General features: G+C 28.8%; 7 protein-coding genes across 10 annotated transcripts; 3 read left to right on the top strand and 4 right to left on the bottom strand.

The window, feature by feature from the left end:
* The first annotated feature begins 8948 nt into the window (after nt 1–8948).
* LOC129961778 (glycoprotein-N-acetylgalactosamine 3-beta-galactosyltransferase 1-like) lies at nt 8949–73947 on the top strand. Its single transcript, XM_056075343.1, has 5 exons — nt 8949–9164; nt 13397–13734; nt 68167–68482; nt 69881–70238; nt 72526–73947. The coding sequence occupies exons 2-5, from the start codon at nt 13452–13454 to the stop codon at nt 72754–72756; spliced, it is 1188 nt and encodes a 395-aa protein (XP_055931318.1). The 5' UTR covers nt 8949–9164; nt 13397–13451; the 3' UTR covers nt 72757–73947.
* A 121-nt stretch (nt 73948–74068) lies between these two features.
* LOC129959289 (VWFA and cache domain-containing protein 1-like) lies at nt 74069–109612 on the bottom strand. Its single transcript, XM_056072112.1, has 28 exons — nt 109054–109612; nt 106836–106898; nt 103639–103787; nt 100952–101058; nt 98176–98308; nt 97071–97215; nt 95546–95681; nt 94633–94713; nt 94410–94547; nt 93693–93793; nt 93166–93298; nt 92117–92266; nt 91195–91318; nt 89054–89153; nt 88716–88884; nt 88197–88339; nt 86082–86179; nt 85642–85836; nt 84733–84855; nt 82729–82828; nt 82462–82560; nt 82315–82380; nt 80542–80628; nt 79142–79257; nt 78937–79053; nt 78218–78363; nt 77754–77984; nt 74069–76988 (listed from the first exon to the last, which is right to left on the bottom strand). Exons 1-28 carry the CDS (start codon nt 109426–109428, stop codon nt 76579–76581), a joined length of 4035 nt encoding a protein of 1344 aa, XP_055928087.1. The 5' UTR covers nt 109429–109612; the 3' UTR covers nt 74069–76578.
* A 14557-nt stretch (nt 109613–124169) lies between these two features.
* On the bottom strand, nt 124170–131936 carry LOC129958673 (microsomal glutathione S-transferase 3-like). Its single transcript, XM_056071314.1, has 6 exons — nt 131836–131936; nt 130310–130443; nt 128407–128471; nt 125866–125923; nt 125050–125122; nt 124170–124599 (listed from the first exon to the last, which is right to left on the bottom strand). Exons 2-6 carry the CDS (start codon nt 130433–130435, stop codon nt 124499–124501), a joined length of 423 nt encoding a protein of 140 aa, XP_055927289.1. The 5' UTR covers nt 130436–130443; nt 131836–131936; the 3' UTR covers nt 124170–124498.
* Nucleotides 131937–133120: 1184 nt separating this feature from the next.
* LOC129958660 (uncharacterized) lies at nt 133121–164147 on the bottom strand. Of its 4 annotated transcripts, XR_008783278.1 has the most exons (9): nt 164059–164147; nt 161861–162317; nt 159138–159218; nt 157405–157504; nt 156349–156409; nt 155328–155350; nt 152087–154484; nt 141876–141991; nt 133121–133186 (listed from the first exon to the last, which is right to left on the bottom strand). XR_008783278.1 is itself a non-coding variant. In XM_056071284.1 (7 exons), exons 2-7 carry the CDS (start codon nt 162315–162317, stop codon nt 154439–154441), a joined length of 768 nt encoding a protein of 255 aa, XP_055927259.1. In that variant the 5' UTR covers nt 164059–164147; the 3' UTR covers nt 151396–154438. The 4 variants fall into 4 exon arrangements, 2 of the variants coding, with proteins under 2 accessions (XP_055927259.1, XP_055927271.1); XM_056071284.1 differs by lacking the exons at nt 133121–133186; nt 141876–141991 and having other exon boundaries at nt 151396–154484; XM_056071296.1 differs by lacking the exons at nt 133121–133186; nt 141876–141991 and having other exon boundaries at nt 151407–152180.
* A 324-nt stretch (nt 164148–164471) lies between these two features.
* Nucleotides 164472–174537, top strand: LOC129958655 (protein regulator of cytokinesis 1-like). Its single transcript, XM_056071270.1, has 2 exons — nt 164472–164622; nt 171664–174537. The coding sequence occupies exon 2, from the start codon at nt 171704–171706 to the stop codon at nt 173570–173572; it is 1869 nt and encodes a 622-aa protein (XP_055927245.1). The 5' UTR covers nt 164472–164622; nt 171664–171703; the 3' UTR covers nt 173573–174537.
* Nucleotides 174538–178395: 3858 nt separating this feature from the next.
* On the top strand, nt 178396–182749 carry LOC129958428 (phosphoribosylformylglycinamidine synthase-like). The gene has a single exon (XM_056070922.1). It carries the CDS (start codon nt 178505–178507, stop codon nt 182456–182458), a length of 3954 nt encoding a protein of 1317 aa, XP_055926897.1. The 5' UTR covers nt 178396–178504; the 3' UTR covers nt 182459–182749.
* Nucleotides 182750–196531: 13782 nt separating this feature from the next.
* LOC129959677 (RNA-binding protein 33-like) lies at nt 196532–222762 on the bottom strand. Its single transcript, XM_056072568.1, has 4 exons — nt 222592–222762; nt 211989–212056; nt 204400–204455; nt 196532–199721 (listed from the first exon to the last, which is right to left on the bottom strand). Exons 2-4 carry the CDS (start codon nt 212023–212025, stop codon nt 197766–197768), a joined length of 2049 nt encoding a protein of 682 aa, XP_055928543.1. The 5' UTR covers nt 212026–212056; nt 222592–222762; the 3' UTR covers nt 196532–197765.
* Nucleotides 222763–243793: the final 21031 nt, after the last annotated feature.

The raw sequence follows: 243793 nt of genomic DNA, 5'->3' as shown, positions 1-243793 counted from the left end.
TTTTCATAATACTTATTATTGGCTTGCTGCTTCGTAAATATCATTTAGATAATTATAATTTTTAAAAAAAACGTTCTTTTTGAAAAAATAATTCTAATTTCTGATTTAGAATGCTTTATGAGCACTGAAAAAAATCAGTGAGTAAGTCGATTTACAACCTCAATCCAATGAAGCAATATTTATTATCAAAATAGAATAAATATTCGAGGCAAAGAGCACTCCACATTCTGCAGTTAATAATATATTCAGGGAGAAATGCTCGAACGAACAAGAACTAAATAAACGCACAAACGCAAAGATGTGGGGAAAGGAGCATGTCTTCCTTCCATCAACTCAGAAAATTTCTAAGCTGGCATTTTGGTCAGCAATTGGCAAAATTCGAAATGATAAACTCATATAATATCTATATATGTAAAAAGCTAATGTTCATAACACAGAAATCACTTTTATTACTTATTGTCGAATGGCAACAGTCAAATACACATAAAGCGTCATACATACGTTTCAGACTGCTTCATTTCATACTCTTCGCTTATTTTATCAATTTTTAACTAATAAATATTTAAAATGCATTCCATATTAAGCGTTTCACTGCTTGAAAAAATCAATAATCACATGATCCAATAGACCAATTATCAACTTTTCGAATTGTGGTCACCAGAATTTCATTATTTTTGAAATATTGTTCAAAAATGAAAACGCATTGTTTTATGTGTAACGTTCCATTTTTACTAACTTTAAACAATCATTTTTCAAATGATTTTTTAATAGGATTGACAACACTTTACTGCACGAATGGCGGCAAATTCAAATCTTGCATTAATTTTTAGACACTGTTTGAATACTCCATATACTGCGTCTTCAGTTATAGTAAGAGAAATTTCCTAATCCTTACTTCATGGAAAATTTTTAGAAAAGTTTGAAATTGGACAAAAAAATCTTTTTCTTATGGTAGATATTTTCTTGTGTGTTATTCCTACATTTAATAATTTCGCAAGAATTTTTTCTTATATTTTATTTGCACTATAATAACACATTATTTATAAACCGAAATTTATAAAAAAATTTCAAAATGTCTTATTACAGTTAAAATAGTTGCTATCAAGCAAAATCTTAATATAATTTTGAAAAATTATTTTTGGATTAACTTTCTTTGAAATGTAAATCATTTCGAAAAAAAATTTCAATTTCAATTTAAACATAACAAAATAAGAATAAGCTTGAAATAGAAAACTGGAAAATTTTATTATGTTTTCAAAAAAAATTCAAGTTTCCTTCTTTACATATGACATTTCGCACATGCGAAAACATTCGGTAAAATACAATAAAATGTTTTTTTTTTCTTTTTTATCACCTCTCTGTCTTTACTAGTTACTTTTGTATTTTGTTTAATCTCTTTCAAGTATTGGCATTTTTAGTATTGTAGTTACATAATGTCATTTAAGGGGTTTTTTTCCCAGTTAAAATCACAGTCAAATAAAAAAAAAAAAGGAAATGTTGCTGTTTAAGATTTTATCAATTTTGTCATTGTAATTTTAACTGCGAGACCCTTAATTATCATTCTTCGTTTTATTTTTTTACCTTAAAACAACTGCAATCACTATTTTATTCCATTTTTTTTTTTTCATTAGCATGAATAACAATAACTCGTATCTGTAATTCTTTTACAATCGACTGGTATTTTGATTTAATAGGTGTATTAAACATTCAAAAATATATGGTGAGTCTGGACGTAGTGAAAATTATGTCGTTTTCTTTTTTTTTATTTTACGTATTAACAACATGATAACGATTAAATCAAAAAGATATTGTCAAAGATTTGTCCGTGGATGGTAAACAACCGTGCGCCAGTAATAAATTGTCGAAAAAATTGCCAAAGAAAACAAGCCAATAGGTTCTTTCATAACTAAATTTTGAATAAGTTTGCCATGGACGTGGTTGATACTAAAATTCGCCAACAGTAGGCTGTTGATTGTATCAAATTTGTTTCAAATCTACTTCATTTTTCCTCTTGAATATGATTAACCTTAGATTTTTACATTTTTCAGCGTTTATTGAATATTTTCTAAATTCTGACAACAGAAAAAAAAATATAAATATTTTAATATTCCAAACGATATTCATTTATGTAACATATTCTGATTTTCTTATTGTTCTTCTGTATTCTGTATTGTATTCTGATTTTCTTATTTTCTTCATGTTCTGATTCAGTATTATCTAATTTCATTAGTCACATTATTTCTTTGAAATAACTCAAGTATGGAATTTCCTCTGCAACACCAAAAGTAATTTACTTAATCATTCACCAGAAATATCTTTATTGTTTTGGCGGGAAAATGCGACAGTTAAAGCTTGTTTTAATCAATGAATATAATCTCAAATTAGTTGAATTTTATCTATAATGGCGATAATTATTTAAAGTTACGAGTTATCCTTTTTTTCTTTTCTTTTTTTTTAATCTAAAAGTGATTTTTATTTCATTTGTTGATTCAGAATCCTTTTATTTTTATTTATTTATTATTTATTTTATTTTGTATAAAAAAAAATGTGTTTATTGCCAAGAACTGAAAAGAATTCTCGTACTTTTTTTTAATGAAAAAGTAGTTTTTGTCCCTTTGTCGAAAAATAATCGTGAAAACATTAAATAAAGTTTATTGAATAAAGTTAAAAAAATAAAACCAGTATTTAACTTCAATGAAACTTCAAAAGAATTTTATTTGTATATAGAATTAACCTTTTATTTTTAAAATCAGTATTGTTACGAAATTTCCGGGGTTCGTTTGGATAGTGGGAGTTTTATGGTGTGGAGAACGCTCAATCAGCAGGCGGCAGTAGAAAAAGAAACAATGACGTTTATTTACACGAGGACACACAGGACAGCAGAAAATCGACAACTATATACAGCATGGAAGACGATTATCTTCAGCCGAGACGTGCAGCATACAACCAGACTCTACTGCAGACAGTAGCGCACAGCTTAGTTCAGCACTAGCTTCACTACGTTGCTGCTCCGCTTATCTCTGGAAGGCCAGTTCTTTACCATCGATTCCAACTACTCTTCACCCTGTCGCTTCCAACTCTCCGACTGGTTCACGACGATTCCCCGGCAGCTGCAGCTTCTTTTATAGGTCTCAGGAGGTGGGGCTAGAAGCCTCTCAACCAATCAGGAACGTTCGAGGCGTAACTTGGTTCCTACTGGACGGATCGGGAAAATTCTCGATGTTTCGGGTATAATCTATTTTTGCGCCAAATTCGTCGCCAAGTCGCCAAATGGTCGCCAAGTTTGTCGCAAAGCTCTGGGACCTCCTATGGAACCAGCTATACTGGGAAGTCGCATCACAGATTCGTAACAGTATTATGTTATTTTATTAAATGAGTGGGCTAATGAATGAATAAAATTTCTTATAAACTACAGATTTTAACAAAAGTACAAAACATACAAACAAGAATTTTCACTCAAATAAAAACATGGGACATTATTTTATCTATCACTGATTGCCCATTTATAAAAAAATGGAAACAAATTTGGGAGAACCTGTTGTAAAAATACACAGTTTAAAGCAAAACGCAAGACATTGTAGTCTAGTACCTAGTTTTAATTGGGACGGACAAATTTTGAATATTGATCGATAAATCCAATTTCTTTTGGTTTCATTACGAATTATTTCATTTCATCTTTTTTTCACTGAACATATAAATATTATTTATTTCCTTAAAAGAATGAAAAATGACGTATATTTTCACGAAGCACTTTGATATATCATGGAAAAATAAGTAAGAGACTCAGTCACACTAAAACCGATACTATCGCAACTTTCCAACTATTATTATTACTAATTGCTTGAGAGGTTTACAGTTCATAACGCTATAAGTATAATTTGTTCAACAACATTCTTACGATACCTTTATGATATTGTCCGGCATTTAGAATGTCTCTCAAGAAAGTTGAGATGTCGTATAAAAAAATCGACTTCCGACGCAATCAAAGTAATATTCTCCGTTATTCGTCTTACAATCCTTGCATTCTGGAATGAAAGGATTACTAGCACCTTCATTAAAATTTTTAGAACGCTGTTTGGGACAGAAATAAGAAAATGCTATTAAAAACTTCGAGATATTCCATTCAATAACTTGAGAAATGTTCGCTGTTTAAATACTGTCATTTTCAATACGTAGCAAGCAATGCAATATCAAATTAATCATTGTCTGGATTTATCTCAAACTGTAATAGCCTTTGGAAGATTCACTTTAACCCTTTCACTACTGGCCCAACCCAACCGACCACGCAAATTCTTTACTGGTGGGCTGATTTCTGTTTCAAAAGAGGGTTGGAGGATATAAAACAAGATATTACGAAGGGTGCCATCGTTTTACATCCTACAACATCGTTTGAAGCACAAACTGGCAAACCAGTATGAAATTTGCACGGCCGATTGGGCCGGATTAGTTATGAAAGGGTTAACATATCGGTTGAATTCGAATTTTATTTTGGTGATATCCAATGGCTATAAGGGGACAACTCGTACAATTTTAAATATAATTGCAAAGGCAGCATTTCCTCTCAAATACCAGAAATGATATCTCATAATATATTTTACTCCAAAGTTCCACGCGCTAGAGCGGATTATGTTGAATTGTTTTCTTTATCATCTCACTAGAATTGTTATTTATTTTTATTTCTGCATATATTGTTTTGACGAATCTGAAAGCAGTTGTGTACATATTATTTTAAATTCCAAAATTAAATTCAGTTATCTTGTTTTTTCTTTTGCGTAATAGTATTTAATTCCGATCGACGCTGAAAATCCTTCTAATTTATGTGGTGAATGAAATAATATGGAGTCAGAAAATCTTCGTTTTTCATCTTCCCCTCACCTGTAACATCCACCAACACATGGTGGATTTTCATAAAAAATGCAATCTATCTGTCCAGTGGTCAAATATAAGTTTACAATATATTTATAAAAAGAATAAAGATAAATAAATAAAATTTGGTGCAGAGATTTAACATCCAAATGCAAATGTGTCTCAAATTTGGAGTCGAATCCATCAAAGGTTTTGACGTCAGTCTGTACTTTCCCAGTCGTGTATACGCGATAACACAAAAACGCGATGTCTTAAATAAATGAAGTACGGTGCGTTGTCATGTGACTTCAATTATAGTTGTGTGTCAAATTCTAGTTTCAATCGGTCCGAAATAGAACGTCCAAAATACATATTCAGTTTTCTGGTACTTGCCTATTAATTTCTGTTCCGACCATTAATCAACAAAAAAAAAATCGCCAAATATCATTCGCTAATACGTTGTGTTTATTTCGTAACTATTGTTCCTCTATATCACATAATATTACCTAAATACACTTTTTAAAGAATATGCGAGAAACTTTTAGAAAGACCACTTTCACTGATTTGAAATTGTGAAAAGACTTCGTGAATAACATCAAAATATACATCAAAATCCTGCTGAATTTCTGTGCTGTTCGTGAAAAAGGCCCTTCCAAAACAAGTCCAAGTCATCTCAGACATTATTATCTTGCATTCTTCTCCTAAGCATTAGCTCTTGTGAGATAGCCAGTATCTTCTCTATTTTCTATCGATATCTTCTCGTCGTTTTAAAGCAATTGTATTTGTCAGAAAAAAAAGTAGCTATCTCTTTATGTCCTTATGAAGTAAAGGACTTGGTCCAAGATAAGATATTCAAATCGCTGGATTTCAAAGATTTTAACATTCCAAAGAATGCTTCTACTCTTTGGAATTTTCATTCAGTTTTGAAAGCATTCTTTTAATACCAGCATCCTAGATGATTTCTAAACTTTTTCAATAATTTTCTAAATGTTTCTATTAATTTGTCTATCTGTTAACCGAAACATTAAACCGCGAAAACGCACCTGAATCAGACTTGCACATGCACGCACAATTTAACATTCTCTGATGAAAAATTTAAAGAACAGAATAAACTACAAGATTTAATTTATAATTAGTCAATATATTAAACAAATAGGAGAGGTTTCTCTCAAACTTTCTCGTATATTTTCAAATAAAACTTTTATTCCCCTCTCCAGCACTGTATATATTTGTGAAGATCGAACAAAGCCATGAATGACAAGAGTGCTTAGATTTTTATTTTCAAAGTCTCGCAAGAGAAACGCTTGTGTTTCATAGTATAAAGAAAAGCCAGCATGCGTTTTTTGAAGTCTTTTTTTTTTTCGATCAATTGTCACCATTTAATATAGAACTAAAATTTTTAGTAGCAAAATCATATACCAAATTTTATTATCTAAGTTATTGGATTTTTTTAATTATTGAGTTTACATGTATGAAAATGTACAGATGGACGTCTCTTGGCAATTTGATTCAAAATTTGACTAGATGATAAAATTGTGAACTAAATTTTATCCATGACTTTCAAAAAATGGTATTTATACAAAATAGTATTTATACTACGCATTTGTTGTAAAGATCATATAGCAAATTTGTAGACGTTTGACTCAAACCATTTTGAAACTATCTTGTTCCCATAGAAATACTATTCCAAAACTATTTTTGCGAATTCACTGAGTTCTGCAAAATGAAGACCCATTTAAATCTTGAGTTTCGAATTTTTTGACGATTATTATAATATTTTTTAATATACAAGAAAGGAAAAAGCAATCAAACCAAGTAAAGCCATCCAATAAAAGATTTCCCTGTTATCACTGTTATATTTCCACTATATCTTTACTTACATCTGTCTTTATTGCCCTTAAAACAGCATTAGAGCACTTCTCTAATGCGTATCAACTATTGTGTCGTTCATTAAAAGCGATAAAAAATGAAGATTTGCACATTACAAAGATTACATTTATTTGAAAAAGGGTATTTTATTTTTAAAAAATTCACATTATTTATAATCAAAATTTAAACTAAAGATTTTTTTTTTTTTTTTTTAGCAATTTAAATTTTTTTTCTTTATAAGATCAAAATCGAAATGGTTACACCTCTGCAACGCAACATTTTCTAAATCTTATAATCCAATCAATTCGTTATGATCGCAAGAATATTTTTCATTAGAAACTTCTTCCCATTTTTATTAATACAATCTTCATTTAATGAAACTTGCTCTTTAATCTTTAAAATTCATCCGAACACTTTAAATATACAGGAACGATCGAAAAATGAAAGGTGTCAGTTGCAAACTATTTGCAATGCAAAAGGATATATTTGAAAGAATTTACAAAAAAATCTCATCTGTTTCTGATCGAAAGAATCTAAGTAGCGAGGGTAACTAATTTATTTTTTAATCAAGGTCTTCCAAGGAAAAAAACTGCAAAACAATCAAGTTTTAAAAAGAATTTTTTGTCAAGGAATTTTTAAAAATATCAATAAGTATCATTATATTTCACTATATTCAAAAACCCTCTAAAGATTTTTATTATTTATTATAATCAAATCTGAAATCGAGTATTTTCTTCAAAAAATGTGACAGTAATTCTTATTATAATAAATTTTAATTAATTAATTACATTTTATATTAAATATTAATATAAATTTTAGATGGTATACGATAGAAAAATATTCAAATTTGATCCATTTGTATATACAGATTCGATATTTAGATTGATGCCATTGCATAAAAACAAAAAAAAAAAAAACAAAAAAAAAACTTTTTATATATAGTTAAATATGAGAATTTTTGGTTTATTATATTTATCTTATTTAAACTCAAATTAATTATCACTATCAACCGAATACATACATTTTTTTAAAAAATCTCTCTTTTAAATGTCAAGCATGTTTTTTTTTTTTTGTCTTTTACCCCATAAACAAAAACTAATGATGAGAAAAAACTGCTTTTATTTGAAACTATAGTATTTGGATTGAAATAACAACTTGCCATCATCCTACTCCCTTTTTTAGTTTTGTTTCCCCAATTATTTAAACGCACAGTTAGCTATTTTAAACTATATTGTTTGAGAGATAACAACAGAAGAGAAGGTTTTTAATTTTTTATTCTCACTTTTCTAAAGATAGCAGTAGCGTATTTTTATACTATTTATTGGCAAGCGTAAAACTGATCCTAACCGTTCTTCCTCAAATCTTGATCCAAAAGAAAAGTATCATTTGATAGTGAAGAGGTAGATCTGTAATTTTTCAAAATGAGATACGATCTTTTTTTTTTTTAATTCTATGAAAAATGCGTAGAAAATTTGATGTAATCATGAAAAAATTCAACACACACACATTCTTGTTTCATACTTAGCCACGCGAAAAAAAAAACAAAAAAAAAAAATCGTTCTCGATATATGCCAGTCAGTCTCATTCTTTCTCTGTGGCCAGGCTATGAACACAACAACCTAAAACCCGGAGAGATTGTTGAGAAATAAGAAAGATAAAACTAACTCTTAAAGATAACTCTTAAATTGTATACTCCTATCAAATTTTTAAAGAAACTTGTCAACGAAATTTCCTTCCTAAATATGCAGAAACATTGATTCAGGTTTTATTCAGAAATATTAAATAAAATTGAAATAATCTTACCTTGAATATGCCCAAATAAAAAGCAAAATTTCGTTGATTCTAAAGGAAAAAACAATTTCAACTATTACAATAAATAATGTTAATAAGTCACATTTGAAAGCTAAATGGCAGACTGTTTCACCAAATTTTAGCGACAATCTGTTCAGTCAATTCAATTTTTTTTCCAAATTCTATCTTTTTCTGAATAATCTGCATTTTTATAAGTAAATATCATTTTAATAAGCATATTTTTAATACAAAATAAAATAAAATATTAATCAAATGATTAAATATTTGGATATTCAGCTGTGAACATATTTGTTTTTATTTTCTACTAATAGATGACACTACTACTGCGAAATATCCAAAGTTGCTGTAATTGAAAGTCGACCGCAAGATGGCGCAAATCTCAACCAATACAGAAATAGAATCAGAAGATTGCATCTGTCGAAAATTAAAAGTATGTACTTTCGATGTCGTGAGCACATCGCGTCGTATTTTGCGGCGGACGGGACAATAGTGAAAAAATAGTATGAAATAATACTGATTCACTTCGCTTTAATGGATAAAAATGGATTGTTTACTGTTACATAAATCACCAGATGTTGCTGCATATGATGCATAATGTGATTTTTTTACATCCGAGCAGCATATATCATGACTTTTCAGTAAGTATTTCAAAATTAATTTATTCTTAAATTTTAAAGAATTAGCATTTTTATTATGAGTATGCATGTTAAATCCATGGATTTCAATAGCGTATTAGTTAATGACTGTATATTGAACGCTGATAAAAAATCTATATTACATTAGAGACATAGAATTAATTATGAGAAAACGGATGCCCTCGAACGAGCATCCTACATTCTATATAAATTTTAGAAATGGGTAGCATCAAATCCTCTGCTTGCCATTTGCTCAAAAAATTGTTGGGATGGCTTAGTTTTTCTAATTCTGAAAACTGTCAGCTGAAGAATTCGAGTTTAAATTTGAATGACATCTATATGAATGGAGATAAATCAGTGCTATATATATATAACCTTAAATTAATGAAAATATGTAAATGTTTCAAATGTCTTTTAAATAGAAATATTTTTGATGATTCTAAATTTTTAAATATTTTCAAGATTTCCCTTGTTAACTGCTTTACCTTTAAATTATCAATATAATAACAAACTTTTAAATCTATATTCTCTTTATTTTGGTTTTTGTTTCTTTAATTAATAAACCTTACTAAGTTGAAAAATTTAGTTTGATTAGATTTTCGTTGTTTATTACTATAACTTTATAATGGATACACCGTAATGAATTTTTATATATTACATGCTGAAACTGTTAGGCATAGAAATAAGACTTTTAACATTTAAGATAGTTACAAAGATGGTTTGAAAATGAATGAAGTGATGTAATAATATCATGCATTTGAAATATTTATGTTGATCATCAGTGATATTTGATTTGCATGCTTCCACATATCTATTATTCAATTTGAATTATTGCTTTTCATCTGTTTTATTTTTATTGCATGTTTATTAAAACTTCAGTACTTATATTTAATATTTCTGATGTTCAAATTTAATGCGCTGAGAAACAAGAACAATTTTTTCCTATCTGATTTCAAATATAAGAGAATAGTAAAAATTATATTAAAAGTGTAAAGATTAAGGCTTATTTTAATTAATTATTCTATAATATTGAGATATGTTATAGATAAATAAATTATGTGAAATAAAACATAGATATGAATTTAGAAGTTAATTTATTGATAATATGAAATTTGATTTTATATTCTTTTTAAGCATAAATGTTCTGTAACACTATCTATTTAAAATTTATTACATATGAAAAATTTTTATTCTTCTAGAATTACAATTTCTAGCTTAGATATCCACTATATCTTTACATGTAATTATAAAAATTTTAGCATATATTTTTTCATAGCAGCATTTTTTTTTATATTGCAATTATTTTATTTGAATCAAATGATAATTTTAAAAGAGCACTTTAAACATTATTTACTGCTCTGTATAGTTTTTTTTATGTAATTATGTATATGTCTTGATTTTTTTTTTTTTTTTTTTTTTTTTTTTTAGAAATATCAAGAAAATAAACATTTTTTTTTTAAGTCTCCTTTTAAAGTGTGGAATTTTGCAAGCATTTAAAGCTGTAAATATCAGTTGTCATTAATTATTGACTTTGATTTTTATAAAGTCTGAATGCTCTGATATAAACTTGGTAATTTCTATCACAGTCATTAAAATTTTGTTTTATATAGTGGTGTAGCAGAAATCTGAATTATATTTAATAATAATCAATTTCTAATTTATGTTGCTTTGCATCTTTGTATTAGTGCTTTTGATTGTGAGTTGCAATGAAAAATTATGCTTATTTAGCTATGAATAGCAGGCTTTTAGCACATGTTGGAAACCATTATTGTTTCACTAATTTGAAAGAACAAAAATAGATGTGTTAAAAGCTTCTGTTATTTTATGTAATGAGATTTCTTTGTTTTTGCATATGCTTCTATTCTCTGAATACATGATTTGTGTTTTCTACAGCTTAATTATGTTATTTTTTTCTCTGAATGTTTAAAAATATATGTATTGTTATTTTTTGTTAGCTTATTAATTTATTAATTGTATATTCCAATGCCTTTGCAAAAATAAACAGATAAAATTAAGAAATTATTTTTAAAATGTCTTAAAAGTAGAATTTTTATTTCTGGAAGTAAATAAGACCTGTAATTATTAATTAAAAGGTTATATTTATGAAATCTACTTGTATTTCATTTGCTGCTGATAAGCTGTACATCGAGTGAGAGAAAAATTATCACATTATACTTTCAATAATTAACTAAGTTATGAAAATCTACAAATGTTTCTATCATTTTTATTTTTTTATTTATTATTATTGAGATTTATATAATCCTGTGCTATTTCATTCCAATGTTGCATATCTTTTCAAAAATTTTCAAGCAGCATCAAACATTGTACAAATATTTTATTTAATTTCATCAATAGTTTCTGGCAGAATATTACATAAATTGGATTTTACATTGTCAAACAAAATAAAATCATGAATTATTTTATTGTAGAGTGAATGGACTCAGTTATTTTATATAGGATAAGATTTTATATAAGACTGAATTATTTTCTATAAGATGTATTATTATATATTTTTTGTAGAATTTATATATTGTTATGAATTTTCTTTTTTAAAGATGTTGGCTTGGTATATGTTATCAACTGTGAAAGAATTTTTAATTTAAAACTGCATGCCTTGCATATAGCATGTTTTTTTTTTTGTTTTGTTTTTTTTTCTTGTACATCACACACTTTAGAAAGCTTGACTTTTTCTTTACCGCTTTAGATTTTCTAAAGTTAAATTTTTAACTTATATTTTCAAAATTTGAAAGTATTGCTTTTTTCTATTTAATTAAATTTTGCATAAAGTGATGCAATCCAGACATTTTATAATTTCCCATTTTTTTAATGTTTTGTTTACTTTTTATTTTATTTATTTATTTTACCATTTGTGTTTAGCCATTCCATGTCAATGTCATCTGAAAATTTGTTCAATATTAGTACTTTTTTTTGGAACTTTTTTATATGTTTCAATATTTTATTATCTTTTCATTTTAAAAAGAATCACATTGCTATTAAAATACAAAAATTTTTTAAGAAGATATTGATAAACACCAAAAGAGAAATTTTTTTATCTGAAAATTATCTAAGTTCTTACTTATTATAAAGAGGGTTTTTTTTTTTTTAAATTTCCTTATAAACATTCTTTTATTGATATTATTTACACTTTCCATTGATATTGAGTAGCAATGTTAATTTGTCACTATTTTGACATGCACATTTATGCCTGTTTCTTCTGTTTTGAAAATGCTTTTAATCCCTAAAATATAACCATATAAAACTGACACTAAATCTGTATAATTGGAAAAACTATAGCAGTTTCTAACCTCTATACCTGAGACTTCACTAACATCTATTTAATTTATAAGTATACAAGAAGAAATCAAAACACATACACTTATAAGTGGTATTGATTTTTTAAAAATGCAATTATGTAGCAAATTACATTTAAATTGAATTAATTATTTATGTTTACGTTGAAAATAAATAATTCCATTTTTGAAATTTAATAATCCATATACAATTCTAAAGTTTATAAATATTAATGACTTTTGAGACTGCTAAATGCAAGAATGCTTTTGCCTTTGGTTTTCTAAATATTTGCTTCTGAATTTCATTGTTATACTTTTTCAAACCCTGCATTCCTTATAGAAAGAATAAACATATTGCTAAGTTTGGAAATAAATGCACATATTAAGTTCGTTGTTCAGTATTAATATTAAGTTTTTTGATCAATGAAATTGTGTGGTATGTTGATAATTTTCTGACCATATTATACAAAAAAAAAAAAAAAAATGCAAAGGGAAAAAGTGAGTTGTTATTGATTTAAGCATAAAAATATAGATTATAAAGGCTTTTAGTTTTAAAGTTTTTTTTAAAAGTTAAAAAAGTTTTTTGGCAGTATAAAATTGAACTAAAATTTTGCAACAATAATCAATGCATTACTTTTCTGTTATCTAATTCATTTATAATTCTAATTAAACAATCATTTCATCAGGGTTTTTATAATTATTTGCACTAATTTGTTTTGAAAAATTTGATTAAAGTATACTTTATTAGAATCCTATTATGCAGATTTGTAATTTTAGATGCCCAAAAACTATTCTGTTGCAGGCTATATATTACATTTGGGGGTTTTAAACCTTTTAAAATTAACAAAAAATTTATTTAAAATAGCAAATTTTTTTTATAAATAGTAAAGAATTAATTAGCAAAATTCCACAAACTTTTGCTATATGTACTGTATAATTTTTCAGGAACCTCATTCCACTTCTGATTGTTTCATTCTACTAAGACATTAAAAAGTGAGAAATGCTGGTCTCATCTTCTCACGCTTCAAGCCATGCTGCATTTTCACGAAAGTGCATCCTCACTCTTGCTGTTGGAATCACTTTTGGATTTAGTTTTGCTTATGTTTTACTCAGTGTAGTGGCCTGGGAGAAGACGGATTATTTTTCAAGTGCTCTCTGGAGTATATCACCTCTAGATAATCATTTGCATCATAATGATCCTCATTCGCATGAAGATTTAAAAGATGCTGCTGGTCCAGAATCGCCAGTTTCTTTTCACAGGTCAGATGAGGAATTTCATAAAGGTATTGTGCCCTGCCTATTCTTGAAAAATTACTTCGAGTTTCATATAAAATTGTGACTTCTAATTCAATTTTACTATATTTTTGGTTTGTAGAGATTCCATTTTAATCCTAAGTGTTTGTTCTTTAATGTTTATAGAATTTCACATGGCCTCTTCTCATGATGGTAATTAATTTATATTACTAAATTGCTATGTTTAGTAATGATATAATAGAATAACCATCTGTCTTAGCCGGGGAGTGGCAGCTATTTTTTAAATGGATTTATGAGACAGCTTGATTTATTAGTTACAAATTTTCCTTATTGTTCAGTTATAGTTTTAGAAGCCTCAAAACTATTCTGCTGCAGTCCATATATTTACATCTTGGGATTTTAAACCTATCAAAAACTAGCAAAAAATTGATTTAACACTGTAAAAAATTTTTATAGAATTGTTTCACTCAAATATCAGGGTGTAAAAATTGTTATGATGATGTTTATTGTGAAATAAATTAAAGTGCAAGATTTCTCTTATGCTACAAATTCAAATAAATATCTGTAGTACCAATAGGCATAGGATTTTTATAAAAGACCATCTTACATGATTATTTAGCAAGTTTTTATTGAAACCGATTAAATTTTGAAAGTATAAAAAAAATTATTTCTTGCCTTAAATGCTTTTTAATGTAAATTTATAAATAAGTTAATAAAATCATGAATTATTGATCATTGTATTTTGATTAAAATGAGATTAAGACTCTTCCTCATTAACTGAGCAATGTCAGTGAAATCATAATTTACTGATGATTATAGTATTAACATGTCATTGGCTTTGTCATTACTATTGCAGCTGTTGCTAAAGCAATAAATACTTTTGAAATAAATATTGTATGAAGGCTGTTTTATAGGTGCATCTGTCTAACAGCTGTAAAACTGAATGTGTTTGAGATATACTGAGTAAATTTAACTTTCAAAGAACTTGCTTTACCCCCCCCCCCCATCCATTGAATGAGTTGTTATGAAACATACAGGATAACTTTTATTCTAGTTTTTACTTCTTTTATTTGTTTCCCTCATGCTTTCTTTAAAAAAAAAAAAAAAAAATTGGAATTAAAGCCGCAAATTGATGATAAATTCGCTGCTATACTGAGTTTTGTCCGTGCCACGCAATTTTATCTCGAATTTAATTTATTGTATTATTTAAGGAGCGGGGAAACTAGTTTTTTATTTCCGCGTTTTTATTGTAAAAAATGAATTATTTTATAAATTAATCCTGAACCGTAGAACTGTTGAATAGTCTTTCTACATTTCATCTGATTGTCAAACTGTAATTCGTTGACCGTAACCCTTCTGTGGAGGAATAGGAAGTCGTTTGTGCTAATACTGAAATCGTAGAAGCATTGTATTTTTGTTGGTGTTGCTGTTTCTTTGTTTTTAAAGAGTTTCTCCATTCTATAAATTCGATATGCTTAGGATTTTTTTCGACACCAGATATACGTGGAGTAAAGTAGTTTTTCTCTCTTTCTTTGTTTAAAATAGTGAAACGGGTACATAACCGTGACCACGAAAAGCCTTTGTTTTGTGTGTTTGGTATCTAATTTATTTATTTATTTTATTTTAGATTGTACTTTTTAAAAGGAAACATTATGTTGTGGCTTTTTTTTTTTTTTTTCTCCCTTAACATTTTTTCGAAAATTAGATCGAATTTGTTGGAATTAAGTTAGGTGGTATTTCTTATTCTATGTTGGGGGGAGGGGGTCGTCGTTACACTGCTACTATTACATTAAAATGATTGTGTGTTTTTGTTCAGTATTGCTCATCAAGTATATATCAAGAAGTGTAAAAAACCTACTTTTTCTAAATTCCAGTTGATATAAGATCAGTTAGTAGCTTTTTTTATAACCTTAGAAACTGGTTCTATGACGGCGTTTTTCCTTCATTCTTCGGTATTGAAATAAAATGTTGTTTATTAGGATTTGACATGAGTAGTAGTATAAATGTCGAGTATTATCTGAAAAATTAAGCTAAGTTTGATTTTTTTTTCTTTATATATTTCTTTTCTTTTAAAAAAAATATATTATAAATCGGTTATAAATATTTATTTAAAGCACTGTAACAGTTCGCCATTCAGTTGCATGATGATGCAATTTGAAAAGTTTTATTTATTTGTTTACAGAGAGGTGGGGGGGGGATGAGTTGTCAGCCATTATATTTGGGAACTCACTGTGATTGTAATTTTATTATGGCGATAGATGTTCGTCCAAAACATGTTCATTCCGAATTTTGACTATTATAAATATAAACTGTGTTGAAAAATTTAGTAAGTGAAGAAAAGATAAAATAACTCTATTAAAAAACATTTAATATTGCTTAAAATAATCTATTATTTGAATCATTGAAGAACTTAATTGATAAATAATTCATTTTCACGGCTTGGTAATTTTGATTTTAAGTGAACTGTTGGAAAATATCAGAATTTATGACGTGAAAAAAAATCTGTTTGAATTTTGATGTGTTGAAATAAGATTACTATCGGAATTGATTGAATCTTTATCAGCTAATCAGAAACTCTCCTTTGGAAGATTCTATCAATTTACTGATATAATGGTTTTCTCCTTTTTTTTTTTATTGTTATATAGAAAAGGTGAAATATTTTACTAAAAAAAAAACTTCAATTCTTGTTGCCTACTGTACAGAAAACAATTTGAATACCCTCATTTGGCTTAATGAAATCGATTCATTCTCACAGGATACATGTCGATTGAAATGTTATATATCTCGCTGAGGTAAAATGGGTGTAACATCATTAAAGTAACGCATCATTTACTTAGTTAACTGTGACAATATCGCGTAAGAAATTGATGTTTTAATAAGTGGATGCGTGTAACTTTCGATATCGGTTCGATGCAGTCGTGCTGCGCTTCATGCTAAGTTGCTTTATCAATGCCAGGAAGTAAGTAACATGTTTTCAGGTGAAAACTGTGATAAATTGGAAAAAGTGTATTTACCCCACTTCGGAAATCGAGTTGACATCGCATTCTTCCTAGTTCTTCTATCTTAGAGCGATTGCGTATTAACAAAAGCACCTGGAGGGTTTTCGTGTACCTGTGAACTTTGCTTGATAAAGTTCATGCAGTTTTCTCAATTTGTTCGATTTATGGTTTATAGTTTTATTGTCACTTCACTTGTAGTGAGAATGCGTACATTAATGAATATTTGCTTCGGTTGATTGCCAAGCAGTGCAACTTTCACTTCGTTTTAAGTTAATCTGTATTCAGTTGTGAATATGTATATTTAAATTAAACTGGCACTGTGTTTATTTCTCAGAGCTAAGTAGATTTTGATTTTCTCAAAAATCTTCTAAATTATGCGTTAATCGTTTCCTCCCTTTGACGTAATTTAATATAGCTATTATAGCGAAACAAAGTAATTATGAATGTTTGTAAAATCTGTTTAAATAGTTCTTTCTGCTGATCGAACTGTGCGACTGTTTCATTCATATCGATTGCTATAATGAATTTTACCGATGAATTTCTAATTTCATATTCTAATACTAACAGTTGCAAATATCATAAATGCTTTCATATTCTTATAGTTTAAACGGTGTAATATTGTCCTTTTATTATTTTGAAAAATCATTTCATTTCGAACGTAAAATACATCTAAATATGCATTCAAGGACGCCGCGTTTCTATATTTTCATGTTGTCATCTGATTTATGAAGTTGAAATAAGACATTGTCATTTTGTGCAAACTGGAGATGATATATTTAATGTTCAGAAAACATATTTTTGTGAATCTGCCGTACGGTTTTCCTACAAGTAGTATCTAAACACTATAATGTTAGTATGGCCATATATATCTACAGATATTTTTAATGATGCCGGTTTATGGGTTCATTTAATGGATGCCGGAATGCTGATCTGTTCCCAAAAATTTAAATATATAATATTAGTGCAAACGATTTTCTGAGTAAAGTAAAAGATTAAAGAACTCATTGATCACAAATGTTCTGCTTGTGAAATCTTTAAGTAATTTAAATATTTTGGTTTTATTGGAATATTTATTTATAGAACTATAAATCTATTAAATACTATTACCTGTAAAGATCGATCTATTTTTGCAAATGAAATGGCTGCAGAATATTTGAGTATTTCAGCGTTAGAAGTATTCATATTATGGTAAATGTAGGCCTGCGTTTTGGAAGAAGAAAAAATAAGCGTTTCATAAAAATTAAAAAGAAATCAAAGTTTGACTTCCATATTAATATAAAATGGGTTAAAAACTTATTGGTTAAATGACTACGGTAATAAAAATGTTGTCAGGTCTTTTGTTTTTTTTAAGATATGAAATTCCAACTGAATTGTGTTCTTATGCTTAAAATGATCGGATATTCAGCAATACAGTGTCAAATTTTGGTTGTTGATCGGTCGACAAAATTGCACCAAAATGCTTACTTACGTTTGTTTTCACTATACTAGGAAGCATACAATTTTGTAGTGTTTGACTGTCATGGAAATAGAAATCAGAGCACTCGTGACATTCATGGGCGTTCCCAAAGGCCGCAGTTTTATACCGGGGAAGGGTGGTGAATATTATGAGAGAGCATGTTAGAAAGTTTTGAGTGATAATTTTTACAAGGTTGCCTTGGTCTTTGTATGGGAGAGAAAAAAAAAATCGACTTCAGTTATTCACACGTCAGTCTTTCAAAATTATCTATGTTGCATCGCTACGTATGCGAAAACATTAGCTACGCTCTCATCAAAAGCATATATTTAAATAATTAAAATCGCAGCTATTAAAAATTATCTGAAATGTTGCAATAAATTACTATAAAAAAATTTTTGAACTTGTTTATTCAATCCCTATCGAATAATTAATTTACATAGAAATATTGTTTGGTCTTTGCATTCAATTTTGGTAAATGTGATATTTTTTCGAACATGAGAACAATGCCAAATTCTAATGATATTCACAAATGGTTGAGTTAATCCTTTCTAGGGCCGTGGGAAGTATGCTTCCCACCAAATTTATCGATATTTGTATGAAATTATGTAGGTTGACGTAAGTTCTGACAAATTTTTTTAGAAAGAGAGAAACTTCAGTTCTTTATCTCACACAAAATTATGTGTCTTGATTAATCACTTAATTATTAATTAACCAAATGAATTAATTAATCAAATTAAATTTATCTAATAAGCTAAATGAATCTCTTTTCTTATTCTAATTTCAAGCCTAAAAATATTTTAACATAATATGACTAGAACAAAAATGGCCCTTTAAAGGGTTAACAGATGCACCTGTAATTTTACGTAAATGGAGTTGTGAATTTGATCAGCTTTTGCTCCTGTACTTGTATCTTCAACAGGATTGAATGATTTTTAAAATCGCATGAAACTCATCAGATTTCATTTGCTTTAATCAACTATTTCATTTTTGCTTTATGCAACAAACGTTACATATTTTATTGAATTTAATAAGAAATAGAATTGACAATGAATTTTTTAATTCATTTTTGTACCATGCGCAGTTAACGAACAGTTTAATTTTATGTAAAAAAAAATTAGTATTTTAAACAGTCAGTTGTCTAATATATCTGAATTAAGGCATTATCTCGATTCGGTCTCTATCATCAACAAAGCATACAGTATTTTTTGTTGCACTAAAACGTCTTCTATCCAACTTTATTTATTATTTACTAGCCGCCTTTGGCGACCAGCCGGTTCGCCAATCTTAATGTTCGTTAAAATTTTAATAATTAAATATTTTATGCAATTTCTACTTTAATAGCTTCTTCATCGAAATATTTTAAAATTTCAAATTTTAATTATCATATAATTCATTCATAATATTATAAAGGCCTTCAGTCATAACGTAATATGTATCTCTCTCATTTTCTGTTACACCCGTAGAATTTATGCTTTAAATTAAAGTGGAAAGACTTTATCTTCAATTAATATAATAATATTTTTTACTGAAACAAAGCATTTTTTTATAATCTGATTACTGAAAATAGAGTCACTCAGCGTTTAAACTTTATGGGCACTAAAGAATATCTTTTTAAATTTATGTAATATCTCAAGAGTTGGTCAACAAAATTTTCTTAGATTCATTATGAGCAGATCGATTAATTAACAATGTTTAAATTTAAATGCATCAAACACTAAGAAAATAAAACGAATAGTTTAAAATAAACGGTTGAAAACAGGTTTTAAAAAAACTACTTAAAAAACGATGTACTTAAAACTATAAGCATATACAAAAAATATATAACTAACATAATAACAATTTACTTACAAAAGCATGCAACTAACCCAAAAATAATTTAAATCATCCATTGATAACGTTGTCATGGCAACAATCAGAACAGAATGCGCATGCGTGAATTTTCTTCGCCGGTTACGTAACGCAAATACGTGATTTTTTCTACGCCAGTTGGGGTAACGTTATGCGGATTAGAAATTTTTAATTTCCTTTATTATGTTTTATTTTAATTCAAAAGTACTTCAGAATGAATCTGAAAGATTGATTCATTAACAATGTTTAATTTTAAATGCATCAAACATTAAGAAAATAAACAGAACCGATTGAAATAATCCGCCGAAAAATATTAACCCTAGCCTCATTACTGTTGGGAGAAAAAAAAACTGAAGCCTTTCTCGTTTGGCGCTGGGGATAATGGAAGATTTTTTTGGCGGAAAAGTTGGCGGTGGGGAAAATGGAAGATTTTTTTGGCGGGAAAGTTAGTTTTTAATTAATAATTAAAATTCTAATTAAAAATTCGAAAAAAGAAACCCCAGGTGCACATTCCCAACCTCCAAGGTATACATGTACCAAATTTGGTAGCTGTATGTCAAACGGTCTGGCCTGTAGAGCGCCAACACACACACACACACACATTGAGCTTTATTATAAGTATAGATTTATTTATTTTGTCATAAATTAATCGTTTGCTAAGAGTTTATTTGAAATTATTTTTTAACGAAAACATTAACGTGTTTCTTAACGTTTAACGTTAGTACTTAATAGAAGTATTTATTTTATGATTTTCATTGCTGTTTTCAGAAAAACGTTAAATAAATTAATGTTTTTGTAGTCGGTCAGTTTTTTTAAGAGTTAATTCATGTTCACATGGCAAACAAATTCATTCTACCATTTAATTTCATACTTTTTTTTTCAATCTTACTCACGAAAAAACAATACCAATAACTATTTCCTTTGGAAAATTAGCAATCAGATGGCATTCGCTTTTATTATTGCCATTTAAACTGAATTCATTTTTTTAACAACCTTCATTCTGAAAGAACGTTTAAATTCAGCCAGTACTAGAACAAGACATAAGCAAGTAACTGCCCTAATAGGACTTTATTTTGTCTTTTTCTGATGGTTTCTGATGGTCTTTTGTTTATGATTTTACTAGATTGACAATACTGACTTAATATAAATATTTTGAGTTTACTCACTCGTGCTGATTAAAAGTATATGGTCTTGCTTCGTCCTTTATCATAGGTTTGTCATGGCTTCTTAGCATATGTGCGCAGTTTAAAGTTTGAATTGCATTCACTCAAGTATATTTAATAAAGTTATTTTAAAAGGTGCTGAAATGAAAGATTTTATGAATGCTCTTATCGTTTGGTCATCCAAAATATGTTTCAAATCAGAGTTCTAAAATGTTTTTTTTTTTTTTTTTAATTTTATATATCCGCCTGTCCGTGTGTGCTCAGCTAAGCATACAGAAACAATCCTTCTATTCCGAATGTATTCGGAAGATAATAAAAAAAATCATAAAAATTGTTCGAGAAAGTTTGTTTTATGTAAGTGAAAAGTCTATATTTTTCGTTTGTGCTCGTTTCTGTATCTATTGTATCAATATTCTGTTGAAACGAGTATCATATGAAAAGTCTTTAACGATTTCGTATATCCCTATTTATGGACCTGATAAATTTCACAGTAATATTTATAGCCATTCATATTGCCTCATCTTATATTTATTATTGCTGTGTTAACGTTTCATGTTGAATCATTTATGTATTAATATGTATTGTTTAAATTCAGGTACTTTCTTACATTGATGTTTAAGCTTGTTTTCCCCACTGGGATCCATTCGCATCTTTTTGCGAATGTATATATCGTAAACATAAAACAAATGGTAAACAAAAAGCAACAGAATAAATATGTGATACAATTAAAACTGTAATGATATATTGCTTAAAAGACACCAAAAATAAAAGTATCATATTAAAAATCAAACAATAACATTGTAAGTCATTTCAAGGGTGTACAATTAGCAACTATATTAAAATCTTTAAAACTGAATAAACGCTTCTCACAAGTACATTCGAAGGTAAGAGTTATAATCAAAGAACATTTATAGTTATAATCAAAGAATGAAAATTGAAGGGCCTTTAACAAATACCTAAAATATTATACAGGCTATACAGAAACTGTTAAATAATTTAGTCGCATACAGATTTATATATATATACAAAAAATTCTTGTACAGTTAAAGAAAAATTAAAATACGCAAGCATATAAATGCATTGATATGTCTAAATATTCATCTCCACCATTTGCGAAAGTAATGAACAGTAAAGCTCTAAACAGCCCAAATCGCCTCCAAAGATTAAACAGTTACAAATTTTCTTGGAAATTAAACAAATGTGATGTAATTTATCTAAAGAAGAGGTACTCATAGAAAAACTCCAAATCGAGCTGATGTAGGTGATGCTTACTTATTTTAATATCTGTCCTGCAAAAGGTAAAATCAAACAGAAATCAAGCCTGTCCAATCTATCATGTTTCAGTATATCGGAAACACTAGTGCATAAAGTTAAAAAAAAAAAAAAAAAAAAAAAATGTTTTTCTCAAAAATTGCTTGAGCTTCCTTCCTCCATCTTAAAGATGAATTAGTTTGTCCTACTTATTTTTAAGCTATTATTTTTAGTCACATCATTCATTCTGTACATCTTTTACTTCCAATTTTCAATCACAGTATAAATAAAACGATTTTTTATGCCAATTACTCGAGAAGTTAGGACCGCATATCTGGAAACTGGATAGTTTGAGACGTTTAAAGCACTGTTATAAAGAATTCTCAAGAAAATTGCTTTTTGAAACTAATTGGCAGACAAGAGAACATCGTTTAATGTGTCCACCTCTAACGTGAGTAATTGCTGTTCTTAAAAGAATGATGGCACACGTAATGACAACGCTTTACTCTATGTGCCTGAAGCATGCATGCATCACTGAAGCAAGAAAATGTTTGTTTATAGTCCCATAAACTATTATGTGTTGATCGATGGAAAGCGGAAGTAGTCCTTCATAATGTAAGCAAATGTCAAAGGCGCAATATTAACTATTTAAAGATTTTTTTAATTATAAAATTGTAATATTTGAAAATATGAAAATCACGACTAAATTTTCAGGTGTAACTTTAACCTATCTGATTGAATGAACTGCAAACTGAAATATATTATTCAAAACTAGTGAAACTTCCCCAGAGGTTCAAAATTCTCATCAAAATTTCATAACATTTTTAAGGAGGTTGCTAGTTTTAAGACGAGAAGTCGATTTAGCAGGTGGGAAGGGGGGGGGGGTTACAAGTAGGGATATTGGAAAATAGTGAGTTACTTGTTAAATAAGTTGAGTTTATCGGTTAGAATAAACCTTTCCCCTGAGTCATTAACGCCAAATATGAGAAGATCGGAAAATATTCCAGTTACCTTAGGTGATGTGAAGAGGTGGTGCACCATCACCTAAATCTCGTCTGTTGCCAAACTCGTGGAATAAAAATGTCATTTTATTTTTCAATCTAAAATATATTTTGTTGTGTACCATTAAAAGAAATGAATTTACATTTCAAGTTAGGAATCGATGATTCAGTTCTTTTTGTTTGATTAATCATTTGAAAAAAAAAATGGCTTTTACCTTTTGTTAATAAATTTTTATCATACATTCTGGGATATTTTTAATGTATCTTAATTAATAATTCATGCGATTTAATACTTTTTTAGCTGAATACTTCATAATTAATATTTTGACATTTGTCGTTTTATTATTGAAAAGAAAATGACAACTCTCGTTATTGGGCAGTTTCGTTAAAAAAAAAAGCAGTTTATTTATTTATTTTTATGATTTTTTTTTCATTTTGAAATACAATCTTATTGAATTTAGTCGTTAATGCAAATGGCTGAAAATTACTTCATTAATGGAAAATTCATTCTTAAAATTATAAATGAAATATCATAAAGTATCTATCTCATCATTGCTATTCAAATTTACAGATTTATAATTATTTACATAACTAAAAGTCAGAATTCTTGAGTTGGCACGCTAAATAAATCTGAATTTCTGAAGAAAGAAAAAATTCTTCGAATTTTCGAAAAGTTTATTCGCAAATATTATCGCAAGAAGCGTAATGCAGTGTTCGGAAAAGTTTTCATCAAATTAATTAAATAGGTACATTTTTTAATAATTAAATGCCGATTTTCCATCAATAAAAATGAATAATTTACCTTTTAGTATTGTCATTAATATCGAATGACAAAAATATCATATTTATTTCATTTTGGAAAATGTTTGAATTAATTTGGTACTTCCTTAGAAGTTATTAACTTATCGAGAAAAAAAAATCTGTATTTTGAAGCATTGTTTGTTGCAACTGATATTCTCATTTTAATAATTAAAAAAAAAGGTTTTACATTATAAGAGCATTTTGAGTATTATAGTATTTTATATAAAGCTTTTTATATTTAAAAAATAAGATATCTTCAGCTCAGTTCACTTCATTTTGACATTCTGTTGAGTGCTAATTTACTAATAATATAGAAAAATTCTTATGTCTTTAGGTGCTTTTTAGATCATAACTAGATGACCTAAAGTTAACAAATTTGATGATAATGTAATTCGAAAATGGAGAATATACAAATCGAATTTTTCAAAATATTAAGCAGAATTTCAAATAATTCAAAATTAAGTTAAGTTTGGTAACTCCAAAAAATATTATTGTACGAAACTAAATTTTATCCCATTTTAAATTTGAAAATTCGCCTTTTTATTGATGCCAATTTAGCTGTACAAAATTTTTAACTGAATTTTGATTTCATTGTTCCTCTGAAATTCAAACAATTTTCATTATTTCTTCAAATATTTAATTGCATGATTTTTTTTATTGCTGGAATCTAAAGAAAAAATTTCTTTAATCATCTGTGCTGTTTACATTAAGAATAAGAAGGTGAAGTTAGCATATCGGGAAAGAGAACGTGCAGTGGTAGAATACCCGAACACTGACATTTTTAATGGCGAATGTCATGGGACTTGATTTCATAAGGAAGGGTCATACACATAATGAACAGAAGTGTAAATCTATTAAAATAACATGGCTTTAATGTCTATCACTATTTGATGCTTAAAAATACTTAGTTAAGATAATCGTAAACATCGAGTTACACATAAAACATATGATTGATATTAGACATAACAAAAATTTCTAGCAAAGTAGAATGGTTGCCAAAGGCGACTCGTTATGAAATATATTTTTAGCTTCTCGCATGTCATGTTTGAACTACTTAGATATCTACAGCGTATTTTCCGTATTATAAGTTCCTAAACTTTGGCTCAAAATTTTAAAATATAAGAAATATCTGAAAGAAGGATGCTTGACAATTAAGTAATTAAGTGTTTTATGAAATAAAGGCATGTTAATATATTTATCTTTAGCAGCATATATTATCTGATAATAAGAATTATTAATTAAAAATGTGACATGAAATATTTTTCTTCCCTAATAATCAATAAATAATAGATGTTGCATAATAAATTTGGGAAAATAACTTAGTCTTCAAAATAGTCAGTCATAAAAATAACTTTTTCCATAATGATAAATCTTTCTGAATCTGCAACATTTTATGTATATGTAGGAGCGTTGTTTTAATTTAAAATATTTGTCTGCTGCGTGATTGAGACCATTCGTTTTCACCTTGAAATGCACAGAGACAAAATCAATGTCTTTCGAAGATATATATAATTTCTTACTTGCATTTTCGATTGATACAGTAATTTCTTATTATTTTGCCTTGCAAAGTGTTTTCTTTCACTTTAATTCAAAAGTTCGAATTTGTAGTGTTACGAAAAGCAATCTTGGATATTGCTATCTCTTGTCGAAAGATAATCAATGCATTCTTTTCTATGCTATCTCCATTCTGAAAGTTAATAAATTGCTCCGAAGTCTTTCTTATAGTTAATAAAAAGATAGAAGAAAAAAAAAGAATACGAAAAACAATACGAGTGGACAAAGGAATGTGGTGTCACAATTATCTTTGTTTTTTACCGATTAATTCAGTTGCTCAGTTGAAAAGTCTCTTGGGCATTTCCAGCGCCAGATTTCTATTAATGACGAATATCTCAATGAAATTAAACAATGGTACACGTTTCTTTCATCGACAACAACTTTTTAAAAAAAGTAATTTCTCAACATCTTCTCTTTGAGGAAACGATTTCGGAAGTTTTTCCCCGTCACGGCTGCTGAACGGAACACTATTTTTCACAAAAACGGTGAAGTGTCGAGCATTGTGCAAGTCCGGGTTGTGGAAATGTTAAAAATGATAATATTTCGAAGTGGAAGCGTGATGCAAGTTGAATCTCCAAAAGGAAGTAGGAATCAATTGTTTTCGTCTCTGTTATAAACACAGAAGTAATTATAAACATGTTTTGGGATTGTAATGCAGTTCCTTGAATAAATGAAATTTCTTTATTTTTAAAAAAAAGAAGAATGAATGTACTGTATATTTACATTTTGCAAGCATCAAAAAATTCGACCTAGTGATTTTGATGAAATTTTACATTTCAGGGTGTCCCTGTGTCACAAACGCTGACAGACTTTAAAAATTATCTATCTAAAAATCTACCATGTATACGTGAACATGATTACTCGTAACCGCAGCAAGCTATATAAAGGAAATTTAGATTGTGAATTTATTGCCAGAATCTAGTTTTTAATGAAGCAGAATGTATTGGAATTTCTAGTTTCTGATGGAGCAGATTGTATTGGAATTTCTAGTTTCTGATGGAATTTCTTGTTTCTAATGAAGCAGTCGATCAAAATCGTTAAATAAGAAACGTTTGCACAAAAGAATTAAATGTGCTGAATTCAATATTGTAGAAATCTACATAAAAGAAGCAATCCCACGCATATATTCAGTTAAAAATGTAATTTGAATAGTTGCCATTGTTTTAAAATGGGATTTAATTTTTACGAAAATTGAAATAGAATTTAATTCTGACCAGGTGGTATGCTCTTCTCACGAATAAAATAGACTTGGATGAATTAAATTTCTTTTCCTGATTACCGAAGCTAGAATTTCTAAATGCTTTTTTAAAAGAGAAGGAGTAAAGGAAATGCGATATCATTTTTGTTCCTGGTTTTTTGTTTCACTGCTTCGCATCAAAAGGAACATAACTAACTAAAATTTCAATATCTCGTTTATTATTTAAATTCTTGATATATATATATATATATTGTTTGTTTGTTTCTTATGGCACTTGCCACTGACAAGCCCGCTGTTACGAAGACAGCAATTTAAGCCTGAGGGGGAACGTCTCTTATTTTTTATAGCAGCGCCAACTAGGGCCAAGAGTACGACTTTGCCACTCACGCATCACTCATTCGCTTGCACAACCCCTTTTTACAGGAGGGCACATTCACACATCTCACAGATAGAACAACAGAAGAACAACCATGCCCAAACCGGGACTCCGAACCCGGGACGCCCAGATCACGGGGAAGACGCGCTACCCCTATGCCAGGACGCCGGCATATATATATATATATATATATATATATATATATATATATATATATATATATATATATATATATATATATATATATATATATTTGAAAATTAAAAAGTTTGTAAAGAAATATGAGTACTAATTTTGGTGTTTAAATTATATAGAAAATATTAGACTTAAGTGCACTTGAATCATTGCAGAATTGATTGTTTGTTAATCGTGCATTTATTTTAACTAGCGCCATTCGCGAAATTGATCAAAATAGTCTAATTAGAGTTTGATGACCTCTTTTACTTTCTCATAAACGAAGCATACAAAGTGTTGTAATCGCTAAAAAGATTCGATCTCGGGATTTTGAACGAATATCTTCGTTTTAGAACCACCTGAGTTCAAGACACATTTTTGGAATGTATGTACACATTTTTGTATTATGCATAAGACAAAGCTAATTCAAAAACGCTTTTGAGGTCGATGGATTAAATTTGATGAATACTCCAAATTTGTAGGTTTCTTTCGAATTCTAAACGAAATCCTTTCAAAGAAAATCTTCCTGCCCAGCTGTTCAAATGTAAGTTAACACAATAACTCCAGAACGAGGAGAGTTGCATTGATAAAATTCGGCACACAGATTTAACAAGTATAGAGTAAATAACTATCAAATTCTGAATTAAATTCAGCAAAAGGCTGTCTTTCAGAAACATGTAATTGCTATTACTTTAAAATGCAATGACTTAAATATATTAAATCTGATATGTGATTTTGTGCCTACAATTGTAGTTCTGTGTCTAATTTTTGTTTCAATCTGTTGGGGAAAAACGCGTCTAAAGCACGAATTCAATTTTCTTATACTATTAACCGCATGCCAAGAAATAATCGCCAAAGATCACACCATAGATTTATTTTTTAAAAAAGGTAAATTCAAGCCAGAGATCAATTGTACGGCAATGCCATACAAGGCGCTCTCTGGGATACCTTTATTTGAGAGATGCGAGAAAATTTTAGAGTGACTATTCCCACTGGTTTCTGAGAGGCATTCGTTTTTCGTATTCAATCTCAGTTATTTAAGTTGTGTCTTTGATCGTCAAGATAATGGTTTTTCAGAATCACATTGTAGACAAATAAAATATAGAATAAAATGTCCTTTAAAAATCTTTAAAAAAATCTAAAGGAATGAAGATTGAAAGACACTTCAGCTTGCATATTTGTTGATATGGTCATTAATTGTTCAAGTTATTGATATGAAAATTCTATGCTATATATATTTCGCAGTAGTCTTATCTCCTGAGAGAAGTAATTCATTATCGAAAGATGGGCGGAATAGAAATAGTTTTATCTTTAAAGAGCATAAAAAAAGAAAGAAACACAGATTGAATCCAAAGTCACAGGTGCCAATGTTCTTTTAAATCGCTTATCTTCACACTTATCTTATGAAGTTCAAAATAGGTCGGGTGTGATAACACTGAGAATATACCTTGTAATCCTCGTGCCAGCGAGTATAAAACATAATTTAACTTGCTTACTCATTCTTTTAAATGAACCGCACCTTTATTTATGTAATTGTGTAGTTATCAGCTCGTGATCTTCCCCTCGAAAGATGTAAAGATATTCAAATATATGTATATATATTCCACTTATTAGGAAAATTTCCTTGAATTAGGAAAAGTTTGACTTTGTTTTATTAGATAAGACTCTCTACATGGCTTAGTTTAGAGAATAAAGCAAGTTTTGCATAGATATGTGTTAGCATTGTCCATCTATCATGTCGTGCTGTATTGTTCAGGAGTTTTGAAAGTGTAAATCAGTCACATTTTCCTTGCTCGCTTACAGCGCTCCATGAAATGACACTGTACAATTTAGTTATATTAATAATTTGAATAAACATTGTGAGTAGTAACTGCGCTTTACGAAGCAATTTGTTTTTTGTTTTTCCTTACTTCGGAGCTGACGTTTTACAAAATGCTTTGGAAAGGATTCTGTGTTGCTGTCCTCTATGTAAATTACTTGGTGATATACGTATTAGTAACATTTCTGGAGACCTTTTTTATTGTATGCGTGAATTTGATAACGTATTTTTTTTTCGTAATGTTTTATTTGGAGTTATTTAAATTACCTCTCAACTTCTCTTCATTCTATTAGTAAACAGAAACATTCTATCATTATATTTCGGAATTTGGCGATCGACATGAGAATACTTTTAATTCGTTTTAGAAACAACAGATTCCTTTTTTTTTTTTTTTTTTCTTCCGTACTGAAATGCCGGCCCACGGTAGCCTAATGGTAATATATCGGCTTCAGGGCTAGATGGTTCTAAATTCGAAACCTAATTCCACTAAAGATCATCGTGCGTGCTGGTTTGGTCACGTTACATCTGACGTCGTGGACTAAACATCCTCCCTTTGGTGTGATGGGAAATTCAGAGAAAGGGTGCTCTTAGTTATCGCTCGCGTTATCTGACCGGGGTTCACAATTACCAAGTCCATCAAAAAATAACCCCTTCCAAAGAGGATGTTAATATAACTAAAATTTCCACTGCCTTAAAAGAGGCTCTTCAGTATGTTTAGATCAATCAAACTTCGAATGAGGTTTTTGTTATCTTTGTAGGATCAAATGTTTCAGGGTTAAAATTAAACTCTCTAGGACACAATAATTATAGCATGGTTACTTTTTCTATTATTGTTTTTCTGTAAAAAAATAAAATTGTTTCCTTATCTAAAAGAAAAGAGAACGTATTGATTTAGAACCTACTCATATGAGAGAAAAATAATTAGAAATCAAACTAAGAAATAATTTGAATGGGGGGGGGGGAGAATTCATGCCGTATTTGCGAAAAGGATGTTTTATGCGAATAGTTTTCACGCCCTTTCATTTGAACCCCTGAATTCATTTAAATGGCGCTGAAAAGTTTCACTAAATTGTTTATCACTTACTTTTTTTAAAAAAATTTCTCGCTTATTTAGTTTCTGCTTAAAAAAAATTATGAAATTTTTATTTTTAAAAGCAAAAAATATGAAATATTTTTATATTCAAAGATGTTTGGAAAAATATTGTATTTAGTTTGTGAGGCTCTATATGTTTGTCTTGTCTGGTAAACAAGCCAAAAATAAAAACTTTTTTTAAATTTAGATAGAAATTAAGTACATTAAATTTATTAAAATATGTTTTGATAAACACTGAAATTTTTGATAAGAACCATGGTAAATAAATAAACGAAAATTAAAACAGCCGCGAAAATAAGTTCATAAATTCAACTTTCAATTGAGAAACCAGAATGGAAGATATCCGCGTTATCATAGCTTACATTACCTGTTTCCGTATTCGTATGTTACACGCATTAATGAATGAACTTGTATTTGTGAAAAGATATATATTCTGTGATCAACGAATTAACGAAAGTACTGAACAATCCCCTTAACAGAACAAATGGAACGAGGCGGATAAATCGAACAATGCTACTCGCAATTTCACTTCTTTCTTTTTCTCAAGTATTTGATCTTTATCCGTCCTTGAATGATTTCGAAAAAGAATTTCTTTTGTGGACTCTTCAATAGGATTAACTTTTTGACATTCTGAAATGGATGTATGAAAACAAAAATCGTTCGCAAGGAAAAATCGTTTGTTGTCTTTGGAATCATGACAGAGTTATAAAACGAGATAACTCATTCGATAAACGGAGAGAAGGAAAAATGTTATACATATCTGCAATAAACTGTTATCATTCGTAAAAGTAATTCATATATGATTAATAGTGATAATAAAATAAAGCAGGTAAAAGCATTGAAAGTTAATTTGTTGAAAATGAATTTAAATGTGGATGATGCTTTTATTTTTATTATTATTTACATAAAAAAAAAATGTAGGGTTAATATTTTTCCAAAAGATTTTTTGCATAGAAATTTTTCAAATTTTAATTTAATAATTATTCGTATCAATAACTTAAAATTTATAACTGTATGAAGTCTTACCTTCAGTTTTAAAATTTAAATAAATCATGCTTTTATTTAATTATTATGTATTCCTTAAATACGCATGAGTTCTGGAAATAATTTCGAACCTACCAACGGATTATAAATCTGTAATCACTCGAACATTTATTAAAAAAATCGTGACAAATAATTTTTTCTACTCTAGACTAAATGAATTTTCTTTAAATGTTTTTATTAAATTTAATATATTACGTACCTATCTTTTCCTCACCCATACTCAAAGGTAGAAAGGATGTTATTTTTTTAAACTTTCAATTTTTCTAGCTGGTTAACAAAGTTTTGAAGCTCGACCGATTTTGAGATGAAAAAACCCCATCGTTTTTCTAAATATCGACGCGTGCGTAATCTGATAGTCTCATGATTGTTTTGAACCGGTTTAAACTGGTTAATGACTTAAACTAAGACAATTCTTAAGAATTCAGAGAATGAATAATTTGGAAATCAAGTTGTAACTTTAGTTGGCGATAAATTGCCAAATGTGACAACCTTCTGCATTATTTTCTAATAACCCTATTTTAATTAGTTGAAATTATCCCTGAACCAACAATCTTTATTGATTAAACAAACAATATTTTAACTTGTTTGGTTTATTTTTAAAAAAGATTGCGCGAGTTAGGCAATGACACTGTGATTTCCAAGGGAAATACTACATTAGCAAAAAATAGATAATGGAAAAACTATACTGTGAAAGCCGACTCCAAAATAATAATAATTAAAAAAAAAGGGTGATAAATAGCCAATTTGTTGCCTTCACATTTTGAGATTCAACAATTTGTTGCCTTCACATTTTCAGGCTCCAAGAACCTCAAGCGAAAACAATATCATGTTCTCACATGATAAGAAAGAAAATTCTACATTAGCAGAAGATAGATAATGGACAAACTATACTGTGAAAGCCGACTCCAAAATAAAACTTCATTAACAGACGATAGATAGTGAAAGCCGACTCCAAAATAAAACTTCATTAACAGACGATAGATAGTGAAAGCCGACTCCAAAATAAAACTTCATTAGCAGACGATAGATATTTCAAAAGCTGTAGTGTGAAAGCCGACTCCAAAATAAAATTTAAAAAAAAAGAGGAGGATAAATAGCCAATTTGTTGCCTTTACATTTTCAGGCTCCAAAAATCTCAAGCGAAAACAATATCATGTTCTCACATGATCAAAAAACTTCCAAAGTACATTTTTTTCAAGTATAGGTGTGTTTACAAATAATTAATAAAAAAAATCGAATGCTGCGCTTCTAATACTTGTATGAAGTATACTAAGAAAAAAGTATTGTCAAAAAAATTCAGCTGCGAAATTTGGTGCATCTCCACATTTTAGCTGTGCGAAATAACGGGGGGAAAAAGAAAAAAAAGGGGGGGATTTGTCTATCTGTCAATGAACGAGATAATTCAAAAACGTATTGATCCTGAGATGAAAATGGGTATTTTATTCTAACACCCAATTTGTGGATTTCTGTCGAATTTCAGATAAAATTCGTGTGAAGCGAACCGTGTTTGCGAACACAATAACTCGAAAATGCAGTGAACTATTTTGTTGAAGTTCGGTGCATGGTTTTATCATCATTAGATGAATTTTGATTCAAATGAGAGATCATTTGTCGGTCTGTATATTCCCGAACTTCTGAATGCTGTAACTCGAAAACGCAATATGTTATATAAGCAAAATTTGGTGTACGTTCTTGACGCTGAAATAGCAGCTGTGTATCAAATTTTGAGTCCAGTCAGACGAAATGCAAAACACGCCTAACAGCGTCACTAACTCATGGTAGTCAGGGGAACAGTCTGGTATGCTGACTTTATCGTGACTTTCGAGGGTTTGTCGCTTTTATGAACCGTTGATTCTTAAAAGGAGAAACTAAAAGATGGTGCTATATTGTCGATCAGTATATGCGAAACTCAAGGGAAGGACATTCTGTTTAGTCATTATATTATTATTCTGTTTGCAGTACGTTGCAAACGCTACCCCCTTATGTATATTTTTAATTCTTAACATAAAATTGTAATTACTGCCCAATAACACGAAGATCGATAAACCTTATCACTAATCAGGATTCTTCCTCTAACCTGGTAGATGAAAAGCGGACAAGTTTAGTTTAGTTTATTTTAGTTATATTAACGTCCCGTTGTAAAGCAACACTAGGGCTATTTTGGGACGGACCTCGTCATTTTGAACCGCGGTCAGATGACGAGGACGACACCTGAGCTGGCACCCCCTCTCCACACCACACCAGAGGGAGGACGTTTGGCATGACGGATTTAAAGTGCAACAGACCCCCCTTACACGACGGTTCTTCGGTGGAATCGGGTCTCGAACCTGAAATCCTACGGCTCTCAAACCGAGATCTTACCACCAGGCCACCGCGGCCGATGTGAAAAGCGGACAAATAATACTAAATATCTTCATACTTTGGGACTTTTTAGATGTGGTTTTTCATATTCTTATTTGACGGAGATTCTTATATCTTTTTATCTTATGTTTTGCACAGCTGAATCTTATGCCAACAAAAGTAATTTTAAATGTGATGTATTGTGTGTTTCAGTAGAATTTTTTTTCTTTTTTCTTTCTTCATTATTCTGTTAACTCGTTCTGATCAACAGAGCATAATTTTTGATTCCTATTTGAAGTTTGCCTATAAATACACCTAAATTGTTCTTAAATTATTATTTCTGAAAATTGGCTGACCATTCCGTGTTTAAAAATGAACTGTTTCTTTAGTTCATCAACTTTTTCAATTATTTTTTTTTAAAATAACTATTTAACAATATTTATTTTTGGGGCCTCCGAAACGATATAAAAATGCATTAAATATGGCAAAGTGATCTTAAGCTAAATAAAAAACTGATGCACCATATAAAAATACTGTTTATAATTATTGGTTTTATTAAATAAAATATTGTTTATAATTTATTGATCTAGTTAAATAACATAACATTAACATAAAAAATATTAAAATATGTTGAAATGCATGACAGCAATGACATTGGATATCGTTTTTGAATTAACTATCCAAAACAGGTTTCTTTCTACTCGATTATCTTACAGAATAAGACGGAAGAAGAATGTGGAACTTCAAACACCGGTTTTTAATGTTTTAAGTAAAAAAAAGAAAAAAACATTAATTTGCGATAAAATGTTAAAATTAAAAAAGTGCAAATATTAAAAGGATTCCTAAAATAAGCTGCCGAATGTTATGATAAAATAATTAGATCGGGGATGAATGAAGTACAAAATTAGAAAAACATTTTTACGAGTTTTTAGAATTTTCTTACTTTTAAGCGCACTTTACATATAAGAAATAGAGAGAGAAACAAGAAAAAAATTTGTATTTTTTTCTTTTTTAAATTAACTTTTTTTGTTTTGTTAAAATTATGAATGGTCCAAAAATGCTAATAGTACATATTTTTATCTGTCCTAATTCGGGCAAAAAAAACAATCATTCTAAAAATGCTATTCTATGATTTCAAGTAGTCGATTTTCAAAAGAAAAAATATATATATAAATTAAGATTTTTAAAAAAATGTCCTTTTTTGTGACTGATTCTCGAAAAGCATTAAATAATGCTCATTAGAATTTTAATCATTTTGATATAACACCGTTTATTTTATTGTACCCATAACCAGCTCTTGCACCATTAAAATCCAATGCTCACAACTTTACAAGTGTATCAAACCTCTTCTCTCATTTTCGTGTTTTCCAGAAATTGTATTCGATACATCCGTGTTTAATTTACGGCATTCCTCCGATTTTCGACTTGTTTTTCTGAGCATTTTATTGCAAATTTATTAATGCCTTCTTTTTGTTTTTTCACCTTCCTGATGGAAGATTATTACCCTTTTTTATGTTATTCAAACTTTATTTTTTATATTTATTAGTTGATTTTGTAATAGAAAACGCATTTAGTTTTACGATGCCGCCGATATTTGTGCCGAAAAAACTGAAATTAAAAGCTGTAATTTAATTAAGAATTATATCTTCGAAAGCCATAGACTCGACATTCAACAAGTCATAATATATAGAAGTGCCTTTTATTTATTTTTAATGTTGTCACTTCATATGACATGATTAGTCACATGGTACTTTGTGACGTGAGAACGTGTGTCACTGACGAACAAGAGGAAATATTTCCATTTGCAGCACATTGTTTATTAATTTATTTTCGTCAGTTTTGCAGAAATTTTCACCTTAGAGATAATTTTAAAGACACGTCGACTGTACACTACTGTACTCCTAAGCTATGTACTTACTCTCAGTCACATAGCAAAAAAGAAAAAATATGTGAGAAATGCGTTTGCAGATTTTATGCTAATTGGAAACCTGAGCCTTCTCCTTTGATAAGTGAAAGTTGAGAATTTGCTTGTTTAGTTCTTTTAATGGAATTCGGGGAAAATGAAGTTTCGCTCTGTTTGTTTGTTTTTATCGCTGATATATATATATATTGTTACGAAATTTCCGGGTTCGTTTGGATAGTGGGAGTTATATGGTGTGGAAAACGCTCAATCAGCAGGCGGCAGTAGAAAATAAAACAACGACGTTTATTTACACGAAGACACACAGGACAGCACAAAGACAACTATATACAGCACAAAAGACGATTATCTTCAGCCGAGACGTGCAGCATACAACAAGTCTCTACTGTAGACAGTAGCGCACAGCTTAGTTCAGCACTAGCTTCATTCCGTCGCTGCTCCGCTTATCTCTGGAAGGCCAGTTCTTTACCGTCGATCCCGACTACGACGACTCCACTGGTCCACGACTACTCAATTCACGACGACTCTACTCTCTGTCGATCCCGACGACTCTACTCGGTCGCTTCCGACTACTCTACCACTACTGGGTCACGACTACTCTGGCAGCTGCGGCTGCTTCCTTTTATAGGTCTCAGGAGGCGGGGCTAGAAGCCTCTCAACCAATCAGGAACGTTCGAGGCGTAACTCGGTTCCTACTGGACGGATCGGGAAAATTCTCGATGTTTCGGGTATAATCTATTTTGGCGCCAAAGTCGTCGCCAAGCTCTGGGACCTCCTATGGAACCAACTATGCTGGAAAGCAGCATTACAGATTCGTAAGAATATCTATATTAGATGCCTTTGACGGCCAACTTGTTCGCCGGGATTATTAATCGCAAAACATTTCAATTATAAATGTAATATAATTTTCCATTAATGTCTTTCTTATATATTTTTTATTAAATATATTTGTAAAATATTTTTAAACTTCAAATTTTGATTGACATTTAATGCACACTATTTTAGAAGCATTACATAGCTCTGTTTTGTTTCTCCCTAATTTTTTGTTATCACCGTTCAAATTTTAATTTTAATTTGAAATAGAAGTGATTAAACTTAATATAACTACATTTTTACTGAAAATAAACATGTTAATTAAGAACACAAGCGGGAGGAAATACAATTCCCCAGTATTAAAGTTTTGTGTGTACTGTAGGATATGTTTCATAAATTACTCGTTACGTTGTATCATAAGTCAATCATTACTTAATGGCGCAGAACATTATTCAATAAAAAAATTCTCTGATTCAGCAAAAACAAGTTCAAGTTTTATACAACAGCTATATTACAAGAAAAGTGTGTAAAAATTGGCTTTCTTTTAAAATATTTCATCTCTGCTATCTTGTTTAAAATTTTGATTGCAAGTACAAAATTTCAAAAAAAAAAAAAAAAAAAATATTGTAAGCATTTAAACGGAAACTGGTTCAGCATGAAAAAATAAGTCATATCTTCATAACTTTATCCTCAACAATAGAAGGAAGCTCCAAATGAAATTTTTCTAAAAACATTGGAAACACTGAGTTTATTATAACAACATAATATAATATAACATAATAAATTTAAAGATATTTTTTAATTGTACGCAATTAAATTGATAACATTGAAAAGGTAATTTTTTTTTAATTTTAAAGTGATGTAAAAATTATTGTGCTATATATTTGCAGCGGTTTTGATATAAAAAATGAAAATCTCTCTTAGTTTTTGATTAAATTCTATTTAAAGTTTCAAAAAAGTCGCTCTGAATTTTTTCCAATGTATATCTGCTAAATCTCTTAAGTTTAACGATCTGTCCTGTTGATTGCCTTTGCATACAAATTTCCTTTATTATTAGTAGAGGTATCGTAATCTCTGCGTAGGCTGTCGTTATTTTGATTTAAACTGAAGTTCTAAAAAATGAATTTGCATTCGATTCGAACTGAATGAAACAGAAAGTTAAAACAAATAGTAGAAACTGCCGCTCTTTCTTTTCCCACCGCTCGGGCTTACCATCGATCTAAGCCAGAGTTCATTGCCACGGACTTGGGTATTGTTCTTCGGCGGTAATCGCATGCCGTCAGTTCGACCGGAAGATGAAGATTATCCATGAAGTTCATTGAAAGCGGTGACACTGATTTAAAGAATTACAAAATGGTGAAATAGCGAGAACTTCCCTCTTGGTTTTAGTTCCCGGCAGCTGTTGAAATATTCAACCACTTTGTAATTTCAAAACATTATCGTAAGTACATAGAATTTCGATTTATCTTTTATTGAATCGCTTCCACTTGGGCTCAGGTGATATAACTGTTAGGAATCATCCCAGACCAGTAATCCATAATAAAAATTCAATTATTGCAAGTTGAAAAAAATACTTTGAGGAAAATTGCTACGTGCATAAAATTCCTGTCCTTAGATTATATATAATACCAGCCGCCTTTGGCGACCAGCCGGTTCGCCAATCTTAATGTTCGCTTAAATTTTAATAATTAAATATTTTACGCAATTCCAACTTTAATAGATTCTTCATCAAAATATTTTAAAACTTCAAATTTTGATAGTCATATAATTCACTCCTAATATTATAAATGCCTTCAGTCATAACTTAACATGTATCTCTCTAATTTTCTGTTACCACCCGTAGAATTTATGCTTTAAATTAAAAGTGGAAAGAATTAATCTGCAATTAATATAATATTATTTTTTACTGAAACAAAGCATTTTTATAATATGATTACTGATAACAGAATCACTGAGCGTTTAAACTTTATGGGCACTATAGAATATCTTTCTTAATTTATGTAATATCTCAAGAATTTGTCAACAACATTTTCTCAGATTCATCATGAACAGATCGATTCATTAACAATGTTTCATTTTAAATGCATCAAACACTAAGAAAATAAAATGAATCGTTTAAAATAACCGATCGAAAACAGGTTTAAAAAAACTACTTAAAAAACGATGTACTTAAAACTATAAGCATATACAAAAAATATATAACTAACATAAATACAATTTAATTACAAAAGCATGCAACTAACCTAAAAATAATTTAAATCATCCGTTGATAATGGTTGTCATGTCAACAATCAGAACACAATGCGCCTGCGTGAATTTTCAACGCCAGTTACAGTAATGCAAATGCGTGAATTTTTCTACGCCAGTTGGGGTAACGCTATGCAGATTAGACATTTTTAATTTCCTTTATTCGGTGTTATTTTAATTCAAAAGTACTTCAGAATAAATCTGAAAGATGGATTAATTAGCAATGTTTAATTTTAAATGCATAAAACATTAAGAAAATAAACAGAATCGTTTGAAATAATCGGCCGAAAAATATTAACCATAGCCTCATTACTGTTGGGGGGGGGGAACCTGAAGCCTTACTCACTTGGATTGGGGAAAATGGAAGATTTTTTTGGCGGGAAAGTTAGTTTTTAATTAATAATTAAAATTCTAATTAAAAAAAGGGACCCCAGGTGCACATTCCCGACTTCTAAGGTATATATGTACCAAATTTGGTAGTTGTAGGTCAAATGACCTGGCCTGTAGAGCGCCAACACACACACACACACACACATTGAGCTTTATTTATAAGTATAGATAATATAAAACCGAGTATGAATTTTTGATGCAACTGCAACGTCACAGTTACTTAACAGCTTTGTAAAGGGTCCCCCACCCCTATTATAATTTCTAATTATTCGAGTTCAAGACATAGCAGAGTGAAATAAATAGATTGATTGTAATAAATTTAATAAAAATAATTGGTAGTAATAATTTTATTTCAGACGAACTCTGGAATGACTCATCTGTGAATATAACTATGATTTTTTTTAATTAATTGTGTCATATAATGGACAGAAAATTTATCGTAATATTTCAGAGAGGTGCATATTTTAATTAAAGAAGAAAAGATAGTTGAAATTCGTCTTATTGGTGTCATTATTTTTATCATTCGTATTCTCTGAGAAGTTGAAATTGAGAGCTGTGAATCAAAAGAAGCAAGAAAAACAACTGGCGATAACTATTGTTTATTACATTCGCCTTGCCTAATTTAAATACTTGACTGAAACTTTAAACGGACACAGAATTGGACACATTTTTTGTTCCCAAAGTAATTGTGAAACATGATCTTTTGCAAGAGATAAACAACAGATTGTTTGTTAGTGGAAATCTATTTCGAACTTACTTTTCCAGGATTAAACGTCCTATCCTCTTTCCACCGAATTTTACTGCCAGCCATCAAATTGGTTTTTGTTGTTAACTTCTAATTTGACTTTTGCTATTAAGTGTTTGAAAAGTAACTATTTAAATTGAGGAAACTCGACTCAATAAAATCGGCATCATTGATTCATTTGAATATTATTTTCGGTGACTTTGCAATTGCATGTGTCTTTAATAAATTCTGAATAATATTCTGGTGTGTATTAAAAATAAATATTCTATATTAAAAATTATACTAAATTTTCTAACAGAATTGCAGCAGATTAGAATTAAGTAAATTTATATAAAATCCCAGGAGAAAGAGACATAAGGCATTGCAACTGCATTTGAAATTACTCGAAAGTATCAATCAAATGGTTTTCAATAAAAAAAAAAACTAACAAAAAAAAATTTATTAATTGATAGTTAGAATTATGTCTGTCTAGCTTGATTTCTTTTTATCCCAAAAATTTATGCTGTGCGAAGGTTGTTTCTTTCGAGGCGTTTCCTCTAAATTGAAATGCACTTATCTTGCTAACTTCCATGTCTTTACATGATTTTTTTTTTACTCCATGTTACACCCTAATTGCAATTCCCCCCATGTTAAGTTAGATTGATTCAATTGCTTTACTTTTTCGTCAAAATTCTATTCCTGCTATTGTTTGTGTAGCGTATTAACTGTGTCTGCTGAACTTTGGAATAAAAACAAGCAAGACTTATTTTTATTCCAAACAATTCAAAAAATGTGTGTAGCAATTAAAACACATTATTTTTTGTCTAGCGCTCTTGGCTGTCCATTCGTTCACTAAACCTAACTATTATTTTCTATCAGTTTTTGTAAGTTGTTCAAAATTTTTTGGGCAAAGGATTTAAATTTCTTATTGTTATAAATATTTAACCTTTCTATTTTAATCGCCTTGTGCTTCTTCTTTTTACTTTCTCGGATACAAAGAAAAAGTATTGCAATCGCAACTCGAGATATTGACGAGACGTTGTTTCAAATATAAACGAGTCCAGAAAGAAACACATTTTTTGGAATTAAGTCTCTTCTGTGAGCACGATACTTTAAAAATCTTTCAGCTATACAAATGAAATTGGTTATTTAGGTTTTACACCAAATTTGTAGATTTTTATCACATTTTAAACGAACTCCATTCAAAAAAGTCTGTCTGCCCGGCTGCCCGAATACGTTAAAAGGATAAGTACAAAGCGGAGATAGTTAGATGGATAAAATTTGATACTCAGTTTTAACATCCAAAATGTAGATCCATATCAGATTTCGAACCGATTCATCGAGGAATAGACTGCCTGCATGTAAACGCGATAGCTCGAAAAGGCAATGACTTAGGTGTGTGAAATTTGGTATGTGGTTTCTGACTACAGTTGTAGTTCTGTCTCAAACTTTTGTTTCGATAGGCTCCGAAAAATAAGTCCAAAATATGCATTTAGTGTTGAAGTCCTTTATAATAACCGCATTCTAACAGTTAATCACCGAAATTCACGTATTAATAGACTCTTCCATAACTATTCCTCGCCATTGGCTTGCGGCGATATATGTAATACAATAATACACAATAATAATAGATGTTATCACTCAGTATTTTTGCAGTATTGTATTTCTAAAATTTTCTTTTAACTCTTATATAAGCAAGGTCTTAATGGTATTGTTGACAAAGTATTCCTAAACTTCACATTTCGATAGACATTTATTTCGTGCCACATTAGAAGCCTTACACCGTTCTGTTCATTGTGCTTTGCGCGTTTCCAGTTGTCTATTTAAAATGTGAAATGACGTTTCATTAAACTTCATTTAATCCTTTAAATTAAGCTTGGTGTATCGAAAAATGTTCCTAAAAAAGTTACAGATGGTAAATAAGATTATTCAACATTAATATTTTTTATTTATTATTGAATATGTTTCATAATTTGAGTAAAATCTTAGAGGATTTTTCTCTATTGTTTCATAAAAAATTCTTTTCAATAATAGAATGATACTTGAAACTAAATTTTTGTACACCCAACTATATTAAAAGGGAAAAAATACTGTTTAAAAATAAACGAACATTAAAAATTTTTTATTCTTGCTTACATTTGAAATTAAATTTAATTGTTGTTGCCACAAAATTCCAAAAAGTATTAAAAACGTGATTATAAAAAAATAAAAAAAACTTACTGTATATGGAAAAAAAAAATGTATCTTCTTGTCAGTAATGGAGTAAAAGTCTTGGATATAATATTATAGCAAAAATGAAATTTTTATTTCATTACTAAGATAGTGAGAAATATAGTTTTCAAATGTGCTTAATTTTTTTTAAATTAGAGTATTAAATGTATGGCAACGAAATGAGTATCACTGAACAAATTTTAGCTTTTAAGATAGTATAAAAATCAATTTTATGCTGTTGTGTTTACGGAAATTGCCATGGAAATACATTGGAAACTCAGTAAATTTTAAGTTGAAATTCTAATCAGAATTTCAAACATTAAAATCTTTTTAAAAAAATTAAAAGCTTTTCCATTATCTAAATTATGTATATACCAAATTTGGCAATTCTAGTTGCAACGCTCTACCCTGTAAAGTGCCAACAAATTATTACTAATCAATATCCGATGTTCTCTTTTCATTTCATTTTGTACAGTTAGATTTTCATGAACCAATTTTCGATTCGATTATTATTTTTATTTGATTAATATTTCAAAAATAATATTGTTTTCGACTATTAATTATTTTAATCTGTTTCATAACAAAATCTTTCGAAATTATTTCCTAGAAAGGAGGGTTTTTCAATTTAAACGATTCCTTTACATGTTTTGAAATGTTTTATTGCCAGCTTTTAATGTGAAAATTTCGTGACATTTGATTGTTACATTAAAATTTCGCTTCAATAAATTTGATACGTATCTTTTACTTTTCTGCATCGTTCATCATGACGCACTCAAATTTTTGTTCTAAATGCTGATGAAACGATTCTGTAGACACGTGCTTCATTAAATCGGCAGTAGCCTCATTTAAAATGTGCTTCCGAATGATTGAACTTTTGATTGTGCTTTCTTAAACACTATCACGAACAGGTGTGGAAAACGGCATTTGTCGATTGTGAAAAAACGCATAAAAACAGACGGATGTGATGGTTTGTGAGGCATTTCATTCATTCTGTACTTTGAAGAGCCAGCTGTACTCTTATAGTCGAAATTGTTCTAGAAAAAGTTTGTGGCATTATAATTTGGTCATGCACGAATGATTTGGAATATTTTTTGCCATTTTCGATGCAGTAATTTTAGTATTTTAAAGCCCACTGGAAACGGTAAATTGCATTCAGATAATGAAAGTTATAGTTATTTGCGTTATGTGTGCCAAATATGCCATGCCAGTTTAATCTATTGGTAAGTCATGCTACATTGCATATCTTCCACTTTACTAGAGGTAGAGTAGGATAGCACGAATTAAGCAGCATGCGCTATGAAATTATATCTATTGGATCTATCGGAGTAGGGCGCCCCATGTCTAATTTTATGGAACTTGTTGTGGTTTTGAATGAACTGAAATAATATTTCGCATACGTAAAATTCTAAAGGTGGTAAAAATTTCTTAAGCAAATTTATATAAAGATTATAATGCTTTTCTTCGTAAAAAAGATGGAAAAACAGATTTTTTTTTTTTTTTTTTTTTTTTTTACTTTCTTGCATACTAGTATAGAGAAAGTATAGCAGCGGGCAAAAAATTCGAACTCAAGATTTTGACGAATCTCCTCGTTTCAGACCCCTTTGAATTCGAAAAACGCATTATTGAAAACTACTCGTCTGTCTATCGATCTATCTGTGACAAAGATAACTCAAAAAAGCGTGGTTCTAAACGAATGAAATTTGGTAAACGGTATTTATACTAAATTTGTAGATTTCTTTCCAATTTTGTGCAAAATCTGTTCAAAAAAAATGTGTTTGTTCGTCTATTCCAATATAATTTAGCTCGATAAAATCTGACAAGGGATTGATTATATATCGCTATGTATTTTCAGAAATACGTAAACGCGATATTTCAAAACGGAACGACATAAATTTATCTAATTTGGTATGGATAAATTTATCTAATTTGGTATTTTTGTTTCAATCGGTTGAGAAAAACATATCTAAAACACAAATTCTGTTTTTGGATAATATTAGCGCATGCCAGGATTAATCGCCAAAAAACTTGCCAAACATGACACAATAATGATAAATTCACACTAAAGATTAATATTTCGTGACTATTATACAGGGTGTTTATAAAGTTCCCGGACACATTTTGATGTTTAATAACTCATAAAATAATGAAGATATAAACAAACGTATGGCATTTATTGATGGAATAACTGGTTTGAATATTTTTACTTTTGTAAATATCGTCTGCGCGTGTGGTTAATTTCAGATAATTTCATTTTCCAGTCTAAATATCTGTACTTTTCTAAATATCGTCTGCTTATTAATTGCATTTCTCTCTTTTGTTTTTGGCAACTATTGCAGTGTTATGTTTACTTTTGATGTGTTTGTTCTATGTAGTACTTTTGTATGTGATGTTTTATTCGAGCGGATATTAAGGAGAATGCATACACCACAAGAGAAAGCACAGATTTTATGGTGGTTCATAGAAACGAAATAGATAGTGCAATCACAGAGAAATTTCAGAAGAATTTACCAAAAAGATCCTCCATTCAACAACAGCATCTTGCGTTGGAAAAAGAATTTTCTAGAAATTGGAAGTATTGCAGATAAGAAACGTTCCGGACATCCTTGCACAAGTGATTTTGATGTTGAGCGTGTCAGAGAGACATTTTTACACAATCCTAGAATATCTGTGAGATCAGCAGCAACAGAATTGGATATGCCAATTTCGATGGTGTACAAGGTTATTAAGAAAAAATTAAGACTGCATGCATACAAAGTTCAAATTGTTCAAGTTTTGGAACCGAACAGTAGGCCTAGGAGGATGGCCTTTGCAACAGGTATGCTAAGGAGGATAGAATATGATGCTGATTTTCTGAAGCGCATAATGTTCTCCGATGAAGCATCCTTTCATGTTTCTGGCATTGTTAATCGCCATAATGTGCGCATATGGGGATCTGAAAACCCCCATGAATACCGTGAGGCACAAAGGGATTCCCCAAAGGTTAATGTGTGGTGTGGACTAATGCACGACCGAGTCATTGGGACTTTCTTTTTTACAGAAAAGATGGTCTCATTAGTCGTATACTTAGACATGTTGGAAAACTTCGTATTTCCACAACTAGAAGAGCTTCAGCCACATGTCTTTTTGCAACAAGATGGTGCGCCATCTCATTGGGGTACCATCGTTCGTACTTCTTTGAATGACCATTTTCCAGGAAGATGGATTGGGCGAGGAGGTCCAATTCCTTGGCCACCCAAATCACCTGACATAACGCAGCTGGGCTTTTTCCTTTGGGGGTTTGTAAAAGACAACGTTTTTAGGAGGAGAGTGTCGAACATTGATGACCTAAAAGCCAGAATTACAACCACAATAGGCTCTGTGGATGCCGACATGCTTGCAGCTACCTGACGTGAAATTGACTATCGACTTGATATTCTCCGTGCAAAGAAGGGGGCACACGTGGAAGTTCATTGACAAGGGTCATGAAACTTTTTGAGTCTATTTAACCATTTATGTTATTAATTTTAATCTATCTTTATTATTTTATGAGTTATTAAACATCAAAATGGGTCCGGGACTAAATAAACATCCTGTATACCAATGTCGTGGAAGACATTCTCTAGCATAACAACTTTATTAAGGAATGTGCGAAACAGTTTTAGAGAGACCACTCTCCCTGGGGGGGGGAGAGGCATGTTTTCTATAAAATCTGTAAAATAACTCTGTGGTGCATTAATCTTCATTTAAATTGTTTAAATATTTTGTGTGGAACAATCAATGTACTAGTCAACTCTTCATAGTTTATTTCTATGACAAAAACGTGTTGCATCTTTTATCGTTTTCGTCATCTTATTGCCCAATAAAAAATGACTTTAAGTTTCTGTAAAGAATATAATTTTTCAGTGATGGTCCTGAAGTGTACAAAGCGCTGTTTTTATCTACCGGATCTACGCAGTAATGTTTTATTGCACATTTCGTTTTTTCCAGCTAACTTATTTAATTTACCAGATTTCTCACGTTAGCCGATATACTCCCAAATTTTGATTGTTCACTGGGATTTGTGTCTATTTTACTTCCAAAATAAATGATTCAGATAAACATAAAAAATAACGAGATTAGAATTATGAAAGATTCTCCATTCTTATTATTACTGTGCGTAGAATATGGTTATTCTAATTTAATCATTCTAGAGAAGTTGTTGTAATAATAATGCAATTTATGTAGAAGAAATAATAGTGTCTAGTTTGAATAATTAACAGCTTTTGACGATCAAATGCAAAATTTTTATTACTTACTAACGGTTATTATATATGTATGGTCAGTTTAATTTTACCATTGGGGATAAATCACAATAGTAATACATTAAAAACAGGAAAAGAGTCAATTAAGCTAATAACTTCGATAAACTTTTTTACGCAATATTAACAATGCATTACATTTGGACATAATTGCCACTCGGAACGCATACACGCCAACTGCTACGGACTCGCCATAGTTATTAAGGATTTTATCGACAATCTATCTCTCTTAGAGGCAGAGGAGAAGAAGGGGGTGGAGCATGTCTGCTACCCTTGTAGACCTTTCGCTACTGACAACCGCCATTCTAATGTTAGCACGTGGAAATGAAACCTATTCATTATATTTCTCTAGATTTAAAATTCTTTAACCGAAAGAAATTGTAGTCATTGTATGAATCCATCTTAGAACAACATCGTAATGTGAATGGCTGTAGTCGGAGCTCTACGAGGCAGATCGCTTTTTAATGGGCCTAAATAGGTTGTAGTCACTCGGTGCTAAACCTGCGCTAGGTTGGTCGAAAAGTCCAAACGGTGCTGTTGTAAAACTCCTTTTATATGTCTGGCGAGGTGCAATGCATTAATGTGAACCAAGACCAACCATACTAAAAGTTCAGTTTCTGAAAACAAATCCCGTAAATAATTGCTACAACAAGCCTATGAAAGCAATTTATATAGCGACATCCGACAAATATCTCTGTCATGCTTAAGCAACTATGAGAACGTGTTTATTTTTGTTGAAGGCAATGAATCCCAAAATTTCGACCGTTGTACCCGTGAGAGACTCGTCCCCTTCACAAGGACGCCTTTTAATAATACATAATGTTCATAAATATTGAAAATCAGAGGATTTTATTTTTCATTTACTTATTTTTATTTGCATGGAGTTAAATTGAAAATGTAAAATGAAAGTTTCACCGAAAAAATCAGTGTAATGAAAAAACAGCTGTGTCTTACGATTTGAGAAAATTTCCAATAATCGTCAGACTGATCCATCCTAGTGATTTATATTTATTAAATCCTATTCAACAAATATTTGTGCAACCTAACATATGTTTTATTTATTTTCATTTAACTTACACAAAAATTATTGATTACTTTGCAAGATGAAAGAGTACTTTTTGGAACCCTACTCAGGACACTGCGTGTCAGAAAAGTTTGGAAATCAATAATTTAATGCGATCAGCCAGTGAAAAGGCAATTTTGCTTCTTCCTCTAAGACAAATATGTTCATGTTGCAAGTATTTTCATTAATCTTAAAATTTTAAAAAGAAAATCTGTAAAAATATTCTTTGTCATTCTTCCCTCCTCCTCTTTTTCTCCCCCCCCCCCCCAGTCTTTAGTCAGTGATTTATTGCCATTTTATATATAACCATGAATGAACTGAGCAGTCAGTGGTTTGTATCTTACTTTTTCATCTTTTATAGAATTCTTTTAAAATTTAAAATAAAAGCATGTATATTTTTTTTTTTTTTTAATTTTGGCATTGAAAGAGAAATTATGTACTTGAAAGCTGTAAAGGAAATGATTTGAAGAGTATTATGCAGGACTTTCCATTTGTTGCGTTTTTCGCTCTTGAAGAAAAGACCGACCTTTAACGCTCCGGAAACAAAAGGAAACCGTTAAGTCATTTTACTTCTTTTTTTTTTTCACGAATGAATTCTGAGTGTGAAATGTACTTGAAATTCAACCTTTAAATGCGTAAGCAAAATTTTATTTATGATGTCCGGAACAATGTGTTTCAACAAAAAAGGAGTACTGCCTGAGCATCCCAAGTCGCTTAATTTCCAATTTTTCACTTTTTCGTGTTTACGTGTTTTGTTCTCGGTTAAAACTGGCTTTTATGATTGTTTTGTAATTGAACTATTATAATTTTTTCAAAGTCTTATGGCTTATTTCACTTTCATCTCACATTTCTTACCAAAATTCCATATTCCGATAGTACTTTTTTTAAAGTTATTTGGAATTTTCAATTCATTTGTTGTTTATATGTATTTTTTAAGCAAAAAAAAAACCCCTTAATTTTTTACTTTCTTTTATTTTTATGATACATTGTGAATTTAACCTTTCTTTTCCTTTACGCACGTAAACACATCATTTTCTGATTGTTCTTTTGATAAATTTAGTTTCGACATTTTATTTAAACTATCTAATTAAGTTTTTATTATTTAATTATTAATAATGTCTAAAAAGATAAACTTTCAGTAATTTTTAAAATTACCATTCTCGTATTAATTAAAATTAAAGCCGCTAGGTATGGAATGATTTTATGAGTAGTAGTATTTTAATTTCATATACATTTTTAAAAAACAAATTCATTTGCATATGCAATGTTATTTCTGCAAGTATTGATTTTAAATATATTCAAATATGACGCTTATAATGCGTAGCCGTCAACAGCTGATTTTTATATAACTGTAAATTTTGCCATATTGTAAATGCTTAAAATCTGCCTGACAGTTATGGATGCATGAGGAAATATGTTCTATTGAAAATTGTGACAGCTAAGTAAATATTCAGTTTTTAACTAGGTAAAAGCCATGAGAAAATGTTCATCCTGGTCAACGTCGAATATATCAGCTTGTTAATAATAAAAAAAGGCAATGTATTTGAAAGAATTGAGCTGCCCGGTTTCTGTATTTCCTTTTGTGGGCAGCTGAGCTACAAAGCCGTATTCTATTGTTTCATTAGTGGATTGTTTTGCTGTTTATTTCCTATACCTTTGATACTTACATTTGTATTTTATAAGTTTTTTGGCATTCTTTTTTTCATTCATATTAAATTGTCCCATATTCTATTAGAATCACCTATCAAAATCTGGATTTCTGTAATTCAAATCTCTCCCTTTTATTGAATGGAAATAAAATAAAACAGTAGAAATATAAAATGTTAGCAGATATCTGTTTATATAAGAAAAGTTTTCAAAACTATATTTCTAGTGAAATTCTTGTCTTAAAAATTCAAATTCATTGAAAAATATTTACTAGACATGAGGAATGTTTTTCTGTTTTAAAAAAATTATTGACTCGTATAGTGTTTCCCCTCCCCTTAATTTTTCTTTTTGAATGCAAGAATATGATGAAATTTTAGCATTTTCTTTTGTGAGAGAAAGAGAGGTTTAAATTATCGCCGGTTCGTGAATTGATTGTTTTTCTATTTATATCCATATGTCTTTGATTCTTAAATTTGTATTTAATAAATTTGTGGCAAAAAAAAATTTCTTTGCGGTTTTTTTTTTTTTTTTTACTTTTTTTTCACGGATTTATTTAATCTATTTATTTTGAAATTTTGTTGATTAATGATTAACATGCCTATTAATTCTTATAAAATTGGTTGTATTTCTGACATTAACATTTCCACGTTCTCATGGTTCACCATCAATTTTTTTTTCTTTTTTTTTTTTTGAGAGAGAGGGAGAGAGAGAATTTTTGCATAACAGTTCTTTAAAATGCATAAATATATGGCGCAAATTCATTTAGACATGATAAAAAAAAAATTTTATAAAATGATACGTGTAAATAAATGTAATTTATTTACATTTATTTGAAAATATATATATAATCCAATTTCATTATAATATATTTTTTGTTATTCTCTTAAAAATAAAAGAATTCCATTAAAAAAGTCTTCATTCATTTGATGGCCAGTGGCGTAGCAAGGTTAAATATCCGTGGCCTATGATTTTTTAAGCAAATGTTTATAAGATGTCTGTATGTATAACCTCTCATGATGTTTCTCTTTAAAAAGTGAAATAAAACTGAAAATGTAATAGAATCTATTTATTGTTTTTGCGGCGCCCCATAACCTTGTGACCAGGGCACCTATAACCCCTTTGTTCTCTCCTTCTGCAAATATTTCGATCCTTTGTCATTGATACCAATGGACCACGTTGATGTCACCTAGAATACCGTACACAGTATTGACACATTCGAATGTCGCCAACAAATAATGGCCATGCTAGCCAGTGGCACCATATAGGTGTCACCAAACGTGAATGCTAATTATTGCGTTCGAAATATTAATATTTTTTACAAATAAGCACAGTTTACTGAAGTTTACGGACTTCCTTTTGTTCCGCCCTTTCATCTTAAAAACATTTTTACGAATGTCGGCTGGTTCTGATTTAGATCTAGTTTCTCGCGCTTTTATGACTCGTAAAAACGCACTGTCAAGTTCGCCCAACATTTTTATTGTGTCAATCTTTTCTCTCGTTCTTCTTTCGCAGCCTATTATGTTTCCCTCTCTTATTATGCTAATCGGAACAAATGGTCCTAATAGACAAATCCATTCCGCGAGCGTAATGACTGAGGATGATGAACTCGGGTCAGTTGGAGGAAATGGGTTTTAATGTCGTTACATATTCGACAATCGCACGTGATTGGAGATAGAGCAGCCTTTTTCATTTCCGCCTGTGCCTCATTGAAGAGGAGGAAATAGTTGTTGGGCCGTCCGAAGTGTTCGCGGAGCTACGACGTTGCAGTTTCGCTCGGTAACAGCATTTTTTAATTATCGTCAGAAATAAATAGCTGATGATTTTCTTGATCCAACATATCTAAATGTTTCCTAATTCTTTATCATCATCTTGTATTTTTATACATTTTGCTAAATTTTGAAAATCTTTCTCGCCATGAGAATTAGATTAATCTCTACTACTCTGAAATGTATAGGCAGAAATATTTCAGTTAACTTACAATAAAAAAGGCCGGCTACCTGGCCTAGGGATAGCGCATCTTCCCCGTGATCTGGGCGTCTCGGGTTCGAGCATGGTTGTTTTCTATCCCGTGTTTTCTCTGTGAGGTGTGTGAAAGCCCCCCCCCCCCGCCCTGTAAAAAGGCATTATGCAAGCGAATCTGTGTGTGTTCTTCATATGAGCTAGAAGTCTGACTTTTGCCCTCAGAAGCCACTGCACACTCGGCTTAAATCGCTGACAGTACGTCAGCGGGCTTGTAAAGTGCCATAAGTAACAACAACAACAATAAAAAAAAAATTATGTTTGTCAAAATTAGATGTTATTGCTTTACATTATCCAGCACTATGTTTTCTGAAGAATTGGGAATGATTATTTGACATAATTTCTTGTCCAATTGCTGGATTTACATTTACACTACTACATAAACTGTAGCTTAGAGCCCAAAAAAATTGCCCGAGTGATGAATTATCTCTATCTCTATTAATAATACGAATAAGTGTGTGTGTGTGTGTGTGTGTGTGTGTGTGTGTGTGTGTGTGTGTGTGTGTGTGTGTGTGTGTGTGTGTGTGTGTGTGTGTGTGTTGACCTTCTTCAAGCCAGATTAATTGACTTATGGCAACGAAATATGGTATATATATAATCTTCGAAAGGTGGGAATGCGCATTTCGAAGCTGTTTTGTTTAACATTTTTAGAATTTTAATTAAAATTGTTTTTTAATGTTCAAAAATATCATTGCCCCAAAACGAATTTTACTCATTTCAAAATTTAATAAGTTGCATTTTTTATGATATTGATATATATATTTTTTTGGAGAGGGGGGGGGGATTTTGAAAATTAAAAAAAAAATCCCTAATTTTCAATTATTGATTCTAATAATTGGTTTTATTGATGCCCGAGATATTCCGACCATTTTTATTGTTTCATCAATGGCGCGATCTTCTTTCAATGTTGAAAGCTAAGGAAGATCTGTGTAATTTGTTAGACGAATAAATTACAGGAAATTTAGAAAATATATAAAGCTGGCATTTACAATTTTGATAACGCTATGATGTCATGGGACTGGTCTTCAATTTAAATAAGCTGCTATAATGTTAAGCCATTTCATGGTATCATGAAATGAAGTTATATCTAAAGTATTGAACTAAAATTAAATATAAACTATATCCTTAACGAATCAGATAGTCCTCAAAGGCGACTAATATGTACTAAATGCACTACTTAAACGGACTTATAAAGGACCGAATATTTCAAATAACGAAGTGCCTCATTAAATATAAATCTAGAACTGCTCTTGTCAAATGCAAATTGTAGTTTACAGCACAAAAATAAAAATCTAGTCGCATTTTTTTAGTTATTGTTAATTGCACTTATCATTAATGTCAAAATGGCCCATTCCCTCTTTTTCTATACTTTTTTTATGATACCTTGTTCAGTTGAGAGAGAGGGGAGGAATTTTTCGGTGAGAGCAGTAAAACGTGATTCAAAAAAAATTTAGGATGTAACCAAAAAGCTTATTTAAGACATAATCAATAATTTTTCACAATTTAGTTGAAAATCGTTAAGAATGTTGATCCATTGCGTCTTACCAGAATTTAGAAATATTGTGTTACTTATGAAATTTATATTTTTGCTCAACGGATCTTCGACTTATTGCTTCATGTCAACAAGTAACAAATAAGATTAATTCAGAATTAACATTGCGTCTTACCAGAATTTAGAAATATTGTGTTACTTATGAAATTTATATTTTTGCTCAACGGATCTTCGACTTATTGCTTCATGTCAACAAGCAGACTGTTAATTCTGAATTAATCTTATTTGTTTTGTAACTGCCTGTTGAGGGGGGGGGGGTTAATATCTTGTTATTCATCGTGACAATGACTGTCGTTATTTACAAATTCATAAAAAAAAAAGAAAGAAAGAAAAAGAAACTATGCTTTTTACATTGAATCTACTGGAATCGATCAAGTAACAGTTTTATAATGTCACTTTCAATGTCTATAATAAAATATCGGTGCGTTTAATATTAAATACAATTTATCCTGTAACATTTTTAATTCCCGAAATATATTATCTCGTAAAAAACATTAATGTCTTGGAACTATTACCTTTCTTGGAAGTCAAGCATGGCATCATTTTCTTACGTAGTACAATAAACATACTACGCCGCTTTTTTTTTTAATTATCTAGATAAAAATCATTAAGCATTCACATCTGTCGATTGCCCCCAAAAAATATTTGAATAGCTTCTCTATCGCGCGTAAGCTGCTAGTTGCACGTCGGTGTATTCAGCCGGCATTTTTCTCACTTTCGAAGTTGTTCAAACAAACCGCAACTCATCCGAACAAAAAACGTGACCTAATGCTGCACACATTCGATGGCGGGCTCACGACTCGAAACAACTTTACAGCTTTCTCCGATCCGATCAACTTCGATTGCTGTGGCGAGTTCACGGAGAAAGGATTAAACAACCATTATACTCTTCTTTTATGACTCGAAGCAATTGAAGACAGAAATTTGACTCGTGACTGCTAGATTTAAATGGATAGAACAGACTGAACCAATTCATTGCCTGAAATATAAAATATATTACCACATTTTTTTTTTTATTTTTTTTTGTATTCTTTTGATTTGGCTTGATTCATATCTGTTGAATGAAGGCTTTGTTCGATTTTTCACTCGTTTCCAATGGGCTGGATTTTTCAAATTTGTGTTTTCCTCGTGGCAGTACGTGTTTCATATATTAATAGAACTGAATTATTACCTAATCTATTAATTGACCACCTTGGCAAATTTGTGGCGCCACTTGACAGTGACTTTGAGAAAAAAAATTGATTGCAAGATTTCATAATAAATAATTTCAAATTAAAACTAAAAGGTAGATTTTATTTTTTAATCGTCTTGTAATTCAAATGGTCAAAAATACATACTTTTATACATTGATAAATGTGTACTTTTAAAACGTACTTTATTAATCTTATTCAATCATTTTTGACTTATTCAGATCGATTCTGGAAACAAACTGCGCATTTTCTACGTTCTATTATTTTTCTGTAGTTATTTTAAAGTCTGTATCAACCCGGATAACCGAAAAACTGTTTTCGTATAGGATATTTATCGTTAAGAAAAAGACCACCCTCGATTTCATGGAAACATTAAATAGCTCTGTTGTAAACCTGTTTTGTTTTTAAAAAAACATTTACGTCATTCATATTGACAAATAACATTAGAAAAAGCATGCAGTCTTTTACATTGCAAAAAAATAAACATTTATTAGTAAATAATGCTTAATAAGGCAAAGCAGAAAACAGGAATATCGTTGCAGCTAACGATAAAACGTATTCTTTATAAAATTTTCACTAAAAGCATAATTTTTGTTTAGAAATGTTTCTGAAGCAACGCTTTTGTCTAACGCGTGATTTAATCCACTTTGAAACAATATCTTCCTGAATGAGGATAGAAGGGAAATAGTTTCTTTCGCTTTTACAACAGCACAGGTAAACTTCCTCATAGCCATTTTGAGAAGAACATTACTATTCTACTGAAATACCCGTTCGGATTACCAAATGTTTTAAATATTACTTATTACCATTTCTCTACTACAGAAAACTGAATTTCGTTAAAGTGTGTGTATGTGACTGCTCTCTTTGTTAAAAATTTTGGAAGAGAGTTCTGTTTAAAAATATATGACACTGAAAAGGAAATTTCGAAAGTGAAATGACTGCGGAAGGCAACGTGCAGTTAGTCTTCTCAGATATTTAAATTTTGAATGGCACTACAATGTGATGAGAGTCGACTCAATTAAAAAGACTGTATTCACAAACAGAACAAGTATAGCATTATTAAATAAAAACGCTTTAATGTCAATCGTGATTTGATGCTTAAAAAGTCTTAGGAAAATAAACATGAAGTTATGCATAAAAGATTTGATTGAAATTAAGCATTACTAATATGAAGCGAACTAATTTGTTGCGAAATGTGTTTAGCTTTGAAATAAAAGAGCGCTTTGAGCAATAGGCATGAAAGTGTAAAAATCTTTTAGTTTTGCTGAAAACATGTCCATGTTAAGATGCGAATGCCGATACCAACTCGATCAAATACGAAGCTAAACGGGGTGAACGATTCCGCTCTCCCGTTATCGCTTTGCTCCACTATTGTCTGGTTTGACATCACAGTTATAAATGCGATTTGAAGACTGAAATCTGGAATGGTCCCGTTTGTCACTTTCGTATGATTTCCAACTATCTGGAAGAAAAAAAAATACTTTCATCTGTAATTTTCTTAATTTCGAACATTAAAATTTCAATGAGTTTTGAGTACTTGATGCTGAGAAGTAGAAGAATGTTTTATAGTTGTTCTTCGTATGGTAAAAATTGAAAGATAACTAAACAAGGAATCTCGATTCATCAAAGTGTGTTTCTGAGCGTGTTCTGATCTTTTTCTCCCGTGTGTGTGTGAATGGGTGATGCATCGCCCTTCCGGTTTTTCTTTATTAACATCATTGTATGTTCATATGAGCAAAATATTTTCTTGGATAATTAATACCCTTCTCCATTTACTAAATATACCTTGCACTCTCCAGTGGATCCCAGCTCATGTTGGGGAATTGAGGGGAACGAATGTGCAAACGCCCTTGCAAAAGCAGCACGTGACGAAGACCAACCTCGAGTAGTCACCTGTGCAGATGCGAATGCTGCCGCCAGGCGAAGGATCTACAACCAGCATCTTAGCAAGGCAACAATCCCCGATCTAAACTGCCCAAGAAACCTTTCCTCTACAATAGCTAGGCTACGTACTGGACATTTCAACGGCATGAAGATCTCACGAACCAATATAAAATCCTATCCCATCTGCAAGTACTGTCCCCATTCGCAACTAACTCCAGATCATGTTTTTGACTGCCAGGCCATTATCGGTTTCCTCTTTCAACTTGGAGCACCCGCAATCGAAATCCTCCATAGCCATCGGGCTCCAGAACTTGCAGATCTTGTCACCAAGGCTTTTGGAGGACTCTAATCTTTTGCACTAGTACTGTATGCATAGACACAACAACAACAACATTTTCTGGGATAATTTTTTCTCTTAATTCATTCTGTTTCCGCAACTTCATTATTTGTTATTAACAAACTGCGAAAATATAATCCATGTCACCTAAGGTTAAAACCATGCATAATAAATTTTCAAACTTTCCAAACATTTTATTGAGTCTAAAATAAACAGTTTTTGTTTTACATGGTTATTATGCACGTGATTAAAAAAGTATTCTATAAATCTTCCTTGATGCCAAATCGAGGCGATATTTTTGAGATTTGACGACTTAACGATAAAATTTGCTGTTGTTTCTAATGGCACTTGTCATAGACAAGCCCACTGACTTTAGAAGTCAGTGATTTTAAGCCAAGGGTGCGTCTCTTTTTTTCAGTAGCGCCATCTAGGGCCAAGAGTACGACTTAGCTATACACACGTCACAACCCTTTTTACGGGGCGGACTTATTCATGCATTTTCATTCACTCATCCACAGATCGTGATTTAGACCTGAATTAGAGAACGATCACCCCTGATCCAGTACTCCCAGTGGTATTACTCTCAACATGAAGGTCTTTGTTACCACGACAGATTTATACGTGCGCCAGTCACTACGCACATGTAGAGTCTTCGACCGGCGGGGTTGGAACTCGCAACCCAAGGGACACGAATCCAACGTCCTACCAATCAGGCCCATGCGATAAAATTTGCTAGTTATGATTTAGGTGGTAATTTGGCAGGTTTTAGTCTAGTGTTCCTTTAATGCTTATATACTTTCCTATATATATATTTATAAAATAATATATAATTATAATATATAAAATATACCTTTTTAAATTTAAAAGCATAGTTTTAATGTAACTAGGTATAAAACTCGGATTGATGAAAAACAAAATTAGGATGAAAAACTTAGGATGAAAACTTAATGGAGGATGAAAAACAAAATTACATGCATCGATTCAAATTCCCTTTACTCGAATAAATGCAAAGAGAAATGTTTATGAACTTTAACGTGCTCTTGACAAAAGACAAAACTTGAAAACAAAAACTATTTTGTCGATAGGATTTAATTGAAAATGGTTTCTGAAACTTCATAGGCCCCTAAGGCTGAGTTTCAACTTCGTGACTGAAAATTCGCAAATTCCGGACCCGATTCAACGAAAAAAATCACCTCCTATGTTGAACCTCTAAGGTCAAGCATTCTCCAACTGATGAAAGAGATGCAGATATTTGGAAAGAGGGGTGCTAGCTCAGTTGCCGCCCTTGTAATCCGGCAATGATTCAGAATGGCGAGATCCGTTCCGACATAAATATCGCATTATTCAAAACCATTGTTTCAAAAAATGTCTAATAAAAAAAAAAGACTTTTCGAAACATTATTCCGATAAGTATTACGTTTACAAATTTCTCAGAGAAAGAATTGTTACCTGTATTTATTTACTTGTGTAAGATTGCGTTGTCTTGAAAACAACGATTAAAAATCGTTATCGATATTTTTTTTATTTTTTTTTCATTGTTTCCTTGCCACATGTGCTTCAAACGAGCAAGCGTGAACTATTTAATAGCTAGTTTTTGCGAACATTCCTTCTGAACTTTGTGTGCTGTCCTTACTATTTTAGCATAAAAACGAATGAAATTAATTAAACATCCATAATAAATACAAATTTTAATAAATCTATTTATTTGGTATAAGTGGCATACATTTTTTGTTTTCATTATTTCTGAAAATAATTATTTAACGTGTTAAAGAATGCGGTAAAAACAGCTGCTGCCCAATTTTTTTTTTTTTTTTTGTATAGATTTAAATTAATTCTTCAATATTCGTTTAATGATTCAAAATAATTACACCCTTCTTTTATCCATTTGTTTGTGTTATAAAAGCATTTATAAATTTAAAAGATCCCACTCAAATAGAAGAAACCATGGATCAATGGAGAAAAAAAGAAACCATCTCATATGTCAATCTAACTCGTGTATATTTATTTGCTACAAATTATGTTGACATTGTATTATTAAAAGCATGCTCTATAAATTGAAATTTTAACATCTATAATTAATAACAAAAAATTCGTATGTTTTTTCTTCATGTATCCTATTACTTGACTTCACACAAAGCAGAGTCTGTTGTAAAAAGGCAGTTTTTTTATACCTCTTTTTGATTCATTTGAACCATAATGTTCTACAACCAGTAAAGTCGTTAGACTCCTTACTGCCACCGTAAAATAAAATTCAAAAAAAGCTTGCATTTTATACATCCAGGGAACTATTAGGTGAAAATTTTTATATTAAGCTGTACTGTGGAAATAGTTGGAGAGAAAAGAGCTACTTAAGTAACGTTCATATGGAATCAACAACATAACTAAGCGCTGCTAAGGAACGTTTGTATCAAGTTAAATAATGAAGCTATATAGTTTGAAGAAGAAAAAAAATTCATCAGGTTAAAAGATTTGCCAGTTTAATTATTGTTAAATTTTCAAAACTTGGAAGACCAACTCGTGGACAGAGAACAATCCAATTCGAATCCTGGACTCGCTGACATTAAAAGTAGATAGTCTTGTTGTCTGAGATAGATAAATTCTGGGATCTATGAATAACATGTGCTAGGTATGCACTTGCACTTTAAAGTGAATAAAACTGGTTTTATTTCCGGAACGGAGAGGTAATATTGGGAACTTTCCTCATGTGACCTAAATTTTAAGAGATGATATCATACCCTCAATATTTGTAACATGTCCATCAACTTAACAGTAACATGGTTTTGGCATCCTTTACGGCTGCTTAGCCTCACTTCCATTCAGATCCAGAAAATAGTATTGTTAAGGGACAAATCTTATCATCTTGGATCGCTTTATCCTAATCTTGGTGAAACATACCGATTTGATACATTCTTGTTTCTGGATTTGAGGAAATGGCAAATCAAAGACTATCACAATACCAACAAATAGAAATGTTCTAAATGGTTTTTGAATAATTCAACAATTTATATAAAACTGCAATCTTTACATGAACTTTCAATTTTTACATCCAGAATCTGTTCTGGAGTATTCTACTCAAAAGATTGAGATGGTAGAAGATAAAATTACCAACTTTTGATCAAATGGCAGCAATTTTTAAGTCAACACATGGACAGATGGACAACTTCAGAATGATAAGTGCAGACATTACTTGTTATCAACTTATATTATAATCCTTTGCTCTATCTACTTCTATTTTCTTATAGCATTCGATGATGCGAAAATAGGATGTCATATTGTAGTCTTTATGTAAGTGCAAGTTTAACAAAACTGAATAGTTTTACACAACTTCATTTCTACCAGTATCATTTGATGACTCGTGAAAACTTCGACATTTTTCATACAAATGGTAAACTCTTCGAACAGTTTATTGAATCCCCTTTTTTACATGTCGAATAATATATTTTAAACTTTAAATATTTACTATTGGTGTATGTGCGCGTATGTTTTTTTAAGCATTTTTTTTTTTCACTTTGCTAACATTAGGTCAACCTGTTATTGTTAAATTTTGTGTGTTATTTTTGTTATGTATACCACCATAAACAGATTCAATTTTTGGTCGTGACAATTATAATCAACAAATGATGCTGTACTATTCACTGTTTTGAAATTCAATTATACATAAAGAAGGTTGATCTTGTTATGCTACCACGAATTGCTTCTTTATGTCAGTTTTGTTGTGAACTGGCCTTGTTATGAAATTTGATTAACGAGCCATACCTTTCTGCCTCCATTATCTGTTATAACACTCATTAGAATAATACAAAAATCGGTTTAAATGTCCTCCAATCATGAAATTAGTGGTTGGTCTATTGATGCTTCCTGTTGACCTTCTAGCTAGGACGATCGTGGAAAAAAAGAGGAAACATTCCAGTAACACCAATCACTCATGGGTGTTAGTGAATCAACAAGAACCACGTTCCAGTGTGGCTGTTTCATTGGTGTCATCCATAGAAGAGGGTAGGGAGGATATTATATAAAGCGGAACGGTGTCTTCTGATCATGTGGATGATCAGAATGGGAGAGAAAATGCTGGTGAACGGAAGTGAAAAGCATTGTCCTGCATTTTGTTGTCCATTCATCGGAAGAAAGAAAGAAAAGTGAGGGGAGAGGGTTACAATGGCTTCTGGCCAAGGGCGGTTGGGTTATTGGCAGACGTATGAATCTAGTTGTGCTATTATTGGGTACAGCAATTACTCAATTTCGAGGCTTTGTCCGATCCAGGCGGTGCTTATGGTAAAGTTATGTAAAAAGGGAATCATTGAAATAGTACATGGTTGGTTAGCGTTCTATTTTTGTGTAGAGGTCGTCGATCTTATTTGTTCACTTGTCACCTCTTTTGTGACGACTTGTATGATTTTGTGAAGTGAATAGAGAATAATATGGGAAAAAAGTGAAGTTTATCTGTTTGTGTATTTGTAAACGCGCCCTTCAATGAAATGTCACTTGCATGTCCGTAAAATCAGAGGTCATGGATAAATTTTGGAAATGTCTGATACTCTCTGATGTGTGTTCTAGAGAAAACAATTAAGAATTATTCAGTGATGTAATAAATTCGTAGTTTAAAACCTCCCCTAGAATGAGAAGAAACTGCTGAGGTTTCGCTTCTAAATTTCGAAATTATATTTCAGAACAAAAATAGTTATTTAAAAGAAATGTATCTACGATACAAAGCATCGTACGATGTTTCACATTTATATTTAGATCCGTGCAGAAAGTTTATACCTATTTTTATTTTTTTTACCTGAATATTAATCATTATATTTACAGCTATAGGAGATTTTTTAGTTAACTAAATATACAAAAGTTGTCAGTTGAAAGGTCATGTGCTATGTCCCCTTTATAATTTCAAAATATATAATCAAATAAAAAAATTGCTGCACTTTTTATATCGTATTTTTTGTTAGAATCTCAGCAATATTCCATGAATAAAACAATATTTATTAACACTTTTTTATATGCAGAATTGTTTCATTTGCTGTCGTTCACAAGATTTGGCTTCCAAAACATTAAATAACACCAGGTCCTATTCAGTTGAATGTTAAAGAGATCATCCCTATAAAATTGCATTTGAATGAGCATAATATTTCGATACGAACTACAATTATTCATATTAGATCTTAAATCAATTTCATTTTTCTAGTAGAAGAATATAAACATTCAACATTATTCCTATGATTAATGGCATCACATCATTGGATTAAACACATTAAATCAATTCGATTTTAAAGGGTATTTATTATTCTATCTGAACGATTTGAATTTTCTTTTAAAGAATTAACTTTATTTCTTAAAATCAGTTTTGCTGCAGATTTCTGAATTCATTATTTAATCAAGCAGTTACAAAAAGGCTTGTTTGTTTCAAATAAAGCGTATAAGCAACTTTTTATTGAATGTTAAATGTTTGAAAAAAAAGAAGAAGATAGTCTTCTTAACAGCACCAAAGTTCGCGCTGTCCCGAAAACAGATTTGAATAACAAGTTGAAATAAATTCACCAGTCTTACTTTTTCGTTATATCCCGCTTTACGTAATGTGTCTATTCTTACACATTCTTATGGCAAGCTCGTGTTTGATATGCAGAAAATAAACGCTTTTCTACATATTCTAAAATAATGCTATTGTTATCTTCAACTGGAGAAAGTGAAAGCATAATAGTTTCGGAAACTTGTGAAAATCGCATATTTAGTGAAATTGCGAGAACTTTGTCAACTTCGCGTTTTCGTGATTTTTCTGTTTGTGATAAATATTTTATTCGATTATCTTTGAAGAATATGATGGCAGCAAGAAGCACAAAAAAAGAAATTTATCTACTTTTCGAATAATCCATATTTATAAAAGGCAAATGTTTCTGACTGACTCATAACCAAATTTTTTAAATAATGAAGCCTTGTAATTTGGCAAGTAGTTATTTTTGTATAATAAGTTCTCATAAAAGAAAGGATTTTTCAAAATATTAACGTTTATCCTCAGTAAGTTCGAAGCATATTATCACTCAGAAACTATTTTTACGTCCTGTTGAATTCCAGCGCCTTATCCTCAATAAGTTAGAAGCATATTAACACTTAGAAACTATTTTTACGTCCTCCTGAATTCCAAAAAAAAAAAAATTAACTTTATAACACAAATGCCTTTTTTTTTTTTTTTTTTTCCCCGTCAATTTAATAAATTTTACATTGCAATATATGTTTTGTAACAGTATTTTCAGTTTTATTGTTTCATCAAATCTTTCAGTAACTTGTGTTTTACCGCTATTAAAGGCATAATAAAGTTCTTTGTCTTAATTAAATTGTTCCTTTTTGTTTATCTTAACTTTTGTTTCAAATTTATTTATTTATTTATTTTTAACTTTCAGTGTATCCGCAAAAATTACACCTCACCATGGTAGTAGCGAAGCCACATGCGTAGGGATTGCAATACCGGACCAAAATTTCAATACCGGTATTCGGTATTTTATAGATCTTAATACCGGGATACCGGTTTTAATACCGGTATTAGAAATTTTAGAAAATGAAAGAAAACACAGGTGTTTGGTTTATTTGCCAGTTTTATAAGAAAGGATAAATATCACAAAAAACAATTTGCAACTTATAAATTATAACAGTATATAAAGAATCACAAAAAAGTAAAGGAACAACTTATTTATTTAAATCACAAAAAAAAAATTGTAAATATCACTATTCAGTCTGTGGTACTAATACAAATTTTTGAAATATGATCTTAAAAAACATAATGCATCAGTTGTACTGTCATTAAAGCTGAAAAGTAATTTTGTGTAAAAATTACCAGCTGTCCTAAACGCTCTTTCGGCATCTACGTCTACGTTCTTCAGATAGTGATTTGTGCTGTTCTTTCATGATTGCAACATGAAATTTATTGTTGCATTAGCTGTTAATAAATTAAAATCTCTCCGACATAATGCCTCTATAGTCAGTTTTATTGGAAGTAGAACTGGTATAGTTCTGGATATTAAGACGAATTCACTGTCTGAAAAAATTAATTTGCAGGTTTAAGTTGATTATTGCTTTTTTGATTGGATTTCTAAATTTCAAAAACCGTTCCATCATTAGGAGTAAACTGTTCCAACGTGTCTTAGAATATATTATTGACATATATTCTGTTTTATTTTCAGTTAGTATATATGTTTTTAATATGAAATTTTTTGTAGGGGAAAGTTTAAATATCTTAACAATTTTTCGAACTTTATAAATTATAGGAAGCAATTCTTGATGGGTTAATATTTCATCGTCATTAGCAATATCTTCTTCCACAATTACATTGTCATTATCTTCATTGTCAATATCACTCTCATTCTTACTCTCTTCAGTGTCGGAATCCGAAGTTTCTATATCCACAATATTTGGATTCTTCTATTCTTTATTTTTTTGGTATATTTGGTATTTACTCCTAATTGAAATCCATGAGCAAAGCACAATTGCTGATTTGCACCAATCAACTTTCCAAATTTTTTCATAACTGTTGCTCCATGAGTCGTTATAGATACAATATCTTCTTTCAGGGATAATCCATGTTTCGCTAATTTAGAGTTAAGCAATTAATTAAGCCATTAATTAGCTAATTAATTTCGCCAGTTGGGGAGACATAAAAACAAAAACGTATACTATTTTGCTATGTTGGCGATCCCTGTGGAGACAATTTAAAATATTTCTAGTAAATACCGAAAAACCGGTATTTAAACTTGTGAATACCGGTATTACGAAATTGTAAAATGGCTCAAAATACCGGTATTCGGTATCCCGGTATACCGGTATTGCAATCCCTACACATGCGTACATCTTTGATCTGTCGTTAAAAATTATTGCAGCTTATTTGGGATATGCTGCCTCATTTAGAATATGAACTATCAGTCATATAAACTATCATTTCACTCTTCTCACAATTTTTGGAATGATTCAAATAATTTGCGGCTTCAATAATGTGATGCCATATTGCACTTGATCAAGTTCTTTTGTCGATGTGTAATGGCTTGGCAAAGTTCTTGAATTCAATGGCTCTTAACATCCAGATACCTCTTGGCTGTTGAAAAGTGGCATTGCAAATACAAGAATCTATTAAATATAAAAATACCTTTAAAATACAGAGGAATGTATATTGAGAATAAATAAAATTTTAAATGATAAGATGTGGAAGGGATAATGGGAATTAACATAAATAGGATAATACGACATTGCATATATTGCATTGTGTCGGTAGTTCCTTTTCATCCGGAATCATATTGATGCGATAGGCCATTATCTTGTGGGTTTTGATTTCAGTGTATTCTTGTGTATCTTGGAGCTACTGGGATCATAATTTTTGTTTTCGTCCAGTTTCTCAAAAATAATTGTTGATAGTTTTAATGGAATTCGTTAACTGTTGATCTTTTTGAATATCAACGTTTTTGTTAAACGAAGAGATATTAGACCAATTTCACGATTTTGTTTTGGAGTTTCTAGTCCTTTTATGTGAGTTTTAATTGCTGTCGTTACATAAGTTTTTTTTTTTAATTGACAATAAAAAATCAGTTTTATGAACATGAAATTATACTGCCTGAAAGAAAGCTGAAAAAAGGTCACAGACAAGAGCGGTTGACATATATAAGTTTTGAATAAAATGTTGTCGTTTTTTATCTTCCGGACATACCATCGACCACTTCTATTGGTCAAATCCTTTTGAATACTACCCTTTGACGATTACTAATGCGATAATAATAATTTTTTTTAAAAAAAAACGCATCTTTCTAATAATAATTAAAAACATTATCCAATAAAATAGAGGCGATAATGAGTGTCCCCCTGTCTTGTTCTTTAAATTTTTGAATGAATGTTCCTAGTGCATACTGTTGGTATTACAGTCAAATCTGCTTAAACGAGCATTTTAATTCGTTTAGGCTTTGAAATGTTTAACATACAAAACTTAGTACATAATTATGTTTCTTCTGATGTACTGTTTATTCTTCTGTAGAATAATTATTCTATCAATAGCCAGGGGTGAATGTCACGTCTTCTTATTAGGAAAAAAATACGCAGCAAGGGCGAAAACTGCGCAAGCAAATGCTTGCACTGAGTAATTCAGCTGCCGGAAATTAAAACGCTGAGCCCCATGATGACACAGTTGAAATTGAAGTGGCTGAATTTGCAGTTCGAGAGCTCTGCAAACCGAAGATAATGATCTGTCGCTCGCTCCTGAAAATGAATGGCATAGAACTCGAACAAGGCCCTGGAATTATACTGTGTACTTAATATTTTATAAGCTTAAAATATTCACACTTCATTTCAATGTATGGATTTATTTTAGCGCCTTTGGGATCTTTTCTTAATTTATATCTGCTGTTGCTAAGATTGGCGAATTATATGCCTTTATTGACTGACCCAATCATGGAATTAATACGCTTTCCATTTGCTTTAGCTGTTTAAAGAATATCATGGTTCCTGTTTGAGACTTTGAAATGTGGGGCAAACTGAAAGTTCAATTTTTAGCATAGAGTTTATAAAAATGCTGTCAGTTTTTTTGAGGAAATAGGTTAGTAGTATCTGCAAAACTTCAAAGTAAATGTGAAAGATAATTTTAGCGCTAATTGTTGACATGTTCATAACTCATCATTTACGCATGGGCGGATTTGCTGACGCGTAAATGATTTGCTTTCATTCCTATCATTCATTTCTAGAGCTCGAGTTCGATTTTCTTCGAAAATTCATCTTATAATGGGATTTCTAAAAAGTTTTAGGATGCGATGAAAATCTAGTTGCTTCTCATTAGTGATAATCCATTTCGTTATAATAACAAGTAAACTGCCGACCTTGAAACTTTTTTCTTCATTTGGTAATTAGCAATTTTTTTTTTTTTTTTTTTCTGTTTTATTATTTTTTATAACTTCTGGAAATCGCCAGTTTCTTTTTGTACGAGTGTTGATTAAATTATTCATCTGAATGACTGAAGAAACCGCTTTGGAACCTTTTTGCGGTTTTGTGCCGAATAAATGGAACAGAAATAACAAGTGTACACATTATTCTGTTGTTCTCCATACTTATAAAAAAACAAATCGTTGATTATTTAAACAAATAGAAGAAAAAGGACTACAAAGCGTAGAATGGAAACTTCTGTACCTCCCATAGCTCAATAAATTATAATTTTTCTTTGAAAAAAAAACACTATTGCAGTAAGTAATCCGTGTTAAATATCAGTATTACTTATGAAACGCAACTTTTGCAATTTAATCTTTTGATAAGAAAATCAAGTTATTCCCAGTATCTTTTCGTATAATTCCGCAGTTTTGTTGTATATTTAAGTTTCCAAATCCTTGGTGAAAAATGCATTCTTTTCTTATTTCTCTTTAACGTGCACTGTACTTTACAGCAGTAAATTTCAGTGAGTGTCTTTTTACTTATTTATTATCTAGTATACTCTCTCTTATACGAAATATAGAGGAAATATTGTAATCTTCAAAAAATAACTACATATTTGTGACATGGCAACATGTTTTCTTTTAAAGGTCTTGGAATAAACTAACTAACTTGGAATAAACTAAACTAACTTCAGGAAAGTTAGCTGCTAAATTCAAAACTTTCAAAGCTGGGCGACAAATTTTCAAATTCGACTGATAAATTTTTGCATTCCTATTTGGAAAGCGAAAGAATCATACCGAAGACTCGCGATTCTCTGAATAGCAAGCAAAGAAATGTGTAGAATGAATTTCGCATCGTTATAAACATTCCATTTATTGTGTGCCAAATTATACTTTTTACTTTCTTGTATATGAAATATAAAGTATTTTAATCATCAAAAAAAAATTAGAATTCGAGACTTTTATGTATTTCAATATTCCAGACGTCCCTACGTTCGAATAGCACATTTTTAACATAGTTTGATTGTGAACTAGATCATTCGAAAATCTTTTGAGCTAAAAGGATAAAAATTGTATATGAATTTCAAACCAAATTTGTAAATTTCTATTAAATTTTGAACAAAATCCATTCAAAGTCTGTCTAGTTTGTCAAAAAGTCTGGTAAAAGTTGAAGTGCATATAAACTTGATAACTACAAAGCGTAAAGAGGTAGATGAATAAAATTTATTGCACAGATTTAGCATCTAAAATATAAATAGTTATCAAATTTGAAGTAAATTCGTAAAATGGTTTGATCGATCGTCTGTTGGTTTGTACCTTCACGTCCATGTAAATGCAATAATTAAAAAACGGAATGACTTAAATCAATAAAATTCTATACGTTATCTTGTGGCTGCAACTGCAAGTTCGTAATAAATTTTGATTTCAATCGGCCTGAGAAAAAAATTACAAGATACATATTTCTTTGATCAGTTCAGTTAAAATTTTGGTTCACGCCGAAAATCTGTATTTCGTAACAATTGTTGGCCAATCCTACGCAAGGTATTCGTGGCTCCAAGGTCCTCAATTTTATATGGAAGAAGGAGGGAAAAGATCTTTATTGAAAAATATGCAATAAAGTTACCTGGAGACCACTTTCTTTGTTTTAGTTTAAAGATAGAAACAGACCCTTGTTGGTATCACAATTATTAATTCTGTTTTCTAATCATTGTATCCGTCTTTTAAGGAATTTAGCCGTCTAATGACCAATAGAGCATTATAAGCGTCTAGTTAGTGTTTGGATAGCAAAGGAATGTTAAAAATTAAGTTAGTCACTCTCTCATATAACATTTAATGACCGTTATTTTTACATTTCTGATGTTCTGATATTGTTATTTATATCCAATGAAATCATTCCTACACGCTTTATCTGGTATGTTCTATTCTTCTATTCACCCTTTTTTACGTCAATGACCACTCTATTCTATTGCATTAGGTATTTATTTTAAGGAGAACTATCACCCCCAGAAATTTATCGGTACCCTGTATAAAATTTTCATTTGACTAAATTGGGTTATAATGGTCAGGCTTGTACCTAACTGTTTCAGAAAAAAGAAACATTTCTTAATGAATCTGGAGGCGAGATCGTTGTATTTCTGAAAGAATCAATTTTAATGATGAATAATTTTTTTATTATTATTATTGATTGCAGGGGAGGCCGAAGTGGCTGAGAGGCTGGCCCGCAAAGTGCGCGTCCTGTGCTGGATCATGACAGGGCCGGACAACCACGAGACCAAAGCCAAGCACGTGAAGGCCACCTGGGGAAAGCGGTGCAACATCCTACTCTTCATGAGCTCCAAGGAGGACAACAGCCTGCCCGCCATAGCGCTGGACGTGAAAGAGGGACGGGACCACCTGTGGGCCAAAACAAAACAGGCGTTCGCCTATGTCTACAAACACTACTTTGACGCTGCTGACTGGTTCATGAAAGCGGACGACGACACGTACGTCGTCGTAGAGAATCTGAGGTAATTCTTCTTGCTTGTGTTTGATAGGTTGCAGGATTGAAATCGCAGTTTTGCAATACCAAAGAAATGTCCCCTTCTAGTAGACAAAATATTAGTAATTTCTCACGCAGCATCTTTAAATCGCAATCGGCAAACATGCAGTTATGAACTTGCGAACGATTTGAATCTTTCTGCAAAACAAATGTTAATTATGCGCTCATACTGAGTTCGTTTTAATCTCGAATTTGAAGACATTATTTTTAGCTATACAATCAAACTTGGTTATTCAATTAAATAGGAAATTAGGGTTTAAAAGAAGAAGAAAAAATGTAAGTATTTATACTAGAAAATATAATAAATCTTTAGTCAGAAGCCTTATTTTCATGTAACATTACTTTTTTTTTCTCCATAAATAAGCACTCCATTTCTAAAAAAAAAAATCATGTGAAACTGGAAACACTATGCTCTTATTTTATGTTTGTACCTTAATGCTGGAATCTTTAAATTTACCTGTTTCCCTGCCTCACTTTAAGTTACTTTTTTCTGCTGTTATTGTAGAAGAAAATGATATTCTGATCTAGAAAATGTACTCTTTTCTTTTCATGTTTTATCCCTTCCGCGTATTTATAGATTTCTTTGCAATTCTCTGAGTAGAAAATATTTCAGATAACTAAGATTCCATTTCTATGAAAACGAATTGCCCGGTATTATTATATTTGTTTTTTTATTATTATTATTATTAAGTGCCATTTCTAAAGTTACTAAAAAGAATTACAGGTATAGAATATATAGAATTATAGACTTTCATGCGAATAGAAACGTGTCTCTCTTTGCGTTGAATTTTTGTTATGACCAGTTCTCTTCAGCTGGTCCATCACCTTGTCTGAAATTGGAAGTTAGGTAGACTTGCAGACAATAGAGTAACTATAGGGGCCGAGGTTGGCAAAATGCCAGAGCTCCACTATCTGAAGAGATCTTGCCCAAGATGCTAATATTAATAATATGGACACTATTACTGTTACACAGAAAGAAAATTACGCGGGAGAGTATTACTCTTATTCTCGCTTATAATCTTTGGGATTGATTTTTCTGGGAGGAAGGTATGCTCCAACATTAGATAATTATTGATTTTTGCTAAGTTAGAAATAGACAATTTGAAATTAATCGTAAAACACTGTAATTTACAAGAAATATAAGAATATATGAAATGAAAATAAATGCTAGATTATTGTCTTCAAAATGGTAAAACTTTTTTAATTAATAATATTATTTAAGTGGAACTGGGCAATCTAAGAAAATGAATTACTCCTGTGATTAATGACAGTGGTTGTCCACTTACTATTATGGTGTGCAAAACACCGTCTTCCCTTTTACTTGTAAAGTCGCAAATGGTAATCTTGATAATCCGTTCCTTTGCAGATACATGCTGCAGTCCCACTCACCCACTGAGCCCATCTACTTCGGATGCCGCTTCAAGCCATACGTGAAGCAGGGCTACATGAGCGGCGGCGCGGGCTACGTGCTGAGCAAGGAGGCACTGAAGAGGTTCGTGGAACAGGGCCTACCCGACAAAGAAAAGTGTCGGCCCGATGACGGAGGCGCCGAGGACGTCGAGATGGGAAAGTGTCTGGAGAACGTGGGGGTGATTGCCGGTGACGCAAGGGACAGCCTCGGACGGGGCAGGTTCTTCCCCTTCGTGCCGGAACACCATCTCATTCCAGGGCATGTGCCAAAAGATTCCTGGTACTGGCAGTACATTTACTATCAGTCTGCAGAGGTAGAAAACCCAGAATTTTTCTTCTCTTTTTGGTCTTTCATTTTAATTGTTTAAGATGAAAAATAATGATACTAAAATAAAACTTTTCTACATTGAAGATTATTTTAACTGTTAAGCAAAAATAGTTAAGAAAAATACATTGACCTAAAATTTTTATGAAAATTTAGATATATATATTGACTTTCGTTCGATTTCCTTGTGTAATAAAATTTCCTTCAGTCGTCATTAATAAATGTTTTATTTTAGTTTTTATTATCCAACTTTTTTTTTATCGCAGAAGTTAAAGAGCATTGTTCTGAATGTTTGTGTTGCTCATTAATTAAAATTCTTAACATAAATATCTTATAATTTCCTCTTTTTGTTTAGAAGAAAGGATAAAATCTTATTTCTTCCGCCTTTGTTGGAGAATTTAAATGATTTTTATTTATAATAATTATGGTTGTTTGTTAACAAAATGCTTTTTATATGTATGTACGCGTTATGTGCTATTATTATGTAAATTTTGTGCAAGCATTAGTTAAATTCTCAGTAATGTAGAAAATTCGGTACATTTGGAGTATAAAAAAAATAAGAAACTTGCTGTATTTCGACAGATCTCAGCGCGATCGTTTGCCGCTATTGCACAGCTGGGACAGTTTGGATTAATCTCCGTAGCAATAACACCTCCTTCCGTCTAAGGGGAGAATCAATCATTTAACTGCATGTAGCAAATGGTAGCTTTCAGATCCTCTCTCTAGTCGAAATAAAATGGAAAAAAACTTTTACAAATGGGCTGATTGGTATGAAACGTGATTCCCATGTTGGCAGTCTGTCTAAATAAGAGATGAGGTCAAATCTTAGATTGACTAGAAGATGTTGCCGTCTAGACTGACAGTTATCCTATTAACAATATCTCAGCTCTGATTAAATGTCATGTGGCCTCGTCTGGCCTTTAATCGTACAACTCTATCTTTTTTTAATTTTTCTTCCCTGATCTTCTCTACATATAATAGTCCTAAACGGTCAAATTAAAACTAATCTCTGAAATCGAAGTGAAACAAATTATGATCCACTAGCGGAAAAAGACGCATTGCCAGAAACGAAAATTAAAAAAATGCCGAAAAATTATTAGCAATAACTTTTAACTGGCTTTGAAGTGAGAATATGATGAATCAGTTTAAAATTGCTAAAACCTAGCATTTTAAAAAAAATTAATTGCACGTATGCCCATAAATTAATCCGTGAAGGATAATTCAGAATCGCACGGAAATCGAACTCTAAAGTAAAAATTTCACCTTTACAATTATCACACATCTTCAAGAATAATATGCAAATTACAGATCGCTGTCGGATGACGTCGATAGTCTGTCACTATGACGAGAGTATATAAAGAATAGTGCCAAAGAAGTAAAATTGTTCACAAGCGTTCTGAAAGCCGTTTAGTGCCATAACCGAATACCATATGCCATACCATAACCGACTCAGAGGACGCATTTGGATGATTTTTTACGTGGTAAAATTGATTATGTGGAATGTGGGTCTACTTTGATGGAAATATCCAAGGAGCTTGAAATCACCCAAAGTGTCATCTCTAGGTTTTGTCAACGATTCCAAGATGATGGAAATATCGGGAGACGTTGCAATATAGGTCGTTCCAAGTTACAACGCCGAATGACGACCCTATTTGGCAATATTTGCCAAAAGAAGCAAATGGAGCACAGCATCAGTCCTGGTTTAGCATTAAGGTTGAATCCTGGTTGAGCATATCCAAACATTGTGGTTTGTATATTCATCGTTTACTTATAAATAAAAAGTTTCTACAATGCTGAATAGGACACATGGGCAATACTGATCTATCCTTCATCACGTGGTCTCCAAGATTCCCGAATTTTACCTTAAAAGTGATTACTTTTTACGGCATTATATCAGACCTTGTTTATAAGCTCTCATTGCCAAAACCAGTCAATGAAATTTTTTAAAAAAATGCACTGAGTACTATTGACAGTGTAAAATACATGAAATGAACTTGATTATTAGTCTTGATATGAAAGATTCCTACAGTAAACATCTGTAACTGAAAAAGAAAGAAAATGGAATGTTTGGGATCACTGATTATCTTGCGAGTAATAGTTTTGAAAATATAACTTCAAAATCCAATCAGTCATTTATGCTAATCCTGTATTTTATTTTGCTTGATTATAGAATTCATAAATATTTCACTATGCACACTTATTAAGTAAAGATTTTCTACTGAGAATGCTAATCTTTTTGATGTATTTAATACATAAATATATATCTATATTTTCAGGGCATGGATTGCTGCAGTGATAGTGCAATTTCCTTCCACTATGTCAGTCCCAACATGATGTATGTACTGGAATACCTCATCTACCACCTCCGACCATATGGCATCAGCAGTCAAATCTCTCAACTCGATGCTTCCCAGGTGCGCATGCTAACGAATGCGTTTACTAGTCCACGTCCACTTGAAGACTCTAGTGTAGTATTAGACAACATGAATCACACAACAGATTCGTAATCTTCCATTTAAAATAGGCTATTTACAAATGACTAAGTTTCTGTGATAAAATAATCCATTCTTATTTAAAGTTGACTCGCGTGGATAGTAATTCATACTTTTCTAGAGTATTAGTATTGTATTTAAAGTGTCCTTTATGGTGCTGTTCTATTTAACGATTGGTCCTAAACGAATCAGTTGTTTATATTGCAATAATGTCGGCAGCTTAGCTTCTCTTCCACATTTCAACATGCTGCCATTTTAATGTTTTTTAAAATTATATTTTTGGGGGCCGGGGATGAGGATTTATAAAGTTGCTGTTCAAAATAGTAGGAGCCTTTTTAAAATAAAATATTGGTTTTATTAACATTTTGAATTATATAAATTTTAAAACTTACATACTGAAAGAAATTATTGCATCAGTTTCTAAATCATAATTTTACAATATCCACTCTTTGTAACTGACATAGAAGAAAATAATGCAATCAGTTATGACAAATATTTATTGATTTTTGTGTTCCTGAATGAATGTCGTCTTTTCTTTGTCTTATTTACAGTATTTCGTTTTTATTTATTGCTGATATTTTTCCCCACCAACTTTAGTAATGAAATGATTATTTGCAGAATTGTTTTATCACTGCTTCGTCTTATTTACAAACAGTATTCAAAAAAATATCTTTCATTTTGTTGTTGCTATTCTTTTGTATTTGTCTTTACATTTAATATTCTGAACATTTATCTGTTGAATTATGAGTAAAGGCATGAAAGATACTTCCATATTGTATATAAAACTTCCATTTACAAATTTGTGCACAAATTAAAAGTGAAATTGTTAATATCAACTAACATTCATATTTCATTTCTTCAAAGCCTGAAATTAAACTGAATGTTTTTATTATTATTATAAATAATTTGACCAATTCTAGTGTCTTGCAATGAATGATTTTGAAACTGGAGTTTTACATTAGTTGCTCACTGACCTAAGCAAATAAAACAAAAATAACTATTATTTAATTGAAAAAAAAGACAATCAAAAAATATTCTTTATACGGTATTTGTGACAATATAGAAATTTATTTATTGCTGTTTTAATTGTCTCACTGTGCAAGTCATACATCATTTTAGGTATGGGCATCTAGTCATTATTCTGTGGAAATTAATGGTTTAACATTCCTGTATTGTGTTATTTAAATTTGTCTAATAAAATTCTATTCTGAAAATAATTGTTTGTTTTTTCCCTTTATGTGAATTATTTGCATAGTATAAATTTTCTTGGAAAAATACAATACACTATTCTTTTAAAAAATATTTTTTATTTTTTTAACTAATTCATTACAAAAAATAGTCAAATAAGAAAATTTGAAAACCTGCAAGTTAATCTGAAGCTCTAAATATACAATAAAAACTCAACAATTGCATTTCAGAAATTCTCATTCAAAGCACTATCTAGATCCAGAGACATTAGCAAAGTTTCCAATAATACTGCTGACAATAGTATACAATAGCATGTAAATCAATATTTGAAAATTGGGAACATCTAACAAACTTTAAGTATAAAAATCTGTATCTGACCTGAATAACAATTGCATATATACTATTTATAACTAAATCAAATCTTTCAATAGCTTAAGTAACAACATGCTCCTTATTTATGGCTATAATTTACACAAAATTTTATGTGGCATGATATTTATTAGCATAAGGTGTGATGCAACAGATTATATTTAAAATGAAAGTGCCTTTTTCCACACTGTATATCAAGCTTGCAAGTCAGTGTTTCATATTTAATAAATTTCAATACTTCTAAAGGGTTGTAAAAAAAAAAAATCTTAATGCAAATATTAAGTAATATATCATACAAGCCACGAGGAAAAGTTTATATTATAAAATAATTCAATAGAAAAAAAATTTTTAATATCAACAAATACATATACTTTTTTTCAGAACCAAAAACTGGAAAATAATTTTAAGGAAATACTAAGTAGTTTCATTTAAAATATAGTTTGTTATATTCAAATACAAACATAATATTTACTGTAAAACAGTTTTTACCAAAAATAAAATAATAAATGCTGTATAAATTTGTAATAAATAAAATGCTTACCTCAATAAGGGAAAAATAATAAATTTTAAAATACTACTCATAGGCCAACAATAAAATATACATTAAACAATCTGATTAACAGTATTTTGAGACAATGAAATTCCCATGTATATAAAAATCAAAACAAAATGAAACTTCAATGATTTAATTTGTGATTAAAAAATTACATATGAATACAATGATAAAGGATTTCTTTAAAAGAGGGAAGCACATGGCCACTGCAATAACTATTCCACTCTAATAACGTTACACAAAGAATTTCTATTCTTCATTCTATCATGTCTTACCCCTATCTCCTAATGATAAGTATATTTATACATCTTTATAAAGAAATGTGACACCAATATTTTTTAATTATATTCAAATATAAACAGAAATATAGCTGCCATAAATAGCATTTTCCATTAAACAATTGTACTCTTTTTTTTTATGTAAATGATATCTTATAGATGTAACTTAAAAATTTACAATGTAATGTGACAGTGATTTATAAATAATAAAATGATAATGATTGACCTATTTTTAAAAAAGTAATTCAAGTTAAATGTATATGTTACCTGATAAAAAACTAAGTGAAATAAGATCAGTGTAACATAACCTGCATGTTACTAAAGGACAAAATATAGCATACTTACATATATACAAACTATACAAAATGATCCAAAATAGATGTTAATGTAATTACCTTTTAAGTTGATTTACTAATATGAAATGTTATTTACAAACAATTCATGATAATGTATTGAGCTAGATATGATAATTAGTATTAATATCTCGCAAGATTTTTTTTTTCTTTTTTTCGATAGTGATTTATATTCTTTATGAGATGAATGAAAAAAAAAGATTACATACAGAATCTCAAATATTTCTACTATGCACAAGTAAAATAATTTTAAGTTTAATTTAGATAATTATATTAAAAGCTTTAAGTATGATTATTAGTATTTCAACCAAGTTCCCATGATACTATTTCCTAAAGTTTACAGAAATTAAAAGAGGAAATCACTATTATTCTATTCATTTAGAAATTTTTAAAAATCTGAATTCATTGCTTCAAAAATTTAGAATATCATCATTTCATGCTTAACAGAACTTTTTTTAAAAAAATGTGGAAATGTAATTGTGGCAAATTTTAAAAACAAATTTCTTCACTTAAGTAAAGTAAATCGATTTTTTCAAAATATTAAAAATGGTAAGCGATTTCAATTAATGACGCAGTTGTCCTTTCCCATCAGGAAAAAAGTACAGCTGTTTTGAAAGCCGATGCTATATTTACATATGGGAGCTTAACAGCATGGAAATATGTCATGGCATACTACAAGGATTTAATAAAAGCTAGTTATAGAATTCTTAATTTAAAAGTAATGAAAAGATAGTCTCATTAATTTTAGATGGAAATAAATTATTTGCAATATAGCCCATCATTTCAAAATATTTGTTTAAACTACTTTATCCTGTACCTTAGGACTATAAAATGCCTGAAATACCATGACAGGCATAATGCTTAATTACTAATAATAGTGAAACATTTTAATTAAAAAAGCTTTATAAAAATATATTAAAAATCTATGGGTATGTTTATGTATATCATATTTGCTTGTCAGGATAATGAAGTCATTCAGATTCAATTCTAAGAGTGAAATGCTTAATATACAGCAATCTTATGAAAAATCAAAAAGGTAATGACTTAGAAACATCTATTCTGAATCATCAATTATAATATACAATTAAATATATTACTAGTCCATATTTTCTGAGTGAACTTGCACCTGTGCTAGGACATAAGTTCCTTTACTTTTCACATCTGAACTACAAAGGAAATCTTTCTGAGGCACCCAAGATGGCACTCCACTTTCCATTTTTAATATGGATGGAGAAGCAGAGCAGGTGGTTGAGGGTACACAGGAAACAGGTGAAGATGTGCGACTGCCACTGCTCAGTGAATGTTGCGAGGGTGGGGGATCAATAGAAATTCTTCCATGCAGTAAAGGTTCAAAATAAGGGGCAAGTTCTGTATCCTCATGGGGTGTCATGGTACTATAGCCATGATCACTGTCACCACCAGCAGGCCGCCTGTAATTGGTGGGAACTCGATAAGGGGACACAACATTTTCTATGTGCGGTATCAGTTGGCGGCAAAATGGAGTCACTGTAAAATATTTATTATGTTGAATTATTTTAAAGAAATCTTTAATATTCTTCCAAAAATATTTTGTTCTATTTCAGATTAATATACAATTTCAGATTTAATCTTAAATACAAGCTTTCTATAATCTAATACTTCAGGAAGTTAAGTTACTTGTCAAAGGATTAAACAAGGTCAAATAATATTCATTAATGACATATAATTTTTTTTAAAAAAATTACCACTTATTCATTCATTTTCTTGAAATATTCGTCATTAAAATCAAGACTGGTTTTAAACAAAATTCAAATTTAATAATTAAAATCATGGGGAGTGGGGATTTTCCCCAAAAAAAAATTGTTTAGGACTGTAACTTTTTATGAAATATAAAAATTCTTTGATGCAACAAATTATCTGTTTAAAATCAAATTGAAAACAGAAAACTTTTGTGCAGTATAATATCTCACACAAAAGAATCTTTTACAGGAAAAAAAAATTTATATATATAACTGTTAAATACTTCACTTTAATACTTTAGAATATAAATTTTTAATATTTACACAATATAACTTTAAATAGCACATAATAACTTTAATCTTCACCACAATTCATTTTGTTATATTTCAAATTTTGCTCATAAATATTGAAATATAAGTAAGAATTTAATGAAGATTTTAAGACAATTAATTAAATAGTTAATATTTTATCAGTAAAAATAATAATAAATTCACCACCAGCACAATTGGTTGTAATAATTGGCCAGCTAATAATTAATACAAAACTAAGTACCTGGATTGATCTGTTCTTGGTACGGTTCCATTTCTTCTGGTTCATTATTTAATTGAGTCATCCTGAAATTTGAATCAGGTGATGACGATCCATAATGTGAGATATTATGCCTACGTGATCGAATAATGTATACTAATATTATAATAAAGATGAAAACTGTTATGAGCCCTCCTGCAACTGGACCAAATGGAGTACTCTTAATAACCAGGAAGTCACTTTCTGGCAACTCTTCTAAATTGTTGAAGAAAGAAAAAAAGAGCCAAAGAGTTAAATAAATATAAACATCATACACACACAAAAAAAATTATATGCAAAATTTATGCAGTTGTTTGTGAGCTTTGCATTTTTGAATAGCTCTAAAAATCTAAAATAGTTAAAAATCTAATCTAATCTAAAATAGTTAAAATAGGTTATACAGCATATAAATTTAAATAATCCAGTTTTTTTCATTTTTCACAACTTACCAATAATTTCATCAGCATAAGGAGTTCTGGATCCTAGAACGCCACCAAAACATTTCCGTTGCTCAGTACAAAATTTCTTTGTGAGAGATGTTATGCCATCAGAATCCAGTTGACACCATTCACAACCCAGAACACCAAAGCAATCACTACAGGAATTGAAACAAGTTACATATACAATTATTTATTTTTAATCACAAAAGAAAAGCATTATGTTGATGTTTGAATTAGATGACTTGGCACAGGCTTTAAAAAATAATTAAATGGTTAAAACTTGAATAAACTATAATTGATTTTAAAAAATTTTTGGTGATGAATTAGAGTATGATAGCACATTAACAGGTATATAAATTGCAAAAAATTTTAGCCACCACATCACAAAAACAGCAATACAATATCTTCCCTAAGAAATTAGTATTTATTAAAAATTAAAAATGGATGTTTAGATATTTTTCTTAACATAGACAACCATAATAAGAATCAGAAACATAAGCTAAGTACTTGATGGCATTTATTTTGCATTTTATGTAGATTTTTATTAGATAAATATTATGCATTTTCTGTGTAAAATTATTTATATTAAGGAGAAAAAATCCAAAATTAATGAAATTAGATATACACAATAATATTTGATTGGTTTTTTTTTTATATAAAATTATCACAAAATATATTTTTGAATGAATATAAACAGTACATTAAAATATCATAAATATATTTAATACCTGGATTCTGTCCGAGATGAACAATGATGCTCATAACATGGTTTCAAGTATTCCAGTAAATTTAGATTTACAACAGGCAAATTTGGTAATTCTGGGAAGTGTGGACATGTTGGATAACTAATGAAAAATTTCATTATATTAAAAAAAGTCATACACATTTTATACAATAAAACTTATAAAAAAATTATTCTTTTTTGAAACTTACTTGCTGTTATCATTATTTAACTGACCAGAACACAAATCCATTTTTAATGGACATTCACAGGGGCACTCGCATTCTGTTGGCTCCATGCGATGGCAATTAAGGCACAACCTATCAGTCTGTAAAATAAATAAAATAATTAAGCACATATAATTGTAATTGCAAAAGAATTAACAAATAAGAAGGTGGTATTGTGTTCAAGAGTTCTCAATTCAACAGAATAAATACTATTAACAAGGTAGACAAACAAATTCTGCCGTATAAAATAAATACTTTGTAAGTACTTTTTAAGTACCTTTAGCATATTGTGTATATTGTGCATATTAAGTACCTTTAGCATATAGTATATTGTGCTAAAGATGGTTCTTATTTATTTGCTAAAGAACCATCTTTAGCACAATATTTTTGATTACAAAATATGAGTTTGTTGAAATAAAGTAAGTTGGGCCTTACTGTACATCCATTTAGAATCCATTCCCCCCCCCCCTCCCAAATGAGAAATTGATTTTAACATTAAAATCATGAAGTGTATTTTATATGAAGTATTATGAAGGCAAGTTCAACAACATGAACTGAAACAGGATGGTAAAAAGACTGCAGAATAACAAACATATATTTACTTAATTTACTTCCCTAGTCCCTAGAGGGAAAAGTAAATAGATTACACAAAGAATTTTCTATTACCATGAAATATTCTATATCTTTATTACAGTGCTCAATATTCTAAATGCCATGCAATATTACGAAGATATCTTTAAAATATAACAGAACATCATATAAAATGAATTCTTTGTATTTATTTCGCATATTTCATTATTATTTAATAAATTCCAAATTTTTTTTTAATGTTCTAAAGAGTGCATTTATATATTCTTCAGAATATTTCCATCAAATTTGATGGCTCTAAATCCAAGAGTAAAATGCCAAAAGACAAACATGCTTTTGTTTTGATTATTAATAAAAATTTTAACATACACCACATTTACAAAATTAAAAAATTATACAATGTGAATGAATTTTCGTACAGTAAAATATTTAAGCAAAAATAATAGAGACTAGATACAAATTATTTAATAAACTGATAATCAATATTCTATTCAGAAAATTAAAAGTAATTTTAACAAGACATAATTATTTTAAACTGAAAGAATCCAATCTATACCGAGTACATCAATAGAAATATTGAATATATTTATATAATATAAGGATTTCAAAGATAAATTTCGATAAATCTTTCTTAAGATGGAAAAAATAATATTTTAAAACCAGTATTTCTTGTTAAGATCTACAGATAATAATTTTGTATTATTTAATCATCAATAAAAAATTATTATCAAATGTATTTTTAATAATATGTTTCAATTACATAATTCAATATTACCATCATTAAGAATTGAACTTACCATGCTACAAGGGCAAAAAGCAGTTATGCCATCACATGTTTGGTTCACAATTCCCAAGAATACATTTGTGCCATAGACATGCATAACCTAAGTAAAAAAATATTAAAATTTTTATTCTACGTACTTTTATATACTACAAAAATAATTATATTAATGGAGAAATTAATTTAATAATAAATTTATAATAAATGTATTAAAGTTCAATCTAAAAATAGAAACATATAAGGCAAGTATTCCTAACTACAAAATTTTGAACCAACATAGTTGAATTACTCTAATAGTTGAAGAAGTCTAGTAGTTCTAGAAGTTGAATCATTCTAGTAAAATGAAAAGTGGATTTATTTCCAGTCTTAATATTAACAAATGATAAAAATTATTAAATGATGCAAAAGTCAATGTGAGCAATTTGAAACCAAATTCATCCAAAGACAAGTAAACCTCTCAATTTTATTATTAAAAAATATTAAAAACACATAAAATTATATTTGGTTTATAAATCATACTATATGATAATACTTGATAAACTTAAAAGATAAATACAGTTATGCCCAAGATATTAAATATATTCAGAAATTAAATATTTAAGGAAATCTTATTTATGGGAAAGTGGGCAGAGTGCTTTAATTCAGGATCCTTGACCTTTAGGTATGACACATGGATGACAGAAAAGTGACTAAAAAATGATATTGCACAATAAGACAGTGTGGTCTTAGGGAAAAAATATAATAAAATTTTGTAATATATATATAAATTTCAAGACATTAGCATAGTGCTTATGAAATTAATTTTAAAAAACATTATCATTTGTGGTAAGTTTAGATGCAAAGACAGAGTAGAGTTTGAAATATACAGTGGTAGATTTGATTTTTTTTACAGTGGGAATATACAATCAAATAAAATTAAAACAAATGAAATAAAAAAAAAAATCTCTAAAATCAGTTTGAACCAAATGGTGATTCACAAAGAAAAAAGTAAATATAAAATAATAAAAATTACAGCTTATTAACCTTTCCTACAATAGAGAATAAAAAAAGTAAATAGAACAAGAAGTTTATGATCCTATAATAATTTTTTTTCATTCTTAGCTTTATTTGAAAACCAATAAACTAGTTAATTTAAGCAATTAAAAAAAACGACCCAAATTGCTAAACACCAAAACAAAAAGTGGAATTTCACATCACATAATGTAAACTAAAAATTCAGAATTTTTTTTAACTTCAACCAGCACTACAAATGGCAGTAGATAATTATATATACTGATACTAAATAGTTAAGGATTTTTAAGACTAATAACAAAATCAAAGAAAAATATATTTAAATAATGTATTCATTCAAGCCCATGATTCAGTGAAAACAGTTTTAAAAGAGAAAATAAGAATAGTTAGTCATTTTTATTTCTTAGACTATTTCTAAAAATAGTCATCAGAATGTTCAAATTAAATGCAAAAAAATAATTCTTTCAATTTGATGAGACATTGTTTTTTTCTCATCACCACTTAAAAACTTAAAACCACATTTAAGTTGTCCACAAGTAAAAATAATGCCCCAAATATAACTCACTGAAATAGTTGATAAAAAAAATTATGTTTGTAAAAATAAAATATCTTAGTTAAGCACTTTTAGGATCAAGACTATCACCATTTATTTGAAAATTTAATATTAATCTATTCTTCCTCTACTGAGCACTGAAATGAATGCAACATATCAAAACAGGAAAATTTTAAAAGTTTATCTATTTAACACATTTACCAAGAAAAATTATAATAGATTTACCTGATATTTTGTACAATGTTCTCCATGAACAAGATTTGTCAGGACAGTATCTAAACTTGTATTTAGCTGTAAAAGAAAAATAAATCATAATTCTGATTCTATTTTTACAAGAATAATCAAAATAATTTTTTTCAGAAATAAATTTACCTGATAATATCGTTGGATAGTTCTATCACTATAACTAGCACAAACTTTTTTAGTGACAAAAGCTCGATGATTAAGTAGATCATTTGCTACCAAAGGTTCCTACATACAAACGACAGACTTTTCAATACAACAATATCGATTAAATTGTGCAGATTAATCAACATAAAATTGAAAGAAAAAAGAAGAAAAAAAACAATTTCAATAACTAAACAATAATAAAATATACAAAACTAAAATGCCTGTTACTCATAAAAAGTAAAATCTTACTTTATGAGTTATATGTTGTTGTTCAACTGGACCACGGCCAGAAGGATCTATGAGATCTGGATGCGCAACAAGATAACCTTTGTCATCTAACAGGAAACAACTGAAAAAAAAAATACACACAAATAAGCATTTAATTTTTTAAAAGTTTTATATCATAAATAACTTAGTTTGCCACAATTTGCTAAATTTTACCAAGTAGCAGCTAATTTTTTAAAATTTTACTTAATAATACATAAGCAGCAGTGACATAAAACATTTTCACATTATTTGCTAAAAAACATTTGTAATTTTGCAAACTTCTATTTGTTTATCAACTTATATACTTATTAGTTATGCCATTGATTCACTGTTCAATGCGGTAAACAAATAGTCTTAGTATTTAACCTCATACTATAAACAGACAAAATTTCTATAAATTTCAAAACTGATTCCTCTTTTTTATTGCTTATAAAGAACCAAATTCATATCAGCCTTCATTAATAAAAAAAATCTATATAAAATAATAATAAATTAAAACAATTTAAAAAGTAATCAGAATTGCTTCTAGATTTACTATATCTTATGATTAGAAATTCTAATGCTTTTAAGATATCAGACAGGTTTTAATCCTTTGTTTCAGTAATTTTTTCCCTCCCTCCTTCTAAAAAAAAAAACGTTTTTTTTTTTTTTTTTTTTTTTTTTTAAGTTTTATCCCTTTTATTATTTTTTTTTATGGTTCTACAATCATTGAATTTTTAATTCTAAATAATAATGTTTATTTACATTTCATATTAGTTCTAGGTACTTTCATTCCCATGTAAATTTGTAAAAGTTTTACTCAAGTAAAACAAAAATATAATTAATATAAAATTATATCTTACACAATTATCTAGATATATATGATTTTTATTTTCTTCCTTTTTTTCTATTTGTGAGTGTATGCAAGATAAATTATTTTTAGTTATACAACAGTAATTCCTGTATTCAGAATAACCTACACTATGAGAATAATATCTGCTTCTCAGTTGTAAATAGCATCTTTCAAGAACAGAATTTATCATCATAAATAAGTTATAAGTTCATATTATGAACATCTACGACAGTAAAAATTCATTCCATTTTTTAAATCAAAGGCATAAATATCTTTTCAATACTATTTATCGGATTCTTATAAGAACAGTTTTAAATAATATCTCTAACTTTGAATCAGATCTCTAATGTTCCTGTCAAGTCTGTTAAGTCTTATCAGTATATATAATCATCCATTTGCATCTATAAAACTGGCTGGAGTTTTAAAAATATTCTCATGCTTTTCATCTGCATCATTACGGGATGCAAAATCAAAATTTTTGTTTTAACATCTAGTAACTACAAGTTTGTTTGTTTTTTAATACTTAAATTGACTATTTATTGGTGTGCAAATACATCTAAACATAAATATTTTTTGAGCATTTTTTCCCCTTTATTTTATTTTCAACATTGGCTTGATCATTAATTGTTTCAATCTAATTTTAATGATTAATTCAGGTCTGCGTTTCTAAACGATATGAATAAAGAAGATCTTATAAAAGAGAACAAAATTTTAGATGTTATATATTTACATTGAAAGTAGATTGTAAATAATAATTTATTTTAATTTACTTTTTAAGCCTTCTAGCATTGTGCATGAGAATTTCTATATATTTCCTTTCATGTGTTAATCCATGACAATCAGATTTAAAGTACTGTTAAAAGGATAATAGCCAGTCTAGTCACAGGTCATCTTTTAGTCCTCAATAAATATCTACAAACAATCTACAAACTTGCTCTCTTTCATCTATTATCCTTGCTTTGAGAAGATTTATAACTTGCAAGATGTCTATTAAAGTCTAGAACAAGCCATTACTATGCTGCATATAGGTTATTTCAAGAATGCTCTTTCAATCATTGAGGCAGAGTTAAAGAGTATTTATTCATCAGATTAAAACTTAATTGCTTTTTGCAGCAAAATGTTATCCAATTTCTCCATAATACAAGTTTACTTACATCATATGATCCAATTTACAGGCAGGAATCTTTTCAAGAAGAAACTTGTAAAAATATCCAAAGGTAAAATCTATGCCCATAACCGCAACAATGTTATCATCAGGACTGTGCATTGCTGTAGGCCTAGATAAACAAGATAAATGACAAATTAATGCATAAAGAATAACGGTGAAATTGATCTATATTTACACTACAAAACAATGGTAAAAATGTGACATTTTTCATTCACATGTCTCACAACTTCTAGTTACAATAGCATAATATACAAGTCTAACTGGTTTTTTAAAAAAAGTTTCAAACAAAAAAACTTTTGATCATCTATTTAACATATAAAATTCTAATTATTTTGAAATTAATTTCAACTACTACTTTGTTTTTGAAAAATGAAACTTAACTGCACAGGTTTGTTAAAGCATATATACATATATAGAAAAATGTCACATTAACTGAAAAATATATTCAAAATTATTTTTGACATTTCTAACTTTCAAATGGAGAGCAACACAAAATATTAAGTTTGTTTCGTTAATACAGGAAATAGAATAATAAAAATATTAAAATGAATAAAAATAGATATGGTTTCATTATCAGATTGAATAGGGAAAGAAATGCTGAAAATGTAAGGATTAGATATAATTTTTTTAGTTCATAATTAACATAAATTCATAATATATTATTATGATTTTACAAAAAAAAGTCAAAACAGAGGATCAACATGCTTTATAATGACAATTATTTTTTCTATTAATTCTATTTCAGTTTCTAAATAGCATTAAAAAAAAACTATTCAACTTCCACTTATTTTTAAAATGTAAATTATGTAAAACAACATTATTCCATAACAAAGTTCTTATTGCTTTGCAAAAGGAATTAAAAAATCGAATTCTTATTAATAAAAGGGCTACTTACTTTCCTTCAAACACTGTGTGACTAAGAGTAATAACATAACCTGCTCCACCCACATCTAAATAAGGAGCAGTTAGAATAATTTTTCCTGGATGTTCTAGAGCTCTTATATACCAGTCACGACGTGTTGCATCATATGACTTGTCAATTAAGGTTGCAGGGTACACTTGGAAGACACCATTATAAGTTGCAATAAATCTGTTTGTTAAAAAATAAGAAAGAATTCATAAGTATAAACATACATATTCCTAAAAAAAATAGTCATTCATTACTATTTTTTTAAAAATGCATACTAGGCTGAAGTGTAAAATACACAATTAAACGTATATACTAAAAATAAATATGTTAAGTATATCTCCATCACCACCACTTTTTATTTAGCTCTTTTGTCATTAATAATTATATTCCTACTAGCAAAATAAATAAAATAAAAATTCACAAACCTTCTAACAATGTAATTAGAAAATTCCTCATGTTCTGCTGCTGATTTCCAAGCTGATGTAATTTGGGAGAGAGCAAGCACTTCATTTCTTACACCAGGCTGAAATAATTTTTTACAACAATGAAAAAAATTGAAAGTAAATAATAATAGTGTAAAATAATAATGAGCCTGAAGAGACATCAAAAAAATATCAAAACTTAAAAACTGGATTCTTGAAAACTGTTTTTACCTCATTTAAATAATTACAAAAAATAAAGTGAAGCAATTTTAATTATTTGGCTGAAGAGCAAAACTTATAGCAGGAGGTCATTTTAATTAACTTTCTATTTTGATAAATAAACTAAAAATAATATAACATAAAACAAATAATGAAATCTTTCATAGATACTGTTCTTAATAGCACAAACATCAGACTTTCTTAGATGATGATTCAATTTATAACTGAAGAAAAAAAATTAATGATAAAATGGCAGAACACAACCAAAAGGAACTTATTTTTAAACTAGCCAAAATTATTTGATTTGAAAGAAAAACAGTGCAAGAAAGATGGAAGAAATTATTACTTGGGAAATCACATCATAAAGGAATAAAAAATACTGAGAGACAAAAAAAACCCCGAAATTTACCCCTTACTTAAAAATAAATCAATCTGACAGTGATGTAATAACTGACTTATATAAAAAATTACTAATATATAAAAAAAATTCCAGCTTGGATGACATAATTATAACAAAAGTGAAAGTCAAAAAAGGTAAGATAAGAGACTTAAATGATTTTGAACAAGAGATGACCATCAATACAAGAAGAAGTGGTCCCACGATGTCTGAAACATCGACTCTTTCAGGATCTTCAAGCCCAACAGTATTTCAAATGTTTAGAAAGTAGAAATAGAAAAGAAAAAAAAAACTTCAAGTGATAAGAAATATTGCAATTGGAAAACATGCAATCAACATGAGAGCTGAAAGGCAAATAAAATTCATAGTCTGTAACAAGAGAAGGACGACATCACAGCAAATGATAACTAAATTCAATGCAGGTGCATTACAGAACATATTCAAATGTGCAACAAGGATCTAAAAGATTGGCAGCAGCAGATCATCAGTAGTGCATTTGATATCACAAAAAATGGGTGCATATTATAGACCCAGGAATTATGAAATTTATCACTTGAAGAAACCAACCTATTCTAATAAATCTCATTCCCTGTTCCACTGTACAGATGGCACTATCAGAATATGACACAAACAGCATAAAAATGCATAAACTCCTTCTACTTCAATTTGAAAAGTAACAACTATTCAGGTTGATTTTCTTAAAATACGAGGATCTTTGGATTTCTGTGGGCAGAACTCTGAATAACACAGATTACCTCAATATTGTTGCTGATCACAAGCACTCATTTATGTATATAAAGTTCCCATACTGAGATGTCATTTTCAGTAAGACAATGGATTTTCAACCCAATCTTAAACTGGTAGGAACTGATTGAAGAACATCAATCAGAATATAACTTGCATCCAAGGCCAGCTTAATTCCCTGACCTCAATCATATGGAACATTTGTGGAACTAAGTTGGAAGATCATTTTGAAGTTTGGAAACTGCCATACAATAGCACTAACTAAGAACTGCCATTATAACAGCAGGCCAAAATTCCTCAGTAAAAATTCCATCAACTTGTTGAGTCCATTTTAAGAAGAATATTGGTTGCAATCACAACTAAAAGTAGACTAATCATTATAAAAGTGTCTTTTTAACTAAGCCACTATATATTGTAAATATGTTGTTACAGAATCAGAGAATACTCTTGCAAAAACACAAATGCCAATTATGATTACAGAAAAAAAGCAAGCAGTAGTAGTCATTGAAATGTGATATTTCAACATAAAAAAGAACACAAATAGAAAAGTTAGTTCTGATTTCCAAATTCTGTCATTTCTCTAAGATGATTTTTTTAAAAATATTTACATCCAGAGGTGAAAAATCTTGGTGTATTATATATTATATATATGAACTGATTCAACTGAATTTTCGACACTTGTTTTATTCAATTTAATGAGAAAACTTAATCTTAAAACTGGAAATCTACATATACAATTTCAAAAATAAATCAGAGACCTTTAAGCCTGGGTTAGTGATGACATTCCTCGTGTCCTTCAGGTAAGCCATGTAGCTTAACACAGTTTTAAAATCTTCTTCTTCTCTGATATATTTGTATGGTGAAATAAAACAAGATGCAGAAAGAAACACTGCAGTTGTGCCTACAACAAGAGAATAAAAAAATTTGTCAATGATTCATGCATTTGCTTCTTTCTGGAAGTTTTACAAAAGTACATTTTTACTATATTTTACTGCCTTTTTTAACTATAAATCATCAATTATGGTTCATGAACTGGAATAAAATACAACAGCTAGAAATAATTTTAAAAAACAAAAGATTACTCAAATTGGATTTAAGAAAATAATGACTGAAAAGTTCTTAAATGAAATTAAAAATTATTTGATACTGATCATCAACGTGGATCTAGAACATAAGAAAATACAGTATAATCAAAAATATTCCAAGGTCACTTAAAATGTTTATTTTTTACAAAATGACAGTAATTAAAAAATATTCTGACAAAAGAAAGAACATACCAAGTGATGATAGTTGTTTCATGTGCCTACATGAAGTTGTTGTGGGCATTATGTCTATTCGATGATAAGAAAATTCAGCAGGTCCAGTATAAGTCAAATCTTTTAAAATCTTTTTAGCCTTAGTTGGTTCTATAACAACTACACATGCAGTATATGGTGTTCCTTCCACCTGATAAATAGAAATGCAGGGAAAAAATTATTCAAAATAAAAAACGTTAATGATTGAAGATAAATAGAATTCCAGGAAATAAATGTTTGACTCAAAAGGATCATTCAACTTTAAATAATTAAGTTTTATTAAGAATTATCCAAGTAAAAAGTGATTATAATAAAATTACCTTTTTCCAGCTATAAATGGCCACTTTTTCTTCATTTATACCATCATCATTTAGAGATTTAGAATATTTAAAAGGAATTGCTACCTGACCGGTTGGTTCTCTATAAGAGAGAAAAATGAAATCAAAATGGAATTAAGAAATTAAAAAAAAAAACATCTTCATAATGTGTCACAGAAATAATATCTAGTAATTTTTCAGGTTAACGTATAATAGATTATGATAAAAATACAAAAGCTAGTCCAGAAGTACGAACTATCAACTGTAAGATTTTAAATTACCATGATACTGAAACTGATTAATACATTCAACTCCTTATTTTCTACTAAAAGAATGCGACTAAAAATAAGACAAAAAAAATGGAAGGGATTCAGTTATATTATTATTATCTTTATTTATTTTTTTAATAATTTTCTTTTTCTCCTTTTTTATGAAGGCGAATACCACCCCTAAATCTCAAATTTTCATACACTAGCTATATGTAATTTTACAATTTGTATTGTCATTTCATGATTTTTTTTAAGCTCCACACATGAATTTCCTACTTCTGCACAAACTAAAATCTAAATGAGTAATATATCAATTCACTTTAAATTATTAGATTATAATAGTGACAAATTTTTATACAAAATTAGTCTCTTGTCTCCAAATTTTTCTTTCGAAAGTAGATATATTTTGATGTTGGATTTCCTGTGATTTTATTGCCAAATAGGATAGTGTCTGACTTTTATACAAACTCAGGGGTTTCTTTTTAATAACCGAGTCAAAGCTCATTCAAAATCTTGAAAGAAAATATTCATATTTAACTTTCTTTATAAAGAGAAAATACTGTGCAATAATCAATTTTCATCAGTTCAAATATGACACAGGTTTGGAACAAAAAAAAAAAAGCTGAATTCATAAAATAAAAAATTGTGCCAAATATAAAAACCAATAAAATAAAATATGATTAATTGAACATTAAACTGAATAAATGTATACAAAAAGTCACAAAATATGAAAAATATGTAAAAATTATTGCAAAAACGAAATTAATCTCAGAAATGAAAAAAAAATTATTTCAGAAAAACTAAAATCTGCATATACTGACATATTGCAAATACAGATGACACTGAAATTATCAAATTTCAGTGATTTGATTTGACATAAAGGATATTAGTACTTGGTTAAATGTGCAAAGGTTTTAAAATTGATATCTTTAACTGGATTGACATGCTTGTCATGAACTCCAATATCCTATTCAAGATTATTCATCAGATAAGAGAAATAGATATAAAAAAATAAGATATAATGTAGAAAAAAATAAGATATGTAGATATAAAAAAAGCAATAATTACAAAATAAGCAGAAAGCCAAATTGGGGGCAGGTCTAACCAATCTTGGGGGGGGGGGGTCAAAATCATCCAGCTCTGCTTTAGTTTTTGGCATTCAATATACTCCTATTTTCATAGACACTGACAACTAAAGAACCATACATAGAAAACCCAAATTTTCTGCTAAAGTATAATCTTATACATATCATGATGCAATGTTTATTGACTTCACAAACATTTTTTTAGAACAATGTCCAACTTCCTCAAAATAGAATATGTAATTAATATAAAATCAATATATCTTTGTTTTTTCTATAATGTAACTTAACAATAAATTAAGTTCAAGAGATTCATCAAAATATTGTCATCAGAATTGAGTTGGATACTAATGAATTATTTTTAATGTATTTTAAAGTCTTTTTTATTAAATTATCAGCATCTTAAAGGAATTCCATCCTCTTTTTTTAAGATATCACATTTATTAATATGCAGAAGCTATACAGTGCAATATTCAGCTATGAATACTCACATAATAGATTAAAATCACAATGAATTTTTTCAGTTTTTTTCTTTAATTTATTTTCAAAATTTGTATATGAAATTAAGTCACCCATTAAAAATATATCCTCACAATTTCATAGCAAAATACCCAGAAAATTCTGTGAATGTGTATAAATATGAGTGCACTGTAATTTGTGACTACTAAAATTCAGAGTAAGAACTGTTTGCATTTATTATTAAATCTGTTGGTTTCCATATCATTATTCAATATGTGGTAGCATAATAGCTTCAAAGGTATTATATGATCTACTTGTACACAATTTAATATACCTGAGCATAGCCTTATAGTGCTTCTGATATCGAAGTTTATCCTCAAGGTGCCAGATAAAAGTATGCACATGATGCCAACTGGTATAAGTTGGGTGACTGAAGGATGGATGAGTGAGAGCAATTCCTACAATGCAAATGAGATAAAAATATAATTAATACGATGAATATAGTAAAATGTTTATTGAAATAATGAAAGAAAAAAAATTGGATATAGGACAGAAAAACTTGTTTTTATGTAAAAATGTTATTTTCACTTTTTGCTTTTATTGCTTTAGATCGCTATTCAACATCTTATATTCTATATTAATTTTTGGAGAATCATTCATAGTGATTGTTTTTATTTGTATATTTAACTCCAGTCACTTTTATTTTATTTATTTTAGTTTTCAAAATAATAGCAAATGTAATACATGCATCTTTTAAAATATTGATTTGATATGAAAATATGATTTTGTACATGAAAGGGCTGGTAAAAGCAATTATAATAAATCTTCTAAAAAAGATATAGTTACAATCAGAGTAAAATAATCATAGTTACCAACGTAAGCTTCATAATAAAAGATGAAATACAAATTGTAAATATAAGCACTTTTTTTTTTTTTACAAATACAATTTAAAACTTATAAATCTATTATAATTTCACTTAAATTTTTAAATATAATTACCAAAATGACCAGGTGGCAAAACAGTAGTATAAAGACATGATTTACTTAAAAATTATATTTCAACAGATCATTAATTTTTGTTATATACTGATAATCATTCCCTTTTAATTACAAATACTATTGCATAAATAAAATAAGAAATAAAATTTATACAGCATTTTTGAAATATTAATTTCTGAAAATTAATTGTTAAAATGTAAAATAACAGTTACATAAATAATTATTTTAAAATACAGCATAGCAAATGTTTCAAATACCTGACTCATCAATTAGAAAGACATATAAAGATTCAGAATTTTTGAAATAAGAAACATCCTCTGTAAGATCTGCAAGTGATACATCAATACCAGTGACTCCAAATATGTTTTTTCCACTGAAGACTTGTTGAGATATACTGACAACCATCCCTAAATCCAAAGATTTATGAATTAAAAAAGAGCCATAGAACTCTTTTAAATTAAATTAATAATTAAAATAAATTACATTTTGAAAGAAATGTTTTAGACAAATTAGCTACATATTTATTTAAATGCATATTTAAAGTTTACATATACTGATAAAGTAGAAATAAGAAATTATAATAAAGAATATATTGATGCATTAGATATTAAGTTTGAACTGCAAATCAATTTAAACTGAATATAAAATGTGGCTTTTTTTTTTTTTTTTTTTGCATTTTGCATTTTGTAATTTGCAAATGTAGCCAAGATCTAATAATGAGTAATTTCTGACAATTTTTGCTTTAGACATACTAAGAAATATTTATAATACTACTTTTCATATTAAAAATCACTATCAATTTAATTCAACAAAAAGTTCTTCAACAATGAAATATATAAAAGAAACAAAAATTTAATTTCTTGTGCCCGAGTATGGTAAATGCAACAAATACCAATTTTTTCAAGAAAGCTAAACTTAAGTCGATCAGAGAAATAACAATACATAAATTACATAAAATCCATAATCATCTCAAGTTCTCCTGGGAGTTCAGTTAAATCAAAATGACAATGCCTTTCTAAACTCAATGATGACATCTAATAATATGGAGAAGAAAATCGTACATGTAAGAAGCTTAAAGTTTTTAGAGAAGATCAAAGTTGACTAATTCTGATTGATGAACCCTAAAAAGAATGTCTTAGAATTGTGAGGGAACTATATCTGCACTACACCAAATTTAACTTTTAATAACTTCAACTGGGAGCAAGATTTATATATATAATACACAAAGAGGTAAAAGAATTTTTTTAATTATTCTTAAACAAAAACAAAAAACAAAATAATCACAGCATGGAATGCAATTAATTACCTTTACTGACAGGATCAAAATATGGTAAAGAAAACACAGTCTTGGAGGATGGATGATCAGGAAAGTTTTCAAAAATATCACCAATTGTCAGAGAAATATCTTTTGTTGTATTAACAGCTATCATTACTCCTTTCTGAAAACATAATGGATTGTAAAATTTTATTTACATAACCCAATTAGATAAAATTATACATTTATATAACTGGAAAATAAATATATACATCTGAAATCTGCATTTATGAATTCAAATAAAGAACAAAGTATTAAAGAAAATAACAATATAATCAAAGTGCATTGTGATATAATTTCATTTTCCTGTTACTTATTTACCAAAAGTTATTTAAATTTCACACCTTAAAAAATTATGAATGGCTCAAGGATTATGGTATGATAAATTGCAAAAGTATACCAATTTAACAAACCAGACTTTGATACCAAAAGTATATCTACCTTATTCTAGTTTGTTCGATATTTTAAAACTTTTCTTATTTAATACATTGTTATATATTTTACAAACTATTATTTACCTGAATTTTTCTAGATGATTTATGATGAATGCTATACTTTTTGAAATTCTGATTTGCAATATCCTGCAAGAAATCTGTTTCATACATTACAGGTCGATCATCTGAAAGAAAAAAGAAAAAAAATTACATATTAGAAACACTTAGAAATATATATATTTTTTTAACACATAAACTGATTTGGTTTTTATGAAGCAAAAATCAAGAAGGTGTCTAAATTGTAAATAATTTCTTTTCAAAAATATTTCAGAATCATACAATAAAAACATCAGTTGTCTTCTGAGGGAGATAAAAAAATATAAATCCAGCACTTTTCTTGTTATCTCCCTCTAATAATCTTTTAATGATAAAAAAGTTTCTTTTAATATTTCAACAAACAAACAGCAAAATGTAATTTCAATCAATATAATGTATTTTACCAGTAAATGAAACACTTATTCAGATATTTATATTACACAACAGATTTAATAAACATGCTACATAGATATGGACTTCATTTGAATACATTCATCTTTCTTAGTAATAACAATTAAATTCTATTTTAATATCAATTATACATTAACTAACTTTTTTTGTTTTGTGAGAAATAAAAAATTATACTTTAAAATTCACTCAAAAACTAAATTGTTTATTTTGCTTCCTGCACATTCAATTCCAATAAACATTCTTTCATATAAAACAATAATAATAATATACATATATACAAAAAACTTTCCTTACCATCAATCAAAGCATATGTATTTATGACAATGTGACTTTTTGCTTTCTGATTACCATCTGATATTATTTCTAAAACTTGTTTGGCATCCACTAATGAAGACAATAAACCTCTGCTAACATAAGCAACTAAAATTTCATCTAGAATAGAAAAATATGATTATAGGTGTTTTATTTTTGAAAACCAAATTTTCATGTGTTAAATAAATGCTATAATAAAACTTACGATATATTGAAGTATTTTTTAGTTCTATTTCATGAATTATTTCATAAATTTTTCGAAATCCTAATACATGGTCTGTTGCATCTGAAAAATAAAAAAAGACAACTTAGAGACACAAAATGATAAATAATCACATTTAAATCTATCTTTTTTTCTTTCTTTTTTTTTTTTTTTTCTTTTTTTTTTTACACAACTGTGAAAAAGTACTTTCTGGATTTTATTCTCCCAAACCTGCTGTCTATCCTACAATATTTATCAACTTAAACTTGGACTTCAATGTGCTTTTATGTGATATTCAAATGTGCTTTTAAGCTTAATATATTGCAGTAAAAACAAAATATAATTATGTGTCTTAATGTATAACAGGCATTCTTAATATTATTGTACTTGAACAATAAACTCTAATTATTATAAAATCACTTTTAGATTAAAGCTTTAAGAATTGCAATTACAAAAATACAACTCTGAATTATGATGAAAATAACTAAACTGAAATTATTTTATCTAAAAAATTTTTAAAGCATTTTAAATTACAGAAGTATTACATTTTCAACAACATTAAAATTTTATAATTATCATTATCTTCTAAATGATTTTTCCCAATTCTATTACACTGTAATTAACAACTAACATTTCACTAACAGAATAAAAAAGTATTTTTCCTTCATAATCAAAGAAAATAAATTTAATGCCTGATGCTTAAAAATAAGATGTTCAATTATCTGTAGCTAGAATATATCATAAAGCATAAATTTATTGAAAAATATGAAGAAAAATTATTTCTACAATATTTTGCTAATGACTGATGTTTCATTTTATTATAATCCAGTTTATATAAGATTAATGAAAAACAATTACATTATACAGTAATTTTGTTTTTTAATTTACATGAATTAAAACATTAACACAAACTTACTATGCTTTCTAGTTAAATTATCAAAGAATCTTGTCAGCTCCAACTTAGTTTCACTGGTTGCATACAACAAAGTTTCTTTTGAACAATTATTTCCTTGGGGATACTGAATATCAGAGGCTAAGCCAAAAGTTACAACCTAAAATAAATTTTTAAAAAATCAAATAAAAGAAGATGAGACAAAATGAATGCATGTTTTCTTTTATATAATGTTACGGCTATCGAATCTTAGATTATTTAGACAAAATTGCACAGCTAAAGCGTTCACAAGTGATAACTAAATTTGTCAGCACTAAACATACAAATATAAATAACATATTTTTGCAGATGTAAGGCTGACAATACAGATTTGGAATGAACCTGAATTTATTTTCGTGGGAGGGCATGATTTATACAGAAAAATAAAGGTGGAAAGGTCTATTCACACCAGGATACTAGAAAAAAAGTACACATTTTCTTTTACTGAGAGATTCTTATGATTTCTTTGACACACATCATTCGGGAAAGGGAATCGACACCTTTGGGAAAAGATTGGGAGATTAAAGTTTTTTATCCCTTAGCTCGCTGTATGAGAACTCAGGCTCGCCACTCAAAACTGGAAAAAAAAAATCCCTGTGTTTTCCTTGTATGTATATTTAAGATACAAGGAAACGCATGAATAACACTCATATGCTAATAATAATCTAATATGATTTTAAGGAGTGGAAAAAGCAAGGAAAGGAAGCAACAATTCAACATTATTTGAAATAATAGCATATTTAAAGAAGGTTTATATTTATATATAAAAAAGTGTCTTGTTATTTATTATCTAGAATTTAGGAAGAGAAAATTTATATATTAAGGGAGGGGATATATTACCTCTCATGCTCTTTAGCATCAAGTCTTGCAAAATTAAGGAATCAGATTAAATAAAACACAAAACATTTTTATTATTATGATACAAATAAATAAATGATTACTTAAGAATATTTCGATTCCTTTTCAATCAATATTTTAGTAGCATTAAGTTATAAATTCTTAATTAAAGCTATTTAATCAATTTTAGGCAAACAATTTTTAGCTAAGCAAATAATGCTGGTTTCAAAACAAAAACAAAAAAAAATCTGAATAAAAATGGAAAAAAGAATAAAACCATGACAAGTCTTTAAAATATATCATTTCAAATTATTAATTTGAGAGATTTCTTTTTAATAAGCTTCCTAGTTTCAAAAATATTATTCACTATGAATGATAAAGAAAAAATATATATTCTTATTTAATTCCATAAATCTTCTATAAACAAACCCCTTAAAATTGCATGCTAATTAGTAATGAAAATTAACAGACTGAGAGTTTTCAACTGATATTCCTTAGAATTATTTAGAATTATACAATAATTAGCTTCTACATTTAAATCTAAATAGCCTATGAATAAGCCTATATGATTGAGGGCTATTCAATATAATTGAGGGCAATTTTTTTAAAAATAAAAATAAGCCCCACTTAATTTAATGTCATAAAAATAAAATTTCACAAATTGATAAAATACCTTATCATTAGAAGACAGTAGCCCAAGAATATGTTTTCCTATTATTTTGGCACTTCCAAATTGTAATAGACTTAAAGAATTTCCTTGGTCAATAACAATAATAACATGCTTTGTTTTTGATTTGACAGTGTCCAGATATATTTGTCTAAAAAAATACAAAAGAAAGTTACACAACATATTTTATAAACTATACAATGTCAATTACAGTAAAATTCTGATGAGCAGCATTAAACAGAAAAACTTTAAATTTACTTCAAACAAAGGATAAATTAATTCACTGAACACTAAAGCAACTTTAAACATGCAAAAAGCAGAACAGATTATGTATTGGAAATGTAATATAGTATAATTTTAATACAACATTCACTAATCAAAATACTTTTGTATCATAAAAAAAAAATTCAAAGTCAAACCATGCATTTAGATGAGGAATACATTTACTAGTAGAAAAGAGAAATTTGGAAATAAAAATTAAGATCAAATCATTTCAGCTTCAATAAAAAAGTAAATGAAATGCAGTTCTAAAATTTAAATGTTATTGGATAATCATGAAGTCTTAAAACTGAATTCTTAAATATTAGAATTAATCCAGGAAACTTCCATTTTCCCATTTAGAAGAAAACAATAAAATCTCCTATTAAAAAATGAATTAGTTGACAGTGATGTGGAAATTGAAAAATATACTTTTCACATTCATTACAAGAATCTTTTTCCGTTGAAGATTAATTCTTGATTCAACAATTTCTTGAAAAATTTGAAGAGGGAGGTTATTTTTTAAAATTATATCAGCTAAAACGATTTCAAATACTGAATATCATATCTTGAAATATCTTAATTATTAACATGTTATACCACATTTCTGATTTTAATATATTCTTCAATTACATTTCTTTATAAATATTTAAACTGCAATTCACACGAGGAAAAGATTATCACAATTAAAAAAATTCAAAATGAACAGACAATTGAAAAAGTATAAAGTGACAGCTTTTATGGATTTTTCATGAAATAAATAAAACTATTAAGAATGAATTAAACAAATGAAAAAAGAATACAATTACAAATTTTTCCTCATGAAGAAAAAGATGACAAAGTAGAAACATACCTATGACGATCAGTTTTTTGCTCACAGTCTTTGAAATTCAGATGATAACCAGGATATTCAAAATGAGCACCATCATGAGAAATGAAATACTGCCAAAGTAGTGATGGGGCTTTCTTGAAGTGCATTTGGAAAGCTGAAATATAAGAATATCTATGATATATAATGCAACACATACAAACAGCTTGAAATACAATTAGTTTATACAGTATTTTATCTAAATAAGGTTATAGCAGGGGTGTTTGTGGGACCCCAAAAAATCCCCTGAAACTTTTACGGACTTACTACCGACATTTTGGAGTTTCGAGAAGGGGGGGGGGGAGAAATGAAAAATTACGATTATGAAGTATTGAATGACCTAATTATAAAAGTTCAATTAATTACTTTTTTTGCAAAATTAATAACCATTAATTTTGCAAAATTAAGACCTTTGAACCCAGGTCACGTGATCGCACATCTGGTCGAACGAAGTCTCTCCCTTTTTTTTCTGCCGCGCCTACTTGCCGAAAAGAATGTCCGAGAACCGGGGGAATGAGTCATAACTCACAATAAGGAAAGAACAAAAAAGAAGTTTTTTCCCCCTTTTCACGCATTATCACTGCCTTTGGAGAAAGAAAGGAAAAGTTTTCACCACACACGCTGACCTTGCGTTTTCTGCTTTCAAAGCAAACAAAATTACCCAGATCAAAATACATAATTCATTATTATTCCTACTTCCTTTTGAACGACGATCCCCGGAATTTCCGGGTATCGAAGTTCAAAATCCCCGGAATTCCGGGGTTTCCCCGGAGCACAAACACCCCTGGTTATAGAGAAGAAATAACTTGAATCAATGCACAATTGTTATAGCATTGAAAATGTCTCCAAAAATAAAGAATAATTAATTTTATGTGTATATATATATATATATATATATATATATATATATATATATATTAGAACTGTAAAGGAAAGTTTTCACATTCTCATATGAAGCACAAATCAATTTCTTGATTAGAAAAATCAATAATGCAAATTAAAATTTGAACTCAGAAAATTTCAGATGAAATAGATGAAATTATGCAGTTAGAAACCAGCTTCAAAACACATTTTTAGACGCTGCAGAAACAATTTAAATACTGTGGATTTGTTTGCATGTTTAATAATTAATAAATTATAAGAAATTTATCATTTTCTTTCTTGTTGAGTTTTGAAAGAATGCAAGTTGGTAACTCAAGTGATATAGCATATATAAATTAGAGTTGTTACATAGAGTTTTTAGAAAATACAGGAAATTTTAGTAATATATTTTTTAATTAAAAATTAATTAAAACATTTAAGATTAATCATTGTTTGTTTTTTTCTGACAATGAGGGGAAAAAATTATTATATATGTATACTAGCTAATCTAAACTAAAAAAACTGAACTCAGTGGCACAACAGCCCTTGTGGGTCAAGGCCTACAATGCCCATATTTCCTTTCTTGACCGAGGGCCCTGGGGTGCAAGGCGTATGTCCTGGTTACGTGGTCAGCATAAAGTGAATACTAGCTAATCTAATGAGATATAATTGAGGAAATATTTATAAACAGGTGAAATATGATTTATGCACCTTTTGCAAATGGTGAAATGTCTGTAAAATTACTCAATAGTAAAATCCAGATAAATGTTAATGTTAACACAGAAGTTTTATCAAACAATTGCTGGAACTATGAAGTTTAGTATACTAATATAATAAACAAAATAAATAAACTAAGTCACTTTCATTATTTCCAGCAGAAAAAGACCAAAAAATATGTTTCTCTCCCCCCCCCCAAATAATATTGCCAAATACATAATTTAACACATAAGCACACTTCTACACTTGAAAATAATTTTGAAATGGAGTATTGTGTCTAAGATTGAGTTAATTTCCAATTACAAATTGTGGCATATGGCTATCCCAAAAAGCAACTGATTCAGCTCAAAAAAAGAAGGGCATGGTATAAACTATAGTTCCCTTCATTTTGCAATACCAACTATATAAAATATAACAGAATGTGTTAACTTGAAATTCAAAAAAGTGCTAGAAGATTTCTTATTGTATAATTGTTCCTTGATTAGAGCATACCAAACATATTTATATGCTTCTACAATTAAAAAGGGCTCAAAATTAATGAATATACTTCGATAGCAAGATCAAATGATATAAATGTTAAATTCAGATTTTAACTTAAAAAAATTATAAAGATACAGATACTTAAAACCACTATTAAGACTTTACTTTTAAAAAGGCCATAAAGCAAATGGGAGTGGGGGAGAGCAGTAATAATATTTATTATTATCACAAAACAAGCTTATTATTGTTTTCTAATTAACTCTAATCTTATTATATTATATGAAAAATATGCTTTTGAGAGACAATGATCCTGATTAATAATAATTTTTTTTCTTATAAATAATAATAAACAATACTAAAAAGTAAAACTAATCTGCTTTATTACAAATGCAAAAATATTTTTGTGATAAATGAGAAAAAAGTTGCACATGATTTAAATCTACAATCTTAGCTTCTAATATACTAAATATTTTATATACTTTTTAATACACAATATTTTTTTAAGAAAAAGGTTTAAAAAATTCTTAGATAAAAATATTAAACTTTAATATATAAATTATTACCTTGAGTTAAATATTTAAAATACTTAACTATTTATATATATATATATAAATGAATTTCTGGGAGAATAAAGAAAATAAAAAGAATAATTATAAGAAAGAAATTTTGTTAATTCATGAGCAAGTCAAAAAAATTAATATACCTGCACAAAATGTTTTACCAATATACAATCCTGATGGTGAATGTGAATAAGGAAATGTCATGCATCCTCTATCAAGTGTAACATCTATTCCAAAGTGCTCACTATATCTGCAAAAAATTAATTAAATATTCTATTAAAATGCTTAAAACTGTTTATTATTAAACATATTTTAATTATGTATATGCATTCAAATATTTAAATAAAACTATTTACTATATAATTTTTCTGGATAAAAAACACAATCCCCTTACTGCAATCACTGCAGCAAATTTGTCAATTTTCATATGAAAGTTCAGATTATTACATACTAGCCGCCTTTGGCGACCAGCCGGTTCGCCAATCTTAATGTTCGTTAAAATTTTAATAATTAAATATTTTATGCAATTCCAACTTTAATAGATTCTTCAGCAAAATATTTTAAAACTTCAAATTTTGATAGTCATATAATTCACTCATAATATTATAAAGGCCTTCAGTCATAACGTGATATGTATCTCTCTAATTTTCTGTTACCCCTCGTAGAATTTATGCTTTAAATTAAAGTGTAAAGGATTAATCTGCAATTAATATAATAATATTTTTTACTGAAACAAAGCATTTTTTTTTTTAATAATATGATTACTGATAATAGAGTCACTGAGCGTTTAAACTTTATGGGCACTAAAGAATATCTTTCTTAATTTATATAATATCTCAAGAATTTGTCAACAAAATTTTCTCAGATTCATCATGAACGGATAGATTCATTAACAATGTTTCATTTTAAATGCATCAAACACTAAGAAAATAAAATGAATCGTTTAAAATAATCGGTCGAAAACAGGTTTAAAAAAACTACTTAAAAAACGATGTACTTAAAACTATAAGCATATATCAAAAAATATATAACTAACATAAATACAATTTAATTACAAAAGCATGCAATTAGCCTAAAAATAATTTAAATCATTGAAAACAGGTTAAAAAAAACTACTTAAAAAATGATGTACTTAAAACTATAAGCATATACAAAAAAATATATAACTAACATAAATACAATTTACTTACAAAAGCATACAACTAACCTAAAAGTAATTTAAATCGTCCGTTGTTAATGGTTGCCATGCCAACAATCAGAACACAGTGCGCATGCGTGAATTTTCTTCGCCTTTTACGGTAACGCAAATGCGTGAATTTTTCTACGCCAGTTGGGGTAACGCTATGCAGATTATACATTTTTAATTTCCTTTATTCTGTGTTATTTTAATTCAAAAGTACTTCAGAATGAATCTGAAACATGGATTAATTAACAATGTTTAATTTTAAATGCATAAAACATTAAGAAAATAAACAGAATCGTTTGAAATAATCCGCCGAAAAATCTTAACCCTAGCCTCATTACTGTTGGGAGAAAAAAAGAACTAAAGCCTAAATCATTTGGCGTTGGGGAAAATGGAAAATTATTTTGGCGGAAAAGTTGGCGGTGGGGAAAATGGAAGATTTTTTTGGCGGGAAAGTTAGTTTTTAATTAATAATTAAAATTCTAATTAAAATTTCAAAAAACGGGACCCCAGGTGCACATTCCCGACCTCTAAGGTATACATGTACCAAATTTGGTAGCTGTATGTCAAATGACCTGGCCTGTAGAGCGCCAACACACACACACACACACATTGAGCTTTATTATAAGTATAGATATAGATATAGAAGTAATTAATGATTCCCAAATTCTCAAGAGAATCTTTAATAACATTACTTAATTGTATATTCTCAATAAAGAAAAAAAATGATAAGATTTCCCTGACAAAGATATTGTTCCAAATTTGCCAATATTTAAGAGATATCTAAAAATAAAAAGTGTAACACAACAAATAGATCAATTTTATTTTTTAATTATGTTTAAGTATGTAAATGTCTAAACAACATAAATGATCTTTTTATCGTAAATTTAGTGTAATAAAATATTATCAATCAAATTTGGCTAGTATTATTAAATTAGTATTATTAATATGGTGGGAGAACAGCTGGTTTCCAAAAATAAATAATGTTTATTCTAAAATATTTTAATTATTATTGTTTAAATCTAATAATATCAATCTTATCACTCACTAGCACAGTTTCAAAATAGGAATGATATGTGGATTGCATAAAAAGTGAGTGGGAGCAATTCTGATTTTTCTCCTAGGTAACATTTAATGTAGATATATATCCAATGTTAGCTTAAATGAAAATTTAATTTATTATTTACATAAATGTATTGATTTTATCAATTAAAATTCATCTCACTAAAAACAGAAATAAAGTTCTATCTTTAAAATAAGATAAAACAATATAAACTATACAAATGCAATAAAAACCAAAAAAAGCTGAATGATTGTACATTCCATATTAATTAAACTTTTTAACATGATCTTTCTTTGTCTCGAAAAAAAATTGTTATACTTTTTATAACATAAATTATAAGAGTAGAGCTGAATGTCTTGGTATGTATGCCTTAACCACATAAAGGCAATTAATCACCAAAAAAGAATCATAAAAAATGTCATATTTATTGCAACTAATGATAAATCGATATAGATGGTCATATAAGTTGATTGAATATGTTCACCAATAGCATGAAGTCGAGCCAAAACTTCACCAACGGCATATGGTTAATACACAAACACCAATATATTCAAATATCATATAAGGGCTATTCAATGTCTCACCTTAATGATTCCGATTTAAGCTGACAACAAGCAATGTCTGTGTGTTCAAAACGAAACTGTTGAGAATCATTAATACTTTCAATATACTGTTTGTTTTTTGTAAGGATAGATATATATTCCTTCAATTTTCGACTGAGTTTATAGTTTATCTAAAATGACAAAAAAAAACATATATTAATAATACTCATAGGTGAAAAAATAAGAACAGATGTAATGTGATTGTTAATAACAAAAAATAAAAGAAGAATTAAAACACATGATTTTAATAAATTTCCTATTGAATTATAATCCATAAATATTTTATTACTTTCATAAATATTTTAAACATATAAATGAAAAGGCTAAAAATTATATCTTTATCCAGAGAAACAAACTGGTAGATTTAAAATTTTAATCTAAAAAACAAACATTAAAGCACTATTAGTATAAAGACAAAACTACATTAAGTATGTATAGCATTATTTTACTTCTAACAAACATTTATGAAAATATTAATAAAACAATCATTGCATATACAAAATATCAGTCACTGGAATTAGTGGTTATTAAAATAATGTACTAAGAAGAATCTTCAAATTTTGATCTTCAATAATAGAAGAAATGCAGTATGAAATTTTTGTAGCAACAAGAAAACAATTTAAATTTTATTACAACGATGAAATGTGTTGCTATAGAATATATTTTAAAATATTTTAATATGTAAAATTATAATATTTTAGTATTTTTAAATAATATTTTAAAAATACTTTCAAGCAGCAGGGAATTTTGACCTCTCCCAACCAGCTATTTATTTTCTTTAAATGTTGTTTCTATTGAGCCAGTAACTCCAAACTTTTATTTTGATGCATAGTCCTGTACCATTCGATATCAAGAAATATAAAAAAAAATTTACCATTCATAGGTTTTTGTAAAATAACCCCTGAATAACTAATTTTACAAAAAAAGATTTAAACTACAGAATTAAATTAGAGTAACATTTCTACAATCTGGAATGAAGCTCAGATAAACCAATATAACAAATTTTTAAAAATCATGAAAGTCTCAAAAAGATGTAAACTAGGATTTTTCTGCTTTTATTAGATATTCTTATTGAATACCCCACAACCTAAACTAAAATTTTAGATCCATCTTCATACAAAATACGTTTAAAGAATAAATTAGCTACAAATTAAGAGAGTAACCTTATCCAATAGGTTAAATTGACCTTAAGACATTTAAATATGAAATCAACTAATCTGGATTGAGAAGTGCAGTATACACACAAAAAAAAAAAAAATTGTGATGCAACAAAATTATCCCTCTCTCTCCAGATAAAATATCTTAGCTCCTAATTTGAATCAAAAATATCACTATAATTCAAAAGCAAAAAGAAAAAGAATAAAATAAAATCATTAAACTTATGTTTCATTTACAAGATGTTTTTAGGATTTAAAGATCAAATGTGAATTGCATGAATTTCAAATGCTATTCAGTCATCTCAGCAATCAATAACAGTAACTATATTGACTGAACTAGAGTATGGATTTAATTCTGTGGATAAAAGAGAAAATGCAGAATTTGGATTTAGTTTTGTGCTATAAAATAAGGAAATATTGAAACTTGGTAATGGATTGTAACAAGAAATATGGCAAATAAATAGTGAAATAATTAACTTCTATTTTCAAATTTGTATTATCTTGTACATGTGGGATATTCACTTCTCAGATACAGAAGTATACATGCACCTATTCACTTTTGTACTACATTATCTAAGTTAAATAATTCATCCCATATCTAAATATATAACTGTCTAAATGGAATTGCATTTAACTGTATACTAACTATCCAATAATTACATCCGATATATAAATATACTAGCTCAAGTAGATCACACCTACCCTTACTATATGTAATTCAGTATTTACATCATTATGAATCTTAGTTCACAGATAAAAGTTCATAAAAATAAAACTGAACCAAACTAATAACGTAATCTATTATCAAGCAAATATATTTCTGACAGTATACAAGTACTCAAACATAATAGTGAATTATTATAATTAAAATACAGTAATAAATATAAATACTTTTTTAAAGTATGCTTATTTTCATATAAAAGCTCTTATTAACACTTTGACTAATCAAACACTATATTTAGACTGTTATATTTATTCATTAATACATAAAAAAGTAATGAGCCTAGCTTCTACCTATAATTTTACAAAAAATTTGTAAAAAATAAATTTTTATTAATTCTTAATGATGAAATAAATTCAGTGAATCTACTTACTTAGGATTTTTAAGCTGCTTTCAAAATACACTATCACCAATGAGAAGAATTCTGAATTTTATTATTATTATTATAACAGGAAAAACCATTTTACACCATGAGAAAAGTTTTAATGCATACTGTAATTTTTTACATCAATTCATTTCATATTTAATTTCAAAACATATCAAGGACTTTGGTAAATGAAGTACTATCATTCACTATAAAATTTCAGTAAGTGTTAGCTTTTTTTAACAATTATTTCAATATTATAGGAACCTAAATTAAGAAATAATGATGTTTTTTATCCTGCTATAAAAAAAAGCAATTATCTGGTCTGAACAAAAACATTTACCAAAGAAGGATTTTGATAGATTCAATGATGAAGTAACAATAAATAATACTGTCAGAAGGCAGTATACATAGGTAAAACATATTGAGTTATTTTCTTACATTAAAATAAAATATAGATCTACAAATAATATACTTTTGTCAACATTTCAATGAAAAACTTATTATTAATTAATAATTAAAATGATTTAAATTCAATATAATTTGATACGTTTGATTTTGACCCATGTGACTGTAAAATTTAATAGCTTTCATTGTAATAACAAATGTTTAATATTTAATATTGTATTACTTTTTAGAATTATTTTTGTAAAAGTTTTTGTTGTTGTTGTTGTTATTAATTGTAAATCATACTGGTTTTAGAAGAAAAAAACATGCCACAATTCAGAAGAAGAAAAAACCTGAATTAATACAAATATACTTATATAATTTAAAAAAATATTTAAATATTATCTTAAATTTCATGCATGTCAATTAAAATAAATAATAATCAAAATTCCATAGGAAAAAAACTGAGTAAGGAAAGCTGTCGGCAAGTATGTATCAGATACAAAATGATAAAATAACAAAATTTATAGTAATATAAAATAAAAAATACCTCTTCAAGAATCTCTTGTGAATCATCCAATTTGTCAGCTGTTGGTAGAGTATCATAAATAGCCTAAAAAAATCCTTTGATTAGAAAACATTTTTTATTCATTCATTTTTTTAAAAACAAATCAAATTTCTATCATTTTAATTCAACACATTAACACACATGTATAATAAGTGTAAGTTACAACAAATATAACATAAATTTCAAAAAACAAAAAATATTATATACAAATTAATTACTTGTATGTCATCTAAACTTTCTCCCCCCCCCCATTACAGATAACTAAAATTTCCAAAAAAAGTAATAGGCTGCTATTACATTTTTAATGAAGGAAGGACAGTAAAGTTGAATATTTATATATAGAGATAAGACCATGGACCATATATATATAGTCACAAGTGCATAGATGGTCATAGTCATTGTTCTCTATGGTGAAAAAGTTATTTGATTTTCTAAAACTTGGCTAAGCTCAGAACAATAAGCAATGCATTAAGAGATTTTAGAAACTTAGGAAAAAAATTAGGAAATAAGAGGCCAAATGAGAATTTTAAAAAGATTCTCATTCACTATATCAAAGTGAATGTGAGTTTTGATAATAAATCAACCAATTGCAAAATTATTAAACAATTTGATAGTTCCCCATCTATTGTTCAACCAAATCTGACACAACCTTACAATTTTTATCTTATTAGTCAAATGAAAGACAATCTTCGGACAAATTAAATTATTGTTTTGGCCTAATTGAAAATTATAGCATAACCATCAAATTATAATTTTTCAAAAACAGTAAATCCCCAAATATAATAACTGGATTGTAGTCTTTCACTGATATTTAATGAGTTTTCTATCATATGGCATGATTTGGTCATGACTGTCAAAATATCAATGCTGTATTCGTTAATTTTACCTTTATTTCATCAATATACATATTATAAATAAATCATAAGGAAATATGATGATGTATAAACAATGTAATAAAATCTCAAATTTAATCTCTTTGCTCTCTTTTATCTTCACTTATGTTTTATGCAAAGGAGCTCATTGAATAATAAATTTTAAAAAATCTTTAGAAAAGAATGTATGCATTTAAGGAAAAATAATTTTTTTAAAAAATGCATTCTTAACATTTTATTAGATCTCTAGCTAATTAAATCATAGAGTACAATTGACAAGCTTTAATTTTTTTTAAATGATAAACTGCCAAACATAGTAACATAATCATTTTCTTTAGTTAATATTTGACGAGTTTTCTACTGTTGGACAGAGATTGACAAAAAAAAATCTATTCAATTGTTTTTAGTTTTACCAAATGAATTCCATTAATAAACACTAAAAAATTTTATCACAAAAACAGAAAGAGTTTAACAAGGTTACAATTTAAACATATTTTCAGCACAAAGGATATTACATGCTACATATTCAGGATAACGCTAAAACAACTCTTAGAACTCTCAAACTACAAATTATGCACAAAAACATGAAAAAGGCTATTCAAAATTTCATTATCAGTGCACATTCAGTATATGCATTTAAATGCAATGAAAACAAACAAGCTTTGGAAGAAAAGAAAATGTGCTTGTATGATTCTATGGATTTAATAATAAGGAAAATTGTTTCTTACATTTAGGATATCTAATTAAGTTAATACAACTTCTGAACCTTTCTTTTCAAATTTCAAATAAAATTAATGTTACATTTTTTTATTTAAAATCTTATAAAAATCAAATTAATATATCAAAAAATATAATTTTATATGAATGTCCATTTACAAAAAATCTTGTTACATATATATATATATATATATATATATATATATACTGTAACAATGCTAATCTAATAAATATTGAGAAACATCATTTTTTTTTTCCTCTTCTCATTTTTTATTTATTACAATAATGCAAAAAATGACATCAAACTTTAAGACTTCTAATAAATTATACATTAAATATATTTGTCTAATAATTTATATAAGACAAATATTAATAATTAATATTGTATAATTTATTTTATTGTATATGTATTTACTTACAAATTTTGCTTAAGAGAAGTTTGAGATGGATAATAAATGAGAGTAATATTAACACACCAATAGTGTAATCATTTAATAAAACTTTGATAAAATGAAAAACTAAAGCGACTAAGAATATAATCTGTCATTAAGTAAATATCAATGCAGAAATGAATCGCTTAATTTCAAATATTTACAAACAAAGATACATACCTGCATTTTAGTAACACATAGTTCTTCATTGCTGATTCGCCTTAGAAAGGAACCTATAGATTTACCAGGATTTAAAAAATAGCTACCTTGTCCAAAAGAGAAGTGCCTTGCATTTGGAGAGTTAAGTAAAGTTTTTTGAAATGATTTCTCCAGTCTTTCTCGCTCATGTGCGAGCACTTTGGCATTTAATCTTACCACGTATTGTTTTTGATTAGAGATTTCTTCATTATCTTTTTCGTAAGCAAGCAACATCGACTGCGATGGTGAAAAACTGAAACTTGTATTTTTGCATAACAATGAGGTAATGTTCACGGTGAGTGACAAAACAAAAAGTAAACAACGAAGGCTACAGATCATATAAAATTCAGTACACATTCTAACTTGTCAAAATAAATGCTCCAAAAAGTAACATTTTAAAACAATGTACAGAATTAACATTATCCCTAAAATGCATTTATTATAATCAAAATAAGCGCAGACTACAGAAAATCCTAACGATTATCATGTTGACAATCGTTAATGAGAAACCGCAATTAACATCCAACACAAAGCCGCCATGTTTTTGTCAGAATTTGGTTTCTAATGGCAGCACAATATTACGTTCACTTGTATAAGAATCCGTAAACACTGAATGCGTTCTTTTGAAGGTTAACTACTTTCCTTTTATCAATGAAATGTTTGTCTTTCACCCTTTCCAAGGGACCAGAAGAAGAAGAATTGAGCAAAAGCGTAGGATTATATTATTAATTTAATGTAAGCGAGCAAAAGTGCTTACATTAATTATCATTTAAACTTATTCTAAAGAATCAATAATAAGAGTTAAAGAATTCTGGTAGTGATGAAAATTTTAGGTTCGGAACAACGCAGCGGCTGTATACAGTAGTTACAAATACTTATTAATATTTATATTTTATTGCAAACTATATTTAAAAGAATCAGTAGTTTGTTATTGAAATATCACTACAATTAAATAAGAGAAAAGAAGAATATTCGGCAAAAATATTACTTTAATAAAGAGTTATTTTGAATGCTAGATGAATTAAGAAAAACTGTCATATCATAGCTCAATTACTAATAAATTACCATTCCAATTACAAATTACCATTCGCATTCATTTGAACTGAATTAATGCTAAAAAAACGTCAAGCTAAGAAAAATAATGGATGGAAAAAAACGGATTATCTCTCGCTAGCTTTCATGAACCGATTCATAGTAAAAGGTGAAAACTAACAGCTGACCAATAGGAGAACCGAATTCTGTTACAGTCTTTACAGTTTCAGATCTAGCATGACTTGATGCCAAACAATAGAAGGAAATGAATTCAGCCTATAGATACAGTAGACTCCCGATTATCCGCGCCTGCCGCACTAAGTTTTTTTTTTTTTTTTTTTTTTTGCTTCCAAGCAAAGAGAAAATGCTTCCAAAGCAAGAAGCAGACACAAATGACTGATTTCTTTAAAAAGGTGTAGTTTTACAGTTATGCTTTTGTAATTACATAATACGTTACAGTATTAAAACAGTACATATGAATTAATTTTTCTGTGTATCCTTGACGCCTCTCGTAAGTACAAAGCACTTTTCTGTTTTCATTAACAAAATGCATTTTAGGTTAGTTTTGAGTGATATACTAAAATATTAAGCGTTAGTTAAACATTTCCTGCTGTTTATTTTACGTTTTATTGTACATAAAATGATTTTTCAAAGTTGGAATGACTGTTTTCTCTTTTGCTATACCTGTTTTTAGCTTTTTTCGGATTATCCGCGATTTTTGTTATCCGCGGCGGCCGCGCCACCCAATTCCGCGGATAATCGGGAGTGTAATGTACTTAAAAATTCTGGTTTTTAACTAAAAATGTATAATTTATTATTTTTTTAATAAAAAATATTTTTACTTTTGCTATTTTTAAATATTTGTTTCAAATCACTGTTACTTCAGGCATACTTTAATTGTAAAAAATGTTTATTATTATTAGTAAAACTTTATTTTGTTTATTTCTTAATTTATTCATTTATTTAAGTTTAGTTTTTGATTTTAATTTTATTGAAAAACATATATTTAATTTATTTATTTGAGTAAAGTACTTTTTAAAAAATTGGAATAAAAGGAGAGCATTTCTTTAAAGTTTTCACCTTAGTTCTTTATTCTGTCAATAAATGGCATTTACCGAGTAGATAGACATTTCATGGGCAACTAGAAATCATATTCTCTAATAAAGGTATATTCCTTCCACTGCATAAAATTGCGGACCTTATATAAGGCCGCGAATGCCTTCCTTTGCATCCGCAAATAACAGTTACGAGATATTGATCTGAAAGTGAGATCCTTGATGATTTATCCTGTATTTAGCAATAGATAACCGAAAATCGTATTTTTTCAGATGTACTGCTTTCAACCAATTGAAATGAAAATCTGACCTAAAAGTTCATTTGTAATCACAAAATCACATATCAGATTTCATAAATTGAAATCATTGTATATTTGAATTACAAGCTTGTATGATTATGAAAAAAAATCAACAAAACGTCACCCTCTTAACGGATTTGATTCAAAATCTGATAAGTATCTACACTTTAAATACTAAATGTATATTCCAAATTTTATTCATCAAATATTATTCAATTTTATTCATATATTTCTTTTCGTTTTGTTACTTATTTTCGGAGAGGCGGAAAGACAGACATTCTCTGATAGGATTTCATTTAAAATTTGTCAGAAATCTGCAAGTTTTGTATAAAGACCACTTACCCTATTCCATGAATCTAGTTTAAAACGTTTTTGTATCATCATTGTCACAGATAGACAGGCAGACGAACAGACATAATGCTAAAAATATGTTTTTCGAACTCAGGGAGGTTTGAAAGCGGAGATTCGTCAAAAATTTCTTCCCATCCTTACATGAAATTATGGACTCTATGCAAGGCTATGTATACCGCGAGTACTCAGATTTTTATTTTCATAATTTCGCACATGAGTATTATGTATTAAGTTGTATAGAAAGGAAAACTGATATTTGTGTATTATTAACTATAAGCCATTGATAAATAACAGCTAGGAGAAACCCTTTTAATATGCGATCTTACAGATTTTTTTTGGTGTTTAATCGCTGAGATGTAGTTAATACACAGGCGCCAGAAAACCAAATATGTGTTTTGGACCAATTGAAACCAAGATTGGACTCAGAACTATTATTATAATCAGAAGCCAGCATACAAATTTGCATTTATTTAAGTGATTGCGTCTTTCAGTTATAGCATTTGCATGAATATGAAAATATAGATTGGCAGCCAGTCAACCTTTTGACAAATTTGAAGAAAAATTTAATAAGGACATATATTTGATACAGATGGTAAAACTGTGTACCGTATTTCATTTATCAAAATAGTTATTTTTTGAGTTATCGGTTCAATTTCATGCTAAAGTGAAGATACACAGATGGTTAATCCCTTGACGAATGTGTACAAAACTTTATACGGATCTACACTTTAGATGAATAGAGACTTCCTTACAAACAGACTTCTTCTGAATGGAATTCGTTTAAAATTTGATAAAAATCTACGAACTTGGTCAAAAAAAAATCATGCACCAAATTTCATCCATCTAGCTCAAAGAGTATTTCATTTATCGTATTCACAGACAGATATAGTTCCAAAAATGGGTTATCAAAACCTTGATTTATCAACTTCGTTAAGCTCTTTTCTTTTTATTATTTACATATCTGTTAAGTAGAAAATTTTATGTAGTTTCAAGATTTTAAAGTTGAGAATTATTTTTTTCCGTAGCATTCAAGGCCAGAAATTTATTTTAAAAAATTGTATTATTTAATTTTTTATAATTTTATTTTTAGGGCTTTTTGTCAGATGACATATTTGAAATACGATAATGTGAGTCATTTTTATGAAGCACCTAAGTTCAAAATGCCATCTCCAAAATCGACAACTACTTGCGAAGGCACCAAACAGTGCCACAACACACATCAGGTCTCATAATATATCCTGTTGTTGAATCCCGTAGGAAATTTATTGCTCTTTCCTCAATCAATCCCGTTCGTCCGTGCTTGCAGTGGGTGTGTCCTAGAATATAAAATAATTAAAATTCAAATGATTTCTCCACAATAAGCTTAATTTTTTTTTTCTTATAGTTTGCAACTCAATATAAATTTTTGATTTTTAGAGATAGGATTTTTGATGAGAATATAATTATATAAATACAAAAATGGTCAAATAGCAGATTAATTAAACACTCAGTAAAGAATAGATTCGAGGATGCTAAAAAATCGAAGATTCTCTAGTATTCAACAAAACTAATTTTCACATGAGTATAAAAGGATGGAAAGGAAAGAAAAAAAAGGAAAGGATTCTGAAGTTCGATTGAATACTTGGTAATGAAAAAAATTTGAAAATATCAGTCTCCTTCATCATACAGATTATCAACTATGGTTCAGAATGGATATCTGTCGAATGTCCCATTTTATCATTTCATCATATTCGATGCACTTGGTACGATACTGAGTTCTCTACTTTATAATTCAACATAATCTTTTGTGTGTGGAATTCTTCTTTTCCACAGTCAATATTTGGCAAATACCTATCTTTCGATGAGTAGAAAGCATTAATTAATTCTTCATAATGTAAAAAATATGGAATTACGTAGATTATACCAACAGGTTTGCACAACTTTGGTAGTAAGTGCATCAACTAAGAAAAGTCACGTTTTAAATTTCATTCACTTAGATTACAACTCAACAAGCAGTCCCAAGTTAACTCTGCCTTCGAGAGGTGACTCGTGGTCACCATTCAAGAAGGTGCGTCATTTCGACTTTTCATTTATTTGTTTTTCAATTTTAATTGTTAAAAATACCAACAGAATGATAAAAAGATGTAAGCTCACTTTTCGGAGAAATTCAACTTGAAACAATTATATAAATTTATTTTTCGGAACGATAAATAAGCCCTTGTATTAGGTGAATAATTTTGAATCAAATTATTTTTCAGAGTGCAAAGAGTTAATAATCGTTAGGTGTAAAACATCATGACTAATCGATTTGCTGTTGGTAACAATATTATAAAAATGAGATTAATGTTATAAATGTATTGCTGTAAGAGTAACAAATTTATATGATTAACAACTATCCGCTTTTAGCAATCATCTGATTCGACGCGAATATTGATAAAGACTAATTTCAATTAAACCTCTACTGCATAATTTGAAATTAATCATTCCTCCAAAAAAAGTGTTATAAACATCAAATTGTGAGAAACAATAAAGTTGCTTTTTTTAATAGCCTTATACTTCTTTTTTTCATTACATAAATAAACATTCCTATGTGGTCAATTCCATATCATTGCATTGTCACTGAAAAAGGTTAACTGTTAAGGTAAATTAACTTCTAATTGCTCTTGTCTTTTGCAATATTGTAACTTTATTTCCTTATTCATTGTAGCAATAAGTAGAATCTTCCCTAGCTTTATACATTGGAAGCAAATTATGCGATCAAGTGCTTTATGAAACAATGGAAACGATTTAAATTTCATTTCAAGAAAATTGCTTTGGAATCTTTTTAAAAGTTTGTCAAAAATCTGGGAGAAAATGGTACGTCTACTAAATTATTATCATTAAAAAGATAATATTTTGAATATTAAAGTGACGTCAAAATCGTTTTGTGGAATATTTTTCATACACATATACATTGAGTAATATCATATCAATCATCATCATTCGATACAATATAATATGTATAATATATATTATAATATGAATTTCGTATCATTTAATTATATTATATACATATATATTCATTAATAACCAAAATATCGATTTTTTAAAAACTATAATTATTTAAATTTAAAAAAAAATCTTTCTGAAGTGCTCATTTTTACCCTTCAAAGCATATTTGTATCAAGTTTGGTAGCTCTAGGTCAAGCAATCATCTTTGCAGAAGGTCATTACCCATGTACGCAATCTCCATTATTTTTTATTAGAAATAAAAGAATATATAAACATCAAACTGAAGTTAAGTAATCGTAGCCACCAAGTTCTCATATTTCAAAGTTTGAAAGAAGAAAAAAACATCTAAATGTTGTTTATCTTCACAGATTTGACCTGAATTAATGTTGTGTCCGGGTTAAAAACTATGATTAGTATGAACTCAGCTTTCTTTGATTGCGGTTTTTTATACTTACCTGCACAATTCCATTGATGGACAGGAGGTTCAAAATCGACCGCCGGCCCATACCGAGGAATCAATCGGTGATAGCGAGGTACGCAGCAGGTATCTCGTTTGAAGCGGCAGTCGGACGGACCTTTACCACAGTCCCGGAAAAAATGAGTTTCGGCTGCCTCCTGAGTTCTGCATGGCAAGCAGGATCTGTTTCGAGGTTGGAAGAGCTTGGCGAGAAAGTCGTCCACTGTTTCGAATTAAAAGAGATCAGAAAATATATGAAGGTTGATAAAGAATATATTGCAATGTCAGTAAAAAAACAGTGGGAGGAGTCACCATGGAATTTTCTCGCTTTCTAATAATAGGGCAATCTCTCTCCTTTCACATAAAACTGTTGGCCGCGGTGTCCTAGCGATAAGATCTCGGCTTCGGAACCAGAGGGCCTCAGGTTCGAGAACTTGATTCCACTGAAGAAACGTCGCGTAAGTAGGTCTGATGCATGTTAAATTCGTCAAAGTCAAACGTCCTCCCAATTGCGTGGTGTGGAAGTTTGGAGTTAGCTGGTGTTGGCTGAGTTGTCGTCCTCTTCATCTGATCGCGGTTCAAAATTACGAGGTCTCTCTTAAAATAGTTCTTTTGACGCTTTAAAAACGCGACGTTAACGTAACAGAACTTAACTTGGACAAGACCGTGAACGCCAAGAGTTCATCTATTCTTATTTCCGAAATCCCACATATGGCGATTTCATAGTTGTATTCAAGAAAATCGAGGACGCATTTTATAAAATGATTGAAACAAAAACTCTCCTCGGAACTATAAAATTAGTAGATAAAAAGGTAAAGTATTAAATTTCATTTATTTATGTCTTTGCGATTTTGAGATAACATGTTTACATGCATGAGAAAGAACTGACAATATCTATTGTCTGTTCAGATTTAAATCAATCAGATCAGATTTTAAAAAGTTAGATTCAAAACTTATAAATTCGTAACATCTACAAATCATATAATCTTTGCTTTGACAACTTTATGTAGATTAGCAGCAGTAAAATAAAAGTCTTCTTAGAATAATAAGGTTTGAAAAGGAGAGCGTTCTTAGAATAACAATATTCAAAAAGGAAAGTTTTTTTGAAAAGTTATTTTTTAAACAGACGAAAAATAATGTTTTGTGATATCGCAACAGCTACAAGTATTTTCACGTTAAATACTGAAACTGTGTGTATTAAATTTCATTTAAATAAGTCTTAGCATTTTTTGTACTATCGCATTTATATGCATACCAAAGTACAGACGTAAACCTCCTATAAATTTGGCTCAATATCTTATACGGATCAATTCTTTACGTGTTATATATGTGCACCAAACTTTACCCATCGATCCTCTTGAAGGTTCTGAAGTTATCATATTTATCTATATTTGGATAGTCAAACAAAAAAAAAAATTCTATGAATGAATTTTGTCCAAAATTAGATAAAAATTTACAAAGCTGATGTTAAGACGACATGCCAAATTTTATCCGATTAATCAAAGGCTTTTTTTTATCTGCCTTGTTTACAGGTAGATAGACAGATAAATTCCAAAAATGTGTTCAAAATTCGTCAGAATCTCGATGCTGAATTTTTCGGCAATTACAATATTTTCTCTTTCTATACATAATTATATCAGAAAGTAATTATAATTCAGCATTATACATAAAATGAATTACTTGCATGTGCGCGCGTGAGTTAAATTTGCGACGTTAAAATAAATCTATTGCACTTACAACAATGAAATTCGGCATATACGTAGTAATGATAATACTTCAATGCATGTGAAAAATTTGAATTTTAAAATCTAAGACATATTTATTTTTAATATTGCATGTTGTCTTTCATGATTATTATAATTACTACGCACATACTACTATCTGTTTTAAATCCTAGTATCCCTTTAAAAATTTTCTAGATAATAATTTTTCTCATATTAGGTTTATTACATTTATTTGAATATTAGTAATTTATTTCCAGTTCGGAAGTCTGTCTAGAAGAAATTTTTTTTTTACCAAGTTAACTAGCAAATAGCATCTCTCGTATAAAATAAATCAATCAGTTTCTGAATACATTAAGATATTATATTACGATACAGATCATACAAGCAACAAAACAATATTCCCAAATCCTGCTTGCGTTAGGAACTGTATGAAAACTGTATTACGAATTTGCTTCTTTACAAATTTGAAATGTTCAAAGAAACTTAAATTTATTAAAGAAAAGTGTGTAAAACTCACGAGTGCTTGACTCTCAGAGAATAAATTTATTTAGAAAAAACACGAATACTATCATTAGAAGTTTCAAGCAGTACATTTTTTTCTAAGAAAAAACAATTTTTACCTGGCGGAGTGTCTTGAAAAAATTCATCTGTATGATTTTTACCACATGCTCGACAAGAGCCGAAAGAAGGAATCTTCTTGGATATAGAAGAAAAAAGAAAAAAAGAACATCAGGAGAAAATCCTTTATGACTGAAATATAGCTATCAGAATAGTTTGCAGGCAAAACTACTCTACTTGATTACTTGCGTTGCTATATTGGCTATCAACTTAATCACCTAAGCGTTACATGCTTACGTACGGTGAAAAAATTTACTTGAAGTCTTTTACTCTTCTGGAAGTTGTTTGAACATGAAAAAAACAATGCTTACATACTGTTTTATATCTCCAATTGATTAAGAATATATCTTGCTAACAAAGTGCTGAAGTGATTCAGTTAAATGCAAAAGAAAAATTAATCAATGGTTCTTGTTTTAAAATATTATTTCTGTGCCGATAACTCACCAAAAGTGGTAACTGCATGTTTTTGTTGCAATCTTAAAATCTTGGCTACAAATTTTTAAAAATCTTCTTCCGGATTTGGTGTGTTTTTAAAGTTTGGCGCGATTTGGCAGGAAACCAATTTAATCATATTCTAACAATATATAGATATGAGGGAAAAAAGTTTGTCACATAAACGGTATTAAAAAATATGAACAATTTAACTCGTTTAGTTCCGTGAGAAAACGGTATTGCCAGAAAGCTTGAATTTGTCTTGCAGTAATTCACTAAGTTTTGGCAGTCCAGAAAATTTCTTCTCTAATTCTAAAATACGATTTGGCATTGTTGATATTCTTGGTTAAATAAAGGGGCATCCAAAACTAGATTTTAGCCAATCCGATTTCAGGTTTATTATTTTAGCAGTTACAAACAGTGCTGTGATTCTTTAAAATGTATTTTATTTCGCCCATTCATATCGCCATGGATGTCAATAATGCAAATTTGCCAAAATGGTAGGTATACTGCTCAACAAGGCAAAAAATTTATAAACAAATTAGCAATAAACTAAAAAAAACTAGTCTACTTGATTGTTTCAATTACCATATTGGCGACAAACTCAAAGGGCACATTAAAGTAGATTTCAATCTTGCACACTTGCTGACGAGACAAAACTGTGTTGTCATATTTAACCAAAAGGATGAACCGGAGTTTAATCCCCTTCTTCGCCAATTTGCGATAACACGCAAAAGCTGGCAATCTTTATTATGCACTATGATTGGACATCTGCTCTCTTGCTTTTGAACATTTCGCAAGACCGTTGTTGGCGATTTTTGAAAATTGCGCCAAGCAGGGGATTAAACTCCGGTCGTACCAACCAGAATTTCATATCTTAAAGTTGACTGAACCAATATTGGAAAAAAGAAATTATACGGCACCGATTTCGAGCCAAAATCGAACATTAAAACAAGCCAAGGATTTTAGGGCTGAAAGAAATATCACATTTACCATAATGGTGTATAGCTCTAGTTTGGCGACGTTATCGTATATTAAAATATATGAGAAATTTTACTATGTCAACAATTTTTCAAACAGAAAGATATGTCATATAATTTATCACACGTAATAAGAATGCACATTTTATAAATATAAATTACTTACTGTCATATTTTTCTAAAAAAATTTGAAATTGCGACCGCAAATTAAATGAAATTTAAAATAAAAAAAAATATAAACATATGAAGTCTGAAGTAATTTGATTCATTGATTGTCGATTTGTGACTTAAGCTAATTTATAATGTTTGTAAAGCAATTGCTAATACAATCTTTAAGCCTTACCTGAATTATTTATCCAATCGATTTATCTTCTGTTAAGTTGCTTTCTAATGAAAATATTTTCATCTGTAATACATTTATTTAAAAAAAAAAAACTTTCTGCATAAGTAAACTTGTCATTTTTTGAAAACATTATGGCAACGGCAACGGTGTCGAACACAGATCTACCGAGTCCGAAAAACGTATTTTTAGAATTATGTCTTTCTGTATGTTTATCTGCAAGAACGACAGCTTAAAAAAATGTTTTCAAATAAATTGATGAATTCCATATATGGTTTTATCTGTCAGTTCTAGAACAGGTGCACAAGAATTGCAAAATGCAAAGGGCTATATGCTTAAAATTTTGTTCGCCAATTTGGCATTTAAAATGCAGATATAATTCAAATTTTGAATTAAATTTGGAAAATCGCTGACCGTCTGTCAGTCATATGTAGTATGTCAGTATGTATGTAAATATATATATTTACATACATATAAACATGATAAATAAAAAAAAGTAATGATTTTTTTCATATGAAATTTTATACACAATTTTGGCGTTGTACGAGTAGATTTGTATTAAATTTTAAATTTAATCTGTAAAATGATTCAGCCTCTGTCGGTCTATTTTGTCGTTGTTTTTGTTTTTTTCTTATGTAAACGAAATAACAAAACGAATAAAACGAAATAAAAACAAAACTACAAAATAAATGAAATTTATTGCATAGTTTTAGAATATAAAGTTTAGATCTGATCAGATTTTGTATTAAATTTGTCAAAGAGTTGGCTATCTGTTGGCTTATACTTTCTTTTTCCTGTAAACCTGATAAATTAAAAAGAAATTCGTCATTTTAAATTAATGAATGTTGATATGTGATCTATTTATTAAAGTTGTAGTTCATGTCAAAAATTGGCTCAATTGGCCAATAAAAAGGTTTTTAAAATCCATATTCGATTTTCTTCACTATATTATGAAGCACAAAACGCTCATCAGTGGGATTCTGCTAATAAAATTCTGAGCAATCTTGATACTTTTCACAAGATTCACAGCTTTATGTAGAGGAGGGTGGGGGCTAACAACTTTATTAGAGCGAATACGCGAAAGTTTCCTGAAGACCATTCCCCTGATTTAGTTAAAGAAAAAGTGAAAACAATTAGAAGTTCATGTAAATTATCGCTGTATATACATCACATCACTAAGATATTTAACCCAGTTAAAAATGCGACTCGCCTGCTCTTAATTGATGTAAAATGGCCCATTCCGAATCTGTAATAATGTCTTACTTTCCTGTAAAATTATTATAACAGTAAGGAGGAGAATTTTACAGATATTTTAATTGATGCTGAATGAATGCCAGGTCAAAGAGCATTGGCTTTGGCAACATTTTTGGCGACAAAAATGAAGTTTCTAAAAATACAAGAATTGAGAAGATTTCTCTGTTAAGATTAGGGATTGGTCGATCTTTCAGAAACTCTAATACCCTGTCCCAGAGACTATTTAAAAGGAGACTAGAATGAATTCAAGAAATGCTCTCTTTTGAGTTCTCTAACTCCATTCTATTGCACTTTTGTGCTATTTAATCAATGGTTTGTTGTTTGTTGATTTTTGTATTGCCATTGTGCACATTTCTGTTGTGTTTTGTTACTGTGATTTTTATGAAGGAAAATATCGCTCTTTGTAATTGATTTCTCACGGAAGGAAATTATCGGATACAATTTCCATAGCAGGGTTAAATGAGCATTCCAAAATGACATGATACTGTTTCTGAGGCTTGGAACAGCTGGAACATCTTGAAGTTCTTTACAAATTTGAGATAGTTATTGAAAAAACTTGGGAAAAGTCTCTTTATTTTTTAACATTATTTTAATATTTCCAAAATTTAACTAACAATAAATCAATTATTTTAGATTAATTCTAATTTCGTACAATTGGAACCACTTGATAAAGAGTTTGAGAAAAGAAATGTTCACAAGATTTCTTGATATTTATAATCATGAATTATAAATTAAAACTAAACTATTTATAATTTACTATTAAAACTATTTAATACAGGAAATAAGGTAAGTTTCGACATTTTTTTCTTAATTTATTTTTTTCGGACAATGAATACTTTTAAGTCTTTTGTAAACGTAACTTCCTCATCATCAAATAATTGCAGCTATGTCATTCTTGCTATTAAGCGTCATTATAAGCAATTTTCTCTTTTCCACTTACCTTGAATAAAACGTTTTAAGAACAGAAAAGGATAGAAGAGGAAATACAAAGTATGAATCGGACAGAATTTTTAAATAATGGACCATTGTTTCATTGTTGGATGTTATTAATAAAGTATTTCCGTGATTCAAACACATGAAGGAGAATTTTTGGAATATGAATAAAAACGGTGAATGCGTTTCTTTTGCGATATGAATTAAAAGGTTATTCAAGTTATTTAATGCTGAAAGCTTACATAAACTTTCACGAAGATTGAATAATAAGTTTGAAATGAATGCGGATATCATGGAAGAAATAAATTATAATGATGAATTGCTTATAACCTGTTGTTAAGTCTCTTATTTGATCCGAAATATGGTCCTGTAGCAAATACAGAACTTTAGTGTCTTCTTTAAAAACTTTTCTTTCAAGTAACTTACCAAATTATTTGGGTGAAATGTAGACTATTTTTGTTTATAATTTATCTCCTTTTAAATATACAGCATATTTATTAAACCAGCGGGAGGGGTCTTCTTAAAACGTTCTCGCATATTCTCTAATAAACGCGTCATAAGAAGAAGAAAAAAATGTCTTACATGTCATTGGCATACAATAATTACGAAACAAATTTTGGATTCAATTTAGCAATTTTACTGAATCTATCATGTCATCCTTGGCGAGTTATTTGGCGATTCATCCCTGGAATGCGTTAATAGTATCCAGAAATCGAATGTGTTTTAAACACGCTTTTCTCAACCGCATGAAACAAAAATTTGACACAAATCTGCACGTATTCACAAATTTCCATACCGCATTTCACACATTTCTATCTATGCGTTTTTGAATTATCTCGAATTATTCAAAATTTGGGAACAGTTCTAGGAACGGGCACCATTTGGCGATTTTCCGCCAAATTTTTCTCGCCAAGCCCCGCGGACGCTGTAATTTTCAGAATTTTATTTCTCAATATTATGACTTTATTTTTAAAGTTTGGCGCCAAATTTAGCGGTACCAACCCTAGGATTTAGCCAAAATTTGATATAAACCAGCAAATTAAATCGTATATCGAATTTCAACCATCTAGCTCGTGTTGGTTTTGAGTAATCTTTGTCACAGACAGGCAGACGAACGTTTTCCAAAAATGTGTTTTTTCGGATTACTGGGAAGTCTAAAACATGGAGCTCCGTTTAAATCTCGAGTTTGAATTTTTTGACTATTACTATACTTTCTTTTTACTACATATACAAGAAAGTAAAAAGAGTAGAAAACGGTTACAGTACTTTCTCTTTACATATTTCGTATACGAGTAAGTGGGGAGACGTGAAATGCTCAAGATTCAATTTTTTTAAAGATTACAATACTTTTCTTTTAGTATACTTAGTATACGAGAAACAAAATTACATTCAGTGTTGCAAAATTGCATTCATAGTTTAGAAAACGCAAAGGCTAAAATAAATGAAATTTGGTACTCGATTTTGTTATTAAAATTATAATTTTCTGTTAGATTTTGTTTTCAATCGAACAGAAGAAAGCATGTTTGGCTTGCTACTCTATACTATGAAGCATAAGACGCTCACATGCTTGACGCTGAAAATAAAAATCTGAACATTCATAGCGTTCACGGAACTTACTAAAGGTGTACAATTTTATGCATAAAGACTATACGTTTATTAGAGAATATGCGAGAAAGTTTCAGAGAAACTAGTTCCACTGGGTTTTTTTTAAGAATTGTTTTAAATTTCAATGCAGATTAATGTATGTCTTAACCTACAGCACTCTATTGAGGTGATCGCGAGACTCCTAAAAATGCCGAACCAAAAAAAAAATTGTATTATAATCCTCTCGTTTTCAACTTACAAACTGTTTACTTACTGTTTTCCTTGTGTTCAAATTTTAGTTTTTTTTCTTCCATAGAGGAAGAATATTAAAATGATAGAATAATGAAATAAGTTTATTCCAAGATTAATCTTGGAATAAAGAATATTGGAATATATTGAAATAAATAATAATATGTTTGGAATAAACTATTATTCCACAAAAATATGTCTCGTATATCACGTGAACATATTACATAAAATAAAAAAATTTATTGATAAAAATATATGAAGTCTTATAAAAATATAAATGAATAAAATAAACAAAGTAAATAATTTACAATCATTCGCTTGCCAATAAATCTGAACACACTAAAAATTCATAATCCCTAGTTTATAATACATTTGAGAAACGATAATTTACAATCATCAGTTTATAATACATTTGAAACATAAAGGATTTATAAATATCAATTTACCATGCATTTGAAACATCAACTATTTATAAATATGAGTTTACATTGTATTTGAAACAACACTAATTTATAATGATCAATTTTCAGTACGTTTGAAATATCAATAATTCACATCACTGAACTGCAATTTGAATATTAATAATTTACAATCAATAGTTTGTAATACATTTGAAACATAAAGGATTTATAAATATCAATTTACCATGCATTTGAAACATCAACTATTTATAAATATGAGTTTACATTGTATTTGAAACAACACTAATTTATAATGATCAATTTTCAGTACGTTTGAAATATCAATAATTCACATCACTGAACTGCAATTTGAATATTAATAATTTACAATCATCAGTTTGTAATACATTTGAAACATAAAGGATTTATAAATATCAATTTACCATGCATTTGAAACATCAACTATTTATAAATATGAGTTTACATTGTATTTGAAACAACACTAATTTATAATGATCAATTTTCAGTACGTTTGAAATATCAATAATTCACATCACTGAACTGCAATTTGAATATTAATAATTTACAATCAATAGTTTGTAATACATTTGAAATATGTTTGATATATAATCATTATTTAATAATTCATTTGAAACAACACTAATTTACAATACATTCGAAACATTTATAATTTACAAATAGATGAAAACCTGCGCAAGACAATGAAATGAACATGAAAAACCTTTTGTTAAATCCATCGCATCAATCTCAAGGCCAGTTCTAGTGTACTATAGAGCAGATAAATCAGTCCCAGGTACATAAATAAGCCGAAAAGTCTCTTCTGGGGATCTATATATTTAAAAAAAAAAAAAAAAGAATGAAAGAAATGATTTAAAATATAACATGTCAGCGAAAATTTTGTTTTCTGAAAATATTTTATTGATTCGTTTGTATTTGTTAAAAACAAATATGATTTTAATTTTTACCAATCAATTTTTGCATACAAAATATGATATTAGCGCCATCTACATAAACACATTAAAGATAGGCTTAGTACTTAAAACATTTTCGGCAAAGTTCTTGATATAATTAAATTAAACATAAATACTGAAACATTCTTGTAGATTTAAAATAAATTAATAAATAATTAGGAATTTGAATAATAAGAAGCGTTAATAGTCTCCCTGAAAATTTTTTATTTTTAGATGAAAAACCACACCTGAGCATGCAACTGCACTATTGCAACGCACACTTGCTCACTGGCAGATAATTTTGGAAATAGAATAGAATGTTACTTACCGCCACTACTGTATCCGATGGAATACACAAGTCTTCCTAGCAAATATATGAGTCCTGCTATGGCACAATAAAACTGAAAAATAAACAGAACATAAGCATTACTTACAAATAAAAATACTGAAAATTTAAATAAACAAAGCATTTACGTAAATACTCCAGTATAATTCCAAACATTTCACTCAAACTTAAAATATATATATATACTTAGTATACTTAAATTATATATATATATATATATATATATCTGAATTTGTACTTTTTAAAAAATTTACTTCTGAATTAATTACTTTCATAATGTTTGGTAGCTCATTTTACTGAACATTTAAACATTGAAATAACTCAATACTTAAACTGTCTCTCTCCAATCAATAGCTTTTCATTTAAATACGTAAATTCAGTGCTTGAATTTCCTTCACGTTTTACCCACTAATATACTCGAGTGCAAAACTGCATTTGTCAATTCAATGATTTAAACTATTAGCAGGCATATATTTAGTTCACATTTCGATACTTTTCATGACAATGCTACTGGACTATTACCTACCGCAAGCAGTCAAATGATCATTTTCCAATGGCAGTTTCAATGTATCGGAGAAATACTGATACATTAAAAAAGGATTTGTTTACTTCTTTGGAATCAGAAAATCATTTACCAGATAGATAACAGATGTATTAGGTTAATAATCATACCCAGAACCTATTTTTCTACTGCTAAATATGATTTCATCTACTATAAATGAGAAAATTAGAAAATATATGTATAGGCAGCGGATCTGTGTTTTGAACTTAAAAAATAAATAAATCATTTCTACTTACTGGATGGGCGAGACCTCCACAAAAAAGCAAAGCTAAGAATGTTGGAAACATCTCGAGACTACAAAGAAAAAAAATATTAAGCAAGGTATAAACACGTAATCTATAACCAAAACAAGATAAATAAGCAAATAAAAATTAAAATACGATTATATGTTAATTTGAAAAATGGCCTTAATCTTTTAATTATATTTCTCCCGCTCTCTTTCTCTCTATATATAATGATATATCTTAATCTACTTTAAATCCTAATTAATTTTCTATTTTTATCTTAAATTGCCCATGTTATCTTATTCTAAAATTTTCTCTTATTTCTTGATCCAAATTCTGCTTTTTTTATTTAATTATTTCTAACTCGCGTTTTAAAAAATGTTACAAGCTAAGAAATAAAAATCCCTAACTCTCACGGCATAAAATGTAATAATACTTAAAATTCCCTTTCCTGAATCGACACGTATCAAAGAAATCCCAAATAAGAATCTCTGAGTAAAAGCACTAAGGCAAAAACTTAACATACTTACATCATGTGGCTCAATGTAAATAAAGACACTTTCCATATGTTCTCCCTGCGTTCAATTTATACCCTGTCGTAGATAAATAAAATGATGTTATATTTCCAATTTGTCTTCTTTTCCCTTCTTTTTTCAAGCATGTGTGTGTGTGTGCGTGCGTGTGTTGGTGTGTGTGTGTGTGTGCGTGTGTTGGTGTGTGTGTGTGTGCGTGCGTGTGTTGGTGTGTGTGTATGTGTATGTGTTGGTGTGCGTGTAACATACTTCTACAACAGGTTAGATTATTTGCTCTGGAGATATAAAATTTGTTTCAAATATACCTTCTGGGGCCAGAATAAGCACCTCAAAGCGTTTTCTTTTTATTTTAATTAATTAAAAATTAAGTGAGAATTTGTGTAACTTCTGAAATCTTCGCTGCACTAAAGTAGTTTTTATACTGGATTAAAATTTAAAATATATTGGTAATTATACCAGTTTAATTACCGTAGAAATTTTTAATGAATTTCAACCATTTTTAACAATATTTTTTCATAATTATCAGCAATAGAATTCACTGTCAACATGAAATTCAAAACGTTTTTTTCTTCTCATAGTTTTATCAAACATTTAATAGTATGATTTTCCATTATTGTTAAAATCTGAGGAAAATGTTCATTAATTGCGCAGGTTACAAGGAAGACAAACAATAAAAAAAATCCGAAATTACATTACTCCAAAATATAACAGTACTTTGAAATAGATTAAGCACACATTTAAATTTTTTATAAGATTATAATATCACGGGATTCAACTCCATTAAGAATATTCATGCATGTAATGAGGGGGAAAAAAACCCGAACAGATTATTAAAATAACAAGGTTTTATTGTTTCTTGCAATAAGATGGTTAAAAGGATTTTACAGAAGAAATCATGAGTGTCAAATTATGTAAAGCGTGTCCCAAAATTAAAGCAAGATTTGAATTTGCCACCATTTGTGCAATAAAGTGTTGGCAACCCTAAAAAAACTCCATTTGACAGCTGATAGTTTAGGGTTAGTAAAAAATGGAGCGTTACACGATAAAACAACGTGTTTTCATTGTTGAACAATATTTCAAAAATAATGAAAGACTGGTGCCATAATTCGAAAATTTGAGAACTGGTCCCCTGAATCGTGTGATTTAACACCAGTGGATTTCTTTTTATGTAATTATTTGGAGTCAAAAGCCTATTCCAAAATACCCACAAGCACGCGTGCATTAAAGAAAGAAATGCAAAGCTGCATCAACGGAATTCAGCCTCATTTGTGCAAAATGATAATGGCAAATTTCGACAAAACAGTGCATATGTGCCAGCAAAGCCGTGGAGGTCACTTGTCACATATGTTATTCCATGCATAACCCTATCCTGTGTACTTTACGATAAATAAAAATATAACAATTTAAAGGAAAAAAACTGTATTTTTTTTAATTTATTTATTTATTTATTTTTTTTATTTAATTCAAATCTTACATTGCTCAATCGTTCAAAACATTGCTCAATCGTGTAACGCTCCATTTTTACTAACCCTAAGGTATCAGCTGTCAAATGTTTTTTTTTTTTTTAATAAGGTTGTCAACGCTTTATTGAACGATTGCTAGCAAATGCCAATCTTGCGTTAATTTTGGGACACCCTTTATAAGAGATTTAATTGGAATTAATCACATTCAATATTTTCGGTGAACCGGTGGATTACAAATGGCGGCTAATACAATAGTAATACAAAGAAAAATGATATCTCTAAACTAAAAGGTATAAATAAATATACCAAAAACAAGTGCAAATTAAAACTGTGAATATAATCATGCAAAGAAAAGTAATATCTCTGAAATAAAGGTTGCATATAAATGCACTAAGAAAAAATATAAATTAATTCTGTGAATATAATAATAATAATATAAAGAAAAATAATATACCGAAATTTTTTTTTATTTAAATTGCTTTTGATACATAAATATGCCAAATACAAACGTGAATTAACTCTCTGTAAATTTGAAATAAGTTATAAACTAGACTTACTAATTAGCATGCACCCTCTGCATGCAGTTGAATTGCATATTTGTATCACTATACATGGCAGGATACTGAAAAAATGAATAGATAGTTGAAAGTATAAAATAAATAATATAAAACAAAGTTTTATTTTGTTGATGACAAAATCATAGAATTTCATTTTAACAAGACTTGATATACTTAGCGTTGCTTATTTTCTTGTTACTGAAAAACTTACGATTTTATTAATTGCCACAAAATTTTTATTAAAAACTTGCTTATATTTGAATAATTTATAAACAAAATTTTAAGTACAAGTTATATGAAATAAAGAAGAACCTATTTAATATTAATATTCCATGGAATCCTAACACATCTGTAAACAAACGCAAAATCATTTTATCGTCTGCCAGTGTAGATATTGATAATCGATGTGTGAGACATAGTCTGTCTTTCAGTTATTTTGTTTTAAATCTATAATTCTATTTTTAATAATAATAATAAATAACAAACATTTAAAGAAACCAGAATTCGGCATTTAAAATTGATTTTAATGTTCGTAATATTTTTAATGATTCGTCAGTACTTTTTAATTCATTAACTGTTAAAGCTTTAGAGACAGAACGACCCTATAGTTATGTCTTTGCCTTTTTAACAGCAATAAATCTTCTAAAAAAATTTAGAATGCATTCTTTTTATTTTTTGTTTGAAATAAATTGTTTGTTTTTGATTATTACCATCTTTCCGATTTTAGCCAAATCTTTATAATTGATTAAATTTTGCCAATGTCGTTAATTGATCCTATATATCAATTGTCATCAATTACATTTATTTTGTTAACCAAATGAAAAAATTTGGATTTTGCTTTAAAAAAAATTCAGTCTCCAACACTCCGATATTTTTTTCCATATAATGTACTATTTTAAGCCGGCAAGACTTCATTTGAATGCCTTATCCCATAGTGCCTTTTAAAACATTAATTATAATACTAACAAAAATAAAAGCAAGAAGCATTGAAGGAATCACTACACAAATTGGAATTTTAATTAATATTTATAATATAATTTAATTTTAAATAAATTTTCTTCTTGTATCAATTGTGGTTTAATTTCTTTATGGTATATGATTTTGTTTTAAATCACATATTTTCAATATGAAAAATATTTTCTACGTTTTGGTGGTAAAAAATAATTTTACATGCAGTATATCTCAAGTAACAGAGAATATCAACACATATATAAGGCGAACCCACATATTCACGCTCTAACTTACTCTCTTATTTAGAATTCTCGTAAGTCGCGGGATCTAGGCTACTGAAATTTCGCAGATGGATGCCTCTTGGATAGCAGATGCTCACTAAGAAAGTATTTTTCGGAATTTTTATTTAAAAAAATACTCTAAATCTTAACGTTTTTTCGAAATGACTTCAGAGCATATTACTGCTCAAAAACCATTTTTACATAATTTAAGAGCTCGAAATAATAACTTTTCAATCACATCAGTTTTATTTCTGTGTATTTTCTTCAACTTTAATTAATTTTTCAAAGTTAATTTTGGATCATGGAGATTCTTACATGCTATCTGCTTACATGTCGCAATTTTCTGCAATTGCTGCTCTTTATGTGTTCCCTTCAGATTCGTTTTTCCAGCATATGCTTTGCGTTTCTTGTGCAGTAAAACTCTTTGACCATTATCCAGCCCTAACAGAATCCATATATCGTGGACTTATGAGATGATTTTCCGTAAAAATTCTGTGCAATGTTCTACAATATTTTTAATCTACTGGAAAATATCGCCAAACAAATTTAAATAGATTGATACACAAGAATTTTGTTATTTTCTCTAAACTTTTGACTTCTTCCTTTATATGCTCAGATTAAACAGTCTGATTTATTGTTATCTTTGACTGTTGGTCAAGAAATGAACTCACCTTTATTCCGAACCTCTTTCGAGCGAAGAAGACATTAGCTCCTAATCCATAACCAAACAGCATGGATAAAACACCGACAACTATAACATAGCCATAGTCCTCATCAATAGCGATCGTTAGGGCCATCTCGGAAGCTATTTAAAAGGGGAAAAAATAATTCAATGAATAAAAGCATGGCAAGGCCTTGATATCAAATTGAATTGTATACTTGCCGAATATTTAATCAGTGACTAGTTGGACATGGGAAATGCTATCATTATTTCTAAATTAGGAGATAACTCATTTTTCCTTTTTAAAAGAAATGCGAGAATAAAGCGATTGTGCAAAAAGTAAATAAATGTCAGATAAATTTTTAATTAGACTTTGCTGAAAAATTCATATCATTCGGAATTCATTACGTAAAATTAAATCTCTATTAACAAAAACACCTTCATAATGCTTCTAGTACATGATCAATATCAACAAAATCAAAACGCCAATAACATAAAATAAAGATATGAAAACAAAATAAAAAATAATACAATTTTGCGTATTCATTTTTTTTCCGTGTCTGTGGTATCATCTTTTGATCTACAAATGATGAAAATCGAAACAAATAGTTAAACATGTAAACGAGTTAAAAAGAGAGAGAGAGAAAAAAAAGAAGGAAATTAAATCGTTTGCGGCAAATAATGGAATTAGAATTTAAATTATATAAAAATAATTTTCATGATTCTTGATTTCCTCATTTGGTTCTTTGCCAAATCAGCGAAAAGGAAAAGAAAATTGATGAATAAATATATTTTGATCTTTCTTGATTTAAATTAGAGAGTCACATTCGAATAATAATATAAAGAAAGATAATTGAATTAGAATGTCGTAGGCAGGAATTTTAATTCGAATTTTTAAAAATTCTCGGGAAAAGGGACTAATATTTAAAAATAATTCTCAAAATTCAGTAATTTACATCATATATGGAAAACTACTTTCTTTAGAATGATAATTGTTTAAACCTTTCGATGGAGCACAGGGTTTCCCCCCGCCCCCTTATAATGAGAAACGATATTATGACAAACAATTTAAAGATTTCTGCTTAAATTTTAAAATTTGTGAGTTAAGTTGCCATTGCGACTAACTGTGTATCAAATTTTATGGATATAAGTGCAATAGACTTGTACGGACATAGACGTGACTTCTGAGGTATCTCGAAAATCATGAAATGTGTATGCGTACATGGGCACATATGAGAGCATACGATACATATCTCACTTCATTTTACTTGAATACTCATAATGCTAGAATAAATATTAATTTGATTGGCATTTTATGCATTCAATTTGATCCTTATTATGTGAGACAATAAAGAAACAATTAAATATTATAATTGTTGTAGGAAAAAAAATCAACTCAAACTTAAAAACTATTTAGAGCCAGATATAATACCCATGATCATGACACATAACAACCGAGGCACTAAAAGGTTCTTTTTCGCTGTACCTTTTGGAAACCGAAAAAGAGGAAGACAAAAAATTAGGTGGATTACTTACAAAAAGATTTGAAAGCTATTAACGTGACAAATTGAAAAACCTTAGTCAAGAACAAAACGATATGGAATGAAATTCTGAGGAAAGCCAATGCGCATTCGGGACCGTCGCGCCACTGAAAATAGAACTGCGCAAAACTCATTTTTTTTTCCTACTTTGAAATTTAAGTAATAACTTCCTTTTAAGTGTTATTAATTTAATTGCTACACAATTTTTTCTTACATTTTTGATAAATTTTTAAAAATATTTTTTTTTTCAGTTTTACAATTTTAAATGTATTATTCAGATATTTTAAATTTTTACTATCCATTTGGAAGATTTGCACACGTTAACATGATAAATAGAATAAATTTAAGGCTATTAAAATAATCTCAGATATAATATCTATCACAAAATTTGATGCTTAATAACCCTTGGTGTCCTGGAATTCGATTCCATTAGTAATTGGAATATTGATCTTTACATAATAAAAAGAATGTTAAAGCTTTTAAAATAGCGTTGCTTTAATATCTACCAAATTTTGAAATTTAAAAATATTTTGCTGTAGGTCTCTTTCATATGACGAAGTAAGTAAATGATTTAAATGCAATCAAACATAACTAATATTCTTAGCGAAACATCTAGTTGTCAAACAGAGCTAGTTTCAGAGAAAAATTTCCAGTTTTATAAGTTAGGTCTCTAAATGAACTAACATAAGATGTAGAATTCATCCACATAGTATAAATGGTTTTTACCATTAATTTTTTCGCATAAAAAATAAAACTGGATTGTTGTTATGTCCAAATAGTATAATATAATAGTAATTTAGAATAAAAATAGTAATTCTGAATAAAAGGTTGCATTTCAAGTATTTTCGAATTTTCGTAATTCTAAGAGTAAAATTTTAATAGATTTTTGGAAAAGATTTACTGCATTATCTAACAAAAATTACTTTTTTCCTCTTTAAGAAACAAAATTTGAATAATATTAAGGATTTTATTTTATTATTTAACTATTAAGAAATAATTGACATAATATAAAGTAGAAAGCGAGGGAAATTCCTTTACACTTGCCAAACGATTTAGAAATTAGTTCTGCATAGAACAATGCGGTAATTCAGAAAGGAGAAACAAACTTACTTCGATTCTTCGAGATATGATCGAGAAAAGTGACGTTAGCCAGCTTTAGAGAAAATGAAGAGTGAAACTTAAAAGAAAAATAGAAACAGCTCCTTTTTCCTTATTTACTTCGCGAGATATTTTATATTTTGGTACCGAAACAAGGAAAGTAAATGTGTGTTACTAAATACCTTGCAGGCCAAACGATTCGACGGCCTGAAGATAATCTTGCGGTGAAGGACAGGTGTCTTACATATCTGCAAAGAAGTGAAGCATAATGATAGGTTTCGTAGTATGTGAATCACGTGTTATGCACAAGTAGTGTTTATGCTCTTGAACAACTTAGCACGACATTAAGTAACATTAACATTTTTTGATACTTAATTGTGTTCTTCAAATTAATGTTGTTTAGGAAGCAACATGGAGAAAAATGATACAATAGATTCTATATTGTCTCAAGCGCAATTATATTTTAATTTAATTTTTTTTGAAATAAAGGAGATAGTGATATCATTTGATCAAAAAAAGCTATAGGAAAAAGAATATTTCTTGAAAAGCAAAGCGAATTCTCCATTCTCCCGAACATATTATATGGATTTTCAATAGAGAATTATAATGAACCCTTTGGCATTGCAAAAACTTACGGGATTGGCCTTTAAATATTTATTGTTTGATCGTTTTTCATTAAATGGTTAAAAGACCGATAACAGATAGAAAGAAAAGAGAATAAAAATAATGAATTGAACGGTTAAATTCAACATGATTCATATTCGAATACATTTGATCAAAATTCTTTCATTTTTGCATTAAAGAATAACTTTTTAATTTCTATATTTATAACAAAAAATTATGTAAAGCAAAATAACGAGCCAATATTTACATTAAAACACATTTAAATATTAAACAGTGTTCAGTTTGAAACTTTTTTCTAATACAAGCATAATATTTTATCATTATAAGCATTATATACTAATTATTTATTAAACAATAGTCGCCTTTGATGACCAGCTGGTTTAGTGGGAATACTGATTGTGGTCAATTTGAATTAAAACACATACATAACTAGATGTTCATGATCTCCTTAACAAAGATCACAATTTTAAACATAAAATTGTGACAGAATTACCCCTGGGCTATTTTGTTGTTATGTATATGAAACTTTTTAATGAAGAGCTCGAGATGTAATTGGGCTATTGAAAACTTCAGCTACAGTATTTTCCATTTCAAGTCATACTTTGCCCTTTGCAATAAACTAATTTCACTTTTTCATTCCTCATGTAAATGACACAGGTAATAAACAAAATCTTTCTCCCATAGCTTTCCATAATGGAAGGAATTAACGAAATTAAATATTTAATGAAACAATGAAAGGAATCTGAATCTCACTTTAATTTGAAACATAATTTTATTAACATAAAAATATAATTAAAAGTTGATAGAATTCAGATAAAATTAAAATGAAATTTGTCGTGTTGTAAATTTATCAATCAATGAAATTAAAATTTTTAGATATCTGGCAATACTAAATAAATTTGGAAATTCGTTTGCATAATAAGAATTTTCTTTCATTTATGATTTTTAACTGTAGATGAAAATCACTTCAGCCAATTTCTGTGCAATTTCTTAATTGTAAAGTACAGATAGTATTTAATTTTTCAGTTTATCTTTATCTTTTCGGTATATAAACAATATGCTGATTTGTACGAATTCAAAGTGGCATGGTTTCAACTTTTCCACTCAAGCGTTCAATATTTTATCTTTTAGAATACGAAATTTTTGAACATTCTATGCCAAAAACAATCCGCTTATGCAACGGAAAAAAGCTATGATGATGAATGATGGTAATACTGTAGGAAAAAGAATGTAGAGTTGAAAACTCAAGCGTTGTTAAGTACTAGTTTCCTACTAAGTATGTCAAAATCTTGCCAATTGTATAAAAACGCGCCAGATTTCCTCGTCATGGATTGCTACAAAAATTGCTACAATATATTTAGGGCTGAAACTATAATTATTAGGATTACCACATTTGGTAAGAAATTAGCCAAAAAATATTCAGCTTTAGCAAATATTTTTGAATTGAGCCCAAACACGTGACACTGGACGAGCCCATAAAGTTTTGTGAGCAAATCGCAGTTGACATCTCGAACTTAAATCCAAAAGAAAAGCATGACAATAGCAGGCTTGAGAGAAGGTACTAGCCCAAATAAAGTAACTCATAAATTTTAAAATACAAGCTCTGATCAGGAATGTATTCTAGCTAAAAGAGAAAGGATAAAATTAATTTGTTCTATTAAACTCTGTTCTTTAAATTAAAATTTTCCTATGGTAATACTCACCAAATGTTGTAACTATAGACATTATGGTGAATGCGTTTAATATTACAACCCTATGATCATTGGCGAGTTTTTAATGTTTAGCACGACTTAAAGAAATTAGCAAAACACTAATAACGTATACTTAAATAACGCTCTAGTTAAAAACAATTTTCACTTTAGACACACAGACACACACAAAAAATTAATTAATGAACATTCGAGCCTCTAGTCCGGATCATCGAAGCACTATAATATTTAGACTTGATTCATTTATTTTTATTTTATTGTTAAAACTTGCTTAAATATACAAAATCGATAGCATATTGTAATATATATATGTAACATTACAAAACGAGTAAATATACATCCAATAGTTAAGTAATTAAAAACATTGCATATTTAAAACATTTCTACGAATTTATAAAATAAATTAAAGAGAAAAAAATTGTATAGGAACAAAACTGTTTTCACTGAAAAACTTATTTTTAGAATTTTGAAGTAGAATAAAAACGGTTTTCCAGCATTATAATGCTGCGAAATCTTTTAAGAAATTATTAGTGGTTTTTTTTAGAAATTATTAGGTACTATATATGAAATATCTATTTCGCAAATTTGTTACTCTATGTCTAAATGCTTATCATACAAAACGTTTTCGAACGAGTTTTGTATCATGTATGTCGTCTCATAATGTAACGCAATAAGCAAACATCTCATAACGAAATTTACATATAATGATTATATCGACCTAAAAACCTCATATAATTAAATCAGACGGAATGGTTTTTCCAAAATTCTTTCACAAATTCCTAATAAAAGTCTATTCCACAATCTTTTCCTCCTAAAAAATATGAGAATTTTAAACAAAAACTATGAAAGCCAGAAATGCTTAAAATTTTATTTTTAGAGTCTCACACATGATCGGTTTGTGCTTCGCAGGAGAGAGAGAAAAAATAATACCACATTTAAGATAATTGCTGACATATTGAAACAAAAGTTTGACATATAATAGGAATTTTCGTCAGAAAATAGCATACCAAATTTCTTTATCGAAATCTTTGCGCTTTTTAATTATCGCGTTTGCATGCATATAAATGTACATATAGTCACGGTCATATAAACACGGTCAGATCACAGACAGATATAATCTGAAATTCTACGCGGATTTACACTTTTTAAATTTAAATCTGTGTATCAAATTTTAATAATCTAGCTCTTGCAATCATCGTATTCATTTGCACTTGGACGGGCAGACAGATAAACTTTCATTGAATGGATTTCGTTTAAAATTTTATGTAAGTCTACGAATTAGGTATAAGGAATTAGGTGTAATCTACGAATTATATGAAGTTTCAATCGTCAAGCATTTTTCATTTATCATGTTCAGAAGCAAACAGATAAGCATAATTACAAGAAGTATGTTTTTCTGATTTAAGGGGATCTGAAATGTGGAGATTCGTCAAAACATCTAAATCGAATTTTTTGGCAATTAAAGTGCTTTACTTTCGCATACTTTGCTCTCGATAAAATAAAAAGAAATTTGAAAATATGTAATTTATATTAATGTTTAATGCAGTCATAGAAGAGACACTAAAAGAAAATTTTCCTCTCAAACCATTCACCCGAAAGATGCTATCAATGTAATAGTAAATAATGTCTCAAAATAATTAAAGAAATGATCAAAATATATGATGGAAATATGAGTACTAGTTACATACATTCAATTTTGCTGTCAAGCCTTTTTTCCTCATGGAAATTCTTAAGAAATAATATTTATAAAAATGATTAATATGTAATTTGAATATTTTATGGGGTGTTCATTAATTATTGTCGGGGTTTCCGTACCTCATAACTTTCGAATAAAAATATTACGCAAAAACCGATTACGTATTCGTAAATTACAACTCAAAGACTTTTATTAATGATATTAAAGTGTAAAGCTTGCACAATTTGCACTTTGTAGGCATTCAGCTGAAGGCGATTATGCATTCGTAAATTACAACTCAAAGAATTTTATTAATGATATTAAAAAGATTAATGAATGTGCACATAGCTGCCCTTCGGGCTCATAACACATCGAGGCGAAATTCGATTTCCCTCCAAGTGTTCTCCAGCATTTGTGGGGTAAAATTTTGGATCGCAGTAATAATTCTGCGCTTCAGTTCATCAAGGGAGGGCACAGGGGTCTTGTACACAATGTTCTTGACAAACCACCATAGAAAGAAGTCCAGCGGTGTTATATCTGGTGATCTCGGAGGCCATGGGTTGGTCCACCTCTTCCACACCACCTGTCGGGAAAGTTCTCGTCTAAAAAGTCACGTACAATCATGCCCCAATGTGGGGGTGCACCATCCTGTTGAAATATCACATCTGGCTGATGTTGCTGCACCTGAGGTATCGCATACATCTCCAGCATGTCAAGGTATGTCACTGAGTTTATTGTTGATTCAGCAAAGAAGAAAGGTCCAGTAACTTCAGTATGTGATAAAGCGCACCAAACATTCACCTTTGGGTTATCTCTTTCCAGTTCTCGATAATCGTGCGGGTTCTCCGGGTCCCATATTCTACAGTTATGTTTATTCACTTCCACTGAAGAACCATTTCCGAAGGTAATTTTCATCATTCTCAATTCGAGTCAAAATTTGTTCAGCGAACTCAAAACGACGCGGTTTATCATTCGGGTGTAAAGCTTGCACAATTTGCACTTTGTAGGCATTCAGATGAAGGCGGTTATGGAGAACGTTCCATATCGTCGTATGCGGGATATGTAATAGCACAGCTGCTTGTCTCGTTGATTTTCGTGGACTGCGAGTAAACGTTTTTTGGATGCGATCAACATTTTCCTGCGAAATGCTCGGTCTTTCCGCTCCCTTTTGGTGTAGAACGCTACCAGTTTCCTGAAATTGTGTTAACCAGCATCTGATAGAATTATCCGAAGTAGGATATTTCTTGTACGTGGTCCTGAAGCGAAGTTGAGTAGTTATGACTGATTTAGTTTCGAAAAACCACAATATACACATTGCTTTATCTTACACGGTCGCCATTCTTATTTATGACGTCATAATTATCCAGACTGCAAATGCGCTAAGATAGCATTGTTGCCACGTAAAATTCTTTAATTTACGAATACGTAATCGGTTTTTGCGTAATATTTTTTATTCGAAAGTTATGAGATACGGAAACCCCGACAATAATTAATGAACACCCTGTATTTCGTAGGGAATTTTTTTTTAATTTTATCAATTAATATATATTTTTATTTCTTTGGAAATCTTGAAACGATAAAAAATAAATAATAAAGAAAATTTTGTTTTTTTTAATCATTGATACAATTAATATAATAATCACATCATTACAGTGAAAATATTCATTATGTAAGTGAAGTTTGTTTTTCAGATTTTGGCGCATATTTTTAGATTATAGAATTTGCCTTGAAATTCAGCCACATAGAAAATTCTTTGCCGGTTTAGCAACAAAATAACCTCATCATTACGAAAGGATAGGAGGAAATAACTTTCTAATAAAACATAGTTTATTTCAAAATTGATGAAATAAATTGTGACTAATATTTTGCATGATTCTTCGAAATTCTATTGTTCTTTTCCTGTTTACGAACCTATATTTCCTTGTTACTCTTTCGTAAACGAAGAACACAAATACAAAACATTGCAATCATCAAAAAATTCGAAATCGAGATTTTAACTGAATCAGATCTCCCCGAGTTAGAAAATCCCATTTTCAGAAATATTTGTCTTTGTGGGAACAAAATAATTCAAAAACGCAAACAGCTAAAGCGATTAAAATTAATACGTAATCTTTGCAGCAAATTTGTAGATTTTTTTAATAAAGATTTGGACGAAATCGGTTAAAAGGAATCTGCTTATATGTACACTAATGAACTCGATATGCAAAAACAGAAAGAAAAAAAGCAACATATGAATGAAATCTGACATGTATATTGTTGCGAAATTTCCGGGGTTCGTTTGGATAGTGGGAGTTATATGGTGTGGAGAACGCTCAATCAGCAGTAGAAAAAAAAAAAAAAAACGACGTTTATTTACACGAAGACACACAGGACAGCACAAAGACGACAACTATATACAGCATAGAAGACGATTATTTTCAGCCGAGACGTGCAGCATACAACCAGACTCTACTGCAGACAGTAGCGCATAGCTTAGTTCAGCACTAGCTTCATTCCGTCGCTGCTCCGCTTATCTCTGGAAGGCCAACTCTTCCGTCGATCCCGACTACTCTACACTCTGTCACTTCCGACTACGACTACTTCAATTCACGACGACCCCGGCAGCTGCAGACTGCTTCCTTTTATAGGTCTCAGGAGGCGGAGCTAGAAGCCTCTCAACCAATCAGGAACGTTCGAGGCGTATCTCGGTTCCTAATGGACGGATCGGGAAAATTCTCGATGTTTCGGGTATAATCTATTTTGGCGCCAAAGTCGGCAAATTGTCGCCAAGTTTGTCGCCAGGCTCTTGCCCTTTTATGGAACCAACTATGCTGGGAAGCCGCATCACAGATTCGTAACAATATTTATTTTTAGTACTATAAATATGAAGTAAATTTTGAACCAAATTTGTTAAAAGAGTGATCATTTGTTGGTCAGTATATTATTTTGCATATAAACTCGTTAATTCAACCAGCTGGAGTTGTCTCCTCCAAAACTTTATAGCATATACTCTAACGAAGGTGTTTTTTCAAAGAATGCCTTGTACGGCTTTGGCTTACATTAGTTACGAATTATTAACTTCTGACATTAATTTAGCATTTTTATCGATCATTCATTGTTAGTATTTTGATCTATCGTGTGACCTTTGACGTGATTACTGGCAATCGATCCTTGGCATGCGGTTAATAATATTAAAAAAAAATCGAATTTGTGTTTCAGGTGCATTTTTCTCAATCGATTGAAACAAAAATTTGAAACAGAACTGCACTTGCAGGCACAAATCACATGTCATATATGATATATTTAAGTCACTCGCTTTTGAATTATCGAGTTTACATGCTTCTGAAAGTACAAACGATCCATTTCTTGTTGGATTTGGCTCAAAGTTTGACTGGTGTCTACACTATAGATGTTAAATCTGAGTACCGAATTTTATCTCTCTAGATCTTTTCGTTTGTAGTTATCTAGTTAACTTATATTCGAAAAACCGGATAGACAGACTTCTTCAGAGCGGAATATGCTAAGCATTTGAAATCTACAAATCTGGCGTAAAGAGTTAGTAAATTTTATCCTTCTAGTTTAAAGCATGTCTGAGTTATCTGTGTTGCAGACGAACAGACATTTTCCAAAAATGTATTTTTCGAGCTCAGGAAGGTCTGAAAAAATCTCGAGGCAGGTTTGAAGACATAGATGAGACTTTGTATTTTTAATTTCGTTTTATTCTCTCTCGGCAGGCATGATACAAGAAGGCGCAGTGTGACACAAAAGCTGAAGTAAAGAAAAGCGAAACAAATGATCACTAGTCTTATATAACATAGAATTTCCGGCCACGTGCCGGTGGAATAAATATGTTGACCTTTGACAAGGGCAACGGAAGTATCACTTTCATTCAATACGTAGTACTGATGGCGCATTAGTTTTACAGAGGAATTAATTAAACCGAAAGTGGAATTGGATCACGAAATAAGAGAATATTTTTAGAATGAAGTTACTATGGGCTAAATTAAGATAAAATCTTGGTAATTAATTAAATTGAAATTAAAATTAAAATATCATTACATGTGTGTGTGTGTGTGTGTGTGTGTGTACGAGGAAGTGAAACGCAACGATTTGGATAAATAAAATTTAGTATGCTAATCTTGTAGCCAAAATTAAAGACCAGCGTCAAATTTTGATTCCATTTGACAGATAGGAAGGCGTCCATATCCATACTCAGTTCTTTTCTTTACATCAGGAAACGCAAAGCACATTATTTTGCATCACTACATTCGAAAGTCTGGTGGGTCTTTTCACAAGACTTTAGCCCTTCAATATCCATTCATTAGATTTTGTCCCTTTGTGATGTCATTTTATATTTTTAAATTTTTTTTCTACTTTCTAATTTTAATTTTCAAAAATTTGACCTCAAGATTTTAACGGATTTTCTCCTTTGATCGCGGCGATAAGAGTAATCACTGCATCCAGAAGTGAATTCGAGCGCAAAGACTCCAGATGACACTGTGATAAGTTTGGAGACTCCCAGAACAGGGTGGCTGCCAAAACTTACCTAAAGTTTTGTGTTCCGTAATAGAGAAGAGAACCTAATATAGATTTTGGTTATTTTCTTTTCAACTGATTGAAGCCAACATTTATTGCATAGCTACAACTTTTTTAATATTAATAGTAATCGCTTACCAAATTTCATTAATCTAAATACTTGCATTTTCGAGATTTCGAGCTTACATACATTCAAAAGTAAAGCTCGTCAGATGGCTACTCTTCAATGGATTTGGTTGACAATTTGATACCTATCTGATTTGGATATCTACACACCAGATGCTACATCTGTGTACCAAATCTTATCTTTCTAGTTCTTTAGGATGCGTAGATATTGTGTTCATTTGTATTTCTATAACAAGGCAGCCAGACTCCACGTGAATAGATATCGTTCAAAATTTGAAAAAGACTTACAAATTTGATGTTAATGGTGCATGCAAAATTTCATCTGTTTAGTTCAAGGCATTTTCGAATTGTCGTATTCACAGATGGCATAAATCCAAAATTGCGTCCTTCGGATGCAGGGAGGTCTGAAATGAGAGATTCCTTAAAATTTTGAGTTCGAATTTTTTTGACGATCACAATGCCTTCTTTTTGTGTGCTACATATACAAGAAAGCAGAAAAGGAAAAGTGAATTGGGAAATGGAGCATAACGATTTACCTGTCAATTCCTTGCTGTTGACTAAGCAGATAGGGAGATGTTTATTACAATTTGAATTTCACGTGATATCTGGTATGACGGAGTTCCTTTGAAAAGGAAGAACTGCTTTTATTATCTATACCGTTTTGTAAAATTTATCTCTCTCGCTGTTTCTACTTGGGTAATTACAGCAGAATTTCCTCGTACTGCAGGAAAGTTAGTTAATGTTAACTAGAATTTATTTCTTATCTCAGTGACAAGCGGTGTTGATAGTTCTACAAAGGAATGAACATTCATGTTAAAAGTAATGTTGAAATACAGGTTTCTGTTCCTTTTATAATGCGAGGGCATAAATAGGGAAACTGAGGGTTCATAAACTAGACTTTAAGCATATCAAACCTTAAAATCCTCCCATCTGTCCATTGAAATTTTGTCCGGAAATCATTACAACAATGATTTGCGCTGTCTAAACCAAATGAGAGAGAATTTCTTCCACAATTTTCTCATGTACTTAAATAAAACGTAGCGACTTCTCTAATCATCTTTTCTCTGTAAAGTTGAAGTGTGTCAGAAGGAACTAATAAACACTCACAGGCTACGGCACTCTGCAAGCGTTCATGCCTCTATCCTGACTTTCATGCCTAGTGATGTAGTAAAACGCGTTTTATGCTTCTTAGAGACCTGAGGATGCAATTTGGGCTCCTTGTTTTCCACCGACTGGATCAAAAATCGGACAAAAAAATCTACAGTTTTGGTCAATACAAATTTTAATTATCTAAGTTGTTCAATCTCGTCTTTATATGCACATATATATGAATATGTAGATAAACAAATGGTCTTCCTTTTGACAGATTTATTCTAAAATTTGTTATAAATTTAGAATTTAAATTCTAAAACAGAGTAGCAAATTAGATTTATCTAGTTCTTTGTGTTTTGCAATTATTGTGTTCACTTGCATTTGAACAGATAGTCAGACAGACTTCTAATCAACGGATTTCGTCCAAATTTTTGATTGAAATCAATAAATTTGGTGTTAAGACCATATACCGAATTTCATCACTCTAGCTAAATGCTTTTTTGGGTTAATGTGTCCAATGGCGGGTAAATAGAAAGAATAATTCCCAAAAATACATTGTTTTTACTCTGGAAGATCTGAAGACTAAAGATTAATCGAATTCAAATGTTTTGATGATCACACTCTATTCTCTTTTTATTTCACGTATATAAAAAGGTTTTAAAAAAAATCGAGCACAGTAAGAATTGCTTAGAAAAAGAAGGGTGTTTTTTTCTCCCATACTTATTGAAAGACAGATAATTACTTAAACTGGAATAACTGATTTTACCTTTATACATAGTTGTTACATCCCGAATTTAGTTTGATTATATTAATGTCTTATATTAAAGCAATATTACAGCTATTTTGTGACGGTTCTCGCAATTTTGAAATACGGTCAGAGGACGAGGGCGATACATGAACTGGCACTCCTCTCGACAAACCTCCTCACCACCCTAATTGGAGAACATTTGCCTCCGTGGATTTAAGGTGCACCAGATTCGATTACTCGGTAGTTCTAAGGTGGAATCAGGTGTCGAAATTGGAACCCACCGGTCCCGAAGTCGAAATCTTACCACCAGGCCTTGTTATATCCGGAATATAACTGTGCATGCCATCTAGCACTTAACTAATTTCAAGTTCTCGAGAGCAGTTGTGATTTCTTTTTTATTCTAAAAGATGATCGATAAAAGTTGTGCGATATTCAGGGTTGACTCAGAAGAGAATGAATCCATTATTGATAATTAATAATTATTCGCAAGGAAAAATAATTTAATAATTGATCGTGTTTATAATACATGATCCGCGTTTTGGTGATAATCTAATTTTCCCAAAATAATGACTCTGTTTAAAATAAATTATTCATACATAATTTGATACTCATGATTCTCTCAACAAAGATAATCTAAAATTCAATCTCATAACAATAAGAAATATTAAAAATTTATGTTCAAGTTATTTATTTTAAATTACACGTTGTCTATTACGGTAATGCTTCATTTTTTTAAATTTTTTTTTTACTCCCGCTGCAAATTATACAGATATTAAAACAGAATCACTTTTCCTTAGTTTTCAAAAATGGAGGAAAATCATGTGATTAATCATTTATGGAACAAAGAAAACTTGAATTTCATTATAACGTCGATCTGTTGTTGAAAATCAAATAAAAAAAAATATTTTTTTTAAAGTTGAAAAAAAAATCAGAAAAAAATTGCTTGGTCATTAAAATTAGAATACTCCAAAGACAATTTTTAAAAATTTTTAAAATGGTGAAGAAAACAAATTTGTGTTATAATAGTTTTAGAAATGATGACACAAATACGCTACCTTATCATTTAGTTATGAATCAATTACACTTTTTATTAAAACTTCAAAAATAGATTCGATAGATTCTCATCTAAAGAATATCTGTATCGAATTTGATAACACAAGGCGATCTAATGATGAATTATATAAAGCACCGATATACACACAGAAGTTTAGATCTGCATTCTATAATTAACTAGTTATGGAGTTCAGACAAATATATGTTCTCATAATCTCTTGTTAATGTCATTATATTGAACTAATATCAAATGTTAGAATTGAGACAATTCAACATTTGAAAAAGGGCAAAGATATTTTAAATTTTTACAAGAAGTCCTTAGATGAGTGTTGTCGTTGCAGTTTCAGAGAAAAAAATTTTACAATGCCATTCGTTCGCTTTTATATTTAGAAGATTATCCTTAAAATAACTTCATTGTTTCACTAGAAATTATCTAATAATATCTTGATTCACAGAAAAAAAGTGAATAAACGTAATTAAGGAAATGTTCCAAAAAGCGATAAATCATAAGATGATCTTTAGATAACGCATTGTCTCCGTCCAATTATTTCGAATGTAATGATCCAGTAATTGTTAAATCTATAAAATTTTCCGGTATCCGTTCGAAACACTATAATTTATTTCAGAATATTTAAGTCTAACGGTAAAGTAAAGATAAATAATTCCCATTATCTGAATAATACAAATATTATTTGAAATTGTTGTCTTTAATTCAATTACAAATCAAATTTAGATAAGAAATCGCTATTTCGAATTTATCGTATCAGATACAAAGGAAAATCATTCCTTTTTTTTTATCCCAAGGGAATAATTGGTGTGATAAGAAAACAAAGCACAATTAGGAACACAAGATGAAAATCCAAACATAATTTTTGTTCATTATGTCTAAGCCAAGCCAAAACGAGCGGTAGTGGTCTCATCAAATCTTTCTCGCATCTTCTCTAATAAAATTATAACTCTTACCCCCATAAAGGTGTGGAAGACCGTGAATGCAAAGAGGACGGAATTTTTTATTTTCAGAGCCACATACTTGTGAGTTATACACTTCGTATTACAGAAAATAAAATCGGTATTTGTGCCTCAATCAGTTGCTGTGGAAAGAAATTCACAAGTGCGCAGAAAACAGTCAGCTGTAACTCGCAGCGAGACCACATAGAGTATTCGATACATCATAGAAATCGGAAAAAGATTTATATAATCTAGATGAATTAATTTTAAACCTAAGACTTTGATCCTCTAAAGTTGTATTCCGACAAATAATCACAATGAATGGATCGCCAACATCTTTTTTATTTCTATGGCAATTGTCTGCTGACGTATGTAGCAAGTCGTTGGCGATTTTGAAACAAAAGTATCTCGATGTGCATGGCATGTCTTTCCACAGCAAGTGATTAACTACATCCTATTGGCAAACGATTGCGAAAGAGCCTATTAGCGAATAATCTTTGTCGATTCTTATTCGACAATCTCTCCCTTCCTCTTTTACTTTAGTCGTTGGCATGCAATTAATGCACAAGTAACAGAAAACCGAATATATATTTGCGACGCTTTCTTTTTGACGATTGAAACACAGAACTACAATTGTTGTAGTTCTACAGTTTTTCATAGAACTATAACTGTTGTTACAAGATACGAAATTCCATTTAATTAAATCATTGCACTCCCAAGCTATTGCAATTCTGCGAGAGAGTTAAACTGCTCCTTCGTGATTATGGACTTCATGATAAGGTAATCCAGACTTCCGATCCATTTTCCTTTCCTCCCTGGAATTTTCCTCAGTTTTCATTTTTAAATCCCTTCTCTGGTTTTGAGAAGCAGAGTACTGTCCCTATTGCCTAACAGAATCTGTTTAATTCTCATCGCTGTCAGTATTCAGATTATTTAAAATGATTTACGGATGGTTCGAAATCAGAAGGCCATGTTGGTTGCGGTATTGTTTTTGATACCGACACATTTAGTTACCGTCTAGATCCGTTACCGTCTCTATCTGTTTTATCTGCTGAATTATTAGCCATCTTTTATGCTCTTCAGAGGATTTCACTCTCTTCTGATCGTAAATTTTGTATCTATACTGACAGCATGAGTTCATTGACAATGTTTTCCAACTGTAATAATCAGATTCACCCGGTTGCCATGGAAATTCTTGATCTTCTAAAAACTTTAAAAAACAGGGAATTTAAGATATTATTTTGCTGGATTCCGAGTCATGTCGGAATCGCTGGCGGATAACGCAGCAAAGAGTGCATCTTTGCTTACACAGCAAGACATCCCGTTCTGTGATGCTAAAAATATTTTTCAACGTCGTCTGTACTCACTCTGGCAGGAATCATGAAATAATCATATTAATAACAAACTTTATGGCATAAAAACCTATCATTTCATCCTGGCCTTGTTTACCAGTGCGAGAGCTAGACGTCAAATTGTCTAGACTCCGCATTGGTCACACTCGTTATACTGATAAACACCTTTTATTCGGCGATCGAGCTCCTTTCTGCTCTAGATGCCAAGTGATTTTAACCGTTCTTCATCTTTTAATAGAGTGTCCTAATTTTAATCATCATCGTTTACGTTTTTTCTGTGCTTCAAAAGTGGACATGCAAATGCTCGTGGGGGAACGTCCCCACAAAAACCTTTTTAAATTTTAAAAAGAAATTGGCTTTTACAATTTTATTTGACATTTCAATTTGTTACCAATTTTTACAATGTTTGGAGATAAGCCCTTGCAATTTTTTAATCAGTTTTTAATTCTACAGAATCTTACATAAAAACGCCTTATATATTTTAACCATACGACTGGCGCAGTATAGTCAAATTTGGCTCTTGCGCCACTAAATACCACTATCCATCCATCCATCCATCCCAAGCTATTGCATTTACACGCATGTGAAAATACAGACGGTCAGTCCATAGACAAATTTTACCCAAAATTTGAAATAAATCTACATATTAGATTATAAAACTGTGAATTATTGATAAAAGGTCAGCCCATAGACAGATTTTATACAAAATTTGAAATAAATTGGATGCTACAACTGTGAATTATCGATAAAAGGTCAGCCCATAGACAGATTTTATACAAAATTTGAAATAAATCTACATATTAGATGCTAAAACTGTGCATTACTGACAGACGGTTAGCCCATAGATTTTATCCAAAATTTAAAATAAATCTACATACTAGATACTAAAACTGTGAATTACTGACAGACGGTCATCCCATAAACAGAATTTATCCAAAATTGAAATAAATCTACATATTAGATGCTAAAACTGTGAACCAAATTTCATTTACCTAAATAGTGAAGTTTTTGTATTATCGCAATTACATGCATGGCAAAATACGACGGACAGACGATCACTCCCTGACGAATTTAATTCCAAACTTGATACTAAGCAAATTTTATATATTTTGTTGTTTAAGTTTGTGTTTTTAAGTTGAGTACATGTTATCATATAAACATGTACTCTGACAGCCAGACTTCCCCTGAATGGATTTCGTTCAAAATTTGATAAAAATCTACAAATTCGATGTCAATTTTATCCGCATAGCTCAAAGCAATTTGGAGCTATCGTGTTCACAGACAGACATAATTTTAAAAAATATATCTTTTTTTTTTTTCTCCCTCAAGAAAATCTGAATTATAGAGATTCGTTAAAAATTTCGACACCGAATTTTTTGACGATTACAGTGTTTTGCAACCAAGGAAGTAAAAGCGAATAAATTTAATTCAGGCTAAGAAAGGAGAAAAAGAGAGAGCTAAAATGATTTCTTTCGTATACCAAAGTATACGTAAAATTAATAGAAATGAGAATCATTTCTTATTCTTTACACGAAGTATGGTAATTATGAAAAATTCGAATTCGAGATTTTAATGAATTTCCATCATTAAGCTAAAAATGAGCCGCAAGCACGTCGATTAAAAAATTATTTTCCTAATTTCCAAATCAATAAGTATATAAAAAAAATACAAAATCAAAGCATTTTAAATTATTAAGATAACAACACTTTTTCAAGTATAATCGGCCAGATATTTATATGTTTCATTACATTCACTTTGTTATTAGAATATTTATAAATACCGAAAGTCTACTTCAATAATATTATGTATAAACATGAACGCCAAGCAGTCTATAGATTAAAAATAGATTTAATAATAGATTAATAATAATAGATTTTTTTCAATTACTAAAATTTGACGATCAATCTAAAACAAAGAATTAACATGTTAAAAATGTAAAATTAAACTGTCCGCTAAATTAAAAGAACAGTCTCATAATGTACACTGCCTAGGGTCGCAGAATACCTACTACCTACACATTTCAGACCATCAATAACTACACTTTTAGGAATTCGTCTCTGTAATTCAAAAACACTTTCAGATCTGACGGATGTAATTTGATATATGGTCTTTACAAGAAATTCTATCCTTGTATTTTGGAGGAAATCCATTCCCAGGAAGTTTGTTTTCATTTCTAATGTAAGTAAACAATACATAAAGAATATAATTACAAAATGTAATGAGATAATTGATTCAGAATTTTAACAACTTAAGTGTAAACGGGTATCAAATTTTGGATAAAATCAGTCAACGCATTGACCATTTGTAGGTATGCACATTCACATGGATGTAACTGTAATAAAACATAAAAAAGTGTTCAAAAAACATTCAAAAACGTAAAAATATAGATAAATAAAATTTCTTGACACTAAAATTGTAATTATGTTTCAAAATTTGTGTTGCAATAACAAACTTTTATTAAGAAGCATGTGAGAAAAATTCCAGGGAACTCTGATCCACTCTGATTTTAGGTTGAAGCTCGTAAATATAAAATACTTTAATTTTTGGTAATGAGAGTGTTGGTTATGAAGAACTAAATGAAATTATGAGATTTGAACTTCACATTGGCAAGAAAATAAATGATGTTATATGTCAGAAAAATAAAACATACTGAAGAAATCAATAATATTTTTATTACTGCAAAATAATAATAATTTAAATCTGTGTTAATTTTCAGAAAAAAATATCACATAACGAACATCAAGTTCTAAAAATATAAGCAAAAAATAACTCAACCTAATCTCCAAAGTTTCAACAATGAATTAACAAACGTTAATAATAATATATAAAACTATATAACAGTAACATAAAAATAATAATTTAATTTATGATAGTTATCTAGAAGAAAACAAGATAAAAAAATTATTAAAAATTTTATCACATTTCATTTTTATATGAAATTCTCATATTTAGAATATTTACATATAAAATGAAAAAGCCCAATAAACCACACAGTTATTTGTACGTATAAAATAAAATGTGCAGAAATGTATAAAGACCCTCTTTAAATAGCATTACAAACCCTTTTCCCAAGGAATCAAAATTTCAACAATTTCACAAATAAAAATCAAATTCATATATGTTATAAATATATTAAATTGATGCAAAATAAAAATCAAGTTCATATATCTGTTATAAATATATTAAATTGATGCAAAAGTTTCAGGCTATAGGAAAAAATTTCTAAATTTTTATGATTGTTCTAGAATATTAGAATTTATATAATAAAATTATATACAAAGATTATGATTGTTGTGTGCCTACCTATACAAGCAGACATTTCTACACACTAAAAATAAAACGGTCTTTAAAAGGAGATATTTCTGACACATAAGACATTAATTTGATAATAATAAAACCAATTTCACACAATAAATCAATATAATGAATTAATAAAATTATTATTTTCTGCAGATATAAGAGGTAGAATTTATCGATTTTCAAGAACTTTTTAAGATAATTGTTTCAGCACTTTAATATCAGCTTTTGAGCTAAAAGATTTATTTTTATTTATTTATTTTTTAAAAGAGGAGAAGACATTTTTAATATTTGTTGCTTTAGAAGTTATTTTGTTCTTATTCTTTTGATAGCATTATATATTTCAGATTACATTCCTGACAAATTAAATAGTAACAATCATAGCAATAAAAAATTTTAAAAAAATCTAAATGCAAAAAAATATATATGTTGTAAGATAAAGTTAGCTAACAACAACAAAAAATTTTTTGTTCGATTAAAATAGATAAATATCTACTGTTATTTATATAAATATCTACTGTCTCTTAAGTTAATTCTTAAATATTAGAACTGAAATTAAGAATTTAAAATTGATTATTTGCTTCTTTTTTGTTAAAAAACATTCATAATAAATAATGGAATACATAATGTAATAAATAATATACTTAAGACTCATAGAGTTAACCATATTGTTTTTCTTTCTATGAGATACCACGAAACAGTTAAAAAAAACAAAAACAAGTAGCATTTCTATAAATGCTATTAAGGAATTTAAATCAGGGGAGCACTAACAGTGAAAATAAATGTTATTAGCTGCTGAATAATCACCAAAAAGCTACTTCTGTGTGCAAACCGAAATTAAGGAACAGATTTTATTAACTTTCTAAGATTCGAAAACCTTAAATAACAGCTTTACTCGAAATGAAGAACATTTTCTCTATATTTGCAGTAAAGTTTTGATCAATCAAAGAAATAAAATATAAAAATCATAATTTATAAAAATAAAAAGAAGATTTTGTAACAAAAGTGAGGAGTGAATAATCTCAAGAATTACTTAAAAGAAATTAAAAACATAGTAGTTAAATAGCAACATTCTCTCAAAATTCATACACAAATCCCAAATAACCATTATCTATAACAATTGAATTCAGTACCTGTACTAGAAAGACATTGTATAACTTTTTTGTGTGAGGATACATTAAAATAAGTTGAAGGAAATTAAGTAACCAGTAAACTGCAATTTGATATATTATTTAGTCTGAAGTAATGAACTTATGCACATAGACTAAATTAAATTTAATGCTATATTTTAAAAGTATCCATTGGCAATTTGTGTTTACAAAAAAAAAAAAAAAAAAAAGATATGTTTAAGAACTACAAAATGAGGTTGATTTTAAAATTGCTTGATATAAACATTGCTCCTATTCTTTTGTAAATTGCTTTCATTCAAAATAACTTTTGCATCAATTTAATATTAAAATCATTTACATACAAATTTCAAAGAGATATTATTGTAGTAATCAACAAGATTTAAATAATATTAAAGAAATAAAGAGAATTACTTAGCAGCATAAAGCCAATTACATTACAGCTCATTATAGAGCTGTAATATTCTCACTCAGCCAAATCAGAATTAAATCAAATCTTTTAGCATACCTTTTTTAATTTTTGAAAAAGGAATTTTATAAACACTAAAGTTTGTAATATATTCTTTAATTTTTTTTTTTTTTTTTTTCAAAAATACTCGCAAGAATATTATAAATAAAACATAGAATAATAAATTTATTTTCCAGATTTCATTTTAAATAAAATTAAAAGCAGCAATCATATCAGTATTTTAAACTATATAACTTTAAAAGAAATATATAATAAAATAGAATCTTTAATTACTTTATTATTAATTTACTATCTACTGCTGATTTATATAATTTTCATTTTATCAAATTGTTTAGTTGTGCGTTATTTTATGTTTAATTGCAAAATTAGCAAAAATAGAAAAAAGAAGAAAAAAGAAGCCCTTTTACCTTTACCTTTACATCACCCAATTTCTTGGTTACACTGTTTAACACAAATCACAGATTAAGCATTGTAATTTCTTTTGCTCCATTTTAAATATTCAAAATTCTACAAAATCTGTTAAAGAATTTTTTATGTACATTCTAGAAATATATTTCAATTTTAAAATTGAGTTTCATCACAAAATTTGGGCTTCTATAAAGATTAACAGCCTCTTTAAATTGCAATACAATACAGTATAATTACAAACAGTACATGGAATGTTATTCTATAAGCAAATATAACTAAAAGCACATGAATAGAAAGAAGAAGAAGGGGAAAAAAAATGGAGGGAGAAGGTCAAAAATTTTTCACCTTGCTTTACAGTTGCAGAGATATTAAAATTATTCCAATTTATAAATAATTATAAAATATATTATTCCAAATTGAATTCTTTCTACAAAGTGAGAATATGGTATAAATATGTATATGATTTTCATTAACATTTTGTACAACTTCTTTTTATTACACCACAATGTTTTGATTAGCAATAAAAAATTTTTTGAAGCTTCAGTTAATAGTTAAGCTCAAGTTACAAAATGCTCTAATTTTCAAATTTCAACAAGAAATTCTCAGTGATTTAATGCAATGCATCTTAGCGGAAACACAAGATTATCAAAACAATATAATTTGCATTATTTTAAATATACTTAATTTGAAATTTAATTCGAAGACTGTAACTTAACAAAGATTTCAAAACATCATACATAATTATAAAAAATAACTTTTCATTGTTTAACTGAGGAGTGTAACAACTTCATTTCTATTAATAATTATAAGAAAGTAAAGTAAATGTACTCAACAAATTGAGGCTATTTACTGCCAGTAAGGAGGAAGGAGTGGGGAGGCAGAAAGAATGTCAAACACTACATTTCTAATTACTTGAAATATTATTGTCTACATTTCTATTCATGTCATTGTTCCTAATAATGAAAATTGGTGCAAGCTTATAAATTTATCATTTTTATAATTACTTTTTTTTTCTGTATTCAACTAATACTTCAACTTCTGTATTCAACATGCAACAGGAAAGCAGAAAAAAAACCAATTATAAATTATATTAAAATATTCTTAATCCACAACAATAAAAAATGTTAATATAACATACAATTCTAAAGTCACCTATAGAAGATACTAAGGTAATTTATAAATACAAATTAAAATAAACTCTAAATGATTTATAACTTTTTTTCTAGACACCCAAACCCATCAAAAATGAGATTAGAATATCAAATGACGGTCATCAATATAAAGCACCATAATCACCTTTCATAATTTGATGACCAAAATTACAGGGTTTTTTTTTAAATATATAGAAACTTTGAATAATTACAGAATAAACAATTGAACAAATATATAAATATGTCATAAGTGAAATTAATGAACACATTTATTATCATTGAAATTATTGCACTTGATAATTTCAGTTCTGAACTAATTGAGAGTTAATTTAAAGTAATTCTATTGAAAGCAAGATTAGGGTGAAAGAGGGAGCACTTCTCGGGGGGGCACCTCGAAATGAGGATGAGATGCTTCCGGCATGGTGGTTGGATCTCGCCACCCTGGAGGGTACACTAATAGGTGGGGGATCTGACTCCCCCCATCGATGACGGGACGTACTTCCTTCGGGGAGGGTTGTACCGTGGCCGGTGACGGCCCTTAGGACTCAACCACAGTTCCCGCCAATTGCTGTTGCGGCGGTCCGGTCATTCAGTTCTATGGTTTAAATCCGTGTGCCTTAGGGCGGGTCGGAGAGTTAGAAGGTTGACTTGACTTATTCCTTTCATCACTCAATACATGTGAACCCTAAAGATTACTTTCTTTTATGAATGTAAAACATAATTTTTATGGTTTTCAATCACAAAACCAAAGAATTGAGACCAATCACTGAAAGAAAATATGCCAAAATATCAAGTGATATTCTTAGCAATGTTTGTAATATCATCAGAAAGTATATGCTATATTATAAGGATAATAATGCCCACATTACAAATATTTCGAATTATAAACAAGAATCTACAAATATCTTTAATGATATATTGCTTATTAACTTGAATAACGAAATTCATATATATATTACATAATAATTGTTCATGTAGTAATTATTCAAAGCGCATATATATTTTTGAGTCATCCTGTATTATGCATATGTTGTGCAAATATCGATTTAAGTTTACAGTTTTTCAGAAAACTATGATGTAAATCAATTTTTACAAGTTACAGAACATAAAAATATTATTATATGTTGAAATCCATAAAAACATACTACTACTATACATTTATTCTATGTCACATAGCATAAACAGACTGCAATTTGACTTGAAATTTTATTTTTCATTCTCATTTCCTGGGCTTCCTGATTGCAATTGCTCTCTAAAAATTATTAAGGTTAAAACCTTTTATGGCAAAACTGTAATATGACTTTTCATTATCAAAAATTCAATATAGATGATTGCATTTCAAACAAAAATGAAAATACTCATCAAATATTTAACATGCAAATAATGCTAATGAGATCGTTTTTTATTCATTCAAATAAATAAATGGAACAACAAATTTCTTACTAAATTATATTTCCATAATTATCATTTTAAAGGCATCTGATATCAGAAAATTTCTTTTACAGCAAAGATGCTTTTCGAAATTTTATGTCTTTGTAATTTATAAAAAATTAAATAAATTATAAATATTGTATAAAAAAAAAGGTAAGGAGACAAAAAATAACATAACAAAATAACAGTGGATACTTATAGTAAAAGAACTGTCCAATAACATACTTTGAATGAAATAGAGAATTAATAAAAAAGAAAAGATACTGAAATATTTTTAATAAAAAATCTATTAAAATAGCTCACAACTATAAATCATTTTAAAAAATTCCATCTTTAAATATATGATATAGGTAAACTAATATTGTTAAAAATGTTAATATTCATTTATTGAAAAATAAAATAAAGCAAGGACATTTGCCTGAACAACAGAAGATATATGCATAAAAATTACTTTGAAAATTTGTGATTCATAATATTAAATTATAACACTAAGGAAAATTATTTACTTATTTACAATATTTAAGCATATTTCAAGATATAAACAAATTAAAATTAGTAACAAATAGGCAATTCTTATAAATATACATTTTTCAAATTCCAAGTTTGGAAATTGCAAATCTTGTAACTGATTTTAATTCATATAATAATTTTTAAGAAAGGATACATAGATTTACTAAGTTGTTGCAGCTAAAAGGGAAAATAGATATATATCAATTGAAATCATAATATTTTTCAACTTTTTATTAATATGTTTAAAAAATATTTAAATATAAACAATCTATCAATATAAATGCTACATGGTACATAGTTTTTCAATAATAATAATAATAATAAATATAAAACTAAACAACAGTAATAATAAATATAAAACTAAACAACAGTAATAACAAATCAATATTCAGTGTAAAAATTAAAAAATGAACCACAATTTTAGCTTTATTCTTTCAGTGCCAATGAGAAAAAAAATAGATAAAGTAATTATAGAATTTAGATTGGAATTTTATTTCAAACAGTATTTGATTTCATTAAAGAATTTAAAAACAATCAATAATATATACATGAAACAAAACAAGAATAAATAATGGGCTTTGTAGGCATAGAGGCAGAGAAGATAATAAAAAAAAGCAATATGATTTATCTTTATCTAAAAATGGAATTTGATATGGAATAAAAATTAAGATAAGAACAATAAATCTTGACTCGAATTTAACATTTTTGCCTAATTAGAGAATTAAGATTGGTGCTTTCAAAGAAAAACTAAATGAAAATTCCAGAAATTCTTCAAAGAATTGGCAAATTCTAACTTAGGACAATATGGATATCAACAGCTTCTAAAATATGAATTTCATTCTTTCAATATTTTCCTATAGGTGCAAACATAGTTTCAAAGAATAAAAATATGACATAGAAATGCAAATAATAATGTCTAATTCTTAAAATCTTGAACAAATTTATGCATTTTAAAATATTTATCTCATTAAAGAATGGAAATATTGCAATTTTTTTATTTACTAGACGAACATTTAAGGAAACACAAATAAAAATCTTATAGAAATAACTGAAATATGAACAAATAAATCTTAAAGAAAAATATTACCCCAAACATGCATATTAATGCTAAACGATGGTAACTATTTAATATTCAAAAATTTCAGTTAATGAAGAACAATTACAAGAAAGCTTACATTTTCCATAAGTTTTGAGAGATTGCCTTTTGCCATTTTTATACCTTCATCAGAATGCTGCCTTTGAATATTAAAAAATAATATAAGTAAGTATTACGGTGAAAAGAATAAATAAAAAATAATGACACAAATAAAGATATCAATTAACCATAATTGATTATCTGTTAAAGGACTAGCAAATTAAATTCAATAACACTAAAAAAGATAGAGGGCAAAATGAAGCAGTATTTTAAAAAGAGTCCGAGAGGAAAACTTCAAAAATAAATTTATTTGTCTGTACATGAATTTATAGTTTATCTACTAACAAAAAAAAATCAAATACATTTCAAGCTAAAGGTTACTTATAAATAAAGATATGAATAATAATATACTTCAGTGTATAAAAATGATTATATTTTTAAAAACTTCTCAGATATTATAATCTACAACAATGGAAAGTATTTTAAGTTAATGTTTAATTCTAGAATAAACAAATTTCTCTTTATTAAAAGAATTCATGAATAAAAACAATAAGAAGTAGGATTTAACAATTTTTAATAAATCAATAAAATAAAGTACTTGCATATATTTCAATACTAGGAAATTTATGAGCACAATCACAGTATCAAACAATGGAAATTCTCATTGGCCAGTAAAATTATACAACTGGTAAAAATTTTTCACAAAAAGTGAAAATTAAATGCTTTAAGATTTAAGTTTTGAATTTAATTCATACAGTACAGCAACGAATATTTCACTATCCTTTTTTCTTTCATTTAATTTTGAATCATTTAATAACTAATAAATAAACTTATTTATTTATTATATCCCTGGTTTGCAAAAACAATTTTTAAAATAGAAATCTTAAACAATTTTTAAATAAAAAATAAATTTGATTAAAATTATGCTTATAATTATCCAGTATATTTATTCATATTGATGTATGCAACCTTTACTGCAAAATGGGAAAAAAATTACTCAGTGTATGTTAATGAAAAAAAATTTAGATCATAATTACATGTTTAGACAAATAAATCATTGATAAATTTTTGAATTTTTTTTATAAAATTAGCATACCCACAGAGTTCTTGTTGAGCATTTAAATCAAAATGGAGTCGTGCAAGCTTTTCTTGTTGCTCTCTAACATTTTCCATCTTTTCAAAAGTGCAATTACTTCCTTTAAATGATAACAAAAAGTGCACATAAAAGCTTGATTCCCATTTTTATATATATTCTCATAGGCAAGAAAACAACAAAATTCGAGCAATCAGTGTAAATATTAGTGAATCTATCAATGCAAATATATTAGAATAATTTTATATAGGAAATAATAATAAGATCTTTGGTAGGAAAAAATTATGAAAATTTACTTAATTTATCATTGGATAAGAGGATTGACTTTTGCATTTATTACAGTAAAAATTTTCTTTTGATGGCGACATTGATCTACTTATAAAGAAATTGTGTTAGAAATTTAATTCATAGATGGTCTTTACCTGGCTTTATCATATACCTAAAAACAAATCTTGAACATAATAAAAAATATTTTTGAAAAATATCATAAATGCATCTTTATATTTAAGCAATACAATACTCATTTAAAAAGAAAAATGCATTTTAAATTTTTTCTAATTTAGGAAAATAAGATCCTAAACAGATGCAATTTGATCAAAATTTATGATTTCGGAAAAAAAAAATAATCAGCCTTTTTTACTTTCAGAATAATGCAGTTAATTGTAGAACAGTAATTAAGAATTAAAGCACACAGTGGTGCCAGCAAATTAAATTTTTCAAGCAATAACTCATTAGACTTAATATAGATTTAACAAAATGAAACCTAATGATTTGAAGTCATGTTATCAATCAGAAAGAAAGAGTTGCAAAATTAGCAAAAGGTTAATAACATGGACTTGAGTTTAATCATAATTAATTATACTTTTACTGCAGCTGTATTCGATCTTAAATATATTAACATTTATCAATAATAAACATCCAACTACACAGAGCTAAAAAAAAAAAAAAAACTTAAAAACATATAGAATTAAAATACAGAGACATGAAATTGACAGAATTCTTTTTTTCATCAATCATTTAAAATATGTAAAGATAAAAAGTTATAAAAAATAATGATTTAGATAAAATATTCCATTTCCTTAAATGCAAATTAATTCCTGCCAAATTTATGTAAATTATTTTACATCCTCTCCCTTTTTTTTTAGAAAAAGAATTCACTTTCAATAGAAAATAACAAATTTCTAGTATATAATAATACTACACTAATGAACAAGTATATTACTTTTAATAATATAAAGAAATCATTTGTTTATCAAATTTTGAGTCTCTTCTTGGAAGCAAACACACAGTAACATTGTAATTATTTCATTTAAATTCATAGTTTTAATTATAGTTGAACAATTACACCTCTTTTTTCAAATGTGATTTTTATTTTACTCTAATTTTTTAACCAGATATCATTTATATATATATTCAATACTCATATTTTAAACAGTAATATTCATAATTGATACAAAATACTAATGTCCTTCCAAAAAAATTAATTTAAGATAACATTGCATATTTAAAGATTAAGAATATCAAATTAAACATTGATATAATGTAGAAATTATACAGAATGGAATATTATAAAATTAAAGTGCATAAATTGGTGGTTTTTTAAAATAAGCATGAATTTCCCTATCATTAACATAATACATTAAAATAGTTTTGAATCTGAAATAACTCTAACATTATATTTTTAAAAAATGTGAATAAAAAATGATGTTTTAATAAAATTATTCAAATGTATTCACCAAAGCCTTCCAATTTCCCACAGTGAAAATCTTCAAGAAGTTGCAGCAAGCCTTGCTCCATTTGTCGGAAATCAGTCATATCTAATAATAATAATTAATAATAAAGTTAAATATTTTACATATTAATTTGCTCCAAATTACACTCAGAGTGACTTTATGTATAGCGAATTAATGCAACATTATCTTTTAAATGTTTATTAAAAACAATTACAAACAATTCAAAAAGTTCTATATAATCTGTTTGGAATAAATTTCATAGATTTAGTTTTTAGATATAATTTTAAATAATTTGAATTACTGCAAGATGGGATAGTGTTATTCATTTACATGTTATGATTAAAATATATCCTTTAATTATTTAAATAATATATAATTATCATAATTTAAATTAAAATTATACTAGATCAAAGATAATTTATATGACATCTCATTAAATCTCATTCTCTAGTGAATCATTTTACTAAGAATCTTTTTCACACTTGAATGAAGACTTAAACCATTAACGCATTAAAATAAAAAACATTCCATATACTTTGATTATATCATGTATCAAAATTCAGTTTAAATATAATGCATTTCCCTAAGCACTTCTTTTTTGCCCAATTTATTTACATGTTTTTATAGCAATTAATGTTTTCAGATTACCAAAAATTAAATAAGGTTCAAAATTTTAGAAATGGTCAGCATAATTACTATAAGTTATCTCATGGATGAATCAGCTGAAGGCTGAAAGTGATTCATGTTAAATGAAATCAACTTTAATTCATTTGGAAAAGTTTGAAATAACTTTTCTTTTTTTTCTATCAATGAGATAATCTATGTTCAACTGCTAATTTCTTTTGCACATTATACAAACAACTGCATTCTAATCTCCCAACAGTAAAAAAACAGCTTTAATAGTTGTGCTATATATGAATATAATTTTTCAAAGATTTCATATAAATAAAGAATATCTGTGTGTTTTTTTCTCTCTAGGATTAAAATACAAGGTTTTAGAAGAATAATAGGTACAATAGCCCCTATTTACTAGAAATAATGATATTCTTATATCAAATGTGCAAAACATAATATACAACGATTATTTTTAAATTGATCTTTGTCACTTTCATTGAAATTTTTGATCCTGGCATTTATCCTTGTCACTTTCATTGAATACACAATTCTTGAAAAAAAGAAAAAAAACTATAAAACAATTATTAGTGCAATAACAATTACAAAAAAATATGCTAATACAGGATTTTAAAAAAGCCATTAGATTATTTTTATTCTAATGCCAGTATATATCTACATAAAGTATTATTTAAAAATATATAGAGAGAGAATAATTATGATACCAAACACTAAAACAAAAAAAAATCTCCTTCTCTCTCTCTCTACATATGTATGCATACATATATATATATTTAAGCTGTATATTGCAATAATTTGAAAAGTAAAGAGTTCCTAATGAAGTTAATTATTTAAAAAAATTATTTTCTCTTATTAGTTGTCTTTGGAGATTAGTTTGTCCACCAGGGTTCTGTTGAATCTCTTAAGCATAACTTCATGTCTATAATTCCTACAGCAAACTATTTTTAAGCTTCAAATTGTCATAAACGTTAAACATTAACAGACACATTAACAGACTTACACAGATCCTAAACACGCCTAATGAAGACTTAATTAATGGCATCAAAGTAATATTAAAAAGTGTAATTGGCCAATTTATCCATCTTTTGACTTTCATAGTACTGCAATTTCAATTTTTTTTTATTTGAAGAGTATGCATAATAATGTCAAAATAATATATTAGAGAAGAATGCTATTTTATAAATCATACACAATTTTTTTAATCATTAAAAATGAATATATCAAATTTTATTTTATTTCAATGCCATCTCCACAGTTGATTTAATTAGAGAAATCATGCATTTAACAATAATCGTTTCTCTAAAATGTGGGAATAATAAAATATAATAAAATGAGGAAACATAAAGAGAGAGAGAAAAAACAGTAACTGATAAAAAAATTGTAATCTTATAATTTCTAGTTTATTTCCTAAAACTGATTAGAGCATAATTTGACTATCATATATATATATGTGAGGAAAAAAAAATCTAAATAATCAGCATTAATAATAAAAAAAAGAGGAATTAAAAAAATTTTCCTAGGAGAAATTAGAAATTTTTTATATCCTGTATAGAAATACTTAAAAACAGCCAGCTTATGGCAATCATTAGAAAATGTATAAGGAAACTGCAATCTTTGATTGAATTTAGAGTCTTCTTTTACTGATAAATGTTTCATATTCACAGTTAACCTCTTCTTTCTTCTATTCTTTGGCTCCAGTAGAATGTCATAAAAAAACCAAATATCAATTACTATCAAAGGCATTGGTATCCATAGAGAATATAATCAGGGGGGGAGGGGTCGAGAGTTCTCTTCCCAACATTTGAGCCATGCACACAAAAGCTTCAAGTCAAGTCTGTCAAATGAGGCATTTTGGGAAAAATCTGGATTCATAGGGTTTAATGATTACACAAGAAAGAAAAAATAAAAACTTCCTGGAGAGAATGGATAAACTTGGTGATTTTTCTTATCTAAGTATGTTCTATCAACCCATAAAAGTTCGACAAACAAGTTTTAAAATATGCTGTACTTTGAAAATAAGGTAGATTAGACTGACTGCAGATGGTAACTGCAATAAAGAATAAGCCATTCAAATTTTCAAGGGAAATAAATACCTTTAACATTTGATGGCTGCACAGGTTTGGGGGGAATCCTAACATCAACTTTTCTTTTGGCGTGGTCATAGAAAGTCCCTGAACTAGAATATGTCATCAGACTGTTTTTACTGTTCTGACTCACAGATAAAGAATTTGTGGTACAAACTTGAATTTCAGATTGTGACTTAGCTAATGTGTTTTCACTCTGACTAGGTCTGTTACTTCTTCCACCGCCAATTCCTAAACTGGCAGTAGTTCGTGGAAGATGATCTCTGATTGGCACACCATAAGAACCAATTGAATGCCTTGTTTCAGTACAAATTTTTGGACATGATTCATTAGGAAGTGATGTTTTAGAGGTAGTATCACCATATTTGTTAAGTTCAGGTTTAAGATTCTCATCAGTGGCAGATTTCGGAACTGTTGAATGATTGGTAGAATCTACTGGCGGTTCTTCTGCTGCTGGAGAACTCATCTGAAAGGCAAGGGTTTTATAATGAAAATGTAATTATAGAAAGTTAAGGAAAATATGATACCACAACAATATCAAATAATTAAAACACAAACGAACTGTCTCACTGCTTTAGAAAATAATATCAATTTTAAGGTAAAATATACAGCATTTTTATTAAAAAAATAATTTCTTTTTTTTAAAAATTGAAACTTTGCAAACATATATATATCAGAATACATCTCAGGCAAAGTATCTTAAACATCTTATTAAATATATCATAATAAACTGAAAAAGAAGAAAATACATATTTAAGTTGCAGATTATTGGTGAGAGTTCAATCAAAATATTAATGTATTACTATATTAATATAAACTATCCTTTTGGAAAACTTCTTTTATCAACATGTAGCTTATGGTAATCAATATATCTTATTCATGTATATGATGTAAGAAGTACAATATAATGGTAATAAGTAATTATAAGTTAAGAATTGCTCTTAACAAATAATGAAACAATAGTACTATTCTACAATTTTATTATTATCTTTCATAATTTTTTTTTTCAAATTTCCTTGGAATGAAAATAAATGTGTACATAACTCTACTGCATTAACCTCCAAGTAAATTACAACATGGATAAGCTTAAAAAACAGATTACTTATAATAAGGTCAAAATATACAACTCTGTATTTGAACAACATGATGATGATGTCATGTCCGATTTACCAAGGAAAGAGGGTGCAGTAACTTCTGAGGGAAAAGACCCCTGAGCACCCGAGGGCAGAAGTCTGACTTCTAGCTCATATGAAGATAAAACTCACACATTTGCTTGCACAACCCCTTTTTACAGGGGGGCACATTCACACATCTCACAGATAGAACACAGATGAAGAACAATCATGCCTTAACCGGGAATCGAACCCGGGATGCCCAGGTCACGGGGAAGATGCGCTACCACCCCTATGCAAGGACGCCGGCGAACATAATGCAAAATAATTTATGAAAAGTGAGGGGAAAGAAACGGAACATTCTATCACATAATTTACTAGGCCCAACACAAAAATGAGATTTTATAAATAAAGTATTTAATTTTCTAAAAATTATTAAAAAAAGAATATAGTTGATAAAACTACAAAAATTCAATTTAGAAACCTAAATTATACTAACTATATATATTTTCACTAAAGGACATTTTAAAATTGAAAACACTTTAGCATTTATAAATTTACAATGATAACACGGACAGAATTTTTTAAAAACATGACCATGATTTTTTTTTTTTTTAAATCCTTTAAAAAATTATGAAAACACTTTTAAAAGGATTATTTTGACTCCCCTTATTTTTAAACAAGCTTAATAAATAAGGTGAGTTAAAATAATCCTTTTAAAAGTGCATTCATAATTTTTTAAAGGATTTTTTTAAATAAATCATGGGCATATTTAATAAATAAGATTTTATTATGCTATGTGGAAATGAGTACAAATTAAGTAATTATCAAAAGTTAATATAATAATAAAATATATAAAATAAAATTTGTATATTATTATAATAAGCTCATTCTTTTAAAATACTCTTACTCAGCATAAACATATTTAAAAATCATTTGATATATTCACTGCTTTAATAATAATTACAAGAGAATAAATTTCACTCCGTTTGAAAAGCCACATATTAATATTTCTTTCCCTGGAGTGAAGTAAAAGGTGATTCAGTAATTATAAAACCGAATGTGTGGTATGAAACCAAAAAATTTCCAGCTTACCTCAATATTATGATATCAATAATTCAGTACATGTCATTCACTTTTTGAGCTCAACGAGCAACTGCACAGGAAAACAAACTCACAACTTTGTTTATTTACATTTGTAAACCGCGATGTTGCCATTCATTAATAATAACCAATATAATCTCTTGATTTGAACTTAAGTTATCAAGGCTATGCTATAATAAAATTATTGGTATTTTCTGATTAAAAAATATTTCTTCGCAAATGCATTACTGAATTCAAAACATTCTTCTGGAAAAATAAATCAAATGAAATTTAGAATTCTACAATTACAAGAGACCGTAGATAAAATATTTTAGCATCTTTTCAAAATACGTGAGAAAACTGGCAATATAAACTACAACCGCGAATTTTTGTTTTTTGTCACTTTTCAAAAAACTCACGTTGTGTTCGTAATTCGTGTTGATGTTCGGTTGTGCCTTGTGCAAATTTTCAAGCCCACGAAATGGATTCGGCCTGCAAATTTTTCGAAATGAATGGTGAATTTATTTCTTAATTTTGATTTATTTGTGTCCAGTTTTTGCGATCTGTTGTGATACAGTAAGTATTTTTTCTTTTGTAAAAATAGTTTATTTCGTTTCATAGTATAGCAGGTTATTTCCTTTATAATCCGTATTCAAGATATTTAAAATGTGATTTTCCAAAAAGCATCCATTGCTAAACACAATATATAAGCTAAACTTCATATGCCCTTTTTTAGCCCACTCTAATTGGATTTGACTTGTTTCTGCACGTCGCTATTCGTATGTTCTTAGTTGGGAAGAATTTAATCATTATACCTAGTAATATTTTTAAAGCAAGCGTTTGTTAAGTAATCAAAGAAATTTTTAATCAACTTTTTCCATACTTGGATAATGTCAGCATTTTTAATTTTTTTTCTATCACTAAGATCATATATTTCGTTTTTTCATATGATTTTTTTCTGGGGGAGGGGGTAAAATTGAAGGTATACTAATCGCCAGTGTTACTGTTTTTACTTGCTAAAACATACATCCTTTTACTTATTCAAAGACATTCATTAGACTCTGCAAGTCCAAAGAATTTTTTTCGTAACAAAATGTGAAATATATATATATACTACATTTATGATGTAGAATTATTGCTTAAAAATCAATACACATTTTAAAAAGGAAAGTTTTCAGCTAAATATTACCTTTATAAATGCCACATATATATAATTTTTTTTTTTTTTCTTAGAATAAAGTCTAAGGATTATTGTGCTTTTAATACTCAAGAATAAAACCTACATTGATAACAAAAAAATATTTATATTACTGAATTTGAGATGAGTTAAAGCTGATTTTTAATTTCTTTTATGCGATTCATCTCTGAAATGCATACAAGCACATCAGATTTCAGAGGCTCACCCAGATACATTTCTTTTCTGCCATAAAAAAAGTATGGGAAATTCTTAAAAATCACTCCATGTGATAGGTTTCTAAATAACCTGGAATTAGTGGGAAACTGGAGTTTTCCCACTAAAAAAAACTGATTTACTCTGATATATTGAGTGAGACAGATGATACTGATATCAAGTTAATGATTTTATAATTGCCAATTTTTATGTTGAAGAAATTGTTCGATGCCATTGATTGTAAAAATGCTGTACTAATCATTTAAATATAGCAATTATAATATTTTTCAAATAATAATTGGATTTTGAAATAGTTTCCATGACTAACATACTTATCAGCATGAATAACTTGATGAATATAATGTGTTCAAAGATGTTTGTTTTTGCTATCTCTTGAATGCAAGCATGCATTTTTTTAGCCCTGTTTTTATAATTATCATAACTTTCCTTTGACAGATTTTCTCCAAAATTTGATGTTAGGACTAAAAGTCTTCTCTTTATATAGTTATATCTTATTTTATCCACAGATAAACATAATTGTAAAAATTTTTGGACTCCTGAGAAGATTAAAATTTCATTGTCGAATTTTTTTTGTGGATTACAATACTTTCCTCTTCATTTGCTTTATATTCAAGAAAACAAGTCTTATCAATAATCTTTAAATATTAAAGAAGCCACATTAGCTTGTGAGTGATTGTAAAAACTGGTTCTCAAGAAATTTCATATAATGCATATTTCCACATTAAAAAAAAATCGAATTGATACTAATTATTAACATATATATATATATATTTATTTCATTTTTTTACAGTTTAATTTAAGCTTAGTTTCCAATAATTGTTGATTGACATAATTAATGTACCTATTAACTTTTAATCATGTTGTTCTTCCATTGTGAAATAAATAACTAAGAAATGAAGATTGATCCCTTCCCTATTCTTTAGCAATAGTGAATTTTTATTTTCTCATTTTATTTAATATAATTGCTTGTAGACTCTATTAACAAAGTACTCTTAGGTATTCTGTAAATAAGAAAATATACTTGGTTTTCTGAATGATTATAAATACTATTTCTTAATTTTCTTATAAGCATGTTGCTTACTAACTAGTATGATTAGAGAGTAAATTGTTTCTAAAAGTAACTAGTTTCAGCTATTTAAAATTTTTTTTACTAACACTATAAAATGAATATTTTTCACTTTAATATCAAGACAGTCCATTCGCCAGAAAAAATATGAATTTTTGCTAAAATTTAACAAAGAAATCTTAAAATTGTTATCATATATCTAAAATTGACTTATAAAAACTTCAATTCATAGTAATTAAGATTCAACTCTGATTTGTTTGCTTATAAATTTTTGTTTCTGTAATTAATTTTTTTTTAAAATTAAAGGGTTTTTATTTTTTATATTTGATTATTAAGACATCATTATGTTACAAATTATAGACATTGTCATAAATTTTAAATAAGTGAATGAAAATTGGAGAGTAATGTTTATTTGGATATTAATTTATGAAATAAAAAAATCAAGAGCACTTAATTAAAATAAAATATTTGAGATTATTTTTCCTAGAAATTTTCATTTCGGCAATTCAACTTCTGGAATTTACATATTATCATGGTGCGTAGCGTCATAAAAAGTAAGTAAATTTGAAAGCCATTTTTAAGCACCTTAAAAGTGCTTGATTTTCAGAAAATGTCCTTAAAAAGTGCTTAATTTTCTCGTGAAGTGAAGAAAGCGTTTTTCCTTGTTTCCACATAAATTGAAAAATGACAATTCGAAATCATGTTCATAAAGGCTTGTTTACCGGATGTATCAAAAAAGAAAACCAACAAAAGGGAAATTTCTAAGAATTGTTCCAAGGGTTCCAGCACATATTAAGATAACGCTTAATGATTTTTTTCGCCTCCCTATCTTTTTTGCACCCCCTCCTTTTTTCGTTTTTTTTTTTTTTTATCCCCTCCCTTTTTGTTAACAAAGTGCATTGCCATTTATTAAAAACTAGCGGCTAAAACACAGCAAGGTTGTGGATTGGATGTGCGAGTCGATTTCATTCGTAGGTAAGTAGTTATTGCGAAAGTCAAAATAGGTTTTTATTATACGCAAAAGTATTGCTTGTTTCTTCCGCAGCCATGTTGTTGGATAAGCGTAAAAGCCAAATATAGGATTATAGGTATCTGCCTACATTAAAAAAGCAGATTGGGTTAAAATTGAGAATTTTTTTTATGTTGTTTTGTTTTAAAGCCTATTTATTTGGATCTCCAAATCGGGGTTTGCTTTATTTTTACGAATAATAAAATCCAAGTTATGGAATTTTGTATAGAAATACTGCATCCGAAAACGAAACCGGATATTTTCCATCACTTTATCAAATAAACGATAGTCAAAATTATAAATTAATTTACAATTTGCTCCACCGGTTCATTTTTATCTGTATCAAAATACTTTAGTGAATGTTTCCAACAAGATTTTAAAATAAAAAATTAATTTAAAATCAATCAGTGAATTAAATTTTATATTGCTAATAACTTACTGCGATTTAATGATTGCCGGTACATTATCTACTGATTAAATACCGTTTAAAGGTACTCTTCCTGTGATTTAAATGTTATTTACCGATATTCTAACTGTGGTTGCAAGTAATTTGTAAAAAAAAAAAAAATGTATATATATTAGCATTATTTTATGTGAAGCAGAATGCAGTTTCGAAGACAATGAAGAGACTTTCGATTTCGTGACGTCGTTTTATTTCATCTTGAAGAAGCACGCATTATTTACAAGCAGGAGCGACGAGTAATACACAACAACACAGAAAGAAATGAGGGAAAGGCTCTTGAACATTTTATCCCTGGTCTTATATAACCTGAGATTTTGATAGGGAAAGTATTTTTAGCCCTTCACACGAAGTGTGGAAAAGTTAGGCTTTTAGCCGATTCAGCAATTTTACAAAGCTTCTCTTGAATTAATTAAGTAGAGACAGTGGAATTGGATCAGAAAATAAGAGAATATTTTAGAATGAAGTTACTATGGGCTAAATTAAGATAAAACCTTGGAAATTAATTAAATTTAAATTAAAGTTTAAAATATCATTACATATTTATATGTGTTTATAAAATTGCTTTTTTTAAAGTTTTATTCCATTATCAAAAAATGCCATTAAGATGTTATTTTTTAAATACCATATGGGTTTTTATACAAGAATTATATTATGGATTGATTTTTCAGGTTTTAAGGAAGTACTCAATACTTTTCCAATTTTAACTATATTTTGTTATTAATTAACAATGAAAGAGCCAAAACTCCCCAAATGTAACACCAAAGTTTATCAACCTATGAGCGATAATTTACGAGAAGAAAACAAGCATCCATATGTGCTGTTTATACAAAAAATCGTATTATCGCCAACGAATCGCGAGTCTTTCACTGTTAATTTATAAGTATCACATTTTTTGTTACTATAATAGCTCAAACTTTTTCTATTGTTTATTCCAATATCTGTTCTCTTGTTTTCATTCAATTACTTAAATCTATGTCAAGGTTTAATTTAAATTAAATTAATAATTAGTCAGTCCTTGTAAATTTATAAAAATTTCAAATAAAAAAATAGAAATACTTCATTTATATATAAACACGAAAGAAAAAATACACACATTTATACATACCTTCTTCTTAAACCTTTTACCTACGAAAAAATTAATCTTTCAATGGACTCGTCTGTCCCATACACAGCATGTTGTGATTTAACCTCTGGTTTATTAAAATACTGGAATAGTTATCTGGAAGGGGCGGTGAAAATGTGTACTATGTCATACTTCGCTTGAACGACCTACTACTGGTATTCAATTGTGCTATATTGAATTGTTATCAATTGCGGTACGTAATTACGTTAATCAATCGCTTAAAATCTGGTATGAGGAAATTTTAACTTGACGCCTTTAATTTTCAATTATCGTGATATCGTTCGTAGTATTTTTTGAATGGCCCCATCCATTTGAAAAGTTTTATTTGTTGGACTAATCTTGCGAAATTTTTTTTGACTAAGAAAAAAAGAAAAAGGAACTGCTATATCTGGTACTTAAATATTTGTAAAGAAATTTTTTTTTTTCCAGGATTTATGTTTTATCATTTTATAATGATTTTTTTATAACTCTTGAAATTTTTTCCCAATAAAATCTCTCTTTATGTATAATGTCTTGTCCTGAGCAATGCACAGCATTAAGGCATTGAAATTAGGAACATGAAGTTTGGAAAGTTATTTTTTGGGTACGACGACGTGATGATTATTTTGGCGGAGCACCTGGACTCGATGGTCCTTAATCTCCGAGGCCTTATAGTTGATTTAATTTAACCTTGTTTAAAGAAAAATGGTTTAAACCTAAATATTTTATTACCTGATAGGTGTTGATCTGTAAAAGAATTATTGTTAGTTAAAAAAAAAAGGGGGGGAAAAAGTAATAATAATATCTAAAACATATAAATAAATAGTAATTAGATAACATTAATAATTAGTAATTAATTAAGGCAAAATATAATTAGGATAAAATAATTTGGATGAATAGAGTGATTGCTTAGTTGTCTGTTTTACCTGTTGTTTGCACGTCTTCGTCGATTCTGTCTGGTCTAGTAAGGGCGCTGCAGGGTCAATGATCATGACTTTCCTTGTTAGCCCTGATAAAGGCATGTGCGGTCATTGATCATTTGCCTTTTTTGGGGTATTAGAGGCACACTAAGAACGGATTTCTTAAACTTTTAATTCGAAGTTTAATTTAAAAAAATAGAATTTTAACGTGTTTTCATAGCATCAAAGCATATTATGGCATAAAATTATTTTAACACCGTTTTAAAGATTAAAAAAGAATAGCTTTTGAGTAATAATTTTTTTAATGTAAATTTTATTTATTTATTATTTTGAGAAATTAGTTTTGGACAATGCGGTATATTGTCTCGGGCTGGCTTCAAAAAAGACTTTCTTTAAAAAAAAAAAAAAAAAAAAAAGCTTCAATTGGCATTTTTACTTTTCCATATACAAAATTTAGCGAAAATATTGTGATCGTCAAAAAATTCGAACTCGAGATTTTAATGTATCTCCACGTTTCATACCTCCTTGAATTAGAAAACACATTTTCAAAAAATGTCCATCTTTGAGCTAGATGGATGAAATTTGGTATACGGTCCTATGAAAAAGATCTTTATTGTTAATCTTTTAAAAGTTGACTTAATTTTTTTGGTATTAATAGTTTTTTTTTCTAACTTTTATGACCATTTCTATGATTTTGTCAAATTCGAAAAGGTGTAATTTTACAATAGAAGATGTTGTGCAAATACAGAAATAAATATTAAGATTTAAAAAAATAAATATTTAAAATTATTAAGAATAAAGAAGAATTTTTAAGAATTATTTTCTTAAGAATTTTATTCAATAACAACTATGCATTATTATAAAATAGGGGGGAAATACTACGCTTAGAAAATACGCAGTTTATGTGTGCATACTTATACAAAGGTGCTTAATTTTGGGGGCTAAAGTGCTTAAAAGTACTTAATTTTTGCAGCAGTTTTTTACTACGCACCCTAATTATGTTCTTATTCTGGTATCATTTTATGTTAATGTGCATCTATCTAGACAAATATACTTTTATTTATTAATAATGAAAATGTGATTGGAGGTGTTTTTTTAATGCTTTAATAATGCTGCTCATTTCATGGTCATTTATTATACATATGTAATTTCATAAAAAAATTTAATAAGGTTAAGTGACTGAATACTACACGTACATATTTTCAAGCATTTTCATCTGTAAAGGAAAAAGGATTCTTTTAAAACTTATTAAAAATTAATGTTTTACTTAATAATTACATGAAGTCAATTTTGGTTTCCAAATATAGTTTATAGGGTGATGTGAAAACGAAAAGAAGTGCTGTTCTTCATATATTTTTTTGCTAGCTATTAATAAAATTTAAGAATAATGAGTATATGAGGCACTAATTCCAGATCTGTAAAAATGAAATTTTTAAATTCTAGCTGAATCTGTTCATAATCTTTTTGGTTAATTTATTTAGCAATAAAGTAACGAATCTTTGTTACTAAATCAAGATAATGTTCATATATTTAAAAAAAAGTGAACACTTAAAATTGATTTCCATTAAGATAAATGTTAAAAAGTATTTATGCTACACATATAAATAGCATTCATAAGTAATGTCATTGAGTTTGTTTCTTTTTAGGATTTGAAGAGGCATTCTATTTATTATTACTGAAACTAGAATGGAAAGTGAAAATCAGCTGCCAGAAAATTCTGAAAATGTTTTAGAGTGCATGGAAAAAGAGGGCGTGATACAAATTCAAGACTATTTAAAGAAACTGTATAGTCTGTGGAATGAATTTGGCATTGATAGTAAACGAAAGGTGCGAAGGGCTGAAAAGGTATGGAGTCATGTTCAAAACTTGCTTCGAGATATATATAGAGAGGAAAGTGATTTGTACAAGGAGCTGCAAGATCGAGTAAATGATTATACACAAAAGATTGATAAACTTTCAAAATCTCTCTCAGTAGTTCCAAAGGAAATTACTGGGCCACTTGCAAAAAGAGAAGAGTTACTTCGTGTAGAATTGGAAAAGTTAAATGAAGTATTGCAAATACGGTTGAAATCTTATCAGCATTTGAAGAGCATTGAACTGAAATACTGTAAAATTCTGGGCACTGAAGAATATCAACTATCATCTGAATTAGAAGTTCCTTCGCAAGATGATTTAAAAAATCTTGAGCAGCGCATCAAGGCATTGAAGGAAGAAAGGGACAGACGACACAAAAAATTCTGTTTAGTAAAGAAGGATTTGACTATTATATTAGAGACAACTGAATTAGAGCCTGAAACTTCCTTAGAAAAAGATATCTTGTCTGGTAAGGATACTCTGTCTCTCTCTGATGAAACCATGAAAAGTTTGGAGGAAATACTTTCCAAGGTTCAACGAAGGAAGGCAGATTTGGAAGCTCGTAAAAAGGAACTGATGGATCATTTATCATATTTATGGGAACGATTGAAAGTGGAAGAAAATGTTAGAAAGGAGTTCACCTCTAGACATGAGAACTGTTGTAGATCTACACTGAGATCTATTGAACAAGAGATTGAAAAATATAAATTGCTGAGGAAAGAGAATATTCATTCTGAAATAGAATCTCTTCGAAAAGAAATAGAGCAACTTTGGTCCAAGTGCTGCATGTCAGATCGTGAACGAGAAGCATTTGCTTCTTTTTCTTCTTTGGAAATGACTGAGAAAATTTTAGAAGCACATGAGACTGAGTTAAAGAAGTTGCAAAACTATTATAAGGATATCGCACACATTCTAGAAAAAATCGATGAACGGCAACAGCTTTGGAATAAATTAATTGAATTTGAGAATAAAGCAAATGATCCAAATCGGTTCAAGAACCGTGGATGTAACCTTTTGCGAGAAGAGAGGGAAAGAAAAATGTTGCGCAAGAATCTTCCGAAGTTAGAAAATGAAATTTTTCGTGAAATTGAAATATATGAAACCAGAAATAAAACTGTTTTCTTGTATTATGGGGAAGATTATAGAATCCTCATCACCAACCAGTGGGCTGATCGAGAAGACCAGAAAGAGAATGAACGGAATAGGAGACATGAAAAACGATTAGCTGGAACTGAAAGTGAAACATTTTTAGGTACACCTTTCAAGAGATCATTTATGAATACTCCCATGTCTGCTCCTAGCAAATTGTTCAAATCTAATGCAGGATCTATCTATTCCACTCCTATGACAGTTTCTAAGTTAAAATACGGAACTCCTAAAATGATGCTGCCTTTGAACAAAGAATTGTTTCCTGCTTATAAATCTGAAAAGAAAGCCTTAAAATCAGTACTCAAGCAGAAACAACGATTGGTTAAATCAAAGAATGTGCCACCTTCTTGTAACCCTACATATGTTGATTTTGCTGGAGAGTTAAGAACACCTGGCAAAGTTGATTATCAGAGCTCTATGTTTATGTCAAGGAGACCTGAAGGCAATAAAGGATCTGAGAAAAAAAATGTTGCTAAGCCAATTTTCAAATCAGTCACCAATAGTCCTCTAACACCAACTAGAGGAAAAGTAGGGTTACCATTCATAATATAAGTAATTTCATCTGAATGCATCTTGTTTTTAAGGATCATTTTGTCTTGTTATTTCGTAATGACTCATTATCATAACTAAATCACTTAAATGAACCATTATTGAAGATTTTCTTTTTAAATTGCAAATATTAATTTATATTTTAAAAAAAGTGAGATAATTGTTTATCCATAACTTCTGTCAAGATTTTGTTAACTAAACCAACTGAACAATTATTCTAGAAAGTATTTTGCCTCTTTTTAGTAGAACTTTTTGATCATTTGACTTCCATTGAATGTGATATTGCTAATTATTTTTTTTTAAACCAAAAATGCTCTTAAAACACAATCACTGCATTGTTGTGAATCTATTCACATGTTCCTATTTGAAAGCTTTAATAATTGACATTACTAAACCATATTTCCAAACTTCATTATGTAAATTATATATTTTGTTTGTTTCAATTTCAATCAGCATTTGAAATGGATACATATCAGAATATTCCTTACATCTCATTCCATTCCTAATTTTGCATTTATTTTAAATATTGTATCATATAAGAAATACAGAGCTTTAGAGAGAAGAAAAAATTATCTCGGTTAAAGGAGAATTTTAAAATTGTGGAGCAAAATTTAAACTGGCCATATCAAGAGTTTGATGTGAGGTTTTGTTAATGCTTCTTAAGTAATCTAGAATAGACTGTGATAAATGTTTTATGTTGTGATGATATATATATTTTAAATGTACATTTTTTTAGCACATTAAACCATAAATGTAATTCCATATTTTTAAGAAAGCAGGAAAGCTGTGTTTTGTAAAACATGTATCCTTTTTTCTACTTTTAAATGCGTTGAACCAAATGAAATGGGCATTGTTCCTTCTTGAAGACAAGCTTTCTTATTTTGTTATATGTGAAGTTGGTGAGGGTTGTTTTAAATTGTTAGAATTAAAGCTTATTTTTTATACTGAATAAAGAAAAACTTTTATACTGTTTGCCTTGTCCTGTATATTGTTTTTATTTAGAATTAATGTCTATAAAAAGAAAAAAATATCACGCTGTCTGTTTGAATTTCAAAAATGAAACAATCTTAATTTTTTCCCTTCTTTTTCTTCTTCTGTCATTAACAAAGTTATTTTAGGTTCTGTTACTACTAAAAGATTGCAATATTTATTTATTATTTTTAGGAGTTTAAATGTCTTAATTTTTTCATAATATTAATTTATTTTGAACTGAAGAAACATAAAGTAATAAAGCATTGAACTATTTTAACTGCTAAGTCTTTTGATGTCTGATTATTATAGAAACTATTATGATTTTTAAAAAAAGAATTGCTATTTGCAATTTTTTTTAATTATTTAAACTATACTTGATAACTATACAATATTTCTCTTACCTCTCCTGTTACTCATATGTCTCTATATTATACATATGAATTAATATCCTTTGCATAATACAGGGATCTCTTCTGTTAATAAAGCACAAGGTGTATGTTTGAGGGTCAAACCGTTGGAACAAGAACTATAAAAAAAATATTCAGGGATGGGAACATATTTTTCAAAACTATTTTTGAAATTTTAATTAATTGAAAAATAAGCAAAATACTTTTTATAATTTCCAAAAATATAGTATAAGAATGATTCTAACATCTGAAAAATCAAGAAAAGAAAAATTATCTTTTATAAGATACCAATTTAATTTCCATTCCTGTATCAAATTTTGATAAATATTTTGCTACAATACTTTTCGTGTAAAATAAATTACTTGTTTTAATTGTTACTATAAATAATTTTGCTTTCATTGTTAAGATCCAAGTTATAAAGATTTGGATTTTTTTTTTTTTTTTTTTAATTTTGGGGTTATTACAGATAAAAGATTTAATTTCCAAATTTGGCAGTAACCAAAATTTCATATAGTTTATACATTTCTTCAAATTGCTATTCTATTCCATGATGCTATTGGATGCTTAAAAAAATTATTTGCCTTTTTAAACTTAGAAGGTTTGGTTTCTTTTTGTAGTGCATTAACTTTGTTATTGAATCAGTTAACAAAAGTTGTTTAAAATATTACAAAAATAATGAAATCATATTTGGTATTATATTTACATATGCACATACACAAATGATGCAGATTGATTGATTTTACCCACATATATTTTTTGAGTATGTTTTTTATGCATTATTGGTTTAGTTGCATTTTATTGATCTCCCATTTTAGAAAATACAGTTTTTAGATGAAATGACAGAAAGTTTCAACTATATGACTATTAAAATAATAAAAATGCTCCTACCAAGATATGATAATTTAATAATATTTTAGAGGTATAGAAGATTTCATTGAAATTTATTCTGTACATAAATTGATAGATTATATATTGCATTAAGAAATTAAAACAATTTTTTTTTCAAATCATTAATTACGTTCATCAAAATAACTTCTCAGAAAATTATGAATATCCACATTTAAATTTCATGTAATATAATATTTTTAGTAATCATTAGGTATTAAAAAATTGTTCATGCAATTTATTTAAAAAAAAACATTTATCTAACAAATACTTAATTAATTCATAAGAGGTTGCAAAGGAGAAATTCTTTTACACAAAATATTACTGTTATTTCCTTTGAAAAAAAGTGAAAGAAATATAGGAGCCTCTAGAGCTTTGTATCCACAAGAAAAATTGAATGCATATCTACTGGTATTCAAGGTTAACCTTGAGACTTGGAGTTACTAAATGTGGCACAAAGAAACTTGGGATGATAATAATGTGTATCTCGGAGAGATTTTTAAAAAAAATTAATTGATTTGGATGTTTTTGTTGATTATTTCCAGAAATATTCAAATTTTATTTTTATAAATACTTTTTTACACCCTACTCAAAATTATCTTTTCAACATTTTCAATTCAATTTTCCCTTAAGAATTCAAATATTTTTTTGGCAGTTCTCTATGCTTTCTTTCAAGATTAGGTCATAAATTGAAAAATGAACCTAAACTCAAAATCAAATAATATCGATAGTCTTCATTTCTGTAATTCAAATTTCAAGGTTTGCCGATAGGTAAATTAAACCTGAATTTAGTAGAACTGTAAATGAATTGAGTTACCAATGTCATTTCTGAAATACTGATTTAAACTTATTATACTATTGAAGTTTTTTGAAATAATATTTTGAGTAGATATGGAGTAAAATATAATTTAGAAATGTAAAGTGCAGTAATATCTATAACACAGCCAAATGAAAGATAATTGAAAATGGTAGGGGGGGAGGAAATCATTTTCCTACAATAATTTTTTTGAATGCATTGGCGAAATTTGGCTTAATTTTAAAAGAAAACGTGAAGAAAAAAAATCACACAGGATTAGATGTATTTTTATTTTCATATTTTAATTATTTGAGTTTTTGTGAAACACATTAACAGGGTTTTCTAAGATATCAAATAATACATCTAATATAATGAACGATTTGCTATTAATTCTTTAATTTTTTTATCGTTATGTTTAATTTTATCTAATATGCTGTTTTATTGCTCTTATAATTGAAGTAAAACGTACATTGCTGTTTTAATTTTGGAATCGAATGTGCATTTAACGAATTAGAGACCATTCAATTCATCAATAGAATTTGGGATATAAAATGAATGCTACTACAGTTCCCTTTTAGTGAACAAACAGTAGAGTTCAGCTGCAAATGTATTTAGAGAATTGACAGATTGAAATAAAGTAAATTTTCATCACGACGTGTTTTCTTACTTTTAGTGAATGAATGAATATCTTGATGACAGTGTGAGGCTGACTTGTTAAAATTCAGTTCCAGCCATTTATCGCCACCTCCCACTAAATATCAAAAGCTAGTGAAAATACATTTTCCATTTATTGTCTCATAAATGGTTTGATTCAAAATGATTATTTCAATTTTTCATCTGTTTAACCAGGGATTTGATTTAGAATATATTTATTCATAAAGTAACATATATTTATTTTCAATTGAGTTATTTTTATGGAAACACAGAAAAACCACATGAATAAGGAAGGTATATAAACAATATTCTAGTAAACAATAAAATTTAAAATTATAAACAGGAACGAGATTATTCATTTTTTTGCCGTTATTTCATTTTTTAGTCAGTTAATATACATTTATTTAAAGAAGAAATAATGAATTACAGGTATAGAATTGGAGAGTGTAAAACATTTAAATTATTTTCAATTTTATTAATAAAACCATATCCATAAAATATATGGATATACATACTTTTAAACGCCCCCATTAGTCGTAACTTATTCAAGCAGCAAAAATAATTTAGCATTAAATGAAAAAGAATTCTGAGAATTATTGTTTATGCTGCTTATAAACAAAACTGCTATGATATATAATCCATTGTGCAATTGTAAACTTTAAATAAAATATATTGTTTTCAGTGTCGTTGATAAATTTTCAAAGCAACTTATTATTTCCGAAATCAATCAATAAGTGAGTATGACAGTTGATTAAACATATAAAAAAAAGATTCGATAGATTTTTTAATCCTTAAATTTACAAATGAAATATCACTCATAAGTAAACATAAAATCACATAAATATATGTAATTTAAAAGAGTATTTTTATGAAAAAAGTTTCAGTAATGGGACAGGAAGGACCAATATAAATCCCATGCTGAAAGAGAAACATATGCTTATATTTTTTAAAGTAACAGAAACTTTTTTTAAAAAAAATTATGTTTATATAATAATGTGGTTAATCTTCAACAGGTGGCGCCATGTACCCTAAACGGTTTCTTTATCTAGGAATTTGTTATCACTTTTGAAAAACCACGTGTTGCCTGATAACGATCGAAGTTCAAATTTTCAGGTCTAAAATGCATAAGAGGTCTCATCACTATCTGTGAGCTTTACTTGCGATATATCTGTCTTTAGATCATCTTAAAATTCATAGCAAACATCTCTGGAAAGACTCAAAATGTTATTGCGATTTTTTCTGACACCGGCTCTCAGCGATCATAAGTTGTGTGAGCGGCAACGTAATTTGAATCATAATTTATCGGCGTTAAATGTAAAAGTAGAAAAAATTATTTCTGAATATTGCTACTATATTCAGACTGATCGAAATTTGAATGATGATGAGATTTCTAAATTGAAATGGTTACTTATGTCTAATGGAACTCTATCAACGTCTAGTTATTTTCCTGAAATTGCTGGTGGTGATTCAAAGCTATTCACGCTTGAAGTCGGTCCCAGATTGAATTTCTCCACTCCGTTCTCAACTAATGCTGTGTCAATCTGTAATTCTGTTAATCTGCCTGTTTCTAGAATAGAAAGAGCAACTAGATATTTTCTTGAGCTTTCATCTGAAGTCGATGATGCTATTAGAAATAAAATTGCTTCCTTTTTTCATGATAGAATGACAGAATGCATCTACAATAAACCCCTGGAAAGTTTCTCAGTGGATGTCAAGCCTGCATCCTGGGAAGAAGTGGATATTTTGGGTAAAGGCAGAGCTGCTTTAGAAGAAATCAGCAATAGTTTGGGATTAGCCATGGATGACTGGGATTTGGATTTCTATACTCAAATCTTTAAAGAAGAATTAAAAAAAAATCCAACTACAGTAGAGTGCTTTGATCTTGCTCAATCTAACAGTGAACACAGTAGACATTGGTTTTTTAAAGGAAATTTAGTCATTGATGATGTACAAATTAAAGAAAACTTGTTTGAAATGATTATGAAAACTCAAAAGCATTCCAATCAGAATAATGTTATAAAGTTTTCAGACAACAGTAGTGCCATTAAAGGATTTAACATCAATTTGTTTTCACCAGTTGATACAGATCAACCAAGTTATTTCAAGACAAAGTCAGCAATTAGACATATTATATTCACTGCTGAAACACATAATTTTCCAACTGGTGTAGCACCATTCAGTGGAGCTGCAACTGGCACAGGTGGACGTATTCGAGATGTCCAAGCTGCTGGTAGAGGAGCCCATGTTATTGCTGGATCAGCAGCATATAGTTTTGGAAACCTTAATATTCCTGGTTATGACTTACCTTGGGAAGATAAAACATTTGAATATCCTTCAAATTTTGCTTTGCCTGTTGATGTTGCTGTTGAAGCCAGTAATGGTGCTTCAGATTATGGCAATAAATTTGGTGAACCAATTATACTTGGTTTTGCTAGATCCTTTGGCATGAAATTGCCAAATAATGAAAGAAGAGAATATATCAAACCTATTATGTTTACAGGAGGCATTGGTAGCATTGATGATAAGCAAGTGAAGAAGAAAAGTCCTGAATCTGGAATGCTTGTTGTTAAAATTGGAGGACCTGTTTACAGAATTGGAGTTGGTGGTGGTGCAGCATCTTCTGTTCATGTCCAAGGGGATCAAAAAGAAGAATTGGATTTTGGAGCTGTGCAGCGTGGTGATCCAGAAATGGAACAAAAACTTAATCGAGTAGTCAGAGCTTGTATCGAACGACTAGATAAAAATCTGATTTTAAGCATCCATGATCAAGGAGCTGGTGGAAATGGCAATGTTCTGAAAGAAATTGTTGAACCAATTGGAGCTGTAATATATGCTGAAGAATTTCAGTTAGGAGATCCTACTATTAGTATTCTTGAGCTGTGGGGTGCTGAATATCAAGAGAGCAATGCTATTCTAATCAGCCCCAAAGACAAAAGTGCCCTTCAAAGCATTGGTGATCGTGAGAAATGTCCTATAAGTTTTGTAGGTGAAGTGAAATCTACTGGCAATATTGTTTTAGTTGAAAAGAGAGATGAACCAGCATCTCGCCATCCTGTTGATTTGAAACTCTCATGTGTTCTTGGAAAAGTCCCACCCAAAACTTTTCACTTAAATAGGCAGCCTTCCATCTTTAAACCTTTGGAGTTACCAACAAATCTTCAATTACAGGAAGCATTGGATCGTGTGTTGAGGTTACCATCTGTTGCCAGTAAAAGATACCTAACGAATAAAGTGGATCGAAGTGTTACTGGATTAATTGCTCAGCAGCAGTGTGTTGGACCATTGCATACCCCTCTTGCTGATGTTGCTGTTATTGCTCTTTCCTACTGGGATATTGTGGGATCTGCTACTTCCATTGGTGAGCAACCCATCAAAGGTATCCTTAATCCAGCTGCTGGTGCCAGATTATCTGTTGCAGAAGCTTTGACAAATTTGGTTTTTGCCCGAGTAACCTGCTTACAAGATGTGAAATGTAGTGGAAATTGGATGTGGGCTGCTAAGCTACCTGGAGAAGGTGCTGCTTTGTATGATGCTTGCAGGGCAATGTGTACAGTTATGTCAAAATTAGGTGTTGCAATTGATGGGGGTAAAGATTCTTTAAGTATGGCTGCTCGTGTGGGCAGTGAAACAGTCAAAGCACCTGGCACTCTTGTAATATCTGCATATGCACCATGTCCTGATATAACATCAACTGTTACACCAGATTTGAAATGTCCTGATGAGAAAGGCATATTATTACATATTGATTTATCAGGTGGAAGATGTCGCCTTGGTGGAACAGCTCTTGCCCAGTGCTTTAATCAGCTTGGTGTTGAACCTTCTGATTTAGATAACCCTGCAAGCTTAAAAGATTCTTTCAATGTTACCCAAGAATTAATTAATGAAAGAAAAATTACTGCTGGGCATGATATAAGTGATGGCGGTTTTATTGTTTGTCTTCTTGAAATGGCCTTTGCAGGTAATTGTGGTGTAAATATAAACATTTCAAGTAAAAATTCTATCTTGGATACATTGTTCAGTGAGGAACTTGGCTGGATAATAGAAGTTAGAGAAGATGATCTTGATTATGTTATGAATGCCTATAAGAACAAAGGTATATGCTGCCATTCTATTGGATTTAGTACCAATCAGGGTAAGAATTCCCAGATTATGGTTTCAGTCAATTCAGAAAATGTCCTTGATCAACCTATGGTTGTTTTGAGAGATTTATGGGAAGAAACAAGTTTCCAGCTTGAAAGGAGGCAAACTAATAATGATTGTGTTGAAGAAGAGCAACAAGGATTGAAATGCAGGAAACAACCAGAATATCATTTATCTTTTGATATATCTTCACTCCATCTGTACAATACATGGAAACCCACTGGTCCTCGGGTCGCTGTCATTCGAGAAGAAGGTATAAATGGTGATAGAGAAATGAATGCAGCTCTTTTTATGGCTGGTTTTACTACTTTTGATGTTACCATGACAGACCTTCTAACTAAAAAAGTGACTCTGGGTAAATTCCAGGGTGTAGTTTTTCCAGGAGGTTTCAGTTATGCTGATGTTTTGGGGTCTGCTCGAGGTTGGGCAGCTAGTTTCTTGTTTCATCCTGATATTGAAGCTGAATTTACAGCATTTAAAAATCGCCCAGATACTTTCAGTCTTGGAGTTTGCAACGGCTGTCAACTAATGGCTCTCCTTGGTTGGGTTGGCTCAGTTCCTGATGATGAAGGAAATATCATTCCAGGTGTCACTCTTGGTCATAATAAGTCAGAGCGATTTGAGTCACGCTTTGTTACTGTAAAAATTGAGGAATCTCCTTCCATTATGTTGAAAGACATGGAAAATTCCACTTTCGGTGTGTGGGTTGCACATGGTGAAGGCCAGTTTCAGTTTAAGAACACTGATGTTTTTGACCATGTTATTTCAAACAAATTGGCACCATTGTTGTATGTTGATGATAGTAATGTGCCAACTACTGAATATCCATTTAATCCAAATGGTAGTATTGGTGGAATAGCTTCAGTATGTTCAGAAGACGGCAGACATCTTGCCATGATGCCACATCCTGAACGCTGTGTCCTACCATGGCAGTGGGCATGGATGCCAGAAGACTGGAAATCTTCTATGACTACTGTTTCACCCTGGTTAAAAATGTTTACTAATGCTTATGAATGGTGTTGCAGAAAAAGATGAGAAGGATTTTTGATAGCTTTTCTTTAAAATGAATTATAGGTTTTTCTAATTAATGTATTTATGATCACACTTTTTCTCTTATTCAATTCTTCTGTATATTTAAATTATGAAAAATCATGATGAATTTACTAAATATAAATTATTTACTGATATAAATGTTTCAGTAAAGAAAATATTGTGATTTTGCCAGTGACCATTGAGACTACTGGAAATCCATTGGAGACAGTATTAAAATTCTGTATTCTAATAATATATATTTACCTATTATTAAAGTATTTCTTTTGTTCTTCATTATTTTTCTGAATGTGCTATTTGTTAAAAAAAATTTATAAATTCTATTTGGAATTGAACACATTTAAAAAAGTAATTTGATTTTTAAGAATCAATATTTTACTACAAGTTATTTATGAATGATCTATTTTATATTGGAAAATATGATTTTATTCAAATATATTAGGTAATTGTATTTAATGATATTTTTTTATAACTTATACTTAATAATATTATTCCATTATGTTTTTTCAAAGGAGTAGTTTACAGTATTGGTGTTTTAATAAGCCATTTTGAAATAGAAAAGAATTTGTTATCTTTATCTTTCTATTAAATACTATGTAATTTTAATCAAAGAATTAATAAAAAAATAATTCTTTATTTGCACATTAAATTTTGTCTTCATGATTTTTGAATGTTAACAAAGTGAAGTTAACTAATTAATTAAATCCATTTTACTTCTTAAATGACCCCCCCTAGAGTATTTCAAAATATCTGTGGGATTGAAATTAATTTAAGAAAAGAAATTCATCAAGATGTTAAATGAAAATCATTTGAGTTGCTAATTAATGCAATTAACAAATCAATATACTTTATTTAGTTGTAAGATTTTTAAAAAAAATGAGTATCTAAGATTTGGTTTCATCAAGAAATTTAATGAGAATTTAAGTCATTCTACCTTTAAGTATTAATTGTTGGCATATTACTATCTCAAAATAATAATTATTACTAATTTGATCATTGAAACTGCATTTTGTAACCTAATGTCTATTAATATTTTTAAAATTTTCTGAAGTCATTAAAAGAGTATAATTCTAATCAGAGGTAATGAAATAGCTTACAAGAACATTGAAAATTGATGAATTTAGTGGTAACTGTACTTCCCATAAATAGTGGTAAGAAAACTTCCAAAAGTATGATCCTCATTCTAGCCTTTAGCATTTTAATTACAAAATTTTCTAAGTTTTGAATTTATTTTGTTAGCTATGAAGAAGAACTCAAAAGTTGAGGAGGAACTTATTTATTTAATAATGATTTGCAATTAGAACATTTTTTAGTTATCAAGTTGATTTAAAATATCAAAATTGCTGATAATTCTGCTATAAATGAAGCTGATTACTTTTTTTACCGTAATAAATACAATAACAAAAAATTTTTAATGTTTAAAATGATTCATTTGAATATTTCTTCTTTTTTTGATAATACATTAATTATTTACCACTACATTCTTGTGTTTCAATGATTATTCTTTTGATTTTGAAAAATAAGATATTTTTACAACAAAATTTTTTCAAATTATATTTAAAGCTCTTCTTTGAAAAATATATTTTATTTATCTTGTGTGATGGCAAAATTAAAAAAAAAGAAAGTTTGAAAGCACAAGCATATCATTTACTTAATGCTGTAAGAATATAAATGTGAAATATTGTATTGTACGCAAAAAAAAACATTTAAATACTGTAAAAAGGTAATTTTTTAAAAAAAATTATTATGCAGTATCTTAACTTATTGTAAATTTAAAATTTTGATAGTAAATATTATCAAGTGAACCTTTGAAATTTCATTTATTGTTGAAATATCAATAGGAAACTGAGGAAAAATGCTTTTCTTCACTTTGATAAATGAAAAATTAATGGTCATTTCATTTATTATTTGAAAGAAATCAATATATTTAATACACAATTTTTGTTTGTCTATGCATATTTGGGATTCAGTCTTAAATATTTCTTAAAATATACATCAATTTTTTTATGCGACATTTGCAATTATTTTTTTAGTTTTATATTACAGAAATTGAAAGTTTTATTTGTTTGTGTTTTTTAAATAATATTATATTTTAGTTCCTTTTTTTGTGTATGTGAAAGCTTTTATTTTTACTTACAAGGTGTGCATATTAACAAAGTAATAGAAATATGTTTATATTCCTTATAATCAAATTTTATATAAAATTATGCCAAGAACATTTAGATTTCTGTTCATCATAAAAAATCTTAGAATTGGAATTTCTTATTTAATGAAATTCTCTTAACTTCCAAACTTTGTTGCCCCAAATGTGAAGTAATGTAATAAACTTTTTAATTCAATCTGTTAGAATATTTATTAAATTATATAATTAATATAATCACAGATTTTAACTGATAGATTCAAATGAAATTTGATATTTAAAATGATGGGTAGTTATTTATAATTTACTTTGAACACTATTTATAGTTAAAAAAATAAATTGAAATTTTTTTATATAGTAAATAGTTTATCCACACTTAGCTAGATTACTGGTAACAATTCATTAAATATGTTTATTTCATGTTTTTTTTTTTTTTTTTTTTTTTTTTTTTTTTTTTCATGAATAAAATAACTGAACTGTCTATCAATTTTTCTTTCAACTCTTAGAAATTTTTAAGTTCCATTATTCAATCAACAAACTTGTTAATTTTTCTTTAAAAAATAATACATATTCTATTAATGGATATGCAAGGAAAACTATCTTTCTCAAAAAACTGTACTTATTTTAAAAAATCCAATAATTGAAATAAATAGCAATTTTAAAATCAATCACTGAGAATTTTTATGACTTTATTTGCTCATTTAAAATTATTATTTTGCTTGTAAAAAGTTGATTTCAAATTTCTTCAAAAAATAAAACTTATTGATGATCACTGAAATGAAATTAAGGATAATTTAGGCTGGTTTATTTTTTAATTTCATATCAGATTTTTTTTAAATTGAAATCCTACCTTTTCATTTGCAAATAATTAGTATCAATAGCAAATTTAAATTAACGAGTCTGACATATTGATTCGTCCATTAAATGTTTAGGACAGAAAAGTGTCATGAGATTTATGAAAGGTAAAAAAAATGTTTTTTGCAACTTGCCATTTTATTTACAAATTAGTATAAAAATAAATTATTAAATAAAAGCTCTGAGTTGAAAGTAAATAAAGTAATTGTAACAATGCCCTAATTTTTAAGAGAAAACGTGTCGTTTATTTTTAAATAGCATGAAATAGAATAATTGTTGGTATCCCAAATACTTTAAAAACTAAATATTTTTTTTAATTAAAAATAGATTAGAAAGATATTAGTTTATAATGTTTCAACGTAGCAACAGAACCATGATATCAAGGAAAAGATCAAGGGAAATTTGTAAAAATTTGAGAAAATTGCCACGAGAGTATTTCACGCTAAGCAGGCGCGTAGTTGGTGATTTCGTGCTGTTTTTCTTGCAGCCTAATATTGCCTAAACTAAGATGATCGCAACAGCAAATAACTTAGAACAGATATCTTTCAAGGATTTTTTCTTTTCAAATTTTATTACTATAAAATTTGTGATAAATTGGAATAGTACTAACAGCATTCCTACTTTTATTTTCAGAAAAGTCAACTTTCATTTTTCAAAGAACAAAGAGAATGATTAAATTTTGGTTCTATCTGCTTTTAACTCAAAATCTTATAATGATATCACATCTCTCTTAAGGATGATAATAATTCTTTCTCATGGAAACAATAAGGTTAAGAGAGGATTCTTGCCCAATAAAGATTGTCAATGGGAGAATATGAAAAAAACAAGCATTAATTGCAAAATGAATTGCTTATGACAGCATTCAAACAAATAGTAATTTTTAAGTGTCAAAACAATTGACTTTTAAGTGTGAAGAATTCACGAGCCAAATATGAAGAATATAAAGTGAAGAAGTGAGGGAAAGAAAAGGAATTACGTGAACATTTGGAAAGATATCCCAAAGGAACAGCTTTGCTATATCTTTGAAGCAAAGTAACAGCTCAAAAAATTACATTTCTGAGGTAATTTTATTTCTTTCTAGGTAACTCAAATAATAATTTGAGCATAATTTGTATTTTTTACAAATTTATTTGTTTGCAACTAATTTAATATCTTTTTAACCAGTATGTCTACGGCTGTTCTTGTAGAGGCTTTAGGCAAATGCCTAGTGTTAATCTGGCAAGGGTATTTATATTTATTTTAGTATTATTTTCCTGAGAGTGCGTGAAAATAATGACAGAATAACAGAACATAAGTTTATAGTATAAAAACATAATAAAGGAAAAGTTTAGACGGAGTAATATAATAAAATACTAATTTAAAAAAATTATCGGATTTTGTTTCTATGAAAAGTTTTGCTGTCTGAAATATACTGGACACACCCTGTTTACAAATATTGAAGTAAGCCTGGCGTAGCTGCTGAGAATATTTATTTTTGTTTGAAGTTAACTTTTTTTTTTAAATTCATCAAATAAACTCAAATTTACTTTTTCTTGAGATGCAATTACCACGCCTTGAGTAATTTTTAGTTTTTAATTTATGTTAATATGAAATTTAATCCTCATTTAAATTTTTGGTAGTTATTTAATACTGTCATGAAAAATGAGTAAAATGTAAAATAATAAAACTCCTCTAAATATTTCGAGTTATTTAATTTTAAATTATAAATAAAAACTTCCTTTATTTCGACAAAAGTTTGAGAGAAAGACTAAATTAAACCCTTGAAGAAAAAATTCTTTAATAAAGCAATATTTGGAATCTCCTTTTCGACATCTGGAATCTTATATATGTATTTTTTTATCGAGCTTAATTTAAATCTCTATATTAAAATATTGAATTTTGAAAAATTGAAATAATAAAACATTTAATTTCAGGTCATTTTCAAGAAAATTGGTTTCAGTATCTCGCTTTGGAAAAAAATTCCAAAATTAAAGTAAGCAAAATAGTAAATAAATGACAAAATTATATTTAACACAATTTAAATTTTATTAAATTATAGAAAGAGCCATTTTTTAAAATTATAAACCAACATACCTTGTTAGATATTAAACAACGTAATATAAAACTTGTGGTTCAATTAGTTAAGATTGCTGTTAGAATAATTCTCTAAAACTGAGACGATATTTGATTTTATTTGAAAAAGCTCGAGGACACGACCATTGTAACTGGTGCTTGTCTATTATTAAAGACGTGTTAGATAATAAGTAATAATGTAAGAGTACGATTTTTGGCGAATTTCTTAGTGATTAATCTCTGGAATTTAGTTAATTCACAAACAACAGAAAAAAACCGTATAAGTATTTTGTGCACTTTGTTTCTGAACGAAAGAAAACCAAACTTTGACACAAAACTATTGTAGTCCCAAAATCACGTATCAAATGTCATTTGTCTAAGTCATGGTGTATTTGATTTATCGCGTTTACATGTACGTGAAAGTAAAGACAGATAGACGGCCAATCCCTCGACAAATGCAGTTTAAAATTTCACAAGGATTTATACTTTAGATGCTAAAACAGTGAACCAAATTTCATTATTAAATTATCGTATTTAAATCGTATTATTAAATTTTGCCCTTAGATGTATCCAAAAATACAAGCAGAGAATGGATTTGGAACAAAATCCGTTCAGGTATATATGGAAATATATTCGAATTTTATATGGAATAGGTTTTCTATATGCATCAAATTTGTAAATTTGATCATATAGGAAATAAATATGCTTAACAAATTTTATTTATCTTTTTTTTTTGTATTTTTTGGAATGGCAAGTTTGAAATGAGAAAATTCGACAATATCTGGTATTCGTATTTTTCGAACATTTACAATACTTTTGCTTTGTATATGAGAAAGTTAAAAAAAAAAAAAATCAAAACCATTATTGTTTTTAATAAGCATTAATAACTCATTAAATCAAACTTGAATTACGTCATTTGATTGCTTGTCATTTAGGCAAAAGTAATCAGAATTTCCTCCTCAGTATTTCTAAACGGAATACATATAAATAAAAAATTATCCAATTTTGATGTAACATGGAATTTTTTTTTCATTACTTTCTTTTCATATCCAAATCTTCGTCCCTCGCATTTTTACTGACCTACTAATCTTTTCTTTATCGAGGTTAGTAATCAACCTTCTTTCAAAAAGAAAGAGAATTTCGAATGTGAACCATTTTCCTATGAGGAAGTATGAGTACAGTAAAAGCTGAATTCTTTTTTTGCATTGGTTGCAAATAATTTATATTTTATTATATTGGAAGAAAGATTTGCAAATTTTATTTATTTTTTTACTGAAAGATGTATATAAAATTCCAATTATTCATAGGTAGAATTGTTTGAAATTCAGTGTGATGCTGCTTCCGGCAAAGTTGAGGTACCTGAAATTCAAGTTTACTTTAAAATCCAGAATTATTGACCTTGGTAATTATCGTTTTGAATGATATTGGCAATAAAATAGATAAGATAGAACAAAACAAAAGCTGAGAAATAAGAGAAAAAAAGCATTAATTATATCGCTTTTTTAATAGAACACAGACTTAAAATAAAAATACAGATTTGCAGATATACAGATAAAATAATACAATAATAATAATACAGATTCACGTATTACTATCTTAAGAAGTTACAAATAAAAAGAGAACTACACAAAAATAGAAACAAATACTACTATATGAGAATATTTACGCATTTACATTAAAAATAGTGAAATGTGGATTTCGAAAAACGAAAGTGGAAATTACTTTAACTTTAAATTAATAAATTAAAGAAAAACTATAATAAAAGAAACAATAGCTAATCTGAAAAAAGGCAACGTAACCTAGAGAAATAATGTTTGGACTAAGAGTGAAAGAATGAAAATAAAAACTATTCATATATAAATAGATAGAAAGAAAGAAAAAAGATACATTTATTATTGTTTTCCATATTTTTTTCCCCCTCTATAAAACAGAACAAGTTAGTTTTTAAAACATATAAAAATAATAATTACAAACAGAAAACTGAAGAATATTTGAAACCCCATTTTGATTTGAACACACATAAAATGCAGTTTTTACTCTACGGCTGATCCATTCTCTTTCGTAACCTAGGGCTAAAATACCACATTATTCCTTTCCCGGTTGACAGACTAACCTGTTGACCTATGAAAGGGAAGACATATTCTTCACTTCCGGGTTCCTAGAACAATGATCGTCTGCTTGTACTCCGCTATTAGCATTTTCTTTTTGCTTTTTTTCTTAATTCATTTAGAACTGTTTTTAATATTCATTTCCGTATCCATAAAATATATATCACAGAAAGGAATTTTTTGCTTTACTTACTCAAACATTTGCTTGTTCTTTACAAGAAAATTGATTCAGACTGAGTTATTCAAAGCTTTTTTTTTATCAATCATTGCCGTTTGATAAAAACTCTGAATGGCTTCTTAATGTCTAATATATTCTTATTCTCATCGAGAGTTACACGTATTTTTATAAGAATTGAAATATTCATTAAGAATAATTTACTTTTGTTTTCATTAAATGGGAGTTTCATAAATATGCTTCTTTTCCTTATTGAAATAAATTATAGTAATATCTAAAAGGGAAAAAAGCCGTTTCAAATCTCTTGAACTCTTGAAATGATGTCAAGCCATGCAATTGCGGAACAAATAACATGGATATATAAATAAAATCCAGTCAGTGGTATGGATGACTTATTCTGTAGGAAAAAATAAAATAAAGAATGATTTCTGAAAATATTTATTAAATGCCTAGTATAAGTTTTTATGTTTATTTTTTCCCCTACTACACACTTTAGTGTACTGAAAAGCCGAAATCATTATTTTCTACTTTTAATTTATAAATTATTTTTCAAAAAGTTTTGGAATCGTCAAAATAATTCTTACGCAAATGCTTTACAAAGTGGCGTCACAAGTTTTGAATGAAATTTTTATCATGATAATTTTTGATTACTTGATAATCAGATTTTTTCTTACTTATTAAATTCCAAAAATTTTGTAATAGTGTTCCATTATCGAGATCACATTAAGTGTACAAGATTTCAAAAGTCTTCAAATGAGTGAAAAATCGACGGCAAAGTAAATTTTTGATAACATGAAATACCAAATGAAATAAAAATAGCTAAAAAAGTAGAAAGAAACATTAGCTGTGAGCAGTTTATAAAATGGTTAATAAAAAAGAACAAATTTTTATAAAATAATGTAAAATAACAGAAATTAAAATTAGTAATTTAAAAAAGTATCTTAAGAAGGAATAGATGAATGTATTCTGGTTAAATTACAAAAGAATAGAAGAAAAATATATATAAAAGTTAGAATATTAGAATAAATTACGACAATAGAAGTTACAATTTTAGTAGAATGCATTATATAAGCTTTTTGCTTAGCATAATTTTTCAATGGAATTTCTTGCTGTAAATGGAACATTATAGACTGAAATACTAAACAAAACGTTCAGAATAAATCTGCAGTTTTCATAAGAATCATAAGACTTTTTTTTTATATAGATTTATCGAAAATCTCTTACCTTGAAGATTATCAGAAAGAAAAGGTTCAACTGATTTTTTGTTGTTATTGAATAATGGTACTGATGATTGAAGTAATAATTTGTCGCTGTAATTTTGGAAGCTATTCTCCGAAAAAAGTTGCTTTTACTTATCTTTAAATACAATCAATTTTTTTTTATTCAATGACGTCATTTTCACTGTCTTGCAATTTTCTTCTCTAATTTCCACATTTAAATAAAACTTGTTTTTAATCATTTTCAATATTTGTTAACAACAAATTTTATTTTTTTAGCAGAGGAGAAGAAACATATTTGCTAAAAAAGAGTGATAATTAAATATATATGTTACCATAAATAAGATTAATCCATTGATTATGTATAATTATTGATGATCAATCAACAGTAATCAAATATGATTATACCTAATCACCAGTTTATTATATTTACTGTTACACATATATAGTTTCCATTTAACTTGAATTGCAAGTTCCATTTTAAGAAGATTTTTGAAAATATGGCTTTCTTTTGTGTCATTTCAAGCTACAGTGAAGAAAGAAGTAATATATCGAGAAAATGTAAGCCAGCGACATTCAAAGGAATCAAACTAGCATTGAAGTTAATTGCTGATTGTACTAATAATAAAAAAGAAAGTATCAGTATTGTCACACTACAAGATAGGTCATTGGGTCTAGATCTGTCAAATTTGTTGAAAATATTATTTGGTGGGTGGGAATGCATACCTCTGAGTGATATTTAAAAAATATGAATCAAAATTTTAAATAATTAAAAATTAAGTGAGATTTTGTCGTTTTTTCTGCAGAAACTCCTGCAACTCTTATTGCAGCAAAATCGATTTTTACATTGCTTTAAAATTTTAAATATGATCTTTTTAGTGATGACAGTGTAATCGGCTTATATTTTTTCTTGGAATTTCACTATTTTTTAAAATATTTTCTTGAATAATTTTCAACAATAGATGTCATTCTTACAGTAAAATTCTAATTGTTTTCGTTTTTCCATCAAATATTTTTTGCATGACTTTATTGTATTGTTTTACTTTTTGCTAATCTAAGGAATTAAGATTTTTAAAATTATATACGCAACTCGTATAATGAATCAGAAAGTAAAATTACATTATCGCAACAGACAGTGTGCAATTTGAAATAGCTACCATATTTAATGGCACATCTGTATGATGATGGCATTATGATGCCATGCGTCTCTATCGGAATGGTTCATTGTACATAATAAGCAGAACAGATGTAAGGCTATTAAAATACCGCAACTATATGTCTTAGTTTGTTGCTTAAAAGTGTTTTGTTAAGGGAATCATAAACATCAACATATGCATAAGAGATTTAATTGAAAATAAACATATCTTCAGCGAACAGCTATTCCAGAAAGGCGGCTAGATTATAAAATTTGAATACTGTACAATATTTTTTTATATACGATATTTGTACTTCATTTTTCTTTTCGAGTGCAGAATGTAAAAAAAATTGTAAAACGCAATATATTCTGTAATCTGGATGTCCAATAGAATGTTACAATCTGCTCCGATCCTGATTTTTTTTAACCAAATCTAAAGATAGAAATCGGTTGTTTAAATTTATAGATATGTTTCAAAATCGAAGTCTAAATTTTGGAATTCAAGAAATCCTTATAATAAGGATAACTGGAAATTATATTTGGATTAATTATTTAAAAATACTTTTATAAATGGGAAAACTAAATACTTTATTAGAAATTTAACTTTTGGAACTCTTTCGTAATCATGAAAATCGTTAGTTTATTTTCTATAATGTATTAGCCAACTGGTAGTAGTTTAAAGTATAGTGTTTTAATGAACACAATAAGAATTGTCTTTTGTGAGTGTACAACAGTACAGTATTTAAAATAAATGTCATAAATAAGATAAAATTACTTTTACAGTTTTATAACTACTTGAGTCATACTAGCAAAGACTAAATATGTAATTGATTTTTCATTCTGCATTTAATTTCCTGGAAAGCAGCATGAAAATTTTGTGTAAACACTATTTTAATATTTTAAAAAATGCTATTAATTAATGATTCTTTTAATGAAATTCTGACTCCGTAAGAGAAGCGTCACCTATTGGTGAAATTGAGTAACTATACTTTTCAGAATTCCACAATCATTAAAATGTTGATTTTGGTATAAAAAAAGTGAAAAATTTTAAAAAGCAATAAAAATGTATTAATTTTTTTTTTTTTGTTGTTGTTGTTGAAGTTATTAAGTTCTTTATTTTGTTTGAATTACAAAAAAAATTCTGAAGTACAGATAGTTTACACTCAATTTGTTTATACATTTGATTCGAAATAAGCATTCTTTGATAAAATATATGCCAGAACTTTTAGAAAACTTTCTGAATATTCTATGATTTCAGTATCATTTATGGTTTTAAAGAAAGTATTTGTGGTGTATGGGATGTTACCTTTGATCTAGAGCTTCTTAATTTGACACACATATATTTTAGAAAACCGTGGTTCCTATCAAAGCGATTTTTTTAAAATTTATTTGAATTTTAATTAATTTAAAAATAAGCAAAATTTTTTAGTGTTTTTGCTATAACTTCCAATTATAGTACAAATTTAATTTTTGAAACAATATTTTAAAGAAATTTTTAAACGATGGTCTTTTTGGTGATATCAATTTAATTATCTGGCAGATTTTTCCTGGAATTTGACATTTTTTATTTTTTTGAAAAAAATATATTTTACCCATTATTTTCAATAATAAACTTTACTGTTGCAATGAAAATCAAACCGTTTTTGTCAAGTATTTAGTCACCTGATTTTCTTCCATTGTTCAGAGTAGGTAAGTATTATCTGGTGCAGTTTATTTGGAATCAGAAAGTGAAATTACATTACCGTAAAAGACAACTTGAAATTTAATCTGGATTATCCAGACACTTAAATATTTCATGTCACGATGAAGTCATGAGACATCTACTTCATATACAAAACTCTTCCTTTGTTGAAAGAATCAAGACTATCAGGTTATGAGCAAAAAATTTGAATTGGGCATAACTTGATATTAATTCTCGAACCTGAACCTGATAATAATCCCCGGAAACCAGTTGGCCACCAAAGGCGGCTAATTTTAACTGAGGTTCATCGTTTTCATGGAAATATCCGACAGTGTTTCAAACACTTGAACTGGATATTTTAAAAAGTTAGTTCGTTGAAATATGAAAATTGCTCTGCTTCGCAGTTTCTAAAATAAATCTTCCCAGTTTATGACCGACTTCCTCAGTATTACGCATCCAATAATGCGAAAGATGAATAAATTTATCATGCTAAATAATCAAATAACAATGTGTACATTACTACACTGTATTTTCTTAAAAAATCTTGTTACTAAAATTGTAATTTTATATCAAATTTTAGTTTTAATTGATCATAAATTAGTTTTCTTCACTATACTATAAAGCCGATAATGTTCATGTGCGGATTCAAAATAAAAATCTGAGTACTTACGATGTTCACAGCCTTATTCAAGTTTCACAATTATTCTGCAAGTGGAGCGGACAAAGCCTGCATTAGAGAATGTGCGAGAAAATTTTAGGCAGATATTCTATTGATTTTTTTTTATTATTATTTTAATCGATTTTTGAAAATTAGTTTTGCAAAATTCTTCCTTCATAAATTCGCCTAGAGTAAAATAGCAAAATTGTGAATAATCAAAGTGGATATTTTGATAGCCCACATTCTATTAAACAAAAATAGGTATTAGATTTTACATTAAGGTGATTGATTAAATTAATTAATGCAATTTTTAATATTGCAACATTTAGATTAAAAATTTAATATTAATTCAATGCAATATTCAGGTCTGATATACGTATTAGAAAGTTATATGTTTACGTTTAAATGTTTCAAACATTGAATGAATTTTATCATAGTTCAGTCTTTTTGGCTCTCATCATTTTGAAAAGAGCGTGATATAAAATTTGTTAGGCGCAGAATGCAATTAAGTTGAACGAATTTACTTAACTAAGGCATGGCTATGTTACGCTCTAGATATTAGACCATCTTATTTTTCTTCTTCTTGTTTTATTTTTATTTATTCCTTCAAAAAAAAAAAAAAAGAAAGAAAGAAACATTTTGTGTAGTTGAATCTTATCTGGAATATTTTAATATGATTCTGAAGTTTTTCTTCAGAAGTTTTATACATTTCTCTTCTAAATTTCTTTGCTTGTCAAATTTGCAATATCAATTTTTTTCTTTTAAGAGGTTTTGCCATTTTTAATTTATTCTTTTTTTTTAATAAAAAAATTACTTTTACTTAGCAGACTTATCCCACCACGGGGGGTACCTCGAAATGGGGAGGAGATGCTTCTGGGATGGTGTTTGGATCTCCCCACTCTGGAGGTGGGGTGTCTAGTTCCTCCTATCGATGCAGGGACGTATTTCCTTAAGGAAGGGTTGTACCGTGACCGGTGATGGCTCTTAGGACTCAACCACAGTTCCCGCCAGTTTTGCTGTTGTGGCGGTCCGGTCATTCAGTATTTATTATACGTGCGCCTTCGGGCGGGTCAGAGAGTCAGTGATATGACTTATTTAACAGACTTATTCATAAAAAAGATTAATTAAATATCTCAATCAGATTCATTTGAGATTCAAAGTAGAATCACAAAGTCTGGATTATATTCATAAATTGCCATTTTCTGATAGAATTTATAAATGTACTAATATTCTCATGCCATAACAATTAGTGATGATAACTATCTTTGATGGTTTATCACATTTATTTATTTATTTTTGCATACATTTTGTAAAGAAAATAATAACACAACAAAGAAAAATATTATTTTAAGTTATACATACACAATTAGGTTAGAAATTAGCTATGATTTAAAAGAAATAAAATAAATTGGCAAAATCGGTCCAGTTGTTGAGGATGGAGGTACTTCTAAATTTTTATTTTGCGGCATTTTTAAAAGAAGAGCATTGTGGGTGGGGGGGCTAACAACCAAAGACTATATGTGGAGGGATCATGAGCTTTCATTAGAAATAAAAATTATCGAAATAAGTACGGTGGTTTTGGCTGCTGCATTCTTGCAAGATCCATCCCCATTTAAAAAATATAATGAAATAGTGTTTTTGATATTTCTTCACTTCTTACTGATGATGGACAGTAAGCGATTACTGATTGTATTTTTAAAGGATATGAACTTTCATATAAAATGTCAGCGAAATCAGATCAGTGCTTAGGGCCCAGGATCTGTTTCTTTAGTTTTCCTAATTATTTTTTATATATATAATTTTTTTTTGCTAAATTGTATATTATAAATACTAAATTATTAAATTTAAATTAATAGTTGGTAATTTTATAATAAGATTCATAATTTAAAAAAGATTAGAGGGGGAAGAAAATAAGGTAATCACTTTTAAACGCTAGAATAATTTTGTTCATACCATACAATGCATTCAAATTTTTGTAATTACATCGTGGGTTATAATGTTAAAAAATCCACCAATAAAAATAAGACAGAAACACAATTTTTGGGAAATAAAAAAAATGGAATTTTATTTTACATAATACATTTTCTGATTCCTTAACAATCATAAGGACCAGTCTTGATTGAATAAGTATTGAAAGATATTTTCTATGAGACTCCGCCAAATTTGGCGACGAACAAATTCTTGCTCAAGTCACAAGGAGGACCTCTAAAATGTGCGTTGATTGCATGAAAGATTGGCTCTGTTTTACATCAAGTTTCAGCGACTAATGATTATTCCAAATTTCGTAATCGACAATTACAAAACAGATGAATGACCATTTTAAAATCTTAAACATTTTTGAATACAACAAGAAACCATCTCGCAAGTATATATATATATATATATTACAGTTTATAAACTTTACTTTTTAGTTTTAAATTTGAACAAATTGCAATTTTCTCATTTTCTTTTCTTCAAAATTTAAATGAAAAGTTATATAATAAAAAATATTTTTTAATTAAAAAATTATAAAATATCAACTTTTGATTAATTGATTTGAGATTCATTATTTAATTGATGAGAAAATAATAAGATGAAGCCACAACTTATTTTGATCTTTTACTCAAACGTGCAAGTATAAATTTTTATAATATTTAAACAGAAAACAATGCATTGCACTTATTATTGGAAATGATGAAAAAGTTATCTATACATGACTAATTTTTTGTGAACAGGGATGCCAGATTTACATAATATTTACATCATGAGCACAACAATAAAACTTGTGCATAAATTTCACGCATATATATATCCCTCTTTGCAAAAATGATATTTAAACTTGCAACTTAAAAACATGTTTGGCTAATCTGATTTCCAGTTTTGAAACATTTCTTTTTCCTTTGTATTCAGTATTATAGAATGTGAAATATAACTGAAAAAACCTAAAGAATAAAAAAAAATATTTTTTCAACCTTTTCTCAATGTGAAAAAGGAGATTACAATCGTATATTAATCTGGCATCCCTGCTGCCAAATTAATCTGACGAGACAAATCAATTCTCAGATGATGATGGTAAGAGTATAATTTGTTTATTTTTATGCGATTCATTTTTCTATGAATAATCCTCTAAGTACAAAGAGAAGATTTCCAATTTTCTCTCTGTTGCTTTCTACAGTAATCCCAAATAAGGAATGTGCACACCAGACGCTGGATACCCTTCTCTGCAGCTGAGGATAAACCAGCTGCTTTTATCGATGGTGGTGATGTGTCCTCAGCTGCTGTCTAACTGTTTTTACTGTGGGCCTGGATAAGGTACATATACAGGATGTAGTTCGCTTGGATCTGCTCTCTGGAATTGAGGATGAAACATCTGAGGTTGTTGTTGTTGATGATGGTGGGCTGGAAAGATCCTCAGCTGTTGTTGAACGATTTCAACTACCCTGGGGGCTCGGTTTTGAGGTACCATACCTGCTTGTCGGTTGGCCTGCCTAGCCAGCAGCAAGTCACGAAGAAGCCTGATTTTCTGGAGAGGGCTGATTACAGGTGTAGGTACTTGTCGCATAAACTGTTGTGGCATAAACTGTTGTGGGGGTCTTTGCATCATTTCAACCTCATCACTGGGAACCAGGATCAATACCTCCTGATCATCATCTTGTTCCTCCTGATCAGGTCGTACAAAAATGACTCTTTCTTCTTCTGGAGCTGACATCATCTGACGATGATTCTGAGGCATCATTGGAATGTGCTGAGGCTTGTGGTATACTGGTACATGTTGTTGAGCCATTGGCATTGGCATGTTAGGAACTGGCATCATGAAGAAAATAGGATTAACCGGTGGCATGGGAGGTCGTACCATTCTCTGCATGGGACGGGTGTTAGCAGCATGGAGAGGACGAGAGATGATTTGCTGATGCATGGGATGTGGTGCTGCAACGCGGTTGATGGGTTGAGGAATAGGTAATCTACGAGGTTGTTGTCGCTGTTGCAGTATTTGGGGTTGTGGAGCATGCATTGGCATCCTGCGGGGCATTTGGCGCATGATGGGTCGCTGTTGCATGTTAGGTAGCAAAGGTGTTAGTAGGGGTGCTTGGTAGGATGCCTGTGGGAGGGGAATGATGGGAATGAATTGTTGCTGATGGAACATTGGTTGGGGCATAGGGATGAATTGATGTTGCTGCTGTGAGGGCATGGGAATAAACTGATGTTGCTGTGTAGGTATGGGAATGATCTGTTGCTGCTGGGGCATGTGGTGGGCAGGCATAATTGGGATTTGTGTCTGCATTGGAACAAAATTCTGTTGTGGTGGATGGATGGGAATCATGGGAGGTTGGGATCGGGGTTGAGAATGGCGGATATTTTGCATGATTTGTTGAGCAATAGGAAGGAAGAAAGCTACAGGGGTAAGTGGTGGGAAAGGAAGTCGTGGTCTGCTTTGCTGCTGAGCAGGCTTGTTGGGAAGTTGGAAAGGTAGAGGAATGGGGAATCTTCTGAAAAGTGGAGGTCTCTCCATGTTGTTTTCTTTAGAATCAGGGATGGGTACAATCATTAGAGATTCATCCTCTTCTTCATCGTCGTCGTTATCTTCTTGGGTGTTCTCATTAACATTTTCTTCTTCCTCCTTGTCATCTTTGCTGATGTCATTTTCCATGTTATCATCGACTATGGCCCTACGGAGTAGACTGGAGGCAGCCTGGACGAGATCTGGGATTCCAAATGGTCTGAAACCATCATCCCTCTTCAAGGGCAACATGGGAAAACCGAAAGGTCTCATCCTGTCTTCCCGTCTTAAATTGAATTGGAGACCACCAAGAGGGGAGGGTTGTGATGATACTTCTAATTTTGGCTTTGGCTTGCTGAAAAGTCCTTGGAATACTTTAGGTTTCTCTGTGGGAAAAGGTTTGGATTTGGCAGCAGCTCCCTCATTTGGTGGAAAGCCAAGGATCTTTCTGAGTTCTTCAATCTTTGGTCTCTTGAAGAATGGTCTTTGGGGTAAAGCTGGCTTCTCGGCTTCTTCAGCTTCAAGCTCGGCTTGAAGGATACCAACTGGTTCAGGTTGCTCTGTTTGATCTTCCTTCTTTTCTTCTGCAACAGTTTCCTCTGGCTTTTTATCATCACTGTCATCAGTGGATTCATCATCGTCATCATCAGAGACCAGAGATTCAGCCAGCATCTTAACAGCTTCCTGGGCAGTCTCCTCAGCTACTTGATCGTCGTCCATTGGGAAGGCCATCATGTAACCGGAGGAGCCCTGGGGAAAAGCAGATAAAAATATTCCGGACAGTTGAGCATGTATTAGCTACATTAAAAATACTTAAAATCGCTCTTTTGCGTGCGCGTGATTGAGAAAGAGAAAGTTGCAAAGGCTTGCTTATGGAATAATTTTAGACCCTTTTTTTTCTGGTAATATCATAAAATAAAGTTCTTTGTGAAATGTAAATTTCTTTGAATTAAAAAGCTGTCCCTTTGTTCCGAAAATCATATATAATTGTGTGATACTTTTAGACTACAAATTAAACACAGTTCGCAGTGTTTGAAAATTCATTTGTAATTGAATTTTTCAACTGCGGACGCTTCAAATTAAAGAATCATTAAGTCCACTAAGCTAATTTTTAAGGAAAAAAAAAAGGATTTCATAAATTGTTGTAAGAAAATATGAAATAGCATAAAAACTGACGTTAGTTCTGTGTTACAAGATTTAATACAACGTATAAAAATATGGCGCGTATAATATTGTTGTATCATATTATATGTAACCGAAATGGAATTGAAGGAGAAAGAAAATAGCAGACAGAAATTTAAGATATTTAAACAGACTTACTGAAAGCATTTTATATTCTATTCTTTGTCAAGTGATACACATGTGAATTGAGTCTCATAAATTTCTCTTTTAGGCCCTCTCATCTAATAAATATTAAACAGAGATCCTAACAATATTCCGTGTATATATAGATAATTCACATAAATAGATCTCAGACTTTAAAATAACTTTAAACGGAAAATTTTAGAAAACTGGCAGAATTACAGAAATTATCATTTTTTTTTTACAATAATTATTTAGTTTTTATGTACTTTAAATGCACTAAAAAGATGCTTCTTAAAAATTTAATTGTCTCTCTCAACATGAAACGTAATTTGCATGAAAGGCTGATATTTTATGTACTCGTAAAGAAAACTTTTTCTGCTTCTAAAACAGATGATTCATTCTAAAACAAATCAGTTGAATATTTATGTGCAGCTTCTGCTGAATTGGCATCATTATTCCATCCGCAACTCTGAACGGTGTCAATGAAGACTTTTTTGTCCGGTCACCTACAACAATGATCCATGTTCTATCCAGGTAGATCACAGAAAGGTGTCATGGAGAGCCGGGTCGTCTCATCATTGATAGCAATCGCCGGAACAAAAGAACAATGCACCGGACGGGGAAAAACATCAACACTCTTATCCTGGTTTTGAAATGTGGAACGTGCTTTTGAACAGCGGGTTCATGCCTCTTATGATCTTAACATTTGTTTTTAATTTTAAAAAAATAGCACCTATGGAGGAATAAAATGAAAAGATTGGTGGTATTAAACGAGCGCTAGAACAAAGGAAATGTCTTGTTCTTAAAATGGAACTGTCTCTCGCCTCTGGAATGTGACCTATAACCGATTCGACACGTGGATCGTATGTGGGTCGGCGGCAAGTTTATTCCTAAGTGATAAAAACTGTTCAACAATGCATAGCATTCTCGAGATGTTGGAAGGTTAAAATTTAAAGCGATTTCTGGCCCTTCCTGTAGTTGTTTTGAAGGTTGTAGGGATTTAGCTAAATGATGAATCTTCTGTTCATCTCTCTGAAGGATCTTTTCTTTTCTTGTCATTGCTTGCTCAGTAAAAAGAATGCGGATTAATCATTTTCTGTCGAAGTTGTCTCAATAGATCATTGAACCGATCTGATTTTTTTTAGTTATGCTTTCTACTGTTGATTAATTAGATATAGGAAACGGATATAGGATTAGATATAGGATCTTAACAGATTTATTATCTTTCCTGTAGTTGTTTTGAACGTTTCCAGGAAATTCAGTAAATGATGAATCTTCTATTTTCTGATAAGAAAAATCATTTCTTTTCTTTCCATTAAACGCTCGATAAAAAAAAATTCAGATTAATTTCCTTTGTGTCGAAATTGTCTCTATAAATCGTGGATTTGATTTTATATTCTCAAGCTTCTACTCAGTAGGCTGCAATCAGCGTGGATTATAAAAACCTGTATGAATTCACGTTTCTGTTAAACCAACTTGAATGATAATGGAGGAAATTAAGAATCATATAAAACTATTTAAAAAATCAAGAGAATGTGGATTTTCTAACTTAAAGAGTTCTGCGATTTCTTGAACCATTTATAGACTTTGATTTCTATTATTATATATCTTGAACTTCTTTGGATTGGGTTCGAAGATATCAACTAATTTTGTAGTATCAAAAATGCTTGATATTTTTATTTCAGTTTCAGTTTAAGTCATTTTGTTTTTTCTCCATATTCTGAACGGTCTTCTAGATTTTACTTTGCTTTTTTTTTAAATCCAGTTTCGTGTGGTTTTGATACTTCACCTTTTTTTCAGCGTTTTATTTGCCGACTTGTACCGAAAAAGATTTATGCGCTACTTGAAATAGCAAATTAAATAGAGCTAGATCAGTTTCCAGTTGGAGAGTTATGGGAAATGTTTGGCATTTCTCTCCACTTTTTAATTTAAAGGATTGTTGTGAATATTTTATTTTATTTAACTTATGACATCTTCTCTGAAGATTTTTTTCACAGGAAAATTATTCCTTTGTTTCTCCTTACTCTTGTCTATGGTTACAGTCGAACTCTTCCATGGAAAGAAACTACTTGAGACTTATTATAAACTTATCATTGGTTGTGCTATTATGCTCTTCTTTTGTTACAGTTTACTTGTTTACTTAAAATAAATGATAGAAATTTTTCAACTAGTAATATTCTTTTTTTTCTTTTTTTTTACAAATAGAAGTATTTATTGAAGATATTGATAACAAAATCACGTTGCATATATAAAATGAGATACCTGATACTGCATTTCAAAAGTTGAGTTTAAATTAGCTGGAAGTTATATAGTTTCTCAATCACGGCAATTTATTTTAATTGCTTTTTCATAGTGTTCTCTTTACCAAATCCAAACTTGCCGGCAGTTCACAAAAGGAACACACAACCTCTTTACACGAATCCATCTGTAACAGTTTTGCATGTTATACTCTCTGACCATGAAAGCGGGACATTGCCTTTTTATTGTAGTTGAGCATAAGGCGTGCAAAACGGCAAAGAAAAGCTTTCGATTGTAAGTAGTAAGTTATAATTTCCGCATATGTTGTCTTTATTACAAAAGAAAATGCCAAGCTGTCATGTTTTCTTTGCTTCGCTTCCACTGCTTGCTGAAATATCGGAAGTAGAAATTTCATAAGGCGGCAGTTACGCATGATGTAAATTTTTTCTTTCTCTACATTTCGTGATATCATTTCTTTAACCTAAGATCTCACATCCGATGCACGGAAGGGTCATTGGGATTTTCCAAACCCGGAAACCTTTCAAAATTTGTTGTTTTGAGCTGAAATGTCAAGTTGGACAGAACTTCATAACCTTTTGTTAAAAATTATACACGATAATGTTAAAGATTTAGACAGAAAAAAAAATGTCGGAATCCCGTTTTTATAAATGGATATGTAATGGTGAATGCACTGAAATTTTGTTTGTTAGAAGGAAAAGAAACTTAGCAGCCAGATTTTAATTATGAACAAATTTAAAGTCCAGGAACTGTGTGCATAATAAAAAATTCCAATTTTGTGTCCCTAACTAATCAACCAATATAAAAGGAAAATAAGAAATCAAGCGCTTTATATAAAATTAGAAAATAAAAATGCTAATATTCTGAAGAAGCTAACGTTCGGATTCTTACAGAAAAATATAGCTATCTTCTTAATATTAAATTCAAACTTATGATCCTGTGCATAATATAACATCGAAAAATTAATTTATTATATTTTAGCCGAGTTTCAATCAGTTTTAATATAACAGGCTCATGACATTTTATGAAGCACAGAATTTAAAATTAAAAATAGATACTTGTATCATATCTAAAAATTAATCCTGCTATAACCAATTGCTGATATATTATAATATTTTTGTAATCCAGTCAGTCTAATTTTACATTATTTTATGTTTCAGATGTGATAAAATTATACAATATCACCCTTTTTGTGCATCTATTGTTGAAAAACAGAGTAAATGTTTTGTTATAACAAAACATCGTACAATATCTGTTTTATAACTTTGAAGTTAATTTCCGAACATTATTTTTTTTAGTAAACTGAATTTCATCGAAAAATTGATCGTTTTAAGAGATTATTAATAACTGTTGATTCATATTAATCCTTATAAGATGATTGTTGTTAGAGAAATGAACCTGTCGAATCCAAAAATAATGGATTATCCAATTAGTTGGATATGAGAGCTCACATCTCGAGTGAATTCAGAAAATTCAAACATTTACATAAAACAGGATGCTTCGAAATTTTTTTAAGAGAATTTGAAGAAAAATAATGCTTAGAAAGTTATACATTCTCAATATGAGAATAACTATTCGTTTGCGCTCTTTCTAAAGTCATTATTAACTTTCAGATATAATTTCAGCCGAAACTCAGCAAATTCATAGAAAGTTTAGCATGGTTTTTAAACATTTTTTGCAGCCTTCGATTGAAGTGATATTCATTACAATCTGTTATTTTTTTGGTGTTGATATAATACTCGAGTACCTATTGAGCGCGGGAGGGTTTGCCAGCCTTCTTGTGTCGTGCAAGGAAGAGGTTGATGACATACACTGATTTCTGCACCAGAAGGTCCAGTAAGTCATTGAACAAAGAAGCGATACTCACCATGTTGGACTCGCCAGGTGTGCCCTCATCGGCTGGAGTGGCATTAGACAGCTTTCCTGCAAAAGAAAGGAATACTGCGATCAGAAATAAATAACAACAAATCACTTTTTTGCTTATTAATGCTTAATTTTCAATCATTAATCGAAATTCTTATTTCTTTTCTCATTTAGTTAATCTATCAACGGAGTAATCTTGAAGTTTCAAAATGAGAAGTTGGTTTATAAATAACTAGGTTCTTGATTCATTATATAGTAACGAATCAAGAACCCGTATAATAACTGTAGTACTAGCTGTTTAAATTTTTTATTGACGACTGAACTCTATGTGGGAATTAGTTCGGACGCATGCAATGGAATGAGATGAGATGCTTGCAATGGAAACCATTTTCAGTGGTTTACATTTGTGGTATTGCTGTTTGTGGTGACTCGGTCATTCAAATATATTGCTTGCTCGGCGTCAACAAGGGACGTTATCTTTTGTAAGTATTCCGTCAGTAGCATGTATCCGTGTTATTAAAGAATAGGTTCATTTTATTAATATTCGATTGAAAACAGCACTACAACTATTTTAGGATGGATCTTTTAATTTTGAGCCATGTTCTCATGAGGCCACGTTTGCAGAAGAGCATCTGGTCCGGCTGATTTGACGTACATCAAACCATTTTATCGGGGCAATTCTTCTGTGGAATAGGGTTTTGAACCTTCAGTTCTTCCATCACGAAGCCGTGACCTTACCCTCAACTCTGTGTTACTACCGAAACCAATCATCACATTTAGTATTTGCATATACAAAGCACATGAAAGTTATTTTCAGTTGAACCTAGCACTTATTTGTTTCGGTACCTAGTTATGAAAGGAATAAAGTACACTACACGGCAACAGAGTAATTATAGAGGATTTATTTAAATAGTTCTATTGGGACCACCTCGAGAACTGAATATAAAGAAATTTTCATATAAAAGGGAAAGTTCTCGGTTACACGATGGTACAATAATAGAGATGTGATTTGGTTCATGACCTTACCGACGATAATGAGACTTAATCCCTTATGGTCCTTAATTGCATAAGACACTCGTTATCGGATTTATTTTGTCACTTAACAATACCAGCACTTCTACATGTGGTTGTCCGGATATTCAAGTACTGTACTGTATGCCATAGTTGAATGATCGGAGTTTCCTTGTGTGATTCTTCATTTAGTAACACGCATCATGTTGTTAAAAATATAGAGTGTCGCATTTATTATTTGCATAATGCGAAGCATATGAAAGTAATTTTCCGTTGAAAATATTTTTGGATATTTCTATAATTAAAGAATAAAATTACACAGCGTTGTTTCAGAATAATCACAGAGGATAAACGTATATAACCTCTGGGGTAAATCCGCAGTTTCTCCTCTCAAGTAAAATGCTCAGTTTGCATTGTATTATCACGAATTTATAGTCAATAGAAATGTGATTAATAAATTAAATATAAAGTGGTAAAAAAACGATATTAGTTTTTGAAAAACTAAGAGGGTTACAGTTTGTTTCCACCAGTTTAAGAAACTGTAAATGTGAAATGAAATGACTAAATGCTCATTTTTAAGAGTCTAGAAACATAAATAAAAATAGATCTTTACTTTAAATATCTATTCGTCGTCAGTGTGTGAAATGTGTTTTTTCCTTAAATCATGAAAAAAAAAGGGGTGAGTGGGTCTTTTTTTTAAATTGCTCATAATATTATGTTACTATAAAGGTTCGAAAAAACACATTTTTAATAAATTCCTAAAACTAACTTTATATCATTGAAACTTTTATTATCAGCTATCTGAAACCCCTGGGGGGCACCTCTAAATGAGGATGAGATGCTTCTGGCATGGTGGTTGGATCTCGCCACCCTGGAGGGTACACAAATAGGTGGGGGATCTGTCTCCTCCCATCGATGACGGGACGTACTTTCTTCGGGGAGGGTTGTACCGTGGCCGGTGATTTCCATTAGGACTCAACCGCAGTTCCCCCCAGTGTTGTTGTTGCGGCGATCCGGTCATTCAGTTTTATGGTTTAAATCCGTGTGCCTTCGTGGCGGGTCGGAGAGTCGGATGGCTGACTTATCAGCTATCTGTTCAATTAAAATATCTCCAGTGTCACAATATATACTTGGCAACAATTGTGGGAGGGATGAAATAAATACGATGCGCCTAGTGCCATCTTATTTTGTATTACCACGAAAGGAAAGTAGAAGCTTTTATTCTGTTTTTGATGTTCAATAAATGGCCCTGGGGAAATTTCCCCTAATTGTATCGAAAAAAGAAATAAGTTTTGAAATTCAATGTTTAATGATAATAATTATCATCTATTTTAATTTGGCAATTTTTGTCGATTCGAACAAAGTTGCAGTACATGGATAGGTAAAACATATCTTCAATACAATCAGTTAATGTTACATTTCTATTTACCACTTTTATAATTTAAATTCATGCAACTGGAAAAAGTACATATTTTTTATTATTTATCGTAGTGAAACAATTTCGAACAACAGATGGATAATCCAGTCATTATAGACTATCCCAGTTTCTGCAATCTTGTTCCTTGACTGTTACGAGCACTTATTTTTCTTCTTCGACAACGGTGGCAAAATTATTCCACCACCAAACTGTGCCATACATCGATGATTGCGCACACAAAAAGACCCCAAATGAGATAAAATGGATTACTGTTAGCAAGAAAATAAAGCAGTATCGCTCTGCTCTGATTGTCATCTAAATGATTGGAAATCAATTCTATTTTTTTCTCAGAGGAAGTTCCTTTTCTCTATCTATAATGTCGTTTTTTTCCTCGTTTATCTTGACATGCCAGTTTGGTTTAAGAAGATTCCCACACATTAGTTTACTAAATTTATCTAATTGCCTAATCACTCATGAAAATGTAATGTTCTCATAATTTAAATCGCACGCGTAAATGGTGGTGGTTCGCACCTTATTTACTCAAAGAATGGTCCTTGATACGCTATCGCGAATTCGAGTGAGACGGTTTCAGAAGAAGATGCATAAACAAAATATGCAACAAGAAAGATAGATCCAAGCGAAGCATAAAGCGTTTTAGCCGTTTCTTTTTTAACGCTTTAGTGACCGACAACAAATAAATTTATTCATCATAAAGCGTTCCTCTAAAATCTTATACAGCTTGTTGTTTATTCACCGGCATTTCCAAAGCTCTCATTTCGAGAATTTAAACTGCTTTTTATTTTGCATAAGAAGTCACTTCTTTCAAAATGTTTATTTTTTTTATATATATTTATATTTTTTTATCTAAATCCTTTTCTAAATATTTGTAAGTAATGATTATTATTATTTTAAATGAAATCTAAAAGTTGTTCAATCAAATGTTATTTGTAATAGCTAACATTGTGCGTAGGCAAATTTGTTTTCATTTCTTAATTAAACCTTAATTTGGTGTATATACTCATTTTCATTTCTGAATAAAACTCCTCTGAAATCATCAATACTATTGACGCATTCGTTTCCATCCTTTAATGAAACTTCTTTGAAGTCGCTAGCGGTGAAGACAAATTCGTTTTCGTATGTTAATTAATTTAAAGTATGAGTGAGATAGACACATTCCTTTTCATTTCTTCATGTTATCAACCTCATTGAAATAACTAGTGGCATAGATACATTTATTTTTATCTTTTAATGAAACTTTGTTGAAATAATCAGTGACATAATAAGAAGGGGGTTATATAAATGCCCTGAGCCCCGTGAAGACAAACCTTTAAAGCGCATTTGCCATCATTTAAAGCTAAATGCTACCAGGAGCGAAAAAAATAATGCTACACCCTTAGCACCATTTACCCTTGTTATGTTATTAATGCCTACATATTAGGGTGGAATCATATTATGTCCCAGACGTCAGTTAGAATAGCTATGCCATTAAAAAACTTTATGATTAGTAGTAGAAGGAGAATATGTCAGAATCTGAGTTACTGGAAGGTTCGCAATGAATGCAGAGATGATAATTCGTCTGCCGAATTTCGAGCAAATAATTTGTCTCAATAATACACAACAAATGCAAAATCTGAACTAGTATATTCATTTTTATAGGACAAACTTCTATATTAAGCACTCTATTTAATCATTACATATCTGACTGATACCGACATATCTGAGTATATAGCATACCCGAAAAGCTGACTCTTGTGTCCATTCGAAATGACAACTTAATACTTTCACAAAACAAACACAATTTTCAAGATTTGAAGAAATAGAATTCAATATTATGCTGGACTATGTGTAAACTTTATTTTCATTTAATATTTTTTGTTTGTTTGTTTCAATTCTAGATACATTAAGGTCTCGTTTTAAAGAAAATCGCAAGGTCTATTTTGGGATGAATTTCGTAATCTTGAGTTGTCAAAAGATGATGAAGGCATCTGAATTGACATTTTCCCCATCATGCAATTTCCAAGATTTCACAAATTAAATCTCAAAACTATTTTACTTTCATTTATCTGATTAGTTTTTTCAGAGGGAGTAAATAAGTAATTAAAAAATTGTACTGAGAATAGTATTTAAAGTTCTACTGAAATTTTACTTGTTTCCTTTAAGGTAAAAAGATAAATAAATAAGATAAAGATAAATATTCAGAAAACAAAACATTGCGTATAAAATGTGCTTAACATAAACAATATAATAAATATAGCATATATATTTGTGTAATTATCTATCTTAATTTAATTTCAAGCCTAATTAATTTCCTATTTTTTTCCTATTTTAAATTAGCCCATATTATTTCTCTCTCTCTCTCTCTCTCTCTATATATATATATATAAGGAAAAAAATGAGATAAGTAAGCACAATTTGACATTTGTTGAATAGCAAAAATAGCAATTACGTCTGCTGTTCCCACGATACTATCAAAATAATTTAGTTTCTACGTCACAGTGCTAATAACAGTTTAGTTTCCAGCTGAAAATCGAATTTCTGATCATAGAATAAAACAAGCCATCAATAACTAATATTGAAGTCCTATTTTGAATCTGTATCATTAAGATTACAATTAAGTTAGGGTTCAACTATTAAATTTCAAAAATTGAATTCGATTAAAATTCGAATTAAAATCTGGAATAAAGTTCGCATTCAAATCAACTTCGTTTGTTCGAATCTTTTCATGGTTTTTTAAATCTGGTGATTTTAGTGAAGGCAAGCTGTCTTAAAAAAAAGATTGTGATTGTGAAAGAATTAAGTTTGAGGGTCTGAAGTATAATGTGATTAAAAAATATAAATATATTAAATGTTCCGAAACATTTGGGGAAAGTAATTTTGTTCTTATGCTTGTAATAGGCAAAAAGTTAATTCAAGATACATACTATTTCTAATGTCTTGTATAATTCAAATAAAATTTCCGAGCTTCAGTTTTGTGGTAAAGCACTAAAAGAAGGCCTAATTCTCCATCTGTTAACTCAATACTATGAAAGCTCAGATATATAGGTATGTACTGCATACCATCAGAAATTAAAGGACCGCATTTTCTGATAGTATACTACATTAAAACTCTGAAATTTTTGTTATAAATTTCAGCATGCTGATTTTTGTAACAATCCAAAAGGAGGATATTTGCTATTTTCTTTATTTATTAGCTAAGGAATATGCAGATATTCTAGCCATAATGGGTATATATGTTTACTATCTAAACTCAAACTAATTAAAAAACCGCATATACTACATGAAAATTTTGAAATTTTTGTTATATAATTTAATACGTTTATTTCTGAAGTATATTACAGTCGGAATATATAAATATAAGTTAAAATACATCTGAAATCCAGAACTTTTATATATATATATATATATATGTGTGTGTGTGTGTGTGTGTGTGTGTGTGTGTGTGTGTGTGTGTGTGTGTGTGTGTGTGTGTGTGTTGTGTGGTGACAGTTTCATAAGTCAGTTAACAGCCGAAGGACTGGAATGATCACTTTTGTCTAGTGGTTATGTTACGCGCCTACGGAGCCTACCGTCGCGGGTTCGGTCTATGGGTATCCAATCTCTACATATATATGTCTAGTTGCAATGAACTAAGGAAAGCAATGAGTTTACAGAAGACAAGTCATAGAGATTACAGAGCCGAATTTACATAACCCAATGTATTGCTATGGTTTTCGACTATTTACATGAAAACTTGGAAATTTTTGTTATTTATTATAAAAAACTTATTTCCCAAACAAATTGAATTTGGAATACTTGTAACATTTAATTAAGATAAAGTAATCTGAGATCCAGCACCTTAATGTTTAATTAAGGAAGGCAATGAATATATAAAAGATGAGGCATTTATTTTACATAATTTAATTTATTGATTATTATTGCTATATTGCTATGATTCCCGTTTAGCGAAAAATTCTAAAGCTAAATAATGTAATTCAATCTGACTAATAAAACTCTCAAATTTATTCAGAAGCGTACATTCTGTGTTTTAAAAAGCAGGTCGAAAACTGCGTTTCACTCCTAATTCAACAGATACCCAAATTCTTTCTGATTGTAACTGCGCAGAAATATTTTTATGGAAGACTATAAAACTAGTATCCACAGTAAAAATTATTCACTTTCTGGAAGACAAGAGAAAGTATGTCCGCAAAATATTCTTTACTGATATCATTTTGTCAATCTAATAGCACAATAGGTTCTTCAGACAATCTCATCTGAAGATTTATGCTAATTTCTTTTGTATCAAGAATACGTTCCAGACGGTAATATTTATTCATCTCAGCGTATCTAGTCAACTGTTATGGATAAGAGAAACGCACTTTCTCCTTTCTTGAACAAATTGTTTAAACGCGCTTGCAAAATTTTATTGCTATGAAAGGGAAAGGTGACTTTCATACGATTTTGTGTCATTTCTATTTGATTTTTAAGCTTTCAACCTTTCTTAGGACCTCAGTGGACATGTATTATGACGTTGGCTTTTAAAATGGAGAATGGATATGTTTTACAATTCACAGAAATGCCTTTTATATGGGCCTCACGTACATTGTCATCTTGGGTCAAATATTCTGACAATGGCATGACCGTATGGGGAGATACCATAATGCCATAAACATCTAGGCATGGCATAAAATGACAAGATTCCTTTCCAAAATAGTTCCTGGTTTATCAAAATGGACTTAAGCCTAATAATTTAAAATTCTAAATTAATTAATGATTTATATTTTGGAATAATTTAAACCCTAACCATAAAATTAGACAAGTAAATTATGTGGCATGCAATTGATAAAGATCATATGCTTAGTATTTGTTGGTTTTAACCTCCGTTAGCAAAATTCTTTTTGATGATTCCGATTTGATTGTCAATGCTGCCTTTCATAAAGTGAATTCCATTTGATTATTATAATATTTCCCAATTATTAAAAAATTAACCAGTAGAATTCACCTTTCACTAATTACTTCTAAATAATTCCATATGCAAATTTATTTCTATAACAGTGTTTGATATGTATACACAGCAGTCACAAAAAAGAATACCCATATTCTTTAAATAAATTGGAATGCTTTTTATGATAAAATTATTCTTCCTAAAGAAAAATCAGTGATAAAAAAAACAAACTAAAAATATTTACCTGCCAGGAGCAGACAAAACACCCACGCTAACTTCATGACTGTCGGTTTTTAATTTCTCATGGAATACCTGTAAACAAAAATATTTTCACTTAGTTACATGCATTTATTTCAACTGAAACAACACTTTTACACCTTATATTTAATTTCATTATGTAAATTAAACTCAAATTTTACTATCAGAAATAGAAATTATTTGTAAAATTAATTGAAGAAGAATTAAAATACTCTACGGATTTTTTTGCTTCTATAAAGAACACTTTTCCTAATGTAGCATAAATATTTTATAAGTTTTCATGTAATATCATGTTGTATAAGTTTTCATGTAAAAAAGACAATTACATAACTTTCGATAAAAACTTACCAAATTAATATTTTTTTAATTAAATAATGGAATAGAATGAAATACGAGGAAACAGTAGTTTTAACGTCGTTTTATATCTCATTTTATATTATAATTCAGTAGAAAGGAAAATTTAAATTGATACTTTAAACAAATACTAAAAAAAGGAAAAAAAAATCAAATTAAATTTCAGTGAAAAATAACAGTAAAATATTATAAATTGAAAATGCAAAATTTATTACTAACATAGGCAAGGATTTCTAATGTCGTTTATGTTGCAATAGTTGAAAGTAACAAATAATTCGATCACAAGTTCTATTACTGGAATATTGCTGTTTGATTTTACACGTATATTTCGTTGTTTGCCACACATAAGACAGATTCTTTAAGAAACAATTACAGTTCCTAAGAGGGGCGATTGAAAGCGCGAAAGTGAGGTTATAAATTATATAAAAAATGGTTAAAGGAATAAACATAAGTTGAGCATTAAAAGAATGCGACAATTAAAACTATGAAATTAATTCGGAAACACCGAACAATAATCTCGCGATTATTTGAGGTGCGAGATTAATTAATTAAAAGTAACGATAAATTAATAACAAAATCTGAAGGTCTTAATTAATTAAAAGGAAGAAGCCAAACGATAAATTAGTAGCGCTATCTGAAGATGACGTCACTTCATAGAAATGCTGGAAATTTAAATTGATTCTAAAAAAGATTTTTGAAAAACGAATACGAAAATGGAAGTGATAAATTTTAGTTCAAGATGCTTTCATGAACCGTTTTAAACTAAGTATTGATTGAGATCCAATGTTAAAAGAACGAATATATCCAACAAAAAGTATTACTTTATAACAGAAATGGAAAAAGAGAAAAAAATAATAACATTCGCATTAATCATCGTTTGGCAGATGCAAATCAAACGTTCTTGAGAACTCTAATAGAATATAAATTCTATAAGAATACTTCTTAAATATATGTACTACCTAATCAATATTCGTGAAAATGTGTCCTCGAAAGTCTAAAATTAGCAAAATTTATAGGTTATTCTTCTACATAAATACTACTCATTTTTATAACAGAATGTTCTCTATTATTTCTAAAGACACCTGTTTTTAGCATAATTTAAGAATGATTGCAAAGATCCGGATTCTTCCGTGACAAGAGGCAAACAGAACAATACTAGCAATCGACGTTAAATGTCTTCCTCAACTGCTAAAACTGGTTAAGAATAGCTTACCATCAGGCATTATTTTCGATTATTCAATTGAAATGTCTTTAAAATAATTTTTTCTTATTGTATTTAGTTTCAATTCCATGAAATCTTTCCTCATGTAATTTGAAATAAAATTTTACGGGACATCTAGTCAGTCTGTTAAAATTCTTCGAATTGTTTAGCTTTGAAATTGAATGTCATATCACTGGCTTGCGCATTCATCACAATAAGATATAATTGTGGGAAAGAATACTTAACGAATAACTTTTTGGATTGAAAAGCCATTCTTTGTGTGACTGTTTTTCGTGTTAATTTATTATTAATCATGAATTTGTTTTAAATATACAATTTTTCCATGAGTTGGTAAAAAGCCTCCTCAAGTTTCACTCTCACAGCGTATTCATTTGTACTAGAATTGTTGAACTGAATCACATTTAAGTAAACTAAGAATTATAAGGTTCGATACTCTTCTAGTACTCTCTCTAAAATGGGCTATTGCATTTCATCTAATCAAAATTTCTTTCTCTGTTTGACATACTAAAAATTATATTTCGTATTCCAAATTCTGAAATGCAAGAGCTCACTATGTCAGCTACTATGTAGTATTTGTACTAATATTATTTACTGTTGCTACTAAAATAATTGGAAAGTATTTCTTTTTGAATGAGTTTTGTATTTCATTTCACATCAATGGTTATTTTAAGCTACAATAGACTAATTGCAGCATCTTATTATAAAAATTTATGCTGAATATTATATTTATTTAAGCATTATTATAAGCATTTAATAACATTTATATAGATATATTTAAAAGTATTCTTCCGTGAGATATATTTAAAAGCATGAGTTTTTATGAATGAAATATTCCTTGTTAATATTTATGGGATAAATAATAAATTATTTTTAAAATCTTTTTTTTTAATCATTAAATGCCTTAGAAAATCTTCGCTAATAAAATCTGTATATTATTTAATGAAATAATATCATTGATTTTCACAAAAATTTTATTTCTTGTTAAAAAAGTGAAAAAATAACGTAAAATTAAGGTAACTGAATACTGGGCGGTGTAATATAATTAATAATATGTATTATAATTATAGCAAATTATATAAAATGTAAAAATAGAGTTTATTTGAATAAACAGTGAATACCAGTATAAAATTCTTTTAAAGTTTTAGCCTTCAACTGCAAAACTATTAACGTTTCCTCTTTTTTTTCAAAGATTAATGATTAAATGGATTGACTATTTTAAAAACATCAATCATGAAGTTAAAAAAATTTATAATTCAGATTTTCTTTGTTATCAGTGTTTTAATAATTCATAACATTCTCTTATCCTTTCTTGTACTACAATTCACTTCCAGCACATTAACCTGAATAAGATGGTCAATAAAAAAAGACTATTTAAATAACAATTATGATCTCAATTTCTATTTCCTGATATAACGCTTATTTCCGGGTTAAATATAATTACTCAGTAGATTCGTTCCAATCCTTTCTATGGCGAAAAGAAAAATTTTCAAAATTTCCTCTTACGAGTGAAAACAAACTTCTAGTTTTGCTGATTCTTAAAAATAGATCTGTAGGAGGAAGAATCTAGAGAGTAATTTGCATTCCATATCTTCAAATTGGGGAAGGTAAAAAAAATCAGTGAATCAGGTTGAATGGAACAATGAAGCGTTCAATTTTAGATTTATTTAGTCCACTGCACATTTTAAAGTTATTTATAACTTTAATAGTAGAGATGTCGCTTTCAGTGTCGAATACTATCGGATCATTAGATCGAACAATAATTAAAAAATTATAGAAATATTTATTCATTATTACTGAAAGTTCTGGAAGTTCTTTGTTTTTTATTACTGAACATAACGCAAACGATATTTTTATCATATTATAAGAGAAAACTGTGTTATTATAAAAAAACATATTATTGATACTAAAAAAAATTTATTTGTTAGTTCTTAATAATTTGTACTATTACTAAAAGTTGTTTGTAATAATTTTATAAAGAATATATTTCTACTTAATCTTTGATAATTGAATTTAGTTCCGAACATAATGAAAACAATATTTTTATCTTATTATATCAAAAATTTATAATTATACAATGAATACTGTTTGATACAACTTTTTATCTTCTTGCTCTGTTGATGTTAATTTTAATTTATGCTCTTGCTGTTTAATTTATGATATTTTTAAAAATTATTTGCAGTATGTTTAACAAAGAATATGTTCCAGTTTAAGCTTTAATATTATAATTACTTCATTTAACAACAAACAGTAAAGCTTAAAGCCCCATATGATTGCTTTTTGTATACTTAAAAATTATCAATGAATTAAATGTAAAATTTGATGTTTCAAAGCTGTTCAACCTCGTTCACCATTTGCCTTTTTTTATCAAGGAAATAACTATCTGTAGGAAATAAAAATATTTTCTTTAATACACGAAATCAATAAAAGAAATCTAATAAAACGCAAAAAACGTTTTATCTAAACCAGAATAATAAAAATTAAAAATGTTAATTATTTGAGCTTGAAAATTTTTGCTTTTTATTTGGCGAATAAAATTTTAAGGCAATCGTAACTTTGAAGATTTCAGCATTGGATTCATGAAAGTGATAAAAGGAAAGAAGAGTTTATCTATTTTCAGTAAAAATATATACTAACGAATAAGATAATTTATTTCATAATCTGATATTTAAAAAAAAAATCTTATTTTAACAGAATTTTTCTCTATGCTCTTATAGATGACCCCCTCCCCTCTTTATATATAATTTCTATTAAAAACTTATTTCATAAAAGCTTCCTCTTTGAACGTTTGCAATACAAGATGGTTAGTTACATTATTTATATTATAAATTAAAATTATATTATTAATTAATCAAAACTTTCAATTATTGATATTATATTAATTTATTATTTTATATCATTATAGTTATATTGTTATTATTAAGATCATATAACTCTACTTCATTGTTAGAAAATATTTTGTTCTTAATCTTAATTTATTTTTTCATACCGAGGTAGTATTTAATAATTTATGTCACGACATATTTTTATGGATGGAATGTATATAAAATGATTCCTTTATATTTAAACCTATGAATGCTGTTCTAGATTTCTAAGATTCTAAATCAAAGTTAAAGAAAAAAGTAATAAAATAATTATCCCATTATTTACTTAAAAAGACATAATTATCTTGATTTTTTTATAATTAAAGGCAAGGATACTACTTTATCATTTTTTACTTTTCTGTAACCTGGAATTTACATGCATGCTTATTTACATGCATGCACTTTAATGCATACTTATTCTATATTAAATAATTATTTTTATTAAAACTTCCATTTTAACTTTTTAAGCGTTCCAAACTTATTAAACATATGATTATTAAAACTTCCAAAGAAAGTGCAAACAAGAAAAGCACTTACACAAATCTGACTTGCTGAAACGGAAATATTTTTTTAAGAACAATAAAAATTAATTTGAAATTTACTTCAACAATTATATTAATTTATATACTTCAACCATAAGTATATAAATTAATCTATTTCTTCACATGTCGGCAAAAAACAGCTTTCAAAGCATGGTGGATCTAAATGCAAGTGGATATAAGAATTTCTAATATCGTCTGCAAATAAACACGTTCTCAGCTAAAAGGGACAAATAATTGTATAATTGCATTAAAAAAAAGAAAACCGGTTAAAACGAAAACAATTTTTTTCCCAATCTATAATAAAAATGGCTGAAACTTCAACAAGTAAATTTGACATTTTCTAATTTAGAACTCTGAACGTAAAAGGAAAAAGAAAGAAATCGGGGCATTGACGTTTAATGGCTCAATGCGTTTTTTTATCTGGTATTTTCATTTTCCTTCAAATAGAAATAGGATTAGAGAAATAAAAGAAGCCACTTGGTGCTCTAATTTGGGACGCAGGGACTCTTAACTGCGACCGTAAATGCGGAACGGACAATGTTATGCTTTCTTTACGACGACTCGTCTGAATGGTTTCGCAACGGTAGGGAAACCAAAACTCCTCATACTTAAATTGTTCTATATTAACAAACTGATAACAAAAAAAGAAAGAAAGAAAAGAACAATTTATTTCGAAACTTTCCTTATTCTTGTTTTTCTCTTCTGCTAGAATACGTTCTCACTTACTAATTCAAATAAATTTATGCAAACGCGATCTAAATTTATTCAAGAGAATATTGATTAAATAGCTTTAATAATTTAATTATATACTATTCATATCTATTGTAATTAATTGCATATTTATCTTTTACAAAAGTAAGTTGATTTTTTCACCATTTTCTGTTATTTAAGGTTTTTAAATTTATTTGATAATTTTTTTTAATTATTGATTGAAGCAGCTATTGTAAATCTATAAAGAGTCAGGTGCTTCTCTTATAGTGTATTTAAATAAAGCTTTAATCTTTTTTTTAATTTGCAGATACATTTTTTTCCAATTATGATTTTTTCTTAGAAAGCAATATTTTAAACAATGCATATCACTGAAGTTAATTAAAAAAACATTTTTGTTGGCTAATTTTGCTAAATCGAATTTCTTTAACAGTTTTTTTATGAAAATTCTTTTTCTTACATGATAGAAATAAGCAAATAGAGAATAGTTTATACATATATGAAAAAAAAAAAAAAATGGAAAATGAATTATGTAATTAAGTGAACTGTCTATTATATTATATTCTGGAATCTATCTTTAATGGTTTTTGTTGGATTCACTCAAAAAGGATCGTTAAGAAACTCTTCAAATCAGAACACATTTTGATCAAAATTTCTTTCTTTTCTTTGATAAGCTCTTCATTTCAGTTTCTATGTATTTCGAATTCGTATTCTTCATTGCTGGAATTGACCTAAGGAGCTATTTTTACCGAAAAAGCTTTTTTAAAAAAAGCATTAATGATTAAATATATCGCATGATTTCAATCGTTTTTCTAGTTGCAACCGGAATAACAATGTTTAATCTGCTCTAAAACTCATACTAGTCTTTAACAATTTAAATATTAACTAGTAGAAGAATTAGGCTAAGAAGAGAATAAAAAATCACATCTTAAAAAAAAATTAAGTCGGCTTACGAGCTACTTTAAAACTACTGCAATGAGCACAAGATTCGGAGGTTTAAAAGCATAGAAGAAAAAAAAGTAGTATGAAACGCCCTCTAGCGGCTTGGTGCCGCTGAATTCAAGGAAATTTAATCGAAAAAAAGTTTCTGAAAGCGGTTAAAGGAGTGAATTGGTATTTTAAAAAAGCTTAATATCTTTTTTTTTTCCTTTTTTATTAAATAACAGACAAAAGGAGAACAAATTTTTTGAAAATGTGACGGAAATTAGAAAGCAAATATGCGGAAAAATAAGGTGGAAATTGCCGAAACTGAGCCCGTTTCGCTTGTTTTTTCTCACAATAATAATAAAAAAAACGATTTTATCTGGTCTTTAAGAAGTTTTGTACTACTTTGTAACTTTTATCAAAAGTAAACGTTTAAATAGAATTTTCAAATTTCCTATACTTAAGAATCATCCATATAAAATTTTTGTTTTTTAACATGGTTTTAAACTTTGTGACGAAAACTCTTTGCTACAAGCTGTTAACCCCAATTTTAAATAAAAATAAAAACTTAACAACAACAAAATTAAATTTTAATGAGATGAAGTTATAAAGTAACGATACACATTAAACGGACATTTAAAAAAGTAACTTTTAGATGAAACTTTAAAAGTTAAATATCGTAGTTTTAAAAATTCTGTTGATACATTTCAAAAATATTATTAAAAATTTATAAAACACGAAGAAAGAATTCTTAATAACTATCTATCTTACACACATTACAATATTACAGCATTCCTTAAAATATATGTAATATTACAATATTACATATATTTTACAAAACGTTAGCATTATTTAATAATATTTGGTATTAGATATTCTCAAAGAAAATCTAGCTTGGAGTTGTCAGCACATTAGTTACTGTAGACACAATTATTATTCGAAATATCTTCCTTATATCATTGAGTTACAATAAAAAATTACATTATAATTAATTGTTTTATATTCTTTGACAAGTAGTTATTTATCAGATGTTAATGAAATATTTTTTAAGTATTTAGGGCCAGTTCCTAAAAAGGCATTTGAAAAGCATTAATAAAGGAATAACAGTTTTATGAAATAACATGGGTGTATGACATATAAATATAATACATGGGTAAATATGGGCGTAATTATAACCCATAATTTATGAAATTGGGCACTTTCGAATAGGATCAACGTGTTTAAGTATCCGAGAAGATAAAATTATCCTGGAATTGTTTTCGAGTATTAAAACTATTGAATTTCAAAATTTCATAACAATATTTTAAAATTTATGTGCAATATTTATCGAATTTATAGTAACATGGTCTTAAAAACAGTCATCAAAAAACTATACTTTTAGAATTATTAATAACAATTGTTTTATCGAAACACATTCCATAAAAGATCCTTTTTACTGTAAGCAGATAAACAGAAAAAAAAATTGTTTAAAGTGCAGAAAATGTTTATTTCTTAAAATTATGTATTTTTTGTGTATGTTTAAGTATAATGTTGCGGTTAATCTTAGAAATTCACAGAAAATAATTTCTTTCATTTTTCAAAAAAATACTTATTGTTTATAAAACTTTCCACGTATTATTATTTAGTTATTGGTTCGAAAATATGTTTATAGAGCATTTTCTATCTGGTTGTATTTATTTAACGTATTTTCAGCAAAATGTTTTTTTAGTTTTAATATCATATAAAATGTATAAAAAATAATTGCAGCATTTACAAAAAAAAATATTTTAATAACATAATTTTAAGATACATTTCACATTATTTAAAGTTTAATCGCACCAAAATATATTGAAAGCTGGAAGAAAAATTGTTCATCTTGATTTTAATTTAAAAGTTCTGAAAAGAATACCAAATTTAAATCGTTTTCATTCGAATTCTTTGGAACAAATCAGTGGTCCATTTTTTAAGAAAAGCAATTCAAATTTTATTTTTTTATTTAAAAATGACAATTAATTCTTTTCTGGAACACAAACAAAATCTCTGAACTAGCTTACACAGCTTGTAAATTTCAAATAGAATGAAACTTTTTTTTAGTGCATCGAAAAATTCAAGATCCATTAATTCCACACTTTAAATTTTAATTGCTAGCTTTTCGATCCAGTCCTTAGATTTTTCTATCGCAATCATTACTAAGATTCTAATTCAAATGCATTTAGATCAAACTAAAATTTTCCGATAAAAATATTATATAGTATTGAAATCTACTAGAAATCTTTGGACTGAACATATTTAATTAGTATAAGTCTTCTAAAAAGATACAGTGTGAAAAGAATTGATACATTTTCGCAATTTGTCAGTGTGTTATACAGTGACTAGAGAGCTTCAGATGAATTATCATTGTCGCTAGAATGAATTTCTATTTATAGATCTGAATTTCATAGATGATAACTTTTAAAAAAAGACTTATATCCCTTTTATTGCTGAACTTTATTGCTGAAAAACTTCTGAACAGGTTTTTTTTTCTTCTATCGATATTGTTTTAAATATATGTACATAAAAGCAATTCCTTCAGACTTTATGAGAGATGTTTATGTTTCTGCGAAGTTCAAAGTCTTTTTAGTTAATTTTAATATACAAAATTCTCTCCATGCTTGATTCGACATGTTAGAATTAAGAATTAGCGAAAAGAAGACAATTTGAGTTAAAATAGATAATCAAAAGTACTGACAAAAAATAAAAATGCAAAAAAGGGTGGGTCGGGGGGGGGAATTTCATATCAAACGAATTTCAAATTAATATAGTAAAGTCGAATTGTAAAATAATAATTACAGTTTCAAGGTTTTTCAAAATTTAGAATAGTTCCTCTTAAAATAAACATTTTTATATGAAATATAAACAGAATTACAGCTATAATACAAAAATAAATATTTCATATTAAAAGCTTAAAGAAATATCAAAATTGGGGAATAAATATGGGATTTTACTTTATCTTACCATAATTTCTATACATTATCAATAGAAATTCATCAATAATCTTAAAGAAATATTTTTTTATATATTTATTAATTAAAATAAGAAATTATTAAAGTTAATTAATATTGGAATTAACAGTAAAAACCAATAATACAGGGAATGAATTCAACTATTTTCAGTCCTTCTTTCATCATCATCTTCAGTCATCAATTGATCTTAAAACGTGATTTAAATTTCCACGCTTCATCATTTTCGAATTTGTTGATAGATATTGGAATAATGCGCAACTTTTTGACACGAAACATAAATATTGAGTTTAATTGTTCTGTTGCTTTTACTATTCAGATGTTGAAATCGTAATTATAATCCTACAAATTGAATATTTATAATTGCCTTGAATTTTTTTTATCTTTATAAAAAGGTAATATTTTTGCCATCTTAGAATTTTTAAATTGATGTTTCAGTATTAGAGAAAAATATCAACCATTTCTTTATAGAAAAGAAAGAAAAAAATTATCATTTTTTTGAAAAAATATTTACTTTTGATTTGATGGTTCGCGTTTTAATATTTACTGTTATGCCCAATATTTACGATTGCAATGAATTTTTGGTTCCATTTTCAGAATTAGGTATTTTTGGCAATTTTAAAACTTTTGAATTGATGTTTCAATGTCATAGAGAAACGCTAACACTCTTTTTTACAGGAATGAAAATATTTTTCACCTATGGTTTTTAGATTCCTTTTTCATTTGAGGATTTGATTTTAATTTTTAAAGTTGTGTCCAATATTTAAAACTGCATTGGAAAATTGAATAGATTTCCAAAATAAAGTATCATTTTGACAACCTTAAAAAATTTCAACTTGATCTTCTAATAGCACAGACAGCCATCAGCAATGTTATGACAGGAAAAGAAGGTTTTGAATCCTTTTACAATAAAAAAATGTCTTTTTTTTAAAAAAAATATGTTCACATTTTGATGGAAACCAAGCAGAGAGAAAGAGAGTTCCACATAAGAAATACCCACCTGTTCTCTATGTACAAAAATCCTCGGCCGACTTCAAGTTAGCCTGCTTCCCGAGACTAGCAGAATTGCAAACGATAAGTAAGTCCACAAATGAGTTGGCACAGAGAATATAAGGGATGGAAGTGCAACCAAACTGAGCAAGAGGATATAACTGAAGCCAAACTAAAACTAACGCTTGCTTTATATGAAAGAGGGGGGAGGGAAATCACTCTCTGGAACCCCTTCCCGCCAACCAAAAATAGGCTTACCTGTTGACGTCATCCAGAAAGAAAGGGGGGATGGCAACAGGTCGTTCACTTACCAGACGATCTTGTGGGACAACGGAGAGTAAGAGAGGAGAGTGCTTACTAGCCTAGTTTGAACTGGTCCTGCATTTTGCGTACGAGCCCCCACCCCTCCCTTTCCCCCACAAGAAGTGCAAACGATTTCTTCGATGTGCGTATGATCGTCCAAGCGAATCTTTCCTGCTTCTTTTTTCTCTCTCACCTGCTGTACATACACCCTGATCCCTTTTATTTATTTGTTTATTTTTCGTTTCTATCACTTGTGTATTATAAAGAGAGGAAAGACCTAATTCTTTTCTTTGTGTTTTTGTCTTTTCATTTCTACCTCCCCTCCCCCCTTTTAGCTGCTGTTGTTATTATTTTGATTTTTTTTTGGAAGGATGACACTTTTTTTTTTTAACTTGTGAACTTTTCTTTCTCTGTAGCTTACAAGTTTTCGAATTTCACATCGGTTTGGCAGATATTCGCAGATAGGTTTCAAAAACATGTGGCAACGGTGCTTGTTCTAATTGTGGTTGTTTACAATGTGTTTTCAAGCAGAAAAGGAAATGCATATTTTGAAACAGAATTCCTAATAAGCATAAGTATTTAATATGGTAGAAAAACAAAATAATATAATAGAAATGACCGAAATCTTATATTTTAAATCACAGAAAATTTGTTAAAACAAGTATTAGCATTAATTAATAATTAAATATCATATTAATCTATAATTAAATTAATTAATAGGATTATTGATATAAAAGTGTCTGACTATAATTTTTGTGTGCACTTAGGTGAAATTAACAGAGGATAATGAAATGATAACCAGGAAGGCAACTGATTGTGAAGACTACGAAATTAACTTTTATAAAATCAATTTTTTACGAAGAATTTTCTATTCCATATTCTTTCCATTGTCTTGTTTTGCTTCAATTTACAGTTTTTTGTAATGCTAATGGAAATATCAAATTAAATTGTCAAGATTTTTAAAAAAATGGAATATTCTAATATAGGCAATGAGTTTAATTTCAAAAATTAAACTCATGAATAAATTTAATCACGGGAAAATTCATACATAATTTATATGCAAGAAAAGTTCAAACTACTAAAAAGATAAAAACTACTGTAAAATATAAAGAGGATTTTAATGAAGGCTTTCTGACAGGAAATTAACTAGTTAATATTTTATTATTTAAAATTTATATTTCCATATATGGAAAATTTTAAATTATCTTTGGTATTGCTATTGATATAAATTAGTTTAGATATATTAACGACCCGTTAGTGCTATTTTAATCGTTTAATATGGTAATAATTTTTCGAGGAGCTGTAAAACTTAAAAAATTGTTTAGTATAATGGAAATATGATGGAAATAAAAAATAAATTGGCAGGTTGTATGAGGATTTTATATATTATGCTATTTTATTCAAAAATATTTTTTGCATCACAAATAATATTTATATTCTTTAAAAAATGCGGATATTCCCGTATAGCATTAGAAGGCATATAGCGTTTACACCAAGTACCCAATAAGCAACTGATATGATTTGTCATAATTATTACGTTATTAATATTTGTTATTTTAAAAATACTTAATATGGAAATATCTTAATAAATATAGAATAAACTTATTGTAATTTATTAACAACAATGCTTTTATTAATGAAAGGCAAGAAAATATTTGCATCAGAGTAATACTGGCTATCTAAAGAAGTTTCAAATAAAAAAAATCTAGGCTTAAGGACAAATTACTATGAATAATTGAAATAAGCTACAAAACATTTCCGAGCAGTTTTGTTTAACACTTTTTTTAACCCTTTTAACACTGAAGTCATTTTTTTATTCAATATAATTAATGTTACTGAAGAAGAATAAGGATTCAGTTTTTATAGAAATTATCTCTACAGAAAATCAATTGGTGATTAAATAATCTTTTCGTGAACGAAGATATATTCATTTAAAACAATTTTAGAGGTACTAAAAAACGGTATTATGATATAAATATAACTTATAAATTCTTATCTTATTTAATGTGTATTTAAAATAGCGAGGAAAGCCAAAGAAGCCACTCCGGCCACTAGTCCAATTTCTTCGATATTTCTTTCATATGAACGCTCAAGATTTGTCATATATGTCATAAAAAATCACTTGACTCTCCACCTTCTATTTTTTAGAAAGAAATTTCAAATTTTTCGTCACTGCACATTGTTTATGAAAAAAAAATTACTACAGAACCCCAAACACAACTAGTGTATTGATTTCGAACATTTTTCATGATATTGAGATCAATGATAGTCATTACTGATAGCCTGCGCAACTTCTGTCCTAAAATTCGGCGAATTTCATCATTTTGAAGACTATATTTATTACTCGCCTCAGAAATCTCTATATTTATTGTTCAAGTATTAACTATAAGAAGGCTCTATATTTATTGTTCAAGTTCATTTTAAATTGCATTTTTTGCTATTATAACATGCAATTCATCAAATTTTATTAATATGATTAAATTAATACTATTTATACAATAAACGAAGAGCCTAATCACTGAAAGCCAGTGGAAGATATAAGCGTTTTATGGCCCTTGTTAATGCACATTATAGCATCTGTATTTTAATAACAAATCAATTTAGTTTCCCATTTCAAACTATTTTTTTAAAATCTAATCTACAGATTAATTATTTATTTTATTATTTTAAAGCAGCAGTTTCGTGAAAATAAATTGTTGATACATATATTTATTTTTAATGTGTATCTCATGGACAAAATTAATTAAAGCAATAAAATAAATGTTAATTATAAGTTAATGACTTCTTACTTAGAAATAAAACATTTAGTTATTATAGTAGGTCATAAAAAATAACAAATTTGAAAAAAAAAATATAGCATTTAAAAATTAATTATTGCTCAAGACTCAAATGGAAAATAACATAGGAATTAAATCAATACGTGATTTTCCCAATATATTATAAATAAACAGATAATTATGCTTCATTTAATAATGATTCTAACAATTCAATGTAAACATAGGCTGTAGTCTTATTTATTTCATGATTCACATAATTAGTATCTTTTATAAATTTATTTATCCACAACTAGGTTAATAATATCTTTTTAATCAACCTGTGTGCGGCTTCTCCCAGAAGGATTTATCCTAGGTAGATGCATAGTCTGCCTGCTCCGCCACTGCTTAATCCACTGGAAACATCCAAAAAGTAAAATCCGCCACTGCTTAAAGCAGCTGGTAGCATATGAAAGCAGTATTACGATACCAATAAATAAAGATAGATTTCATTTCATAATGAATGTATCCAGCAGAAATTTTCTAGAAAAATCCCGATTGGTTGATTTAATTATCTAATTAATTCATTAAAATCAATCTAGATAACTTCTTTCTTCCTTTTAATGTTTCAACATCATAAGGATAAAATATCTGGTAAATTCCCATAATGATTTATAGGTTTGATTAATGCAACGATAGCGAAGTTGGAACGAATGCTTGGGTACGAAATTACAATTGTAAATGTTACATTTACTATAATGTACTCGCATCAAATAATTATGCCGATATTTCAGAATGCTTTCATTTGCTGTCATTTATATTTTTAATTAATAATCCATTGCTTATTGATAATAGTTTATTGCGAATTCATCTTTCAACCATTCGGTGTTTTCCAGCGACAGGAAAGTCCTTGTAAGAAAGCAACTTTTACAATGTAGCATGCATTTCTATTTAAGCTATTGGCGAACTTGGCGATCAAAGCTAGCGTAACTAGGATCTCTCGTCTAATCAGGGAAGAAAATTAATTTTCAGAAAATATTCGGAATTTAAAGATAATTATAAGTTAATTGTTTACTTTAATTAAATTAATTCCATACTAGTGACTTCGCCTTTCACCAAATTTGTGAACAGATTGATTTCAAAACTACATAATGCATACAAACTCCATGTACTAAATTTCTATACAACAAAATTCTTTATATATCGAATTTTACAAGAATCTCAGGATTTCTATAGAAAAACAAGGTTGAAATTTTCTTTCATGTGCTCTTTCACATCGCCAAAAATTCCAACAAAGCTAAATTTCCAAATTCGAAAATCAAGAGGAATCATAAGATAAACAGTGCTATGCATAGGGTTGCCAGAACAACTACTCCATATGCTGTCCGGATTGCCACATTGGCGACAAAATCAATTAAAAAAGATCAATCAAAATATCCATGTCCAAAAAATTTCTACAAATCGAAAAAAAAAAAAAGAAAATGTTTAAAAATTGCGTATTTTTATTTCACTCTAAAAACGACAATTAATTTTTTTCTAAGAAATCTAAATTAAACAAGAAAAACTAAAAACTGTTTCACCAATACTTACGATAACAGAAATTTTTGAAAGACCGGAAGTCGTTTAAGAAAAACCATTAAACATTTGCCTCTGAGTAATGCGTTATTATCTTCTGTTTTACAAACTTCTTATCCAACATCGAGCGAGATTTTGCATTTTAAAACTCAGTTTAGTTTTAGATTGGATGTAATAAATATGGTCCTTAAATGGAAATTTTTTAATTTAAAAGAAACGTTTGACTGAATGAAATACATAGAAAGAGGATGAAAAATAAATACACAACAACAAAAAAAAAATATGAAATTTCAAACAAGTAAAATATCAAAATTTCCTGTCATTTGTATGACTTTTTACAGTAAATTTTTCTATTTTAAATTTTTTCTTTAATCCTGAAATTTATTTATATATCATTGCTTTTAGTACTGAAATGATTGTAAAATTATGATACTTATTTTAACGTATTTAATTAATTATCGTTCGAATTTTCCATAAATTGAATTTCTTTTAAAAATGCTTCATGTTCAATAATTAGAGGTTCGATTGTATTTTTATAAATGAATTAGAAATTAATAGCGAAAATTAAAAGACAATCAAAATGAAAGAACATCTACTATTCAATGCACTAGTATACTTTTACAAACATTTTTATTATAATTTAATTCGTTACAATTATGTTTAAAACGTATTAATACTGTGTTAAACCTCATCTTTATAATCTTTTCAATCCTATGATATTGTGATCAACAGCACCTAAACTGTTAGATTCTTTATAATTCCAGGTTAAAAATACTTCATAGGTTAATTCACAACAGATACAAATAGTAATAGTGTTGTTTTTTGCTTTTGTTTTTTCGAAATATTTTGGCAATTTGTCCATTAGGGCTGTGAAAGTATAGCAACTCCTAAAATTATTTTTTAAAAATTTTTTTACCATTTTTTGTTATATTTACATATTAAGAATTTAATGCTCAGCAAAAAATAATAATAATTACAAAAAAAGAAATAAGAAAATGAATTAATAAATAGGAAGAAAGCAAGTTGGGACTCTCGGAAACTAGCCCCAAAAAGCATCAAAATTTTTTCACTATGTAATAGCGAACTTTCAGAGAAACGGAATAAATCCAAATCATTTCTTCCAACTATTTTTGGGGGACCGCGGCGACCTGCTGGTGAGGACCGACTTCGGAATCTTAGGGTTTCTGGTTCGGAACCTGATTCCACAGAAGGGATATGTAAGCAGCCCCGGTGCACGTTAAGTTCGTCTAGGCCTCCCGCTGGTGTGGTGTGGTGTGGTGCGGGAATTTGGAGAGGGAGTGCCAGCTCAGGCGTCGGCCTCGTCATCTGACTGCGGTTCAGAATTATGAGGTCCGTCCCAAAATAGCCCTAGTGTTACTTTAAAACAGGCCTTTAATATAACTAAACTAAACCAAACTCCATCTATTTTTGTTCGGTCCTCAAAATGCTTTCGGGACAGAATCTTTACCATAAAATATGAGTCAAATATGTACTTCAAATGGTCAAAGTCTGAGAATAGTTCATTAGTTTCAAATAAAATAAATATAAAAAAAATAATATAATTAATTTATTTTATTATATTATATTATTATATTATATTATTCATATTGCTTAATTTACAATAATTTATATTATTATTTAATTTATAAGCATAAAAATGTATTTAGTGTGTTTCGAAACGTCTACAGATTTCAGTATGATGATAACTCGAACATTCAAGTTTAAAGAAAATCAATTTGTGGAAAACCTTTCGTCTTTTAACCTGACTTAGAGAGCAACTGAAATTGGCTCATCGAAGAGCCAATATCTAAAGCCTCTGAATCTGAATGGCATTCAACGGGAAATTTTACATAAATTACTCTATAAATATCTGAATATGAAATTATGAAAGAAAAATATGCTATATTTCACGTATGTTGTCATATTTAATTTACAAAAAATACTCATATTTACTAGAATATTTACAACATTGACATTAAATTTTAATACCATACTTTCATAATATTTCATCAGATATTCTCTTTGTTTAAATTTTAAATTTTAATACCATACTTTCATAATACTTCATCATATATTCTCTAAATTTTGTTTAAATTTGTTGGAAACTCTAAATATTATAAAGAAAAAAATTATTAAGATTTAAAAAAAATTATACCGTCCAGAATGTGCATGCTACTTTTTCGAGGATGTGCACAGATATTGTCAAAAGCAAATTAAGTTATTGTTGAAAGTTTCAAATCAATTTCTGCTTTCTGTGAAACGGGGTAAACTCAAATCACTTTTTTTCCCTGATATCAATTTTTGTTTGGTTTCCTAAATGTCCTCTTGACCGAAATCTTCTCTATAAGTATATTCTTTTCCTACACAGAGTTCAAAGACAGTTTATCTGGAAAAATTTGAAAAAATGCGAAAATCCAAAAATATCCAGATATTTTTAATCGCATACCATGTATTTGTATATTGTATATTAGTAAACAACATCCAAAAGAATTATTGGGCTATGCTTAAAATAAAAGTTTTATTGCCAAATAATATTTTTATGTTTGTTTTAAGAAATCAAGATAAAAAATAGGTATGTAAATTATAGGCGAACGAAGATATTTATTAAGATAACTGAAACACGCCTTAATTTTCTTTTTTAAAGCAAACATGTCCTTTGTTTCTATAAGATTTGGACCACTTCATTTTAAAAATAGAGACAACCGATAAACATCTTCGTTTTTCCTAAAAAATGTAAAAACTATTATTCTAGAGAATTTTTTTTTTTTAATATTTTGTCACCATCATCAGCTCGCAGTGGACGATGTATGGTGTGATAAGAAAACCGCAAGTTCCTCTGATTCATGGAAACGGAAGAAAATTGAACCACGTGCTATTTTTAACGGCAGAGTTAATTGTTCGATGGGAAAAAACCTAGGAAACGAAGAAAAAAAAAAGATACCTGCAAAGATAGAAACAGCAATGGAAAAAAAATGACACACAAAGATAAGTGTCACCACGGGTATCGAATACTAATCATTTCTCTATAAAGCTAAAACTTGCCGCCGCCTACCCCCCCCCCCGTCTGAAATCTCGTAAGTGGTAGCAAAAAACTCAATTTGAGTGATTGGCAGGGGGTTTTGTCACTTAGCATGTAGGATTACATCTTTTGCATCGATTAACCGAAAATATATCATGTTTATTTTTACATTTTGTGCGAAGAAAAAATTAAAATTTTAATCTATATATAATTAATTTTTTAAAAACTTTAAATACAGAAAAAAAATTTTAAAAAAAATTCAAATTAAATTTTTTGCAATCGTTAAAAAAATGTAACTTCTAAATTTTGGCGAATAGAGAATTGATTCTCTACGTTTGTCTATTTGTGTCCGAAAAACATGATTTTGAAATTTGTTCGTATACTTGTGAACTTGAAAGCTCAAAACGCTTTGAGCTAGACGGATGAAATTTGGTATATGGTCTTTACACCAAAAAAGCAAATTTCTATCAAATTTTGTATCTTTTGCATATATTAATCGGAAATATATCACGTTTATTTTTATTTTCTGTATACGAAGAAAAAAATTGCAATCGCCAAAAAATTTAGCTTCTAAATTTTGGCGAATAGAGAATCTGTTCTCTACGTTTGCCTATTCAAGTTCAAAAAACATGCTTTCGAAATGTATTCCTTTATTTGTGAACTTGATAGCTCAAAACGCTTTGAGCTACACGGATGAAATTTGGTACATAGTCTTTACATCAAATATGCATATTTCTATCACATTTTGCGTCTTTTGCGTGTATTAATCGAAAATATATCATGTTTATTTGTATTTTCTGTATACAAAAATAAAAAAAAATGAAATCATCAAAAAAATTTTATTTCTAGATTTTGGCGAACAGAGAATATGTTTGTTATGTTTGACTCTTCGAGTCCTAAAAACATGATTTTGAAATTTGTTCGTTTGTTTGTGTACTTGATAACGCAAAAGGATTTGTGCTAGACGAATGGAATTTGGTACATAATCTTTACACCAAATATGCATATTTCTATCAAATTTTGTGTCTTTTGCGAGTATTAATACAAAATATATCACGTTTATTGATATTTTCTGTATACGAAAATAAAAAAGAATTAAAATCGTCAAAAAATTTAATTCCTAAATTTTGGCGAACAGAGAATATGTTTGTTATGTTTGACTCTTCGAGTCCGAAAAACATGATTTTGAAATTTGTTCGTTTGTTTGTGTACTTGATAACGCAAAAGGATTTGAGCTAGACGAATGGAATTTGGTACATAATCTGTACACCAAATTTGTGAATTTCTATCAGATTTTTATCAAAAATCCATTTACAGAAAGTATGCCTGTCTGTTTATCTGAGCGGAATGAACACGATAATTACACTTGATAGCTCAAAACGCTTTGAGCTACACCAATGAAATTTGGTACATAGTCTTTACACCAAAAAAAGAGAAAGAATTGCATGATAAAATTTGGTACATAGTTTTAACATGTAAATATAGATTCGTGTTAAATTTAATTTATTTTCATACTTGCAAATGTGATGATTCAATGATGATGATACTTGATGATGCGCTTCTCAAGGATCTGAATAAATGCAATTAAGGTCGTATTCTTGCTACTAAAATTTTATCACTGTGTAAAAAATTTGATTTCAATTGTCGAAAAACAGTTGCCGAAATGCTTATTCGATTTCCTTCTCTATACTACGAAGCATAAAAAGCTCATGAGCGAGAGTCTTAAAAATCTAAGCGCTCATGGCGTACATTGCCTTGAACAAGGTGTGAAATTTTTATACGAGAGGAGAGGGAAAATTAACTTATTTTGGGAATGTGCGCAGAAATTTTGTGAGAATCATTCCCGATTTTCTTGCCTTTTTATAAAATCATACTACCTGGATAATTTTGCACAAAGAAATAGAAAGCTGTTCATATATAAAGGAACGAATGACCAGGCATAAAATATGTCTTTTATTATTATATGAACAGTTTAATGAAATTAATGTCGCAGGCAACATGCACACAAAATTCAATTATGCATTAAAATTCAGTTTGTTTATTTAACTCAAACATGAATCTAAATAAATACATATTTCGGTTATGAAACTTTTTATTACATTGTTTGCAAAGACTTATTCATTTAAAATCTACTACAATGTGATGAAATACCTGATCACATAAAGGACCATCTTTACCATTTTTATTTTTAGCTAAAAAGCGATAGATTTTATATGCATCGTTGATTTGGAAAGTAGCTTATAAAATATTAAATCAATTTTTTTTTGTTCGATTTAAAATTCCAAATTCCGCATTTGCGAAATTTATTTTTCATTCCATAAAACTTATCTAATTTATGATGCATAAATCCTGTTTATTTAAATTTGCTTTTCTTTCATAAATAAAGATAAGAGGTATAACGATTTTCACCTAATTCTTTGGTAGTTTTTAATGTTTAAAAACAACAAGATGAATGCATTTTTGACATATCGTTCGTGGATTGAAATTTATAAATTAATAAGAATCAATATCTTTCAAAATTTCACATTCTATGCTTGTAACTAAAATTCTGTCCCTTAAAAATTATTTTTATTAATGAAATAAATTATATTATTTTGAAATAATTTCTTTCATTAAATAAACTTTTTAAAACTATTTTGAGGCAATTTAAAGTTTGCAATGCAACAAGATGAATGGAACTTTTATTTTAATTTTTCTCTGACTGCCTATATTATTAGAACATTTAATTTAAATGTTTTCAAAAATTTTAATGCAATGAACTATCGGTTATTTTTATTTATTTATTTATTTATTTTTATTTATTTATTTATTTTTATTTTTATTTATTTATTAATTTTTATTTATTTATTTATTTATTTGAAATAGTGCATGCGAACAATTTACAAAAAAGGTACTTGCTTCGTGATTTTGTTCTTGAATAATTAGTAAGCGAATGGTAGAAAAGAGAATCTGCTACGAAACAGAAAGTGATCCGAAGAAGGACATTAATTCACTATATTTGGCTGCTTATCGCCTTGATTGGCAGAAATAAACAATCGCGTAGGTAGATTTTCTTTTTACAGCACTAAAAATATCTTTCAACGAATTCAGGTCAACATAGATGATTGGACTATAAGGTGTGACAGGTTAGTTACTTTTATTTTCTTCCTTTTTTGATTATTTTTTAATATTATAATGAAGTTAATAATAAAGGAACAAAGATACTAAAAAGGGAATGCTGAATAGCAAGGGTGGAAAAGAGCGGGAAAAAAGTGATGAGTGGGAGCGTTTGAAGAAAACGATAACAAAATGTAACTTTTTTTAATTTTTATTTTGGCATTATGGCTTGGCGTTGTTTCATTTGTGTCATATTTATAGCTGATGGAACAATTAGTAAAAGGCCTCTTGATTCATTATTATTTATTTACGGATATTGCTGAAATGTTTTCGTACAAGTAATGGAAGTGTTCTTCCTCTTTTTTTTTTTTTTTTTCTTTTTTTTTCGGTTTTACCATTTTATGTATTTAAGGGGAAGTTAGTTCTTCAAGAATGATGTGTTTACGTTCTAATTTCTGAAAACTCGTGTTGGCGCTTCTGGCGAAAAATTCATTTGTTTCATTTTTTATTCCGTTACAGTTTTATATGAAAGAATGTTTTGGTTGCCAATAATGCAGCTTAATTTATTTACTTACAACAATAATTTTAATCTATAAATAACGGATGGAATTTCATCGGAATGGGAAGCGTTGTTTTTATGTTCTCATTTCGAGATATTACATTCATTCTGAACAAGAAATTTAGTCGTTTTATTTTTTATTTTATTTGTGTGTTCTTTAAAAAATAATGATGTTGAGAAAATTTATTATTATTATATATTGTTATTATTTATTATTTATTTATTTTTATATCTCCAAGCTGATTAGGAATTCAGAATTGTAATCAGAATTTATTTCTTTATCTCTTTCAGAATTTATATCAAAAATGAAATTAAAAGAAGAAGATATTTTTTTAACACGTCTTTTTTATTTATAATTTATTAGCTTTGTTTCAGGTTTAGCTAATTGTTGAAAATTTATAATTTGAGATATCGAATTCTTATTTATAATGAATCAATATTTAATGATTAAATTTTAAGAAATAAGAAGAATGAAGTAAAAATATCTTAAATTGTGAAATAGTCAATTTCGGCAATAGGTATTTGTATAACAATATTATTGTCATTTATTTAGTAAATCAACCAGTTTTCATGAGTTGCATCACATCAAGTAATGTTCGTTTCAGTATTTTGAGACAACCACTTTTTGGCGGCTCTATATCACTAACAGATGACACACGGAAGGATGTACGCCATTTCCAGTATTTACTTTATTGTTAAATGTAAACATCTCCTGCTTTTCTCTTTCCTCTCACCCCTATTTTGCCGAATTAAACCCATCCTAACGTATGTGAAAAAGCTCAGAGGTCTTTAGAATCCTTTGGCAAACAATAGCAATACTATTTTACATTATACTTGTCAATAAATTTGGAATATTCTGACTAGTTCCAAATTGGTGAAATCGAACCAGCTATTAAAGCTGGGGGAAGTGTCAAATTTTTATTTTGCGGCAACTCCCAAAAATAGAGGACGGAGGGAGAAAAGGGATACGCTGTCATTAATGACGTAATGAAATATCATGCGTTTTCAAACGAAAAAGAGGCGAAATACACACAGAATAGAAATTAAAAGGATCCTATTTTTTTAACACAGTGTATGCACGATTAAGTAGTGTTTTTTGAATTGGACGACAGACGATCAGTAATGACGTATCTGAACGTCATGTCGTATCTAAGTCTATTTGAATCTCATCAATTAAATCCAAAACTACTCTCAATTTAACTTCCGAGTTATTTACATTTCTGGTTTTTTTCCATAAACCTCAAGGTTTAATTTATGTTAACTATCCAATGTTAAATTGCAGTATCATGTGAAAATCAATCATCTAAAATTAAATGCTTGCTCGGTTATAGTTTGATAAAATCCCCTTTCCGAACATATATAAATTCTGAACACTATCCCATGACCTCCTTTATTACTCGCTTAGAATAAAGAATAGAATAAAATAAATGGTTGCATGCACACAAAAATAAAAAGTGTCAGACGATAAATCTATTTTGTGTATTATAATATTTTAAATTGGGAATTCTGTATTATTATTATCAATACTATATTATTAATTTTTTTAATAATGAAACAGATTTAATTTAAAATGTTGGCGTTATACTTTTCAACTTCATTGGAAATTCTTCATCTGCAGAATTACACAAATTTCTTGATAAAAGGCTTGTTTGCTCAAAAGTTATGGATACTTGAATATGCGTTTACAGAATGGAGTATGACGTCAGCCATATTGAATGATGAAGTGAAATCTTAATCGACATTTAAAAACAAGAACTAAGTTTTAAATCAGTTTTTAAGTAACAGGAAATTACAGCGCATGCGCATTGAAATATAATTTTTGATTATTAAGAAAATGATTAAGTAGTGAATTGTCATTGACCATCATTTAAGGTTTCCTAATACTTACTTTCTTTATACTTTCTCTATACTTTCTAATATCTATACTTTCCTAATATCTTAAAACCTCCTCAGTTTTCACACTACAGACTTATATCAAATTTAAGAATATAAAATTCCTTATATTTTCAAGCTTTTATTTTTCTTTAAGTTTTAATATTTTTGCAGATAAGGGTTCTAAACTACTTTTTCGTTTTCAATAATTTACGACCCCCTGGTTAATAAAATGGCATGAAAAACTGCCTTTAAGAATGTGCTTTCACTTAAAAAAATTCATAGTTGAAACACCCTTTGTTATTTTTTTATTAATTTTTTACAGTTTCCTAAAGTTCGCCGACTCCTTATATTTTTGCGATTTTCACCCCCTAAACGTCGTTTGGGACCCCGTGTTGTATGGTTATTCTTTAAGCTCTTGATGCCTACTATAACCCTCTGAATTTGTCGGTCGAATTCTGCAACACCCTGCATATATATGTTAGACTTAATTTATTTTACTAAAGTTATAGAATAAATTTTGATATAACATGAACTAACTGTTCTAAAAAGGTACCCTAATACCTGAAATTCTATGAAGTATGGCAAATCGTAATTCCGCAATCTTTTTCTAAATATTGTTCATTAAATTATATATTACGATTAACCTGAATTTTTAAAATACCATTTGAAATGAAAATCGCGTTATTAGGTTAAAATGAACTGCTTTAAACCCTAAGGCAGGAAAGAAGATTTGTGGACGACCAGCCACAAGCAATCACAAAATTGGACCACAGACAGATGATTTATGGATTAACATCTTCTACAGTAATCATCGCAGATCAGAAAATTCCAGAATTTGAAAAGAACAGGATGCTAATTCGTTGAAAAAATTTAGGAGAAATTTTCTCCTCTAATTTCCAAAACAATCAGGGTTTTTTTAAAAAATTTAACTTTTGAAAATCCAAATCTAAATTTATATAACGCCAAATCAAACAAATTAAAATTTGCAGTCTTACTTTATTATTATCAATTGTGTTGAAATGTGGATTTTTATTTTTATTGTTACTTTTTGTTACAGAAAGTGACTTTATGAGGACATTCCACGGGTACAAGCAAGAGTTGAAACAAATGACTGGAACGAAGATCTAAGTGAAACAAAATCAGTCAAATTTAGTTCTATGCGTGCCAACAGAAGCACGCTATAGCATAAATAATAAAAGGAATGAAACTTATTTTAGAAGTGGTTCGTCTTCAGCTTGTTTGGAATTTCTGAAAGTCGGCACGAATGTGTTACTTTTGGTTGATTTTTAAATTATTTTTAGGGAAATCTGATTAAACACGAAATGTTTAAATCACGGCTTGTTCAGCTTGTTATGTGTTACTTCATTTTAGGTTGAATAATGTGCAGCAGACCTTTACGAAGAGTTGTTTGGATTTTCCGTTTAGTAATGTATGGTTTTCATAGAAGAATCTGAACGTTTTTTCTATATAATCTCAATTACTAATAATGGAGTTTGTTTCGAAATCTGCAGAGCAGACGGTTTGACCTAGAATCACCAAATTTGGCTCACATGTACTTTATAAGGTTAAAACTCGGAAGAATTTTTGTGAAATTTTAATTAATTGATAACAAAGCGAGATTTTGCGTTTTCGCGCGATAACTCCCAAAAATATCAGAGCACAAAACTAAACATTCTAAAAAAATAATTGTTTTTTAAAAATGTCAATTTAATTACCATGTAATTTTTTCCTTTAATTTTGATAGTTAAAAAAAATATTTCTTAGCATAATTTTCAACAATAGATTTCATTATTGCTTTGAAATTTAAATCTTTTTCCTTGCTACATCAAGTATTTATGTGTGTCTTTGTTTCCCAATGTTCAAAGGTGGAAAAAAAAATCTATTTATTATCTGCTCAATTTACATGAAAAATCTGGAAGTGTAGTTACAATACCGCTAAGGACAGCATGCAGTTTGAAATAAATCATCTTCTTGAGACTTAAAATTATTAAGGATACTATGATGTCATGGGACTCAAGTCCATAAGGAAGGCATATATACAATGGTGGATTTAAATATTTTATGATCCTAGGCAGTGCTCATTATGAGACCTCTCTTTTAATATATTGGGCAATTTAGTTTTACATTTCAACGCAGTTTGAACGAATCAACGATTTATTTTGGGTTAACCTTTATTTATTTATTTTATTTACTTTTCGAAAATATATTTTCATTTATGTGTTATGTTTCAGCCGGATCTCCACATTTGCGCACAATGTTAATGTACACATTCAGAGTATATAAATCTTTAATAATAAGATTAATATTATATGCAAGAATGCGTTCAAATATACTTTATTAAATATTAATATTATCCTATTATTTTTATAATTTATTAAATTTGTATTTTATACAATTTTATTTATTTAAAAACTAATAAAATAAAGTTTCTTTCTTGAGGCCCTTTATCAGATTAGAGGCACTAGGAAGTTATTTAGTCTGCTCTGGAAATCTACCATTGTTCATGCATACAATAAAGAAACCAGGTGTAAATATATTACAATAATAATAACTATCACAATTTGATGCTTAAAAATACTTTTTAAGGGAATCATGAACTTCAAATTTTACATATACGATTTAATTAAAATTAAACATAATATATTCTATGCTCATATTTTCTGTGCCTTGGTCTATTTATTCAAAGTTCTTTACCTTTAATCCATTTATATTTCTGACAAAATTCTCTTGCGATCTGTTTTTTTAATGATTTCAAAACTCTCACTCACTTACGACTCATCCTGCCTTCTTTTAGAAATAAAATAATTTTATTTCAGTACTTAAAAATGACTAAAACAAAACAACTCCATTAAGCATTGAATACAGTCACAGTTTAAATTTAATGTTATTGTTGTGATCATTAGAAACCATTTCGGCATTCCTATCAGACGATAACGAAGTTGTAAACTTAAAAGCTTGAACCCAATTTTATTGTTCCATTTAAATAACCAATTAACCGCCCTTAATCCATGTTTCAAAATAATTTACAAATGCAAATGTATTTATTCAGTTCAAAATTAAAGACGTTCATGTGTAGTACTAAAAGTTGAAACCGCAATAAATGTTTGATTTATTTCACTTCCACTATAAAATTAAATGCTCGGTTTATTTTTAAATGTCGCAATACTTGTTTTATATCATTGTGATTGCTCTATTTTTATCTCTCTTTCTGAAAGCAGTTTGCGAGGGCCGAACCAATCATTTAAAAATATCCTGTTTTATTTATTTGAGTGGTATCACTCAATGAGCCCCTACGAATGGCACGCATTTTTTGAAGGAAAAAAAACTAGTATTTTTGTTTAAGAAATATATTATAGAAAAAAAATATTTTAACACCAGGAAAAAAATATTTTATATTATTAATAAATAAACATCTTTAGTGGCCATCGAAATCGCTGGCAATAGTAGTTATGTTTATTTCTACTCAAATTTCTTTTATGCAAATTTTATCCTCAAGATTCTTTCAACAATATATTTTTAAGCATCAAATTGTGATAGGTATTAAAGCCGCATTATTTTAATAATCTTACACTTGTTCTATTTACTGTATGCATGAACTTTCCTAATGGACTGGAGTCTCAAGACATGTTCAGTTAAAAACTAAGCGTCTGGGTAATTAATTTATTTCAGAATGCTTTGGATCTTTTTTATAATGTTATTCTATTTTATTATTCTTTGTGTAATTGCATAGATAATATGCCAGAATCTTTCTTGCTTAACTTATAAATATAGAAGGAAATCAAATATTTAAATATTTGAAACAGCAATGAAAGTGGTTTAAATTTCGTCGCAAGAATCAAATCTACAAATAAAAATTATGCAAAAAATAGTTTTTTTTTAATAATAGCCGAAGTTTTAAAAAAAGTTTGTTTGCACATTTAAATTGACAATTTTGATTTATCATTAAAGAGATAACTTATATATTTTAAAATGGAGTGAAAATCAATTTTGTGTAACAGTACTTTCGACTGTAATCACAGAAAAAAAGCCAAAATTTTGCTCAATGTTTTTCTCGAATTAAGATTCTAATTACATTTTTTTTTTAAATTCTTATTGATGCAAATTTTTATTTTTCAGATCTATGGATTGTTATAGATTTTAAACATATTATTATCTCTTCAAAATTTGATAGTGTTGGTCGTCGTGCCAACAAGCATGCACGCTCGCAAGATCATACATAAACATTTTTCTTCATTATTAGTATAAGTTAAAACTCGGAAGAGAAAAGTATTTCAATACCGTTGCAAAGCTTAATATAATATAAAAGATGGCAAATGAGAGTTAGACACATATTTCACTAAAATCAAACAATTATACAATAATCTGTTACTTCAAACTCTGTTAGAACTTCAAAACTATCAAAATAAAAATTTAGTAATGCGAAACGCAATATTTACTAACACTTGATGATGATGATGCCATGTCTGCGTTACCACGGAAAGAGGGTGCAGTGGCTTCTGAGGGCAAACACCCCTGAGCACCCGAGGGCAGAAGTCTGACTTCTAGCTCGTATGAAGATGAAACTCACACTTTCGCTTGCACAACCCCTTTTTACAGGGGGGGGGGCATATTCACACACCTCACAGATAGAAGACAGATGAAGAACAACCATGTCCGAACCGGAAATCGAACCCAGGACGCCGAAATCACGGGGAAGATGCGCTACGCCTAACACTTGCTGATACCATAAAGAGCATCTATGCCTTGATGTCGAATTTTATATAATAAATCAATATATACTACTGTAAATGTAATAATTTGGTTATTATGCATAATTACGAAATAATTAATCGGCGTTTTTGATTAATCGATTTATTATAATCTATTATTTCGATTATAATTAATCGATTTATTATAAGCTATTATTTCGATTATAATTAATCGATTTATTATAATCTATTATTTCGATTATAATTAATCGATTTATTATAATCTATTATTTCGATTATAATTAATCGATTTATTATAATTATCGAATAATTATAATAAATTGGTGCTCATTCATAATCACCTATAAGTTAAGAGCTGATTATGAATAACCACCGGTAATTTTGCATAATCATCGATTAATCACATTTATCGTGAAATATACATTTTATAATGACTAATTTTATAAATATAATAATATATTCTATATTGTAAGATAATACAATACAAAATTCACAACATTAAAAATTAAGATTCGAACCACAACAGCAAAAACATTTAGCCGCCTTTGGAGATCAGCTAATTCACTAGGAGTAATGGTCATAAAATGTTCAGTTAAATATGTTATGTAGCTTTATCTTAATAGTTTTTTTGAGCAAAGTATTTTAAAACTTAAAATTTGATAGACAAGTACCACCTATTATTTTTTTAAATCTCATCATCTTCTCATTTATTAGAATTCTAATTTGAAAAACGAAAATATTAAAGGCTCAACTTTTAATTATAATAATAACAAAAATTTTGTGACTATTAAATGATATCGATGTATAAATCTGAGGGTTTTTATAGTTTAATGCCTTCATGATGAAAAGGTAATCATAATGGTAGAAAATAATGATATATTTAATGATGGTGGATATAATTGCCATCTGTGCTTATATTTACTTACAATACAACAACTATAATTTATATATTTAACAGGTGCTGAGGTATACGCAATAGCAATAGTAGCCAATGTTTCGACACAGTTTTCTTGCACAGCTTATATTTTTTGTTTAAAATGTAAGATCAGAAATTAGATTCGATAGTATACATAAAAATTCAACATTAATACTTTATAGGTAATGACACAATCGATTATTCAATAAAAATTTCTTTAAAATTACTTTAATTTAACAAAAAGAAATCCTCAAATAGACATCTCAAAAAGAAAGCAAAAACATAGGAATGATTTTAATTGCATTTCAATCATCTAATTGCATTTCAGCCATCTAATTAAATGGATGCAATATTTAAAAATGGAGGTACTTTAAAAAATCATTGCCATAGCTTACTTACTTGAGTACAGCAGAAAAAACTGTATTAAAAATATACTTTAAATTACACCTAGTCATTAGAGAAAAATAAGTCGCGGTCTTCATCTTAATAATGGATGAATAATTCAGTATAAAATGTTTATAGAAACAATCAAAATATTTCAAATTTCTATAATAAAAATAAAATATATTGATAAAAATATACTAAAAATATGATTAAAATTTAATTTAAAATATATCAGGAAATTATATTTCAATAAAATTGATATCACTGAAAAAAGTAATTTTTTGAAATTGAACAGAATTTAAAAGTTGTTTTTATCCTGTAATAATTTCATAAGTCATAAAAATATATATTTCATATAAATCATAAAATATATATTTTATTTAATATCTAATTAATTAAAACTTAAGGAATTCTCCGAGGTGCACATTCATACCCTCCAAGATATATCTGTGCCAAGTGTGATAGCACTAAGTCAAATCTGATTCTGTCGCACTCCATGTGTGATTTGTTCTGTCAACGCCACACACACATACATTCATCTTTATTATAAGTAGAGACTTCTACATGATGTATTAAAATAAACTAATACCTGTTTGAAACAATTGAACAGTTCGACTGTTCAGAAACGACTGGTTTTTAAAAAATATTTCACTGGAGATTACAATTAAATATAACTTTTAAAAAATGCAACTTTACTTCAAAATAATCCTTTGAGCATGGCATATGAAATTTGACATGTATCTATTAAATTTTGAACGAAATCCGATATGAAGAAGTCTGTCTCTCTCTCTCCGAATAAAAGTAAAGATGATGAATACAAAACGTAAAGGGTTAGATGAAGAAAATTTGGTAAACATATTCAGTATATAAAATGTAAATCCGTACCTAATTTTTGTCAAATCCGTGGAGGTATTGATCATATGTCAGTCTGTACTTTCTTATGTATCTAAATGTGATTGTTCAAAAACTAAGATGAATAAATAATTTTTACTAATCTTCTTAACTTGTGTTGCAATTTTGTGCTAATTTTTCGTACACATAGATCGATAAAAAAAACGCCGAAAATGTACATTTTTTTTTTTTTTGCTTTTTTGTACTACAACGTATAAAATGCTCATATGTTGAATTCTGAAAATAAAAAGAGCATAAAAATCTAAGCAATCATGGTTTTGCACAAGTCAAAAAGATTTTGCTGTGAGAGAAAGGAGGCGTATAACACTTTTGATGAAAAATATGCGAGAAAGTTTTAGGGCAACCACTTCCTCTAGTTCAAATTAATAAATATTTTCTCCAAAATTATACTACATTTTTCCAAGAAAGAATCGACCTGATAATGTATTATCATTGTCTAAAATCTGAATACAAGCTTTTCCTTATGTTTCAAGCCATGTGGAAATACGTGCAAGAATATATTATTCATCGGTAAGCTACGATATGTTTCTTTAAGGAAAACTTGTATACATGTCGAATATCCTTCAAGAGGTCAATGTTGAGCAACCACCTGTGAATAACCAGAGTACAGAAAAAGAAGCAAAGACATATTATTTAAACTGAATTTAAATTTAAATTTATTTAGTTCGGATACATCAATAGTTTTTGCTTATTTTCGTTTCAAGATCAAGAATACGAGGGAATCTAATAAATCTGCAGCTGCGATCTAGCACACACCATCTGTAACAATATTTGTCGCAGCCGACTTCTCTACAAGCAGTGGCGAAGTTAGAATAAGAGAAGCCAGAACATTGTTTAGTTTTTCCGTCTCCATTTTTTTTATCGTTGTTGTAGCAAATAAAGATAGGCATACCAATTTTTTTCGGGGGGCCGCGGTAAGGTCTCGGCTTGTGAGCCGCAGGATTTTCAGGTTCGAGGCCCGATTCCACCGAAGAACCATAGTGTAAGGGGGGGGGGGTCTGTTGCACGTTAAATCCGTCATACCAAGCGTCCTGCCGCTGGTGTGGTGTGGCATGGAGAGGGGTCTGCTAGCTCAGGTGTCGCCCTCGTCATCTGACCGCGGTTCTAAATT

The sequence above is a fragment of the Argiope bruennichi genome, chromosome 2 (assembly GCF_947563725.1).
Source record: "Argiope bruennichi chromosome 2, qqArgBrue1.1, whole genome shotgun sequence".
Taxonomy (NCBI): Eukaryota; Metazoa; Arthropoda; class Arachnida; order Araneae; family Araneidae; genus Argiope; species Argiope bruennichi.
The sequence above is the reverse complement of the archived record's forward strand: the minus strand, read 5'-3'. Positions and strand labels throughout refer to the sequence as shown.

What these genes read in the sequence shown, in the direction of transcription:
- LOC129958428 (XM_056070922.1), top strand. Translation starts at nt 178,505, where the DNA reads ATGTTATTGCGATTTTTTCTGACACCGGCTCTCAGCGATCATAAGTTG.
- LOC129958660 (XM_056071284.1), bottom strand. Translation starts at nt 162,317, where the DNA reads ATGAGTTCTCCAGCAGCAGAAGAACCGCCAGTAGATTCTACCAATCAT. An exon ending in GCAGCCATCAAATGTTAAAG is followed by an intron (nt 159,219 to 161,860) that starts GTATTTATTTCC and finishes TATTATTATTAG; the next exon opens with ATATGACTGATTTCCGACAA. An exon ending in CAACAACTTAGTAAATCTAT is followed by an intron (nt 154,485 to 155,327) that starts GTATCCTTTCTT and finishes AATAATTTTTAG; the next exon opens with AGAGCAATTGCAATCAGGAA.
- LOC129958673 (XM_056071314.1), bottom strand. Translation starts at nt 130,435, where the DNA reads ATGGCCCTAACGATCGCTATTGATGAGGACTATGGCTATGTTATAGTT. An exon ending in GAAAGAGGTTCGGAATAAAG is followed by an intron (nt 128,472 to 130,309) that starts GTGAGTTCATTT and finishes TCATTTTTTCAG; the next exon opens with TATCCTGCCATGTATAGTGA. An exon ending in CATCGGATACAGTAGTGGCG is followed by an intron (nt 124,600 to 125,049) that starts GTAAGTAACATT and finishes TTAAATATATAG; the next exon opens with ATCCCCAGAAGAGACTTTTC.
- LOC129959677 (XM_056072568.1), bottom strand. Translation starts at nt 212,025, where the DNA reads ATGAAGTTAGCGTGGGTGTTTTGTCTGCTCCTGGCAG. An exon ending in GTTTTGTCTGCTCCTGGCAG is followed by an intron (nt 204,456 to 211,988) that starts GTAAATATTTTT and finishes TTTCTTTTGCAG; the next exon opens with GAAAGCTGTCTAATGCCACT. An exon ending in CACCTGGCGAGTCCAACATG is followed by an intron (nt 199,722 to 204,399) that starts GTGAGTATCGCT and finishes GCTTTTCCCCAG; the next exon opens with GGCTCCTCCGGTTACATGAT.
- LOC129958655 (XM_056071270.1), top strand. Translation starts at nt 171,704, where the DNA reads ATGGAAAGTGAAAATCAGCTGCCAGAAAATTCTGAAAATGTTTTAGAG.
- LOC129959289 (XM_056072112.1), bottom strand. Translation starts at nt 109,428, where the DNA reads ATGTGTACTGAATTTTATATGATCTGTAGCCTTCGTTGTTTACTTTTT. An exon ending in AAAAAATACTTCAATATATC is followed by an intron (nt 94,548 to 94,632) that starts GTAAGTTTTATT and finishes TTTCTATTCTAG; the next exon opens with ATGAAATTTTAGTTGCTTAT. An exon ending in AACAACATATAACTCATAAA is followed by an intron (nt 82,561 to 82,728) that starts GTAAGATTTTAC and finishes GTTTGTATGTAG; the next exon opens with GAACCTTTGGTAGCAAATGA.
- LOC129961778 (XM_056075343.1), top strand. Translation starts at nt 13,452, where the DNA reads ATGCTGGTCTCATCTTCTCACGCTTCAAGCCATGCTGCATTTTCACGA. An exon ending in AGATGAGGAATTTCATAAAG is followed by an intron (nt 13,735 to 68,166) that starts GTATTGTGCCCT and finishes TATTGATTGCAG; the next exon opens with GGGAGGCCGAAGTGGCTGAG. An exon ending in GTCGTCGTAGAGAATCTGAG is followed by an intron (nt 68,483 to 69,880) that starts GTAATTCTTCTT and finishes GTTCCTTTGCAG; the next exon opens with ATACATGCTGCAGTCCCACT.